The sequence below is a fragment of the Phacochoerus africanus genome, chromosome 11 (assembly GCF_016906955.1).
Source record: "Phacochoerus africanus isolate WHEZ1 chromosome 11, ROS_Pafr_v1, whole genome shotgun sequence".
NCBI classification, from domain to species: domain Eukaryota; kingdom Metazoa; phylum Chordata; class Mammalia; order Artiodactyla; family Suidae; genus Phacochoerus; species Phacochoerus africanus.
Window position 1 is genome coordinate 34,031,405 of NC_062554.1, and position 288,358 is coordinate 34,319,762.

The window sequence follows — 288,358 nt, forward strand, 5'->3', positions numbered from 1 at the left end:
AGAAGAAAGAGAGAGAGAGAGAAAGAGAGAGAGAGAGAAAGAAAGAGAAAGAAAGAAAGAGAAAGAAAGAAATTAAGGAACGGGGGACACAGAAAAGCCTTGGTACCTGATGTGTGGCCCACAGAGTCCTGCCTGACTTCATTCCCTCTTTTCTTTCTTTCCTTTTTTTTTGGTCTTTTTGTCTTTTTCTGGGGCCGCACCTGTACCCGCATCCACACCCGCGGCATATGGAGGCTCCCAGGCCAGGGGTCGAATCAGAGCTGTAGCTGCTGGCCTACACCACAGCCACAGCAACTTGGGATCTCAGCCGCATCTGCAACCTACACCACAGCTCACGGCAACGCCGGATCCTTAACCCAATGAGCAAGGGCAGGGACCGAACCCGCAACCTCATGGTTCCTAGTTGGATTCATTAACCACTGAGCCACGACAGGAACTCCCCATTCCCCCTTTTCTTTGACACTTCTCAGTCTTGAGGGGTGGCAGAGGGACTCAGTTTTAGGGGAACCTGGTTTCATTAGAACCTCAGGAGCTTAATCATTTGTATCTCTCCCTCCCTTCTTCCTGCAGATTGCTACTTTCCAAAGCACAGAATTACAAAACTGATCTGTTGAAAGGACCTATAGAACATCTTACCTTTTTGATTTTGTAAATGAAGAAACACAGATCCAGAAAGTGGCAGACTTCTCAGTATACCCATGGCCTTCTAACCTTCTTTCTGATGTTTTATGACGCTTGCTGCCCCCACTATGCTCATAGTGGGGGGACGCTTGCTGCCCCCACTATGCCCCCACGTGAAAGACAAAGCTCTTCGCTAAGTCATCCACAGAAGACCTTGCATAATCAGGTATTTATCTACCTTTTCAAACATACCACCCATTGTTCCTCTAAATAGATTCCTTTCTGCCACATTACTCTCTAGTCTTTGAACTTCCTACATTTACCTCCTGCATTTTTGCTGGGGGATCTTCATGGGGTTTTTTGCTTGTTTATTTCACCTCGAATATCTTTCTCTAAATGTATCCCCTGTTGTGGATCATGTGTTCTGAGGCTCAAAACATGCCTGAATGAATGAATGAAATGTCAAATTAATAAATGAAACATTGAAATTAGCCAGTTTTCCCCACATGGACTAAATTTCCTTTGATAGAAGTCAATAAATATCCACCACATTCTGAAATTTACACAAAAATGAACAATATTGGGAAATAGTCACATGATTTATGTTCAGCTCTCAAAAACACAATGATTTCTTAACAGTTGGCAGTTTCAGTGTATCAAATGCTCATTTGGGAAAGCATGCATTTGATTTCCTGATCTCCACCAATGACCCCTCCTCCAGGGCCTTCCCAAAGGACACATCTATCCTGATTTTCTCTGACTTGAAGACTGATGGGTAGAGACTGGTAAGAAAGAGGAGGAATGTGGAAGTGACAAGGAGAAAAGGAAAGCCTAGAAGATACTAGAGGAGAATGAATTTGTAATATTGCCTCAATCAAAGAGAGAGATTTAAAAGTATGACCCAAAGACCTTAGTTCTTAAAAAAGAATTTATATTATAGATGTTATTTAAAGCATAAATTGAATCTACGAGTGATTTTAACATTTAGTTCTTGACCACGAAACCTGGAAACCAGTATCCAACAGTTTAAAACAATTAGAAAACCAAATGGCTTTATTAGAAAATGAAGATTTCTTGGCCTATAACTTGCTGCACTGGGTACATGAGCCTTTATTATGGACTCAGCTCCATTCTCTTCTAATGTGATCTGCTAAAGAATTTTTATAGAGATCTATATAGAACTAAAATTTATTTTTAAAAAGATACAAATTGACTTGCTAATTCTGAACTCTAACACGAAGAGCAAGCACAAAGTCTTAAATTAAGTGATTAGTTGCTGATGCATTGCTGATGTCTAACTGTGATATTTGGGGGATATTGCAATGTATTATGTTAAACTTTAAATGTCTGGATAGTCTTTAAGTTGATCATTAAAACCAACAGAATTTAAGTGAATGTCAATAAAACTAGTGAGTTATAAATATTCTCCCTTCCAACATATTCGATCAGAGCTGTCAATAAACAAAATTGTATTTCCTAGGATTTCAGGCATGAATACTAATCTATGAATTTTAATTTCATGGCGTTTTTTTTTTTTGCTTTTTTTTTTAAAGGCTGCACCCGTAGCATGTGGAGGTTCCCAGCCTAGCAGTCTAATCGGAGCTGTAGCTGCCAGCTTACACCACAGCCACAGCAACACCAGACCTAAACCACATCTGTGACCTACACCACAGCTCACGACAACGTTGGATCCTTAACCTACTGAGCAAGGCCAGGGATGAAACCCGCAACCTCATGGTTCCTAGTCAGATTCGTTTTCATTGAGCCACAACAGAAACTCCCAAAGAACAATTTGGACATATGCAGAGTTATTCTTAGAATAAAACTGGACACATAGATATTTTATGAAACGGAATAAAAGTCTTAATATATGCATTAAAATACTGTTTACATATAGAGTATGATTTTTGCACGTAAAATTCCACGATATCTAAATGAACTACTCTGCACAGCATTATCTGATCTGTTCCCTGTCCTCTCCCCATACTCTGCCTCACACATCAGTTGCTGTTTCCGATGGCAGAAGTGATTCTTGCTACAGAACGCCTGTCTCTACTCCCTTTCCCCCAAACAACCCAAAGCCACGAAACTAAATAAAGTGGCAAGGTTCCTCCCTATTCTGTGCAACTGCCATCCTGTCTCCAATGGAATGATGATGAAGACTGAGCTACGAACAAAATCAAAAGTTCTTTCATTGAAAACTCTCTTTATACTTTGCCTCCCACCCCCAATTCACACACCAAACTCTATAGGAGCGGGGCCAGAAAGTGGCAGACTTGTTATTAGACCAAGGCCTTCTAGCTTTCTCCTGATCCTCTGTGACGCTTGTACCCCCTACCTGCTGGGAGGAAAAGCCCCCAACTCCCACAGATCATTCCCCAGGAATCCTTATAAATGCCACCAAACTGATCATCTGCCTTAACATGACCTGATATGGTTTGTAATTTATTGTCTAGCTGAAAGTACTCATTTTATGATGGAAAACTACACATGATCTTCAAATATATTATTTGAAAATAATTTGGTTATTTTAATGTACTTTTTTGGTTCAGGCCTTATTTGGGGAAGGGTGTGTTTCCAAATAATGAAATAAAAACATATTGCTTTAAAAACAAAACAAAACAAAACTGGAGTTCCCATCCTAGCTCAGCAGAAACGAATCTGACTAGCATCCATGAGGACATGGGTTCAATCCCTGGCCTCGATCAGTAGGTTAAGGGTCTAGCATTGCCATGAGCTGTGGTGTAGGCTGCAGACACGGCTTGGATCTGGCATTGCTATGGCTGTGGTGCAGGCCAGCGGCTCCAGCTCCAATTCAACCCCTAGCCTGGGAACCTCCATATGCCACAGGTGCGGCCCTAAAAAGACAAAAACAAAACTGAGTTGATAACACAGTCCTACCAGCGGGGGTGCCCATCTAGATGGGAAAAGGTGTGAGATAAGACCTAAGGGCACTGCATCTGTAATGGTACTGATTTCAGGCCTCAAGGAGAGAGAGGCTGTGGACTCTCCAAAGCAAGGAGTGTCAGAGGAGAATGTCTTTCATGGAAAGGTCTGCAGCAACAGCAGAAAGAAGCAAGAAAACTTAAAACTTCTGTTTCCGGTGGCTTCAGGACATGGGCAGAGTAAAAGTCAATCGTCAGAGAACAATGTTCTAAAACCGGGCTTGCAGAAATCACACAATCTTGTCACTCCAAACAGCTGCATGCATTTTGGGAAGGAAGTTTGTAATACTGTGCACCTTTTAAAACTGCAGTTGAGTACTAAATAATGGAGTAGATTTGTTCATAGGCAATATTTATTTTTCATGAAGATAAGAGGCACATTACATTTGCTGTAGAAAATGCTACCAGAGGAAAAAGCTGCATGTTACCGATATGACAAAACCAAACCAAACCAAACCAAAACATAAAAAACTCCACTTACAAAAATGTTCTGCCCTAAAAGAACACATTGACTGGAAGACATTATTCCAGGTGAGTGAGCCACATGGAAATGAGGATTTATTAGGATTTGTTTTGAAATGTAATTTGTATGGTGAGCTTTTTATTCCTTTGATGGCAATGAAACAGATTTATTGACTACAAGTTGGAAGTGCAATAGATAACAGATAACCAAGGGAGAAGTTTCAATAAAACATTCAGGAAAGAAAAAAAGAAGTGAGTGAGTATGCCTACTTACATTTCAGCTAATAAATAAAAAGTACAGATAGGGCTTTAACTGAAAACCATCTTGGTTATTGCAGCCTGAAAGGTTTATTGAAAATTGGGTAGAACACTCTAATTTTTCATACTTACAGCTGCATGAGTTAGAATGATATAACACAAATTTTGATTTTGGTACAGGAAGCCTATGTTTTCTTAGGAAACTTGCAAGCGGCATGAAGTGTGGTTCCTGATTATCAGAGTGTCTGTCTCAGCTCTCTCTGATTGTGCTTTGGGATTTTGGACAAGTCAACAGTAGAGTATTTATTTTTATTGGTCATCCTTTGAGGTAAAAATACTGGAAGCTTTCAGGGAATTTTTGAAGGTGCATCTTAATAAGCATTGGAGGAGCTCCCACTGTGGCTCAGGGGTTATGAACCCAACTAGTATCCATGACGATGCAAGTTTGATCCCCAGCCTCGCTCAGTGGGTTAAGGATCCAGCATTGCCATGAACTGTGGCATAGGCTGGCAGCTGCAGCTCTGATTCAACCCCTAGCTGGGGAACTTTCAGATGCCACAGATGTGGCCTTAAAAAGCCAAAAAAAAAAAAAAAAGGCATTGGCCTTTTGTCTCAAAGAACTGAGCAGAAATGAGCACTAGGATAGTTGAGAACTTGGACCTGAAAGCACCATGCTCAGAAATCCAAGTGTATTTAGGCTGCTCATCTGCCACTAGGACTTAATGAACCCCGGTGACATACCCTTCACTCCACTTGGCTGGACTCATGGAAGAAATTGGCTCCCTTTTTTCTTCCAAGACAGGAAGAAAAATGTCATTCTTTCTTAGTAGCCCCTGAGCTATCTTGATTTCAGTGTTGCTGTCTTAAGAGTCTTGCTTTGGAGAATGATGGATCACTTCCTACATCTGAAGTCAGTCTCCGAAGACTTAACAGACATTAAGAAGCCAGGGAGGCAAAATCACTCTGAATACCAATAACAACCATCAAAGTGAGAACATTTTCCTTGTGGTAGAGCAGGGCCAAACTTGTGTTCTCACAATTTGCAGTGTGGCTTCTTAGAATAAGCTCCATAGATCTGGAAAGAGCCAGAGCACCCTTAGTTCAGAAACAGGAATTCACCTAAACTGTGCGGTAAGTGAGTACATGACTAGGCATTTACATCAATAAAATGGGGTTGTTTTAATACACAAAGGCTTTTAGGTTATAAATAATCCATGATGGCTTGCCAAATATGTCATTGTAAATCCATGTCTGTATATCAAAGAGACAGGAACACAAAAGCAAGATATGTAAAATTAATTGGCATAATTTTGAAAGTATGAATCCATTATTAAATATGTATATTTCATCCAATTCCTATTTCTGTTAATATTTCAATGCTCACTTTTTTGACTTTTAACTACCCAAATTTCCAATGAACACTATTTTGAAAGACTTACCCAGAGTCAGTCCCCATGCCATTCTCCAAAGGAGCTACTTCTATGGAGAAGTTTTTGAAAAGAAACAATTCAAAATTCTGCGACAGCTTATAAATTGTCTCTCATAGGATTGTAATAAGAAATCTTGTGAGAATTTTTTGAGACAGATGTTAATGAATTTGCATGCCTCAGCAAGATACATAAAAAGAAGACAGTGACTTTATTTCTAAAACACCTATATTATTATGGCATGCTTTCGAAGACAGGTAATAATTATCTACATAGGGAAATATGTATTGTAGCACATCTTGTGGGAAAAATGGTTAGAATATGCCTTTTCCCAGAAACCGTATTTTCCCTTTTTATAATTAAGATGTATACATTAAGAAAAGCTCATTTATCGGTTTTTAATATACAAGGTGCTTTCTTTAAAAGAACAAGATCAAAAATTGTCTTGTAACTCAAAACTTAAAAGTAAACAAATTAACCTTCTACATCTTCCAAAGTCATGTTTCATGTATTTACTGTGTCCCTTATTTTGCCAGATTTGAAGGGTCTAAATAACTAAACCATATGTAAGCTCTGGTGTACCTGGTTATACATACTAAATAACCATTTGATCTATTTACACAGAGACATGGATACATATATCCTCAGACACTATTATTAAATGCAATCCTATATTCTTGGATATAGAGATTGATGATGCACCTTTCTACTTGCCATGGCACTAACAAAGCTAGGTTGAAACTCAGCAACCACTTATATTCATTGCTTTGCAGGCTAATAGTAAGTTCGGTTGCTGGTGGGAAAGGGATCTCTTACCACACCCTCCTTAAAATAAAGCTTCTTTCATGCTTAATGTAAGGATGTGCACATTCTTTTATCGAGGTGGTCTTGAGCTGCAGATACAATCGCATCGCTCATGGTGATCCAGCTGGATGTCAACGAGAGCCATGTGCTTCGCTCTGCCTCTCCTCTTGAAATGGCCAGGCTCAAACTTTAACACCTAGGACAAGAAGCATATTTCCTGTTAGCAAGCACCTGGAGTATAACTCAACCACATACTAATTATTCTCTTTATGACAACTGCTTTTTAAGCCTTGGAGGAGCCAATGAAAGCTATGGGGACACTATTAGAATGCACACATGTAGAGAGTTCCCGTCATGGTGCAGTGGAAACGAATCCGACTAGGAACCACGAGGTTGTGGGTTCTATCCCTGGCCTCACTCAGTGGGTTAAGGATCCGGCGTTGCCATGATGTAGGTTGCAGACGTGGCTCGGATCTGACGTTGCTATGGCCGGGGTGTAGGCCAGTGGCTGCAGCTCTGATTAGACCCCTAGCCTGGGAACTCCACATGCCACAGGTATGGCCCTAGAAAGACAAAAGCCAAAAAAAAAAAAAAAGAATGTACACATGTAAATATTTTATAATCACCATCTCCTTGCAGTGATGGAGTCCACTGATCCCAGAGTAATGCCTTCTGCATTACCTACCTGCAGTACCCACACAATATCAGGTGTCTAAGCAGGTATTTATTAATAGCTTTCTAAGTGTCTGCTTTGTGCCAGGTGCTATCCCAAATATTGTCATAAGGATTCTTCCAACCAAAGTATGTATTATGGATAAATATAATAGTGAGCAGATTAACTCTGCATGCAAAATAACAAATAAAGTCATGAACATAATATGCTGGTATGGCTAAATGTATGGTGGATATAAAACATTTTGCCCCAATGAATGACATTATTTGTTATAAATAAATAAAAATACATTTGATGTTCTTACATATCTGTTATTTGTTAAGATATAATAGCTTTTATCATTCAAAACAGATCCATTTCCACTAAAGTTCTTGTACCTTAATACCAGTATAACAATACAACATTTCTTTGTCTTTCCTTTTTTAAAGTTTTATTGAAGTATGGTTGATTTAAAGTGTTGTGATGATTTCTGCTGTACAGTAAAGTGATTCATTTATACATGTAAACACATCCATTCGTTTTCAGATTCTTTTCCCATACAGACCATCACAGAAAATTAGGTAGAGTTCCCTGTCCTATATAGCAGGTCCCTGTTGGCCAACATTTCTTAAATTAATCAAGTACATCCTTAATCTTTAAATTAATAAGGTTAAATGTAATTTTTTAAACTCCTAAATTCAAATAGAAGCTAACTCTCCTTCCCTAACACGTCCTTCATTGAAGTCAAATATTAGCCCCCTCATGCACACATACTTGGAAAATTACATATTTGTTCTCTATTTACTCCATAGTCAGTTTAACGTCTTCTTTTCTTTATGTTCTTAGGTTCCTGTTTGCCTTCCTTTTAATTTTGTTTTATTTTCCTATTTAGACTTTAAACTCTGCATGACATGAACATACACTTACGTAGCATTTTACCATTTTCAAAGAATTTGCACAGATGCACTATTTTGTTTGCCCTTAGACAAACCTTGTCACATCACAGAGAAGGCAGTACCTTCATTCACACTTTACAGGCTGGAGGACTGAGATTCTAAAGGAGGCCAAGTGCCTTGTGCAGAGTCTTCTGGCAACTTGGAGCTGGGAGCAAAGCTTTGTCCTCTAGGTTCCTATCTCCCTTGGACCCCAAGACCCAAGGCCTCTCTAACGTGGCCATGATTTCCCTTTGTGTCTCAAAGCTGTGTCAGGCATGCACGTAAACTGAAATGGGGACCTGATGCTTGACTTTGGACTTAGATGAAGAGGAAATGTGAGGAAATCTTGCTTGCAAGGCTGTATAACCATTCATGGCATCACCACATTTTTTTTTTCCTGTGGATTCTCTTCCCAGCAATTTTGTCATCCTCACATCATCTGTTTGAAGTCATCAACAAAGCAAAACCATCTACTAGGAAAAACTACACCTAGTGTCCTCAGTGCTTAGGCTTCCCCTTTATTTCAGCATTTAGCCCTGCTGTTCCAAAAGAGTTCTGTGGGGCAGGCCATTTGTTCAAGGTTCAGTAAAGCCAAGGAGTCTGGACTCTGCTAACACAGAGAGAAATACTGAGTCCCCTTTGCAGGAGAGCTTCAAAAAAATACTTGTGAGTGCAAACTGAGATGGGAGGAAAAGGACGCTGTAGGAGAGTTCCTGAGGGAGACACAAAGACTCAAAACTATTTGATTTCAGTAAAGCTACTTCAAATGCCAGTTTGGGTAGCTAATTATATTATCTTCTGTTTTCTTGCAATTTTACTGCACTTACAACGTATATCACATCATTTCATATGACTTCTTATACTGTCTATTAAATGTATTGTAAGTGCTTTTAGGGCAAGGGTAGCAAGAATAATCACTAACATTACTGAGTATTTCTTAGATGCCATGCTGTTGGAAGTGACTTTGCAAGCATTAAATGTTCTGGACCTCACTGTAACACTATGAGATAGGATATAGGTATTTTTCCAGTTTTGTTCTTGGGTAAGGAAAGAGAGAGGTTAAGGTCACAGAGCTAGTGAGTGGTGTGACCAGTGACTGGCAGACTCCATGTGCCCCGGCTTGTGCTTTTACCTAGGAAATTGATATTTTGTTTGCTCAGGTTAGCAGTGCTTTGGGAACATAGCAGCTGCTAAAGAAATGTACCTGGGGGGCCATGCTGAGTGATGCCACCAGTGCAGATGTATGGGAACCTATATTCATGTTCTCTCTTTGATGTCTCCTCCCTGCATCTCCTCTGCCCCAACCTCCAACAAACAGAGGAGCAAAACAAAACATGCCAAGAAATAACGCTGAGGCTGAAGTGAACTTTTAAGCCTTTTACAATTTTGAAATAACATTTAAAGTACTGAGAGCAGAAGGACAGTGACATTTGCCTTTCCCTGCTCCCATGTTTTTTCCTGCTGGGTCTCTATAGAAAATAAAAGCGATTTTTTTCTTCATGGAAAAATAACTAGTCAAAGCCATGAATGGCGAGTATATTATATTTAGGATATTAAATAGCCCTGCCCATGACAGCTATGAAAGCCCTACTGTGCCATATTTGGTCAGAGTCTTGGAAGGGGGTAGGGGTTGGGCTCCTACAGTTTTGTCAGGAATTCCTCAAAATATTAGTCACTAGTGTCCAAGTCTATAAACCAGATTTGGGGGTTGGAAGATGCAGCAGAAGAAAATGATTCTTAAGAAGCTGAGTGTATGATAAATATTCTCTGTTTTAAAAAGACCATTATTAAAGCCTAAAAAGTTTGCCATGACTGATTACATAAAATCTGTGCTCTGTTGATTTGCTTCCTCATTTAATGGTGAATGAAAGTGTGTGTTTTGGGATGAGAGCAGAGCCTGGCTAGTTTTTCTAACCGGTCTCCTGATTGTTCAGGGATTTCCCCTGTGTTTCATATTAAGCCATATGGGCACGGTATATATGTGTTTTGCTGATAAGAGGAGAAAAATGAATTGGCAGACACTTTCCTAGACAAGACAGGAAAGCACTGTTTGAACAAAGTGGAAACTGGACTGCTTTACTGGCTGATCACAGCACTGATGTTCAAAGCTTTCAGACCATGTAATAGTCTTAGGTTCAGGTACACAGCGTTGAAAGGAGGAAGAAAGCAAAGCTGATTTGAGAGAGCATGAAAAGTTAAAAGAAAAATGAAAAGCCTTTATCTGAGAAAGCAAACTGTCTACTGGTTATCTGGTCACCTTTAAAGGAAAGGAATCATTGAATTAATTATAGTGGCTGAAGGACACTTACTAATAGGTACCTTCACAAAATGCTTTCCTATTTTCTGAGCTGTGATTCCCAGCTGTAAGCACACACATGGAAATAAAAACTCATTGAGGAGCAGGCAGCCATTTCTTATCACCTATGGGTGAAATTGGCAATCCTGACCCTTCTTCACCACTGGGAAAACCTCATAAAGTCAGGGAAAGATGACTTTTAGTAAATGAAGAATGACTGAGCCAGTTAGTGGCTTTCATACCACTATACAAAATCAAAGATGCTCAGTTTGCAAGTTGCCATATCACAAAAGATATTTAGCTATGGTTACTCTCCTTGTTGCCAATAAACCACTGAAAGAATCATGGCCGTAAAGCTATTATACTAATAAAACAATACAAGGCAGAAAAGCTATCTGCTGAGTTGAGTTCTTGTTTATTGGGAATATAAAAAAAAAGGTCGTTAAGGCCTTGTAACAGTTCTCAAATTACCGGCTGACAAAGGAACACAAGTACATATTTCAAGACACATGCATTGTATAAACCTGAATCATTAACAGTTTATTTAAGATTCTGCCAAACGCCTAAAGCAGGCAGCATTCGATACACATCGTTTAAGGGGAAAAAAAGCTTCATATTTTTGCTTCCATTTTTATTTCTTTCACGCTTACAGACTTTACAAAAAACGTGAATGGAGTTAAGATTTTTAAGGGCTGGTAATCAACTTTTCTGAAACCTAAAGTGACTATAAGCAAAAATATTTTGAGAAGGGATAACATATTATTTTCCACCTGGGTAATTGCTCAACTTGTAGGTACTAGTTTTCAGGGAGGCTGAAAGTTGTAATGGAGGGAATGAGACCAAGTCCTGCAATACAGGACTCAATAAGAAAGACATAAATGGCAGAGTTAAGTAACGGTTCACTGACAAGCTAGGTATGAGGATGACCAAAGGCTGGGGTTATAGAGAGCATCTATGAAACTCATGAATTTTGAAAATGCAATCTTGACATCTGTGGACATCTACTTCTAAAAGTTTTCTGTGAGCACTCTGGGGTGAATTTAGCTGCAATGCTGCCTTTAGAGTACTAAATAGGTCAATGATTTTGACAGCACTTTGGAGAATGAATGACTACACGGTCAGCCTACCAACTGTAGAAAACATAGTGGAGGCCTAGCCGGGCACCAAATTTCAGAGCATGGCTTTAGCACTGGAGTATCCTTCATGTTACTGATGGGTCTCATCTACCTGGGGCGTATGCTGCCCCAAGGCAGGTTTGTTCAACGTTGGCAGGAAGGCCCAATGTGAAGGCAGATCTACAAGGGAAATGATGTACGTATGTCACAGAACTTAGAGAGTCCCCTCACTGGTGAGTCATCAGGGCCCTAAGGAGTCAGAACTGAGAAAGCCCAACCATGCACTAGAAAATTCCACCCACGTTGGTCTTGTGCTTTACAATCATTCATCTAGGATCCCTATGAGATAAGGAGCACAGGTGGTATTATTACCAAAGAGTGAATAAATACTGTTATCAGCAGTCTACACACATTAAGTGTTTCAGATCATATGTTTATTCTTTTTTTTTTTTTGCCATTTCTAGGGCTGCTCCCATGGTATATAGAGGTTCCCAGACAAGGGGTCGAATCAGAGCTGTAGCCACCAGACTACACCAGAGCCACAGCAACGTGGGATCTGAGCCGCCGCGTCTGCAACCTACACCACAGCTCACGGCAACGCCGGATCCTTAACCCACTGAGCAAAGCCAGGGATCAAACCCACAACCTCATGGTTCCTAGTCGGATTCGTTAACCACTGCGCCACTACAGGAACTCCCTCATATGTTTATTCTTTTGCATCTACTTAGCACTTCAACCACCATCTTGTTTATATTCCCTACACAATTTCAGTAAGATAAGATTAGAGGAGTAAGGTTGAGTGTAACAGTGAGTGGATATCACGTGATTTCAGATTTGTCTGGGAATTCAAAATCGTAGGTTATTGTGGGGACAAAGTGAGGAAACCGAGGCTGTGGAGGTTTTAGGTGGCTGGCCCTTGGTGGCCTCTGATGTGGCAGAGCTGAAACCTGAATCTGTATCTTTTCTTTTCTAGTCCTGTGATTAGTTTTTTCCTCTATCATCTTGTCTTCATTGGAAAACCACAGGAAAGGCCTGCAAGAGAGTTCTTTCAGTTTCACTCAAAGAGGGACAAAGGGGAAGTAGGGAGACTTTCTACAAGTCCTGCTACTTCCAGAAAAATAATAGAACAGAGATATTCTTAACTTATATTATGGTTACTTATAATTATAGCCCCAAAACTCAATGCCTTTGACATAGAGTAGAAATTTTTTGAAAAAAATTATTTTCCTGTCTCCTTGATCTCCATTTGCAGTTTTAAATTTCTTTCAAAGACAGATGCTTAAAACACATAAAAATTTGAAGTACTATTCTTTTGTCTCAAGTCTAAAGTTCAACATTTTACTACCTTAATCTCTTGTTTCATATATAAACATGTGCTTACATCTACTCTGAAACTGTAGTGGGCAGAAAATTTTTAATACATAATTCTTCCATAAAATAAAAAGAATATTTCAAAGTCACTTTTTCATTTATTTGAAAGACTAGAATGATTCTAGATGCTGCAAATGTGCCAGAGCCAGAGTTGGGTTAGGCTTATGCTGTTCAATATGGTAGCCCCTATCCATGTGTAGCTATTTACATTTAAATTGGTTAAAATTAAATAGGATTAAAAATTCAGGTTCTCATTTGCATTACACACACTTCAAGTGCCCCATGGTGCTAGTGACCACCATACTGGATAGTACAGATATGCAACATTCCCATCACTGCTGAAAGTTCTAGCAGGTAGTGCAAGTATATCTGCACTGTAACAAAATTGTGAGAGCAAGGAGAGAAAATTAACTTCAGGAGTTCCCGTTGTGGTTCAGTGGCAATGAATCTGACTAGTATCCCTGAGGACACACGTTTGATCCCTGGCCTTGCTCAGTGAGTTAATGATCTGGCATTGCCATGAGCTGTGGTGTAGGTTGCAGATGCAGCTCGGATCCTGTGTTGCTGTGGCTCTGGCGTAGGCTGGCAGCTTCAGCTCTGATTGGAACCCTAGCCTGGGAACCTCCATATGCTGTGAGTGCAGCCCTTAAATAAAAAATAAAAAATAAGTCTCCTAAGTCTTGGTTGTTGACTGAATGGACATAGTCAGAAGAAGAAGAATAACAACACCAAAATGTAAGTATTAATTAAAAAGTTTACTTTATTTCTTGGGACTATCCTTTCATTATACATTATCAAGGGAAGATAAGGACTGAAATAATAGCATCCCTAATTGTCTACACAATACGTTTTCTGGAAACTTTCCTTTTTAAAAATCACTACCAAGAGTACTTTTTATATCCTATATATTCCAAGAGGCATGAGATGGTTGCTACAGCAGGATACCTACAAACTTTTGAGAACAGGAAATAATACAGACGATGACCTTTCATACACAGTGAAGAATGCTCAAACCCTTACAGGAGAAGCTGCATAGCCTTAGCTTCCTTTTATTTGTAATTTCTAATTAGTGATCATTTGAGAATCATATATTTGAGTTTCTTGGATTGTATCGCTTAAATGTTACTCCTTGAAATATCTGTGGAGATGTGACAAGTCCTAGTCACCCCCTTAAGGGTGCTCATCTCTCACAGAAACTCATTTCACATCTCATCAGTTACAACCAGGAGCTGGGAAAACTGTTTTCTCATTTCTCTGAGTTAAGAATATAGACACAGAATAGATAGAATAGAGGACAAGGATTCTTCCCTAATGAGACTGAGCTCAAGCAACCCCCATTTCTAAAATGGAACAAGCCTTCTGCTCTTTTCCACAGGGCACTCGCCCGAGTGATCACTGTGACACATTTCAAGGGTATTTTAGGAGTCTGGGGAAAATGTGCCAGCCGTGGGTGCTCCAGGTATGCAGTTACTGACTGAGTGATGGATGCTGTTTTGTCCCTTTGTCCAGAACCCGGCAGAGTGATTTTGTACAGAGCTCAGCAGACTCCGAGAAGTAAAAATATCATGACACGTTTCAAAGAGATGCTTTAGACAGCAGTTTCAAAAAGATGCCAACACTTTAGATCCACTCATGTGACTGAACAAAGAGATCAAGGGCTGCCCCTTCTAGACATTAATTGTGAACAGAAATACACGGAACAGCTACTGAGTACAGAGACAAGAATAGAACTAAGCAAGGGACCCTTCAGAGTCTTTTAGAGTTAACTGTCTGGGGGGTGTGGGTTCTTTGGGGCCTAGGTTTAACTCTGTGTTTCCCCAATATGCAATTGTAAAAATCAAACTGCACCTTCTGAGTGTCAAGATGAAAATAAGCCATCAAAGCACTGAACTGGCATGTTTTGCCTCACGGTTAAGACGAGGTAGAGATCTTGTCACTTCCCGGCTTATTTTAACTCAAACCAAAGTATTACATTCTGCATTTGTCCCCAGGGTATGACTCAGTATTACAAAATTAAGGCTCTTAGACACAAAGGACAAAGTCCAATCTAGAGTTCATCAGGTCACACGAAAATAAAACACAATGAATGCAGATGACAGACAGCATTCTCTGGATGTGAGAACATTTTTTTTTCCCCTTTGCAAACAGCGGGTGGAGTAAGAAATTCTGGCGACTGAGAAAACATGGTCTCTGCAGGTCTAAAATTGTGTGTTCCCATCTGTCTGAGGTAAGCCTGCTTATTGTGGCCTCCGACCTCCTACATTTCCCAAGTTGAAAATACCACTTATGACGTATCCCTTTTCATTTAGCTCAGAAATTACCTCCTAACTTATTATTGTTTTATTATTTTCAGGAGGACAAAAAGGTTGGATACAGCTGGAGATTTTATTTAGGGAGCACCATCTATTCCTTTGTTTTGGTGGATCCTGATGAAAAGCGACTCAGACAAAAATTCCTAACCGTAATGTTTACTTCGTACTTTAATTTTTAAACATATTTCAATAGGATGTTTCACATCTTACAAAATGTGCTATTTTATGTGATTTCCCCAGGACCACCGCACAGAATTATCTGATATAATGTCTTAGTGCTATTTCACATGCATTGAAAACTGCATCTTTAAACTTGAGTGACTTGCATATGCTCCCACACCCAGGAAGTAAGAGAGCTGCTGTCAATGTCAAGAGCAGCTCTAACCCTTTAATCATCAATAAAGTGCTATATGTTTAAAAAGAGAGAACACAGTTTTGCCAGTGACAAGAACACTGACTCTGGAATCGGATGATCAGAGTTTAGGTTCTGGCTCTGTGATTTACTGACCAAGTCAATCTATAGTCCCTCTCAGGCCTCAGTTTACTCATCTATAAAAAGAGAATAAAAATTGCGCTCCCCTTATAGCGTTGTTGAGAAATTGCCAAGTGAGCTATGGATTGCTTACAATGGTGTCTGGCATACAGTAAAGACTTACGTGTGTTCCCTGTAGTTATTATCAAAGGTTACTACTTTCCTTAAAGTTTTGTTCCTTGTATACCTTTGTATTTACTTTTGTTTAATTTTGCATAATTTCAGAGTCAGTTCCCCAAAGCACTCAGTAGTATTTAAGAAAAATCAGTCCTTATGGGAGAAAAATATTTCCATGTTTAGAGATGAAGATGTCTCTGACAAAGTATATCTTCTGACAATTTATATTTTGCTATCTTTGCTTCATTTTTAATGACTTGACTGAATTAAAGCTTGGCTGTCAGCATTTTCTTAAAAGCAACCTAGATTTTCAGTCATATGCTATAAATGAATACTACCATCTTTCTACAAGGAGGCCAAGTTGACTCTCAAATTACTGCATCATACATTTGATCATGTATGCTAACAAGACTGTCATCAACCCACATGGTAATATTATGAGGGTGAGAAAAAGGAGTCCCTTCTTCAGGATGGACTCACACCCTCCCCAGGGCACCTCACTTGGCAAATTTGGCTGGAGTATAATTTCCCAATCAACCCCACCCCCACCCCTGGGGACATACCACTGTGCCACTGTGTAGTGAGCAATCTGAACAACCTGTTTCCCAGCACCTGAGCAATTATAGGACTTTCGTAGCCGAAAGGGGCTAAATGCAGCACTGCACCAAAGACACCGGGAAATGGCATACCTCATGATATTTTTTCACAGTTTTCCCTGAATTGCAGGTACAGGACTTCCAGTTAACAGTTCCACAGCCACAATTTCCTCCACAGCGCTGCACAAGGAGGCAGCGGGGAAAGAAGACGACATTGGTCAGCTTCAGCTCCTCTCTTAAGTTGACGGAGTAATTCCTGGGAGTGCAGCTGTAACGCTTTACATCATCATTGAGCCGGTCCAGGTCAACTGTAAGAAGCACACACTCTGTGTAAGCAAGTGGGTGACTGTGGCATAAACACTTGGCAACTGGGCAGGAAGATTCTGTGAAGGCAGCATTAACCTAAGGATTGGCTCTATCCTTGAGATCTCAGATCCGACCCCAAACACCAAAGATGAAAAATCGAATTTCTCTTTTGACTCGATCTGTCCTTCAAAAAAAAAAAAAAATTCCTAAAACAACAATAAAGAGAAAACAAAAGACCTCCAAAATCTTAGCTAAATCTATAAGCTTGGCTCAAATTTCCTTGCAGGTTTTTAATGCAAAAAAATAAAAATGTTCTGAGGAAAGAAAATAAAACATTCAGCAATCCAAAATAATTGTCTTCCTCTTAAATATATATATATATATATATATATGCATCTCTCTCTCTCTTAATTCTAAATATATATATATATATAAAATTGTCTTCCTCTTAAATATATATATATATATATATATTCCTCATATATATATATATATATATATATATATATATATATATGCATCTCTCTCTCTCTCTTAATTCTAAATAACTCCTGACTCTAAGCCATTACTTAAATATAATTTGAATTATATCCAGGACACATTAGGGACAATCACTGTAATCTATCCACTTGGCAGTGCAATTTTACAAGTAAATGTGAGAAATAAAACGGTTTTAGCTTCATTTTAACTTCAAGGTCAACTAAAATGTGAGAGGAAATAACATTTTGGGGGTTGTGAATATGATGCATATTTGTGCCTTGGGTCTAGATGGCAGTGTAGCGTAGTGGCTGAGTGCTTGGGCTCTGCAGGAAAGCTACAGCTGTGTTCACATCATAGCTAAGCCTCCTTTTAGCTGGAAAGTTACTTGATTGCGCTGAACCTCTGCTCCTTCATCTATAAAATGTAAATTGTAAAACTTTTCTTGTTTCACAGCAAAATTTGAAGGATTATATGCAGTGTGTCTGGTATTCAGTTAACACTGGTTATTATTATTCATCTTGATTTATTTTGATTTTTCCTCCAATTTTTTCCTTTAAAGTCAAATGGTCAAGAATTAAAAGAAAAACATTTTCAGACCTTTTTGCTCTGTTCCTCACTTTTGGCCAATATTCTATGTAAATGATGATGGGGGGGTTACTGGAATGTCTATGGATGAAGAGTATCACCCTAAATTTTCAAATGGTAGTCATTAATGTTTTGCTTGAATTACATGTGTATTATTACATTACATAAATTACATTTTAATTCGTGATTTCAACATCCATCTAAACATCAATCTATCTGGCATCCAAATCCTCTGGTCGGTGGGCACATACATGACTATCTTTTCATAAGAATGCAGTTTGAAGAAAGTCCTTTGTCCCCCAAGTTCCACACCATTTCCTAGTGTACTTTCCTTTTCACCAGCCAGGCCACCAAAGGAGGAATCCCACAGACGTTCAGAAGTTATCCTCAGGGAGTTCCCGTCATGGCTCAGTGGTTAATGAACCCGACTAGTATCCATGAGGACACAGGTTCGATCCCTGGGTTAAGGATCCGGCATTGCCCTGAGCTGTGGTGTGGGTCAAAGACACAGCTTGGATTCCTTGTGGCTGTGGCTGTGGCTGAGGCCCAGGCTGGCAACTACAGCTTCGATTTGATTCGACCCCTAGCCTGGGAGCCTCCATACGCTGTGGGTGTGGCCCTAAAGAGACCAAAAAAAAAAAAAAAAAAAGAAGCTATCATCAAGTTTACTCTAGATTTTAACCCCACTGAGTGTCTGTCCTAGACCAAAACTACTTGAAGAGTAGTAAGGAGTGCTCTTTTGGGGTAGGGGTCAAAGACCAAGGACGCTATCGGTAGATTGCGTCCAGAAAGCATGAGTAGGTGAGAAGTCCATTTAACCTCGTGAAGTCAGCTAAAAGGCTGGCCATGTGGTCAATGACCCCTTGAATAGGGAATTAAATGGCAATTGGATTAATGCCCTGCACTGACTGCCTTTGATTTTCAAGGACAGGGATTTTCCCTAACTGTTATATGCTGAGCCCAGGACACTGTGGGGGCTGAATAAAACTAATAATTAATGTGCATAGTTTACTGCTGTCTTCCCCCCTCCCCCCAGTTCCTTTGTAAAGACATGTCATAAGTTTAGCTATAATCAATCCGGATTTAAATTGAATGAACTCTGTCTTGGGAAAGGAACCGTTTTATTGCCGCTAAAGCCCTGAAAATAACTGCAAGCAAAGCAGAAAGGATTACATAAATGGATTAAGAAGTGCAGCAATCATCCATTACAAGTGTCACCTTGAGATAAATACTGATGCTGGCTGTGCATTACTGGGCTGTGGACAGGACTAATGCAGAGGGCCAAAGCTGCTGCTTGTGATGATGGAAATCACACATATTCTATCTAACACCTAGGAGCAAAGAGGTGCTATGAGCAGGAAAGGGCTGTGATGTGTGCAAGGCAGAGAGGGACAGGAAGGAAGTAACACTACTCTGTGAACCTGAATTTAGCCCTTGCTAGGCACTTGTCACATAGGACTACCTGTCATTGTTCTCCACCCTTTGGAGGTGGGTATTACTTACCCAAAGTGAATACTAAGAATGGCTCGAAGCCATTCTCCCTTTTTCTTCATGGTCTCTGCCACATCAGGCAGAATGGGGGGATGACAGGCTACCTTAGAGCCGAAGGAAGAAGATGAACCTCTCTGGTGCTGTACCAAGCTCTCCTGTACAGTCTTGTACTAGGTGGTAAATGGCTACACCCTTACCTCCAGGATATGCCCAAGCCAAGTTACAGCAAGCTTCCCTGTGGGAATTCAGCTCAACCCCAAAGCGGCCTCAACCAATTAGGATAAGGCATGCATACCTTACTCATCTTGGAACAAAACTGTTCACGTTGCATAACCGGTTCACTGACTAACACTGGTTACTTCCGTTTCCTACCTGCCATGAAGAGATGTACAATGCTGTCCATTTTAAGCATCAATTCGCTGATGTGACTAAGAACTGTGGCCCGGTGTGGCTGCTGTAGAATCTACCTGCCCTGCTTATCAGAGGATTGAAACCACCAAGGGACCCCATTTAGAACTAGAACTAAAAGGTTCTTCAGAGTAGATGCAAATAACTTCAAAGCATCATTGCAGACTTTCTGCAGGGGATGTGGAATTTCCAGTCAAAGGAGACTGATTAGGCAGTGCAGCAGAGCAGGGAGCCTAGCAGGGGACCAAATGGCAATTAAGGCTTCCAGTGCTCTGGTCTGAAGGGAGGCTCTGCTGTGAGTCTCCTGTGAGGGCAGCAGGCCGAGCAGTAGAAACCCAGGGAGAGGTGCTTTCCATTTCTGTTTTAGTCTCCAGAGCAGGACATCATAGAACAGCACAGATGTTCCATGCTGATAATTCAAAGGCCCATTAATATCATCTAATTTCCCTTATTTCACCCAGGTGTGCATAGTGCTATAATCCCTCTTTGGCTGTCCTTTTGAATTCGAGTCTTGCCTCCTCACGGACCTCTGGCATCAGTTACGTTTTTGGGGTTGTGTAGTGATAATTAGCTGGAAAGGCCAAGAAGCCTCTGCTATTGTCAAAGCCTTCCTCTAGACAGGGTAATCCAGTGGGGGCACTGCAGCCAATCCCAGAGCTTCCTTCGCTGTGATATGGGCTGGAATCTGAGCACTGGGTGGATATGTACTAGGTAGCCATTTACCACCTAGTATAACACTGTACCGGAGAGCTTGATACAGCACTGGAATCTGAGCACTGGGGGATATGTAAAGCAATGGTATATTGGTAAATGCATACTCTCATTCAGTTTCTTAATCTATGAAGGCTTAAGTGTGGGAGGAAGGACTGCCAGCCTGGTCTTTTGGATCCTAACTAACTATATTCCTAAGTACCAGGTAATGTGAAAAGTTCTTCACATTTATAATTGCATGAAGTCCACATAAATGCTGTGAATTACCTATTATTTATCAGCCTTACTTTTACCCTTGAGAAAACTGAGCCTCTGAGAGGGTAAGAAAAAAACTTGTCCACAGCCACACACCCCATCAGTGGTAGATCGAGAATCTGAATCCAGACTTTTTCATCAATGTTGCATTTCTGAGCCCCAGTCTGAAGATCTGAAGGAGGCTACGGAGAGCAGATTCTCCAAGCCCTGTTGGAGCTTTCCCACTAGAGGACTACTTGCTGTTAAATGACCTGGCTCTCTAGGCGTGTTGCTATGCACTGATTTGTCATTTTCAAGATGGTGCCAATTATATATACACATACATTCATCTATGGGCCTCTACTGAAATTGTACCAGAAAAGTACACGTGTTCTTAAAAATAAACCGGGCAACTGAACAAAGCCTACTTTCCTACTTTTTTTCTTTGGCATTGAGAAATACAGTGGATTTCGTGTTTTTTCACCTGAAGTGAGGGGACATTGTCAATTCACCAACTTCACTTTGTTCTCATTTCTCCTTGAACTCCCTGTTGCCCTCAGCTACCTGTAATCTTTGTATGAAAACCAATCAGAGGTTCATGTAAAGCGCAGGATGGGCTGAGAGCAATGATTTGTTTTCAGGGGAAACAAATGATAGAATCCAGAGACTCTTTCTATAGGACAGAGAAACCCTATATTATATTTCACATGCTTGGCAAATATAGCATAGGTGGCAATAGGATGCAGCTTATGATACAATTTTAAAAGCCTTTTATAAATCTATCATTTCAATTTTTTGTGCAAATACAAAAATTCACTGTGAAACAAAACAATATCCTCACACTGAATGTAGGAAAATCCTTTGTTTTTTTTCTCCTCACGCATGTGTAATTTGCTTCCCCCCCCCACCCCCTGCTTACTAGGAGGATGGTTTTCTTGAGTCAGTTTCTTCTGGGTGCCAATTTTACTGGTCAGCTTTCTCTGTGCTAGTCCATTGCCAATCTTCTTTTTTTTTTTTTTTTTTTTAGGGCTGCACCTGCAGCATATGGAAGTTTCCAGGCTAGGGGTTGAATTGGAGCTGCAGCTGCCAACTTACGCTACAGCTTGGGCAATGCTGGATCCTGAACCCACTGAGCCAGGCCAGGTATCAAACTTGCATCCTCATGGACACCATGTCAGGTTCTTAGCCTGCTCAGCCACAACGGGAACTCCCTTTCACCAATCTTTATTCTGTTATGTGTGTCACCAGCAGCCTTTTTTTCTCTTTCTCTTCCTGAAACTGCTAGTCTCCAATTCAACTTCCGCATATTCGTGGAGATAGCCAGTAGTCATTTTAAAACAACCAAATGAAGCCTTTACCGTGCTAAAATTCTTTATGAACTCTTCTAGCAGGCACTCCCCAGCAGCTTCAATATTAGTGCAGGTTTAGCACACAGTGCTATCGTGAGAAAAACTACTACTGGCAGTAGGGCCGTATCTTTTCTGACACCATGCTTTTGTCATGCTAGGTCACCTTCTCTAACACCTCAGTCCGTTATGTCATTTTAATCTTCTAAGTCAAAAGGCACATTCACTCTGCATGTCCTCTGACCCCTTCCCTATATGCTCACCACACGTTCTCTGCCTTCTATTATAGCACTTAACTTTGTAGACCTTGCTTTATCCTTTTCTTTATTTAGGTGTTTCTCTTCCACTAAACCATAAAGTTCTTGAAAGCAGAGTTAATCATTTTTTTTTATCTCTTTTTATCTCTCATCTCCTAGTGCTCTGCTGCCAGTGGAAGGACCAAATGCATGTCATTTAAGTCTACCACTCCTAAAACCATTTGGCTTTAATAATTAGAAGAAACATACTGCTGGGGAAAAAAAAGCAACGGCTATTTTTTGTAGTCTAAGCACATGTGCCATTTCAATGGATATTTGAAATAACAAATTAAATCCAATAAAAAAACAACTGAAGTCATAATGGCACTCCTAGATGAACCTTTCTGATTTTCTTTAAATATCTATCTTTTGTGATTCTGAATGGATACCCATAAATGTAAAGTCAAAATAAGAAAAAGTTTAGGCCATTTACAGATCTACTAAACAATCCAGATTTTCTTTGCAAGGAATAGGTTCTCAATAGCTACTATCTAAATGAATCAAGCCACTGATGGTTGTGGAGTTAGAATTGAAAAATGAGGGCTCCAGAACGAGCTCTATTGGGGATGAACTATGATGCTCAAAAAGTTGGTACCACAACTCATGGACTCTAGAAGCTGTCCCACATAAGATAAAAGATGGCATCAGGAAGGCTGGCTCTCCAATACTCTTCCCAAGGTGCTCAGGAATATATCTCTTGCCCAATGGGGGATAGTGCCACAATCTGTTACATAAAGTGCTGTAAACTTGACTTTGATATTACAACCCTAGATTGATGATGTTTTAGGTGGGGGTCTGAGGTAAGGGGAATATATAAATAATAGTTGTATTTTTATATCAAGCAACTAGGGACTCTCAGCCTTTTTCAAGGTTCATAAATTTCCCACAAGGATTCTGTTCATCTTTATGGACATTATAACCTCACTGTGATTTTCAGATTCCCTCTTCTATAAATTAGCACATAATTGTGAAAACTGTTTTGACATTTCAACCCCAATTTGCAAGTGCAAATAAGTCTGGAAAGAATAACTATTTTATAACATTTAATCAAGGACTATTAGGGTATCTTAAACTTAAAATCATGACTCTTATGACTTCATTTGCTGGTTTAACTTCTGAAAAATGGAAATGTTTACCACTTGTATTTATATAAATTAACCTAAATCACAGTAAAACGTTTCCAGTCACATAATTCCTAATTGTCAGGATTTAAAAACACTGTTAAGCAATGAGAGAATAGAAACTTATTGAGCACCTACTATGTGACTGGTACTCTGTGAGGTGTTTTCACAAACTCAAGTCTCATGGAATTCTCATAACAAACCTTATATTAGAGATTATTAGATTATTATTCCCATTTGATAGATGCAGAAACTGAGACACATCAGAGTTGAGTGTAGCCAACTATAGTCACTAGACACAGAGTAGGCATTTGACAAATATGTGCTGGACAATGAATGGATGAGTGCATGGATATCTGCAAGGCACTGGATGAGCTATGAAACCATCTGACACTGTCATAAGGCAATTCTCTGAACTGTAGGGGGATGCATGAAGTACATCTATGAAATAAAAAATAATAAAACAGGGTAGGAGATGAATAGAGTTAGGGGATCTTTAAATGTTTGTCTTTCTCTCATTTACTGGATGATAAGTCTCTGAACTTTGAGCACCACTGAGTGCCCCACAGCCTGGACTTTGCAGCCAGCAAACTCACGTTCATGTCATGACTCTTTACTTTGTGGCTGTCACTGAACCTTTCTGGATTTGTTCCTTTTATTAGATAAAATGGGAATAAAAGCACGCTCCTGCCAAGAAATTCATTACGCTTGAAAGAGTTAAGACTGTTTGAAGCAAGGTCCAATCCTAGGTCTCGGTAGGTAAGCCTCACATTAATGTTGAAATGAGTAAAACAGATCATGAAGTCAGGTTAAAAATCACTTAAATCCAGAAGCAGCTAAGATTCTATAATTGGCTATCACTAAGGAAAGGAAGGTCATGCCCACCTTGATGGAAATGTCAGAAAGCAATGATGATGTGTGTTCCGTTTAATTTCATGGGACATAGCACTTAGCACAGCCTTTTGCAAGTAAAGACACTTAATGAGCCAGACAGCTCAGCACCAACAGTTTCTGCTTAAGCATGTGCTCTAGGAAAGGGGTGCTGTCTCTTTAAGTCCATTAGGGCACTGAACGCAAGGATGCCATAGGGGTTCCCCAATGCTGCACAAGTGAAAATAGGTTACAGGAACCACAAGGTAAAACCACTCATCTTTAACAAGAGTAACTGTTGTGGAAAAGGCACATTTGTCCACCTAGACACTAAAAGTTACCTATGGTTTATCTGCTGCAAAATGGATTTTCCAATCAATTAGCATTTGAAACATATGCCTAATGGGAGGAATAACTGATGACAAGAGTGGGGTTAGGATATCCACAAAGATGGGTAACCACAACTAGGAGAAAAGCAGAGGCTGGCCTGCCACTAAAAGAAAAATAACAACCAAAAAGGTCTTCATCTCTGTGCTGAGATTTTCTTTAAAGGCTTTATGTGCGTGCCCTTGTATATGCATGCAACACAATAAATAACAATAATGCTTGCTGGCAAACTGAGTGAGTGGGGAATCTAGATACTTGCAAATCATATGAGTTATAAAGAGTAGTTAATGCCCCCCCCCAAAAAAGGCTTTTCAAAGGAAACATCCAAAAAGCAAATTGGTGCCAGAAAGTTCTGGGTACACTGTATCACAGAATAGCTTAGTACTTGGTAATTACTTTGTAAACTTTTAATGAGTGTACTGATAATACAGATACTTAGATATGACAATATCTGGATACTCTGTAGGAGGCTCTCCAAATTACTGATGCTTATCTTGGACCCTTAAATGGAAAAGCAGAGTCCACAGCAATACCTTGGTTCCATGCAGAAGTTTCTCTTCAAATAATAATAGTAGCTAGGATTTACTGAGGACCCACTAGGTGTTAGATACTCTGCTATTATTAATCCTAACACAAATTTGCAAAGTGGTTATAATTAGAGCTATTTTACCAAATGCAAAAGACAGAGGCTCAAAGGTCTGCATATAACTTCTCCAAGGCCACTATTCTTAAGGAATTGAGTTAGAATTTTATTACAAGTTTACTTGACTCCAAAGTCCATGTTCTTCCCACTCTTTTGTTTATTTCTATCACAAAATATGGTAAACAATTTTAATATTCATGAAGAAAGATTTTACTTGGTATACACCATATGGTTCAGGAAACTCAATGAAGCTAAACCTTAACATTAGAAATTAAAAAATAGAAAACATAAGAATTTTTTTAAAAATACACTTTTATGTAATATCCCCAGTACCTCTGTTTTTTTGATTTATAGATAGTTACAGAATATCTCAAGATTAATCTACCTAATTCATCATTAGTGTTAGCCAAGGACTTTTTACAAATTCTTACCTAGATATCAAATAGGCAGAGAGAGAAAGTTACAAACATTCAATTTATGGTGACTTTAGCTCATTTCTAAATTATGTTCATATCTTAATACACTCTGAAATTATTTTCTACATTCTAAATCATTTTTGAAAGCGCAAAACTTGTTTCTTCCTAATTAGTATGCAAGGGCATGGCAAAGAAGTAGCAATCGATAATTAATTTTAAAAATAAAAGATATTTGTATCTAAGAGAATCCAGAACCAGTTCAAACTTTGTGTGTGTGTGTGTGTGTTGGTGTGTTTAGGGCTGCACCTGTGGCATATGGAGGTTCCCAGGCTAGGGGCCCAATCGGAGCTGTAGCTGCCGGCCTACACCACAGCCACAGCAACGTGGGATCCGAACTCTGCCTGTGACCTACACCACAGCTCATAGCAATGCTGGATCCTTAACCCACTGAACGAGGCAAGGGATCAAACCTGTGTCTTCATGAATACTAGTTGGGTTCGTTAACTGCTGAGCCATGACGGGAACTCCACTATTTCAAACATTTTGATATGAAACATATTTATTTCATCTAATCCTCATCTTTTTATGGCAGTTATTTTCCTGTAAATGGTTTTTGATTAAAGAGTCAAGTGTTTTAGATCTTACAGCAGAATAATGTCATGTAAGAAATCACAAAATTGATATTAGATCCTGGGAAATGGGTTGGTAACTGTCCCAGATTTACAACATCTAACCATTTAGTTTGTGAAAATCATATATGTCAATCCTTGTCATTAGAAATCAATTTACTATCAATGCATTCACTCAATACTAAATTACTGATTTTTTAAAGAGGAGCGTATGTCAAATTTGGCCTGTGCATTAAAATGGCAACTCTTTGAGGAGCGTATGTCAAATTTGGCCTGTCCATTAAAATGGCAACTCTTTGAGGAAAAGCTTTATTGTAGCTTAAAAAATTAAGTTGGAGTACCCCAACAATTATATCCATATTTTAGTTACAACACAAATTGCAAAAACAGGTTTCCCTCTTGCTATTATGTGTTGGATTTTTCTCTAGCAAACACACCAGCATTCAGGACAGTCAAGCTCTCCTGGAATAAGTAAAAGAACATATTTCACTTCCATTGTTAATCTCCATAAATCACCTCTCAACTAATGCCCAGTCTAGCAGAGTTTAAGGCCAATTATTTCTCAACTTGAAGATGTCGGATTTCATGCTATATAGTTGCATGAAATATACCTTGTCCCTAAATTTAAAAGATTGTCTTCCAAAGGACTCATAGGATCGTTTCAGTTAAACTACAGTGGTCATGTGGTGATCCAGAGGGTAATCATATAGTTTATAGAACATCAATTACATTTTTTGCTAATTGTGTGAAAATTTGCCATGTCATTAGCATGTTCATCAGAAGTAAATGACTTTTTTTTAAACTTTTGGGGAGCTTTGAGGTTGAAATTATTGGCAAAAACTGGGTTTTGGAACTACAGTTATCTACAGATTTCAATTATCCATGCTACTCTTCTCCATTACCCCCTAAGAAACAGAAAGTTGGATTTATTAACTTGTTATATTACCCTCGGTCCAGAAGCTTTTAAAGGCAAGTTTGGGCTTATCTATTACTTATGAATTTGAAAAAAGTGGGCCTTATGCAGTAAAGGACTTCTGCCTTCGATACTTGGCAATATTATGTCTCTTTTCTCCCTAAACTTTTACTGTCCTCTTGCTTCCCATTTCCAAGTCACTTCTTAAGGAGAACTAAAAACTCACTGTCACCTAATCTCCCTTCAAATAAACAGAAGGAGCAAAGCATAAAGTTCAATTTTAAAATTTTACCTATTTTCTACCTTTATGGTCTTTACCCAGTGTGTTTGTGTTTTACCTTAGAATACATTACATAGAATGTAATGTAGAATACATTATCATAGAATATATATGATATATTCTGTGATATATATATTCACATTCAAAGGTCATCTTTCTTATGGCTACACCATGGCATATGGAAGTCCCCCAGCCAGGGACTGAATCTGAGCTGCAGCTGTGATCTATGCTGTAGCTGTGGCAATACTGGATCCTTAATCCACTGCAATGGGCCAGAGACTGAACCTGTGCCTCAGCAGTGACTGGAGCTGCTGCAGTCAGACTCTTAACCCACTGCACCACAGTGGGAACTCCTCTAGGGTCATCTTAGAATCTCGCTCTTTGGTATCTTTAGGGATCCTATAAAATTCACGTTTTATCTGACACCTAATGGTCCTTTATCACCTATAACAATTTCTCAATTTTCACTCTTTTATTCACGGTCCCCTTTCTTATATATTAGGATATAAACCATTAATTTGTAGTTTTAAGTTATGGAAGCTAAAAATAACAGCTGAAATACTAAACCTGACTTTCTTGGCATTTGTGATACATGCGCATGGTTTAGCTTCAGTGGAATGATAAACAATTAAATCAGAACATTTATACAAATGCAGAGACAGTGGTGACTTGCCAGTGCTAAACGAGAGAGTACAGAACTGCTTTAGGGCCTTTTTAAACAAGAGATTAAGAAACAGAACCTAAGCCAACACGGGAGAGAAATGTTTACTCTGTCACAGAAAAGTAGAATGCCGTCTTGAACGCTCTGGCAAGGTTATTTCGGTAACCAAAGGCATTCTTAATAAAGCTATACTCCTTACTCAATGGCATGGGTTTCTATAAAGTTTAGAAATATACTAGTACTGGATCATTAATGTCTTTAATTCCACAAATATTAATTGAATGTCTAAAATGTGTCAGACACTGTGCCAATTTGCTGGAGATATAGGATGAACAATCTCTAAAACAATGGCTCTCTACCCTGGCTGCCTCTAAGGATCGGTGTCAATGTAGCAGCATTGAAATAGCATCAATACCCCAGCCTTGCCCTTAGAGATTCTGAGTTAGTGTGACTAGAATAGGATCAGATGTGCATAGTTTTTTAAAGCTCCCCAGATGATTTAATATTCAGTCAGAGCTGAAACCCTTAGGTCCTAGGATCTCATAATCCCTTAGAGAAAATGCAAAGATACAATAACAATGCAGTAGTAGGACATTATAAATGCTGGGGCATCTTAAATGCTCCAAAATTTGTCTGAAGTGGTGGACCTCACATGGGGACATGGGGCAAGAAAGGCTTCAACAAGGAAGCTGTGCAAACACAGTTCAGAATTCTCAGTAGCCACCGCTTGCTAGTATTCCTTGCACAAGAACTATGTGCCAGGTGCTTTTTATGGCACTACTAACAAATCCCAGAAGTAGGTGTTATCATACAAATGTTGCCAGTGAGGAAACTGAGGCTCAGGGAAAATTAATGATTTGCTGAAAAATCACAAAAATTGTAAATGGCAGGGTTAGGATTTGAACCAAGACACCCTGCCTCCCATCCAACATAATTTCTAAAGAAAAATAAGGAATAGATTTACATGATTTTAAAATCTTAGTATTTAGAAATACATATGTCAAACAGCTGTAGTAGTTAAGATACTTGAAGACAGAGTCAGATTTTATCATTTCTTTGTCCAATACCATTTTTAATATTTTTTCCCCCATGGTTTTCAAAACACTGTGAATATTTTCCTTTCCTTCAAGTTGACCTAATAGAGATTCAAAGACAGCAATGCCTTACAGAAAAGCAATTTCTTCTTTGAGTTGAATATGATATGAGCTCTGGGGAAATTCGATTTGAGAGTTACACTGCTCTGCACATGGTATATCTCACTAACGTTGGGCCACTGGTGACTTCGTTGTCCCCACTTAGCTATGTACTTTAAGTATATAAGATTATGACCTAAGCCATAAGCAGCAGACCTAAGCAGGAGTTACTTAATTAGTCATCTTAGCCTACATGTTATAATAGGTTGTGCTTCCCAATACAAACCTTATCTACAAAAGGGCCCAGGTTCATGGTTTCTAAAAGTACCCATTACTACAAAACATAGAAAATAGGCTTCATTGTACGAAATACCTTTACATCTATGATGCAAGCCAGCCTTGCAATCTTTTAGAGAAAAATTTCATGATAAAAAATCTTATCAACCAAAACAAGAACCTAATAGACTGGAAATTATTGTTTTGTTCAGTAATAGGAAATTACACATTATTTCTCTATTAATTTGAGTAAAACATCCAAATAAACATTCACATCCTAAGATCATATCACTCAGATGTAGTCCTTATTTATGTTTTAAGAATTTAAATATTATTGTTTTAACTCTGCCCAAACATTCTTTTCGTCTCCCTTCCTTTGGCTTTCCTGAATCTTCAAATTGAATGTGTGCATTCACACATGTCCAAAATATCCCAGGTCTTCAGGACATTTATATCCTATGAACCACCAAGGGCACTGAGCACATAGTAGGGCTATGTGACAAGTTTTAGAACACATCGAATGGACAGAGGTGAAACCTTGCAGAGTTTTGACCACAGTTTTATTAGGAGCCTCTCCTGCCAACACTAACTGGGTCCTCATTTTTGTCTATCAGAGAGGTTCGGGAGTGTATTTCATACACTGCTATTGAAGGCAAAAGACCATCATCTGTATTTCCTCTCCTGTGCCATGCAGCTTTTGAAGAGTTATTTACTCCCTGGCTTTGGTTGTCGCCACTGTTTATGGCGGAACTGATAATGCCTTCATGCCAAGAAGCCTAAAGTTGATCCAAATGATTTTATAAGGTCTTTTCTAGCTCCAGACTATGACTGGTCTTTGACTGTGATCAAACCTTCCTTAGTCTCATACAAACAACACTGTTTGGGTGAAACACAGAACATTATTTGAAGGAGCTGTGAAAAATATATTTGATAATGGAAAAACATCAGATTTACTGAATTAAATATACTGCATTGCAAATCCTTACTTACTGTTATGAATACTTTTATCTGCTTATGAAGAACCTCCAAGGCTCTGTTTCTTACCTTTTGACTTCCTGTCATGATATGACCTGCCTCGATAATGAGGGGTGTCCAGATACAGATTCTCAAGATCTTCTTGCCATGATTCTGGATTGAAGTGCTTGAGAAGCTCTTCCACAGTATCAAATTCTGAAATTGTTTTATCCAGAGCATCCGCAATGAGAGTGGGGTCCGTTACTGATGGAGAGTGATAGGATACCCCCTAAGAGTGACATACAGCTCAGTGTACTCAGAAAAAAGTCCATTGCTATGAAATACAAGAGTCACACAACTATATGGAAGCAACATAAACAGACTTCTGATTATAAGACATCATGCTTATAAACATCATGTTAAGCCACTATGCCATAGTCTTGCCATATTCCTAAATAGGAACAATTAACTGGTAAATCATAGTCATTCACTTTTTTGCAAATCAAAAAACAGACAGATCATAATATTTCCAGGACCTCTGAATTGTAATCATTAAAAACAGATAAAAATAGAAATATCAAAATAAGTCATCCAATGTCTCGGTTCAAGGTCCCAAATCATCCATGTCTATATCATCAAAAAATGGTGAGCATGTAAATTCTGAACTCTTTCCATGAAATCCATTTCATATTCCCATGTTTAGCCTCAATATCTCCTCTTTATAGCTTACCTAGCACCACAGATGTTCTTTGAGTAGTGTTTGAATTAGACACATCTTGACAAAATGTGGCACTTTAACCAGTTATTGTCAACAGGATAATTAGCCATGAAACTGGCTTTCTTGACTTAAGAGTGGAAGATTCACATGGGTGTGTGTGTGTGTGTGTGTGTGCGTGTTTATGTGTGCATTTTAAGTGCTGCAGCTTGCTAGGGATCCCAGTTGCCATTAAATCATTCTCAGGAATACTCTTTAAATGAAGAATGCAACATCATTGAAAATCTGGAAGGGATTATGTATTCTACCATGGACTATATCCCCACATAAGTTTCCAAGCATTTACTTCACTAACCCTTGTACAATCTAGAGGTAAATGAGCCATGAGTCAAACATCTCTGTAAAAATTCATGGCCCGTTAACAAGGAAATAGAAAGCACATTGTCTCAAATGATTTTGAAATGTCTTTAAAGAAACCACCAAACAAATCAGATCCCTCAAGGGTGAACATCTCACAACACTACAGGAAAAACAGAAATTAACAAAAACTTGCATTCTGAAACTTAGCTGCGTTCCTATTGAGAAATACAATGCATATGCATCATACAGTCCCAGGCAGCAAAGCCTATGCTGATATTCTCACTCTCAAGTAATGCTTTCTCTTTTTAACCAGCACCCAAAGGTCTCCAAAGGATCACCTGCTCTTAGAGGAAGAGTTCCTCTTTAGAAAAACTAAGAGGTTTTATAAACTCATAACCTACCATGGTATCATTTAGGAGGTTTCAAATATGCAAATATATGCGGTAGGGGAAAGGGAGTAGGGGGAAGATAGGGTTTAAGGAGTAGAGTGTGTGACATGAGAGAGACTGGTGAGGATATCAGGCCAGCTCTTTAATCTAGGAGGTGTTTGTGTGTGCGTCTGTGCATGTGTATGTGTGTGTGTGTGTGTGTGTGTGTAGAGCTGATAGAAGCTAAACTCTTACGGAAGCACATCACTTCTGTCTTTCATATCCCTCTTGGCATCATATGCTAACGGTGGCTAAATTTATGATTTAGCACCCAAATTCCAAATTCCCACTCAGCTTTGCATTGTCTGGATCTAGAGTCCACCTGGCTCATATTCACTCAATGATTTACAGTTAGCCTTCTATCACAATAATGTGGGTCTAAGATTCAAAAATATCAACATGAGCGGGCCACAGTTAGGTGCATGGCAGCATCTAAAGGCTTTGCAATTAAAATTCTTCTTTTTGAAACAAAAGCAGCAATGCCATTCAAACACAAGTGAAAGCTTCTTACAGTGGCTCTGGGACCCTCCTGGCAAGCAGTTTCCTGGGGTTGGTCCTAACAGAACCCAGGGTGTCGTGTGTATCCAGATATCGTTATAAGAGAAAGCTGTGCAGGGGCTCTTAATCCCTGAGGGGAAGGAAAATCTAATCTCTTCTATTTGTTGGAAAAGCGAATCCAACCACAGGTAAAATGCAAAAGGGTCCTAGTGTGTGAGCTTTACTGCTCTTTTGAAGCTTTGACTTCAAACACTAATGAAGGTTCAGAAAATATGAGTGACTAGCTGAGTGAGTGACTAATCAACCCACCAGAACGTTTTTGTTTTGAGGCAATTATTTAAAAAGTATTTCTGAGAGAAATAGGAGTTTGAGCGTACTTCTTTCAATTGCACCATAAATTTGATCTTATCAATTTTTCTGCGTTTTTTTGTGCTTTTTAGGGCTGCACAGATGGCATATGAAAACGCCTGAGCGAGGGGTCAAATCAGAGCTGCAGCTGCTGGCCTACACCACAGCCACAGCAACATGGGATCTGAGCCTCATCTGTGACCTATACCACAGCTCACAGCAACACCAGATCCTTAACCCACTGAGCGAGGCCAAGCATCTAACCCACAGCCTCATGGATACTAGTTGGGTTCATCACCGCTGAGCCACAATAAGAACTCCCAATAAAAATCAATTTTATAGCTAAGTGTATTATTTTAAAATGATGACGATTTGTAAAAAAATGTTCTAGAATCTATAAATCAGTTTCAACAAAAACAAAGACTGGTTTATAAAGAAGGAAATGGAAGCTCCAAGGGCCCTTGCTCATATTCTAGAAGGTTCTTGAAAATCTAATGCTGAGAAAATAAGCGAGGTCTCCTTGGCCTTCCTGGAGGACCCAGCAGAACCCAGACTTGGTACTCAACCCAGAAGAGTTTCCAGTGGATATGGATCAAGCGCTGAGCTTCTGCAGATGTGCTGAATGGACAGGACAACTGTCTTTAAGAGGACCTGGATTATCCTAAATGAGTGAAGGGTCCTTTAAGTTTGTAATTTCTGCCCTTGAGGCAGGAATGATTAGATAGCCCATATTGTACTTGAAAGCCAGAGGATCCTTTGACAGAGTACAGCACACTAGGTCCTAATGGCAAAAACTGCCATTGGCCTCTTGCTTGAATTGTCAGTCTCAAACTGCTAACTGCCCAAGCCCCCTGCCTACCCTTCCAGCTCCCCAGGATCACCTGCCTTATTTTAATTTTCATCTGCCTGATAATGATTGCCTACATTCAGCTAGTTCAGAGCGTGAATTCTTGATTTTCAGAAACTAATAAAACACTCTTAATATCACCATTAGGGACCTCACTGATCTCATTCAGATCATTTGCTAGTCCAGCAGCCACACCAGATAAATTAAATAGCCATGAGTCCATAGCTGAAGAAATCCTAGCCTCTAAGGGAATTTTTTAAAAATCCCCCTGAGAACAAAAAACAGAATATCACTTCTGGAAAAAAGGAAATCAACCCTGACTCAGCTACAGTAACCCACTTTAGAACCATGGACAAGCTTTCTTCATGCTCTTAATCTTTTAATGAACAACTGAATTCATTATCTTGCAGTTTATTGCTACATAAGTGTTACTTGCAGGATTGGTGAAAACAAAGTCTGCTCTTTCTGTACAAAGGAGATAAGTAGACAGAATACTGAGAAATGACTAAATTTGGAAGAAAAAAATGGGGTTCAAACCATTTTACAATTTCAGGGTAAATTATGTTTTATTTCCAAGCCAAACAGAATACAAGCCTGGCTTGCACTTAAGTTATCTTACCATAAACATTGGGATTTTTCATGTCTGAAAAGATCCTTGAAAATGCAAAGGTTAACAGCTTCCCCTGGAATATTAAAAAAAAAAAACTATTTCAAAATTCCCCACTTGAGTCTGGGCCCTGGAGCAGTTTCATACATTTGATATGTCTGGACAGTCCTTTAGTTGGAACATTCTGCTTTGCAACTGATAAATACTTAAGTCACTGTCTGTCCCAGGTTCCTATGATGGATGTTAACATTTCCTGGAAGCCTTTCTGAAAGAGAAGGAAAAGGGGTGTCTGACATAGCCCACTATAACGTAAATGAAATGGAAGAACACATGCTTGAGATCTGGCTGTGGGTCAAGCCCCAGATCCTTCATGCAGCTGAAGTCATTCCAGGGTTGACCTCAGCTACTACTCCAGCAGCTGTTTTCACAGGGAACAGAAGAGAAATTACTTACTGAGATAGAGCTTGTGACGGACTCCCAATTGGTTTCTGAGGCTGCTGCAGGTTGGAAATCTTCCTAGAAGGCAAAGAAACAGCCATGTGAGTCAGGCAAACCTCTGTTCGATTCATTACATGCACAGTTTCACCTCAGCCATCTGAATCTTCTTCTTCCAACTAAGTGACAACAGGAATATGAGCTACATTCCTACTGAACAGGTCACCGTCTGTCTTAAGCACCTCTCCTCAAGAATCCCTGTCATTCAAGACGTGGACAACTGCATTTACATTTACTTATAAGCACTGGTGAAATGAAACGCTGCACAGACAGTTCAAATTGTAACTCAGGCATCCACTGACCATGTGACCTCAGGAAATCTATTTAATCTCTCCAATCCTTCTCTCCCTCTTTTGCAAATGGCTCGTATGAGATACTTAGATTATAGGGTTGTTTTGAGAATTGAACATATTATATAATTGCTACTAGCACTTATTAGAGCCCTTAATAAACAGTAACAATTATTATTATCAGTATTAATGTTTATTTGGTTTGAACTATGTTCTGCATCATGTTTCAATCCTGCCTACCGAGCAAGTATGTAATATCAGTGATCTTTTCAAAGGTAAATTAACAGACAAAGCGCTATTCCTATCAAGAAATGTCAGGAAGAATGTCAGGGGGAAGAAAATGACTGTGGGAGTGACAAAGTACTACTCAATTGAGGAGAGAAAGAGCAGACCTGAGAAAGTCAGTTATGTCAGTGAAGCCTTAAGGATTTGTGACAGCAATGGACCTCAGAGGAAGAAACTTCTCTTATAAGGCAAAGGACTTTCCTATTTGTCTGTGACTTTCATGTTAATTACACTATCACCAGTAAGTTTTAAAAATATAATGGAAAGGAAAGCTGATTCTGTAATTTTTACAAGTCCCAGATAGTTTCTTTTCTTTTCTTTTTTTTTTTTTTGTTTAGTTTTTGTTTTTTGTTTGTTTGTTTGTTTGCAATTTCTTGGTCCACTCCCGCGGCATATGGAAGTTCCCAGGCTAGGGGTCGAATCGGAGCTGTAGCCACTGGCCTACACCACAGCCACAGCAATGTGGAATCCGAGCCTCGTCTGTAACCTACACCACAGCTCACGGCAACGCCAGATCCTTAACCCACTGAGCAAGGCCAGGGATCGAACCCGCAACCTCATGGTTCCTAGTCGGATTCGTTAACCACTGAGCCACGCCGGGAACTCCCATTTTTTGTTTTTTTGTTTTTTTCCCCAGATAGTTTGACACTGCTAAAATAAATCACTTTGGTTAATTTCTTCCAGCCTGACCAGGGAGTGTGAGGTATTTTCAGATGATGCTGAGAAAAATTCAGTCACTCAAATTTGACAGCTTATTCACCCAACTATACTTCTCTGAATAAGAGCTAAGTATCAGGTCTAAATTTCTTAATGTTTTGAGGAGCTGGAAGTATATTTGTTATTTGTTCATGATGAGACTGATTTATGTACAAATGTCTACATTGAATATCTTTTCAGTTCTTTACCAGAGGGAATGGAGGCAAAGGTGGAGTTCAAAGAATGAACATCTATTAAAAACCGACTGGACATCATTACTCTAATCTCAACTTCAGGGAAGACAGAAAAGAAATTAAAAAAAAATGTGGTCTCTACTGCCTGCAAAACAGGATACACATGAAAAGGACACTGAATTCTCATGGCACAAGAATATGTGCAAACAAATGAAGGCTGGCATTTATATGAGTCATCATAAACTGGTCAACAGGTGAAACCAAGCAAGAAAGCCAATGGCTTCTCCATGTCTTGAAGAGCTTACAGTGGGAGAACATATTCCAGGTAAGATAATGACAAGAGCAATTCTCAGATCACAGAATTTTCAGTTTTACTCATTCATTATATATTTGTTAATCATCTTCCATGACACATTCTAAGCTAAGGGTAGGATCACCAGGAAATAAGAAACTATCATTGCCTTCAAGGAGTTCAAAATGTAGATATATAAATATACAGGTGAATAAGCTCAGGCATGCTGTGATATTAAGTAGGATACTATGGGCAGTAGAAAATTCTACCTGCAGAGGAGGTAGGCTTGGAAAAATTTTGCATAAGGTGCCTCTTGAGTTGAGTCTTGTAGATTCAGATAGGAAGATGAGTAAGTAGATGCTTATTTGCAAGAAAGGTAGAGCAGAATATTCAGTCAAAGGTAGAGTAGAAGATTCAGTCTCCAGAGAGAGAGCTCCAGAGAATGTGAGGAAAATATACAGAAAAAGGAACAAGTTGCTGGGGAAAGTTAATGAATCACGTTGGACAGCAGGCCTTTGAGGTGCCTATGCAATATTCAGGTAGAGATGGTCAGGAAGCCATTTGCTATATGAGAATGGACCTCATGAAAGAGTCTTCAACTTAAGATATAAATTTGAGAATCATCAGCATAAAAATGGCTGACATATACGACTGTGTAATTGACTAAGCAAGTAATGGATTATGTTGACCACATGTGAAAATCAGAAGAGACACAATCTTAAAAACTTGGGAACTGGAAATAATTTTTAGGATTATCTTGCCCAATCTCTTCATTTTAATTATTAGAAAACCAATGCTCATAGAGATAAATGGGATGCTCTGTATCACATAACCATCTTCTGGCAGAGCTTTGACTTTCAGAACTCATTCCCCAAGTACAAATAGTGTGGTGATCTTTCACATCATTACACCCAGCTCAGATAATTGTATGTCCGGAGGAAAAATGATGGAACAGAGTCCAAAAAGGGAGTTAATTAAAAAAAAAAAAAAAAAAGGCAGGAAAGACATAAAAGCAGACGGTGGTGGAACGTTTTTTGTAAATTCTGTAAGTAGTGTAAGATAAGGGTCCAATTTCATTCTTTTGCATTTAAATGTCTTCCCAGCACCATTTATTGAAAACATTATCTTCTTCACTATTTGGGCTACAGGATTCAAGTCACAAATTTTAATAGGTCCAAATGATAAAGGATTTCATTAAGTCCTAGGTAAAAATAAAAGTTCGCTATTACTTATAAATGATATTTAAAATAAAAGGTAATGATAGTCCTTATAAAAATAAAATTCAGAACTTCCAAACTTTAGCCCTGAAAGGAGAATCTTGGCTTGGGGAGGAGCACAGCAATTTTACTTATTAAATTTATCCTCAATATGATCATTCTCATCTCTTTCCCCATAACCTCCTAAGGCCGAGATACTGGCACGTTTTCCAATTGCCTGCTAATTTTTTCAATGCTTCTACTCCTTTCTACTAGAATCCAAATTCCATATGACAGCTGGAATTATCTTTTCTCCCCAGCTTTATTAAGAAATAATTGACATAAAACATTGTGCAAGGTTAAGGTATATAATGTGATAATTTGGTTTTATATATATATATATATATATATATATAGCTAATATTTATTACCATCATAAGGCAACACATTCATCACTCCAGAGTTACTTGAGTCTCTGTGTGTGTGGCGAGAACACTTGAGATGGATTCTTTTAGCAACTTTTAGGTATGTAATACTGCAGTCAAGTCGCCATTATGTATATTAGAACTTATTCATCTCATAACTAGAAATTTGTACCAACATCTCACCATTTCCCCCACACTTCTGCCCTTAACAACCACCATTCTACTCTCTATTTCTATATAAATTTCACTTTTTAAAAAAAGATTCCATACATAAGTGAATCACACAATTACTGCTTTTTTTTTCTGTTGACTACTTATTTCACTCAGCATAATGTCCTCAAGGTCCATCCACGTTATCACAAATGAAGGATTTCCTTCCTTATCATAGTTGAATAGAATTCTATCACACACACACATACATGTAATATAAAATATATATAACATAGGCAATATAGATATTATACACATATATATGTATCACATTTTCTTTATCCATTCATCCATAAATGGACACTTAAGTTGTTCCCATGTCTTTGCCTTTGTGAATAATGTAATGAATGTGGGGATGCAGATATTGCTTCAATATAGTGACTTCATTTCCTTGGGATATTTATCCAGGAGTGAGATAGCTGGATCATACGGTAGTTCTATTTTTAATATTTTAGAAACCTCCATACTGCTTTCCATAGAGGCTGCACTACTTTATATTCCCACCAAAATATTGTATTAGGGTTCCTTTTTTTCCACATTCTCAGCATTTGTCGTCTCTTGTATTTTTGATAATAGCCATCCTAACAGTGTGGGGTGATACTTCATTGTGGTTTTGATATGCATTTCCCTGATGATTACTGATGGTAAGCATCTTTTCATGTACCTGTTGATCATTTCTATGCCTTCGGGAAAATGTTTATTTAGGTCCTCTGCCCACTTTTAAATCAGGTCATTACTATTTTTTGCTATAGATTTGTATGAATTCTTTTTTTTTTTATAAAGAAAACCCCTTTTATTTATTTATTTATTTATTTATTTTTGCTATTTCTTGGGCCGCTCCCGTGGCATATGGAGATTCCCAGGCTAGGGGTTGAATCGGAGCTGTAGCCACCAGCCTATGCCACAGCCACAGCAACGCAGGATCTGAGCCGCGTCTGCAACCCACACCACAGCTCACGACAACGCCAGATCATTAACCCACTGAGCAAGGGCAGGGACCGAACCTGCAACCTCATGGTTCCTAGTCAGATTCGTTAACCACTGCGCCACGATGGGAACTCCAGATTTGTATGAATTTTTTACATATTTTTCACATAAAGTTCTTAGCAGATATGTAGTTTGCAAATATTTTCTCCCATTCCGTAGGCTACCTGTTTATTCTGTTGATTGTTTCTTTTGTTTTGCAGAAGGTTTTTAGTTTGATATAGTCTGACTGCTTATTTTTGCATTTATTGCCTTTGATTTTGGTGTCATATCCAAAAAAAAAATCACTGCTAAGACCAATGTCAAGGAGCTTTTTCCCTAGAAATTTTATGGTTTCAAATCCTACATTTAAGTCTTTGATCTATTTCAAGTTAGTTTTTGTAAGTAGTGTAAGGTAATGGCCAAATTTCATTCTTCTGTATTTGAATATCTAGTTTCCCCCAAATCATTTATTAGAAAGACTACTTTTCTCTGTTGAGTAGTCTTGGTTCTGTTGTCAAATATTAGTTGACCTATATGTATGGATTTATTTCTTGGTTCTTTTTTTTTTTTTTGGTCTTTTTGCTATTTCTTTGGGCCGCTTCTGCGGCATATGGAGGTTCCCAGGCTAGGGGTCGAATTGGAGCTGTAGCCACTGGCCTATGCCAGAGCCGCAGCAACACAGGATCCGAGCCGCGTCTGCAACCTACACCACAGCTCACGGTAACGCCAGATCATTAACCCACTGAGCAAGGGCAGGGACCGAACCTGCAACCTCATGGTTCCTAGTCAGATTCGTTAACCACTGCGCCACGATGGGAACTCCAGATTTGTATGAATTTTTTACATATTTTTCACATAAAGTTCTTAGCAGATATGTAGTTTGCAAATATTTTCTCCCATTCCGTAGGCTACCTGTTTATTCTGTTGATTGTTTCTTTTGTTTTGCAGAAGGTTTTTAGTTTGATATAGTCTGACTGCTTATTTTTGCATTTATTGCCTTTGATTTTGGTGTCATATCCAAAAAAAAAATCACTGCTAAGACCAATGTCAAGGAGCTTTTTCCCTAGAAATTTTATGGTTTCAAATCCTACATTTAAGTCTTTGATCTATTTCAAGTTAGTTTTTGTAAGTAGTGTAAGGTAATGGCCAAATTTCATTCTTCTGTATTTGAATATCTAGTTTCCCCCAAATCATTTATTAGAAAGACTACTTTTCTCTGTTGAGTAGTCTTGGTTCTGTTGTCAAATATTAGTTGACCTATATGTATGGATTTATTTCTTGGTTCTTTTTTTTTTTTTTGGTCTTTTTGCTATTTCTTTGGGCCGCTTCTGCGGCATATGGAGGTTCCCAGGCTAGGGGTCGAATTGGAGCTGTAGCCCCCGGCCTACGCCAGAGCCACAGCAACGCAGGATCCGAGCCGCATCTGCAACCTACACCACAGCTCACGGTAACGCCGGATCGTTAACCCACCACTGAGCAAGGGCAGGGACCGAACCCACAACCTCATGGTTCCTAGTCGGATTTGTTAACCACTGCACCACGACGGGAACTCCTATTTCTTGGTTCTTGATTCTATTTCATTGGTAATATTTTTTTTTTTCTATACATCAACTCACCTCTGTTGTCTTCTTTGAGCTTAAGACACTCAAATAGCTTTCTTGATTTTTTTTTTTTTTGGCTGTGCCCACAGTATCCGTAAATTCTTGGCCAGGGACTGAACCCATGCCACAGTGGTAACAATGGCAGATCCTTAACACGCTGAGCTACCAGGGAACTCCTCAAATACCTTTCCACTGTACTCAGGATCTGGTTTTATAAGAGCTGACCACTGCTTTCCTCACTGCCTGGTGTCCTTCTTGGATTTGATGCCCTCCATTTCTCACTCACCCCAACTTTCTCACTACACTTGCTTGCTTACAGTCTTTCAAATAATATTCCAAGCTTCTCCCCTCAGGTCTAAACCTGTTACTGGCTGGGATGCCCTTTCTCCAAATCTTCTGTGACTGGCTCCTCACCATTTAGTTCTCTGTTCAAGTATCAAATATTTAGAGAACCTTCTTTGAACACTCTATTTAAAATACTCCCACTCTTGGTCACTCCATTTAACCTGCTTAATTTTCTTTGCAGCATTTACGATGATCCGAAATTATTTTATATTTGTTTTATTGTTAATCTGTCTCTTCCCCAACTAGAAAGCATGCTTTAGAAGGGCAGGGACCTTGTTTCTTACCCTCCACTCTGTCCCAAGTTCCTAGCTAGTTTTGGTACACACTCTAATGTAACCCTGCAGGAACTTATGGGGCCCTCCCGGGGCAGGCCCTTCCCCCATATCCTCTGCTTTAGCTCCTCTCTGCAGTCTAACATGTATCTTATTGGAGGTTTACAGGAACACTGTGACCTGACCTCTGTGGGCAGCTACAAGAGCAAAGGACATCTCTGCACCAAGAAGTTTGCCACAACCAGCCAGGGTCCTCCTTCACCCTGTCTTTACAAAGGCTTTGCAATTTTGCTTCAGGGAGTCTGAGATATTTTTGGGTCATGAGTCATGCTATCCTTGCATGGCCTTGCGATAAACCTTTCTCTGCTCCAAACTCAGACATTTTGGCTTGTTTGGCCTCACTGTGTGTGGAGCCATGTGGACTTGCCCTAACACTAAATTCTCTGGTTTTCAGTGCACTTTCAGGAAAGATGTTCAGCTGCTACCAACCCCACCCCGCTCTCCCAGTGCAAGAAAAGCAATATAGATGGTCTCCAATTTAAGATGGTTTGACTTTATGATGCTGCGAAAGTGATATGCATTCAGTAAAAAACTGCACTTTAAATTTTGAACTTTGATCTTATCCCAGGCTAACAATATGTGGTATACTTTCTCCCAGTCAGCCATGAGATCACGAGGGTAAACACTGATACACCACAACCATTCTATGCCCATAGAGCCACTGTGTTTTTCACTTTCAGTGCAGTAATGAATAAAATACATGATATTCAACACTTTAACATAAAATAGGCTTTGTGTTAGATGATTTTGCCCAACCACAGGCTAATGTAAGTGTTCGGGGCATGTTTCCGGTAGGCTAGGCTAAGCCACGATTTTGGCAGATGTGGTATATTTTTGACTTACGATAGTTTCAACTTACAGTGTGACCTAACCTTATCATAAGTTGAGAAAGATCTGTGGTTTATAGCCAGAGTCCTTTCTGGGCAGTTGGCGCCCATTGACATACTGTTTGTTAACACACTTTTAATATCATCCTGGGAAGACTGCTGGTTTTTTCAAGCTTCAGGCTAATAAGAGACAAACTCCTTTTTTTACGGGTGCTCCTGGTAGAGTGGAGGCCTTAGCATTACTCCAAGAAATGATGAAAGAGAACAGTGAACCACCATTTAAAATGTATCAAAACAGTCTAAGTTTACAAAAACACATTTATGTTTGTTATAGCAAACCCAGATTAAGTGCTTTAAAAGCTATGTCCCATTCTTCTGAGAAGAGATAACCATCTGATGGCTCCAAGAGGTCAGTACCAATTCAGAGGTGGATTTCCTTAACTCATGCTCCTGAAATGCAGGATGTGCCAGCCTAGAAGAAAGGAGCTGATATTTGGGCTACTTTGTTTCCTCAGTACCCACTGGTGCTGTGGGTACCTTACTGAGGTCATCCAGGGGTCCAATGCCTTCCCTAGGAGTTGAGCAAACTGAAGCTCAAAGAGTCAAATGAACTGCCCATCATCTCTAAACTAATTATTACTGGAGTCAGGACTAGAACCCAATAAGCTATTGTGTATCTCTTAGTCACATGCTCTTTCTAATCTACCAAATAATGATATGTATCATTCTATAATTATAGGCATCTTAATTCTGCAATGCCTTAATCTAATAATAATTGATTTATAGCATTATAAATTATACTAACTTACTCTCAGCTATGTCTTCACATTGAAATAGTTCATAATTATATTTTGGCAGTGAAACTCATCATTTGGCATTTTGAAATGAAAGTCCCTCATTCTCTGCCTTTTGCTATCTGGAGTAGTTTTGAAAACATAGCTATGATTCCCAGATCTTCACTTTTTAAACAGCTTAGTATGCATAGTTTGGTTTGTATGAGAAAAGTGTTATAGACTAGAAAGTTGCAGAGGCACGTAAAAATAAAAATCTTAGAGTATGGCATAAAAATACAGATAAATACTTATATAACTGTGGTATGGAAGAGATATTTGCAAGCATGAATGCTAAAGCCAGAAATCATAAAAATTGATAGACATAAATCATTGTATAAATTTAAAAAAGTACCAAAAACAGAATTGAAAGCATAATGACAAGCTAGGAAACATACTGGTAACAAATACAACAGGTAAACAGTTAACATCCTTAAAATAAAATAAATTCTTATGAATCAAAAGGTTAAAAAAAGTATGTTCCTTATAAAACAATAAAACATTTTGCTAGAAAAATGTACAGATTCTCTGATTGAATCAGGACTGAAACAACAATGGGAAATAAAAAAGAATTGGGGGCGGGGTAGGATGGGTGTAGCACGTGATCATTTACCCTGAAGTCTTATACCTTTATATTATTAGATTGAATGGTGTCACCCATGTATTCCCTGGGAGATAATAAAAGCCTTCTTATTATAGACATGGTTTTCACCAATTACTAAATAGAGAATTGTTCAAAAATGGAACAATAAAGAATTGTTCTAGCATGATCATATTAGGCTCCACCTAAAACAAGGCCAATGCAACAGGAACTTTTGATGTTTTTAAAAACAGACACAGAAATATGCAATTTTTTATAAAAGCCATAGGAATAGGAAATCAGCTCAGGGTCAGACAGGCATTAGTCTGGCTCTGAGGACAGTTTATCCACAGGCTGAAAGCAAATATAGCTGGGATAAAATAGCATTATAGGTAATGAATATTTTCAGTAATAATCTCTTCTATTTAAAAATACAATATGAATGAGAATTTCCATTTTCAGAAGGGATATCTCCAGATAACCCTTACTTGCCATCAGTCACCTTGAGGCCATCCCAGAGAGCAGGTATATTACAAGGTGATAACTGAATAACCTACTCATTCCTCCACCAAGGAAAGCCTGCACACATTTATTCACTGAGTTCCTGTGCTTGATGTTCAAAAGGATCCTTCTCCTGTCCCTGGATAATGGAGCTGAGGACAACTGCCTTTTAAATCTTGTTGCTGGGTCAATATTCCAAATATTTGGGTTAATTAACTGTACCACCTGTTCCTGGATCTCATTTTATCCTAGGTGATCATGCTATGTGTGAATAGATGAGCCATGAATTGTTCTTTGCTCAGAGATTGTATTCTACCACCTCTTAAAACAAAACATATGCCATTACTTGGGTTTTTGAAAAAGCATCAATTGGAACAATCTTTAAATTGCTAAGGATGACTTATTTGGGGAAAGTTTTAAAAGACATTTCCCCAATTTTGAAATTTTTTCTTCTGTTTGCTGTTTTATATTCACTCCACAGAAGCAAAAAACAAATCTTTCTCCTAATTGTATCTGTCCTTCCTGACTGAGCTAATGCTTAAAGGTGTTTCTTTTGAAATGCAAAAGAAACACAGAGGGATTTGTCAGGATTCATAAAACAATGAGCAAATACACTACAGCATCTATTCCTTCAGGGAATTTGTCATTTCATGACACTGCTCAGTTTATGACCCACTGAGCGAAATTCAGATAATGATAAACTTGGAGCCCTGTACCCTAAGGATCACTTCATGGGTGAGACATCTGATACTCCAGGACATGAATTTCTGGCATGCAGCCTAAGCAAAACATGTGGAAATGATACATCAACATCGTAATGTCTACAGGAATAGGATGAAGCAAAGATTGAAAACTCTTAGGTTCAATCAAACTCTGTGATCGAACCAAAGCTTTACAAGTATATTTCATTACATGCTCATCATCAAACCAGCTCTTTTACTCTTTTACAAGTAATCTGGGAAAAGCCTTGGCTGGAGGCCAACTTTTATTGGCAACATTTACTATAAGAGCTCGAGGATCAATAATTAACAAGAATTAAAGAACATCTTTCGAAGTTAAGAGAAATTTGCCTTTGAAATTTAATAGCATATGTGCTAGAGTTACAAGAAGTTGTGGGCATGAGTCATCTATTGTTGAAAACATGATTTTAATAAAACAATTATATCTTTAATAAAATATATTCCTCATAAATGACATGGCTGCAGATTTCTACTGACTTAAAAGTTAATTTTACCACTTCTTCATTTATCATTATTGACAATAAAGTACGTACAGTGTCTTCATTTAGAACTTCTAGGATGCTTCAACTAATAATCCATATATTCCCAATGCTATGTCAATATATTTTTAAAAATTAATTTTTCTTCTTTTAACAAACGTTTATACTTATTAGTTTCTGATTTCTTCAGACTGACTCTAGTCTGGGAAGTTGTTCTCAGTAGGATAAGCCAAGATTAGAGTGAATGCCAGGCCAATGGGGAAAGAAGAAAGTTGCTCTGGCAAGCAGAGAAGAGGTCCTCCACCTGGAGGGAGTCATGAGAGGCCTCTTCAGAACTAAAGGTCTGAGGTGTGTTTGCAGGTAAAGAGAAGAGGTCTATCTGAATAGAAAGAGGGTGAACAATCAGCAATTACTGTTTGTGTACCATAACTTTAAGAAAGCTTAATGATCCTGGAGAGGAGCAATGGATGATGAAGAGATAGTGAAAAGACTTTATCAAACAAGGATGTCTTAGCACAGGGCTGCACACACACACACACACACACACACACACACACAATTGTAAATTGCAAGATACAACTTTACTAACAGCTTTCATGGTGTTTGATACAGATAAGTGATAAATGAACATTTAACTTATACCTAGAAAAGTACTGACAGAGGTCTCTCTTCACTGTGTTACTGAAAACCTAGGTGCAGATTTAAATTTTCTGAATAGCTTTTGTAAACATAATGAAGTTACTTAGTGTTAAGAAAACTCTATGATTAATTGTTTTGTAGTAACAGTTGCTTTTTGTGGAGCATAGAGTATGTGACCTATAGGAAAGCCTTTCCATTCATTATTCCATTCATCATTTCTACAGCTTTGAAAGATGAAGAAGCAGGGAGACAAGATGCTTAAGGAACTTGCCCATGGAAGCAAGTCTTGTTATTAAGAGACTGACTTCACGCTCTTTCATTTCTGCAGAACTATTCCTCCTTTCATTTAAAAAGAATTCTTTTATAAGATAAACAAATACCCTTGATTTGTGCTAAGTACAGGTTTTCATACATCCCTTAAATGCATTTCAAAAAGAACATTTGGTTTGGTTCACCAGTAACCTGAAGATTATTAAAGATTGTACTTTTGATATTGCAAAGCTAATCTTACAGACTATTTACACTACCAAGCTAAAATAGATGGCTGAGGAAATTACTTTGCTACCTTAGAAAAATTACAAGTTTGAAATGAAAAGGAGAAATATTGACCCGAATTATTCACATTTTCATTTCTGTGCACTTAGCACAATGCTTGGTACATAGCAAGCACTCCTTCCTTCTTTTTTGTTTTGTTTTTGTTTTTTGTTGATGGAGGAAGTACTGTTTCCCACTAAAAATTCAACCAACCATTTCACTTTGATTGGATGACTGTGCTGAAATTCACACTCTAGGAGTGTGAAATGTTAAACTTCTCTGTACTTGAAAGGCATTCTATAAATGGGTAATAGTCATCTTGGCCAAAAGCTAGTTATATTATTAAAACAAATATTAGAGAAAAAGGGGAATTACAAACGCTATGAAGATTAAAGCCATGTCACCAAAATCCTTTAGCTAAAGTCATTTCCTCTATGAGCTCAAATTATTGCATTGCTAATTAAAACTCCTAAGATTTTACTTTAGGGAGAAAATACCACTTAAAGTCCAATAGTCAACACAGCTTGTCACATAACAGGAAAAAAACCACTCATGAAATGTTTATTCAGCAAGCGACAGGTTTATAAAGAGGAACACCTTATAAGAGAAACAGGGCAAGATAGGCATAAAGCATTCAAAAAGCTGTTCATTCTTTTTAAAAATATGAATATGTCCTAGGGAGGTGACTTTGTGTTTTTGGTGACACTTTTTTACTGTACCTATTAATCCTTAATATGTACTGGTCTACACTGGACCAATATGCTTTCAGAGCTGCAACCCATCATAATTATCATTTGGCACTCTAGGCTACACCAAATGTACAATATTTAATAGACATGTGAATATCGTAGAACTATGTAAATGAAGGCACAGTCAATTCAAAAGACAACCTTTTTCTTGACCTGACTGTAAGGTGCTTTCCACACTCATTTGGGGTTAAACTGGAGAGGTGGTTACTGTAAAGTATGAAACAAAAGCGTAGCACCCATCCCCCTGCAGATCACACTTCACAAAAAGTGAGATTAGCATATTCTTGACCTTGTCCTTCCTCTTTCACTCTCTACTCAACTAGCAACTAATCAAAGCAGTTTGCAAAATTTCAAAAAGCAGTCTTGTGGCCTGGGCCCACTAGCTGAGCTGCCTGGAGCTGAGTGCCAAGCACTCAGCTGGTAAAGCTTTACCCAGAGAAAAACTCAACACTGTCATCAAAGCCAGTGAAGGAGACCTCCCTCCTATGAACAGATGTGGGGCTCAGCCCTTATAACTTCATCATCACTCCTAAGTGAACAACTCAAAGTCTTCTCCTACTGGTTGGGAAATTCATTCTCAATAGGATAAATGGTGGTTTAAATCAGAGATCCTGCAGTTTGAATCCTATGAGTTCATGTTCCTGGGCTTCTACAATTTCTTTTTTACTTTTGGTTATCATCAGTTAACTTTTGTCTGTCATTACATTAGCAAAATTCATTAGCAGTTTCAGTGAATGAAAACACAAGGCTTTGCACAGCAAAATTTTAATCCTAGATTGGCCCTCCTTTGCTTCCTGCTCTATGTTTCTATATTATCACATGCTGTGTACTTTAAGAATTCACTGCTGCATTCATCTAAGCCAAATATAATTACAAAGGTATTTCTACTGCCAAAAAAATTACAATGCATTCCAAAGTCAAAGGGAAAATACTCTAGGGACTGGGTAAACTACTGCTTCTCCTCTACTGGATTGGGAAAATTCAGAGCTGACTATGTTGTTGCCCAAGCCCTAGAGTAGTTGAGATATTACCTGCACATGGATTTTTTTAGGCATACCTTATGTCTGGAGTTCCCGTCGTGGTGCAGTGGAAAAGAATCCAACTAGGAACCATGAGGTTTCGGGTTCCATCCCTGGCCTTTCTCAGGGATATGGCATTGCCGTGAGCAGTGGTGTAGGTCGCAGATGTGGCTCAGATCCCGAGTTGCTGGGTCTGTAGTGCAGGCCAGTGCCTACAGCCTCGATTAGATCCCTAGCCTGGGAACCTCCATATGCCACGAGTGTGGTCCTAAAAAGCAAAAAAAAACAAACTTTATTCTCATACTTAAACCTTATGCCTATTTTGTATTCTCAGCAGCACAGTTTTAGAGCTGGAAGGAAACTTAACAGATCACTAGTTTCAAAGTTCCATTCTCTGTCTAAGATTTTTGAATGGCTAGAGTATGTAACTTACTGTGCTGGATACTGGGAAATGCATATATGCATAAGGTGTGCCATGGCCCTTAAGGAATTTATCATCTAGATTAATTCTAACTCCCCACTCTTATCATTCTCTCACATCAGCAACTTTTATTAGCTTAATGGCTTACCATTATGTGAAATTACCTTGTTCATTTATTTCTGTACTCATTTCCAAGTTTGTGTAGCTCCATTTGAATATAAACCCTGGAGGGTGGGGTGTTTTCTAACATTCTCACTGCTCAACCCCCAGTATTTACAACAGGGTCTCTTAACTAACATGCTTTCAATAAATACTAGTTAAATGAAAGAATAAATAGTCATTGGATTACTGTGATGATCAAAAGAGATGATTATGTCAAGCCCTAGCATATAGTCTGCTACACAGCTGAATGTTAATAAATACCTGTAGAATGAGTAACAGAAAATCTCCAGGAACAAGTATCTGAGACGAAGTGGCCATGGAGTTGACCCCGGGATGATACTCAGGACTTTTGATAAGGCGAGTGGGCAGGTGGCAAAGTGGGCATGTACTATGACAGCAAGTGGCATGATTTTGGAACGGTGAGTTTGCTATGTGTGTTAGCGAAAGTTGCTATGTGTGTTGCACTATGCACAGTGAAGCCAAAACAAACTGAAACGTCATGGTTAGGAGCAGAGGAAGTTTACTGCACGGCCGTGCAAGGAGATGGGCCCAAATATCCCAAACTCCTTGAAACAAAATTGCGAAGCATTTTTAAGGGTAAAGTGAGGGAGGGGCATGGGTTGTTGCAGACTTCTTGGTGCAGAAGCCCTTTGTTCTGGTAGCTGCCCACAGAGGTCAGGTCACAATGTTCCTGTAAGCCTCCAACAAGATATACGTTATACTTCAGAGAGAAGCTAAAGCAGAGAATGTGGGGGAAGGGCCTGCCCAAGAAGGTCCCAAAGAGTCCTACTCAGTGGAATGTGCCCAAGGTACCAGGCAGGAAATGAGGCTAGAAAAAGAATAGGATAAATAAAAGTCTTTTTTTTCCGTCCTTTGTCCTTTTAGGGCCACACCCGCAGCATATGTAGGTTCCCAGGCTAGGGGTCTAATTGGAGCTATAGCTGCCAGCCTACACCACAGCTCACAGCAACACCAGATCCTTAACCCACTGAGCAAGGCCAGGGATTGAACCCACAACCTCATGGTTCCTAGTCGGATTCATTTCCGCTGCACCATGACGGGAACTCCTTAAAGGGTCTTAAATGCCACACCTTGCTTTTTCTTTTTCATTTTCTTTCTTTCTTTTTTGGAGGGTAGGGCATTTAACCATTCAGTAGGCATTTATGGACTTCTGTCAGTGATTGCATGATTCAAGTTGCTATAGATACAGAAATGAAAAAAGCTTCAAGGTCACTGCTCTTAGTGAGCTTTCAATCTGACCATCTTTTGCCTACAAGAGGAAGAAATTAAGCCCCCAAATGGTCACGTGTCAGTGTCACCAGCAGATCCTATTGCCTGGAGCCTACATCTCTGGACATACTGAACTGTATTACACTAACCTATAGGGAGCTAGTTTCTAATACAACCACAGCTCCCGTGCTCCTACTCATATGCATCTCTTTCTGTGTATATGGGGGAAGAAAGAAAGAAAGAAAGAAAGAAAGAAAGAAAGAAAGAAAGAAAGAAAGAAAGAAAGAAAGAAGAAAGAAAGAAAGAAAGAAAGAAAGAAAGAAAGGAAAAACAAAGTTTTATCACCTTGAATGCAGTGACCTTGAGCAACATAATGGATTTTCTAGAAAATAAACTGTAAAGGAAAGACGGCTATTCCGAGAGATGAGAAGAGTGGAAAAAATTGAAGACAAGAAATTCAGTGCTGCTGGTTTGAAAAAAAACTTTTTGGAATGTCAATAGTCTTCAAAGCCAACTTCAGAATTAGGAGATATTCCTTATTTTGGTAATCAAACCCCTAAAATGATAATAGCATTCTCCATTCAAACACAATTTAGTTCTACCTTATCCCCCAGCAGGATGCAAAATTACCTTTCTTCTTCAAAGAAGAGTTAGAATGTTTGCCTGATGAGAGGATTCAATAGATGAGAATCCCTTAAGTATTTTATGATGATCCCTGAGGCTGGTCAGCAGGGATTGATTTGGTGGGATTACTACAAACTATGTCTAATCCCAGCAGGGATTATAAAGATGCTAGAATACAAACTCACGTGGATGGCTTTCAGTAGCAGATCTCTAAGAGCAAACAAAATAAAAGCAAGCCACATGCCTTTAAATGAACGGCAGGGAGGCTGAGAAAGTCCTTGCTATTCACCTTGCAGAACAGATTGCAATGATGTTTGGCTGGCAAAAGAAATTTGACAGTAAGTGTGTTAGAGCATTTTTTAAAATGCTGCTTTGGAGAGACCACTGAGAATTGAATTTTACATAGAATACTGACTGTATGATCTTGAACAAGGTAAACGTTCTAGGTTTGAGATTCCTGATTTGCAAAATGGGAAAGAATGAATGTGTACACATATATAACTGAATCACTGCTGTACAGCAGATTAACACAATATTGTAAATCAACTATACTTTAATAAAAAATAAAAATTAGGAGTTCCCGTCGTGGCGCAGTGGTTAACGAATCCGACTGGGAACCATGAGGTTTCGGGTTTGATCCCTGGCCTCACTCACTGGGTTAAGGATCCGGCGTTGCCGTGAGCTGTGGTGTAGGTTGCAGACGCAGCTCGGATCCTGCGTTGCTGTGGCTCTGGTGTAGGCCGGTGGCTACAGCTCCGATTCAACCCCTAGCCTGGGAACCTCCATATGCCGTGGGAGCGGCCCAAGAAATAGCAACAACAACAACAACAACAACAACAAAAAAGACAAAAAAAAATTTAAACAAGTTAAAAAAAATACCTTTTTCTCCTCCACGGGGTTAGCCAAGGATTAAATTAAATGTCTCATGTGAAATTCACTGGCCTATATGGACATGTATTGCATACTTTCTGAAACCAGTATAGCCTTTCCAATATATTACCTTTCTATTGGAAAGATGGCTATATTAAAATCTCTGCAAAGGTGGGAATCACCTGGTTCAAATTCTGGAGGCTGACTCTGGATTCAATCTCAACTCTGCAACTTACCAGCTGGAGTCCTTGTACCAACTATTAAGTTTGTCTGTGCCTTGATATTCTTATCTGAAAATGGAGATAATGGTAATATCTATCACAGAAGGATGTTCTGGGGATAAAATAGATGTCTATATGTACGGCTGTTAGAAAAGTACCTGACACATAGAAAATCTTTCTGCTTGACACATTTTCACATTTTTTTCCTTGGAAGAAATCTTGATTTGTTTATCCAACCTACAATAATAGCCTAATACTATTACCTAAAATGTGAATTGAAATTCTGAAATTTCCAGAAAACTTTAACATCATTTCCTTCTACTCTCCCCACCACTATGTGAACTGAGCAGAGATACATTAGATAAAAGTATTGTTTGGGTCTGTCTACTCAAAGAGGAGTTTTTCTGATTTCCTGCCTGGTCATTTTTGCAACCACTAGGCATTTTCTTTGAGGTTAGGATGCATTCCTCCAGCCCCAAAACTGTCTCCACTAGTCTCTTTGCAAAGGTAGTTCCACCCCAGACCCCACCAAACTGCATACTACATGCTGGGTACTGTTTTAGGCATACTGTAGGGAATAGAGAGGAAATAAACAAACATGGTCAGTTTGGTCATGTGAGGAGCAGAGGAGACAGGAATAGATGTATATAAAAGTACTTTGCCAGTTGTAATTACCACCCATATGTAAAGAACGGTTATTTATGTGTTCTTCAAAATATCAAACAAAAATTGTTAAGAAAGGGCCAGAACTTGCTTTAGAAATAGTTGAAGGAATTTAAATAGAAAACCTATATATGCTTATGTAAACTAATGCATGCATGCAGGAGTTCAGCCCATTCTTAGACTGGATCATCTTTTAACGAGTCTCTTATCTCTTGGTAAAAAATTTCTACATCCAAATTGTTGGTATTTCTAACTCATGAATTAAGATTTATAATTTTGAAGCTGGAGGAGGCTTTCCATATCACTGACCAGTGCTTTCAACTTCCAGCACTGAGCTGCCCTCCTCACTGGGTCTGTCTTTAGGGCTTCTCCTGGTTGCCTTCCCTGTGGGAGGAATGTACTTCCTGCCTGCCTTGAGGCAGGCTTGGCCGTGTGACTTCCTTTGACTAATGGGATGTGAGAAGCTTTAAAAAACACATTATGTGGTTCTCCCATTGCTCCTGTCCCTCTGCTGCATGTCCCACATGGGGCCGATCCTTCAGGCCTGGGTCTTAAATAGGGAAGATACATGGATTACAGCTGCAGGTGAAGAGCAGCTGATATGTAACGTGAATAGGAACTCAAGCTCTTTTTTGTAAGCCACTGAAATTTTGGGGATGTTTGTTACTGCAGCATAATTTAGCAAACTACAACTATTTCAGGAATCAATGTCTATAACCATTACTTTCCAGTGGAGACACATTTAGCTCACAAGAAAGCCAGAATTAGATTCCATGTCTCCTGACTCCTAGCCCAGATTTTTTTCCGCACTAACACATGCTTTAAGAAAAGCTAGCCCTTCTCTAAATAGTCTTCCAACCTCTAGAATGATTTCTAGTCACATGGTTTTTTCTTCCCTAAATCTACCACTGGCAGACCATGAATACTGCCTTTCTCTGCAGTACTCTCCCAATTTCTACTCAGCTATGCCCCAAATCTATCAGTGTTGGAGAAAGACAATGAAAAATCTGTCATTTTCAGAGGCAACTGAAAATACTGGAGGGTAGTTTCCGTTGTGGCTCAGTGGGTTACAAACCCAACCAGTATTCAACAGGTTCTATCTCTGGCCTCACTCAGTGAGATAAGGATCTGGTGTGGCTGTGAGCTGCTGTGTAGGTCACAGATGTAGCTCAGATCCAGTGTTGCTGTGGGTGTGGCATAGGCTGGCAGCTGTAGCTCTGATTCGGACCCCAAACCCAGGAGCTTCCATATGCCGCAGGTGTGGCCCTAAAAAAAGAAAGAAAGAAAGGGAGGGAGGAAGAAAGAAATGGAGGGAGGTAGAAAGAAAGAAAGAAAATACTAGAGGGATCAGTGGCTATTCTATATAAGGTACGCAGGGAGCAGGTGAAGTTCAGTTGAAGGCAGTAGAGGCAGTGGTTTTCTGGGTCCAAGGTGGGAGTGAGATACCCATCTACCTTGAACCCTAGTGCTACTACAAAATATATCCAGTCTTTGTTCTCTGATCCAATGACTATTTCAGTACAATGTATACTTCTTATAATATTTCAGCCAATATTATCTTAGGTAATATGTACCTTTATACTTTTAAAACATAGAAATTGTCCCAAGGGTGGTGAGATGGGGTTAATCCCATATCAGATGCATTTGAAATTTTTTTTTTTTTTTCTATTTCTTGGGCCACTCCCGCGGCATATGGAGGTTGCCAGGCTAGGGGTTGAATCGGAGCTGTAGCCACCAGCCTACACCAGAGCCACAGCAATGCTGGATCCAAGCCCCGTCTGCAACCTACACCACAGCTCACGGCAACGCCAGATCGTTAACCCACTGAGCAAGGGCAGGGACCGAACCCGCAACCTCATGGTTCCTAGTCGGATTCGTTAACCACTGCGCCACGATGGGAACTCACATTTGAAAAATATTAATTCTTCTTCCAATATTTGATCAACAACATAAGTCTAAGTTCACTTAAGGAAAAAACCACTGGTATTTAAAATAGTTCCTCTGCACAGGAAAACTATTTTATATAAAATAATACACACACTCTGATACATTGAACTGCATTCACTCTGTTCTCTACATTTGACATGTAACAATTCAGGGGAAACTTTGTACAATTTAGGATGTCTCTTTAACAATCGTCTTTTAAAGTAATCTTTTGAAGATGTAGTAAATACACCCTATATTACCATATAATCTTTCCTTTCACATAAAATACTAAGTTAGGGAGGACATTATAGGTCATTTAGTTCATAGTTCCACAAAATATAACCTTTGTTTGTAATCCTCAAAATCAGTAGCTAGCGGTCTTTATTTCCAATTATGGTAGCTCTATTTTAAAATAAATCCAACTATTGCAAAATCTCTCCCTTGATTTTATTTGAATTAGATGCGAGGTTTTGCATAATATTAGGTACACTACTCTGTTAATGGGATATTTATGGGTAGAAATAATACAATTGAAATTCAAAGCTTTTGTCTACCTGCAGAAGAGAATCCAGGGCCCATGGTGGAGCGTGGGGAAGGGAGGATTGAGGGTTGGGTGGAGTTAATGGTGCGGCTCACACCATCTCCTGTTCAAATACTGACCATAGCAGTCTCAGCCCTAATGTGAAGTTCATTGCCCTTGAGAGGTCTTTGGTGAACCCCTGTAATTCTGATTGACAGGTTTAGAGGAGGCTTCCAACAGCCTCTTCTAACAGCTTCTTGATACCCAGACTGGGGGAAAGGAAAACCCCCGAGCCTCTCCCCAGGCAGACTGGATAGGAAACAGTTGCAGCACACGGGGCTGGTCTCAGACTCTCTCTCACAGCACCTAATTCAGCGCGGCGATGGTACCGAGTGCTTCTGCCTTTACCACTTGGCTGTTCTCAAAGAGAACAAGAAAAAGGAGGCGATCTTTTTCATATTTCCTTGTGATGTGGAGAGAGAACTGTGCAATAGCATTTAATATATAAAAGCCAAGAACTATTTGGGTCAGGCAAAAACCATCTAATTAGAATCATTTTATTCTTAGCTCTGTCCTGGATGTTTCCTATTGAGTATGGAGAGTAAAACGGGGGTGAGAGAAGAAGGAAGCAAAGTTTCTCAAAGTGTCTATTTATCCACAGTGTCAAACAGAGCTGTGTTAAGGAAGCTAGATATTTGCTTTACTGCCTTCTATGGCTCTATTCATTTCTGCTCATCCTTTATGGGGCTTGTCAACCTCTATAGTCATTATTCAGCCAATGTGTAAATTAGATTTCATTAGGATAAAGAAGAGAAAAAACATCTCCAACGCGCTGGTATTAAGCGGAAGATACTATCCTTTCAAGAGCAACAACAACCAAAAAAATGCCACAAACTTTTAAAGAAGATAAGAACATAGGTTAACAAGAATCTTTTCTCTCAAGAGAAACTGCATTATCTTCTGCCAACTTCTTAGTTTACTGATGGGATAGAAGGCTCATGATTTATTGTACACAGTAAAGAATATTGCTTTTGGGAGCTGTTTTAACCTGGACTCCATATTCTCTTCAAAAATAAAAAGGAAACTTTAAATTGGATTTCTGACATTGGTTGAGTGGTTTTAGTTTAAAAACTATTGAGTAGATTAATTTTAAGTTGGGGCGCCATAAACACAATGTCACTTCCGATAGACAATTGTTTCTCCACGTTTTCTGGAACCGTGCATCACTGTGGACAACCTTGACAGTCTTGAAGCCTTCACTGACCAAGACAGTACTTCTCCCCCAAGGCAATATTTCCCTCCTCCCAGGCCTCGCTGATGAGAGCTCTGAAAATCCTGACAAGCCTGCTAGGCTGGGGAATGAACCTGGCTGTGAGCTGCCTTTCATCTGGCTCCATTCTGGCACTTTCAGACCACTGATACCTTTGATTTTATTTGTTTGTTTGTTTGGCTGTGCCCAAGGCATGTGGAAGATCCCAGGCCAGGGATCAGCCCTCACCACAGGAGGGGCCTGACCCACGGCAGAGACCACATCAGATCCTTAACCCATAGAACCATGAGGGAACTCATTTTCTTTTTTTTCATTCAGACTATTGATGTTTTAATACAATCTATGCATAGGGCCCCAAGTCTAATAATTATAAAAGGGATGCCACCCAGAGGCAATCAACATTATCAGTTTCTTACATATTCTTTTAAAGACATGGCAGGCGTACAGAAGTAAACTTAATCACCCCCTCAGCACTGCAGGCCACTCGCCTGTTGCACCCTGCTTTCTCTTTGCATATCCCTGCTTCTATTGAAGTTTTAGTCACTTCTCCATATTACCAAGGATCAGCATCTGTGTTCCAGGATTTCCCTCTACCTTGTTATCATCATCCTGGATAACGTCAGTGTCCATGCAGATACCTTGTGTCTCTCTCTCTCTCCTTATGCTTGTGTCTCTCTCTCCTTCTTAGGCTTGTGTCTCTCTCTCTCTCTCCTTCTTTTGTACGCTCACATCAGCCACTCCCTCTTAATCCGAATTCTGAAGTCTGCAATGCACAGTGCACTCTGTGGCCATGCACACCATAACCTTGCACACCCTTGAATCCTTGCGACTGTCTCTCTCTTCACTCTCTGAGCCCTCCAGACAGTTAATAATTCCATGTTCCCCCAAGTTATCAGTCTTCTATTGATCTTAGAGACTTCACAATCCATCACTTCAAGTCCTCTGGTATCTACACTCCCTTAGCACCTAGCTCTCCTCCGGCACCCATCCTGTGAAAGCCCTACCCTTGTGCAATCCAATCGTTCCACAACATCTGGACTCCTTCACCTGGGTTTCTGCTCAAGAAAAATTACAAACCCACCACACTGTGTTGTCTTTCTCACTTATCTTTACCATTTCCTCTACTTGTCTGTCCTGTGTAACCTATAAAAAATATTTACTTCATCTAACCTTTCTAGGTATCATGTCTTTATAGCTGTGTCCCTTTACAATTAAACTTCTTTTTTTTTTTTTTTGCTATTTCTTGGGCCGATCCCGCGGCATATGGAGGTTCCCAGGCTAGGGGTTGAATCGGAGCTGTAGCCATCAGCCTTCGCCAGAGCCACAGCAATGTGGGATCTGAGCCGCGTCTGCAACCTACACCACAGCTCACGGCAACGCCGGATCGTTAACCCACTGAGCAAGGGCAGGGACCGAACCCGCAACCTCATGGTTCCTAGTCGGATTCATTAACCACTGTGCCACGACAGGAACTCCCAATTAAACTTCTTGAAATAGAGGCTTACACTTGATGCCTACTCTGAATTTGATTCATTCTTCATTTCACAGCAGCCTGATTCTTGCTCCACCATTCTGATGAAAAGACTCTAATTAATATTTTATTTAAATTAATATTTATTAATATTTTTATTAATTAAAAAAAATTTTTTGGCCCCTGTGTGCATTGGCTTGATGTGGGATCTCAGTTCTCAGACCAGGGATTGAACCCAGAGGGCAGCAGTGAAAGTGCCAAATCCTAACCTCTAGACCACTAGGGAACCCCCTCTTACATTTTAAATAGCTTATGAGTTGCAGAGGCCAATGCACCCTTTCTCACCTTGATTTGATTAAGTTCTTGCATTTAACATTGCTGATGACCCCCTCTTTAACCCTATCTTCTCTTGGGTTTGGTTATATTATGCTCTGGTGCGTCCCTTTTACCTGTCCATCCATTTCTTCTCTGGATTTTCTTCTTTTATCAAAGGATAGTTGATTTAGAGTTACATTAGGTTTAGGGATACAGCATGGTTATTCAATACTTTTATAGATTATACTAAAATTATAACAAAATAATTGCTATATTTCCCTGTACTGTACAATATATCCTTGATGCTTTTATTTTTTATTTTATTTATTTATTTTTTGTCTTTTCTAGGGCTGCACCTGTGGCATATGGAGGTTCCCAGGCTAGGGGTCCAATCAGAGCTGTAGCCGCCAGCCTATGTCAGAGCCACAGCAATGCTGGATCCGAGCCGCGTCTGCAACCTACACCACAGCTCACGGCAACGCCGGATCCTTAACCCACTGAGCAAGGCCAGGGATCAAACCCACAACCTCATGGTTCCTAGTCAGATGTGTTAACCACTGAGCCACGACGGGAACTCCCTTGATGCTTTTAAAGAGTAGTTTCTATCTCTTAATACTATGCCCCTATATTGTCCATCCTCCTCCTTCTTTTAATGTTTTCTTAAATGTCAGTGTTTCCTAGGATTCTGGTAGATCCTTGTTTCCTGAATAAAGTCATTTAAATACCTGGCTTTAACAATAATTTATATGTGAATGATGACTGCATCCACATCCCAGGCCAAGAAATATTTGCTGATAATTGGATCATTTCCCCGAATTCTTTCTATCTCCCATTAGATGTCCATAATCTCCTTAAATGCAACATGCCCAAAATGGAACTCATCAGTTTTCTCACAAAATCCACTCATCTTCCTGTATTTTCTAGAAAAATGCAACCTTCACTTAATAGTGCACATCACACATTCAGAAGTCAAGGTGAAATATTGCCCAGTGAGTCATTAAATCCTTCATATTATTCTTTCTGTCCTAATGCGGCCTGCCATATTGGTCTTCAAACATAAAATCAAAACCAAAAAACTGCTGTACTATCTGTATAACTTCCAAGCACCACATCTCTCAGAATTTCTGAACAGCTTGCAGTCCTTTCCTGTGCTCATCAAAACCTTCATGCTCTGGCTCCTGTCTTCCTCTCCAACATCTTTTCTAGCCGGACACTCATATTTACCCAAGGTTTCCGAATTGTTTCATGCTTGAATCAGTCCTCTCAAATTTGAGGAAGCTGTTCCCTTTTACTGGAAAGTTCTCCCAACTCTTTCCCATTTAGCTAACTCCACCTCATCATTCAGAACACGAATTGAATCATTTCCTTCGAGAGGTATTATTAGTTATGAGGTAGATGCTCCCACCTCTGTGTTCTCAGAATCTACAAAGACTTCTTTGACTGTGTGATTTTTGTCAACTTTCATGCTTCCTCTGAAACCAGTATAGTGTCTGGGACCTATGAGGCTCCCAAGAAAGACTTGAGGAATGATTGTGTTCCTAGGGCATAATGTGACACATGTCCTCAGGTTCTTAAGGAGGAGCCATTATCCACCAGCTAGGAATTTAATTAGTAATTTCAAGGCCCTATTTTCAGGTAGCCAAGCATTTTTATGTTACCTCTCTTCATAAAGGTGGCCTAAAGGTAAATGCTGGCTTATGGGTTAATGATTATTTCTATTATTAAACATTTTTGAATGTGTGACAACTAAAATTTCTATAAAGCCACATTTTGGCAGTGAGGCAACTGTTGACATTTGTTTCTATTTCCAAAAGTGTTTTCCTTCTTAGTAAACTACTGAGGTCTTATCCTTAACATAAAAGATAAAGGTGTGGTAGTAGGTGACTAATTTAAGGCCATTGTATGAAAAACATGTTCTCTGTATTTCTTTCCTTTTATGTCGGAGATACTCCTTGAGGGGCCTTTAGTATTGAAATTCAAGGTACTACAAAGATTCTCATAGATTCAACTCTGCTAACAGGGTCAAAGTCTTTTAAAATTTATTCACTACCCATATTTGGTTTAAGATGAAAAATACAGATTTTGACAGCAATAAAGCACTCAGAAAAGACAGCAACAGTGGTTTTCATAATAATGTTAATTTTGGAATTGTAGAACTCTAAATCTGAATGTTGCAAAATGGAAAGACCATCTTATAAGATACAAAACACTTAATATTAAAAAGAAGACCTTAGAAATTTAAAAGAAATAAGAGTTTTCCCAAAATAGATGATCATGCCTAACCAGTTTGAAAGAAACAGAAAAGTTGACTGTGCTAATTATATATGCTACATATTTCAGAGGAATTAAATTAATTACCTGACAAAGATCCCTCAGCTACTTCAATAACTTGCAGAACATACATGTACAGGGTTTGTGGGGGCAGATTTTGCAACATATTTTAGATATACTTTATGAGGAAATGTTGCTATTACATTAGGCATAGACTTGAAAGAGCACAGCTATTAATGAAATTATTTCTCTATCAACAATTGCTGTAAAGTGACAATTACATTATATCATATTTAGTAGAGCATAAAGGAGTTTTAAATTAAAAACGTTATGACTCCTTTGGTATCACTGAATCTAGAAGTGAAACTACTTTACCTGAAATTTCAATGGATAAAGTTCTATGAAATATAACACGTGATAAAAAGCTAGAGAGGGCACCATTAAGAAACCACAAAGGTGCCAAAACACAAGAGTGCTCCAATCTGAGAGTAGGAGTCAATTATTGATCTGCGCAGTACATTGGTATGATGGAATCAGATTACTGAATCATTTTGTGAGTACTTTAATACAAGATGTTGACAAACTTGTGGGGATTTAGAGAAGAGCTGGTTGATTAACAACCTGAGAAAAATGGCTTGTGAGACAAGATTATAAAAACTACATATACTGTTCACTGACAGAGGAATTAAGTACCTGATGTACACTACATATAAAATATTTCAGAGAGGGACTTAGGGGGATGATACCAGTTTCCAAGACTCCGAATGCATTGTCATGAAAGGAAAGAATTGTTTATGATGTTCCCTGAGGGCAGTAACTAGAAGTCAGGGCATGAAACCAAATAACAGAAAATGTAGCCTTCGCATCTACAAAGTTTTCCCAGTTGCAATATCTATTAAATCGTGAAATAGCCTCACAATGGAAGTAGTAGAAAAGCCATCCTGTAAGTCATTTCACACCAGAGTGGACAAAGTATTCAAAGAGATACCTTTAGAAAGAAATCTACCCCACTGCTGAGATGAAGAGTGTAATGAACGACCCACTAGAGCCTTCCGTTTCTGCTTTAATGTGTTTTTCACCAAGCATCTGTCTTCAACTGTGAATGTATTCATATCATAGCTTTAGTTTTATGTTTATTATTTCGATATCTTTTCTATTTTATTTTCCTAAAAGGCCTCTTATTTGTAAACGCTTTGGTTTGCCTGGACCATACTTTATGAAAATCGCATTTATCATCAGTATTCTAAGCTCTCTATATGGAAAGTGCTCTGAGGAAAAAGCAACAAAAACTGTTGGAATGTTAATGCATTTTATAATGCATCTCAAAATGTATAGATCCAATTCTGAACTTACAGCCTTTGAAAGCTGATGAGCCAGCAGAAATTTTTGTATTTTATTTATTGCTATAAATCCCACATTAGAAATCTTTAACCATTCATAAATTAAACATGTAACTTTTCCATATTTTATTGAACCCTAATTCTTTTGCTTACGGCCAGTTAATTGATGAGAAATGGATTAAAACCAATGGTATGAAGAGAAGAAATATTTGATTTTTTTTTTGGACATGAAAATAGCTGCTTAATCATTTATATTAATCTTGGTTATGCAATATACCTCACAATATAAAATACTTGGCTAGGTAAGAATTTACCATACATTTAAAACAACTGCCAAAGAAACAAGAGCCTGAGACATTATCTTTGTGTTAATATTCCACTCATGTGTCAGATCCATTTGAATCTATTAAGGAATTTTCCCACTGTAAGGCTGTTTCTTACTTCACAATTATTATAGCATCAAAGAGCACTATTTAATTGTAGTATCTGCCATACCTCTAGCTACTTTTTAATCATATCATTTTTGGGCTGCCCATTTGGGGGATCCATTCTGGCATGAACTTTACAGCGTAAGGCACACTTAGAGTGAAACTTGAAAGAGGGTCATAGAAGGGAAGAAACTGCGATGGGAGGTTGCATTTTGTGCAAATTTCCCTTGGCTTTCTCTTACATAATTAATCCTGCCCCTTCCCACATTCTTATTTAAATCCTAACAGATCCTCTGCTGTTCCCATTTCTCCTCAAACCCCTATCTCCAAAACACTCTGGGAAATCTCAAGGGTGACTTTGGGTAGTACAATGTATACAAGTGGCTTTGAGCAGGTTTTCTCAAACTCAGCACTATCGACACTTGGGGCTGGATAACTAATTCTTTGTTGGGGATGAGGAAGGAGGTGTCCTCTATATTACAGAATATTGACCAGTATTCCTGATCTTTACTTTCTAGACCCAAGTGGATCCCCCTACACCCCCAGCCCTGTTGTGACAAACAAAAATGTTTCCAGATATTGTCTACTGTCTCAGGGTGGTGGGGGAGGAGAGGCCAACCTCACCCTTGACTGACAGCAAGCACTAGAGCAAAGTGGCAATGAGTAGGAGGAGCTATTTGACTCGCTTGCCTTGTCACTCTTCCTCTTGTGCATTTCCAAGAGTCCTTGGAGAAGACAGTTAGTTGCAGGAAAACTGGACAGGGATTGAAGACCAAAAACATTAGCAATCACTATCTTGGTCACATGGCATCAGGAATGAGACTGTGAAGCTCAGTTTTGTGAAAACTCAAAAGACAGGTAGAGATAGATAGGCTAAAGCATAGCCTCCCTGAGAAGAGGCAGCCATACCCCCTCACTGAAAATGTGGATACGCTCACATCCGATTCTACAAGTTAATAATGGGAGGTGGAATGAGATGGTATAAAGATACACACACACACACTTGTAGTGAGAAGTCTACTACCTAGTATTAATCTAAATATAAATTCGTACACTTTCATTTCATGGACTATAACATGGGGATATTGTATGGAGAATTCTAAAGACTGCTTCCAGTTATCACAGAACTTTAATGAACTGGCCAATATCAAAAGAAGCTTTTACAAAAGTCTGGCAACAACAGTTCATTCATTTGACCAACATACCTGCTGTTGTGTCAATAATATGTAAGGAAATTTGCAAGGGATTTGGCCAAAAGAAATCAATAAGACAGGACACTTGACTTCATGGCATTTTAGGGTTATACTAGCATGTAAGTAATAAGTGTCAAAAATTGTTATAGATGTATAGTAGAAAGCAGGTGTGGTGTACGCAGGTGGAAGTGGTCACTTCTAATTGGGGAGTGAGGAAAGGTTTAAAGTAAGTGATAATCCTGCACACCTACTATGTGCCAACCTCTGTACTTGGACATATTATTTCCAGTCTTGATGAGGACTCTGCAACTCACTATTTGCACTTTATGAGAAAACTCAGGCTTGGAGAGCTAAAGTCTCACTAAGGGTCCTACCCTGAGTAAGCAACAGAGTCTGTGTTCCGGAGCCTTTATGGAGCCTCCTCCAAGCAAAGGAAGCCTTAATTAACCAGCAGAGACTGTGAACATACCACAACTATTCCTAGAACTTTACTATGCTCAGTGTGGCTGGAGAGAGGGAGAGAGATGAGCCAGGGTAAAGGGTGAACCTAAGGAGCAGCCAGAGGCAAACCACAAAATGGTCTGTGGCCATGCTAGGGTTTGGATTCTACCATAGATAATGGGAAACCACTGAAGGGCTCTAAAAAGAGGAATGGCAGATTTGCTTGAGTTTGAAACTGTGAAAGATCTCTTGGCTGCTATGGGGAAGAGGGGTTCAATGACAATCCCACAAGCAGAGAAACAAGGAAGCAAAAAGATTCTTGGGTATTGCCCAGGGAAGAGATTATGGTAGACCAATAGAAAAAGAGAATGAAAAAAAAAAAGAAAGGCTCATAGAGAAAGATATTGAAGAGTTAGGTAGGTAAAGAAGAAATTGCTATTTAACAAAGAAAAATCTTAGTATCTTTCCAAATGGAAAGAAAAGACAATGCGTATACTCCCATTCCCAGCATTTTCTCTTACCACCCAAACTGCACCTGGACAGAACAGGGACTGAAAATGGGGGTGGGGGGCGGGGGGACACCCATGGCAGGGGGGCATCCATATTCTGTGAGGCAGTGCTCCCCTCTCCCCCTACACTGCCACATCCAACAACAAATCATTCTGTCATCCTGAGAGGGATGATATGGCACCTTCTGTGCTTCTTTCATAACCCCCTGTTCCATCCCAACTGATAATACAGGCAGGTATTGTTTTCTCTTCAAAAACTGGGCTAGGTCCCCTGATCCCCCGCAGTACTAAGCATACAGCAAGTTCGCCTTAATTATTTGTTGAATCAGCCACTTCAAACCCTTCTTGGTGGTTAGAGTATATGAGTATACACAGATGAATCAAATAATGTACGCATGACTTTGGTCTATGTTGATTCCATTTTCATTCACAAATTACAAACATGTCTTGAAATGAACCTTATGGGAAATCCTTCTTCACTTATAAAATCAGGTCAAATTGGGGCAGGGAGCAATTATCACTCATTATGTATCTGAAGATAATGGGACATATTATTGGGATATTGTAATTTATAAGAAATATATATTTTATCATTCAGATGATCAAAACACATTTCTTTCTTTTTTTTTTTTTCCATTTTTTTGGGCTGCTCTCGCGGCATATGGAGATTCCCAGGCTAGGGGTCTAATCAGAACTGTAGCCACCGGCCTACACCAGAGCCACAGCAACGCCAGATCCAAGCCGCGTCTGCGACCTACACCATAGCTCACGGCCACGTCGGATCGTCAACCCACTGAGAAAGGCCAGGAATTGAACCCGCAACCTCGTGGTTCCTAGTCGGATTTGTTAACCACTGCGCCACTACGGGAACTCCCAAAATACATTTCTTATGTGTATTTGCTCTTCGTCCACAATTCCTGGCACACAGCTTCCAAAACTCTTGGAATTTCCTAAGTGATGACAATGATAAAAGTAAGCCTTCTGTTAAAAAGGAGACTTTTGAGACCTCAGGATAGGGGCTGGTCACCAGGTCACGCAGGATGGAGTCTGGTCAACTAGGTAATTGATTAGTGAGTTGAAAGTTTCGGTCCTACCCCCTGACCCCCAGGGAGGGGAAGGGACTGGAGGTGGAATCAATTGCCAATGACTGATGATTTACTTAATCATAACTATGTAATGAGGCCTCCATAAAAAATCAAAAAGGACATGGTTCAAAGAGCTTCTGGGCTAGAGAGGTAGGGAGAGTGTTACACTGGAAGAAGGCATGGAAGCTCTTGTACCCCTTCACAGGTACCTTGCCCTAAGCACCTCTTCCACCTGGCTGTTCCTGAGTTATAGCCTTTTATAATAAACCAGTAATCAAGTAAGTAAAATGTTTCTCTGAGTTCTGTGAGCTGCTCAAACAAATTAATCAAACCAGAGGAGGAGGGCATGAGAACTTCTGGTTTACAGCCAGTCTGTCAGAAGCACAGGTGAGTAAGGGAGGTAAAAAGGAAATAGCTCTTTAACGAAGAAAAATCTTAGCACTTTTCCAAATGGAGAAAGAAAAGATGTACATACACTCTCTGATGTTTGGCAAGGGGTAGGGGAGAGGAGGGAAGTCTGGAGAGGAGGTTTTGGGGGGAGGAGGGAGGGTGGACAGTCTCTCGGGGCTGAGCCTATGGAATCTGATGCTATCTCTAGAGAGACAGTATCAGAGCTGAGGTGAAGTCTTGGATGCCCTGCTGGTGCCTGACGATTGTTTGTTGGCATGGGGAACCCCTTCACCCCATGTTGAAAACTGGGTCTCAGTACACACAAAAGAATTGTGGGTAGACACTTTCATTTTCCTTTAAAAATATGGTCAATTGCTGAGACCATCAGTCCAAATAATAAAGTGAAACAGAAGTCATTCAAACTGGAATGCATTGAGAAGCAGAGTTTATAAAGTATAGGTTATAAAATTACTAGAACAGGGGAAAAGAAGGCTGATACTATATAGCAAGTGCACTGAAAACAAAGTCACTGCCCTCTGCAGCCCAGGGGAGGATGGGGAGAGGCAACCTCTCCACCCTCATCATAAAAAGTGCCATTTCCAGGTGTACAGCAAAGTGAATCAGATTCTTTTCCTATGTAGGTTATTCCCTATGCTATGTAGTAGGTCTTTGTTAGTTATCTATTTTATATATAGTAGTGTGTATAAAATGTTTTTTAAATGTGTTATTCTCATTGTTAACAACAAACAGGCACTGTGAGGTGTATTTTCTCTGTTTAAGCAAACTTTTTTTAAATTGTAAAATGGAAGGAATTTTCTCTCAACTGATGGTGGGTACAATGGGGCCATCAAAATGCCATCTGGTTTATTGTGAGAGTGTGGAGATGGTGTTCAGGAGGTAAGGAAGCTACTTTGTTTTCTTTTTTCATGAATATATTACAACATGAACACTTCACTCTGTGCACACCTCTCCTAACACCTCCACACAGAAAACTGACTAATGGAAGGTGTGAACTCTCTATCGTGCTTTTGGATGTTAAGGTGGTGAGGAATTAAGAAAACTAAGAGGTCTCTTTTCGTGGGGCTTAACTATATTTACGTTGATGGAAAAGCATGAATTCAGTCTACCAAGTTTTTTAATGAAATTAAGCAGCACACTCAGTTTGTTACAGAATCTTGAAACTATGTGATGCATTTACATTTTATAAAGGGTCTTCCCATATCTTATCTCATTTAATCCTACTATGTGCTTGGTACCTAGTAGGTGTTTTAGAAATGTTCACAGTTCACAGTGTGTTCTGGAAGCTTACAGAACATTAATTCATTCAGAAATACTTAACCTCCGAGTAACTATCACATGCTACTCTACTAAGTGATGGGATTGGGCCAGAGACACAGTACAATTAAGGTCTGTCTTTGTCTTTAAAGTGCAGCTGGTCTAGTGATACCTAAACAAGAAATGTCAACATACAAGTGCTGTAAAATAGCTGTGGCAAACTCAGTGCTACCGAAGTGATGAAATGAGTAGCAAAGAGGAAGCTGAGGAAGGTATCGTGAAAGAATAGTATGGATTTGGGGGCTCTGCATATAAATTGAGAATTCTTACGGAAGGACATAGTTCTTGTCCGGCAGCACATTAGCATCAGTTGAGGAACTTTTAAAAACAGCTTTGCAGGCCCTTTTCCTGATTCATTAAGTCTGGGGTAAATTATGCGCACCTATACTTTAAAAAACAAAAGGCTTAGATGGTTCTAATGAAAACAGTTGATTAAGAATCGTTTTCTTGGGACTGTGATGCTTCGTGCTGTCTAAATTATACTCTATGGTTTAAGTCTGAAATACATTTGGCCAATTTTCTTCCTTTTAGCTTTAGGATTTATCACTTTTACATGCAAATAACTTGGGATGGGAGAGGCTTTAAGCTGTTATCAGTCAGTGACTCATTGCGTTCCTTCTGCTTGGACTGAATGATTCTCCACCTCTTCCTTGGGTCCTGCTGCCGCTTCCTGTGAATCATTTCCTGACCATCTTCTCTTTCCCTCAGACACAATTACTTTCTCCCTCTCACAACCTCTCAGTTTGTGTTTCTGTCATTGCTTATCAGGGCCGGTCTGCTTAACCTGTCTTGAGGCAGGTTTCTCACCTCATTTGTACTCCCAGGACTCAGAACTGGACAGAGAAATGGAAATCCACAAAAAAATATGTAGAACGAATGAGGGACCAAATTAATTAGAGAATTAATTTACAGCCTGGTCTCTACAAAAGATCTGCTAACCTTTTTGATTTGTGAGGAAAGAACATTTGGGCAGAGGTGGGGTGATGTGAGGTAGGTTAGGGTTTCAGATGATTCCAGAAGGAAAGTGGGGACACAGAATATTAGATCTGCTTTGCCCTTCTGCCTACAGTGGGACAGAATAAGTAATAATAAATAAATAAAATTAAAATGACCATTTTATTTTCATACTGATAAATAGCATATATTTTTGTTATACAAGGAAAGTTCTCACAAAGGGCACAGAAGCAAATAGGTCACTTACAGTTGTTTATTCCAACTAATTGTACCATTAAGTCAAAATTAGATACTGGTCTGAAATTTGAATTTAGAGCTCTGCCTTTATAGCCGTGCTTTTCCTTCAGGATTGATTCCTTGGTGAAGATTCTGAATTCATATAAATATTCTTTAACAAGGAAAAAAAATTCCCTAGCTAGGTTATCTTCCATGGCTAAATGAAATGTTTCCATTTCAAATTCATATTTGTTTTTTGTCTGTTATAGAGATATTTATTGTAGAAATTAAAGTACTAGGGGATTTTAGTATTTTGTTTTTCTCCTTGTAAAAATAGCTGGTTTTAGCCTTTCAGGAAAAAAAAAGTGCCGAAAGATGATGTTGAGTACTTGTGGCCTTGAACAGCTCTTTACTTCAGAGACCTGGCTTGTCTTTGAGCCAAAGGAATATTTTAGGGGCTATCTGCACAGTGTTTAGTAGACTAAGATGAGGAATGAATGTCTTTCTAGAAGAGTGAGTGACATCAGGGAACTTTTCTGATGCAAATGTAATACTAAAGTTAAAATCTTCATATTAAAAGTATGGTTCAATATATTTTCATGAACAGTTTGCAAAGGATCGCGTGTATGTATATGTCTAATGCACCACAGCAGAATAGAGCTATTAAAGAGATTTTAGGTTGGTGTCCCTCCAAATCTGCCTCAGGGGGTGGGTTTAGCCGGGAATCAGAATCACACTTGATAACTACTCCCAGGCCTGACCTTACTCTAAGTCCACAGATCTCCCCAGTGTTCGTCTGGTTCCAACATGCTGTAGTGCCCCCAGATTAATATGCTGCAACCTAACCCTCAATGTGAGGCCTTTGGGAGGTGATTAGGTCAAAAGGGTGGAGATCTCGTGAATGACATTAGTGTTATAAAAAAGGCCCCAGAGCTGCCTCGCCCCTTTGGCGGTGTGAGGTTATAGCAAAAAGACAGCTGCCTATGAACCAGGCACTGAGTCTGTTTTAAACTTGGACTTCCAGCCTCTGAAACTGTGAAAAACAAATTTCTGTTGTTTGTAAGCCACCCAGGTCATAGCATTCTGTTAGAGCAGCCCAGAGGAACGAAGGCACAAAATCTCTAAAAGGACCTGAGGTATACCTAATTTGATTCTAATTCTCCAAAGACATTTAGATGGTACCAGTAATAATAGTAGTTCCATCTGGTGTACACAGTACGTTTATTGAACCCAAGTATTTTAAAGGTAGTCTTCAAACAGCTCTGTAATGCAGGTGGACCCTTCCCATTTTACACATGATAAAACAGCAGCTTGGACAGTTTAAATGATGTGTCTTAGGTCTCATAGTTAATACAGAGATTTGAATTTGAGTGTTTCTGACTCAGTTCCTCTACCTGTACAGAAAACCTCAAAAAAACCAACCAACCAACCCCAAATAACTCTGTAGTATCTTGAAGCCTTTGCAAAGACCTTTGCAGTGACAGACAACAGGACCTCAAAGACCTTTTCACAATTATTAAGAAGTCCTGAGTCTTTCAAGGCTGCAGACTTTCTTCATAAGGGCAGCTCACCCGCTGCACCAATAGAGGACCGAAGCGCATCTGCTATGATGTCACTAGTACAAAGTCTGATGTAAGAACTGCTGAGGTCAGGCTGTTCCTAATGTAATTACACGCTCCCTGAGGGTCCACCTGCATTACAGACTTTAGAATTGGGATGCCTGGTTCCGTTCCACAGTTCCCCTGACATTTGACCCTGAAAATAGCCCCCATTTCTCCATCCTCACCCCTACCCCTTCCGATGGCCAGTGAAGTCTGGACCAGAGCAACTGAGGTCCTTTAGTATGTTGCTATGACTGTTAACATCCGAGTGAGAGGGAGCCAGTCTTTCAGGTTCAAAGTCTGGAAAAGCAGGGTCAAGGATCTCTTTACACATCACTGGAGATTGCTTTTTACTGTGTTTGCTCCAACCTATCAGATACCTCACAGGTACTCAATGAGTACTTGTTGGTTCAGTTCAGTTAAACATATCAAGACCTACTTAGTACAATGCCCTGTGATAGACCTGCAGGAATAAGGCATTCTAGATCCTCAGGGAGCTTTCACTCTAAAGGAGATGGAGAGACCTGAGCATAGGTTTCTGTGGGTTAAAGTAAAGGCTGGAAAGAAAGGTCCAAAATATCCACAGTGATTGTATTTGAGTGATGGGAGAAACAGGTGTTTTTGTTGGTTAACGTTTCTATGTATTTTCAAAAATATTTGGATATGTATGCAGCACTTTTTCTTTTCATTTTTAAAATTTTTTAGTTATAGTTGATGTACAATGTTCTGTCAATTTCTGCTGTACAGCAAAGTGACCCAGTTTTACATATATATACAGTCTTTTTCTCACATCATCCTCCATCATGTTCCATCACAAGGGATTAGATAGTCTCCTGTGCAGTACTTTTTCTTTGAAAAGCCATAATGTTGATAAAGAATAGCAATATGGGTGCTTGACAAAAGCAAAGAGTATTTGTGGTTGAGGAGCTGAGGACAAGTGGTATCTCTGACACGAATATGTCTTTGACAGAGAGAGGAGGACTTTGATTCTTAAGGAAGTTTTTATATCGGAAAGTTAGCTGTCAGAGATTAGAGGTGGAAAATCAGGAAGCAGTTGGGATGTCAGAGAAGAAGGCTGTTTGACTGGGCTGAACGATAGATAGAGGGAGGAGGGAGGATTGGAACTAGTGTGTTAGGCTGGGATCAGAACGCAGAAGGCTCTCAGGGTCTGAGTGAGGCGTGTACACATTACTCCACAGGAAACTGGAAGTCATTCTCAAGTTTTCAGCTGGAAAGTGATCTGATTACATCTGTATTTCAGCTGGCAACCATGTGCAGGAAAGACTGAAGGCAGGGAGTCAGGAGGGAGGGATACCTTTAGGAAGTGGTTAGGAGGGCCCAGCCAAGAAGCCCTGATTATTTGATTATTTATTCATGTATTTCTCTTTTTCCATGCCTTTTCAATCTCTATTTATTTATTTCTGTCTGGTTCTGATTTTCAATTGCATACTAAAGGAAGAGTCATCTTGAATATGTAACTCAATTTTCTCACAGGTGAAAAAAGCAATGTTGAATGGAGGTCGGCCTTAAGCTGCCACATTCCCACCGATAAACGGAACGTAGGGACAGTTATTTTCGCTAGATGAGTCCTGGCCATACAATGGATTTCTCATTCCTTTGTTCACCTGGGAGAAGACTGGTTTCCCCCAAAGTTCCAGGGACCTTCAATTTCCCAGTCAGAATGGCTGATCCTCTCATGGCTGGAGTAGTCATCTAGCTCTCCTTAGAACCAGGGCGGCACAGGGTTGAAGCCATGAGGACTGTTACCAAAGATGACTGATGAAAGCAGAAAAATCACTGTGGGCTTGGACTTTTTGGGGCATAAAGACCTTTGTTCACTCTTCTGGAGGGAAAACCTTTCTCTCCATACTCCTGCCTTGACCCAAAGATATGGAGACATCAACAGGCATTTTTGGTTTCTTTCTTCACAAATTTATTCCCTTCATCACTTTTGTCATCTTCTCTCCCTTCCTCATCCCCAGCCTCTTGCCCCACTTCTATCGGATTGCCTGCTTCTTCATTGGGAAGGGTCTCAGCTCTTCACTACTCCCTGGGTCCATCTACTAAGCATAGCCAGGATTGGAGTCAGCCTCAAAGGCTCTCCCACCTCTTTGTGACTATTTATGACCAGACCTGGGATCTTCCGTGCAGTGGGAGGAGTATATAAGTGTACCCTTAGGCCCCTTGAAAGAATCCTTGGTTCTGAATTTGGATCCCAGTACTGGTGAACCTATATTTTGGCTTTGGGTCTCAGCCAAGTTCTCTACTCTAGTTTTAGAAGAAAGTCCTGAGCTTTAGTATTTTATGGACCACCATTAATAAAGCTGCTATTTTGGTGATCTTTTGGGTTCTCATATCTCTTGTCTACTGGCAAGAATGAGGAAAGGATAGTAAGGAGTTAGGGCACTCAACCTGCAATATTTGGAATTAATTCATCAGAATATTGCAAAATGCCTTGCTTTTCTGACTTTGTGCTTTTGTTTAGGCAACACCCTCTTCTTAGGGCGCTTGTCCCTCCCTGATCCAGTCCAGCAAAGAGCAGAGGAAGATGCCTACCCCAAAATACACCACTTTGGCATGAGAATTATTTTGTGCTAAAGGCAATTGAGAAGAAGCAGGTCTGGGAAAGCTTTCTGTCCTCTGCCTACCTACCTAGAAGCACATACATTTGTAAAGGTTGTCCCCGCTCCCCTACCAGGAAGGAGGAAAGTTCATCACCAGAAACAACTTTAGACCTTATCTGATTAGAGAGGGGCCAGAAGAATCCAGGTAACAAACTTCCTTCACTAGTCCTGTATAGCATGGGATTTCATTCCACTTCGCTTTCTTGTCTCCTCTTGCTCCCTTGATCCTCTTTGACCTACCTCCTCCTCTTCTGCTCCCTATCCCCACCTCCCAGAGCCCACTTCCCCTTTATTCTCCTCAAGCATTAACATTTGCTTCTAGACCTAGCCATGCCCACTGTCACATTATCCTGTGCTCCAGGACTATATTAAATTTTGCTCTTTACTCTCTGAAGAACTATATCAAAGTTCTCATTATGTATTCAGGTTTTAGGAAAGCAATCTGATTAAAATAACTGATTCACTTAACCTTCCCAGTGAGACTCCTAGTTCATCAAAATGATCTCTGTAATTGATGAACTTCTAGAATGTATTTGTAAAATTTTAAATAAGAACAGTTATCTATCCTTGACTATAAAATGCTATAACAATGAGACTCTGGCCTTAAGAATGAATGCTTCAGACAACATCCACTGCGGCGCCTGAGCTTGCCAAGTTGGCAGCCTACTGCAATAGCATTTACTTAGTGCTTCTGGAGTATGCATATTCCATCCTCCTGTCTGACCATGCCCATGCCCATAGTTTTCTTTCTGCCCCATACTTTGTTTATTACCTATTTGATAGTTTCTTAGCATCTGCCCTTAGCTGACCCCCTGGTTTTAGCTACCTTACTTGGTCTAAGTATTGAAAGATTTGAGAAACATCCAAAATAGGGTAGGCTGAGATAAGGATAAGAAACTTTTCTCATTAGCTACTGTTCTACTTCCTTTCTTTATGTTTGCTTCCTTCTAGCAGCCTGAATCCAAAGATATCAGGAGAATCCTTACTACCAAAGAAAAGATGTCCTCTCTTTCATGTTTCAGGGCTTGGCACCTGCTATTCTTTTTGCTCAAAGCACTTCTCTCATAGCTTCATGTGGAGTTTCCGGCTCTTCTTTTGCGGGGGTCGATTCAAAGTTTACATGCATAGATCTTCCTTGAATCTCTCACTGGAGTGGATCTTTTTCCAGTCCCTCTCTGTCACACTACTCTCTTATCTTTTTTCTAGCTTTTTTTAGATTTGTATATCTGTACTTACTTTCCTATTTACTTAAATGCTTATTGTTTCCTTCTGATCCTGAGGACAGAGACTGGCTGTTTTCCTCAATGCTGCATTTCCAGGACCCTAGACTGAGCTTGGTCTAGCACACAGTAGGCATTTAATCAATAATACCACAGCTCTCACATCACCCACACCTCCGCTAGGATATAATGAAATGAAGAAACAGGTAAACAGAATCTGCTCTGTGGTCACCATCCTCATCCTGACTGTCCTTGGCTTTTTATGTAGTCCTGGCTACAGTGGTCAGAATATCCACAGAGGTTCAAAACCTTCAACAGTTTTTATCTTATTATGCAAGTAAGTAAAGATGGAATTTCCACAATTGGTAGAGAAAGTGAATGGGGTCCTTTACTCTCTAGATTTGTTTGAGAATTCAGTTTAGAGGAATAATGATGAATGATCCATCATTATTTTGTTTTTGTTTCACAAACTGGTAAGTTTTAGGTGAGCAAAATTAGAATCAGTAAAAGTTGTAACTGAAAATCTTATTTATTCACTTGTTGGCTTTATTTCTCGTTTTTCTTTGGCTTCTCCTCTCCCATCTTCTTTCTTTGCTTCCTTAATTTTATTTATTAATTTTTTTGTCTTTTGTCTTTTTTGGGGGGGCTGCACCCATGGCATACGGAGGTTCCCAGGCTAGGGGTCTAATCACAGCTGTTGCTGCGGGGCTACACCAGAGCCACAGCAATGCCAGATCTGAGCTGCATCTGTGACCTACACCATAGCTCACGGCAACACCAGATCCTTAAACCACTGAGTGAGGCCAGGGATTCAACCCATAATCTCATGGTTCCTAGTCAGATTCATTTCCGCTGCGCCAAGATGGGAACTCCTCTTCCTTTATTTTAAATAATTATAGTGTGAAATGATGATTTATGTAGAGTTTTAGTCTCAGCAGAAATCTTAACTGTGCCCCTTGACGTTAATTCAAACTGCAGAGATAGAGATTAAGTAACTGGTTTGATAAACTTCTTTTTTATTTTAGAAAGTGTTTGTAATGGGTTTTGCAAATTCTACTTATGAAATAAAATAGAACTCGTTAATAAAACAAAAAAGTTTTTGAATAGCTTTTAAATGACTTTAAAAATTTAACACAATGTTGTAAATCATTTCTATTTCAATTAAATTTTAAAAATAATTTTTAATCATTGAATTTAAAAATGCACTTTCCAATAAACACACACACACACACACACACAAATAAGTTTTTTTAAATGTTTGTTACAATATATAATAAAATACTTCTAGCTTAAATGAAGGAAGTGAATTATGGTCAGAAATGTGTATATATGTGCACACACACACAATGACAACTGGGCTGTCTGTACAGGACTGCCAAATTCTCTTGTCACCTGATGATATATTAATCATTATGCCAGTGATTATGATAACAATAAGAGCAGCAGGAATTTGAGTAATTACTAAGTTCCAGGCAGGGTGGTTTACCAAAGTTACCTAACTTAATCCCGCAACTACTTAATTGTGTGTCAGGCAGTATTACCACGATCTTATAGGTAAGAAAACTGAGTCTTTAGTAAGCAGCAGCACTGAAATTCATACTTATGCTTGCTGACTTCTTTGCACACCATCTGTTGGGAGCCTTGTAATGGGACACTTTTCCAATAACCTGCTTAATGGTCTGAGCAGGAGAGCAAAAAATATGAAATATGAAATTGTATCATATTTTCTCAGGAAAGAGTCAATTCAACAAACACACCATCTAGGCATGTATAAGGTACTGTATAGACTATACACAGGTTGCCTGTCTTACCCTCCAATAGTTCGGTACTATTTATCTGGAGGAAACAAATATATACGTACACACACACACACATATATATATATCTACACACAATTAGTCATGGTAAAGGAAGGATCACTATCACTATTATTTATTGAGCACTAGGTGCTATGATAAGTATTTGCTGTTAATTTAAAAATCTCACACCAACTGCAATTATTATCCCCATATAATAAAAATTATATAATAATACTAATTAGTATTAGTATTAATTATTAAAATTTAGATATAAAACCAAAGAGTAAGGGACCCATTCTATGTATATCACACCATCAATAACTGAGGAAACTTCTTTCAAGCTCTGGTTCCCTATGGCTATACTGTTTTGCCCTAGGAAAGACTATGATAGGTGCTGTAAAAAAAAAAAAAAAAAAGGAGACGATTAAATTCCAAACATACCAAAACTGCAACATAAGAATCATTGCCAACCAAAAGTAAGTGATCATAACACTATCCATTAGTTTCCCACACTTTGCTGGAGTGAAAAATTGACTAAAAATGTATACTCGGCTCGGTATTGTTATAAGCTTGGACCATGTAGATTTGATTCCAGTACACTGGGCTCTTGTGGTCTAGGCACCTACTACTTACAGCCTCAGATGAAGTCCTCATATAACTGGAGAGTCACTGAGGTGGGAAGAAGAGAGATGTTTGACAGGAGCTGAGAGGTAGAAAAGTAGAGATGAGAAGGGAGATGGTCTTGACTTATCCAAATAGCTACTTGCCATTTTCCAAGAGCGCTTTGATTGTTCAGGAATTATTATAAACTCAGATTTCCCTAGCACCTACCATTCCTTAAAGGAGAGATTACAAAACAGTTGCTTCTAAACCCTAGAGGTTTCATAGGCCTGCGTAATATTAAAAAAAAAAATCATTATTTAAATACACTTAAAGAGGATTTTCCAACTTTTTTCAGTTTTATGAGATGTAACGCACATATGGCACTATATAACATGTAATGATTTGACTTACATACATCAGGACTTGCCATTTTTAATTCCACTGTCTCCTTCGAATTTTTATACCTGGCCAACTTTGAGTTTTAGGTCTGGTCTCTGTAGCATTTGAGTTTATAAACCCTGCTTTAAAGTCTCTCTAAAAAATTTAAACATGAATAAAAGGACCGTCCCAAAGCACTGGTCAAGCTGTAAATGATCATCTATCCCTGTTGAGCAAGAATCAAATGGAAGAGTTTTATCAAAAAGCCACACAGATCTAGAGTCTATATACACCTGAAGGTTAGACTTACTCTACCTCTTGGAATTCAGCCATCAAAGCACTTTGGCCCTAACTGATCATATTTAGTGCCAGAAGCCTATTAGGAGCGGAAAGAGAGCCTGGAGCTATTTGCAATGAATGCAGACCAAAAGGCTGGTGTAACAAGAAAGTTATGACTGTCATCATTTCTAAAAATCACAGTTGAATGTATTGGTGGAGATGAGTAAGTAAGTGAGTAGAATGATGCCAGTTTACATGCCAACTACAGAAGCTCTCCAATATTCCACTGCACATCGGCTAGGAAACAAGTGGTGAGTCTGCATTGTAACACAAAACACCTCAAACAAAAATATTCATTCTTCCCTAAATCCATACCTGCACTGTCTTTTTTCTACAAAAAGGAGTTCTTTTGCCTTAAAGATGTGTTAGAGTTACAGTAACTGACTTACGGATCATTCAACTCAGTCATAATCAAAGCTTCACACAAAGCATATACATTAGCAGTAACAGCCCTTGATATGTTAAGGGAAATAAGATTCTTCCCTAAGCAATTCCAACACATCATCATTCCAACATGTGGAGCCTGCTTTTTCCAGGAACAATTGAGAACAGATGCATCACTGAACCCATTAAAAGGCAAAGAAATGTTGAAACCAAAGCTTCACACCTCCATTTTAATGCTGAGCAGCACTGCAGGAGTTTGCCATAATGTGTATCATGCTTGATGGATTATTTTCAAATTAAAACTGGAACTAGTATCACTGTATGCTATCTTTTCATTATGGTCTTCTGATACAGAATTTACTTAGTGTTTAATAATTCACCATAATACAAAAAATATTAGATTTTAAAAAGTAAGATTTTTTTTTCTACTCTAAATTTAACTCATAAGAGGGAAAAAAACCCACAAATTGACTCCATCTATAGCACTGTGTTCTATTTTGGCATCCACACTTAGGAAAGGGAGAGCAATAAACTTAATGAAAGCAAAAATGTTACTAGGAGAGCAGAAAAAAAATATGTTATGCACAGTTGAAGGATTCAGGGATATTTAAGGTAATGTATACACAAAATTATCCCAGCATTTCCCTGGACTTCATCTAAAACACCCAGTACTTCTGTCTTATTATTCATCATTCTCAGCTGTTACTGCTTTTTCATTGTCATTGCCACTAGACTATCAGCTCCAGGACATTCTAGAACCCTGTCTTCTTACTTTCGTATCTACTGCACCTATCACAGTGTCTATCAATAAGCAGGAACTTTACAATGTTTTATTAATGAATGACTGAGTAAAGAAGACCCTGACCATGTGTGACCCAACAGCTAGACTTACCTACAAGGTTGATTATGCCTCAATCCGAGGTTGAACATTTTCTTATTTTCTTTTTTAGGGTTGTACCAGCAGAATATGGCATATGGAGGTTCCCAGGCTAGGAGTCGAATCTGAGCTGTAGCTACCAGTCTACACCACAGCAATAGTGTCGCCAGATCCAAGCCGTTATCTGTGACCTACACCACAGCTCACGGCAACGCCAGGCCAAGGATCAAACCAGCATCCTCATGGATACTGCTTGGGTTCATAAGCCACAATGAGAACTCCAAACATTTTCTAATAGTCAGAATCATTTAAAGTTGGAAATGGTGCTGAGGTGTTTAAGTAGAGGTGAGACCACACACAACCGTGGGTAGAGTAAACAAAAATGAAAACTTGGGTCCTGACTCGTACCTTTCAATCTTTTAAGATGCTTGCTAACCCTGAGGTTCTATGATTATAATGTAGATCTTCCCCAGATTTGGGTCATAGTTTAAACTAAAATCAATGGGACCCTTCTGTGATTGGAGTAACACAGAGAGTTTTTCAAACCATGAGGTTCAACTCTCACATACCTTCTACGTGGCTGTACATTTATTTTGCTTCAGTTGAAACAAAGGTAATGTGATATATGCTTTACTATAATCTATTTTACTTCTGTAATTTACTATGCTTTCTTTCAAAAATGTATGGGTCCAAGGATTGACTTAATGGATCTAAAATGGCATTCTTCACTAAAGAAGGCATTAACATTTTGGCCCCAAGGCAGGAACAAAGCATTCCACAGACAATTAACACAATTCATTTACTCTCACACCACTGAATTTAATCACAGAAAATGATCTCCATGCTTCATGAAACCAGTGTCTGCTTTTAATCATAGGGTGGTTGAGCTACTTACCACAAAAGAATAATAAATCTTGAATCCAGGTTTAGCCACAAAGTAGTCATCAGACTTGAATGTTATTTTAATTTGGTTTGTTCTTGATGTTATCCTTGGAGGAACTTCCTTGTGTCCACACCATCGTCCTCTAATAACAGTGCTGGTTTCAGATATATCTTCAACTTCCACAAAATCATACCTAGTACCGATTTAACATAAATAAATTTTTTTGATTACAGTAGACTTTGAAATTCCTACTTTTACTGAGAAATTAAAATTAACATATGTGATTTCTGATGACCTACCATCTGAAATGAAAAGTATGACCTACAGACATTTTAGAAGGAAAGCTAGTTTTTGGATTACGTTTCTCTCAAATTCAAACTTTCAACAATCTATTCTGAAAAAACTTTTATACATTTTTAGCCATAACTCTTCAAAAATCACCAAAAATCACAATGAGCTACTTTCTGAGCATCTGGCTTATCAGGTTTTCCTGGAAAAACTGAAACTATACTCTAGTGTGCTATTTTAGAAGATGTAGCTCTAATTATATTCCTAAATATCTGCTATATCGAGTTTTTCAAATTCCCACTTTTAATTAATTTACCACATCCAGCGTTTCCTTAGGAAAGGAAATGATCTGTATCTACACAGCACATGAAATCAGCACTCTCATCATAGAAAATAAATGGTAAAATAAAATACCATTTTATTTTGACTTTTGGAAATTGTCTTTTGGAAGGATCACATCATAAAACATGACATTTATCATAATGGAAAGCACATGACTCTGAGGAGGAATGTGTGTTGCCAATACTGGAAATATCTGGGCTGTATGTGAATGAGGTTAATAGGTTCACCATTGGCACTGGTCAGAGAAACAGAATCCTGGGAGTGAAGAAGGCAGGAGGGGCTTCTTAGATATTCCACACAGCTGTTTGATCCTCAAAGTGCCTCCACAGCATCCCACCTTTTCATCACATAGTAGGAGATCTTTGGTGACAGCTGACACCTTCTAAGGATCACTTATTCTATTTTCAGACACTCAAGATATTAAAACATTCTACTTGATTGCCAAACTACCTGCCTCTCAGCTCTGGGCTTCAGTGTCTCACTCCTCCAACCTACCTCTCCCCAAAGGACTTCAGATGCTAAGTCAGAGTACAAATGATCAGCATTCAGGGTGAACGGTAGTAGAAGTCTCGTGTCCATTTTATATTTTCTTGTCACAATTACCAAAAGGAATCAGCATGAAAACTATCACGTCTGAATATGAAGTAAGTCCAATATGACTTTACTGATCTTACCTATGCACTTTGCAGGACTTCAAGGCTCCATCAAGGAGACAGAACTCAAAGCCTCTGGCCAAGATAAAAATTATCAGATCCTTATCATTGCCCCACTAATTTCACTGTAATGCCCCTCCCACTTTTGAGCAATCTAGCCTACTCCTTCCTGCCCTCTACTAGGAAAGTTATGTGGCCCACTCCTCACCCTGCCCCTATGGAGACCTTATATGCCCCCCAACCAACCAGCAAGTGTACCCTAAGATCTCTCTTTCCCCAACCAATCAGTACCTCAGCAGGTGTATTCTGAGACCTCTCCTCTCCCTGGGTTATAAAAACAGTTAAGACATGGGCCTGGTGTCAGTTCTCCCTGATTATCAGGAAGTCATCCCATTGAGTTAACAGCATCTCTTGCCTCAATAAACTTGTCTTTTCTTCACCTTGCTTTGAATTTGAAAAATTCTTTTTTCAGACTTGCGTGCAGAGACCATGACACACCTCAGAGCTCTTATTGGATGGGGCAGGGTGACTGAAGGAGGAGGTGAGGAGAGTGAAATTGTGACTAAATTCACTGACAGTGATTTGTGAGGCCTTTATGTCCTTTGCCTCAGTTTCCTAATGAGCAAAATAAGAAGGTTTATATAATTTTACCTCTGAATATCTCTTGGGTGTTGTATAAATTACTGAATATATGGTGCTTGGAAAGAGAGGAACACTAAGAATGAATCACTATTCAAGCAATAAAATAGTATGGTGTAAACATCAAGGAGGCTTTGGAACAGATGGTAGGAAATCAGTTACATTTCATTTTATATTCAATATGCGTGAATCATATTCACTGCACAAAGCAAGAGTATACTTGAAACTTTGTTAATAACATAAGCGGTCTTTTTCGTTTTTTGAAAAACACAACATCAAATTCTTACTCTGGGTCTGAGGGCAAAAGAGCACCATTGTGGTTCTCATGGGTCTTAAGGCAGGTCTCTGATCGGCCTCTTTCCCTTCTTCCTCTCCCCCTTTTCACCTCTTCTCTATCTCTGTCCATAAATTTTGAGGAGCAATTAGATTTGAAGGGTCTGGAAAGAAACCATCCTGACTTCCCTTCCTATTTTTAAGGTCAGGATGCCACAAGGGCTCAATCACTACCAAGTCAAAACTCTTGCTCAGCAGTGGAGACTGGTGACCAGGGTCCCTTCCATAACGTCACCTTTAATCATCTTTTGATAGTAGCTTGTTGCTTGTTTCCATGATTTTATTTATTTTTTAGCACAGAAAATTAGTTCTCCCTTTCAAGGTTGAAGAGACAAGATCTCCTCGAGCTTATTCTCTTTGTAAATATTAACTGGCTCTTCCTGCATATATTCATCTCTGCTTTCTGGCATACATTACCCTCTAAGGTCCTAGGAAGTAATAGTCACTGCTGCTCTTCTTGAAGAAATAGCAACATAATAAAAGCTGTCAGCATAATAAACATGCAACAAAGGACAGCCAAATTTGAGGCAGCCTCTTTTTATTATTCAAAGTAAAATAAACCCGCTGAAAGGATTTAGCAGTTTAGTAGTAGTTCATTGGCAATGCAGAACTAGCCCCTGCAGAACTGAAAGGGGAAAAAAAAATCCTTCCCATCTTACACATGCTAATTAAGTGAATAAGATGCTGTGAACAGACAATTCAAAGAACAACAGGGATCTCTCTGATAAATATGCTAAGAAGGGAGAAGATCACTAGGAGCAGCTTTCATCTTCTGACCCAGTAACTATTGGAAGAAACAGACCTCTGAGGAGCCATGGGCTCTGGGAGGGTGCCATCTCTTCCTTCTTATAAATATCAGAGGCCTTAAAACTATGATTTCAGGTAAGGTCCTCACAGGGTCCTAGCCATCATCCTATTCCATTGCTGGATCAGTTCCTGGAGCCCAGCAAGTGAACACATTCCTTAAGCCCTGCAGGCCTGCACCAGAGCCACAGGACGACGTGGGATACTGGATGCGTCTACCTGCTCACAAAGGCTGTTCTAGGCCTGGCCAAAATAGGGGCCCCTAGATTCCCTCCTTCTCTGGGAGTCACATAGTCTGGCTCTGACAGTTGCGGGAGTGAATTTCTATGAGTCATGCCAGGTTACCAGGCTCTCTGCAGAGGCAGTCTGTGCTCCAACTTTTGTTCATTAGGACTGGCATGAGGCTTTTTGAACAAGAGGTTGAAACTGCACAGTTCAGAATGGGACTTGAAGTTCCTGCTTTTAATTGAAATCACATACCTGGTCTCGAGACTTACTGAAGTTCAATTTCTTTATGTCAATACAGAAGGAATTCAGCAACAGGCAAAATCCTAGGTAAGACATAGCTTTTTCGAAAGAGACAGAGTATGGGCCATCTCAGAAGGTGAGAGCCACCTGGGAGGTGCACAACCAAAGCCAGTACTCAGGCCATCTCAAAAGGCTTGAGAGTGGCCCTGAAACATGGGGCGGTGACTTTTTACGGGCTGAGGAATTTCATAGGTTAAGGAGTACGAGGATGATTCTAACTATTTTGGGGGAAAGGGGTGGGGATTTCTAGGAAGTGGGCCACTGCACACATTTTGGCCTCAAAACTGTCCCGGCACCCTGTGGGCTTGTCGCTTAGATGCTACTGGGTTACAATGAACACATAAAGAGGCTCAAGGTCCACTGGAAGTTGAATCTTCTGCCATCTTGGGCCTAATCAGTTCTAATCAGATTTTATTGTATCCTCAATGGTTGTGTCATTCTTCAAGGGTTGTCATCCTGCCCCCTTGGCTCCTGTCTCAAAGTTGCTCATTTTGGGTTGGTCCAAAGGGTCCAAAAGAGATGTTTTGTGTGATATTGCAAATCTACCTTCTTTTGTTTGTTTTTTGGCTATGCCCACATAGCACATGGAAGTTCCAATGCACAAGTTCCCAGGCCAGGGATTGAACTTGCACCACAGCAGCCACCCAAGCCACTGCAGTGACAAGCTGGATCCTTACCCCGCTATGCCACAAGATAACTCCTAAATCTACCTTTTTTTTTTTTCAACTGGGAATTTAACCCTAAAATGGATTTTTTTTTTCCTCACTTACCTACAGATATCATTTTCTGCTTCCTCTAATCCGAACTGATTGTCAAAGGCTAGCTGTATCCTTGTTTTCTCCTGGGAATGGAGCCGCCAGGTCAGAAGCAGGTTCCTGGGGTAGCTGTTTGGGAAGCGGGGACTCTGCACATGGCCGTGTCCTGTCACCTGGATGGTTTCATCTCTTCGGTACAAGTCTGTGAGGTGATTGCTCTCTGTTAGTAGTCACAACTTGTAGAAATTAGTATGTTGCTCCAATTACAGGAAAGCAAAAAAAGAAGAGTTTAAAACACATCACATTTCAAAGCACTTCATTTTGTTTAAAAGCACAAGGCCAAATGACAGCCGTGTGGTTAAACAAACAACACACATTTTTTTTCTAAGGTCCCCTACCTCCCCGAATCTTCATAAATCTACCTAATAAATCATATCTAATATTTTGCACTTCAGGAGCTCTCTGAACATCATTTTCGACAACAAAAATGAGCAATTATCTCAGAACTCAGGCTCATCTAGATTGGAATTACAATGAGCAAATCATTTCAAATATTTCATCCTTCCTCTTTTCCTTGTAATATAGTCTACCCTTAAGCAACATGAGTATGAACTGTGTGGATCCAGGGATTTTTTTCCAAGTACTGTAAATGTATTTTCTCTTCCTTATGATTTTCTTAACATTTTCTTTTTTCTAGCTTATTTTATTGGAAAATACAGTATACAATAAATATAGTGCACAAAGTATGTGCTAATTGTTGTTTATATTATCAGTAAAGCTTCTGGTCAACAGTAAACTATTGGTAGTTCAGTTTTGGGTAGTCAAACGTTATATGTGGATTGTCTGTGTGGGGTGCTGCCACACCTAAATCTCACATTGTTCACGGGTCAACTGTACAAGTAAACATTTTTGTTACTTTGCCAGTGTAAGAGTATATCTTCAATGATTAACAAAGGAGGTATTCAATAAATACTGCTGAATGAAGGATCAAGTGAGTGAAAAACAAATTAAAAGAATCTAATGGTGTTTAATGACCACTGGTTTTACATTTAAATGATATTTTTCCAATTATTTCTTCATCATTAAAATAATAATTTTTTTGGCCTTAAGTTTTTTGTGACTTAAAATAGTTCCATTTCTTATTCTATTTTTCTGTATGTTGCATAATAAAGAACTTGTCTGATCTCTGTCCTCGTTCCTAAGGGGGAACTTCCAAATCCTTAGAACTTCCCAAGTGTCTTTATAATTTATGGTAGGTTCCCAGGGGCCACGCCTGAGTTTATGCTAATGAGGTCATTTATCGTAGGTCCCTAAACAGTTTCAGGATAGGGACTGGCTTTAACTGAAAGACCAATCATGTGATTAGGGGGTTACGGCTTTGAGCTCTGATATCAGCCTGACTTCTCAACCACCCAGGAGGAGGAGGAGGAAGGGGAGGAAAGGGGCCTTAGAGATTGAGTGCAATTCAGTTGTCAGTGTTCCAATCAACCACATCTACAGATTGAAACTCCAAGGGAAACTCTGGTCACTGTGGCTTGGGTAAGCTTTCTGGTTGGTGATGCACACTAAGGTGCTGGGAGAGTGACATATCCTGAGCACATGGAAGCTTCAGGCTTGAGACCTTCCCAGATCCCGCCCTATGTGTCTCTTTATTTGGCTGGTCTTAATTTGTAAACTTTATACTTAAATTGTAATTGTAACTACAGTGCTTTCTTTTTTTGTTTTTATAGCCACACCTGCAGCATATGGAAGTTCCCAGGCGACGGGTTAAGTTAGAGCTGCAGGTGCCACCCTATGCCACAGCTATGACAACACCAGATCTGAGCCACATATGTGAACTTCACCACAGCCTGTGGCAACACCAGATCCTTAAACCCCTTAACCCACTGAGAGAGGCCAGGGAACAAACTCTTGGCCTCAGAGAGACAGCATCAGGTTCTTAACCCCCTGAACCACAGTGGGAACTCCTGCATTCTTGAGTTCTATAAGTTGTCCTAGCCAATTATCAACCTGAGGGACTTATGGGGAACCCTGAACTTATAGTCAGATGGTAAGGAGGTAACCTGAGTACCTCACAATTTTCGACTGGTGACTTGAGTGCAGTCTTTAGGAACTGGGCTCTGACCTAACATTTTACAGACAGGTAGTTTGTATCAGAATTATACTGCATAGTGGACCCATTATTTCCTATCTCCCATTGTCCAGAACTCTTTGCATTTTAGATTTTGGTTTTTTAGGCCCCTCTGTAGAAGCAGAACCTCAGCCACAGTCTATTTGTGTCCTCCTGCAGAGAGTTCACCCTAAAGCCTATAATTCAATAAGCCTGATCAGTGAGGCCAAAATTGCTGGTAGAAACCACTGAAAGGTTGGGCTGCAGAGGGTGGCTGTTAAAGCTTCCAAAATAAGAGGAGAGTGAACAAGGAATGTGCATGTGAACTGCAGAGGCTTCTCTCCCTTTTACAGATGCTCTGGTGTGTATGGGAATTTCAGCTTTGTTTTCGTTTTTCTTGGACTAATTCCGTGTCTAATGAGCTGCACTTGGCCAGTTAGACGTCGAGTAGGAGACAGTCCTAGGAAGAGCAAAGGTGGCTGGAGTTACTGATGTCCACACTGCCTTCCTTGGGACTCAGAGCTCAGGGCACTGGCTCTGCAGTCCTATCACTGTGCATGGTCCCAGAGCTGATGCTCTGAACCACTGTGCAAGAGAAGGCGGTTTTCCTTCTTGGTCTGAAATTTGCTAGAGGCAACTTTAGATTCTTTGCTACCTGTAATCCACTTTGACTCCTGAATCACACTGTTTATATATAATTTATAACTTCATGCCAAACTCAGGGTTGTTCTTAGCAAAAGAAAGGTAACGAATTATAGATACAGAGCACAATCTATCAGTTAAACCTGAGATAACTACTGAGTGTTAATACGAAGTCACATTCCTGAATGAAGGCATTTACTGTGGTGTTTCAGTAACAACTAACATTTATGGAGCAATAATTACGTGCCAGGCACTCCAAAAAGTTATCCAAATTCGCTACTTCATTTAATCCTCACAACCACCCTATGCAATTAGCAATATCCCCATTTCACAAAGGAAGCTCAGAGAGTTTAAGAAACTTACAACCTCACGGCACAAAGTTAGTGGCGGAATCAACATCCAACCCTAGGCAGTCTATTAGAGCATACACGCTTAACCAGAACACTGTACTTACTAGTTGTTAAACTACAAAAATATGAAATACAGCCTTATCATAGAGAGGGAATAATTTCTACTTATGTTTATTTGTAAGAATATATGTTTTTATTTTACTTTTTAATATAGAAAGAGGGTCACATCCTCATAACTCCATTTATGCATTTGACTTTTTTTTTTTTAAAAAAAAGCCAGTTAAAATGGAAAAAAAAAAAGCCAAAATATTTTGTCTGTTGTCCCTAACCCTTTAAGCAAACTCAGGTCACACAACTAAGTATCCCAGAAGCTCCTGATGTCCCTGTAGGCCCCATCACTTACTCTGGGATTCATCTAGAACAACTGTTGTTTTCAAAGTGTGGTCCCCAGACCCAGAAGCTTGTTAGAAATGCAAATCATCAGGGCCCATCCCTGGACCTATTGAAGCAGAAGTGCTAAGAGTAGAGCCCAGCACTCTTTGTTTTAATAAGACCTCCTGGTGATTGTGATACTCCCTAAAGTATGAGAACCACTGAATGTCTCATACTTTCTATTCTTGTCTTCCCTATTCTGCACTTACCTGGCTCCTTCACCTCCTTGCTTTGATTCCATCCATATCTTACATATGATTTTTCATTTTACCTCCCCTTGTTACTGATGACCTGTCTTGGACTCACTTTTCTGTCTTTGATCTTGAAATCTTCTCTAGGACATCATTTTTGTACACAGTGACCTTGAGTAAGTGCTACCTACTTTGGTGCCTTTGACACTGGGTCTCACCCCTTACCTAACTTTCCCCATTTCAAGGAATAGTCATTCCTCATCCCAATAGATGCATTGGGTAATCCATCATCACAAATTATTATGTTCAAGGAGAAACAAAGTTACAAATAAGGGTAGTACTTTTATTTCTTCTTCTCAGATTATGACATTACCTATGACAATTTAAGATGCAAAGGGTAAATGCTGAGATATTGAAGTAGGGATTAAAATAGTTCCTCAATGATTCTATAGGAATAAACAAGGATATCACTGAAGCTGTGTCACCTCACACAAATTCAGTGGAATAGTATAGACATATTCATTCGCCCCATTGTCTCCATAAGATATCCAGGAGCCAGCAGCATGACTGATAGTCATCGAACCTATGTTCTGCAGCTACAAGCCAAAAGCAAAGAATGGTCACTGAGTCAGGAAATTCCTGACTTGAAAAGGGATTTATAAAATTTCATTTGTAAAATGGCTGTTCCATGATCATACCATATTTCACAGGAACAATATTTGCCTAGAACATAGTTGAATGTTATATAAACCAAACAGTCCCAATTGTGCTGCTAAACAACCACAATAGGATCACTTAATTTTTGTAGGGTGCAAGACAGACTACAAGCATACAATTTTGTAAGTCTATCATAAATATAAGTTGACAAAAAGTAAATATCACTGCAGTAAATATTACTGCTTTCATTCTGCTTTTTCTTTTAAATGTAATGTTGTTTTGTTACTTTAACAGGTAATGAAACCAACACAATGAAGTTAAAAGTGATTTTGTGGTAAGTCAAGATAATGGAAGAGTGGTAAATGGAAGCGTGGAGTCTTCAATTCAGCTCCATCATGTTGTAGTCCTAGTGACTTTCCCCACTACGAAAAACAGCAGCATCAGACACACAATATCATCTTTCTGGCTCTGTTTCCTAAATAGTTGAGGGGGCTAGATAATGTGGCATTTAAGATTGCTTTCAACTCCAAATGACATGATACCTCAACAATTTTCTTTCAAGAAGACAGAATTGCTAGTGTTTTGACTGTGACTAACAGATATGAGTGAAGCAATAATGAGACAAAGAATCTGAACACCAAAATCTTCAATGGGATAAGCAGACACTTTTCCCATCTAGCAATGATTATATATACAGTTGTATGCTGTCATCTAAAATAAGAGTACAAATGGCTATTTCAACAAGTTGTTCAAACATATTATTTATGAAATTTTTTCCTAAACTGGAAGTGTCCCAGGCAGGTAACTGGCCACTTAGCCCATCAATTTGTGCTGAACACATTATGGAGGAATGCAAATAAATCCTTCATATAGACACAGTGCATTTTAGCTTTCGGTTTTTTAAAATTTATGTAGAGGCTTCTCTCTGAGGCTGGTTAGGTACATGGATTAAAGCTAAAGATACTAAAATACGCTTCATCATTTCTTTGAAAGTTTCATGGGAAAGTTAAAAAAAATCATAGGCAGCACATTATATGTCTTGAGGGAAAGCCTCACCGGTCTGAGCATATGGTATGGAGACTCTCAAAATAGATCTGTTAAACACATCTATGGGTGAATGGTTACTGTAAATAATGCATACGCAGAGTTCTTAAACACTGAAAAACATTTTGATGTAAGGTAACAAACAAAAGGTAGTCTTATCAGAAATAAAGTTGAGAAGTATCCAAATATTTTAATTCTAAGAAATTCAATTTTGATGTAGCCAGTGGGCCTGACAATTGTGGGAACACATGAACATAAAAGGACTATTTGGGGAAGAATTCCATTGAAATGATCCTGCTTGCCATCTGGTTCCGACATTAATTATGAACTAACGACTTCGTTTTCTGCACTATTTCCATCAAAACCTGTACTACCAGGTTCACACCACTCTTTAAAAAGCTGTGATCAAGAAGGAAGAGAAGGACGCTGGATAAAAAGCAGGGGAGTTTGTCACTCTAGTTGGGGAATATTCTCAGATATATCAAGTGATATAGGAAATGAGGGGACTGACTTAATCTCCCCAGTTCCCTGTCCGATCTAATTTAGAATAACAAACTCAGCGGGATTAATCAAGAGTTAGGTCTTTGCCTTGCCTAATGCATTATTATTATTATTATTATTATTATTATTATTATTATTATTATTCTACCTCTTTGAATTCTTCCGTAGTGAATAACCACAAAGTATACAAAGTGTCCTAGAATACAAAATAGTACTTTCTTAGGTGAAACACAACGCAGTGTGTTGTCAAAGCGAGAAAAAGAAACAGCAGAGAGGGAGACTATAAAATCGAGTACGACAGGGAGTCCCTAATTTTTAAATGAATAGGTCAATTTGTAGAACAGACCCTAAAATTTACAATTGGGATTCAACTGAATTTAATTAGATAATTTTCCATAAATTATCTCCTAACAAAAAGCTGGAGTCTCACCGTGTGACCTGCTAAAGGTGAAAATTAGACTTCGTTAACAATGTTAGTTTAAAAATCAGCATGAAAACATTCTCAGCGTGTTTCCCCCCAGTGTTTTCTAAGGCACTGAAGCTTGCACTCAATGAACTAAACTCCTCCTGGGACTGCTAGTGGGACAATCTTCATTAAGGCATTTTGGGTTAACACCTGGCACGTGGTCCTGGCAAGAACAAGTCTTCCAAGACTCTTCTAAAAACAACAGTCCCCTGTCTCACTCTGCTTTTAAGCAACTCAAGAGCAAAGCTGATTAAATGTCATTTATTTAGAATTCTCTAGCAGAGACTTTTCTAAGAACTCAGTAGCAATACCCTTCTGTTTATAAAGATTTGAGGAGGAGGGAGTTTGCTGTTTGCCATTTTTTTTTTTAATTACAATTCCTTTTGGCACAAACCAAAGTGTTAATGATTTATAAGTAATCTTCCTCAGCGTAACAAGTTAGAGGTAATATCTTTGGAGAGTAATCAATTGATAATTCCCTAAGGTCATTATTCTTCAGAAATATGAGGGCATCAAAAAAGAAAAAAAAAAAAGAAAGAAAGAGTGTCATAAAGTCCTTTTGAACGTTTCCCAGTAACAGTCACCAGGAGTGTAGCACTATCAAAGCATTACATCAATACTTATTATTCCTCACCTCACTAGATCTTTTAAGGAACAAGGGTTTGTCTTGTAATTATACAAAAGGAAGCAGTTACACCCATTCCTTCAAAATCACTATTTGAGGAGTTCCGGTCATGGCGCAGTGGAAACAAATCCGACTAGGAACCATGAGGTTTCGGGTTCAATCCCTGGCCTCGCTCAGTGGGTTAAGATCTGGCGTTGCCATGAGCTGTGGTGCAGGTTGCAGACGTGGCTGGGATCTGGCGCATTGCTGTGGCTGTGGCATAGGCTGGCAGCTGTTAGACCCTTAGCCTGGGAACCTCCATATGCCGTGGGTGTGGCCCTAAAAAGACCAAGAAAACCAAAAAACCGAAATCACTATTTTATAGGTAGATTATAGAAGTGATTGTAAAATTATATTAAAATGGAAATCATTTTGGTCTAAGTTTTTAGAAAATTAAAATCAGTGAAAATAAAAACTACTTTAAAGCAATTTCCTGGTGGCCTAGTGGTGGTTAAGGATTCATCATTGTCACTGCTGTGGCTTTGGTTTGATCCCTGTCTTGGGAACTTCCATATGCCCCAGGTGCAGCCAAAAAAAATAAATAAATAAAAGACTGTTCCATGAGTTCCCTTTGTGGTTCAGTTGGTTAAAGACCCAACGTTGTTGATGTTGTCTGCATGAGGATGCAGGTTCTATCCCTGGCCTTGTTCAGTGGGTTAAGGATCTGGTGTTGCCGCAAGTGGCAGCATAGGTGGCAGATGTGGCACAGATCCTGTGATGACATGACTGTGGTGTAGGTGAGCAGCTGTAGCTCCAATCTGACTCCTAGCCTGGGAACTTTCATATGCTGCAGGTTCAGCCATAAAAATTAAAAAACAAACAAACAAACAATAAAGATTGCTGTAAAATAACCATGCTGTATTTTATCACATTAGGATAACTCAAATTAATTAATTCTCTGATAACACTCTTTCTTCTATTACAGTCTCCTTGTGTTGTAGTATTGTTGTTTTCATGTAAAGGATGTGAAGAAAATGAAACATTAAGAACTGTGGCAGATGGAGAAGGCCAATGTTGAAGGACATGACAGAAAATACCGCAGAATAGGCTGCTGAAGAGCAAGATCTTTTCAGTAATAAAACAAGTCAGAAAACAAGGCAACAGAAATACCTGCTTTTCCCACTGCCAACGTAGCTCAGATATTTAGAAAGGTAACAGGCAAAATGGAAAAATCAGACCCAGAAAGAAGTATATTTAGCATTTTTTCTAGAAAACACTTATTATAGGAAAACCAACATTCTTGCAAAATGATAGGTTCCCAGGAGGAAGGGGACAGACCCCTCCCCACCATGTGGCTGTTCACCTTGGAGACCTGCTGCGGACATGGGTATGGCCAGTGCAAGAGCTACACCCCTTCCCAGAATGTGGAGGCTCCAGTTGGGCAGCAAGAAACAATGGCCTGTGGAAAACTGCCTGGATAGATTAACCACCTAGAAGCATTAACTGCCCCTCTGTCATGGAACTGGACTCCCCACCCCTCCCTTGACCTTCCCCTCCTCCTTCTTCATTGTTCTCGCCATAAGCTCCCACCACAAACTCCAGCCACAGACTCCCCCCACAGATCCTTTATAAGCCTAGCACCTCCTCACAGACAGAGCTGGTGCCATCATGAGCTCGGCCCATCCACCTCTGATGCTTTAAGAAATCTCTTTTGCTTTACCAACGTGGCCTTTTGCATTCCTCCCTCAGCAAACCTAACACAAATATTGTTAAGGAGGAGTACTTAAAGTATGAACTTTTGAGTATTCACAAAGAATGAGAATTTTCTGAAATTATTTTACAGAATTAGTTTCTGGAGGAAGTAATCAGTCCAACAAAGCTGACCTGAGATTGAAAAGTGTGCAACAGAGAAGCTGATCTTGAAATATCCTAAATGCAACCAAGCTAGTGCAGACATGGGGCAGGGTCCTGGTTCCTCCTTAAGAAATATACATAACAATGTCTTGGAGCTTTTCTGCAGAACTAAAACACCCAACTAATAGAAGAACTACTTGATGAAGCATCCTTCATTCTGGGAAGGAGGCCCAACAGAACCAATCCTGGGGCCACTAAATATCAGCTTTGAAAGACAATGCAAGCTTGCCTCTATGCTGATCCTTATCTGTGGCCCTATTGTCCACTCCCCAAACTATAAAACCACACCCTAATCCTTTCCAAACGGGGCACAGTTAAGGCATTAGCCTGCTGTGGCCCCCTTTGCCTGGCAAAGCAATAAAGCTCTCTTTTTCTCCTTTACACAAAACTCTGTCTCTGTGTTTCTATTTAGCAACGGTGGACAGAGGCTGGGTTTCAGCAACGTAATGATTAAAAACTTGATTTGTGTGGCAATGACAATTTTTTTTTTTTTTAGGACTGCACCCACAGCATATGGAGGTTCCCAGGCTAGGGGTCCAATCAGAGCTGCAGCCTCGGTGCCACACCACTGCCACAGCAACATGTGCTCCGAGCTGCGTCTGCAACCTACACCACAGCTCAGGGCAACGCCGGATTCTTAACCCATTGAGCAAGGCCAGGGATAGAACCAGCAACCTCATGGTTCCCAATTGGATTCATTTCCACTGCGCCACTCCAAGGGAACTCCAAGACGAAATATTTTTAAAATCACATCTGACTAAAGAAAGAGCTTATCAATTCCTAAGGGAAACTAACTGGGAGTTAACAAAGAATCATATGATTTAGGAGTTCCTGCTATGGTACAGTGGGATCAGCAGTGTCTTGAGAACACTGGGATGTAGGTTTGATCCCTGGCCTGGCACAGTGTGTTAAGGATACAGTGTAGGTTGTAGTTGTGGCTCAGATCTGATCCTTGGCCTGGGAACTCCATATGCCTTGGGTCAGCCAAAAAACAACAAAAAAAAGAATCACATGGTTTATTATTTGTGGTAGTATATACCTAAACACATTTATACTTATTATTAAAATATAAATTAAATAATATTTAACATATACATTAGTTATATCTCATATAATATATATGTAAACAAAAATTAGGTATATCTATAATTATAGTTAGATGTTGAATAAATTATATGGCTTTAGTGCTTTGTATGGATTCAGTCATTTTTCTTTTCTTTTTTTTTTTTAAGGGCTGCACCCATGTTATATGGAGGTTCCCAGGCTAGGGGTCGAATTGGAGCTGTAGCCACCGGCCTATACCACAGCCTCAGCAATGCCAGATTTGAGCTGTATCTGTGACCCACACCACAGCTCATGGCAACGCCGGATCCTTAACCCACTGAGTAAGGCCAGGGATCAAACCTGTGTCCTCCTAAATGCTAGTTAGATTCGTTTCCGCTGAGCCATGATGGGAACTACCCAGTCATTTTTCAATAACAAATTTCACTGAATTCCAGAACACTTTTTTCACATATTAACATTTCAAAATGGAGAAATCCTTTATGTATACCATGAAGGTGACTGTCCAGTTGTTAGAAAGTAGAGCATTTTGGGAGCAGTTGTCAAAGCTTTTGTGTGTGCAAATCTAATAATGCTTAGAAGATAACAGTTCATCTGATTTCAACCTCAGTTATTTTCATTGGTAGCACTATATATATATATATGAGTTATAGCTTATATTTGGATATCTAATTGTCTTTAAAAAAATCTTTTATTTACTTATTTTCTTTATACCGCCACACTAGCAGCATATGGAAGTTCCTGGGCCAGGGGCTGAATCGGAGCTGCAGCTGTGGCCCATGCCACAACTACAGAAACACTGGATATGATCTGCATCTGCAACCTAGGCAGCAGGTTGTGGCAATGCTGAATCTTTAACTCACTGAGCAGATTAATCCCTTAACCCAAGGATTGACCCCACATCCTCAGACACAGTATCAGGTCCTTAACCTGCTGAACCACATTGAGAACTCCTCTAACAACTGTCATTTCAAATACCTTTGTAAAAGTTGCACTATGATGCAGCACGAAAATTTAAAAAAAAAAGGGGCATATGAGTACAAAAAGATGATAAATGTTAATATAATAAAAAATAGGAAAGTAGTATCTCATACTTATTCTCTTGAAAAAAAAAAAAAAATCAAGTGCTTTACAAAACCAAAGCTGAGAAGATGTATGTAAGTAAATGAAGCTAAATTTTGATTTGTCAATGAGATTCAAGCAAACACATTCTCTTCTCACTTCAGACAATAAAAACAAAAGCAGTAGAAAGACTCTAAGTCTCGAAATAGATCAAAGAATTGTCAAAGCTGTGAGATATTAATGCAAACAATTCACGCACTGTGATGTGATAAACATCTACATGTCAAAAGCCAGGGGCTTTCAAGATAATTGTTTAAATTTAGTGATATGTAACACATCAAAAATGGTATAATAATTAAACAGAAAATGCAGGTGAATGCTCAATATTTTTCAATATTCTTTAAAATTCTTTTAGGCCCTGAAAGTGCTAAGCTAAGGAAATCAAGATCTCTCTGTCTCTGTCTCTCTTGCTCCCACACAAAGAGGTTACAGAAAAGGTCATGTTAACCTTGAAACTATGTATCAACACTGAAGAACAGAAGCGATTTTGAAAATTTTTGAGAGAATTACAAAAGCCTTGTGCTTGGATTTTTACTGAGATAATAAAATAAGAAAAACGTTATCCTCTAATGGATACACATATGCTATTACCATTTTTTTTGAAAGAAAAGAGGTTTGTGTGCTTTCAATGTGAATCTCTTTTCCCCACGAAAGCTATGAATGACTACATCCCTGTTGGGTTTTACAGCGGACAGCATTTTAGAAAGAGATGAGACTTGTTTCCTGTCAAATCTCATGCTCTCTAGTCTCTTCAAGTTTTTACCCGCTCTGGTGCGCCTCCTCCTTGGACCCTTCGCTTGAACTACACTTGGTCCTAAGTAGCATTCATCAGGGACGGTTAAATTATGCCCCTGTGAATCTCAGTGGTTTCAGCAATGACATTTTATTTCTTGCTCACATTGCATGTCCACTTTGGGTCGATGGGCCTCTTCTTGGTGTTCTCTCACTCTGGGACCTGAGCTAATGAGGCATCATCAGTGCAAAATTAACAGCCACTACGGGGGCGGGGGGGGGGGGGGGGACAGGAGATGAAGAATTGCCCATTGTTTTTTTAAATACTTCTGTTTACATTTCACTGGTCAAAGCAAGTCATGCAGCAGCCAGCCTGCTCTTAATTTCCAATAGGATGGGTAATCAGAAGAAAAGGAGAACTGGAAACTGATGGACACAACTAGTGACCACCGTACCGGTTTACTAGCTTTCAACATACTGAAGTGTAGGCTTGACTTGTCTTTTGTTTCCAGATGGGTACCATATTTAGCATATCCATATGCTAAATAACATCTTGTTACTTTACTATAAATCCTTGCAATGATGGTGGGAGACATAGGCAGGAGGGAAAAATAAGGGCAGAGGAGTCATCGATGAAGATTTTATGAAGGGGAAGAAAAAAATTGTGCTGAAGTGCCAGAAAACATTTTTCTTTTTTCCTTTTGTCTTTTTAGGGCCGCACACGAGGCACATGGAGGTTCCCAGGCTGGGAGTCTAATTGGAGCCGTAGCTGCCGGCCTACGCCAGGGCCACAGCAAGGTGCCAGATCAAGCCATATCTTCGACCACAGCTTATGGCAAAGCCGGATCCTTAACCCGCTGAGCAAGTCGAGGGATCGAACCCGAAACCTCAAGTTCCTAGTCGGATTTGTTTCCGCTGCACCACTATGGCAACTCCCAGAAAATGTATATGAGTGAGATCTTGATCTTTTTAGAACTTTTTAGTCCTGTTAGAGACAGCAAATAGTTTACCCAGTAGGTTACCTTGAAAGTAATGGCTTCTTGCAGAACTACCTTAGCAAGGATTCTGAGCTTGTTTCTACATTAAATGGGGGAAAATGGAAATGATTAATAATGTCTAGTGCAGGCTCGGAAACAGAGACAGAATGACAACCTTTGCTTATATCATTGCCTTTAACACTGCGTCATACTCTATGTCTTCTTGTTACTCTACATTTAGCTTTTCCCTTGATTGCTCATTAAGATTATACATTTCTGGATAACAGTATTATTCACAGTATGTACCTAATAAATACTTCTTGAATATATGCTTGGAAGTAACATAGAAAAATTACATGGTTTACCTGTCCAGGAGCAAAGAACTAGCTGGACAAACTAAAGTTATATAACACATCATTTACATAGTCTTCAGAATATTTATGAATATTAGGTTGAAATAAATTTTTATTTTTTGCTTTTCAGGGCTGCACTCGCAGCATATGGAGGTTCCCAGGATAGGGGTCAAAACGGAGCTGCAGCTGCCAGCCTACACCACAGCCACAGTAACGCTGGATCCTTAACCCACTGAGTGAGGCCAGGGATCAAACCTGCATCCTCTGGGATGCTAGTCAGATTTGTTTCGGATGAGCCAGAATGGGAACTCCTGATTTTTTTTCTTTAGGGCCACACCTGTGGTGTATGGAAGTTCCCAGGCTAGGGGTCGAATTGGGAGCTGTAGCTGCCAGCCTATGCCATAGGAACGCCAGATCTGAGCTGCATCTGCAACACAGCTCATGGCAACCTCAGATCCTTAACCCACTGAGCAGGGCCGGAGATCGAACATGTGCCCTCGTGGACACAAGTAGGGTTCGTTACTGCTGAGCCACAGCAGGAACTCCTAAAATAACATTTTCACAAAAGCTAATATTCACTAAATAATATGTCCTAGGCATTACAATAAATGCTTAATGTTTTTTAGTCTATTTTTTAGTCTATTTAAAAGTCAAGGAAACTATATCCACTAGTCCTCATTATTACCACTTACTCCAAAACAGAAAGTCACTTGTTTATATGTAGCAGAGATAAATTTTATTTAATTCTTTATTTAATGACATTTTAACATCTTAACTGCATCACCTACTCTAAGTAGTAGACAATCAGATTTCTGTAACCAGTGAAGCAGATCAAGAGGGTAGAACTGAACAAATGAAGTTAATATTCATTTAATTTTCTCCTCATTTTAATACTTTACACATCCAGTTGTTCTGGTGCTGGTTACCACCACGAGCAAGCTTCTCTACGGTCCTAGCACCATGCACAGTCCCTAACATTTAGCAGATGTTAACTTAGGTGTTTGTTGGAAGAGTAAATCAATGAATAAAGAAACCATGAGATGGAGTTCCTGTCGTGGCTCAGCAGAACTGAATCTGACTAGCATCCATGAGGACACAGGTTCAATCCCTGGCCTCGCTCAGTGGGTTAAGGATCCAGCGTTGCTGTGAACTGTGGTGTAGGTTGTAGACATAGCTCGGATCTGGCATTGCTGTGGCTGTGGCATAGGCCATCGACTGCAGCTGCAATTTGCCCTGTAGCCTGGGAACTTCCATATGCCATGGATGTGGCCCTAAAGACAAAAAAAAAAAAAGAAAAAAAGAAAAAGGAAACTATGAGTTGATAGATAATACTTCAGAAGAGACTGTTTCCCATCTCAAGTTAAAATTACCCTTTCTCTCTAGAACTATAACTTTAAAACAAAAATTTAACAGCAAGGGTAGGGGGATGAATGAAATATGTAGGAGAGATCAAGAGATACAAACTTATTGTTACAAAATAAATAAGTCATAGAGATGAAATATACAGCATGGAATATAGTTAATAATATTGTAACAACTTTGGTGACAGACAATAACTAGACAGTACAAAATGATCATGGTGGTCATTCTGTAATATATAAGAATATCAAATCACTATGCCATGCACCTGGAACTAGCATAACATTTTAGGTCAATTATACTTCAATTAAAAAAATTAATAGTAAATAACACTATTTTTGATAGGGAAAATGTGTTAACTAAGACATGATCATATGTTTTGAAAATATAAACTGTACATAATAAGAGTCAGAATATCAAATTAGGAAGCTATAAATATATATATATTTTTTTGTCTTTTGTCTTTTTTGTTGTTGTTGTTGTTGTTGTTTTTGTTGCTATTTCTTGGGCCACTCCCGCGGCATATGGAGGTTCCCCAGGCTAGGGGTCCAATCGGAGCTGTAGCCACCGGCCTACGCCAGAGCCACAGCAACGTGGGATCCGAGCCGCGACTGCAACCTACACCACAGCTCACGGCAACGCCGGATGGTTAACCCACTGAGCAAGGGCAGGGACCGAATCCGCAACCTCATGGTTCCTAGTCGGATTCGATAACCACTGCGCCACGACGGGAACTCCTTTTTTTTTTTTTTTGTCTTTTGTCTTTTTTGTTGTTGTTGTTGTTGTTTTTGTAGGAAGCTATAAATATTTTAATATATATTATCCTTTAGAGATTACTACAGATGCTTGCAAAATGTGTGAAGGTGGTTAAAAGGTACAAACTTCCATTATAAAATAAATAAGTCTGGGATGTAATGTATAGTATTGTGATTATAATTAATAATACTTGTATATTTGAAAGTTAAAAGAGTTAAAAGTTCTCATCACAAGAAAAAAAATTTGGAACTATATGTGGTGATGGATGTTAATGAAAATTATTGTGATCCTTTCACAATATACACAAATATTGAATCATTATGTTCTATACCTGAAACTAATGTAAGGACATACATCAATTGTTTCTCAATAAAAAATGCTTGCAATATACCCTTCGCTTATAAAATATATGTCAATATAAGGCAAGCCTGCCTGTTTTTTTTGTCTTTTTGCTTTTGTTTGTTTGTTTGTTTTTGCCACACTTGAAGCCTGTGAAAGTTCCAGGGCCAGGGATCAAACTCATGTCACAGCAGCAACCCAAGCTGCAGCAGCACAGCAGTGACAATGCTGGATCCTCAATCCACTGCAACACAAAGGAACTCCAAGGCAAGTGTGCTTTCTTGTTGGACCACTCCTGTGGTGATCTAGAATCTTTTTTTTTTTTTTCTCAGATAGAAGAAAAGGTGTGGCCTTTAACAAAAGACAATTCATACTAGCATTTGATGAATGTTTGGAATGTTGGAATTGTGTTTACATAAATTGTTAAAAGAAGTCTATTTGTGAACCCAAACAGGCATCATCAGAGGCCTATTGTGCTTTAGAGCTAGAAAATTGGAACTGTATGGGATGAAATGACTAATGGTTTATTAGCATCTGTCTGGCTTCATTGGAATCCCACATGTAAATAATAATCGATGATCTCTTACATGACTACCAGAAAGGAAATCTGAAGATATTTTCTAGGACAAGACTGAAAAAGTAGTCCAGCATTCTATATATACACTGACTACACCTGATGGGAATCAGGAGCTGCATTTAGACAGTGGAACTCTAAGTGTGATGTTTTTAACCCTAAGTATGGTGCCACTAGGCAGAACAGGCAAGTTCTAGGTTTTTCTATTTTTGTTTTTGCAAAGGAAGAGAAAAGAGAGAATTTTCTACTCCCATCATCTTAAGTCTTCAAGGATATTGCCAGTCTATCCGTTGCTCTGAACTGTTATTTTATACTTTTTATTTTATTCATAAGCCATGAGTAACTGCTTTGAAATCTTACTAGATTTTATTCTGAAACACACTCAATAAAATGCTAACTTTTAAATTGAGCTAGAGTTACTAATCTATGCGATTACGACAGATGCCATGCTATAAGAAGCCAGAGACTAAAACAGGGTTCTATTTTCTTCTTAGATTGACAGGATACTGCTTGAAAGAGAAAGGTAGATTTTGTTTATTCTCAAGGGCTCTCAGGTGTGAATGAATCTCCATTTTAAGTTATAAAAAGACCAATTTCAGAGGCAGGAAGAACTACAGGTCATGTCTTTTGGTATTTCAAGATAAAAAGGAAAAGTAAAGACAGCATTGTCTTTGCATCTGGATTATTAAAAAAAAAAAAAAGGATTTTAAAGCACCTGTGCACATAGGAAAAATCACCTATTGAACACATTGCTTAAATAAAGCAGAACATTCAAAAGCACAATTTTCTAACTAGCATATGTCTCTACATTAGACCTGGAGAAACATAAAAATAGGGTCTCGGGAAGTGTGAAAATTGAATAAATTAAAAAGAATCAGAGTATAAGTATTCACTAAACCACCAGGATGGCATGCTTCACCAAATTATGATATTCATGTGAGAATTTTGCATGGCTGTCCAATTCAGCTTTTCTATTTTCACTTTCGGCTTAAAAAGAGACCCAAAGACAAGGCTTTTGTGCATATAAAGAGCTCACATGGAAAAATACACTGAATATCAACTGGTTTTTACTGTCCATTTTATATTTATGGTACAGAGCCCCAAACCTAAATAGAAACACATTCTCTCTTGATTATCAAGTTTTGAAGAATAGTAAGCTCTCAAGAAATATTTGATGGGAGTTCCAATCGTGGCTCAGTGGAAACGAATATGACTAGTATGCATAAGGATGCAGGTTTGATCCTTGGCCTTGCTCAGTGGGTTAAGGATCTAGCGTTGCCCTGAACTGTGGTGTAGGTCCCAGATGCGGCTTGGATCCCGCGTTACTGTGGCTGTGGTGTAGGCTGGCAGCTATAGCTCCGATTCGACCCCTAGCCTGGGTTCTTCCATATGCCACAGGTGTGGTGCTAAAAAGCAAATAAATAAATAAATAAATAAATAAATAAGTAAAAAAAAAAGAAAAAGAAAAAAAAAAGAAATATTTGCTGAGTGAATCCCTCTGAGATTCTGCCCATAGGGAGAGATCACACTTTATTTGCACAGCACCATGTGTTTAATCAATCTTATTGGCTAATTTAGGCTGTAAGAAACAGATGACCAAGCTGAAAATGACTTAAAAAAGAAAGTGCGTCTTGTCCTGTAGGAAGCCTAGAACTAGATCATATTCAGGGTTGGTTAATTCAAGGCTTTGCAATGTAGTCATGGGCTTCCATCTTTCTGCCCATTTTCCGGGGTGTATTTGCTGTTCTCCTCAAAATGTGACCAGGTGGTGCTTCATCTCACTGGGTATGTTCCCAGGCCTACTCCAGTCCCCAAAGGGGAATGGAGTTACCAAGACTGGCTCACATTCCCACAACATACTCCCCGGGCTGGGGGCAGCTTACCTCCCTGAAGCCCATGTCCACCCATCACGGTTCTATGAGGTAAAAAAGGTCAGGAAAGCAGTTGGAGTGGCAGTCATTTAACAACTAGTGTGTTCGTGTTTTTATCAAAGTATAAAAAGGCCACTTGAAATATACATGCAACTAATACTTCCTGAGTATATGCTACTTCAACCTGGACAGGGTACTAAAACCACTGTTGGTATAAAAAAATTAATATGACATAGTTCTTGCTCTGAAAGCTGTATTTGGAACCTGTTTGGTGTGAAGGGAGGTTAGTGGAAAAATATTTTTCCTTCCCAAGTTGGCATGTAAGGCCACTTAAGAAATATTGGTCATACTAAAGTGAATTTTATAAGAAAATCTCTGACTTTTTCAGCTCTCAGAAATCTTGTCTTGCCTTGAAACTATATTCCTTGGGTGTTCCCCCTCTTTTGTTATTCAGTATATAGAAACAAATGCCAAGGACATCGGATGGGAAGATTTGACTTTTAGAAGGTAAGTGCATAATACTTGTGTTGTTGTTGTTGTTGTTGTTGTTGTTTTGTCTTTTTAGGGCTGCACCCACAGCATATGGGGGTTCCCTGGCTAGGGGTTGAATCGGAGCTACAGCTGCCGGCCTATGCCACAGCCACAGCAATGCCAGATCCAAGCCATGTCTGCCACTGACACCACAGCTCATGGCAATGCTGGATCCTTAACCCACTGAGCAAGGCCAGGGATGGAGCCTGCATCCTCATGAATACTAGTCAGATTCGTTTTCACTGAGCCATGATGGGAACTCCAATATTTAATTGTTTTGCGTGTTATAGACAAGACCCTTGGCATCTGCTAATGGGCCTTTTGTACAGGTGGATCACTGTCATTTGTACTTCTAGAAAGATCTGAAAACTAGTACAGTGACAACTGCTATTCTCACTAGTAATTATGAAAGAGATTTTTAGATTTAAAAAATTAGCCCATTACCTTATGAAGAGATGGTGAGTGGGAACAAGAGAGAGGGAAACAGCATTTCTGGGTCAGTCGTTGTGACCAAAAACTTCACATGCACTGCTTTATTGTCTTTGCCTGAGGGATGATATGCTTATTTGTTTCTTGTCCTTTACTTCCTGGAGTGAAAGCTTCTGGAAAATAATGACTGGGTCTTACTCACTTTAATATCAGGACATGATGGGAGCTAATAGGAGGCTCTCAATAAATATTTTTTGAGTGAATGAAATTCAGAGTATTTATGAAGCAAGATCAGTCCATTTGTTAACTGAGTAGGCTCATTTGCAGTTTTGAAACTAGAATTCACAAATCCTGCAGTCAAACCTAAGACATATGGTTCTGCTATGAGGGAGCAAAAGAGCAGTGAAGCAATCAGTCCATTTGTTAACTGAGTAGGCTCATTTGCAGTTTTAAAACTAGAATTCACAAATCCTGCAGTCAAACCTAAGACATGTGCTCCTGCTAGACTGCCTCGGCAAACAGAGAGGTCTCTTGGGGCCTGGCCAACTCATATGATACCCTTTTTATTGTGCATAGCAGTTCAGGGGGTGCCCAGGTGGCCCCCATTCCTCAGCGTTGAGCTATGGCCAGCACCACTTATATGCCATTTTTGGCCTCCTGACCTCTGCACATTCTGTCTGCTATGTCTGTCCTTTTCTGCCTCCCTTTCATGCCCTAGTGAAAGAAGTAATCCTTGGGTCTCAAATGCATAACACAGAACCTGGCGCAAGAAGCAGCCCGGTCATGTCTAGAAATAAATTATTCAACTGATAACAAATGGAAAAACTCTTCCTTACAGTTAACCAAATTCTATCACATTATGACTTATACCTACTTAACCATAAATTATTAACATATTTACTTAGTCTTTATTGTTTTGTGCCAAGTACAATGGCAGATATTATAGGACACAGATATGGAAGACTTAAATCCTAACAGAGCAAGGTATAGAGATGGAAAAGCAAAAACATTTAATCCTGAATGCCAAATCCAAAATATTACGAGACTTTTCCACGAGTACTACATTACGACAGTTTCGGAGACTATAGATGTGCTTTAGGACAAAGACTACTATGTACAATTCTTAGCACTTAACCTGAGTATAGAAGGTCATGTTATCCTGAGTATGTTACAGTCATAACACACCTGCTATGTTTGCCACCTCTATTATAAAAGGGCTAGTGGGAACGAGCTTTCTTAAAAATACATGTGTTTGAATAGAGTATTAGGTACTACTTTCTAGCTGGATGTCTTTGGCAAAAATCGCCTAAGCTCAGTGGCAATTTCTTCATCTGCAAAACAGTGACAACATCAATTTCTCCATGGGACTCTAAGGACCAAAAGGAAGCAAAGAAACAAAAAAGATATGGGAATGCTTTATAAATTCTAAAGCAGAAATGAGAGAAATGTTACTTAGTTAAGCAAACAGAGAAAAATAGCAGAAAGGAGTAAACAATGAATTCTATGCAGCAAACATTTTAGGAGTTCAGAGGATGGTGAGACTTAGTTCATTTTAGTGCTTCAAAGAAAAGAAGTAACAGACCTAATAAATGTAGAGATGGAGATAGGCACTTAATATTTTAAATTTGGTTCTCCTTGACACTATTTCTAGAAATGTTAGGTCCCAGAGCTATGTCATTATTTTTTTTCTAATAAGTCTGAAGTGACTGTAGCTGTCAACATAATACTGAAAATATAAACCCCATAAAGTATGACCTGATTTTATCCATTTAATTTCCCAAAGATATTACAAATAATTTATTGATAGCTACTGAATGAAAATAAGAACTGGAAAAAGTGTTCCAATCTAATAAGAATGAGATAATATGTATGACAAAGCACACAAATATTCATAATAGCAATAATTATTTTATTATATCACAGTCATATTTTTGATAGGTACTTTGTACAACATCAGGGAACACAAATGTTTCTAGAATATGTTGAAAAAGGCAATGGAAAACATATTTTTCTATTTACATCAAGGAAAATGACTATTTTAAAAGTACTGAGCTTAGGAGATAGTCATATTTTATACTCCTTTTTTTATGCCTTTACATAACTGTGAAGTTTTATATCTATCCTAATATTATACTATTCCTTGCATGCAGCTGTACTACTAATGAAATGGTTTCAAAAAGATAGGATCATGAACACCAATATAAAGTTACTGAGTTCATTATATTTTAACTTTGGTTCTGGAGATTTGCGTAGGATTTCTAAGTAGAAGAACCAAAATCTTGGATAAAGGGATTCATTTTTCTAAACAAGGTCTAGGGCAATGCTATTCAGACTGCTTGTCTGCTATGTGATGAGGAGTTTGAACTGGTTGAAAATCAACATATTGCTTCCTTTGTCAAAATTTCTGGCTATAAAAGACAATTATAGCTAAGTAAACAATGTACTCAGGGTCACAGTTAATCAATATTTAGCACAAGTTCCTTATCTTATTGTGGACCAGTAACAAAGGGCTTATGGGAATGGCAGCAAATCTACAGATCATATGGATCAGCTGCACTGATCTAGGGAAAACTAGAAATGGATTGATTCTCTAAAGTCTGCCCTAACTGGATCACCAGTCTAATTAATTGGAGAAGTATTCTAGAGCTTCCGCAATAGCATGTTTTTTGAGAGAGAAACAGGAACAGAGGCCAGTTTCCATGTGTATGCTATGATAGATTTCATTATTGTTCCAGTTCATCTTTCCAGTTTCCTCATTGTTTGCCATGTGATTTTCAAGTAGGGCCTCCAGAGTCAACTACTTAATTTTCCTGTCTCATTGATGCTGGGCTTAGGAATGTGACCTGATTGAAATAGGAGAATGCAGGAAGAAGTGCTGGTGTGCCAGTTCAAAGCCAAGGTCTTAGGGTCATCCTGTGTTTCTACTCAACCATCTCTGCTTCTGCTATTGCCAAGAGAAGCACATGTATTGGGTGGCCTGTTAGGCTACCAAGGATGAGAGTCACACAGAGCAGATGTGGAACCAACCTGAATGCAGGAAGCAATACCATACAAGCCTAGTGTAGGCATATCAAGCTCCATCTGACCCCAGGCACATGAGTAAGGATAAATTTTTGTTTCAAGCCACTGAGTTTTGAGATTGTTGCTTCCCAGCTTATTCTGCAAGTAGCTAACTAATACATATACAAAGGGAAACTTCCCAAGAGTCAAGGTAGAGGAGGGTTGCTGAGATGGATAGTGTTGGAAAGGGTGTACTCACACACTGGCTACAGGCATGGTGGCAAAGGTATTAATAACTATCGTTACTAGTAGCACATTTCAGCATATGTCAACAACTCCTGATTTCACAAGTTCTGAGAATTCCCATTAGGGCAAGAAGGACCATTATTATTTATTTCTTCCTCAGTGAGTGTAGCAAGGAACAAAAACAGAATGTAATGCAGGAAGAACAAACATTTGTGAATGAAAGAAGAAATGTTTTGAAATGAGCTATAACAGACTGTAACCACTTACTAAAGAGGAGGAATTTGAAACTAACTATAAACATATATAAAGATACAGCCCTCAGTTTGCTTTTTAAAAATAGTTATGCTCAAGTCACAGACTCAACTGATTTCCTCCTGTTTGTATTTTCCTTTCAAGTTCTAACTTAATGGATCCCATCAAGATACTGTCCAAGATTGATAGTTGGGACTCAAAGTGCAGAGAGACAACTGTATTAATTTATGTAGTTTCTGTGAGTAGACTGGACAAACAGGACTGCTTTCATAATTATCATTTAGGGTGTGATATTATAATATCATATACTTTCTATAGCACAAATACAGAATGGCTTTATCCTTCCAGTTTCCTAGGTCAATTTCCAAAACACTTGTTTCCAAGCACACTGTGAGGAAAGAAAAATCTGACATTAAAAAATAATAAATAAATAAAGCAAAACAATATTTTATCTTGGTTTCTTTTTTCACAATGTTAAGCTAAAATTTAGTATATATATCTGAAACTTAAAACATTTAGTTAAATTTAGATGTGTACACACACACTAAATTTACAGGTCATTTTTGTTGTTGTTAAGGTTTCCTGTATACTATTTGATACCATTTGGGTAATACCTATATACAATGTAAAAACTGTTTTTATTCTTCAAAGGTTTATTGGTTCATACTTCTAGTTAGTCAAAAATGAAAACTATGGAACAACTATTGACAAAAGGAACAAAACATACACAAACCTTTGATTTTAGCAACCATAGCAAAGTGTAGCAACTCACTTAATAAAGTTTCTACAGCCATTCCAGGGGGCTCCCCAGGGTGAAATGTTCTACTTTGTATAGCTTTGTATATAATTAAAAATCTGCTGCAACTATGACCTTGAATATCTTAAGGAATAAAGTATAATTAAATAACTAGAATCTCAAGTAAATAACAGCTGCAAGATAAGCAACAAAAAATGTCTTCTGAGCAGTGTTTTATACACATCTTTCTGAACTACAAACTTCTCAGCTCCAGTGCATTTCAAATAGAAGCCTGTCTTTTCAGGAAGCTCTTGATCTCAAAATATTCAATCATCCTTTTGAAATTAAGGCAGTTTCTTCCATCTCACTCAAGTCTCCTAAGACAGACTAATGTAATGCTCCAATCTACTGGGCAATATTTAAGAAGTACTGATTTTGAGTACAAGGGGGAAAAGATGGCACTAACTATTCTTTAATCAACACTTCTGTTTTTTTATTTTTTCATTTAAAAAGCATACTGTTGATCTGTTCTTGGTACATTTCACGATTTCTCCAAATGTGTAGTCTTAATATCATGTACAGACAATCCACTGTTAAGATATGCGACGTGTTTTTTTCCTTGAAATACATTACACACTAAAGATTAAGTCATTAAGTCATTATAGACTAAAGATTAAACATAATACGGAGATTTGTTACGCAGATTCTCAGCATTTCTTTTTCAACAATAAACTAGTATCATAGCCACCATGGACACTCAAATGGAATTTTACAGGTTGGCAAAATGCCTATTACAATTTACACATTTACTGACAAAATTCTCTTAGAAATGATTTCCCTCTTATGTCTAAGAGCCGTAATTTCAGAGTGAAATTACTACATCTCTAACATTAGTCATATTTTATTATGTAAGTACTACTAACCTAAGGAAAGAGTGTACTAACTTGGGACACTTTGACTAGTATTAATATGATCTCAACAATATTGTGAACTTCTTTGCTTTTGACAACCTCATAAACTTGAGCATCATATATGTAACATTAAGGCTATGAGGAAAAAAAAATCACATGAGTGAAGAGATACTTTCCTCTGGGACCTTCGTGAATGAAAAGGTCTCAGAAAGTGCATAATTTGGCATTAGTGTCAAGAAGGAATTTTCGGTTTGGGAAATAAATTTGGATGATAAAGTAGCTAAATCAAAAGAATATCTCCAAGTATATACATAAGAATAAATTTGAACATGATATGATACAAGAAAAATGGAACAACACTTTCATTCATTATTCTGCTACTATTCTATCCATATTTCACACATAAAACAAATTGGTCAGAGAATGTGATTTTCTTCAAAGAACTGCAATAACTTGGCTGAATTGCATACAAATAAGTGATACTTAAGTCAGCATCTCTCTAATGTTTGCTAATATTGTCAAAACAATGAGAGATACACATAAGGCCTCTGTCAAAAATGTGCATACAAATTACCAATTTGCACATATAAGTGTCAAATCTGTATAATCTTTACTGAAGAACTGATCTTAAGAAGTTGTAGGTAGAATAGGGAACATATCCAAACACAATGTGATTGATGTTTAAAAATAAGCCCCCAAACCAATGCCAGGTGGACTTCTCAGGAGTCAACAGAATGTCAACATTGAGCCTCTTGTTTAAAGAAATTTATGCACAGAACCAAAAGCATCAAAATGGGGAACTGGACCTCAGTACATCCAAAGTCCATGCCCTTAAGACATGTTAAACTGTCTATATTTTATTATAATTGGTAATTACCAAATACATAAAAGTGCGAGCTTAACTGAAAGAGCACTTTCCAATCTGAATCAGCCAATTTAGAACAATAGTTGAGAACATTATTATAGCTATACTCCACATTGAACGTGGATCTAGGCACTGTGATTTTGACCATATGGTATGAGGTGTAAATTCACTGTTTATCTTTTTGTAAGGTGTACCTGAATTGTTAGAGAATCTAGAAGAAATGATTGAAGAATAACCACACACAACACACTATGCAACCTCTACCCTCCCCCCCCCAATTTATTTATGGTTGTTTTTCCTCAGGCATTAACTTGAGACAAGGATGTGGGTGCAGATGGTCTTTATTTGGGAGGGTATCCAGGAAGCACAAGAGGGAAGTGGATAAACTGAGACAAGGCAGGGAGAAAATCTAGTGAACACATCACTGCTGTGGGCCACTACAGTTCAACACCTCTGCAGAACCATGTGGAACACACTTCAGAATTGCCCCACAGAATGATGGAGAGGCTGGGGTCTTTAACCACCAAATCTCATTTTGTGCTGCCTGAGACTTGTTCCTGGGAGCACTACAGCCCTAGCACTTCCAGCTGGGGAGGTTTGAGCAAGCTCCTGAAAGGCACAGAAACCAAGACACAAGGGCTCTGGAAATGGGAAGCTGTCAGCATTTATAGGAACACAAACCTGGGCTCAGGGAGATAGGCTGGGGCTGCAACAGTACCTTCTTCAAAAGTACAAGCATCACAAAATCACAGTTTTGTTTATTCAGCAGTACTGTCTTCCTAAAGCATGATAAACTTTCCCAGCCACTGGGCAACAAAGGTAAAACCTTTCTGAATCTGCTTTCCTCATCTCCTTTTCTCTTGGCCTTGCTCTCATCATTTGTCACTTCCCACATGGACTCTCTACAGAGGCCCTCGGATGCCCTTTGGATTTTTGTCCCTGACACCTCCACCCCGGCCAAGCCAGTACAATAAGTGCAGAAGTTAGGGCAGTAGAGTTGTGTTCTTGCTGCTCCAGACTAAGTGGCTGTGGCTGTCACCCTGTCTTATCTTGACCTCCACCAGCTGAACACTGTATTAGGGGAGGTTGGTCTCAGCCCATGAAATGCCCTTATATGCATGGTTCTCTCCCACGCCTCTCAAGCAGAGGCTTTCTTTGGATTCTTGCCTTCCTATTTTGATCCTAACTTATGCCATCCTGAAAGGAAGCCTGCTCCTTTAACATCCACCCAAAGCATCAGAGACTTAGTTGTTTTCTAATAGTCTCAAAAGCAAAGTTCTTGCATCTCAAAATGCATTGGTGAGGGTAGATGACAAAAAAAGTACTAGAAAGTAGTATTTAACAGATCTATTTACATAGATATCCTTTTAATATGTATAAGAGTATACAATACTGCATATAGTTTATAAACATACACATATTGAGAATGTGATCAAAATTTCTTGTTGATTCTTTTTAACTAATGAGGTACATGATCAAAAAAGTTTGAACGTTCTGCTCTGAGATTTCAATTGTTGTCCCATGGCCACAGGATCAATGATCATTGTCAAAACAGCAGTTCTTTAAGGGGAATCCCCTGGGTTTGCAAATCTCATGGCCTCATGGTTACATTGTCCAGTCCAAATGACTCTGGGCATCCACTCTGAGTGTTGATTTTCTTAGCTTTGTAGTTTGCTCTGAGGGTTTGGTTAAAGAAAAAAGGAAGGTATGTGGAATGAGGCTCTCTCACTGTTCCACCTAACACATGACCTTCCACAACAATGATTCCAAATCATAATTTATGGGAAAGACCATACTTATATTCTTGACATCAACCTCAACAATTTGGTTGTCTGCTAACTTAACCTATCTTGTAACACTTTTAATTATGGTGAATGAATTGTCTTTTCTTTATGTTCTGTCTGCTCAAGAAATTCTATAAGCACCTTCTCAGCAGACCCTTGTCGTCAACTTCCTTTAACTTGCAAGGACAGCTCACTGTCTGCCATGGCTAAAAATGACACTGAATAAATTTTTGAAATAATCCACTATGAATAGATTTAATTTCAACTTTTGAAGGATGCTTCTTGGGGTTTTGAAACAGATTCATGACCAACTCTTGCTAGTTCCCTGGGAAGCCTTGAGTGCAATGTTGAAGAGAGTAGGGACAGCTCCCCAAACACAGTAGCACCCAGTCCTAGTCAATAAAGGGCTAAATTTATCTGCATATAACCTTCAGGGTTTATAAATTCCATCTCTTTTCTTAACTCTTCCAGGTTGTTGTTGTTTCTACTCACATGAGGAAAAAAATAACTGTGGTAGAGAGCTTTTCTATTTACAAGAAAATTTAAATTATCCACTAAGCCCACACCAAAGTCCTATGGAAGAGATCATTGTCATTATCCCCATTTCATATAAGACAATAATGAGACTCCGAGAAATAAATGCATTAATCAAGGGCATTCAAATAAGAAGTGACAAATCCAGGAAACATAAACCCTACTATTTTTTTTTTAACTTCTAAGCCACAATAGGCTTTCTATTTTACTGATCTGTGTCTTACCCAGTTCTAGTGGTGTGTGTGTGTGTGTGTGTGAGAGAGAGAGAGAGAGTTTTTCTGGCACTGCAGATATAAAATAATGTTTTATACAAGGACAGAATAACATACCATGATTAATTTTTTGATACCAGTTTTTGAAGATGCTTGTGTTTTGTTGATGTTTTTTGGTTCACAGAGGCAGAACAAGTTGATATTTTCAAAGAAAAGAACTAGCAACCTTCTTTGTTAGAAGTGCTTCTCTTAGAGCCTATTTTATTATAAGTATAGCATAAATTCCTTTTCTCTTATTGAGGTATCTTGTGTTTAGGATGATCCTAGTTATTTTAGATGAAGAATTCAATACCATAAAGGAATGATCTACCTAGGACTATAAAAGAGAAGGCAGAGACCCAAGGCTAACTGCTGGATAAATTTGCTACATATCTGACCTGACAAACACAAAGTATACCTCCTGCCTGAAACTGTCATTGCTTTTTTATTTAGGCTGGCTTACTGCAAGTTCAGGAGCTGATGATGCTGTTTGGTTTAAAATTTTCTATAAAGAAATAGCCTGAGAATACAATTTTAATATCATAAACCATGACTTCAGTTGGGCTCTACTTTTTGATGTCAATCTAATGCCAGTGTATTTCATGCTGTAGAAGCAGTAATTTATGAGTTATCCTTAGACCATTTCTAGTGTCTCTTAGCCACAGGCATGAAGGACCCACCACAATTCTCCATTCTAGATGAAAAACACTGCAGTAAGAACATGAAATCAAACCATGCCTTTGTTGAAGATTAATAGTGATTTTAGTTGTTTTGAAGAATATTAAGGAGAGAAAAATAAGACTCAAAAACAGTTTTGTTAGGGTTGCTGAATATATTTCTGTTCCATTTCATTTATAGTTTGGAAAGAAAAAAAAAATCAATGATCCTGTCTTCTTTCTCTTCCAGCATCAGAAACTGGGTCTCTGATTTTGAAAACCAGGGTATGCGGTTTCTCTGATTAGTTCTTGTCTTTGGAGGCCTCCAAAGAGAGACTATTCATGTTATGCTAAGCAGCACTGAAATATTTTCCAATATATGAGTAAACAAAAGCATGTCAGCAGTTAAGCACATTTTACGAGCTGAGTGAAACAGAATATTCATAAGTGGAGTGGAAATGATAATGGAATAGAGGCCTGGGAGTTTCATGTTTCTTAAAGTAGAGAGACAGCCCACAGAGACATCAACACTCCCAAGTCATTCTGATAATAAAAAGGAAAATTCTTTGGACCCGATATCATTTAGATGGCCTAAGAAAGAATTCTCCTTGTATCTGGGCTGCTAAATTTAATTTATCTGAGAAAAATAAGTGAGTTGATTTCTCTTTTATTTGCTATTTTTTTTTTTAAATTGAAGTGATTGTTTATCAGGCTTTCTCATTTTCATGGTTGGAATACAATTAAGTTCTATAGACAGATGGGCTTTAGCCATGCTAATTACCATGGTGATCAATTAACTGAGCTGCTGTTTTAGAATAGAGAAAGCTACATAAACAACCACCTGGAAATTTTGTCTTTTATAAGACAGTTGTAGAAACATTACCTATCATGCATATAATTCATAAAATATTCAAATGATCTTGTTGTTGTGGTACAATGGGCTTTATTTATTTGAGATCTTTTCAATATACCTCTGTCCTATCAGGAAACACATATCCATGCAATCTGACCCAAAGCATCACAATAAATAAAGTGACTGCCACACAGCTAGCCTCTGGGTTGGTGTGGCTAGAGACTGGAGGTATCATCAGATCCTTCTTATTTGGACCACATGCTAATTACCCTGTACCCTGGGGCTAGAGGTCTCACACATTAGAAAAGACTATATGCGGATGATGCAAAAACAAGTTACTTTCAGAAAGCTCTGCACTGTATTATCCACACGTATGTAGTACCATCAACACCTTATTTAAAAATGAAAATATGGAGTTCCCATCATGGCTCAGTGGTTAACGAATCCGACTAGGAACCATGAGGTTGTGGGTTAGATCCCTGGCCTTGCTCAGTGGGTTAAGGATCCGGCGTTGCCGTGAGCTGTGGTGTAGGTTGCAGACGCGGCTTGGATCCCGCGTTGCTGTGACTCTGGTGTAGGCCGGCGGCTACAGCTCCGATTAGACCCCTAGCCTGGGAACCTCCACATGCCACGGGAGTCGCCCTAGAAAAGGCAAAAAGACAACAACAACAACAAAAAAGAAAATATAATATTCACTAATTATATTCATTCACATTAAAAGTACTTACAAAGACAACTGGAAATTCCTGATGCAGCCTCCACACATTTTCTAATAAAATATCTCCATAGGCTAGAGAGTTAAGACTGAGAGGCAATGCGATGCCAAAGTCTTGAAGGAAAATCTTGACTGACGCTAGATCAGATGAAGGTAACAGAAAAAGACCTATGCACATTTCAATGCAGGCACTGCAGCAGCTCTTCCTCATGAAGTAGACTGCTTCTAGGCTCAGTTAGCCAGGCTCTGTGCAGAAACAAGCACAGGCATTCACTCTGTCTGTGTGGGTGCCTGTGTGTGAATGCTTGGGTTGGGAGACTGCTTTCAAGACTGCTACGCTATCATTCCTTCTCTGCACCAATTCTACCATCCTTTTGCATCCATTTGGTAATAACATCTACAAGCTAAAAAAGAAACAGTAAAATGTGTGTGTGAGGAGAAAGGAGTCAAGTGTGTGGTATGATAACATCAAGGAAAGGATTGTTCCTCCAAACCCAGGGAGGTAAAATTTAACTATGGTTGTGACCAAATCATATTTCCAGGTTGAACTCAGTAGTACTTTCACCAGTGAGCTTTCTGCAGAGTCCTGCTCACTTCCCTCACCCAAATAAGTAAACTTTATCTCCTCTAAGCAAGCACAGAATTTTATTTATATATGTATCATGACTATTACTAATTTCCATTACATAAAATAATTCAAAGTGCATGAGTCTTGTCTGGTCTAGCAGATATTTTGTTCTTCAGAGGAAAATGACTGCTATTCATGTTTTTGTCCCCAAAGCCCCTAGTCCACGGACTTGCTCGTAGGAAGGGGTCATTAAATATTTACTACGAGAAATTATTAACAGGTTTCTAAGCTCATCTCCAAAGGGCAGAAAACTTAACCAGTTAAACAAATCTGTAACTTTCCAAATACATATTTTTTTTTTTTGTAACTAACTGGACCAAGCCAAGATGCTTCCACTGGGAGGACTAACTATACAGGAAAGACAAAGCAGAAAAGTATAGAAACCACAAGTAAATGAGAACTATTAAAGTGCATCTGAATTTATAAATAAACCCCACAGGCATTTCTAAACTGTGTTTTTCAGATGAACTGATTACAACTTACTATAAAAGAACAAACAATAAATGGTTTGAATGATTTTCCTTAATCGCAGCTGAATTCAAAACATAAGACTATTATGATTATCACTGCTTTGTGTTACATGACCATTCTCCACACAGCAGGAATAGGAAAATAAAGCCCTTCCTTATCTAAGGTACATTGAAAGTTAAGAAACAAGTAGCTATCAACCCACAAAGTCACAAATTGTTTAATCCTGTTTTTAATATATTACATTACATTTATTTAATATATAAATGCTTTTCGCACAAATTCTAAGTAACCTTCAAACTTCAATAAACAAGGTTTGCATCCCATAGATCAAAATACTTTTTATATTCTAGAGTTCTCATTGTGGAGCAGTGGGTTAGGGATCTGGCGGTGACTCTGCAGTAGCACCGGTTCAATCCCCGGTCTGGGGCAGTTGGTAAAGGATCTAGTATTGCTGCAGCAGTGGTGTAGGTTGCAGCTGTAGCTCAGATTCCATTCCTGGCCTGGGAACTTCCATATGCCATAGGTGTAGCCAAAAAAAAAAAAAAAAAAACTTTTTATATTCTTATGACATTGGAAAGGACCATAAAGCACAAAACTGTAGCAGCAAACTTTCTTGTTGAGATTATATTATTTTCAACATACATTGAAATATACCTTAAAATGCATCTCTTTTCATGATAAAATGTTAAACAATGATATATGAAATAAAGTAATAAATAAAATATATGCAAGCACGACAAAAATACTCCCTGCTGGAACATGACAGCATCTTAACTGCATTGTCAAAGTACTGAAAACACATCCTGACTGAATGTTCATTTTCTCTATCCATGCATGTGTGTGTGCATGCGTGTGTGTGTCTTCTGTTCATGGTCTATTTTTCTTACAATGAAGAAAAACTACTAGCTGAGTTCCCAGCAAGTCAATACAGACTAATTTCTCAGGTTCCAAGAAATTACGTATCTATTTATATATTTATTGAAGCGGCCTTATCTTGCCCTTTAAGGTTCAAAGAGGGGCAATACTAAACCTTTTTAGAGGAGAAAATTCCAAACAAACTAATAGAAGTTTGAACTTCTATCAGAGAAATTTAATGTATCCGTTAAATCATTAACTATCTGAAGAAATAAATGTTATTTAGTGACAATTCTGGCATAATTTATTGTATTACCAAGGGAAAACAGTGGGGAACTTACTTGTTCAACCTATGAGTACAACTTTGAAAATTTTGTATCTTTCCCTAAGTTGCACTGAAAATCCCAAGCGATGATTTATCTGCTTTAATACGCCTCAATTACACTTTATTTTTAAAGTAACACCAGGCATATATTTAAGGGAATGAATCAAAACACAGCAAGCTAATACATTTGCTTAATGTGGTTAAATTATTGTATATGCTCCATAGTGACATTTAGGCAGCTATATTATTTTTCAGATAAAAGACATTTCTTTTGCTCTGTAAAGAAAGAGATGGTACTTTAAACATCAACTAACACTACTAAGTGGAACCATTACTTATCTTGATTTATTGCTGCATGAAGTTTTTATAAAGAAGCAAATTATAGAAGGTATTATTGTGGATTTACTTCAAAAAATAACTTCAGGGTTATTTACTTGGCTGGTATGAAATCAGTGTCATCTTTTCTATTTTCTGGCTATTTAGGCTATACAATGAGAATTGATTTTCTGAGTGATAGCCCTGAGACCTTGCAGGAATCTCACTTATCAAAGAAAGATTCAATTATGTCCCTACATTGTACTTACCAAAGAAGAAAAGTAAGGGAATATACTTCACAAAAACTCCTAAAGAAAAGTTGCAATAACCTTCAGTTACCCAGATTAGTACACCTAGATAATTCATATCTCCCATTTCTAAGTGGTCTGTGCAATAAAGATTTATGGTATAAGAACATTTTACATTTAGGAGTATTTTTTATATACTCCCAATGATCTCTGAGTTTATTAAATAATCAGAAGAGGTTTTTAATTTAAATTTTGAGGTAAGAGAATTATACACATGGTATTTGAATCACTAATAATACTAAATAAAATGAAAGAATCAAAACAATATACAAATTGAAATACTAAACAGGCCCAGGAGGCTGTAGTTGTTGTTTCAGATTCCAGACTATTTTGCAACAGAGGTTTAGGGTCTGGATGGCTGACTGGACCAGAGAATCCAAAGGCTCCCTGCCAATCCTGCCATCCTGTGATCTATGGAATGATGACAGTTAATTGGCCAGACCTTGAGTCTCTTTTCTTTCAACTGTGTGTTCTCAGTAAAGGGTAAAATAGTAAAAGTCACATAACTGCAAAATGCCACCAAAAGTAAGAATTATAGCAAGATAATAAAGCATACTGTATAAAACTTAATTATATTCAGTAGCAAGGCAAGGGTAATATGAAAAAAAGATGTTGGCTGCTATAAAAATAAAAATAAAAATCTTGTTCTACAAAAATGTTATCCTCTGCTTAAAAAAAACAAAAACCCTAGCATCATCTCCCTAACTTATTAAGTTTTTGACAACCACTGTCTAAAGCTGGTTGGGGAGGGGTGAAAGGACCACAGAATGCAAACTCTCTGACTTCTCATCTGTTGCTTAGCAGGGTAATTTGCATATGACATATCTCACATTACAGTTGCTTCCAAATTCAAGAGAACTATTATTATTATAATATTATTATTAGAATCCTGGGCCAGGGATTGAATCCAAGGCACAGCTGAAAGCTGCATCACAGTTGTGGCAACAGACCAGATCCTTTAACCCACTGTCCCAGGCCAGGTGATTGAACCTGCACCTCCACAGGGACCCAAGCCACTGCAATCAGATTCTTTTTTTTTTGTCTTTTTTTTTTTGCTATTTCTTGGGCCGCTCCCGCAGCATATGGAGGTTCCCAGGCTAGGGGTTGAATCGGAGCTGTAGCCACCGGCCTACGCCAGAGCCACAGCAACGCGGGATCCGAGCCGCGTCTGCAACCTACACCACGGCTCACGGCAACGCCGGATCGTTAACCCACTGAGCAAGGGCAGGGACCGAACCCTCAATCTCATGGTTCCTAGTAGGATTCGTTAACCACTGCAATCAGACGGGAACTCCCTGCAATCAGATTCTTTTTTTTTTTTTTTTCAGATTCTTAATTTACCGTACCACAGTGGGAACTCCAGGAAGAACCATCATTGATCTCTGATGAACTTAGCAAGACACTGAGAACCACAGAAGAAATTTATTAATTTAATATCGTTGGGCCAAAAAAAAAAAAAAACACATGAAAAGACTTTCAACATCACTAATTATTAGAGAAATGCAAATCAAAACCACTGTGAGGTACCACCTTACACTGGCCAGAATGGCCATCATCAAAAAGTCTACAAACAATAAATGCTGGAGAGGCTGTGGAAAAAAGGGAAACCTATTACACTGTTGGTGGGAATGTAATTTGGTGCAACCACTGTAGAAAACAGAATGGAGATTCCTCAGAAAACTAAAAACAGAATTACCATCTGAGGCAGCAATCCCACTCCTGGGCATCTACCCAGAGAAAACCATGACTCAAAAAGATACATGTACTCCAATGCTCATTGCAGCACTATACGCAATAGCCAAGACATGGAAACAACCTAAATGTCAACAGAGGAGTGGATCAAGAAGATGTGGCACATATACACAATGGAATATTACTCAGCCATTGAAAGGAAAGAAAGAACGGCATTTGCAACAACATGGATGGACCTAGAAATTATCATGCTAAGTGAAGTCAGTCAGACAATGAGACACCAACATCAAATGCTATCACTGACATGTGGAATCTAAAAAATGGACACAATGAACCTCTTTGCAGAACAGATACTGACTCACGGACTTTGAAAATATTATGGTTTCCAAAAGAGACAGGTTGGGAGTTGGGGGGGATGCACTGAGGGTTTGGGATGGAAATGCTATAAAATTCAGTTGTGATGATCGCTGTACAACTAAAACAACAACAACAATAATAATAATAATAATAATATTGTTGGGTCAGAGGGCCATCCATCTCTCTAAATAGTGAAAGACACTTCTAAATAATTCATACTTTTCTACAGGAATTTTGTTTGTTTGTTTATTATTTTTGTTTGCTTTTTAGGGCCGCACTCATGGCATATGGAGGTTCCCAGGCTAGGGGTCGAATAGGATCCACAGCTGCCAGCCTACATCACAGTCACAGCAACACAAGATCTGAGCCACATCTGTGAACTATACCGCAGCTCACCACAATGCCAGATCCTTAATCCACTGAGGGGGCCCAGGGATAAAACTCCCATCCTCATGGATACTAGTTAGGTTTATTATCACTAAGCCACAATGGGAACTCCTCTACAGGAATTTTACAATGCTAGGTTTTTTCCCCTTAAAATTTTATACAATCCTTATTATGAAGTGCTGCCTTCCCAGTTAAAAGCTCTAAATCAGGCAGTCCTCTTCTTCGCCTTTGCTCTGCATCTCCATCCACCGTCATCTTTCTAAGTCCAACTCCTTCAGGAAGGCTCCCTGACCAATAGTCCTCTTTACATTCTGCATTTGTTCTGCAGATATTATGAACTTCTCTCACATTCTGCCAGCTTCTGTGGTACTTTTTTTAAACCCCAATTTGTGTGTATGTGTGTGTGTGTCCTCTGTTTTTGACTGAACTCCTCCAAGAACACAGTCTGTGTTCAACATTCTTCATGTCTATCTCAGGAACTCTGCACATGCGTCACACACACTGGGTATTCAGTCAACATTTCCAATATAAATGAACACGAGTATTAAACATGAAGAAAATTAGAGCAATGAGTGAGATATAGTCTTCTATCTGAGACAAACACATGAGACACAGGCGTCTCCCCTCCCCTGCCAAATTCTTTACATAGACGCAAAGCTCTTCTCGAAGTAACAGAGCAGTTCTTCCGACAAAACTTGAAATAAGGAGAGGGGATGAGGCAGAGGATGTTGACTATGTTTTGGTTCATAAGAAAATACACTTGAGAAGACCCAGCTAGGAAAGCATGACTTATTTACAGGGAAAAACGCATTCTGAAATACAAAGAAAAAGAAATGGCACTCAAAAGATTTCTACTCAATCTCTGTCTTCACTGAAGGACCACTTTACCCTTGCCCTGTGAACCTCCACTCTAATATGGGGCAGGGCTGTGCCTTAGGTTCAGAGGGTGAGATCCATTTGGCCTCCAATGGGGCATTCACCATACCTTTTCCTAGAGAATCGATGTCAAATTGGTCTCCTCAAGGTTCATCTCACTCATCCATTCAAGGTAATGGTCTATTTCTAGCCAGCTGCTCACTTTAGAGCCCCTCTGTGTTTTCCACACAATTCTGCGCTCCCCACATCCAACAGGTTAACACACTCTGCCCATTCCACTCAAGAAACACTTTCATTCTCCACTGCTTCTTGCATTTCCATATTCTAGCAACAGCTCCCTCTTGAGCAACTGGGAAAGCCTCTACCTGGTCCTTCGGCCAAATTGCATATCTTCCATTTGTCATTAGAAATCGCTTTCTTTAGTCAATTAAATAAAACAAATAAACATTACAAATACCTGCTTCCAATATTTTCCATTTCCTTTCTTTCCTTTTTTTTTAAACCCCTTTTGGGGTGCAGGGTAGAGGATTCTTGCTTCTTAATAAGACTTACAGTCCTTGAGCTTATATATATGACTCTTTATAAATTGGCTCCAACTTTTTTCCAGCTTCATTTTCTGCCATTTAAACTCATGTACAAATTTCTCCTATTATGTTACATGTCTCACACTGTCTGGAAATAAGAGGCCTTGTCATAAAGGCTTTTGCACAAACAATTCTTTTTATCTGGAGTGATTTTTTTCAATGGGAAATGCTCATCCTTCAACATCCACCTGTCTCCTCTTTAGAGAGATGCCCTCTGTTTTGTGGGATTGCTCTGTAGGCTGAACAAGCCTTTGCAAGTGCTTACCTCTAGTATTATGATTTACTTATTTACCATCAGTCCATCCCTAGCATGTGAGATTCTCAAGGGAAGGCACCAAGTCTAATCTATCTTGTTTCTTTCTTTTTACATCTGCGCTTGTGGCATATAGAAGTTCCCAGGCTAGGGGTCACATTGGTGGTCCATGTCACAGCCACAGCAACACTGGATCTGAGCCACATCTGTGATCTAGGATGCACCTTGTGGGAATGCTGGATCCTTAGCCCACGGAGCAAGGTCAGGGATTGAACCTGCCGCATCACAGACACTATATTGGGTTCTTAACTCACTGAGCCACAATGAGAACTCCATGGTCCATCATACCAAGCACATGGCCTGACAGTTGCCCTGTAGGAAACAAACACTCACAGTTTGGGGGAGAAGTAAATGTACACAGAATACAATTCTCAAATGAACAAAATGAATGTGAGTATGCTGTTTAGGAAGAGCCGAAACGATCTTTTTTCAGACCATGGGTTAAGCAGACCTTGAAGGGCAAGCCTTGGAGCTCACTCGGCTCCAGTGACTTTGTTTCTATGGGCCTGAGCATTCTGAGTTCCAAGCAGCATACGTACAAATGGACCTCGGAACACAAAGTGTCCCCTCAGGGTTCCATGGGGCCAAGCAGCAGGCGCTAAGGCTGGCAGGTGGCCCCCATACCAGAGAGTGGCTGCGCCTCTTTGAGAAGTGAATGAACCTAAACGAAGACACCAAGTCCTGAGGGGCAGCCGAGCCATCCACGGAGACCAGCTCCTGACAGTCAGCCAGGGAGCAACCCGATGCCCTGTGCCCACCTGGCCCTCCCGGGCCCATGCCATGCTGCTCACTGTGTACTGTGTTCGGAAGGACCTCTCCGAGGCCACCTTCTCCCTCCAGGTCAGCCCTGACTTTGAGCTGCACAACTTCCGTGTCCTCTGTGAGCTCGAGTCTGGCATCCCTGCCGAGGAAATTCAGATTGTCTACATGGAGCGACTCCTTGTCGACGACCACTATTCCCTGGGCTCCTATGGCCTCAAAGACGGCGACGTCGTCGTCTTACTTCAGAAGGAGAATGTGGGGTCCCGGGCTCCGGGACGGACATCCAGCCTGCCTCAGAGAGATTTCCCCGGGACAGCCGTGCCCGGGACGTCCAGCTCCCGGCACCAGCATCAGCACCAGCACCAGCGCACACAGTCGGTCCAGCAGTCCCGCGGCATGGGCTCCGGAGAGAAGATGAGCTCTGCGCAAGGACTGGACAGCCCCGCCCTGATCCGAAGCATGCTGCTCTCCAACCCCCATGACCTGTCCCTGCTGAAGGAACGCAACCCCGCCTTGGCTGAAGCCCTGCTCAGTGGAAACCTAGAGACCTTTTCCCAGGTCCTGATGGAGCAGCAAAGGGAAAGGGTCCTGAGGGAGCAAGAGAGATTTCGCCTCTACTCGGCTGACCCATTTGATTTGGAAGCTCAGGCCAAAATAGAGGAAGAGATCCGGCAGCAGAACATTGAGGAAAATATGAATATCGCTATGGAAGAGGCCCCTGAGAGTTTCGGACAAGTGGCCATGCTCTATATCAACTGCAAAGTGAACGGACATCCTTTGAAGGCTTTTGTTGACTCAGGTGCCCAGATGACCATTATGAGCCAAGCCTGTGCTGAGAGATGTAATATCATTCGGCTAGTGGACAGAAGATGGGCTGGGATTGCCAAAGGTGTGGGCACACAGAGAATTATTGGCCGAGTTCACCTAGCTCAGATTCAAATCGAAGGTGATTTCTTACAATGTTCTTTCTCTATACTCGAGGAGCAGCCCATGGACATGCTTCTAGGGCTAGATATGCTCAGGAGACATCAGTGTTCCATCGACCTGAAGAAAAACGTGCTGGTGATCGGCACGACTGGCACACAGACTTACTTTCTTCCTGAGGGAGAGTTACCTCCGTGCGCTAAGTTGGTAAGTGGAACTGGACAAGACGAGTCTTCAGACAAGGAAGTAGCAGATACTATTAAACATTCAGTCATGAATTCGGGACGAAAAAAGCATTGAAACAGCTTAGAACTATGTCATCACCTTGAGGGAGGCTCAGGTCTCGGGAAATTATAAGACATGAGCTCACTGGCAATGTAATCATTAAAAACATCAGAGACAACTAACCCTGGCCTTGGGACTAAGTTCTCAGAGCTGTTATTCTGTAAATTGTGCTTGCCTGGTCTTGGCTCCTCCATTCCCTTTTCCAAAAATCACTGAACCTTATCTTGGGAAGGCTCTGGAGGCTCCAACTGATTTCCAGATAATCCATGAAAGGAAAATGGCCTCTTTAAAGACCCTATCCTGTGAGATCATAGGGTGTCTGGTCCAAACCTGTTGTTATTTTGCAAAATTCCCTGGAAAAAGCCACTGTTGCCAAGGCTAAAATGCACCTACACAAAATTATTTTAAAGCAACACTAACAATTGTTTCTATTCAGATAAATGTTTATTTTCACAGATTTTGTTTTCTTTGGGAAAGATAATAGAAATGGCTGGTACTCCTGAGCTGAGTAATACTTACAAATGTGCATTTGGGGCAGCAGAGGGCCAATTTCCTCACCTCTACATCTTCCCTTCCCCTGCACTCCTGTGGAGTCATGTTCCTTGTTATCTCTGCCATATGTGAGAAAGTAAATTTTTTTTCTCTGAGGATGTCCTAAAATATTTTCCTCTGCATTCAAAGAAACTCTGGTTGTAAAACAAAGGCAATCAAGCAGAATTTTTTTTTTTTTTTTTTAAATGATCACGCTTCTTGGGAGCCTAGTGGTTGCACTGTGGGAGGTAGGGGAAGGCAGTGTGGTCCAGGTCCCCTAATACTCTTTCAGGTCTGATTTATATATTGAGCTGTTAATATAAATATAAATATTGTTTGAACACTTTTATTTATTTTTAAATTTTATTGGAGTATAGTTGACTTACAATATTGTATTAATTTCAGGTGTAGAGCAAAATGAGTCGGCCATACATACATATATATCCATTCTTTTTTTTTCCCATATAGGTTTTGGGAAATACAACCTTTACAAACTATTGAGCAGATTTCCCTGGTCTGTACAGTAGGTTCCCATCAATCCTCTCTTTTATACAGTGGTGTGTATATGCTACTCCCATCCTTCCAATCCTCGCCCTGGTTTCCCCATGGAAACCATAAGATTGCATTTGAAATCTGTGAATCTGTTTCTGTGTTTGAACACTTTGAAAATAACATTTGAAAGTTCCTGAATGAGCTCTCTAAGGCCCCATTCAGCTCCATGGTCCATTTTGACAAAGCTACTCTCCATTACTTCTGAGAGTGGGAGATGGAAGATCCCAAACTTACTTATAATCCATGGTTAAATTACCTGAGAGAAAAGGTTCAGCTGTCTGAGGACACAGGAATCAGAGAAAATGTCTCAGGGCTGTAATCCATCAAGATGAGTATTAGAATACTGGATTCTAAGTCAAAAAATGCATGTTCTGATATTAACTCTATATTAGGCAAATCAGTACACATATCATACAACTCAGATTTCTCATCTATAAAGTGTTGCAGAGGAGAGAGCCATTTTCAGATATAAGACTACCTTATGAACTAAGACATCTTTTATCTGTTTTCCCAAAAAGATTTAGAGCCACTCAAAGCATTCCCAAAGGCTACAGAAAGAAAAAGAAAAAAAAAAAATCTCCCCTATAACTACCATGTCCCTTTCTTGGCCTGCTCCCAGGTAAGACTAATCATCATATTTCTATAGAGCCACCTCTTCCCTCCCAGCCATCATCAGTTCACCTCCCAGTCCTTCTTCCTTAAAGGTGTTCTTATGCTCGTATCACTCCCCCAAACTTGTCTAGGTTTGCACCAATGCTTACTTTGCTCTTATCCATTAAAGGTACTAAAAATGACCAATGAGCAGATTTCTTTTCTACTTTTGTTTCTACTTAAGTATTCTGAACAAAAGTAATTGACAAAACAAAGGAAGAAATTCAGAGTAAAGCCAAGGATAAGCAATTAAATAACTGTGAAAGACGGGAACTGACCTGATAACTGCATGGGTTCCTTCACAGATAAGAATAAGCAAACCCACTAGTATTTTCTGCTGGACTCAGCTTTCAGGTCCATTTATGCAAAAATCATATCGCATTTGCATATGTCACATTGGGCTCCTCATCATAAAAGTGCAATATATGGTGTATCAGGATATCTAACCCATAAAAGCCAATCAAAAATCACCGAATCTTTAAACTAAAAAGACAGTTCACATGATATCAGATATGACCACACTCATTCTCTCTTCTCAGAGGAGCATCACTTCTAATGTAGCTATGGTGTTTCAGGACCAGACTCAGATATAATTCTTTGTTTGTTATTTTGAATTAAACTCTATTATTTCAGAACATCTAATAAGTTGGCCTTCATTCTTCCTCTTGTCAAGAACACAAATTAATTTCTCTGGCATAAGACAATTCTTTTAATAAGTGAAATCAATGTCATCTCAACTACAGTCTCTTTTGCAGGCTTTCACCAGGTTATTTAACTGTTCCTCACTGGACAAGTTTGGAAACACCTAAAAAAATTCTGTCATGTCCCTTTGGACATATTCCAGCTTATAAAAATGTTACTTTGAGGGAATGGATTGGCAAATCAAAAATACTTAAAAGGCAACATATGTTGCATGTCTATTATGTAAATCAGGTGATATGTAAAATTTAAAGTACCTTACATATGGAGTTCCTGTCCTGGCTCGTGGCTCAGTGGAAATGAATCTGACTAGCATCCATAAGAATGCAGGTTCAATCCCTGGCCTCACTCAGTGGGTTAAGGATCTGACATTGCCGTGAGCTATGGTGTAGGTTGCAGACGCGCTGCTGTGGCTGTGGTGTAGGCTAGCGGCTACAGCTTGGATTTGACCCATAGCCTGGCAATCTCCTCATTCTGCCAGTGCGGCCCTAAAAAAATGAAAAATAAATAAATAAATAGAGTACCTTACATATTCTAGTAACAGGTCCTCAGACTGCACCTTCAAAAAAATACCATTGATTGTATCTTACAGATGAGAAATTCAAGGCTCACAACTACTATGAAACATTCAAATATCCAAAGCATACTATCATTTAAGCTTTTTTTCCACAATAATCTACATTTAAATTATGACCCAGTGTTTTTTTTTGACATATATAATCACCTTATTATTATTATTGTTTTTTATAATTTATTTTTTTTCCCACTGTACAGCAAGGGGATCAAGTTATCCTTACATGTATACATTTTTTCCCCCACCCTTTGTTCTGTTGCAATATGAGTATCTAGACATAGTTCTCAATGCTACACAGCAGGATCTCCTTATAAATCTATTCTAAGTAGTGTCTGATAACCCCAAGCTCCCTATCCCTCCCACTCCCTCCCTCTCCCATCAGGCAGTCACAAGTCTATTTTCCAAGTCCATGATTTTCTTTTCTGTGGAGATGTTCATTTGTGCTGGATATTAGATTCCAGTTATAACTGATATCATACGGTATTTGTATGACCCAGTGTTATATCCCACACACACAGGCACAAATACATCTATCTCTGAAACAAAGATTCTTGAAGTAAAATGAAATGTTTTATTCTTCTTAGTCGATTTCTTTAAAAATTATATTTTATTATTTTAAAAATACTTTAGATATGTCCTACTAACTGTACTCAAGGTATTCTGACCCACAATTTTGAAAGAAACTGATGACCTCCCAAACTGCCCAATTTAAATCTTTTTCATTTAAAATTCCACATTCGACACATTTTAAGTCTAGATATGGAACAAAGCTATTATAAAGTTTCATTTTATGGAGAATGGAGACTACCAAAACACTACCAGTAAAAACAGCAACCAAGTAGCAGTAATCAGAATACTTTCAACAATTATTTATTGAACACCCATGAAATAAGCACTGAGCCAGGTTTTTAGAAGCATGAAAATGAATAAGATACAGTTCCAGATCTCAAGGTGACTACAACTTGGAAGGGGTAGGAGACTGTCTTGTAATCAGCTAAGAACAAACAAGGAAGATATACAATCAGTACCATGTTGGTGCAAATGAAGGAATTAATTTTAATTGGGGAGTTATTTTTAAAATAAAAGTAAAATAAAATAAATAAGCAAGCCAGTAAAATGTACTTTCAATATGTCTAAAATGGCCATTACTGATGCTAGAAAAAACAAAGATATATTCCTCCTAAAATTCTGGTAGCTAATATACAACTTATCTACCCTTGGGAATCTATTACCTGAAAAATGATGAAAAATTCATTTTCTATCTCCTCATTAGAAATCATGATAAAGTAAACTAGATGATGAAACAGACCTAACCTGTTTAAAATAACAAGCCACTTTAAAATTCCATCAAACCCTTGCTTTCATCAATACCCACTGAACCCATCTTACCTGAAAGAAAATCACTATTGTGGGAGTTCCCATCGTGGCTCAGTGGAAACAAATTTGACTAGCATCCATGAGGATGTGGGTTTGATCCCTGGCCTCACACAGTGGGTTAAAGATTCGGCGTTGTCATGATCTTGGTATAGGTTGCAGACACGGCTCGGATCTGGAGTTGCTGTGGCTGTGGCACAGGACAGCAGCTGTAGTTCCAATTCAACCCCTAACCTGGGAACCTCCACATGCCATGAGTGCGGCTCTAAAAAGACAAAAAAAAAAAAAAAAAGACACAAAAAAATCACTATTGTTAATAAGCATGCATTTGAAGATTATAACAATGCATTCTGCCATAGTAAACTGGAGGACTGATAATATTTGAGATTAATTGAGTATATATGCATATAATCCTGCCATATTTCTTAAAATACCAGGTTATAAAATTTCTCTTGCTTCTAGAAGAAAATCTGCTCCCCCAGAGAAAAAGGCAAATGGCTATCTGCATGTATGATTTCATTTTTTACTGTGGGTACACAGTGTTGCATTTTAAAAGAGAACATTGTACTTATTTAAGAAGGTCATTTGCTGACTTCCAACATTCCATAAAGAAACATTAGTAAATGATGAGAAAGTCACCTGGAATTCACACAAAGAAACTGCAGATGAAGATATTAATCAATGCTAACATTTACAGTTATTCTTTAAGAACAAGAGCCTAGAAAACCAAAGAAGAGGAACAAAGTAACCATAAATAAAGGAGGAAGAAGAGAAAAATACCATAAAAGTCTAGGTTACTCTTAACTAATTCTCTCTTGGTTTAAGTACTATTTTATAAAGTGGGTGGGGCCCAGAATAAGACTGAGGATTGGCTATCCTTCCACAATACTGCCCCCATCACTGGCAAGTTATCTAAAAATGAAAATAATTTCACATCAGAGCCTGAGTCAACCTTGCTTTTGATCCCCACCTTGTTTGCATGTTTCAGTTCCTGTTAGAATCTCAGAATTTCTAAGGGTCTGTTATCAGAAAATCGGGGCTTAAGGTCCTGCTTTGTCCTCTGTGCACTTAACAGACTATCAAGATGGGTACACCTGGGGCAGTTTTGTCTCTTATTACTGCACTGAATATTTTCTTTTAGTTTTTCTTTTCTATCTTTTTACAGCTGCACCCGTGGCATATGGAAGTTCCCAGGTGAAGAGTCGATTTGGAGCTACAGCTGCAGGCTACACCACGGCCACAGCAACAACAGATCTGAGCCCCATCTGAGACCTACACCACAGCTTGCAGTAATGCTGGATCTTTAACCCACTGAGAAAGGCTGGGGATCAAATTCACATTCTCACAGAGACTAGCTGGGATCTTAACCCTCTAAGCCACAATGGGAACTCACTGAATGTTTTCTGATGATTGCTGCTTCTGCTTCTTCCTCATTTCCCACCCCCACCCCCCAGTTTTCCTCCTCCTTTGGAGAAAGACTTTTATGAATCCAGCTTTTCCATATTTTAATGAATAAGGCTTATTTTAAGAACATCATTAGAAAAGTCACAAGGTAATTTCCTCCTATGTTAAAGTCCATGGGTTGTGCTCCAGAAAAGGGTGAAGTGTGTATTTTCATACTGTTGATGTATTGCTGCTGTGTCCAAGTAAAATGAATGACAATTACCAACATAAGCATATTCTAGGTAAAATAATCACTTAAATCCATCAAATTCTTACCCTACAACATCAATCACCACACTAAAATCGTATTCTACTGGCACTTTACTATGAGGGCCCCTTGAGATGAAGAGAAAAATTAATTCAAAATTACATTAATCTACATACCCTCCCTTTGAAACTCATATCATGTTTAGGGATTAAATTAGTTTATCCATCAAAAAGTATCAGTGTTTTGCATTCACAGATGTCACTGAAAATTCAATATACTTTTTCAAGAGTCTTGTCATTGTCCTATATCATTCAGAGAGACAAGGAAATGAAAGTTACACTATTAGCCTTTAAAAATTTTAAAAGTCCTTTTTTTTTTTTTTTTTTTTCTTCTTAGCTATTTCTTGGGCCACTCCCGCGGCACCAGGCTAGGGGTCCAATCGGAGCTGTAGCCGCCGGCCTACACCAGAGCCACAGCAACGCGGGATCCGAGCCGCATCTGCAACCTATATCACAGCTCACGGCAACGCCGGATGGTTAACCCACTGAGCAAGGGCAGGGACCGAACCCGCAACCTCATGGTTCCTAGTCGGATTCGTTAACCACTGAGCCACGACGGGAACTCCTTAAAAGTCCATTTAAAGGAACTAGGAAAATACAAATAATTCAGAAATAATATTTAATTTAGTGCTGAATCATGAAATACATTATATGAGGGGAATGAACTCTGATCTTTATTTGCGATGCTTACTACAAGGCAGGCCCTACTGGACAAAATTTTACTGAGCACCTACTCTGTGTCAGGCATCATTTTAGACACTGGATTTCTTTGATGCAGGAAGAATCTTCTGATGCTCAACTAGTACTCTGAAATGCAGTTAAGCATATAAGAGATGCTTCCACATCCTCAAAGATGAATCATTTACGGTCCCTTTGAAATGACCCAACTAACACAGCAACACGAGTTAGGCTACAGCTGATTTTCAGGCTAAAACTTGAAGTTTGTTTCTGCCTTGACCCACAGTTGCACTGGGCCTCACTTGCTTCCTTGTATGGTCTTAATCTTGGAGCATGGTTCTGCAACTGTAAACAAACACTTTTCTCAAAGAGGTTGGGAGGGGATTGTTAAACAATGGATGACAACCAACACAGGCAGAAGAAATTAACAATCAGAGATGAAGCAATTTTGTGGAATGTATATGGCATATTTAATTTCCAGGGAATAAAAGAACAGGGGACCTCATGGACAATGAGATACCAAGTGGATGACAATTAAATAAAATTTTAGGCATTTAGAAAACCTAGAATGGGGCCCCAAATTACTAACAAAAATCTAATAAGTGCTTAGATTTTCTGGAGTAATTCTAATCTTGTTCATAATTACATGTTTAGTCTTTAGTATTTTATGTGAAGCAAAGAGTACCTGCTTAATACATACATATTACTTGAATAAATAAATAGACAAAGTTCCATCATTATTAAGCTGACATAAGGAAAGTATGACTTTTTACTTAACTTAGTCTTTATATGAAAACATGTAAAGCAGGAGTTCCCGTCGTGGCGCAGTGGTTAACGAATCCGACTAGGAACCATGAGGTTGCGGGTTCGGTCCCTGCCCTTGCTCAGTGGGTTAACGATCCAGTGTTGCCGTGAGCTGTGGTGTAGATTGCAGACGCGGCTCGGATCCTGCGTTGCTGTAGCTCTGGCGTAGGCCGGTGGCTACAGCTCCGATTCAACCCCTAGCCTGGGAACCTCCATATGCCGTGGGAGCGGCCCAAGAAATAGCAACAACAACAACAACAACAACAAAAGACAAAAAAAAATATGTAAAGCAACACTAAATCATATTGAGACAGTAAGATTATCTTTGTATAAGTGGAATAAATAGGTTCTGGGTAAACAGCATGGCTGATATTGATATGTATTGATTTGAGTGTAAGTGATTCAAGAAACAAAACCTTAACATGGGTTTTTACTCTGGTAAAGCTGCCAACTGTTCCACACTCAGGGCAATTTAATTAGCATTTGCACTAGCCAAATCATCCCAGTTTGCCTGGGACTGTCCTTGTTTTAAAACTGGTAGGTCTGGGGAGTTCCCATTGTGGCTCAGTGGAAATGAATCTGACTAGCATCTATGAGGATGCAGATTCCACCCTTGGCTTTGCTCAGTGGGTTAAGGATCCGGCATTGCCATGAGCTGTGGCATAGGTCACAGATGTGGCTTGGATCTGGCGAGCTGTGGCTGTGGTACAGACCAGAGGCTACAGCTCCGATTGGACCACCAGCCTGGGAACCTCCTTATGCCATGGATGCAGCCCTAAAAAGACAAAAACAAAAACACCCAAAAAAAGGTAGCTCTGGACTTTCCACTCTGGCTCAGGATGCTGAGGACCTGATGTTGTCTCTGTGAGGATGTGGGTTCAATCCCTAGCCTCACTCAATCGGTTAAGGATCCGACATTGCCATAAGCTATGGTATAGGTTGCAGACATGGCTCGGATCCAGTGTTCTTGTGGCTGTGGTGCAGGCCACAGCTGTAGCTCCTATTTGACCTCTAGTCTGGGAACTTTCATATGCTGCAAGTGCAGCTATAGAAAGAAAACAAAACAAAACCCAGAAATGATAGCTCAGCATCTTAGCAATTTCCTCAGTCCCAGGCAAACCAGAAAAGTTGGTTACCCTGTAAGTGTTGCAAGTGTATTTTTCACTTCAAGCCCATGAGTATGCTCTGGGCACCTCCAAACAAGCTTCACATTTAGTAGGCCTGAATGACCATGGTTCCATGTTTTTAGTATGTGTCCAAATGTTAAAAGTAGAATGTCCTAACCTATTTTGTATAGGAGAAATAACCTTATTTAACTCATTCATTGAGTACTTCTGGACTGGAAAGTTAATCATTTAAAAGTTATAAGAAAATCACATTTTAAAAAGAAATACTAAAAGAATTTAATGGAAAAAAAAAAACCCTATAATTTCTTTCCAGAAAATCCACAGTATAACTGGAGTCCATAAAATTTCTTTAATTTTCAAGCCACCTTGTAAGCGGTATATACCTATACAACTAAAAAAAAAATTAAATGAGTAGAAATTAACATCTGAATATGGAAGAATATGAAAATCAAAATAAATATTTAAATTATCTATGAACTTAGATTATCCTGAAAAAGCGCTGATGAAACAAAATTATACTTTTTTTTTATACTTAGAGTAAGGAGAGTGATTGACTTAAGTCTAAATCTCAAAGTAAATCCTATAGTTTGAGTTTTTAAGGGGATATTTGAACAAAGAAGCAGAAAAGACTTCAAAAAGAAGCACAAAAAAGAAGCACAAAAGTTAATGATGCTACCTTCACATTTATTTTAAACTGTCACAGAGCAACGGAAGGTCAATGCATGGGGTGGAAGGCACATCTTTGTAGTGGGGAGAATAAAAGACAAGCATATTTTGGATAAAGAGCTGTGTTTACAGACTGTAGAAATGCCTAGAAGAAGAAGCTTTGCTGACTCTTTCGTTGGGGAGAGGACAAAGCATGGAGGGCGCATAATTCTTCAACAGAAAGCTATGCAGAATCAAAGAGGTAGGAGGTAAGAAGAGGGAGAAATGACCAGATTATGATGTTGCCATGGAAGCAAAAGTCTGAGAAGGCTCTAAGGAAAAACAGGTCAATCACTAACATCCAGTGTACCAAATAATTTGAAGAAAAGCAAAAGGAGACCTTTACCTTTGCCGCTGGAAGGACAATACAACCTGTTATGAGGGTAGCTTCACAGAATTGAGGGGGGGCAGCACACAGAAGTTGATGGCATCAGTGGAGCATCAGAAACATATACAAGGCAACTTTTGTTATCCGTTGACCCAGTTCAACTGTTTAATAACTTCCCTTCTAGCCCATATTATCAAGAATTTAGAAATGAATAATATTTAAAAATTTACATAAATATACTGGAACCAGTGCTTTAAGCTTCATTCTATCAGAAATAATTGTGTAACATTAAAGCAACAGATGGGCAGTTAGAATAAAACAGGAACAAAACATTCTCAGTTCAAACACAGCTAACTGCCACCACTTGGTCTCCAAAGCAGGAACTGACAGAAAACAATCTCATTAATATTCCATAAGCTATAGGAATTTGTGTGACCATATGGCAAGGTTTTCACTGTCGAAGTCTCATTATATAATGATTCTTAAGTGTCTGGTCTGAAAGTGTCTTCATTAATACAAGAAACTAAAACAGTACTTGCCATTTTCTCTAGAAAATCTGTTTAAGTTTTATGAAAAATGCAAAAACATTTCCATACTATCCAACTATTCTCAGTGATCCAGGTTAACTAATTTTTAAAAAATAATTTAGCAAAATTTCCAAAGAACAGCGAGTATAAACTATTAAATGCTTTCTTCCTTAAACATATTTATGGTTGTAGCTAAGTGCTATAAAGGCACATGTGGAAGTTTCAAATTTCCATTTGCACTAAAACTTTCTATGGTTTTGTGAGGTCTAAAAGCCTTAGCAGCCAAGCAAATCAATGAGTTTAAGTTCTATGGGAAATTCAGAGAATAGGTCTGTGATTCAGTATCCTTTGGTTGAGATGCCATGAAGAACAGATGAAAGGGACTGGTGAGATTAGATGCTTTATGCTCATTATGTTTATTTATAGTTGGGCACATTGGTTCTAGTACATAGCTAAGGCAAATCTATTGGTTTGATAGCGTTTAAGAAGCACTGACTTATTTCAGTTCATCAAGATACAAATGAATAAATTTAGCACACATTTCTGAGAGGACTACAGAAATTCCTGGACTCCATATGTAATGTCTCATCAATGAAAACCTGGGACTATTTCTCTTATAGCAACATTTGCTGAATTATATTTAGCTGTATTTTAATAACTTTACTTGATGCTCTACAAAGCACAGGCATTCAACAGCTCTATTTCTAGGTTACCCTGCCTTCATCTCGAGGGTAACTTACTGACCCAGATGAATCTGGCTAACTAAGTAGAAAGAAAAATACAACTCTAAATAGAAAATATTAAGGGACAAATTGCCTGAGAACATTAAAAATATTACAGGAGTAAAAGGCAAAGCTAAACATTAGAACTCTGATTCTAATTCTATCATTCAATTATTTTTCTGCTGTCTTCTTCCTTGAATGGGCAAAGCTTGTACTTTTAACACATTTCTCCCTGTTTCATCCCCTAATTCACCTGGAGCATTTTATACCTTCCTGTTTTCCCTATGGTGTCCATGTAAACAGAAACCAGACTAAATGAGAGGTCACCAAAACCCTACTGATAGCTTGGCAGATGTGTGTTTATTTTACAAGCATTTTAAGTCCCTTTTCGCTCCTGAAAGACTATCCTTGGCTATTGATATAGGCTATTCTCAAAGCTACCTTGTTTTCAGGCCATACAAATATAATCTGAGAGTACATTGAGTTCAATTAGATGCAAGTTATTCACTTGTTCATTCAACACTAGATATCGAGAACAAATGATGAAACTAGGTACTGTCACTGCTTCAGGAGTTAGAAAAATAGTGGTATGAAAAAGTGACAAGTAGTTGTCTTCTTGAAGCTTATTTTCCAGTGGAAGTTTCAAACAATAATAAAAAATAACAACGATAATACCTATCATTTACATAGCACTTACTAGGTGAGTCATTTATCTGAAACATGTTATACATTTTGACTCATTTTATCTTTATAACAATCTCTAAGTTGTAAAAACCTTTAAAAATCTCCATTTTAAAGGTTTAGGACACTGAGGAAAAGAGAGGTTAAGTAGTCCAAGGTCGTGGAGTTAAAAAGTGGCAATATCTAGGAATTTGGGATCCAGGGTCTATGTATTTCATCATTCTATAACATTCACTCTCAAGAAGAGAAATAAAAATACATAATGTCAAGCAGAGATACATTCTATGAATAACAGTAAAGTACTGTAAAGGAATAGTGAGCAATGGAAGAGGGGAGGATTCTACTTTAGATAAGAGTCAGGGCAGATCTTTGCAAGGAGCTGCTTTTGAGGGAAATCTGGGTGATGAGAGAGGAACTCTTGAGAAGATCGAAGCAGAGAGCATTTCAGGAGAAGGAACAGCCAGTGCAAAGGCCCTAAGTCAGATGTAAACTAGGAGTGCCAATGGTTTGGGTAAAATAAGAGAATACCCTATATCCAAGGCCCTGTGGTCTAAATAAAGGGTTTGGATTTCAAGATTCTAGATGTTACAGGAAGCCATTTAAGGGGTTTTAAGCAGGAGAAGACATTTGGTTTGTTTGTTTATTTTTGGCTGAATCCCTGGCATATGTAAGTTCCTAGGTCAGGGATTGAACCCATGCCACGGCAGTGACCCAAGCTGCTGCAGTGACAATGCCTTAGCATGCTGCACCCTAGGGGAATGCCAACATTTCATTTATTTTTCAAGCCTTTCTCTGGTTGCTTTGTTAAAAACAGAAGGGCTAAGGACTAGGCCGTTAAGAAGTCCAATATTTACAGACTGAACAGAGGTGGGGGATCCAGCAAAGGTGCAAAAAAACAAAACAAAACAAAACAAAACAAAAAAGCAAGAAAGGTAGGCTGAAAATAAAGAAAATCTCCTCTATGAAGCCAAATGAAAAAACTGCTTGCTGAAGAGTGTGGTCGCTATGTCCAATACTGCTGGGGGGTTGGGAAGTGAGCTGAGAACCCATGGCTGGATTTGGCAAGGTGGAGTCTGTTGGTGAGGAGAGTGATTTTGTGGGTATGGAAGGTAAAGAAAGCTTAGTTTGAGGAGGTTGCTGAGCCCAATGGACCAGGGCAGGTGGGGAGAGAAAATACTGCCAGTTCTCGTAGGACAGAATTCTTTTAGGGAAGCAAAAGAAACACTACAGTAGAGGAAGGGGTCAGGAGAGCACTGTTTTTTCCTATGAAGGTAACTGAGTATATGTTGCAAATGTGCTGGTGGGAGGGAGAAACTGAAAAAGCAAGAGAGATCAAGGATAATTTACGAAGCACAGTCCTCAAGTATCAAGAAGAGCCCACTGCTTGTGATGGGCAGACCGGCAGAGCTTATAAGTGTAAAGGCAGGCAGGCCGGCAGATCTGAGGGTATGAAGATGCACTAGCTCTCCTCTGTCTTCTGTGTTCACAGTGAATTAAGAAGCAAGTACCCCAGTTAAGGATGAAATGAGGCAGGGCGTGTAGAAGGATCAAGAAGTAGGGAGAGGGTATGAAATAGTCATTTCCCAGCATGAGAGAGTTCCTTAGCAGGAAAACCGGATAAGGAAAGTAGGCATTTTGGTTCCAGCAGCAATTTTGCCACTTACTGGACATGTACCCTTATGCAAAACCTCAAACCTCTCTGGGCCTCGGTTGGCTTGTGAGTCAAGTAATCAGATGTGGCTGAGCACCACCCAGAGGCACTCACAAAGGTGTGGGGTATTTTGAGTTGTCCTAGCAACTCATGCCATTTAGAACTCCAGGTGCAGGATGGTCCAAGTCCTTGGGTGTATGGGGTAATCCTGTAAGACAAATGACCCTCCCTCCCAACTCTCCAGCAGTACCCATCACCGTGGGAAACAGGAGGGCAAAGGATCCCATCAGGCGTTCTGCCAACTCTAAGACTCTCACTGTAACTCCAGGTATTGCTCTCGGGGGAGCTGGCTCACAGGGATGGATAACCCCACACCCAATTCACCGCCAACAATCACCACCCTCATCCCACAAAGCATTTTTAGACTGTAACCAAGCTGCTAGCCAGACAAAATGAACCCAAGTTGACTTTGCCCTTGTTATTTCTTCAGGCCTTAAAAGGTACTGATGAGCACTGAAACAGTCTACAGATTACAGCCAGAGAAAGGAAGAGCCAACACAGGGCGATCCAGAACTGAAACATGACGGAAACACTTGTCATTAGCTCTCCCAATAATTAAACAGAAGTGCTGCCAGTAAGAGTTTCCAATAGCAGCAAAGAAAGCTTGCTACTTGGGTATCGCCAGTACGGTAACAGCATCTCACTACCATAAAATGAGGGAAAATAATTTTAATCATATTGACCACAAGACCCCCAACGTGAACTGAGAATTGGTTGACAAGGACAAGGCAATTATTAAAGGCACTATATCAGATTCTACTCAAATGATCAGTGGGGTGCTGCAGGCATGGCTGTTAGTGACCTTTCTAGTTGACACCTTCATTAATGATGTGTAAGAAGAAAACCAGCATGTGGATGGATTTGCAAAAACGATTCTACCTTGGGAGTTATTCCAAGTGCAAGCTTCCAACATCACTGTAATAACTTAAGTAGAAATGAATATAGTTTCCTCGTAGGATTTAAAATTCATGGCAGGCAATTACACAGTGAGATAACAGACAGATGGGAAAAATTCTAGGTGAAAATCTTAAATAGTAGGATAGTGATTTCAGGGAAAAAAAAATCAGTGAGTCAATAGTTTCTCAAATAGTTTTATTGCTGCCATTTATCAAATAAAAATGCCTGCCAGATATTATAAACTACTGTTTCATCTCTAGAATGTAATCAAACATAGTAAAAGTTTATAGGGAGCTAATGTACCTTTTTTTGACTTTTCAAAAAGTTTAGTGTAATCTTTTTTTTTTTTTTTTTTTTTTTTGCTCTTTAGGTCTGCACCCATGGCATATGGAAGTTCCCAGGCTGGGGGTCAAACCAGAGCTATAGCTGACGGCCTACGCCACAGCCAGAGCAATGTAAGATCCAAGCCGAGTCTGTGACCTACACCATAGCTCATGGTCGTGCTACACGATCCTCAACCCATGAGCGAAGTTAGGGGTTGAACCCATCCTCATGGATCCAAGTCAGGTTTGTTACCTCTGAGCCATGATGGGAACTACAGTATAATCTTTTTTATTGGGATAAAATTCATGTAACCTAAAATTAACTTTTTTTTTTTTTTTTTTTTGGCTGTACAAATGGCCTGTGGAAGTTCCTGGGCCAAGAACTGAACCTGTGCCAGAGCAGTGGCAGAGACAATGTCAGATCCTCAACCTAATGAATCACCAGGAAACTTCAAAATACACCATTTTTAAAAGAACAATTTGGTGGTAATTAGTGTAGTCACAATATGGAGCAGCCACCACCTCTGTCCAGTTCCAAAACAGTTTCATTGTCTCATAGCTCCAAAAGGAAAGTATATACACATTAAAGGTTGCTCTACACCTCCTCCTAGCCTCTGGCAGCCACCAATCTGTCTCTTGTCTCTTTGGATTTTTGTATTCTGCATATTTCATTTAAATAGAATCATATAGTATGTAACCTTCTGTGTCTGGCTTCATTCACTTAGCATAACGTTTTCAAGGCTCATCCACCTTGAAGCATGTATCAGTACTTTGCTTCTTTTTTATGGCAAAAGCCTATAATCACATTATCATTACTCTGTTAATTTCAAAGCATGGCATGGAGCTCCCTCTCAGTTCTGAGTGCCAGCAACAAGCAGAACCCAGTAGAAATCCAGCAAAACTTAGTCTATTCGGATTACTACAACTCTTAAGGAAAGAAAAACAAAAGAGAGCTTATTTTATTAATTTTACTATTAGGAATTACTCATGAAACTTAAGAGGTAGCTGTTAGAAACCTCTTTCTTTACTTCTTATGTGACATTTAGATCTTTACTAATGAGATATAATAAATGGTCATTAATTATTGATGAGCTGGAAGCTTTGGAATTTCCTAGCTAGCATGTAGAAGGTGCTCAGGAAATGGCTGTTGAGTAAATTGCAGCAGGAATTAAAGAGACCCTGTGGGGATTTTTGGTGTTTCTTTCTCTGTTCTTTTCTCTCCAACTAGGGCTAATGCAATATGGTTGACATGACCAAGCAGAGACAGTTGTGTCTTTTTCTGGTGTCAATCTCTTGATTTATCATAACCTGTTTCTAAATAGGTAGTGATTTACATCAGGCCAGGTGGAACAGGTTGCATTTGTATGAAATGTCCTGACTAGGCTATAAAAGACGTCAGAGAAGATCTTTCTTTTTCCTTTTTTAATCTCCATATCTAGCCTATGGGATTTTCATTCTAACTACATCAGGCACAGAATTTCTATATTTTTGTTCACTGTCAGAGATGCAGTGAAGTAATTTATGAGATAGAATATTGGTCTTAAATGTGATTTTCCATGCTATGATTTTAAGTTACACTTTTCCTATTATTTGGTTTACACGCTTATGATTTAATCGAAAGAATACTTTCTCATTATGAAATGTGGAAGGGTGAACTCCTCTTAAGAACCGCAGTCCAATGAACTGAAGAAAGATAGCAATTTAACGAGTCCCTAATGATAAATTTGAGGGGGGCTAAAAAAACGCCATTTTTGTATTGCAAGAGTATTTAGAAAGAATTCTAAGCAGGTTAGAGTCCATTTACAAGTATAAATTTTCCTCCACGGAGACATTATTTTGTTCTCTCTAGTATTTTAAATAGGCAAAAACATCATGCAAAATAACCGAAATTTACCTCTTTGTGTCTGCCTTTCAAATATCTGTATTTTTAAAATGGTGGTCATTTTATGTACTCAGTTTAACTGACATAATAAGTCATTCCTGCAGGAATTAATAGTTGTCACCAAAGTTTCTAGAATATAATTGACTTATTAAAGAATGTTCCAGATCGGTATATTGTTCCTCTGGAAAAGTGTTAAATGGCTGTAATAGGTATGAACCGAAGATAATTTTTTTGCATCATTTAATGTAATTGCAGTCATCTGAAAAACCAATTGCATCCACATAAAAGTGAACCTTGAAATCACATCAGTTATTCAGAATATAGTTTGTAATGGAACATGCAAAACAAGAAGCACATCTATTCCATAGAGCAGGATTTATCAACACTTGCATAATACAGAGAAATCAAACCAGCTTGCTGCTGAGACACAAAACAACACATGCTCAGTGTAAAATTTGATGAATCTATAAAATTGCTGGGAGCAATGCCCCACTCTTCTGAAGCTTCCAAATTGCAGGGCCATCTTGGTTATGATGGTACTTTGCCACACAACAGAGATAAAAGATATCTACAGTGTAGCATGAGGCAGAACACGTAATGTCTCCACATTTATCAAGGTAGACGATACATGAATTATAGAAGAAGCAAAAGAGGCCAGAGAAAGAGGAGGCATGGTGCTTTTCACAAAATCAACTTGCCAGAAGCCCACAGCACCTGCCATTCCAGTGCAACACCATGAGACACACAGGTACTGCATCAAGTACTGCAGCAGCGAACACGTTGTACATGGAGTACGTTTACTCATAAATGGATTTTGACTGTTGAGAAACGATTACTGAGAAGGAGGAAGAAAGCTTCGTGCTTGCAGGAAATAAAGTTCTGGTAAGATAACAACTGCCTATTTGCATGGTATTATTCATAGTTTGGTTGTTCAATGTTCTCATCCACATGTACACTGTTGAGTTTTACCCATGATGTTGTTTTAACTTTTTCATTCTTCCTGATGTTGGTCAAAAGTGATTACATAATCTATTTTCCCCATCAAATATGTCATAATTTAAAATCAATAGGGCAACAAAAAACAAGAAAAGAGGCAAAAGTCTTGAGCAGGCAACACAAATACATATATGAGAAATGGATAGAGCATATTCAAGAGTTCCCATTGTGGCTCAGTGGGTTAAGTACCCAACATTGCCTCTGTGAGGATGCGAGTTCAATCCCTGCCCTCGCTCAGTGGGTTAAGGATCCAGTGTTGCTGCAAGCTGCAGCAGAGGTCACACATGTGGCTCAGATCTGGTGTTGCCGTAACTGTGGTGCAGGCCTCAGCTGCAGTTCTGATTGGACCCTTGGCCTGGGAATTTCCATATGCTGCAGGTGCAGCTGTTAACAACAACAACAACAACAACAAGATATTCAATCATATTAGAAGTAAATTAAGCACATGGGCAATGAGATATCATTTGTGACATCGGATTGGCCAAGTCTTTGGGTAAGGCACTTAGAGCAGAACGGGAGAAACAAGGAAGTTTCTGTTGTGGCTCAATGGTAAGGAATCTGACTAGTATCCATGAGGACCCGGGTTCCATCCCTGGCCTCAGTCAGTTGGTTAAGGATCCCACATTTCCATGAGCTGTGGTGTAGGTCACAGATGCAGCTCACATCTGTCATTGCTGTGGCTGCGTGTAGGCCGGCAGCTATCGTTCTGATTTGACTCCTAGCCTGGGGAACTTCCATATGCTGCTGGTACAGCCCTAAACACACACACACACACACACACACACACACACAAACAAAGACACAAGATTATGATGGTGAAGAATAAATAGGAGAGGAGAAAGCAATGACAGCAAATGCAGAAAATATTTTCAAATTGTTTAGTTTCAGAGGAAGAGAACCGAGCGCCTGCTAGAGGGGAATGGAAGGGCAAAGGGAGAGTATCTATTTGATTAGATGGGAGATACCAGAATAAATGAAAATGCAGAAAGAAGCCACCACAAATGTGAGAGAGAGCGGATTTGGAGGTGGTACCAGGGTGAGAATCCTGGAGAGAAGGAGATGACAAAGAAGGCACAAGAGGCAGGCATGTGTTATAGGCAAAAGGGGGGCCAGGCTTCAGGTAGACCAGGTACTTTAACATTCCTAAACCTAATTTCTTACCTTGAAATTAAGAACAAAGTATCTATCACTTGAAAACATTATGCAAATATGGAGTTCCCGTCGTGGCACAGTGGAAACGAACCTGACTAGGAATCCTGAGGTTGTGGGTTCGATCCCTGGCCTAGCTCAGTGGGTTAAGGATCCGGCATTGCCGTGAGCTGTGGTATAGTTTGCAGATGCAGTTTGGATCTGGCATTGCTGTGGCTCTGGCACAGGCTGGTAGCAACAGCTCTGATTAGACCCCTAGCCTGGGAACCTCCCTGTGCAGTGAGTGCGGCTCTAAAAAAAAAAAAAAAAGACATTATGCAAATAGCATCCAACATATAAAAGTTTATTTTAATTAAAAAATGTTGTTACAAACACTACCTGTTACTACCAGTGGCTTTTACACAAATGCCATGTATGTATAAAAGCAAATTGGCTGGCGAGGAAAAGGATATGCTGCTCCATTGTAACACAAAACAGCAATTCATTTCAAAGAATTCATTATAAGGGATTAATACATATAACATATTATGTGGCACATAAATAACATTTATATTCAGGAATTCCCTTCATGGCTCAGCAGTTAACGAACCCGACCAAGATCCATGAGGATGTGGGTTCGAGCCCTGGCTTCGCTCAGTGGGTTAAGGATCCAGCACTGCGTGAGCTGTGGTGTAGGTCGTAGACATGGCTCGGATCCTGAGTTGCTGTGGCTGTGGTGTAGGCTGGCAGCTACAGCTCCAAATACATCCCTAGCCTGGGAACCTCCATATGCTGCGGGTGTGGCCCTAAAAAGCAAAAAAAAAAAAAAAAAAAAAGAAAAAAGAAAGAAAAAAAATTATATTTCTATATACACAGAACATGCTGTGTATATTATATCTATAAAACACACACACACACAAATATTTGGCAGGCAGAATCAGATTCTGCAGCAGGTATTTATCCTGAAGAATGCAGACGTTAGAGTACACAGACATGGGCTGAATTCTGACCCTGTCAGTTTCTAGCCCTTTCTTATTCGTTGCTGTACGTTTGACATTTAGCACAATGGCTGGCTCAATAAATATTGTTGAAGGAATAAATCTAAGTTTAACTCCTTGAATTTTGGCTCCCTTATCTGTAAATAGAACTAATAATGCTTCTAACTCAAATGTGATACAAGGAAGAGGAAAAAAAAACATGTTAAAATAGTAATAGTAATAGTAATAGTGTCTGGCATGGAATTGGAGCTGTGTCTGGCATGGAATTGGAGCTATGTGATAAATATCAGTCTTTAGTAAAAATAGTAAAAAAAATTATTTGAAGATTTAACAGAAAGGTTTTTGGTTTTTGTTTTTTGTTTTGTCTTTTTTGCCATTTCCTGGGCCTGTTCCTGTAGCATATGGAGGTTCCCAGGGTAGGGGTCGAATCAGAGCTGTAGCCACCGACCTACACCACAGCCACAGCAACGTGGGATCCGAGCTGAGTCTGTGACCCACACCACAGCTCACGGCAATGCCGGATCGTTAACCCACCGAGCAAGGGCAGCGATCAAACCCTCAACCTCATGGTTCCTAGTCGGATTCGTTAACCACTGCGCCACGACGGGAACTCCCAGAAAGGTTTAATGAATCAGAACTTTAATCTTAAAATCTAAACCATACCATTAATGTGATCTGTTTAAAATATTTTTACTTGGAGAAACTTTTCCAGAGTTTTTACTAAAGTGACATAATAGATTTTGATGTCCTATTTCCTCAGTTTGAGGCCTTTGGAGATGCCGCTACAGTGATCCAATGGGCTACAGAAATTACAACTGATGCACGAGAGTATCAGCACCGTTGCCATAGAAATGGCATTTCTCTCCTTTGCTCTCTTCATTCGGACATGCTTCCTTCATGAGCAAAAACACACACAAACAAAAAGACTGAGCGTAATTTCTATTTCTATTTATTCTTGCCTTTTAAAACAATATGCCTAATAAAAAGCAAAACACGAACAGAGCTGTATTATTCACCCCAACCTCCCAGTTAAAAGATGAATCTATAATATGATATAAAATTGGTAAAACCCACTGATCCTAAAACTGAGAGTTGTTTTTACCTATATACATCTATCAAACAATAAATATTTTAAAAATGTAGAATGGAAAAGATGGATGAAGTAATCCATATGCATGTCAGATTATCTACAAATATAAACCCATCGTATGTCCTAGTTGTGCCTTTTCTATATTCTTTACCTGGGCTGAACATGACAGAATATTGAATATGGAGCAATGCCTTTATTTGCACTGTTAATTTCTGTCTGGACACTGGGTGGAATTGTGCCCTTAGAAGAGATATGTGTGAGTCCTAACCCTCTGTGGCTGGGAATGTGACTTTATTTGGAAATAGGGTCCTTGCAGATGTAATTAAGGGAAAGATCTTGGATTATATTATCCTGAATTCGGGGTGAGCTCTGAATTTTAATGACTTGTGTCCTTATAAGAGAAAGGAGAGGAAGATTTGGGACACAGAGACACAGAGGGGAAGTCCAGGAGAGAATGGAGGCAGTCACTGCAGTGACGCAGCTATGAGCTAAGCAATGCCAAGGACCCTGGCGAGCCCAGAAGCTGGGAGAGAGGCATGGAATATACTCCCACACTGTCTTGGACAGGAACCAACCCTGATGACACGTTGCTCTCAGACGCCTGCCCTCCAGGACTCTGAAAGAGTAAATCTGTTGTTCTAAGCCACCAAGTTGTGGTAATTGCTACAGCAGACCTAGGAAACTAACACAACTTTCAACAAGGTAAGCAAAGTGAAGGAAACAGACTTTTGTTGAACACTGACTATGCACCAAAAGCCACACTAAGTGCTTTGCATTTAATCTCATTTCATCTCACAAAATCCTGGAGAGAAATAATTGTTTCCTTCAACAGGGGTAGAATTTAAGGTTCAGAGAAACAACCTTCTCTAATACGACTGACACTATTAGATTCTAAAGAACACTGGTTCTAATTAATTATGGATTAAGGTAAAACATATATATAGAAATATATATATATATTTACATATTTTTTCTTTTCTTTTCTTTTTTGACCACCCCATGGCATATGGACTTCCCAGTCCAGTTATCAGCAGAGCACAGCACTTGATACTCAACCCACTGAGCCAGGCCAGGGATCCAACCTGTGTCCCAGCTCTTCAGAGATGTCACTGATCCTGTTTCACCACAGCAGGAACTCCAATAAAACATGTTTTTGAGTGGTATTATAACCATTATATACTTTAATAAAGTATGTTTCTTCTATAGCATGACAGCTGCTTCTAAGAAAACTCATCAAAACTTGCTTTTTATTTATTTTTAATTTAATTTTATTGGAGTATAGTTGACTTACAAAGCTATATTAGTTTCAGATATATAGCAAAGTAAATCAGTCACACATATAAATATATCCATTCTTTCTTCCCACATTGGTTATTACAAACTACTGAGTAGATTTTCCTGTGCTACACAGTAGGTTTTTGTTAATTACCTATTTTATACAGCAGTGTGTATGTGCAATTTCCACCCTCCCAATTCTTCTCTCCCCCAACAGTTTCACTTATGGTAACCATAATATTGATTTTAAAATCTGTGAGTTTGCTTCTATTTATAAATAAGTTCTTTTGTATAATTTTTTTAGATTCAATATATGTGATATCACATGCTATGTCCTTCTCTAAATATTGTATTTTAAAATAATTACTTATTTCCATATTTAATAGAAAAGCTTAAGACTATTATTTAAAACAAAAGTCAACTGCATTTTTAATGTACTACTAATGAACATTTGGAAATAAAATTTACAATCATTTAATATTATCAAAACAAAGTTTTTACAGATGAATAACAAAATATGTGTACTACTTGTATGCAGAAAACTATACAATAATGATAGGGAAAATTAAATACGGGAAGATCCGAAATTGATAAGAAGTCAGTTCTTCATAATTTGATATATAGAATCAAACTAATTTCAATCCAAACCCAGCAGGAATTTTTTGTTGGTAAAAATTGACAATCTGATTCCAATATTTTGTACATAAAAGGGCCTACAATAGCTAAAATGAGTTTGAAAAAGAAAAATAATGTTGGAAATCTCATAATACCTGATTTTAAGACTTACTGCAAAGCTTTAGTAATCAAGATGTTTTGGTTTAGCACACAGTCAGACAGTCATATGCACCCACAGAACATGATGGAGAGTCCGGAAATAGATCCTTACATAAATGGTCAGTTGATTTTCAACCAAGACATCAAAGTGATCCCGTGCAGAAAGACCTGTCTTTTCAATAAATGGTACCAGAACGGTATGGCCTCCATATTGCAAACAATAAAAAATATAAAAAAGGATCGCAGACCTTAATGTAATGCCTATAAAACTTCTAGAAGAAAACACAGGAGAATATTTTCATGGCAAAGATTTCTTACATAGAACACAAAAATGATGAACCATAAAGAAAACAAAATTGATTAGTCTGGCCTCAACAAAATGTAAAACTCTTCAAAAAACACTTCAAGAAACTAAAAAGATAAACTTCATACAGGGAGAAATTATTTGCAACATACAAAATACAAAATACACACACACACACACATTTTTTACAACTTAAGTAAAACAATCCAACACAAAATGGGCACTAGATTTGGAAAGACAGTTCACTATAAGCACATGAAAAGTTGCTCCATATTGTTTGCCACAAGGGAAATGAAAATTAAACCACAATGAGATATCAAGATGCATGTACTAAAATGGGTAAGACTATACAACATCAACAGCTGACAGCACTGAGTGCTAGCAGAGATACAGAAGAACACTGAGAACTTGGATACAGAAAGGAACACCACTGCGGAAAATAGTTTGGAGTTTCATACGAAGTTAAGCAAATACTTAGCATACTGTAGGTATTTCTGTCAAAGAAATGACATCACAGACCTGAACATGAATGTTCATAGCAGTTTTATCCATGACAGCCAAAAGCTGGAAACACTCAAATGCCTATGGGCATTTAGACGAGTGGACCAATTACAGAATCTCCAAACAATGGAGGGCCACTCAGCGGTGAAAATGAATGAACTACAGATACATGCAAGAACACAGGTGAATCTGCAAAGCATATACAACATGAAAGAATCTAGGCACAAGGCTACATGTTGCTTGATTCCATTCATATGATATATTCATGAAAAGGAAGACTACAGAAACAGAAAACAGAGGAGAAATTGCCAGGACACGGGGCTGGGGGAGAGGACAGACTACAGAGGAACATCGGAGAATGTTTTCAGATGACGAAAAAGTTCCATATCTTGATTGTGGCCATATACACATCTGTTTATATTCGTCAGAGCACAGCCTATACAGCTCAAAATAGTGAGTTTTACTATGTATAAATTATGCCTCAATGAATTTGCTTAAAAAATTATTTCAATGGCGAAGAAAGGATTTGGAGCTAGGGAGTTTCAGAATGGCTATAAAAAATAGCATTTGTTCTTTCTTAGCTTTATGAATACAGGCTTTTTCTTCAAATCTCTGACATTCCCAAGCAAATATAAGTCCTAAACATTTTCAAATACAATCTATATATGTAGCCTTTACTAAAAAATAAAGACTTTCTTCATATCTGTCATCCTTATCATTGCCACATAATTCTTAAACATCTTTTTTTGGTGAACTAAGCACAAAGTACCTCTTTACAAGTCAAACACCCCCTCCCAGGTGGAAATAGCCCATAAATTTTCAGTTCTATGCTGTTATGGCATTGCTACTAGGATCAGTTAATTCAAATCTAGTTCTTCAATTCATTTATTGAGATTTTCCAATTTACATTGTAAAAATTCTCGCATTACTGCAGTTTTTCAAATGCTCTGCATTGTTTTTCTTCTGAGACCTTGTCTGCCTAGGGAACTACAACTTATCCTTCCTCCCTGAACTCTCTGCTGTGTCAAGTTGATTCACCATTTTCTCCCCTGAGCTCCAGGGCATCTAATCTGTTTCCAGGATATCACCACTCTGACATTTATTTGTCTCTCCTACTAAAATGAGAACAGGGATTCTAGTTTATATGTCTTTATTTGCCCAACTCTTAGCAAAGTGTCTAACATCTAGAAGGTGCTTAATACAAGGATGCTTTGAAAATACATCATACCTTGAACATCAGTTGCCATTGCACTGTATGGGAGATTTCATCCCTGCAAGAGACTGGCCTAAATTGACTATAGCCCAAGAAGGGACTTCAGAATGAAATGGCATTTGAAGGACAATGGACTAAATCTTAATTTGATTTTGCTTGCCTGCTATTTGTTTCTTTTTCATAAACACTTTATGTCATTCCCCAAAGACCTACTAATGGAGGGTTACATCAGAAACATGCAGTGTTGGGGTTGCAAAGGATTAAACAGATCCATTACATTATGAGTCACATTCTGACTATGTCCTGGCATCTTCACTTCCAGATCAGCAACCAGAAAGGTCCCAGGTGTCCAGGTACACTTGAGTATAACTGTACCTTTCGGACCTTGAGCACGTAGAGTGACAACATTCTGACCCAAGTGCTTTCCTCCTCCCTGGGCCAGGTTTTATCACCTCCTACAGACCAGGTAGACGTGATTCTCTGGGTGAGATGAACACAGGGGAGGTATCACTAGTCTCTCATTACCCACTACTCTTCCCAGTGAGTCTGGGAAGGGTTGAAAAACTGCCTCTGAGTTGCTAATTTAGATCAAGTTACACTGCCCATGGTTAAATTCTACAGAGGTATGTAACCAAAAGGAATTCCTACTGGTGCACAAATAGAAATTCCTATACATGCTTCCACGTGTCCAGTTTATTAACAAAGTAAGTGCTAAATACTTGTTTATTAGATGAGTGAACAAACCTATGATGTGCCAGGTCTGTTTCAGGAACTACATTTCCCATACGGCATATTGCAGATGTATTCTTTTTGTTGTTGTTGTTGTTGTTGTTGCTATTTCTTGGGCCACTCCCGCGGCATATGGAGGTTCCCAGGCTAGGGGTCTAATCGGAGCTGCAGCCACCGGCCTACGCCAGAGCCACAGCAACGCGGGATCCGAGCAGCGTCTGCAACCTACACCACAGCTCACGGCAATGCTGGATCGTCAACCCACTGAGCAAGGGCAGGGACCGAACCTGCAACCTCATGGTTCCTAGTCCGATTTGTTAACCACTGCGCCACGACGGGAACTCCAGATGTATTCTTGATACATTTTAAATCAAGTTATTTTTGGTGTTTTTATTATTTCAAGTAGTTACAACTTGAAAACCAACGTGTCAAATCAAGATCCCTAGAAACGAACCTCCCTCATCCTGGTATAATTTTGGCTTGTCTATGCCTCTGTTTTCTGTTCATGTTCTTTGTCCTGTTTCACGGAATAGTTCCTCACTGAGATACCATCCCCTCTAATCAAGGCTCAGCTTTTCTAAGGCAGGGGAGGAGGGGGTGGGGAAGCTTGGCAGTGACATTTTGTTGGACCTGAAGAATAAGGGCGAGCAACTGCTGACTCCATCCCCAACAGTTCCCAGACAGCTCCCAGCGTTCTCTCTGTCACACAGAAACAAATACCTTCTACCCGCACTCCAGCTAAGGCCTTGGGCCAATTCCTCCTGGGATGTTTCCCATCCCTGTTGTTCTTCTTGGCCACAGAAAAGGCAAACTCTCCTCCTGTTCTTTCCTAGTTTATCATCTGGTCTGGCTCTGTGCATCCTTTCTCCCTGGCTCTGTCCAATAAAAAAGATTTTTCTGAATTCAAATAAAATATGTGGAAATGAATAACAATGCTATCAATCTGATATGTAACAGCCCATTTAAGTTTTGAATGGTGTTTTTCTGGTTAGACTGAAAAAAAAAATATCCAGGTGGCAGCTCGACACTTCAGAAACCTCAGAAATAATTCCTATATTAATTAAATACGTTTATCTACCCACTTGAATCCTCAATTTACCATAGCTCCAAGCCAGCTGAGAACTGACATAAAAAGAGAATAAATTATTATGTTACCACAAACACCTTCTAAATAACTGCAATAAAAATAGTAAATTCAAACCTACTTCCTGGGGACATGGGGGCATGTTTGAAAAACCATGTTAAGGGGAGAAAACAAAAATGTCTTCAATCATACTAATCACTATTATCCACAATAAATATGCTAATGAACTTGCTGATCAGATATGCAGACTTCTCTAAGAGATACAAATTTAGAGTATCTGCCAGGGCTATTCATTTTTTTCTCCCACACATTCTTATAAAACTTTGTGAACATCTATCATTTCTGAACAAAAACCAAACCAAAACAAACCCTTCTCATTTCAAACCTCCATGTATTTGGGTTATATAAATACTTTATGAGGAACCTCCCCTGCGATCCATCAAACTAGGGCAATTGCCCCAGGCTCCAAGCTTTGCAAAGGACTGAGAGACATCCACTCAATTATGCTGCTAACTATTACGGGATGAGGGTGAAGGGTAGCAGCCAGTAAGGAAGGTAGTTTTCTCCTGAAGCAAAATCTTGAGGACTTTCTATAAATACACAGACTCAGGAAACAGACCCCAACATCATTATCAGCATTAAGTAAAACAGTCCTTTCGTGATCTGTCTCCCCTTCTGTGCTCTTTTAGATTGATGAGTGTGCGTGGTTGTGTGTATGCGTATGTGAGAGAGAGACAGAGACAGAGAGATAGAGAGAGAGACAGAGATTTTGATAAAGAACCAGAGGAAGAAGAACTCCAGGTTCTGCAATAATTAGATATGGGATCTGGGGAACATTACTAAGTCAAAGATTCTCCATTCTTAAAATTTAAATGGGATTTTTAAAATCACTAAACCTGACCCCACAAAAATTACATGTTGCCTTGAAGGGCAGAGGATGAGGAGAGTGAAGTACCAGTGGAGGACGGGGGACTAGGAAGGAAGCAGGCAAGTTCAGAAAATGTGGACAACTTGCTTGGGGCTCTATGTCGGTGGCGGAGCCTGGATTTGGGTCTAGCCAGCTGGACTTCAAAGCTTTCACTCTGAACCTACCCCAGGATGTCCCTAAGTTTGTGATTTTCAACAGGATGTCAGTGATATAAGTCCATGTACATTCATAACATCTAAAATACACTTTTCATGGTCAATTTGACTCTGTGTTTATGAGAGAGAGAATAGTGTTGTTTTTACAATGTGTTCTTTCCTCTTGAGCTCAAACAGTTCGGGGAGAGTTCTAAAGCTGATTGTGTTAATGTGGTAGGGTTACTCATTAAGTCATCATGTGATAAATACCCTGACTGGGGGTGCAAGGCAAGCCAGTGGAAATGCTGATGAACATTCTCTAGACAGATGCCTAATGCACCTTGGAAGCTTGTGGAGCAATTACATAATTATCCTTTCTGCAAGGCTGGTGGATGCACTCAACACCCTCACAGGCAGAGACACAGAGTCAGTTAAGACATCCACGAGGTCACCGCAGAACAGAGATGAGTCAGGCCAAGCACGTCCTAAAAGGGGCTCTCATTTCCAAGAAAGTTTCTGGGATGTTGATGAGTTTAGAATATCATTACACATAAAATAAAAGAATTCTTAAGAAAGAGGTAAAAGAGACATGAAATGGATAAAAGGAAGGAAACAATAAAAGATGTCTCCATTGGCAACATTACACTGGACCAATAGCCATGTATTTGTATTTTTGCATTTAATCCTGTAAACTTTAACTCTTTGTACAGTTCATATTATGATTTTGACTTGAAACTGAGGCACTATACAATTGTTCAATCTGCAAATTAACAAAACCTGAAATTAATTACTGGGGCACTAGTTTTAGATCTCAAATGTGCATTTCTTTAACCTATTCAGCTTTAAGAAACTGTTATTCTCACCTCAGGCATAATTAAAGTTTCAGTATTTTTAGAAGGTTTTTAGCATTAAAAAATGCTTGCTACAGAGCATGAGATTTTAAACTACTTATAACTATTTCACATGAAGAACTGATCTAAGGTAAAGAAATATAAATTTGGAGTTCCCTTCGTGGCTCAGTGGTTAACGAATCCGACTAGGAATCATGAGGTTTTGGGTTCAGTCCCTGGCCTCGCTCAGTGGGTTAAGGATCCAGCGTTGTCATGAGCCGTGGTGTAGGTTGCAGGCGCGGCTTGGATCCCGTGTTGCTGTGGCTGTGGCGTAGGCCGGAGGCTACAAGCTCTGATTAGACCCCTGGCCTGGGAACCTCCATATGCCATGGGTACAGCCCCAGAAAAGACAAAAAAAAAAAAAAAGGAAAGAAAGAAATGTGAATTTCTTATATTTATCAGATATATAAATAAGGTAAAGAAATACATAAAAGAATATAAAACTTCTTTAAATAGAATTGGCTTTTAAAAATGTGTCAGAATTAACTAGCAATGGAAAATTCCTAAGCAAATTCAATATGGTAGTGATTATTCAAAATGCAACCTGTGAGCAAAGCCATTTTTAATGTTTGTGTAATTCTTTGTTCTACCTTCTATATAAAGATATTGTGGAGAACTACCCTCAGATCATTTGAAAGCATAAAGCACTGACTCCTCTACATATTGTCCCTTGTATATCTGCAAGAACTAAGTTTTGTTATTAAAGTGCTGGAAACTTTTTGTTCTGTCTTGAAGGAATTACAGCACATATTTAATAAATAGTAAAGATATGGGAAAAACAAGTCAATTACTCATTTCTTTCCAAATAGTAGATACTTGGGTACTTGTTCAATTCTTAATAGAATGAATAATTATTCTAATAATATTAAGACAGTGAGTTAAAAAGCATACTAAGTGTCTTGTTTTATGTATATTAAGACAGAAACAAAGGTACTTCAAAATTAAGAATCTTTATTGAAATTCAATCAAATTTAGGACATGCACGCACATGCAAGCACCTTTAAATTCTATTTAAAGTATTACCAAATGTACCATAAGAAATCTCCTGTTTTCTCATTAGTGAGATATGTGTCTAGAAGAAAACAAGGAGGTCAGCCAGGTGCAGTGTCTTCTTTTGCAAGCAGGATAATTCTAAAGAATATTAGATTCGAGCAGAGAAACATACATTTTAAGATATTTTCAAGGATAAATGGCCTCTGTTCATGCCTGTGGCCTAACCAGAACTAAATGAATTTCTAGCCTTGAATTTCCTTTCTTTGATCAACTAAAAGATTTTGAATACACCGAGCAGTTCTGCTCATCTGGTATCTGCAGTAAAGGCAGATAAGGAAAACGTATTAAATCTGAGTTAATTAAAATGCTTTTGCTTTATTTCCTTGGTTATTTTATGGAAATAATGCTAATAAGACTGCAGAGGAAAGAGAATTAGCTATGTGCCACAAAAATTTCAGTTAAATGAAAGGAATCCTTTGTTACCACACACTTAAATATAAACACATTAAAGAATACGTTTCTTTTCCTGTAATTATTTTTAACCTAGGAGATCAGAAAACAGCTAGTTTGATTGTATCACTTCTCTATTTAGGAAACCAGAGCATTAAATCATAGCAAAACACGGTAGCACTTTAGGTTACCTTGTTAAACCGTACCCCTAACCTATACAGTAGAGTTCAAAGTCTCCGTTTCACATATTAAGATGAGAATAAAGATTTGAGCCCAAATCTATCTGCCTCCAGAATTTTTGTAACCAACCGACAAACTTCTTTGTATCTGACTATTTTCCATAGGCAGTGGACACATACTTAAATCCAAATGAAGGAATACATTTTCATTAAAGTTTAATCAAATGTGAATGGTTATCTTCTTCTTTTGTTGTGATTATCTCTCCCTGTGTAGCTTTTATGATTTAGAATTTTTAAAAGTCTCAAGATTTCATTGTGCACAGCCATGCTTTATTTCCAGAGTGGGGAAGAATCTATAGTACAATTTAAATCCCTCTTAAAATCCCAATACAACAAGAACATAAACATCTTGGGATATTCATAGAGAAGGCGTTAACTATACCCAGATTACAATTTACTAAAGCATTTGACCTCAAAAGTCTGTGCTTCTGTGCATATTCTAGCAATGACTAGAGGTAGATAGAAGCTAATACCCATTGGATAAGCCTCTGGGGAAAAAAAGTGGCTTTAGCAGACAGGCATTCCGAGGAAAGACCAACCCTACCTACTTACGCAAAGTCCCTTCACTCTAAAAGTGGAAAATGTCCATGATCTAGGGCGCTACCTAAATCGGGAACAATAAAACCCATAAACTTCAGTTTAATGTTGTTGGTAATCAGTATGCAGCTATCCCAGCTATTACATAGTTTTCCTCATTCCAGATTGTATTAAATTGGGATTGACCAATATTTATTGATTCATTACAGATATTGATGCGCAGAGGGAAAATGAATATATTGGCATAAAAACATATATATTTGTGATGATCTAACACTTTTTAAAGTATTTGGATATAATTTGAAAATTACAAGAATAGTACAAAGAATTTATGAACAACCTTCACAGAGATTTTGGCATTTTATGACATTTATATTAGCCTACCCTCTCTTTTTTCCCTTTTCCCCTTATGTGTATGCGTGCATTTTTTTCCTAAACCCTTTCAGAGTATGTGGCAGATGTAATATCCTCATAACTATTTCAATGTGTATTTTCTAAAAGCAAAGAATTCTCTTATGTAATCATAGTGCAATTGTTAAAATCAGGACATTGACACTGATACAATACTATTTTCTAATTTACAGATGTTACAAACCTTACTCAATTTCTAAGTTGCCCTAACAATGTCCTAAGGAAAAATCCAAGATCATGCACTGCATTCAGCTGTCAGGTCCCTTTTGGTCCTTCCAACCTGAAATGGTTTCTGAGTCTTTCTCTTTGATGAGACTGACATCCCTGAAAAGTACAGGCCAATTATTTTGTAGAATAACCATCGACTTGGGTTTGTCTGATATTTCTTCATGATCATATTCACTTTGTGCACTTTGGCAGAACTACCACAGAAAGTCCAACTGTGATCTTTCTGATGCATCATTATCAGGAAGCCCATGCTTTCAATGAGATTCACAACTGACAAAGTTATTTTTTATTATGTGGGTTAAGGTGGTGTCTGCCATGTTTTTCTACTTTAAATTTATTTTACCTTTTAAAATTAATTAACACATATCCTACTAAGAGATATTTTAAGAGTATGTAAGTGTTCTGTTACTTAAACTTTAGCCTTCTTCTTTTACCATCCATTGATATTTCTTATCTAAATTGATTATTATTATCATGGCTGACATATGGTGGTTTTCTAATTCCATCATTCCTTCAACATTTATCAGATGGTCTTCTACTGAAACAGGAGCCCAGATGGGCTCCCAGACTCTAACTTTATTTAATAGTTATAATCCTCCAAAATCATAATTTTAACATTCATATTACCCCAGATTTGGCCCATAAAAGTTCCTTCATGTTTGCCCCTGTGTTCTTTTAACATATCCTCGTCATTCTTTGGACACTTCTTACCCTTTGGTACACAGGATTTTCCAGGTTAACCTTGGACTTTCCCTGCCTTAGTCCTGGAGCCCTAGTCCTTTTAGTGGAGTATGTATGTAGAAATCAAGCACTGGTTACTACATGCATTCATTCCCAGAAGTGTCAGGAATTTGAGACCTTCTTAGAGAATCAAGCTAGGAAATAGATGTATCCAGCTATGCAACAATTGCGTATTTAACCCATTAGTTCACAATGATATACCTTAAGTACAAACCTAATGCCATAGGATTCATTCTCTTCCTTCTATTTGCTCAATCATACAATGAATAGAAAATAATTTCATAAAGTAAATGAGAACTAATATTTGACTTAAAAAAATGTGTGGCAGAATGATTGAATTAATGGCTGCAACCTCTCTTATTCATCCTTTTAATGCACCTCACCCCCAATGGCTCTTGCTTTGTCCAACAGGCTAATAGGAAACTAGACACAGCAGAGGCATAGAAAAGTAAGCACATTTCCATCTCTTCTTTTGGACTCCTGCTACCATCATGACAACAAGCCTGGGATAGTCTACAGGAGGATGAATTGGGTAGTCCCAGCAGAGTTGGTCCTAGACCAGCAGATCCTAGGCAATTCATCATTTGGCCACAGGCATCTGTCTGAGTCCAGCTTAAAATAGTCAATCTGGCTTAGGTCAGCAGAAGCACCCAGATGATCAGTGATCTTGTAAGAACAATAAATGGTTGTTGTCTTATGGCTTTAAATTTTGAGGAAGTTTGTTTACAATATTATTGTGGCAAAGGATACTTTATAGAAACTGCCTAAAACTTCCTTTAAGGAAGGATATTTTAATGTTTCCTGGTACCAAGAGCTCAGAAATGTTGTGCTATTTCCAACAGAGGTTTCAAAATGGAATTCAATAATGTGATCATAAAATTTAAATATATAAGTAAGGAACCACAAATATACCTGTGAAGAAAGGCAGATATCAAGCCTCATTATGAATAAGTGTGGTACTGACTCAGATAGGCAAAACTAACCCAGGAAGAATAAGCTACAGTCCATTCACAGGAGTCAGTATGAATGAATGAAAGCAATAAGCAACAATATGTTGAATCTCCGTAAAATAGCACAAAGTGAAAAAGCAAATCCAGAGAGAGCATCCACAGTGTGGTTATAACAAAATTATGTAAAAAAGGAAAGCAAGGCAATGGTGAGCAGGGGATTGAGGATGCTGCTTGCTTGGGTTGGAGTAAACCAGTGGATGAGGAAATACGGTTAAAGGTACGTCATTATAAAACTTCCAGTTCTTGTTTTGTGTAGTTGATTCATAAATTTTATTATTAAAAACATAAATCAAGTAACTTAAAATTAACTATGAAGTAAAAGCAGTCCACACACAGACTGAAAAACGCTCTGCTATGTACGAGAGCTGGGAAATGTGCTGCAATATGCAACACGCATTGTATACTGGCTGCCATCCACCCTTCTCTTAATGACCCAGGGTCATTATTTCGTAATGTGGTAGCATGAAAACACATCTTGCAAACATGACTGGAATAAAAATGACCAATGGTTACAGGAGGGTCTTATAATTTGCCCTCTCTAAAGAGTCCATATATCTCAACCATTTCTTTCTCCCACATAAATAATAAAGTGAAGTATGCTATTGATGGATGTGCAAACCTCGCTGCTCTAATGAACCATTAGCTGTATTTAGCTTTATAAGCAGAAGCCTCTGGCAAAATACACTAGTCTGTTTGAATTCACCATTCATTTTTCCCGCTTTTTAAAAAAATCCACACTAAGTCTGAGGGAGACTTTTCCCCTTTCTTCCCAGTAGTTACTTCATATGGGACTGAGCTTATGTGGTAAAATAAGTTCAATACTTTAACTCTCTTGGTACATATCCACCATCCGAGTTATCTACCACCTGCCCCTCTCTGTTGTGCTGTCATTACACCTGGTATGTGTTTCTCCAGCACTCACTGCCAGGTACTGTGATGGGCTCTCTCTTCTAGACTAGCTCCATGGTGATTTCTGCATGCCTATCTATCTTCATATCAACAGCACATATTATTATTATTGCAAAGCCTTCTTAATAGGACTTTTTCCTATTAGCACTTACAGCTCTGTGCTCTCTGCATCTACCATTAAAACTGCTGTCAGAATTACTACTACTATTACTACGTAGTGTGATCACATCACTCTTTCGGTTTACAGACCTTCAGCTGTTTCCATCTGAGAAAAGAAAAGGACTGGCGTGTGCAAGCTCTATCTGAGAATGCGTTAATTTTGTGTTTTCACATCAGATCCATGTTTTTAAAAATATGTAAGTTCTGAATTATCTGTGTCATATATATATATTTTTAATCCTGCATCATACTGAAATCTCAAAGAGGCCTTGAAAAATATTAAACCAAGGAGGTTCACACCTGGATATTCTGATTTATCAGCTTTGAAAAGCCAAATGCATCACAGTTAGAAATTTGGATTATATTCTCTAGGTAATGGGTATTCTGAAAGGATTTTTAAGAAAGGGGCCAGACAAAGGTAGATCTCTACTTGAAAAGCATTTCTAATGGCTCTGTGGATGATGGATTACCTGGTGAGGAGTCTGTAGGCAGGGAGACTGAGAAGAAGGCACCAAGGACAACCAGGTGAGAGAGGAAGAGGATGAGATTTAAGGCAGTACAAGTGGAAGTGGACAGTAAATTATAAAAGGAAGAGAGATGTGTAGGAGTTCCAAAATAGAGGTGGAACGACTCTCGTTTCCCAAAAAAGGGAACAGCAGAATAAGTGGGGATTTGGAGAAAGGTAAATAAGAAATACTGAATTCAATGCTAAATGCGGGATTTTTGATATGCCTGCAGGACACCCAAGTGCAGCAGTCCAGAAGAGATTAGCATTAAAAAATATGGAGGAATAGGGAGTTCCCCTTGATGCCCAGCGTTAACCCAACTAGTATCCATGAGAATGTGGGTTCAATCTCTGGCTTCACTCAGTGGATTAAGTATGTGGCACAGCCAGCAGCTGCAGCTCCAATTTGACTCCCAGCCCAGGAACTTCCATATGCCTCAAGTATGGCCCTGAAAAGCAAAACAAAAAAACAAAAAACAAAACAAAAACAAAAACAAACAATAACAACAACAAACAACAAAACAAAACCAGGAGGAATAAGACTTTACTTGCAGTTGCACAACTGCACAAATGACTGTAGCTTCTCTTTCTCTGTAACTAATCTAGATTTTCTCACAATCACTTATCCCAAAGAACAGCAGAAAAAAATTACCTTGCTAGTTAAATGTATTTCAGCATTTTGAATAAGAGCATTATTTTGTAACTAATCAACCAACTGTAGGTAAATATTCAATCATTTCAAAGTTAGGATTCCCTGAACATGTTTTTTGGCTTTTTTGGTTGTTTTCCATCCCTTCCCTTCTCCTTCAAAATGGCGTTTGGGTGAAAGGAAAAGCTTATGGGTTGTGGGTGCCAGGCCAGGGACGATCAGTGCTGCCCTACGGTCTCTGCAGGCATGCCTCCTGGCCCTCCTGTCCCTGAGCAATAGCCACAGGGAATAGGTCTGCAATGCCATTGGTCCTCTCTGGCCTGTTTCACATAGGTCTGCTGCTATGGACTTTGGACCTTGTCATTGATTCTTGAGTCTCTCAGCTGTGGTGTCCTCCTCTTCTGTACTATTTGGCCCATCCCTTAAGCACATCCTGTGTCCACAGCCAGAGGGGTTGGTGGGGGGAGGCAGCTATGTAATGGGGAACACACGTGTACCTTCTAACCAGCATCATTAACTTCTGCTAGTTATGTGGACACCTTTTTCCATTAGCACTTCACTATTGCTTCTGAGACATGTTGAACAGCATCTCGCTAAAAGGCTGACACCCACAAATGTTATACCCCAGGAAGGCAGCCACTAAGTGTCAAGTTCTCAGATTCCTCCTCTTCTATGCAGGCTGTTTCTAATCTGATAGGCTCCAACATTTCACCACACACAGAAGGAAACATCATATCTTTAAAAGGACTATTTCAGTACTTGCCACTGTTCCTCCTTCATGCCCATTTGTTGCCTACATGATAAAGATGCTCTATGCCTTCATGGTCCTGGCATTTTAGTGAACATCTGCTCTCTCTTTAGACTAGTGCACTCCACTTTGAAAGTGCCTATTTCTTCTTTTTTTTATGGGTAATTTATTATGTATTCCACGTGTAGTTTAGTTCAATAATCTCAAAGTCCAATCAAATTCATTTAATGCGTTGAGTACGTTAATGTGGGCTAATAATATGTAATTCACATTGCTTTTAAAATCTATCCCTCAAAAATACTATTTCACTTCAATAAATTGATCATATTTTGACAAAAATGTTCAGTAAGTATTCCCATAAAGTACTTAATGTTTTAGGCAGTGAGCTGTTTACCCATGAGGCCAGAAATATTATGACAGTCACATTATTTGTTCTCTTTATATTCTTGACATATGTTTCCTGTAAGTGTCAGATTGAACACTGTGTAGGCTTACTTGTACTTTAAGAAAGCTTTCACTTAGCAATTTGGTAGATTAGGAAATGTTTTCCTATGTGATGCTTCTTAAGGTCTATTTTGGATACTGCTAAAAATAATTGGTTAAATTGCTATTTTCACTTTAGCAGATAGTATAACTTAACTTCCTTAAATCTGACAATAAAAAACACAGATATGAAAATCTGAAGAAAAAAAATCCCAACACTTCATCCATTGAATTCAAACCAATGTAGATGCATTAGCTGAATAATTTAGGACCTACCACCCAGGCAAGTGAAATAAGTAGTTTGCTTTAGTATCTTCCTATCTTTAATCATCTTGGCACTCTATGTAAGTGATAGCATTTAACCAAGAAAGACCCACGGAATTACAATAGCCTATTTGTCACCTCATCCTCCTAAAATCATCAGGTTGGTACCCTGAATATGTTGAATAGATATGCTAATTCTGGCCTAAGGCCCACTTTCAATTTCCATCAGCAACCCCCTTTATAAAAGCTCGGTCCAATTTTCCCAACATGTGTGTAGTGATAGAGTAGTTGCAATCTAAAAAATTAATCTTTGCATAAACACCTATATATACCACATCCATAAATGAATTATTAATGGCAAGGATATAAAAAGGCTGAAAATATGATTTAATGGCATTTATGCATAGTGCAAACTTGCATTTATAGGACCTATATTTATTTATACTAAATGAATTCATTTCTCTGCAATGAATCTCTTTAAATTTATATATTTTGCACATGACCCGAAGTATATGTCATACTCTTTGAATTAAGAGAAAATGGTGCTGACAGTATTACTGCCTATGCATATAAATGTGGCTGAAAAGCCCAATAAGTTACTCTTCATTTTCCCCACTAATTCTACAGTAACTAGGATTAAATGAAGTGAAAAAAGGATTGGTACAGTGTGTCTTCTACCGAGAGAAAAGAGGGACATTTTATGTCTGACCCATTAAAATCTGTTGTTAGCTAGCACTGCCCTGACTTGAGGGCAGAATTTCCAAAGACTGAGATTCATGACCTATTTGGTCTTGCAACACTGTAGCCTTTTGCTGCTACCAACAAAGGAATAAGTTATGAGATATATGCTTATCAACTGTAAATAAATAATACTTAAGCCAAAAAAGTCCTTTCCAGTAATATCAACCATCAACTATAGGCCAGAAATTCAAGGACTTTCAGATCATATATGACATTCACTAATTTAACTATTTCGTATGATGGATTAAATTCATTCATTGAGCAAATATTTATAAACACCTACTCTACTCAGGCACAATATTAGGAGTGCCTGAATAGAGCAGATGAAATATAAAGCTAAAGAAAGCAGTATTGCCCTAAAGTAGCTTATAAACTAGTGAGTTTCCAAAACTGAAGTCAAGAGAGCCAACTGTGGCCCTAAATTGCCTAGCTTAAATAGGAAGGAAGGAAGGAGGAGATGAAGGAGTGGATGGAGAGAGAAAAGAAAAGAGAAAGAAAGCAGGGAGAGAAGTTGATTTTAATGAAGACATTTACACAAAGTAGAATCAAACTTTCAGTGAGCAAAGTAAACTATTTTGGTAGGTCACAACTTGTGCAATCAAATGAGTTAACAAAAATACTCTATTTTGGTGCTGCAGGATGTCTACAGAATAACCTTGTATTATAACATTTTATTGTTAATTAGGAAACCAAGAATTATTCAAGGCAGTATTGGATTTAACTATTAAGTAGGTGGTACAAGCAGCAAGTTCTACAAAAAGTAACTAAGAATAATCACTGGTGTTCCTTTTTCATAAGTGCCAACAAGTACGACTAATATTTCTGTCAATGAAAGCAATAATGCCTGGGATTATATGAGAATGAAGAACCAAAGTAGCAAATCTTCAATGTATTAAAAGCAATTATACTCTAAACTAAGATCGATAAATGACAAATTGCAGAGGTGAACTTTTTAATTTGTGCATTTTCTCTTCCTCAAAGAGAAAATTAAAAAGCATGACATGAAAGGCTTGACTTTCACATCATGACAACCAGAGTGAAGTTATTTATGCACACAGATTTATTTCAAAAATACATACATTCAACAAATCATTATTGAGTCTCTTATGTGTGACTATGATATTACAAGATGGATATTTGTAACTGACATGAAAGGAGCAGAGTAAAAGCTACTGGGGGAGGGATTTCAGACAAGACTACTGTTACTGCAAACATCACCAAACTCCCTCTCGATTCACAACCCTATCCATTCCATGACCCCCACCACAGCAGCTGGTAGCCAAGAGAGGGTTATGGAGGCCATATGGAAAGATTTTGCGGAAAACAAAGCATTTAATCTTGGTTTTGAAATATGGAAGGATTTAGACATCTGTAGATGAGAGGTGATTTAAAAAGCCTGAGGTTACATAGAAATGAAAAAAAAAAAGGATTTATAGAGAATATGCTTAAGAACTTAAGCACTAATAAAAAAATAATCTGACACCGTACCTTATTTATTCAGATATTTAGAATTAGTTATACAGCCAAACTGTCTAAAGAAAAGAATTTCCTAAAGGAAAGTGCTTCTCAAACTTCCTTACCCAAGAACTGTTAAAGTTAGAGGAGAGTAAATATCTAGGCAGGCTAACCTAAATATGGTCCCTTTTTAAAGTCTATAAATCTCACTACAATTTGAATTCAACTCCATAATATATCAATTATGTCTTAATATTGAAATGATATGAGTTCCCTGGTGGCTCAGTGGGTTAAGGATCCAGTGTTGTCACTGATGTGGCTCTGGTTACTGCTGTGGCACAGATATGATCCCTGGCCTGGAAACTTCTGCATGCTGTGGGCGTGGCAAAAAAATAAAATTAAGAAAGTTAAAAGAAAAAGAAGTGATGACTTAAAATACCTTCCAGAAAACTAACAGAAACTTTGATATCATTTTTTTTTTAACATGCGAGACTTGTACTAAAGACTAAAACATCTGCAAAAGGACTGAATTAAAGAGATCTAACATTCACTGCACATCAGTTTCAGCACCTAGACAATTTCTTGTCTCCATATTGGCATCACAATATTTCATGGTTGTGCTCTGATATGTGTCATAGTAGCCAGCCTCCAATAGTCCCTCCACCTTGGTTCTCACTTGCTTCTCTTGTGCTATACCCTCACATCGAATATGGGTAACCCACATGACCTACACACACTGAGGAGGTAACAGTGTGTGACTTCACAGAATAAGCCATAAAAGACAATGTAGCTTCCATGCTGGCCTCTTGGATTGGTCACTTTGGAGGAAACCAGCTGCCCTACCATGAGGAGACCATTGGAAAAATGCCCACATGGGGAAAAATTGAGGCTTCCAATCAACAACCAGCACCAACTCTCTAGTTATGTGGATGAATCATACAGAAACAGATCCTCCAGCCCCAGGTAAATCTGCAGATGACTCTAGGCCTACATGATATCTTTTTTTTTTTTTTAAACAAATTCTCAAAGATTTTGTTAAAAATTTTATTGGAATATACAAGGTTACATTAATTTAAGGCATATAAGCAAAGTAAATCAATTATAAATATGCATACATTCATTCTTTTTCAGATTCTTTTCCCATATAGGTTTTTTTTGTTTTGTTTTGTTTTGTTTGTTTTTGTTTTTTTTTTGTCTTTTTGCTATTTCTTTGGGCCGCTCCCGCGGCATATGGAGGTTCCCAGGCTAGGAGTCGAATCGGAGCTGTAGCCCCCGGCCTACGCCAGAGCCACAGCAACGCAGGATCCGAGCCGCGTCTGCAACCTACACCACAGCTCACGGCAACGCCAGATCGTTAACCCACTGAGCAAGGGCAGGGACCAAACCCGCAACCTCATGGTTCCTAGTCGGATTCGTTAACCACTGCGCCACAACGGGAACTCCCCCATATAGGTTTTTACACACTATTGAGTGAATTTCAGTTTGCTCTACAGTAGGTACTTGCTACCTGCCTATTTTATATATAGTAATGTGTATTTATCAATCTCACCCCCCCAGTTTATTCCCTCCCTACATTTCGCCTTTGGTAAATATATTTGGTTTTGAAATCTCTGAGTCGGTTTCTGTTTTGTAAGTTCTATTGTATAATTTCTATTAGGTTCCATATGTTAGTGATCTTGTGACATTTGTCTTTCTCTGTCGGACTTAATTCACTTACTATGATCATTTCTAGGTCCATCCATGTTACTGCAAATGGCATTGTTTCATTCCTTTTTCATTGCCGAGTAATATTCCATTGTATATATGTACCATATCTTCTTTATCCAGTCCTCTGTTGATGGACATTTAGTTTGTTTTCATGTCGGTGTCTATTGTAAATAGTGCTGCAATGAACACTGGGTGTTTGTATCTTTTCAATGGTTTTTCTGGATATATGGTTAGGAGTGGGATTGCTAAGTCATATGGTAGTTATGTATTTAGTTTTTAAGGAACTTACATACTTTTCTCCACAGTGGTAGTACCAGCTTACATTCTCACCAACAGTGTAGGAGGCTTCCCTTATCTCCAGAATTTATTATTTGCAGACGTTTTTGCTAATAGCCACTCTGACTGGTGTGAGGTGATACCTCATAATTTTGATTTGTATTTATCTAATAATTAATGATGCTGAACATCTTTTCATGTGCTTTTTGGCCATCTATCTGTCTTCTCTGCAGAAATTTCTGTTTAGATCTTCTGAGCATTTTTTAATTGGGTTGCTTTTTTGATATAAAGTTGTATGATATATTTGTACATTTTGGAGATTAATCCCTTGTCAGTTGCTTCATTCGAAAAGATTTTTTTTCTATTCTGTGGGTTGTCTTTTCATTTTAATAGGCTTACATGATATCGTAATTGCAATTTTGTAAAAGAACCAGAGTCAGAAATGTTTGGCTAAGTCACCCATAATTCTTAACTTACAAAATCTCTAAGAGAAAATGCATTATTTCTCATTTTTTTAGCCACCACATTTTAGGATATTTCATTATGCACAATAGATAAATAAAACACAAGTGGATATAGGTGGTAAATTAATTTTTACTTCTTCATGAACTATGTCAAGGCAATACCTGAAAAATAGGTACGCATGGTCCTAACAAAGAGCTGGTAGAGTTATATTTTCAAGCTACTGTTTATAGGAAATTCATTGAGTTCAGCATCTTAGTAAGAGGTAAATTTGCTTGTTTTATGTGACAGATTGAAATATTCTCTGAAAAGCTATTCAGTTTGCTATTTAATGTCTTGGAAAAATAAGTCATCAAAAGCTATTTTTCTTTCACCAAGAAACCTATAATTTCTGTCAAATCCAAATAAACTAAGAGCCACAAAGAATACACAGTCCATATGATCAACTTTCTTCATATAACTATAAACTTTCATTTTTTATTGTAGTAATGTTGACAGAAACAGCAAAAAATGAAAGTTTGGCTTTGCAATTGCAGCTGTTAATAAGAATATTCAGCTATAAAAAATGTGAAAAAATAAACCGATTTTATGAGAACAATGAGATCAACAATTTACCCAAGTCTTTGTCTTTTGTCATGATATCCTATATCTTTCCTTTCAAGGAAAAGCCACAATTCAAACTCACTTTGGAGCATTTTAACCACCTTTCTCACCTCAGCATACATATTCATAAAATTAGTTTTTGAATTCACCTTGCAATTCATCACAAATCTCTTTAAACGTACAGGCATTTGAAGCACTTGATTTCATAAAATAATTTTTAACCATCCTACTGAAAACACTTGAGCATGGTGGAACAAAGCATTTAAGGCAGGTTATTTGTAATAAATGTAGCAATGGCCTTAATACTACCATCTACCGAGTTTCCCAAATTTTGCTTTCAATTATTGCCACCCCCCCTTTCTTGTTGTTTAGGTAATATGAGGTTTAATATATCTTTTCTGATGCCATTATATACATGAACAAAGTCCATTAAAGTGTTAAATTTCATAGCTCCAAAATCACATAGTGATGTGGGCAAGAACTCAAGCTCTCAACGAGTTGTTTAGGTTCACAGTTTCTGATGGTGTTAATAAGGGTGGCTTTTTTTTCCTGAGTGGCCACCTCTTTTTGACCCGGAAGAGTTTCAACCTTGGAGTTCCCTTTGTGGCACAGCAGAAACAAATCTGACTAGGAACTGTGAGATTTCAACCTTATTCATGGCAGGGTTTTACAAAATATTCTCCCACTATGCAAATATTATTTTCAAAGGTCATTCTAAAATTGGCCTTGAAGGATGTTCTAAAAAAAGTATTATTTTCTAGATTTGGTTGTATTTTTTTTTACCATATAGATTACAGTCATGACTTTTATCTCTTTAGTTACCAAAATACCAGTGATTTCTGTCTGTAATTTGCATGCTTGATGTTTTCAGCTCATCCATTTTATTATTTATTTATTTATTGTCTTTTTAGGGCCGCACTCGCAGCATATAGAGGTTCCCAGGCTAGGGGTCAAATTGGAGCTGCAGCTGCCAGCCTGTGCCACAGCCACAGTAATGCTGGATCCTTAACCCACTGAGTGAGGCCAGGGATTGAACCTGCATCCTCATGGATACTAGTCAGATTTGTTTCCACTGAGCCATGATGGGAACTCCAAATTCATCCACTTCAAAGATCAATTCAAAATAGTAAGGTTTAGGTTTATTTGTTATTATCCCAGTTAATTAAAACACACAAATAACTTTTAAAAATATCCTACCAAGGAGTTCCCGTGGTGGCGTAGTGGTTGACGAATCCGACTAGGAACCATGAGGTTGCGGGTTCGGTCCCTGCCCTTGCTCAGTGGGTTAATGATCCGGCATTGCCGTGAGCTGTGGTGTAGGTTGCAGATGCAGCTCGGATCCTGCGTTGCTGTGGCTCTGGCATAGGCCGGGGGCTACAGCTCCGATTCGACTCCTAGCCTGGGAACCTCCATATGCCGCGGGAGCGGCCCAAGAAATAGCAACAACAAAAACAACAACAAAAAGACAAAAAATATATATATATTCTACCAAATATACTAGTTGCGGCCAATTGTAGACACCTTCAGGGCCCTTTTTTTGTTAGTCATGACTGCGTATATGAGGTTGCTATAAATTGCTCAAAAAATGTATTGGTTTCATATTTATATTGCTAGTAGAGAATAAAATCCCTGGAATTTCTAAAAGATAAAGAATGGTATAAAATTTTCAAAAATAACTCAGCATCTTGGTCTTTTTTAAACTAACTGTATGGAGAAGTAAAAGGACAATAGATATATATTGGTTTGCAAGTAAAATATTTAATCTGGCTGAAACTGGGGAAAAGTTGAAATTATGTGTGGAAGGAATATTTGTGACAGCAAGTATCAAGTACCTGGCTTATAAGAGACACAAGTATAAATTAAAACTTGTCTGTGAGTGTTTTTGAAGGCATCCTAAGAAATGGAATATTCCATAATAGATAGAAGTCCCATTATCATTTATTCTCCAGAGTCCTGATCATGTTTACTCTAAAGCTTGTATTAATATCACTAGATTTCCTAAGAACATCAAAGTATCATATTTTTCCAATTGCTAATTATACTGAGAATTTGTCTATTTGCTAGGCTTTTGAACAAACAACAAAAAACGAAACAAAATACGGTATTGTTCCAAAATAGAAAAACATGCTCATGTTGATTTCATTAGAGCATACATATTACTAAATCTTGGAAGACAGCATAATCTTAAAACATATCCTAAAACTTTTAATAAAGCACTGATGGTGCAGGAAGATGTATCATATTGTTTTGAGCTTCATATATTTGCCAAGATACTGCCTCGCAGGCAAGGCAGTCCATCCATTTTGAGAAGAAGGAGCAGAAGGTAAATAGTATCCTCTGAGTAGTATTGTTAGATAAAAATAAAAGACAGTTAAATTTGAATTTAAGCAATAAGTAATTATTTAGTTTAATTATGCTCTAAATATTGCATGTGTCATATTTATACTAAAAACTACTCATTGTTTATCTGAAACTTAAATTAGTCTGTACGATGGTTAATTTTATGTGTCAAATTGATTCGGCCCTTGGTACTTACACTTTGTCAAATATTATTCTGGTGTGTGTATGAGGGTGGTTTTGGATAAGATTACAACTGCAGCTATGGACTGAACAAAGCAGGTTGTCCATCTAATGTGGGTAGTTGATGCGCCAGTAAGAGGGCGCATCTGTTGCCTGACTGTCTTAGAGCTGAAAGCATTGGTATTCACTGGTTTTGAGCTGAAGGCTTTGGTCTTTTCCTTCAGGCTTGAACTGAAATATACCCTCTTCTTGGATGTCGGGTCTTCAGATTCACACTAGATATACACTGTTGGCTCTCCTGGGGCTCCAGCTTGCCGAATGCACATCTTGAGACTTCACCATCCCCATATCTGTGAGAGCCAATTCCTTATAAGTCTCTTTATAGATGTATATATACCCTGTTGGTTCTGTTTATCAGAAGGAACCTGACTAAAACAATCTGGATGACCTGTATTTTTTTCTTTTCTTTCTTTTTTTTTTTTTTGTCTTTTGTTAGGGCTTCACTCACAGCATATGGAGGGTCCCAGGCTAGGGGTCAAATAGGAGCTGTATCTGCCAGCCTACACCATAGCCACAGCAACGTGAGATCCGAGCTGCATCCGCAACCTACGTCACAGCTCAGGGCAACACCGGATCCTTAACCCACTAAGTGAGGCCAGGGATTGAACCTGCTTTCTCATAGATGCTAGTAAGATTTGTTTCTGCTGAGCCATAACAGAACTCCTGCCCAGCATTTTTAATTGCTAAATCTTGCAACCCTACCTCTGGGTTTGCAGTCTCTTCAATAATGCTAAGATTCAGAATAATACGAATAATACTGATACTTCTGTGAATAATAACATTGAAATTGCTTTTTTCTGGCTTTCTCAAACACAAAGAATATTTTCATCTCCTCTACTGAACAAAATGTTTTGCTGTAGTACCTTCATTTTAGGAAGTTATAGATCCCTGCATACTTGAAGCCCAGTTATAGTACAATAACTCCAGTTAATGTACCCTTAAGAGTATAAAATGGTAGGTCCTCATGCTACTTCAAACTGAGTGTTGCCACCAGATGGTTTGGTATGGGGGATGGTGGCTTTCCTGGCCTCTGGCTGGATGAAAATTTTAAGTAAAGGAAAAGGATTTAGTCAGGGAATATTCTGAATCACAGTAATTCGGTGTTTTCTAATTCAATGTAGCACAACTAAAAACGACTACATTGACTCAAATTTAAGATGCACTTTATATCAAAGTTTCCAGTGGTGCAGTGTTTATCATAGTCAACATCAAAAGTAACTTGCCTGACACCAGGCATGTGAGTTGTGACCCAGCTGAGACTGACTAGACAGGTGTGACCTTAGCTGCAAAAATTTATTGTTGCATGGGAATTATTAAATTATTTCTTTTTTTATTTCTTCATATATATATATATTTTTCTACAGCACAGCATGGTGACCCAGTTACACATTAAGAGTGTCACTTAAATTAAGATCACTAATTACTGCATGATACCTTCAAATAAATTGTTCTAACTAAACTAGCACTGGAATACAAGTTCATTGCCAATAGAAAATGCCAAATCTCTCAGAACTCATCAATGGATAATAAAACTAGGAGTAGGACTGAATAATTTATATATCAAAGAAAATATGTGTTAGTCAATCACATTTTCCTTAATCAAAACTTTCCAGATTATTTCCACCAAAGTAGTTGTGTTTTCTGCCAGGCATATATAGTTATAGTTGCAATATAGGAAAAAAAACCCCAAAGTTTAATCCAGAGACTATAATCTGGACATGCATAAAATCCGACACACAGATCCCTGTCAAATTACCCATGACATTTTTCACAGAACTAGAAGAAATAATCCCCAAATTTATATGGAACCACAGAAGACCCAGAACTTCCAAGGCAATCCTGAGGGGGGAGGAAAAAAAGGCAGGAGTCGTAATTCTGCCAGACTTCAGACAATACTACAAAGCTACGGTAATCAAAACAGTGTGATATAGGTACAAAAACAGATATATGGCTAAATGGAATAGAGTCCAGAAATAAGCCCAGATACCTATGGTCAATTAAGCTTTGATAAAGGAGACAAGAACATAAAATAGGAAAAAGGCAGTCTCTTCAGCAACTGGTCCTGGCAAAACTAGACAACTGCATGTAAAGCAATGAAACTAGAACACACCCTCACACCATGCATAAAAATAAACTCAAAATGGCTTAAATATTTAAACATAAGACAAGACACCATGGAAGTAGAAGAGGACATAGGGAAAACATTCTTTGACATCAAGCATGCAAATGTTTTCTTAGGTCAGTCTCCCAAAGCAATAGAAATAAAAATAAAAATAAACCAGTGGGGCTTAATCAAACTTAAAAGCTTTTGCACAGCAAAGGAAACCATAAACATAATGAAAGACAGCCAGTGGGATGGACTGGGAGTTTGGGGTTAGTCGATGCAAACTATTGCATTTGCAGTGGATAAACAATGAGATCCTGCTGTATAATACAGGGAACTATATCTAATCACTTGGGATGGAACATGATGGAGGATAATGTGAACAAAGGGATGTATATATATAAATGTATAACTGGGTCATTTTGCTGTACTGCAGAAATTGACAAAACATTGTAAATCAACTATAAATTTTTTTTAAAAGAACTTAATAAAAAGAGAGACAACCTACAAAATGAGAGCAAATAGTTGCAAATGGTACAACCAACAAGGGCTTAATTTCCAATATATACAAATAACTCATACAAGTCAACAACAGACAAACAAAAAACCCAATAGAAAAATGGACATAAGACTTAAATAGACATTTCTCCAAAGAAGACATATGCATGACCAGTAGGGCCATGAACAGATGCCCACCATCACTAATTATTAGAGAGATGCAAATCAAAACTACAATGAGGTACTACCTCACACTGGTCAGCTGGTCATCATTAATAAGTCTACAAACAACAAATGCTGGAGAGGGTGTGGAAAAAAGAAACCCTCCTACATTGTTGGCAGGAATGTAAATTGGTACAACCTACTATGGAAAATAGTGTGGAGGGAGGTTCCTCTGGAAACTAAACACAGAACTACCATGTGATCCAGCAATCCCACTCCTGGGCATATATCTGAATAAAACTATAATTCAAAAAGGCATATGCACCTCTATGTTAAGCAGCAATATTCACAATAGCCAAGACTTGGAAACAACCTAAATGTCCACTCACTGATGACTGGACTAAGGAAATATGGTACATATATCCAATGGAATATGGCTCAGCTATAAAAATAAAACAAAATAATGCCATTTTCAGCAAAATGGATGGACCTAGGGATTCTCATACTAAGTGAAGTCAGTCAGAAAGAGAAAGACAAATACCATATGCCTATTACTTCTATGTGGAATCTGAATCATGGCACAAATGAACTTATCTACAAAAGAAACACAGACTCACAGACATAAAGAACAGACTTGTGGTTCAAGGAGGAGTAGGGAGGGTATGGGATGGACTGAGTATTTGGGGTTAACAGATGCAAACTATTACACTTAGAATGGATAAGCAATAAGGTCCTACTGTACAGCACAGAGAACTGTGTGCAGTCTCTTAGGATAGACCATGAATGATAGAAGATAATATAAAAAAAGAATGTGTATATATGTATGACTGTGTACGTATACAGTCACCTTGCTGTTTAGCACAAATCGGCACAGTATTGTAAATGAACTATGCTGTAATAAAAAAAAAAAAACAGTGAGAAGAGTGGCATTGTTTTTACATTTTTGCAAACCTATTTAATGTCTGGCTTAACAAAAGACTGCTGGATTCTCATATTGCCTTTTGTATTCAGTGTGTCGTGATATCACATGTCATGTAACCTCTGGGAATGTCCTCTGAACATACATGAGAGGACAAGGGAGAATGAGTAAACAAGGTCTTAGTGTGATGATGAAAAGTGGTTTGACCTTGTAGACCGCCCCCCCGCCGGACCCGAAAGGTCTCAAGGGCTCCCATGATTTCTTGAACCAGTGAGTTAATGTCTTGGATGACAGAGAGGTTGGATTTTAAGGGAAAGGAATCTCACTGTAGAGTTTTAATTAGGCAATGACTTAATTTGATTTATATCTTTTTGAAAGATCACTCCTCTGGTGTCTCTGTGCATAATGAATGCCTGGGGCGACTGGTGACAGCAAAAAACACAACAGGGAATGTGGAGGGACTGACTCAGAGGCTCCTGATGCTCTCCTTGCAAGATATGGTGCTTTGGACTACGGGGGGCGGCGGGGGTGGGGCACCAGTGCTGCGCTATACCTTTAAAGGTCCCCATGATGATGCAGATGTGGAGATGAAGGAAAAAGAGGAAATACTGATCATTCACATATTTTGCATCTGAGCACTAGTGCCTATTAAAGCCTCAAGGAGCAGCAAGTTTTAGGGTGAATTTGAGAAAGAGAAAAGGGTGTGCATTTAATAAGCCACATACTTTCCTTTTTCCCCCTTATTCCAAAGAAGCTATCAAATTGATGGTGCATCTTAAAATCAACAGCATCTCTTATTTAAGGGACTAGACATCTTCTCTATTCCACTATTGTTTAAATACAGATTAGAACTAAGTATAGATTTTAAAAGCAGTTTTACAACAAGTTTTAGAAGTACAGATGCACAAATGTTTAATGATTTCATTTTCCTCTCCATGTTGTAGGTACATTAGAAATAAACTAGCTGAGTTTAGACCAAAGGATATTAACTCTAGACTAACATATCACCCAAACACTGTAATAATACTCACTTTTTAAAAAGACACCTTGTTCAACTACTCTAGAGGATACTATATAAACAAAATTATTTTACTGAAGTGAAAACTGAGGTATATATTATGACCCAGATGTAAACAGAGATGCCTCAGTATCAGCAACAGATAATTAAAAAAAAATGTCCTTTGTGTGCCAAGGAATATTCTCATAACAGATCCCAAGTCAGGGAGAAGTAGTGTCTAAATCCTTCAAGAATACATTGAAAATACAGAGTTAGAATTAGAATTGGTGATCTTAGCTTATAATGCAGTGACCACCACCCAGCTGGGAGAGAGACAGAGCAAGAGAGAGAGGGAGAAAGCAGTTCCCCTTTTTCATCTCAGCTCAGCTCTTAGGCCTCTTTTTTCCTCTGTTCATCTTTTCAATGTCTCTAACATCTGACACGTGGTATTAAAAAAAAAAATGAAATCTACTGCTAAATGATTTTATTGTGATCACACACAATCCAAAGGCAGGAATTCATCTGCCCACAGATTACTGTTTGCTCGCCACTTCCTTATCTTTTCCTGAACAGCTATTCTGCAAAGTCTTAGATTAAAGATACCCAGGGACAGGCTTTGTCCTCAACACAAAGAAACGTTGCTTCCATTCGGGTGTTTGGTTCATGCCTTGGTGTTGTGCCCTAGGCAGGCAGTTTTTAATTATCCATTAAAAAGAGACCCACATTGTTTTTACCTGTAATAATGGGCAGGGAGGCTATTAATGATAAAGTTCCATGCTCTATGGGTTAAGGGTCTGGGGTTGCCATGAGCTGTGGTGAAAGCAGATGTGGCCTCAGACCTTGCTTTGCGATGGCTGAGGCATAGGCTGGCAGCTGTAGCTCTGATTCAACCCCTAGACTGGGAATTTCTGTGTGCCTCAGGTGTGGCTCTAAAAAGTAAAATAATAATCATAATGATAATGATAATAATAATACAGTTCCATGATGTGGCTTCTTACAAACTCCATGGTCCAGTCAGACAAGATCACTTCTTACCTGAAAATGCTATATAGCCTTTCACACCTGGCCCTTGAAAAAGTGAGTGATGTCTTACTTTTCCATCTAAAGGAAACAGAAGCTTCACATTCTGTGTGAAGACATCTCTTTCCTCCATAGAATTAATCAGTTGTTTCCATGAGCCTCTATTACTTTGTGCTAGCATCTGCCTCTTGACTGTACTCAAATGAATCTAGTGAGGAAAGTGAGCTCCTTTACAGCAGAGCCTGTGTCTAGTTTACCCTGTGCCACCTGCAGTGAGTGCAAGAGCTCACTCATTCATGGTGGGTGCTCAGTATGCTTTCAATTAAAGTGCACACACACACACATACATACACATGCACACACACATATACACACATGCACACAGGTCATTTTATAAACTGATAATTACATTTCAATATGCAGTGTTTCTTTTGCCTTACTGAAAGTTCTCCAGAGGTGAGAACTATATAAACCAAGTATCCATACACACTCCAATGGGGCTCAATATCACTTATTTATTGACTGCTTAACAATTTACTTCTAAGCCTCAGTTCATCGCTTCACACCGAAAACCATCATAATCTAGAACAACACAAAGGGAAATGTATGGATACACAGATGTACCACATAAAAGAATTCTGAAATTTAAGAGATACATATGACATTCCAAAAGAAAGTTCTTGAGTTTGGAGTCCTTGTCTGGGTACTACAACTTGGTATTTGGGTATTCCTGAATAACTGACGCCTTCTCTCTGGCAGAGGGAAGACAGACTACTCCAACAAAGTAGGCAACTTTGGGAAGGACTCACAGGAAACAGTGATGGAGAAAGGTCAGATCTTCTTCTTCTTCTCAGACCAACAACCAGGTCAGCCAGGTGAGCTTTAAGGATGAATGAGGCTAAGAAATATCAGAGAAACCAGACTACTCTCCCAGCCGGGTAAGCTCTCCTAGCATCCTAGTGCCCACTGATTCAAAAGCCCTCCCTCTGCAATCAGGAAAGTTGTAAGGGTGCATCTGTCCATTAGCTCTAAGCCTCAAAACATGAGCATCAAAATGGAATAAAGAACTAGAGGAAAAATCCATCAAGAAGGGAAGCAAAAGAATTATAGGCTATTATTTCTATCTTTAAGAAACTCCAAAAGCTAAGACAGATCAGCTCATTAGAGAGTAATAAACATATGCACCCATAAATAGTCAGCTGGAATTAAAGACTGTCTTCAAATATGAAACAGAAGTCATCAGAGATTTGGAGTCATCAGAGAATATTTCATAAAGAGATGCAGTTTTGAGCAGGATCCTGAAATACAGAAACAATCTGAGTAGGTGATAAAAATTGGGGTTCATCTGAATGTCGGACAAATAATTTATACTGCATTTGGAACCATAAGAATTGGGAAAAAGAGACCCAAGAGAGTCTTCTCCTCTCTGAGGAGCACACAGAGCTGAACCCGTAGGAGGCAGTCACTGCATTGCCAAAGCTGAAATGGTTAAAAGCAACACCGTTAAGTAACAGTTAAGAGGTGACTACAATATTCTAGGTTCAGAAAGGCAGGCCTTTTCTATGGAGTCTTGATTTTGCTATGCAGTTTTGATGTTGGAAGTCCCAAGTTTATATAAAGTAAAAATTTGATTGTAAGAATAAAATGACACAGAACTTTAATCATGTCAGCTCAGAATTTAGAGTTTACCAAATGCTACGACAAGGAGTACATCAACTGAACCTCACTAATTCTCATGGGAAATAATCACCTCCACTTTGTAGATGAGGACACGGGTTAAGGTTAAGATACGTGACTATGGTTGGTCAGCCAGTGAGAGCACCTAGACTTGAAATTGTATTCGCTTCCTGTCACAGGACGGGGCCTTCTTTAAGAAAGAATTTACCAAAGAACACTTAAAATAAAAGCCTCCCTGATATATGTGAAGTGTAATCTATCTGTCATAATGAAATTAACACAATTTATTAGTAACAAAGCTATCACAATATAGCAAAAGAATCACAAATTATACAGATTCTACTGGAAGTGCCCATTCTTTCTAAGCAGAGATTTAAGGGTCAGTTCACTTGCCTAAGATTCAGACAGTAAGAGACTAAAAATGCAACTCCCTACCCCAATTAAGATCAACACTGAAAAACCACTAATGTCTCTGTCAATCAAATCTATAATATAATTTTTAGAACATTGATTGGAGTGTCATTTCTTCCTTGATAAACAGAAGTGGAAGGTAGAAAAAAAAGGAAGAAATCTTAAATCATATTTCCTCTTTTTTCCCCCTCAAAACCGTTGGAACCATATTATGACAGCAGCAACAATAAAAAGCTATGAATTTTACAGAAATCGATTTTCCCTTTTCACATTTGACTTTGTGGCTTTCAAAATGTCCAACTAAAATGCAGGATTAGTGAGATCACTTTTAGTGCTTGGCAAATGCTAAAAATCAAAGTACCTCAGAACAAAGCACTGTGGAAAAAACTGCATTAATTGAAAAGAAAAACCTCCCAACACTACTTTTGAAAATATAAGGTTTCCAGAAACATTTGCCTTCACAAGAGAAAGACATCGAAATGGAATAAATGACTCCCTGTTTGTGTCCCATTTCTGGGGCAGGCCCACGGCTAATCAAGAGCCTTCCCCCAACTCTGCCTGGAATGAGTGCTTTATTGATCTCCTGAGTCTCACCCAGGAACAGTGCCTGTGGAAGCTGCAGCAGTCACTGTGAAGGCTTTAAAAAAGATGTAGTAACTTGGCTTGTGACTAGTCTCTCAGAAGCCCCTTAGGCGAAACACCAGGTCTCATGTTGATATCTTAAAGCATTCCCTAGGACCTCTAAACCAGCTGAAACACTGTGACTCCATAAACATACAGCTGATGCCTCAGGTGTAAAAGAAAGAAGCACTATAAATTAGAATAGAGTCTCTGACAGTCCTTAGCCAAAACAATGCTTGCTAATAGGTATATAAGCATATTGTAGAAATCATTTTAAAATTTTTTTTTCAGTTGAACATATTTAAAATTTAAAATCATGTTTTAAATGATTTCCCTTCTCTCTCTCTCTCTATATATATATGTATATATATACACACATAAGACAGTTTTAAATCACAGAATCAATTATGAATTCCTTTTAAGTAAGAGATACTACAACATCCTTAATTTGTATCTAAGGAAGAGATGCTTCCTCCATTCAATATATTCCCATATTTCAGTCCTTCTCTATTTATGCATGACCCAGATAGAGCTAGTCACAGGAAACATTTTACCCAGTGTGATTGAGCTTGCAGCCTTTAGGGTATGTTTTCTAAAACTGATTCACATTTTATTCACTCTAGCAACAGCCCTCTGAGATATGGTACCTTGTGCTTGCTGGAGAAAGGCTAACAAGTTGTCTTTAATGAGTTAGTTTTCACAGCTGCTAAAAGGTTCAAAACATTACCCTTGAACGAGAAAGAAGCTAATAATTATTCCTTAGGAGTTAGGTTTTGTGTACTTAGAATAAAGCCTACCTTGTTTATGGAAAGCAAAACGACAGTTACCATTATAGAACAAATGGCTACATAATTTTGATTTTGACTTGTTCCAAAATCTACACCTCACTGCAAAAATGATCTAATATTCAGTGACTTGTAGGTGCAATGGACCGTGAGGATTGAGTAAGCTGTCAGAAATAACTACAGTCATATCTGTTAGGATGGAAACAAATCTGGCTGGCAATAAAGGAGAAGCTGACATTATAGAAGCATCCCAAGCAACTGTTAAACAAACCTTATATATGATGTTTTTCCATATACTTTCTACACATTATTCCACATAATTGTCACTTCAACCCAGTGGAGGAAGGATAACTATTTCCAGCTTGAAGATGAAGAAACTAAAGCTTAGAGAAAAGTGGGGGTCACTCAGTAAAATTAAGTAAGTACTCCAAGGCTTAGAGAGCAAGGTGACATTCCAAGGTCACACAGCTAATAAATGTCAGTGCCAGAATTTCAATCTCTACAAGTGTGACTTAAAGACAATGAGCGTTCATAAACATTATGTGGCCTCCCATTAGGTTCTGCAGCTTCTTCATTTGTTTAAACTAGCTTATGGCCACCACTTACCAAGCAGTAGCTGGAGTGTTTTAGGTATATTAACTTACTAAATCCACAGATCAATCTTATGAGAGAGATAACTGTATAATTCACATTTTACAAAGAGAAAAGTGCCTGAGTTCACACCCAGCAGAACTCCCCAGAGCCCACCCCCCTTAACCCTTGTACTATCCAGAACCACTAAGTATAAAGATGGCAAAACAGATGGCAAATTTGACCCCAAGGCTTTTATCATTTTAAAATCAATTGGAATGATATGCTGAAAAATAATAGCTTTCCCCGCAGATGAGAAAATATCAATGCCAAAGGACATATTTTTATAATTAATACTTACAGTTTTATTACTATTATTATTATTATTATTATTTTCTGGAGCCATTTTCTATAATTAAAACATGGCTCCAGAGGGGGAGAAAAGACAAAACACTAATTCTGATCTTCCGTATTGAGAGAAAATCACACCATTGGCATATGCAAAAGTAATTATTACCAGAATTTTGAGAAACATAGACCCCTTTTAAAAAAGATACAACAATGGTGTTAGCTTTTTGTGACATGAGTAAATGTGCTAAATTACATAAAAAGTAGAAAATTTATAGTGGTTACAGGGATAAAACAGAACATGATTATCTTGGGGTTTTAGAAACGTGTCCTGTGCTCTTGTTCCCTCTCTTGTTTTTAAGATCTACCCAAGGAGAGAATGAGTCACTCCACAGGTGGGCTGAGAACATGCCAGGTCCTCCATCTTCCTGTGACATTAAACAATTGCTTAGAAAAAGCGGTTTCAATCTACTATAAAATTATCAAGTGGATGGAGTTTGCCTCTGTTTTTTTCCCAGTGTTTTCTGAGTGGCTTTCTGCCCCACCTCTGTGGTCCCCCAGGTCCCAGGTACAGGCATTCATCTTGCTTTCTGTCAGCTGAAACCTAAATGCTTCTAAGTTTCACAAGCCAGCAGCTCTTCTGGGAGAATCTGCTTTTTCACTGGGACTTCTGCATGCCTTGCCAGGAACCTTTTCCCTAGCGTAGGTGTTCTCAAATGCTTTGGAGCCCAGAACTCCTCTGGCGGAGCACCGAGAAAACTGAATGGGCAAAATACTGCTCCCCATCCTGATCTTGAAACAGAACCTTTCTTCTTTTATGAGTTTTATAGTTCAAGACTCTGTGGAATAGCTCTCAAAGGGGCACACTCCTCATAACGTTCTTCTAGGAGGCTTGCTCTTGTCTTCTTCAAACCTCCCAAACCCTTTCACCCCTCACCTAATTACACCACCAAGTTAGAAACTGTTATGAGTCTCCATCTTCTCTCTCTCCCTTCTTAATAAAGGCCAATTCCTCACATGCCTCTGACTTTCACTGTTTAATTCTTTTTGCAAGGTCTTTGTCCTAAGGATTAATTGACGTCTCTCTTTTCATTCTAGCATCTCATGTTCAAAAAAAAAAAAAAAAACCTTCTTAGCCTCAGAGTCAACTCCAGCTACTCCTACTGCCCAATTTCAAATTTCTCTACTCCTTTTCAGAGAGAAAAAAATCTTTCAAGAATTGTCTTCACATGCTGTCAACACTCTCCTCCTCCATTCATTCTTCACCTTCCACCAGCCCGGCATCAGCTTCTACTAATTCACCAACTCTTCTCATCTTACACACCTAATGATCTTCACGTTGTTAAAAGTAATGGACACACTTTGATTCCTAAGTTCCCAGCCCTTTCAGCAGCATTTGGCACACTGGTCACCCTCTCTATCTTGACATCATCTCTTTCTTGGTCACCAAATCAGCTTAGCTTCTCCCCGACACCTCCGTGGTTTCCCACTACTATCTTTCAGTAGCATCTGCTCGCTCTTCCTCCTCTGACCCAATGCTAAATATTGGAATTCCTTGGTAATCAATACTGGCCCCCTCTACCTTTCTCTCTGCATATGGTCTCTTCAGTTGTCTCATCCACACAATATAATTTCTGTGCCAAGAATACCCAAATTTATATCTAAGGCTCAGAATACTATATCCAAAAACCTACCTGAGATGCAAGCATCCCAGATTTAACTCATCCTAAATTACACTTTTCACCCTCCCCCTCAAAGCTCGTCTTCCAGTTCCGTCAAAAGCATTAATCTATCCCATTGCTCAGGACAAAAATATTTACGCTTCACCTGTGAGATCTCCCTCACACTCACCATCTTCATATGATTGTTTGCCAAGTCTCGTCTAATCCATTATCTATACTTATATCCACGTATTCTTTTTCAGTTGTATTTTTTCCAACTGTACGGCAAAAACTTTAGCCATGACATCACCCCTTACCTGGACAAATGCAACAGCTGGTTTCTCCCATGCACTTTCCCTCCTCCAACCCACACTGATCGTCTGGAAAGAGACCTCAGGTTATGACACTGTCCTTTTTAAAGTTCAATAAGGCATTCTACTTAATTGAACACAAAATCAGAACTCCTGAATATCCCCACAAAATTCTGCATGATCTGACTTCTGCCTAGGTTTCCAATCTTCCTCCCCGCTCAGAGAACACCACCCTGACTGGTGTTCTGTTAGTTACTCAAATGCATCAAGGTCTTTCCTGACCCCATGTTTCTCTTTCTTGTAGGTTCCTTTACCTAGAAATGTCTTCCCTCTATTCTTAACCGCACTCACCTCTACTTACTCTTCAGATCTCAGTTTAAATATTACATCCGCAAATTTCCTATCTAGCCACCCACCTAACCTAATTCCACTATTCTCTTATCACAATATGTTTATTTTGTTTGTTTTATGTCACCTAAAGAACTATAATCTCCAACACTGCAAGAATTAGCTGTTTATTTCTGCAGTGCCGTACATCCAGAACTTATTACGGCTCAGTCAGGAGATAATAAAGAATTATGTGTAAATTATAAACAGAAAAGATTTTAACTATTGAAAAATTTCCCACTCATATGCATAGCCAGCTCAACTCTAATCTGGACCCTATAAGTAGGACCCTATAAGTAGGAGTATGGTGGGAGATTTACAAGCTCCAGCTTTCATGCACAGTAAGGCACTGCTATCCATGCCTAAAATCCCCATTATAACATCTTTTTCTTGTCACATGGTCACCGACTGCTTAGAAATAAAAAGAGACAAAGAGAAAATGAGCAGAGGAGATAGAAAGATTTAATTTTTGCAGTTGAATTGCACTTGATATGTAAGAAATATTCTCACCATTTTCCTTGAAGATTTGGTCTATAAAACACAATACATAGAAAAGCCTATCATCTCTATAATGAATACTTGCGCATGCAATCTCCATTACTGTTAATGTTCAGAAAGGCCAGATATACAGCCCCAATCTTTAGAAAGAAGCATCCTGCAAACTCTAGTATCATATTTATCTCTTCATATATTTCACGCTAGAAATTAAATTCCTCTTACTGATATATGAGAGGATAAAAATGCGAGTTAGCTCTATTAGTTCTGGAGCAGATTATTTCACAACCCATCCTTTGAAACAGTAACTCATTCAATACTCCCCCGGTGGCATGAAAAAAGTAATACAGTCTGCAGATGTGCCTAAACATATTCCCAAGAGGATTACTTCGGCACTTGAAGAATCTAACATTAAGTTCTAAAACTCTGGTTATTACTGCAGTTACGTTTTCCTAATGAGTGCCTTGAAAAAATAACAATTTCAATCTAAAATTACTAATTGAAGTTATAAAATGAGCCACAATTTGAGTTTTCCCTAAGCACTTGTTCAAGAATACAAATATTCAGTAACAATCTTTTTTGCTGGCAAAAATGGCTACATTGCTGCAAAAAAAAAAAAAAAAGAGAGAGAGAGAGAAAGAAGCTCTTTTATCTATAGCTTCCATAATATGGGTATTGGTCAAAATATCAGAATGATGAAAAAACTGCAAATGGAAAGCACCACATTTATTGTATTTAAAACCAAATGTTAATGAAATATAAGAAATGTGAAGGATATGTTTAACTCTTGATTTCATTACAGAAGGAGTAAAAAGAAGCAATGGCAAAATGATAGTTCCCAACAGTTCCCAAACTCCATTTCTTCATTCAGCAAACATTTTCAGACTCTACTAAACCCAAGGCACTCAGGTTGGAATGACCGAGGATACAAAGAAGATCACCTGTCCTTTCATTCACTATGTATCATGCATGCAGTCATTCAAAAAGCATCTATTTGGAGTGTCATTCTGTAGAGGTTTCTGGCATCTCTGATTAAGTTGCCTCATTCAAGAGTGATTAATATTTAATAACCTGGACAACAATTCAAGCCATCTTTTGTAACCAGGCACACATATTTGTACAAGGGACTGGTATAAGACGTAATACAGGTGAAGGTATTCCTAGTACAATTTTATCCAATGGTTTAAAACTTTTCCAATAGGCATAAACCTCCAGCTGTGCTAAGGAGCAGTGATGTGGCCAGACTGGCTAAAAGAAGATGGATTACACGGTTAGGACTTGAATAATCACAAGGTGACTGAAATGCGGTCACTGTTTGTTTCCTTTTAACACAGCTTTTCATACTAAAGAGTTTTGTTCTTCAAGTACTTCTGGAAATCATCACTCCTCTGCTCTTGAACGAGAAAGTAAATGAGGTCAAAAGGTTTGCCCCAGACTTCAGCCAGAGCTACTCCCTCAAGAGCTGTTGATGCTTTGTGCAGTCCTTAGACGAAAACTCATACGGTTTCAAAATACAGTCACAAGCACATCAGGCCATGTACCTCTACCAAACACACTACATATTTTGAGGCATTTATTAGGGTATTCGTATAGCAACATACTTTACATCACAGGAATTACAAAGAAAACGTTATTGTATTCCTTCAAGACAGGATTTGTCACATATAGAGACATTTCCAAACTTTTAAAATGCAGTAGTACATGAACACTTTCAGGCATGAACATTTTCATGCTAACCAGAAACTGAGACTGTGCATTTCTCTGTTCTGCTGATTATCTGGGAAAAGGAACATGAAACATCTGGAACAATGCCTGGAATAAGAAGGGTGGTCAGAAAATGATTAGGATCCAGGTTCCAGACACTTCACAGAGGTTGGTGTTATACAGAGACTATTTTGATGCTTCTGTGACAACTCGATAACGTATCTATAGTGATAATTGTGCTCTTCAACTGTGCACTGACTATTTCTAAGAACGCCCACCCTAACTCTATGAGAAGGTACCTTTGTTATCCTTATTTTACAAAAGAAGAAACTGAGGCTTAGAGTTTTAATCTGTCCAGCTGGTAGGCAAATGGGCTTTGACCTATACCAGCTCTGCTCTTACTTTAAACATAACTATACTGCCTGCTCCAAGCACTAGCCATTCTTGAGTGGGGCCTGTTGTAACTCTGAAGCAAATTTCAGACTCTTGCTCTCCAAACGTCCCAAATACCTTCTTCCTGCATCACTCTCAATCATCAGAAAAAAGAATCGTCCCCCTTAAATCCCACTGCAAAGAGTACTTCGCATGAAAACATTTACATAGTTGAGATGAGTCACCAATTTCTACTTGAGAATAGGCTACTTCAACCACATAATTTGTTTGACTTGTAACAAGTATCAATTATCCACCTGCTGTCTATTACACGCCCAGCTCTGGACTAGGCTTTTGTTTGGTGAGAGAAAAAAGATTAGACATGGTCGCTAGTCTCCTCAATTCTCATACTACTTTGCTGGACTTGAGGCCAAGAAACCTGGACCTTCCAGGAAAAAAGAAAGAGAGAAGCACATGGTGTGTCTGTGGTGGGGCCAATTCCTTTTAATTTGCACTTTTACTTGCTCTGATAAGAAGTATTTGCTAATCCAAAACAGTCTAAAAGGCCGCATGTCATAAAAACAGACGGGAATTTTTTTCTGCTGCTTTTCTTAATTTTATTCACCAAATACAAAAAAGGAGGAAAACACAATATGTTACACAGAAATGAGCAAACCACACAAAAATTATAAAATCTGTTGGAGAAGATCTTTGGCTTATTTTTGAAAAAAGTAGGTGAAAGTCCTCATATATTATTGAGTAATTTTTTAAATGGTCAAAAAACAGCTGAAGGCACTGAAAATTGAATAAAACAGCAATGCCTAACTTCCATTGGAGGTTTTCTTAGAGCCAGCTCTCATGATAACACTAGCACTTCTATTTCAGGGATGAACTGAAACATAGGAGTGCAACTAATTTGAAGAACAACACACAGCTGGAAGTTCCCTGGTGGCCTTGCAGTTAAGGATCCAGAGTTGTCACTGCTGTGGTACGAGTTCTATCTCTGGTCTGGGATAGGCCAAAAAAGAAAGAAAGAAAGAAAGAAAAAAAAAGAACAATACACAGCTAATCATTAGTAGAGCCAGAATTTTTGAAGCCAGGCAGTAGGAAGGACCCGCGTTTTTGACAGAATTTATGAAAGTGATTTTGCTCTCTAATTTTTACAACCTTGAAAAACACTAATGAATGAAAAACCAAACAAAAATTATAACTATAGGTACAATCAATGGTAGAGAAGATGAAATCTGGATTCCATAGGGTCTCAAATTCTCCTTCTGAATGTTCTTCCCCTTCTAATTTCTATCGTAAACTGATACCCCAAAAAAGTGAAAAGAAAATCATGTGTTTGCTCAAGTTCAAACTCCATCAAATATTTAGATATTTGAAACATGCCCATCCTTTGTCTACAGTAAAAGGATAAATGAAAGGCAATAAATAATAAGTCTACTTATTTAAAAGCTACAAATTGTTTAAGGAAACATATTTCAGCTTCCTACCTTGAAAATACAGCTTAAATTGCTTTATTAATATTTTGAAACTTTAAATCATTAAATCTTCATCATTATTATAGAATAAAACTGTTTGCAAGTCTAGTATTTCATGTCCATCTATAGTCACCAATGTCACCTCATACATATTATGTCTAAGCTTATACGTATATATTTTTTATTACTTAATGGATTTTATTACATTTATAGGTGTACAACAATCGTCACAACCAAATTTGATGGCATAGCCATCTCAAACCCTCAGTGCATCCCCCCACCCCCCAACCTGTCTCCTTTGGAAACCATAAGTTTTTCAAAGTCTGTGCGTCAGTATCTGTTCTGCAAAGAAGTTCATTGTGTCCTTTTTTAAGATTCCACATGTTAGTTGATGTTGGTGTCTCACTGTCTGACTGACTTCACTTGGCATGATAATTTCTAGGTCCATGCATGTTACTGCAAATGCCATTATTTCTTTCCTTTTAATGGCTGAGTAATGTTCCATTGTGTATATATACCATGTCTTCTTTATCCACTCCTCTGTTGATAGACATTTAGGTTGTTTCCATGTATATGTATATTTTTAAGAATAACATGGACTATTTTATTCTACAAAGTGCTAATTAGCGGATTTTGCATACCACACAAAATGCTTAATATCTCCTGAACATCAAATTGGAACAAGAGCTGCAGAAAGAAAATGGATGCTCACAACTAATAGAGAACACGCTATTTTATAAAGCAAAAAATAAAAAAATAAAAAAAAAACAACCAAACAAAAAAAAAATCCATGCATGCCACCTGGAGAGAAGGGTTTGGCAGGTTAATTAATCTTCTTCCTTAAGCACTTTCACCATATGAACCCTCAGAAGTAGTTTCCGTCTGCCACTGGCAGCCACACACCTCAGGACATTCCAATGCAGATGCCCTGCTGAGAAGTCAGGACAAAAGATGCCCTGAGTGGGCTGCAGGCCACGCTTGGCCAGCACAGACCAGGTGCTCATGTGCTAGTTCAGATGGCTCTGTGGTGTGTGTATGTGTGTGTGTGGGTGGGTGTGGGTGTAAGATTAACAGAGCCCACTAAAACATAAGGGTCCCCTTCTTTGGTCAAAGGTGGTATTATTTGGAAAAACATGAAATTACCTTTTATTCTGAACTAGTATACTGGCTAAAAGCTTAGACTCTGAGCCATACTATGTGGCTTCAAATCCCTGTTTTCCATACAATGGTCATGGGACCACAAAGAACTCACAATCTTTTCTGTGTCTTAGTTTCCTCATTTGTAAAAATGGCAATATTAGTACTGTCCACTTCACAGAGTTGTTTTATGAGGATTAAATAAGCTAATAAACTAATAAATAAACTAATATACACTTGAAGTGCTTAAATAACTACTGCAATATTGTAAAGGCTGCATAAACATTACCTTTTATTCTTTATGAATATAATGAGTCTCTTGTTTTTTTTCTCAGTCTGCTGTGTAGATCTGTTAGGTCCTATTTGTAAGTACTCATTTGTATCTAAACCTTTCACCCAGAGCTGATGTCTTTTCCTTTCTCAACAAGCAAACCATCCAAATAAAAATAGAAAGTTGTGGGTGTGTATGCACGAATCCATCCAAAACTGTGAAAATGTTTCATTAATGATGTACTACACATCTATACAAAAACCAAAGACGTGTTCTAAGTCTCTAAAAGTGCTACACCTCACTGGAAACAGGAGGTATTATTCAAAAGTACTTGCAAATCAGCTGTTTGTTACCTCAGACACTGACACCCCATGCAAATTTACATATAGCTACAAGAGCACTATACTGAAAACTCATTTTTCACTAATGAGGACTTCCTACTTACGGCTCACCGTATATATCAGTATCATAAAAGAGAAAATGTAATGATAATGACAGTTTATATCTAAGTGAAACAATTTATGTACCCATCACTGTTAAGCACTTTACATGTATTACTCTTACAGGCCATACAGCAGCCCCACAAGGAGGGGCCCCATAATCATCCTTTTATGACATGAAGATCACCGAAATGGTACCTTAGCTGAGATCACAGAGTTAACAACTGGGCTGGGCCTGAACCAGGTCTCTGATGTGGAGCTTGTGCTCCCCATATGTACCTATAGCAAGGGGGGCGGGTGCTAAAATCAGGCCTCTACATTTTAGTTCTCATTATAATTCACAGTTTACTGTATCATGTTTTGTTAGCAATACGTTTTCTCGAATTGCATGAGCGAACTAACAAGCCCCAGGGCCTCATAAAGTGCCCATGGGCTACAGTCACCCCGTTAAGACTAAGGGATCAGAACTGAGAACAAACCACGGGAAGGACAAAAGTAAATCCTCTCTATGTGGGTTAAGGGGAGTATTGGTCAGTTATCTCTCTGACCCACATAAGACCATTCTTGTAAAGGAAAGAGGAGGTGTGTCTTCAGTTATTCAAACAGTCTCGTAAATGTTTTCATATTTTCCAAATGCTTATGCAGCTTTACATGTCATTTTCTCTATGTGGAGTCAGTGGTTTACTATAGAGAGATGATGACTCATATTCAACTGTGCAAGCCCATAATTTCCAAAATGACATAAGAAAATAATGTCACAAGAAGATAAAGGAGAGGGACAGGAAAAGAAGATGAAGTACAAAGGCATCATGTACAAGATTCCTGGGAATGTTTCTTGGGTTTTGATAGAGAATTCACACTTCTTCAAAGAAAAGGTTAATGCCTACGTTTGTTAAATGTAAGTAGATTATAATATCATGAATTAAGGGGAACAAAAGCCTAAATTCGAGACAAGAGCTGCAAAGAAGTTCAGAATGGTATGTGCAGTTGTCAGAAATTCCTGATACGGTGACTATAAAACAATGTGTAATGCTTATAAAAGTGTAAATTTAGAAGTGTTAAATACTCAGTTAAAAGACTAAACCAGCACTACAGGGTTGTAAACTTATGCATATATTAGAAACATACATTTTTGCCCTGAGGAGATGCGTGAGTCCTTGGTAGACGACTTGAAAGCATTCAGACAATGTGCCTCAGTAAGCCGTGGAATCTCAAACGTCCATGAAGCCCAGTTGTAAACACGATGAGGTAATTCCAATTTTTCCTCATGAACCCACTAATTGATAGCATATGCTTACATTTTTCAGCTCTGAAGAATGTTAGCATACCAAGAAACACATGTTATAACAGACTTATAACCCATGTTTTTTTAAGCGACAAAAATCACTACCTCTGCATTAGCATAACTTCCAGTGATAGCAGAGACCTCTGATTCTAAAAATAGGCACAATTTATATTCATATAGATCATACACCCCTAATAAGGACTCTGGGTGAAATGCTGGAATTGATATTCAAAAGATAAAACCTTCACACATTCAATCAATCCAGCTGATACTGATTGCCTATCCTGTGCAAGGCATTTTGTTATATGGAGTGGGCGAAATAAAAACTGTTAGTTCTAGGCCTTTTACGAGCTTAAGATACAGCAGTGGAAATGAAGCACGTCCTCCTTATTCTAAGTTGTGATTGCCATAATTTTAAGGCTTTCTTTTAAGTCGTGTATTCAGTAAAATAAAATTATTAAGCCCTTCACAATGCTTTTCATCACAATGCCCAGGATAGGTGTTACTGAGAATTGCTGGCAACTGAGATGAAACTGAGAGATCACACTGGAACCAGAGACTGGAATGGAATAGGAAGCCTAGGAAAGCCTCAAAAGATTTGAAGGATCCAACAAAAACTTGGTATGTTTTTCATAGGCAAAGGACACTGTGAAGTAGGCCAGCTATGTCTATTTCCCAAGCCCTTACCTGTTGCTTCCTAAAATTCACGGTAGATACTTAAAAGCTGAAGCCTAAGGATCAGGCTTCTAATTTAGCATGCATCTAGGACTGTGGTCCTCCCTAGAGACCAGGGAAGTCAGAAGGCAACCAGTAGCCCACTCCAAGTCACCAGTATTGCCCTGAGAAAAGCTTGGGCACACATCTACCACGCCAGCTGTTGTGGCTGCCACCCGGGAGACAGAAACCTGGACCACCTGCTTCTGTCACAGGGCTTGTAATCAGGAGTCCCACAGGACTGTAGTAAATGAAGAAGTTATTAATGGGCTCAGGAGCACACCTCTCCCCGAATATATACTTGGGCCCACCTCGGAGGGAACATACAAAAATGGCCATCTCGGGAGTTCCTGTCGTGGCGCAGTGGTTAACGAATCCGACTAGGAACCATGAGGTTGCGGGTTCAGTCCCTGCCCTTGCTCAGTGGGTTAACCATCCGGCGTTGCCGTGAGCTGTGGTGTAGGTTGCAGACGCGGCTCGGATCCTGTGTTGCTGCGGCTCTGGCATAGGCCAGTGGCTACAGCTCCGATTCGACCCCTAGCCTGGGAACCTCCATATGCCGCGGGAGCAGCCCAAAGACCAAAAAAAAACCAAAAATGCCCATCTCCCTAGAAGTGGCCTCACTACATACTTTCCCAGCTGCTTCCTGAGAGTCCAGCTTCCAACTAGTCTGCACCTCAGTGCTGAATGTAATCCTCCCCTTTGAGATACTGGTGGGTCTTGGCACACTCTCAACTACTGACAGCCACTGGGAACAAAAAGCCAGCTTAGATAATCAAAAATGTTTGAGAAATAACCAGGAGCATAGACTGGGCTGATTGACAAGGTCCATCTCCTATAGAAAACCATTTGGTCAAGACTGGGAGAGGTACCAGTTTTACCTGACATGCAGAAATAAACATAGAGAGCCAAAGAAAGTGAAGAAACAGAGTCATATGTTATAAGCAAAAGAAGAAGACACAACTCCAGACACAGACCCTAATGAAAGAGAGATGTGATTTACTTGATTAAAAAAAAGTTCAAAAAGAAGTCATAAAGACATTTACAGAGGCCAATAGAACCATGCGTGAAAAAAGTGAAAATATTGATGGAAAGAAAATATAAAACAGTTCCAAACAGAAATCACAGAGCTGAAGCATATAACAAATGAACTGAAAAATTCAACCGAGGAGTTCAAAAGCAGACTAGACCATGTGGAAGAAAGGATCAGCAAATTCAAAAACAAGGCAATTGAACTCATCCACTCAGAGAAGCAGAAGGAAAAAAGAATGAAGATAGCTAAGGCACTTAAGAGAACATCAGGAAGGGGATTAATACATGCATTATAGAGATCCCAGAAAGAAATAAGAGAGAAAAAGGGGCAGAGAACTTATTTAAAAATAATGGCTGAAAACTTTTCTAATCGGGGGAAAGAACATACATTCAGAACCAAGAAGATGAAAGTGCTCCAAAAAAGAAGAATCCAAAAAGACTCATAGAAAGACACAGTGTGATTAAAATGTCAAAAGTTAAAAGTACCAAAAGAGGAGTTCCTGTCGCAGCTCAGCGGAAGTGAATCTGACTAGCATCCATGAGGATGCAGGTTTGATCCCTGGCCTCTCTCAGAGGGTTAAGGATCTGTCATTGCCGTGAGCTGTGGTGTAGATCACAGACATGGCTCGGATATGCTGTGACTGTGGTACAGGCTGGCAGCCATAGTTCTGATTCGACCCCTGGTCTGGGAACCTCCATATGCTGCAGGTTTGGCCCCAAAAAGAAAAAAAGAAAAAAAAAGCAAATAAAAAGAAAGTGAAAACAGGATTTTTAAGAGTTATCTGCCCTCATAAATTCATTGCAGCATTAATGATAATAGCCAAGACATGGAAACAATCTAAATGTTTCATGGATAAATGAATTAAGAAAAAATATGTAGGAGTTACCGTCATGGCGCAGTGGTTAACGAATCCGACTAGGAAACATGAGGTTGTGAGTTCGGTCCCTGCCCTTGCTCAGTGGGTTAACCATCCGGCGTTGCCGTGAGCTGTGGTGTAGGTTGCAGAGGTGGCTCGGATCCCGCGTTGCTGTGGCTCTGGCGTAGGCCGGCGGCGACAGCTCCGATTAGACCCCTAGCCTGGGAACCTCCATATGCCGCGGGAGCGGCCCAAGAAATAGCAACAGCAACAACAACAACAACTACAACAACAAAAAAGGCAAAAAGACAAAAAAAAAAGAAAAAATATGTATACATAAAAAGATACATATACACAAATATACATATACTCACACACACATATGTGTGTATGAAACAACCATGAGAAAGAAGGAATTTTGCCATTTGTGAAAACAAGTATGGACCTCGAGGGCAATATGCTAAATAAGTCAGACAGAGAAAGATAAGCACTATATTAAAGCACTTATATGTGAAACCTAAAAAAGTCAAACGCATAGAAAAAGAATTTAGAATGTTGGTTACCAGGGGCCTGTAGGGGGCAATGAAAGATATGGGGAGAGATTGGTTAAAGAGTATAAAAATTTCTAGCTATAAGAAATTCTGGGGATCATACGTATAGGATAGTGATGGTAGTTAATAATACGGTATTATATAACTGAAAGTTTCTAAAGTTTAAATATTCTCACCACAAAAGGAATGGTGATTATGTGACATGATGGAGATATTAGCTAACACCACAGTGGTAATCATTTTGCAATACAAAAGCCTAAAAATCAACAGGCAGTACACTTTAATCTTATACAATGCTATATTCAATTACATCTCAGTAAGGCTGGAAAGAAAAAGAAAATCAAATAAATTTCATTTAGGTGGTGTTACAGAACCCTGATCATGGCTTGGTGATGACGGCATTTATGAGGTTCAATGTTTGGATCTATTTGCATTTTTGTCCCATTCTCAGTGGTTAGATGATTATGAAAGTTTTGGGAAAGATTCCAAGAATAACTAGAATCTCAGGATAAAATATTCTGAAAACAACTGGAATGGAATAAGGTATAAAGGCAAAATAAACTTGCTTTAATCATTCCATACCTCACCGAAAAAATGCTTTTTTATCCTAGTATAAATAGTTTCAACTCAATAAATACATTCTTTCTGTTTATTGAGTGAAATTCAATGGGAGGAAAATGTTCCTACGGTGGTTACTATTTAAAAGCAGAGGAATTCTAGGCCCCTATTCATATAACAATAACAATAACTACAACCACACAAACCACATGATTCCTAACAGATTCAATGTTTATTTTCCACCTTTCTCTTTCTTAACATTTCCATTCAGGAGAAACTAAAATTCTACACATCAATAGCATTAGTAACAAATCCATCCTATAAGATCTGTATATTGATTGTTTTTCCATGAACACTTAAATCTCATTCTCCATCAGTCTAATTTCTGGATAACTTAGGCAACAATCACTGAAAGAAACTAAGGTTAGAGAAAAAAGTGAAGAAATGCTGATGATGATAAGGTAAAGACCAATTTTAGACATGTGTTCATTCTACAATTTAGATAAATTGCTCACTTTAGGATGTATAAGGGCTCGGGGTAAATAATAAGTGACTTTTTGAAATACAGTATCCATAATTAAGCATGAATTATGAAATTAAGCACGGTTATAAGTCACGTTTGTAAAACAGCTCAGACATTTAAACATCTATCAATGCTACATCTAAACATTCTGCAAGAAGTAGCTTGTAACCTATACAACTTGCTACCAAAAAACACTTCCATAAATTTCAAGTCTGGACATATTCTAATTATACGTAAGTCTCAAATAAGAATGTAAGATTAATGTATTTTTAAAAATACTTTTCCGTCATCTGCATGACGACGGCTGTCATTTCATAAAGTTATAAAGTTATAAATGTCAAGGTATTTATTATATTTCCTAATTAATTCAATAAAAGAATAAAAATGTAAAGCAAAGTTAGAAAGATAAGAACCAATCATGTGACTTAAAAAAATTAAGAATAAGACCTATACCTGGAAGAGGGCCTATTCAGTTGGAATGTTTAGAAAGCACTGACACAGTTTTTCAGAAGAGGCAGATTTTCCAAAATTAATTTTGCAAGAGAGATTGGCTGTACCAAAGGTTACATAATTTTCCCAGAAATCAAGAAGGTGTTATAAATTTATTTTCAATCATTAAAGAAACTGATTGAGCACCTCTTTTTTGCTTGACATTATAATGGGCACCGCAGATGCAGCCATGCCCAGGTCAAAGCTCCTGACCACATACAGCTTACTCTGTGCTGAGGGAGACAGACAAGAAACATGTAGCCCAATGACAGAATAATAGAGAGAGATACATGTCCTTTGGAAAAATAACACAGACTGAGAAGGTGGAGAGGGAAGAGTGATGGAAAAAAATTGGGTAGGAAAATGGTGGTTGTGCATGACCTGGGTAAGAAAGTACTAAAATCCATAATAAATAAATACTATACATCCTACAGATCAGTCAACCAAACCATGCCTGACTTAATTTTTGGAATAATTTAAAAGGACTTTACAATTTTTTAAAACATCAAAACAGTAAAGATGAACCTTCCAGCATTATACCTACTATGTAATTTAGTAAGAATCATCATTAATATGAAGAGTTGTCAAAGACTACAAAACAATAACTTTTTACAGATCAAGGAGCACACCATAGGTTTAAGAATAAAATATGATTAGAGTCCAATTAATGTACTATCTAATTCCATTAAGAGAAGTTTCATTAGGGCAGAAATTTCTGTTTGGAGCATTGCTATGTCTCAAATGCTTAGACTAGTACCTGGCAAATAGAAGGTCCTTGATAAATATTTGTTGAATAACAACAACAGACACAAAGTTTCAACCTCTCTTATTTATACAAAGCACTAAGGATAAGGCAAAAAAAAAATTACAGGAAACCTATTCCCCCCATCATGTAATTTACAGGCCAATCAGGAGAAGCACTGATTATTTATAAAACATGACAGAATGAAGTAAGGATTGTTCTGTAAGCATAGGGAAGAAAAGAAGAGGGAGGCAGGAAGGGAGATGTATTTACTGATTGATTCCAACAGGGAAGATCAAGAATGACTTTAAGGAGGTAGCATTTAAGTAAACTTTGGAAAAGGCAGGGTTTTGGAAAGGGTCATGGGAAGGACAAAGCGTTGACAAAGATTCTCTCCTTGATAAACAATTTTAATAAGTATTAGTATTCCAAAAAGAACAGGTGTTTAAACACTCAGAGAAGAGAATTAGGGAGGCCTATGCAGGGAGGAACAGCAGTCAGCCATGCCTGAGTGAGTATTACATGGAAGGAGGAAGGGGGTCAGATGAGGAGGTCCCTTGACTTCATCCTGTGCCATCTGAGAGTGAGACTGAGAAAATTCTAAACTAGAGCTGCTCCCTCCAAAGCTTACCAAGAGCAAGTTTTCAACTCAAAGTGGTATCAAATATATATTTAAAATAGGCATCTCACTCCTGCTGTATAGCGCAGGAAACTATATCTAGTCACTTGTGATGGAACATGATGGAGGATAATGTGAGAAAAAGAAAAAAAATATATATATACACATATATACTCACATATATATATTAGACTGGGTAGCTGCTGTATAGCAGAAATTTACGGAACCCTGTAATTCAACTATAATAGAAAAAATAAAAATCTTAAAAAAATTAAAACAAAACAGGCATCACACAGAGTGTATTTCAGACATCTGGCTTTAACCTGAGCAAACTAGAGGAGGGCAGGTGCAAACCTGACATAAAAAGAACCAATCTGTTTTTCATTGAAGATCCAACACAGTCTAGAAAAGTTATTTCTAAGTGATTAATGTCAGCTCTTACTCTCACCTACAGTTTTCCAAAACTTTGGACCCTGAGATTGATGAACGTTCCTGTGACTTTTTCATGCCCCACCTCACCCCTCCAACAGTGACAAAAAAAATATCAAATACTTACTCTGACACTGTCAAACTTGGGAAAGTCTATATCCTAGGACTGAAAATCTCAGTAAATTAGTTACTTGCTTACACATACTATCAACAGGTAAATACAGGACCATTTTAAAATAATGCAGAAAGCTCTATCGATTCACAGGTGAAATACCTGTTTGGAAATGATGGAACATTTTCTCTCTCTGTACCTCCTCTTCCTTAGCAACAAAAAGCAAGAACTACTCCTGATGTTCAGCCAGCTGAGTGAGTCACCAGTTCTGTGAAACTTCCTACCCATAGCTAAATGAAGGCTCTGATACATTCCTTCTGCTCTCATTAGAAATCTTGGTGTATATATATATATATTTTTTTTTCCATTCTGGGTGACATTATTCCCTACATTTCCTTCATATTTTAAGAAGTCCTAATGCTTAGGTTTAGCTAAATGACAAATGAGTACGAATGACCTATTTTAAATCAAGCCAAGCTACAATAAAATGAGCAAAGAACAAAGACCCAAAAGCTGTTGGAGACACATGCTTCAATGATAGCTGAATCCACAGAAAAGCACATAAGAAAGCTCTCTTTAAACAGAAACAAGTCTAAAAAATTTCTCCTAGGGTAAAGCTGGGGCTTTCAAGGTCAATGGAGTAGCCTATGGGAATAAGTGTTTTAACCATGGGATATGACCCGTGTTTCTCAGTTACTTCTGTATTTGGAATTTCAGAGTCATGGGTTGGAAAACATCAGAAACAAGAGAATTACAGAATCCAGCCAGTATATGCAACTATGTCCTATCAGAGATGTTTTTCAAGGTCCCTCCCTTGCAAAGCCTCCTTCCGAGGCCCCAGGAGAATCCTAGTGGTGTGTTTACCAAGTCATATGTTCTAGTAAAATTTGCAAGAATAGGATATTTTGAATTCAATCAATCAAAGCTCTTGTCTCTATTCATTTTTGCTTATGCTCCATTTGGAGCTTCATGTTGGGTGGTGATGGCATGTGGGGAGGCATTGTGAGTCCTGCTAAGGAAAGTTGAGTTGGGAATACACTTAGTTTGGGTTTAACAGGCTATAGTTATATGGTTCACTGCCTTGCCTTTGTATAATGATGTCATTAATAACTGCTCTGCTGTCCTGGTACAGGAATGGTTTTCAGAAATATCCTACTACCTACTGCACTGACGTCTCACACACATGCTGTCAGGACAGAGAATTGTAAAGCCAGAGGTTCTGTGGAGATATGAATATGTCCTCTTATGCCTATTACTGGAAGAACAGAAGTACTGGAGGAAAAACAAAGTTTGAAATGCAACTTAGTGACTGGACTATGGAAAAATCTTCTAAACCATGAAGCTCATATATAAAAGACACTTAATGGAGGTTTGAAACAGTATTAAAAATTTGTATAGCACCAAAAGAAACTTTTCCAAACTATCGATAAATGAAAAGGAAAAAAAAACAACCAAATTTTTATTAGCCATGCCAGAAGACAGACTACTTGATCTTTCAGTTTTTTTCACAGAAAAGGAAACGACAAAATCATAGTCATGTGAAGAAATAATCCAGAGTACAGAGTAAAAAATATAGCAAAGGTGTTATCAAGATATGCCAGTCATATAATTAATTTAAAAATTACCTACTGGAGTTCCCATTGTGGCGCAGCGGAAACCAATCTGACTAGGAACCACAAGGTTGCAGGTTTGATCCCTGGCCTTGCTCAGTGGGTTAAGGATCCTGTGTTGCTGTGAGCTGTGGTGTAGGTTGCAGAAGCGACTTGGATCTGGCATTGCTGTGGCTGTGGTGTAGGCTGGCAGCAGTAGCTCCAATTAGACCCCTAGCCTGGGAACCTCCATATGCCACAAGTGCGGCCCTAAAAAGACAAAAGACAAAAGACAAAAATAAAATAATAAAAAAATAAAAATTACCTACTATATTTCCAGTTTTTTTTAATATTAATGGTATTTATTAGTATTTTTGTTTGTAATTTGTTATTACCCCTTATTCTAAATGCATATTCAGTTTCATAATTAAATTTCTATTTCTTTTTCTTTTAAATAGAAGCCCCCCCAAATTGCATAAGCTTTCAACCACACAAAACCTGGATGACTTCTTGCCCTCAGGTCCATTTATGGCTCACAGCTCTCTTGATGACTTCATATAAGAAAATCTGATGGGTAATTTTTATACTTTTTAATTCATATGTAGATGGTAAAGGGGTGGGAGGAATGGAGAGGCTAGTACATTTCTGCAGCTCTCTGTTTAGTGACATATCAACTATCACATATGATGGAAAGAGAGCATTATTCCTAGGCCCAGGGAGGTTGGGCTCCTCCTGCTTGGTCCTAGTGGCCCTGCTTAAAGCCAAAAAGGAGGAAAGAACAGCAATGTCTCTGGTAAATGCTGGCGACATTAGGTTTCCATGGCTGCTATGACGTATTACCATGAACTATGTGCTTAAAACAGTACAAGTTTATTATCTTACAGTTCTAGGTGTCAGAAGTCCCAAACAGGCCTCATTGGGCTAGAATCAAGGTATCAATAGAGCTGTGTCTTTCTGGAGACTCTAGGGGAAATTTTCCAGCATCCAGAGGCCTCCTGCAGTCCCTGGCTCCTGGCTCTTTTCTTCTAAATTCACAGCCAACAACATCAGGGCAAAATGATTACGCTGCCATCTCTCTGATTCTCACTCTTCCAACTCCTTCTTCCACTTACAAAGACCCCTGTGATTACACTGGGCCCATCAGATGCTCTGAAAAAACTCTGTCCTCAAAGGCAGCTGATTAGCAACCTTAATTCCATCTGCAACCTTATTTCCCAACTAACTCAACCACCCAGAGCAGGACATTTAAATTATAAGATGTGGTGTTTTTGAGAAGTGAATGATTTCCTTTCCAATGTAACAAACACAATCCATTATACAAAATGACAGCACATGTCACCATCACTTTGTAATCACCCACTGCTTTTCATTAAAAACAGATCTTTGAATCCAAACAGATTAGATTTTAAAGAACAAATTGAAAGTTTAATTTGACTGTCAACAATGCAGATACATTGCTCTTTTCCCCTGGCACCTATAATAACCTTTTTAATCCAGGTGACAATGTGAATAAAGAGTAAGGGGTACTTGTTTGGAATTTTAATGCAGTGGAACTATTTTCACTAAAGGAAATGTTTTAAAAACATCTATATTGTTTCTGAATACAGTTCACAGTACTTGGCGGAAAAAAAAACCATATATATAGTTTATCCAGAATTATAGAAATTCAGAGCTAGAAAGACTATCTCAGGGTTATCTATTCCAATGGCACTCAGACTACCTCGGTGCCTGGATTTTTTTTCAATCTGCCACTAATTTTGTAAAACATAATAAAAATGAATCACTTAAAAATAAAATAAAAAGCAAACTATAAGAACACATTTCCATTTTTAATTATTAGTCTCAAAAGACTTAAAATTACTCTAACGAATTATGTAAAATTTATAACACACACTCAATTTCCATACTTACATAATTACAGATGAATAAGTTCATTGGCCATTATTAGTTTCCAAACCATACCTGGAGTGGCACTAGTAATGTCCCCTTATTTTATAGAAAAACAAAGTGAGAATCGCAATAATTTCTTTCTTTTTTTTCTTTAGCACTGATTATGATCTCTAAGAAATGATCTAGATTCTTACATGATTTATTTTAGTCCTCAAAAAATCCTTTTAGGTATACATTTTTCCTCATCTTACCCCTGAAGAAACTAATGTCCATAAAAAAAAGACACACCTGATAACATAGTTAGCTGCAAGCCCAGAGATACCCAAGTATCTTTGTTCTGGTCCTATGTGATACTTAAAGCATAAACTTCCATACTTAAAATTGGTTCTTTTCTTCAGCTAAGCAAAAAGGCTCTGACAGGAAAAATAAACTTGCCCTTTATTTCAGACTTTAAATTTATACAGCTTGGAACTCTACCTAGGTCTGGATGATTCTGTCTGTGTGAAAGGAACACAGGACAAAAGATTAGCTGGAGAAAAAACTGACACAGAAAAGGAAAATTACTCCTAGTGCCGGCTGGGGACCCTAGATCCTCTACAAACCCATGCAGCTGTGTTTACATTTTTTTCTGCTAACGTTAATCTCAACAATATAAACCCTGGGAAGCTTGGTGAGTTTTACCTCTCTCCTTTTTAAAAGAATGATTTCCTGGGAACTTCCATGGTAGACAGTATTTATTAAACAGGTATCATATTTGGGAAATAATTCACTTTTTTTTCTCAAAAAGTAATGCAAACATAAGATAAGTAAAAGAGTAGCAGCTCAGCACATTTACAATTTACGACCATAACAGTGATTATTCGATACCTGGGAAATAATGCTTAGGTCCTCGCTATTAGCCTGGTTGCCACTTTTGAATGATGAGGGTTCCCCCCCCCCCACCCCCCCCCCCCCGCCATGAAGTGGCTTTTAAAGAAGAAAGAAAACTTTACATTCTATTGCTTTGTCTGCACATGAAAAGCAAACAGGGCACCAGGGCAATTATCTAGACAATTCAAGTAAAAAGTTCTTGAAATGTGTAGTTAATTGCCTCAAACCACTGCTTTATTCGTCTATGGAGACAAAACTATGATTGCTTAGTGAATGTTAAATAATGAGGACAAGCATCTATTATTAATAAGTGTTCTATCAATTTTTAAACCTAGTAAACTATGAGTCAATAATATCCTAAAGCCACGAATTCAACTAATTAAATATGTTGAAAGTGAAGCATTCATTTGCCTCTCTTCAGAATTCATGAATTCAAAGGAAAAATAACTTGTTAGCGAAGCTTGCAATTTTAATGCAGACTTTGAAAGATTTTTCAAATGCCCTTTGTTTTGTACATACCTACATTCCTTTGTGTTATATTCCTCCTGGGATTTGGTATTTATCTAAAATGACTTTTTTCTTTACTCTGTCTTAATATTGATAAAGTCACTGGGTGCTGACTCCAGATAATCAAAAAAAATAATTTAAGATTTGCTTCTAATTGGCAAATGCCCAACTGGCACAGTTCTTGTGCAATTATTCTCTGTGTTAGGCTTTGTGGCCTTCTCTCCTCTTTGCTTGGTAAGGCCAAGCCAATTCACCAAGGCTCACTTAAAAGGCTAATCATTTATTTGCTCACAGAGTCACTAACTGCCTGGTCTATCTCAGACTCCCTGCTGGGAAAAAGCGGTGGAAAGGTTGTCCTTCACTCTTGGAGGTGACAGCTTAAATCTAGAGAAAGCAGCCACTGTACTGCAACTGCAACCGTGGGAAGAGATTAGGGGCCCCTAAGGGCCAAAGCAAGACAGAGGGTATCTGAAGAAGGAAGTATGCAGGAAAGACCTAAATCAGAAAAAGAGCAGGGACTATTCAAAAAACTAAAAGGCTCTCCTGAAGCCTGCATGGATCATGCAGGATCCCCTGAGATGCAGACTAATAGTAACAGGAGCCTAGACAAGGATGGCTGCCGTGGGGGTGAAGAGAGAAAGCTTTGAGAACTATTTAGGATGTGAAATAGAGTTTATTGATAGATAAGATATTTTCCATGTCCAAGTGAAGGAGAGGGAAGAATCAAGCAGCCCTGTCAAATGTCCAGTTCAGGTGGTTGGCTGAACGGCAGAACTGCTCAATGAGATGCAACACACAGGCGGAAGAGCAGATTTGGCAGGAGAAAAAAAACGGCTTTATGTCATGTTCAGTGTATATGATATAGTGACATTTACATGATATTGGTGAAATATACAAACAGAGATGTCCAGTAAGCAGTTGGTTATAAAAGTTCAGCTGAAGAGGCACACCGAGGAATCAATAATTTAAACAGATGGTTGGTAACTGCAGAGACGAGCACTGACAAGATTACTCCCACACAAAGTATGCCGAGTGGGAAGAGAAGAGCACTTAGAATCCTGGAGAAGAGTGACCCTGGACTAAGCAAACCTTTTTCTATATGATATCAACAGTGCTTTCAAGTGGACCAAACCAAGCTCTGAGTGCTGTTGTTTTCCCAGGTATTTCGTTTGCAGGCTCAAGCCAAGGGAAGGCCTTACCTTCCCTCTGCCCTGCCCTCCCACCTCAGCCTCAGAGAACCTCTGGGCTTGCTTCCTCCAGCACAAATATAACAAGAATAAAGGGCAAGAACAAGAGAAACACCAATGCATTTTAGGAGTTGTCAGGATGGAGGAAAGGGTCATCTTGCATATTCAGCTGTTAAGTCAGAACAATTTGTGGACATTTCTAGAAGCAGATTCTACTTTAAGGCATGAAAGAACTTTCTTTCTCTTGAGTCAAGAGCTGTAAATAGCCTGTATAATATAGCGAGTCCTCTTCACTAGAAATCCTGTATCAGCATTCATTAGAGGGGCCGCAGAGGTATCTATGAGTAGAAGACCGGCCGATAATCTTGAAGGGCCTCATCTTCACTAAATGTTTATAGTCATTAAATCAGATGTGTTCGCGTTCATTTGTTTTGCACTTATTCAGAATGGGGATTCACAAAATTTATTTATGAGTTCCCGTCATGGCTCAGTGGTTAACGAATCCGACTAGGGACCATGAGGTTGCAGGTTCGATCCTTGGCCTCGCTCAGTGGGTTAAGGATCCGGCCTTGCCGTGAACTGCGGTGTAGGTCACAAACACGGCTCAGATCCTGCATTGCTGTGGCTGTGGCGTAGGCTGGCGGCTACAGCTCTGATTAGACCCCTGGCCTGGGAACCTTCATATGCCACCGGTGCGGCCCTAGAAAAGGTGAAAAAAAAAAAGACCCCCCAAAAAATTCATTTATCAAAGTGCTGAGAAAATGTTTACAGCTTTGTGTTAGTTTATAGTGAAGCAAAGTTTTGATAGGTAAATGTAACTATTTTAATGATGCAACCAATATTTTTCAATATTGTTTCTGGCCCAAACCATATCCTCCCATAAAGCCTTTACCAAAAAATGAGAGTTCCCCCTTTCCCAGAAAAGCTGTACTACACGCAGGCTCTCTTCCTCATATAAACTGCTTATGAATTTAGAATAAAGGATCTTAGAGTTCCCATCATGGCTCAGTGGGTTAAGAACCTGACTAGTATCCATGAGGATGCTGTTTTGATCCTTGGCCTCACTCAGTGGGTTAAGGATCTGGTGTTGCCGCAAGCTGCGGCATAGGTCGTAGATGTGGTTCAGATTCATCATTGCTGTGGTTGTGGTACAGGCTGAGCTCTGATTCGACCCCTAGCCTGGGAACTTCCATATGCTGCAGGTGCAGCCATGAAAAGAGGAAAAATTAAATAAAATAAAGGATCTTAAAGATACTAGACAAGTCAGTAAAATAAGTTTATTTTCTGTCAAGAAGAAAACAATAAAAACAATCATTGAACTAGCACTATTTTTATTTATTTATTTGACCGCATCCACAGCATGTGCAAGTTCTGGGGCCATGGATAGAACCCAAGTCACAGCAATAACGAGAGCCACAGTAGTGAAAATGCTGGATCCTGCTGAGCTACCAAGAAACTACAGCTAGCATTATTTTTAAAGTAGATAAGACAGAAATGCTAATTTTTACACATTATTGCCTTTTCCTACTAAAACTACTACAACAAAGAAGCACTCACATATTACCAAGATTTTTATTACTAAATGAATTTCAGCTTCTTCTGCAGGAACTTCTAAATTCAGGAATAGCCAGAACTTTTAAAATAGTAATGGAGGAAAACAATAAATATGAACCAAACTACTGGTTGGTTATGAGCCTCAGAGAGGGTTAGAAATGTACCTCCTTCACAGCATGGCTTAGGCATCAAGAAGCATGTGCTTTGGTATCTGAATTTCCTGCTTACCTGCTAGTTGACCTTGAACAAGTTAATTAACTTCTCTAAATGTATTTATCTGATAATAGGGCTAAATATACAGCGTTCTTTTCTGGATTGAATAAAATAATTCATATGAAGGAATGTATGCAGCAAGAAAACACTCATGCAGTCTTTCTTTTTATTGTCCCTATTACATTACACTGAGCAATTTCTACCTTACGTGAAATGTTTGTAAGAGTTCTCAACTTCAGATTTTTTAAGCTGTTCACGTGGAAATTATCAGGGACATAGTTACTTTAAAATAGTAATTATAGATTAGACGTATTCAAACCTAAGTTCAAATAAAACCACATGAGTTTATCCCCAAATGTTTCTTGTTTATAGACTCTCAAGAATATCCCACTATGAGGAATATTTTAAGAATCAAATTACATGTTATTATACTACTGTGTATTTACCAATGACTCCTCATAACAGCACAGAAAATCCTCATAATTTTATCTGCAAAAATACCAAACTCCCTATAATTCTGTTAGCATGTATACTCCTGGTGCTGAAGTAGGATGTGGGTAAAGCTGTTCATGCTCTGACCAAGGGCAACATGGTCACTATACAATTAAGGTGCAAGATGTCATTTCCAGACCTAGAATTACAGCAACACCATGACCAAGAGCGGGCATTCCTGGTCTCATACCTAACGTATAATGAAGCCTAAGGCTCAATGACCAAGAGTATGGCACTGCAGAGTGACCAAGTGCAGTCACGGTGGTGGTCAGGGTTTGAGAGAGGAATCCTTTTCTGACTCCTGAGGTTTCCCTCCACGTGGAGAGAGCTCCATGAGGATATCCCTAGCCTCTCACTGCTCCCTTACTCCTTCTCAAAGAAGAGGAACTTGGCCAACACTTAGGGACTCTGGAATGAAAAGCTGGGCCTGCATTATCCTTACGGCCTCAAGATCACTGGAGCAGGGCACTGGGGAGGCCTCCTCTCCACCAGTGCACAGAGCTGGGATCCGAGACTGGGATTCCATAAATTGTAAGAAACCTCACACTTAAAAGACATCCTCCAATACCAGCTTTACCAAAAACCAGGTGAAAGGCAAGTACTTGCACCGAGTCTCTGTAAACGCAAATAAATTCAGTTGTTATTCAGGTGATTTTAAAGGAGAAAACCAACCTTCGTTGAGCACTTACTATGTGCCAGACATTAGGGTAGATATGAAAGAAAGAAATAACTAAATGCGACTTGTCTTCTTAAGAAAATTCAGGTTTAGCAAAAGAGGGACACAGTACAGAGTGTGTCAATATACTGTGGCTGTACCCCAATGTTCATTGTAGCACTATTTATAAGAGCCCAGACATGGAAGCAACCTAAATGTCCATTGACATAGGAATGGATAAAGGTGTGGCCAATATGTAATATTAGCCATAAAAAGAATGAAAAAATGAAATAATACCATTTCCAGCAACATGGACGGACCTAGAAATTATACTAAGTGAAGCGAGTCACACAGTAAAAGACAAACATATGATATCACTTACATGTGAAATCCAAAAAGGGGATACAAATAAATTTATGTGCAGAAAAGAAACAGACTCGCAGTCTTTCAAAAACTTACAGTTACCAAAAGGGACAGGTCGGTAGCAAGGGATGGACTGGGGACTGGCATATGCACACCTAAGCACATGGAATGACTGGCCAACAGGTTCCTGCTGTAGAGCACAGAGAACTTTACCCAATGTTCTGTGATCGTCTATGTGGGAAAAGAACCTGAGAGGGAAAGGATGTGTGCATATGTATAACTGATTCACTCTGTTGTACAGCAGAAATTATCTCTACTTGCAAATCAACTCTACTTTGAGAAACCTTTAAAAATGAAAAAAAAAAAAAAAACTGTGCCAAACGCTATACATCCGACACTCATGCCAACCCTTAGCACGATTTGCTAACAGAGGCTGTGAGTTCTGCTCATTTACAGGCACGCCTGCTATACAGCTACCCCTCTTCCTCCCACACAGCAGCACACACTGTAGTGCAAATAAAAGGAGTTACAGAACTGTGAAAGAACTCCAATTTAGAAAAAAAAATCATTTGCAAACTATGGAACCTTTGGAGGAACAAATTAACACAAGCTCTCCCAACCGCACAGGAAGCTTTACTTGAAAGTAAAGTGCTAAAGCAGTGGTGTTTAAATTCAGCTCTTTGGAGATTTTTTTGGGGGAGGAGGACAGCTCTTACAGACCCACAGGAACTCAAGGCCCTCTGACAGCTCCAAAGCCATGCCTGCCACCAGAATGGCTCTGCTTTTTCCCTATTTTCTATGTTGTGATTCCACAAAGGAATTTTTTTCTGATGAAAAAAATGAATAAATAAAAATAAAAAAAGAGAGAAAAGCATTATATACAAACTTAAGCATGAAGTAGGAAATGGCAAGAGCTGAGGTTGGAGTCAGGGCTGGAAGGCAGAAAATGAACCCTATTGTCTTTCAGGTGAGTAATTCCCAAATTCTGCTGCAATTGTGTTGCAATTCAGAACTGCCTGGACAATTCTGAAAGTACTGATGCCTACACAGCAGCTTCAGACTTTCTGATTTAATTAGCATGAGTAGGATCCAGACTTTAAGAGATTTGAAAGTTTCTAGGTGATTCTAACATGCAGCGAGTCAAGGGGAATGAAGTGACAAAACTAGATTTACTTTTCAAAGAGGTCAAATTTGTGCTGTGTGGATGCCTAGATTCCAATCTGGTTTGAATAAGCACTTAACATTAAATATTTATTAAACTTTATGCAAAGGCAACTATACAGAATAGCTTTCAATGTCATGTTCCAGTCCTGGGACACCTGAATACCAGTCAAGGTTTTGTTTGCTGGTTTTGCAAGCAAAGAGAATGATTCTGGCTCGATTAAAAATATATGCATATATGTGTGTGATGTATATATGTAGATTACACACACACACACACACACACACACACACAAAGCAGAAAGAGCTCTCAAAAGAATATGAATAACAAATGCTGAGAAGGACAGAATCCAGGGGAACTCTGAGAACTTCAACACAAAAAATCATGGACCCCCTCCCAGGCAACAGCACTGTCATTTATTAGATATTTATAGTATTTGAATTACTATTATAGTATGCCAATACATCTAGTCTCTGTGCCTCTCTCCATTTTTGTTAGAAATTCTGAGGAGAAAGATGACAGCTGAGCTCAGGTCATAGGAATTCCCTTGGATCATCAGTCATGACCAGAAACTGCTACTAAGAGCTGTCCAGCATTCCAACCTCCTAATACCCTCACCCCCAGTTTTTGTCCACTACAACTTTTTATCTACCCTAGGACACCTGAGAAGAGGAGGAGAGTATAAAAGGGGTATGGGGAGGCTGCCTGTACTCGTGGATAAAACATAGTCTAGGTTGATCATACCTCAGTTAACAGCTATGACATCCTGAATAAAGGGAAAAGAAGCGAGATTAAAAGGTGAAATGCACTGATCTATCAAAAAGTGCTGGAGAGTTTCATTTAGAATCTGTGCACAGGGTGTTCCCTGGTGGTGCAGTGGGTTAAGGATCTGGCATTGTCACTACTACGACTCACGTTGCTGCTGTGGTTTAAGTCCCAGAACTTCTGCACGCCAAAGGCACAGCCCCCCCCCCCCAATTTTTTTTTTTTGTCTTTTTGCAATTTCTTGGACCGCTTCTGTGGCATATGGAGGTTCCCAGGCCAGGGGTCGAATTGGAGCTGTAGCCACCGGCCTACGCCAGAGCCACAGCAACGCGGGATCCGAGCCGCATCTGCAACCTACACCACAGCTCACGGCAACGCCAGATCCTTAACCCACTGAGCAAGGCCAGGGACCGAACCCGCAACCTCATGGTTCCTAGTCGGATTCATCAACCACTGAGCCACCACGGGAACTCCAAATTTTTTTTTAATTGAAAAATATAAAATAAAAGAGAATTTGTGCCCAAACACTGCTCCACCTGGAGAGCAGATATCCTTTTCCTTGGTTCATGCCCATTAAATGCCTCCGTTCATCTCAGCAACCAACACCTGGGCTTCCAAACACCTCTAGCATAGCAATATCACCTCCAGTTGAGACCCTCTGGGTACATGTAAAGGCTGTCACAAATGGAGGACTCCATGCACTGTATGAGTGTATTTCTCCATTCTTTCGTAAGCCTGCCATGAACAATAAATAGAGATGTTTACTATCAACAAAATATTGTTTTAAAAGAGCCAATGTAGTACTGTTTTGTAATGAGAAAAATCTGTTTTGGAACTATGGCTTCTCTTTTGGGAAATTTCATTTATTGAACTCTAAAACAAGGGCAAAAATAACATGCACCGGAAAGATTTACTGTGGGGATTAAATGAGATACTGCATGTAGATGATGCATATGAGGTTCTTGGCATTATCCTACTACACTAAAAAATGCTCAGTGATTGGTGAAAATTATTATTTTGCTGTTGCTGCTATTATTATCATTGCTCATAATTCTTAATTACAATCCTGCATTCAGAAGTTAAGTTATATTATTGTCTTGGTGACTTAGAAATGTAAGGTCCGAACATTCAGTGATTCAGTAGTTTCCAAATAAATGCTGTGACCACCAATTTTATAGTCAACATTGAAATATTCTGTGGGTATATCTTGAACTTTTTGGAATTAAACTGGAAACCTACATAAATCTTAAAAAATTTCAAGGAACCTGGCAGAGCACAAGCAGAGAGCTGCTGCCAATTCAAGCTCTATATTTTCCCAGCAACTAAGGTCTCACTCTGTCACTGTCGTCTTTTTTGTTTGTTTTTCCCTTTCTCCTTTTGGCAACTTCAAACAATTCTGTTTATCTTTCCGGGTAGCATTGCGTGGTAGTATTTAGGCACCCTGGGGAGTGGTTTAATGATGTGAAAGCCCTGACACATTTACCTTCCATCTACTGAAAATAATAAGAATGAACATTTTACAGCATTTCTTGTCAACTTTCCCCTTAACCTGCAATGCTTCCTCCTGTGATCATCTTGAGTCATGAGCAGACATACAGAAGTAAATAACTGCCTCCCCAGTCATGTCTCTCAGGAACGTGTTATTTTTCTTTTTTACTTATAACATAGAGGGAAGGGGAAAAAAGAGTACACTAAAGCCTTGCTATCTTGATGGCAAAAAGTGCCGGCACACCAACATCAGATGCATCTTTGGAGCAGCAAGGTGTGAAATCTACCCATCTCAAAGGATGGCACCAGAGTTCCTCTTGAAGAAACTTCATATTTAATGCTTTGATCAGTTTTTTGGAGGTGGAAAGTGAGACGTGAAGGCAAGAGTTAAAAGGAGATAATAAGAGGGAGAAAGAGTTAACTCCCTCCCTTAATAAGAGGGAGAAATGGCTTAACTATTAAGCCACTCATCATAGGAAAATAAAAGCAGACTGTGGTGGGGTGGGGGTTGGGGGGAGAATGAGAGAGGAGAGACAGGGAGGAGCTGCAGTCTTCAGAAATCTGAAGGGATGGAGGCTCAAAAAGGGCATAAGGTGAAAAGCAAAAAGAACCTCTACATTCTAAAGTCTTTCTTAATCCTCCCTTTCCCTACCAAAACCTCCAGTGAAATCTAATGCAGCCATAGGTCCTCCTGAGCCTGGGCTGTGGAGGGAGACCCAAGTGCTACCAAGAAACAGTAGGAATGCATATGGCTATTTACGGCTCTCTAGGTGGTGACCTGCCACAAAGTGTTGATTAATAGCCATGGCAGTGCTGACTGTGGCACAGGGAAGCAGTGGAACTAACTGGAGGTGGCCCACTTTTCTCCAAATGCACAGAAAGGTGATCCCAGCCTCTAGGGGAAGGGCGACATCTGAGTTACATAAGTAACTTTCCAGCTACTGAAACAAACAACAGATAATAAAAATAAATGTACATCCACCTTTGCTGAACTCAAGTATACCAGCCTTCTCTGCTGGATGAATAGGTCACATGCGATCCCCCTCAGGGCCTTTGCACTTGCTGTCCGTCTCCCTGGAATGATCTTCTTGTAGTGTGTCTCATTCTGTAATCCAGGCTTTGGCTCAACTATTTTCAGAAAGACCTTAGACCACCTCTGTGTAGTATCTTGACTCCCACTTTCCAGCCATTCTCTAGCACCTCATCCTGTTTCATTATCAAGTGGTTATAGACCTTATAACCACTTGATACTCTGTGGCTTATTTACTTCATTGACTCTAAGAGGCCATTAATTATAAGATATATCATTATTTTGTGTATTCCTAACAAAGCAAAATGCTGCCAATTACTAAGACACAATATTTTCTTACCATTTTGAACTGTGATTACAGAGTTAATTAAAAGAGGTTCTTTTAGACATATTCAGTCATTGATTTTATTATATATCACTCTTCCATATACATATCACTCTTCTTTCATACATAAATAGGAAGATATAAATGAGATATGGTGTTTATTGTTTTATAGTAAAATATTAAGTTGCAGTCATTCTCCTTAAAATGAGTATTAACTTTATTAAGATCAAATTTCAATGCTCTGTTGCTGGTCTTCCTGCAGCAAAGATAACTTTCTGTATTAATGTCACACATAGTTTTATCTTCTTAAAAACATTTTCATTGGTAATTGAACTAAACCTGTACAATACTAACAACACAGATAGCCCAACTCAACTGGCAATGATATGCCCAGCTTTTAACAAGTTTGGCATAAGCAGGAAATGATAGGTATGTCAGACTGCTGTTAGCTCAATGGGAGGGAAGACACCTTCAATTCTGAGTTACATCTGACTTCAAAATCGCTAAAATGTGAAACAAAATGTGTATCTTGGAATTAGTACAATAAGCTAACATATCTCACATAGTTCCTCTATCTTTAAAATCTGAGATCTGTGAAATCAGAAAGCTTGCCTATATGTCTCTAAAATTCAGAAAGTAGCAGGTACTCCAAAATATTTATTCAAGGAATTAAATGCAGTCTCTCTTAAAGGTGATGCTTTACCATCCAGAATGATGCAGGATGAGGTAACAACTTCAAATGCAATTTCCCTGTCAACTTCTCGCAACAATTGACCTTCTGGTCTAGTAATTGTGCCTGAAAGGTTTGCTGCTATAACTGAGCAGGAACCTGTTGGGCCTTCTCAGAAGTGATCTCCACCTATGTCCTCTTCCTACATTTTGTCTGTGGAAAAACTTTAGTCAAAGAATGAATTTAATCAGAGAAACGAGGAAAACTGCCAAGAAAAAGGAAAACAGTCAAGCAAGACAAAATAACAATAGTTTAGTCATTCATCAAAGTCAAGGACCTTTAGATCTTCCTCAAGGCCTGTAGATAATATTTTGAGATATGTCTTTTGAACTGTTTTGCAGATACTGAAACTCCTACCAGGTGGCAGAAGTTAACCGTAGGCTGCCCACAAGCACGTGGACCCCAGACCGGATGAAACCAGAAGGTTGATGATGTGGACTCCCAGTTACCTCACCACCAGTCCATCAGGAGGCTGTCCACAAGCGGATCATGCCCTACACCTTGAACACTATAAGACTCCTCACTACCCCCTCCAGGGCGAGACAGAGTTTTGAGGGCACTAGCCTGCAGTGGCCCCCTTTGTCTGCCAAAGTATGGAGCCATTCTTTTCTATGTTACTCAAAACTCTGTCTCTGAGTCTCTATTTGGCACCAGTGGACAGAAGCCAAATTTTGGCAACACTGCCACCAATGAGAAGAAACGCCACACAATCTCCATAGACAGAGACACTGTCCTAGCGTTTTCCTTTAAGTATACCAGACAGCAATGAACTGTTTTTTTTTTTTTTTTTAAAGTCTTCCTGTTAGCATACTCTCTGATGAGATAACTTCCAGGCTGAAATTCTCATTTGCAGAAGCCTAGAGGAGATGAAGTTGATCAGTGACACCAGGATGAATCTTTGGATGTACATACCCCAGAAGCTCCATTAAAAACATATCATCCCCTTCAGGTGTGGGAAATCTCTAGATCTCAAGATCCTCTGACATGGCAAAGATGCCAAAGCACAGAAAATTATCAGAAATTCAGGTAGTAGTAGAAAAACGCTCATCATTTTATCCAACTGGATGATTTAATTCACATCATTTAGTCTTAGGTCAACTTCTTATTTTCCTTGATGTCCTTTCTTTGTAGCTCCCTCATTACAGTATACTGAATTGATAAGAGTTCTGATAAAATTCAATAAAAACTACACCTTTTTTTTCCAAAAATTCTGCACAAATAACAATCTTGACCTGTACATATCCAGATGAATTTGAGATATTACTACCAGAATTTCTTGTTCTCTTTTTTAATTTTTTTTTTGTGCAGAGATGTAGCAATATATTTACCAACTTTCCTACGACTAGTCATAAAATGCTCAATGACCTCAGTTTGGATTCCCTGTGGCCTCTCTGGCAACCTCTTTATATAGGGGTTTCTCATGGTGATTTTCCCTGGCATTGACTATCTGTATTATTTTTTCAGTTCTCCTCTTCATACTCTATGAGTAAAACAGGCTTATAAAACCATTTTATAAGGAATGTTAGTTAATGATCCAGTTATTATAGATATATATTTCTATACCACAGTATGCTAAATAATTTTTCATGTTGAATATTGATGATTTTGTCGAGACCATTATCTTCTCTTTGTGTAACCAATGATGAGTCTTATATGGAGATTTTCAGATGACAATTAGCTGATTTGTCAAAATAAAACATGCTCCCTTACTACTAAACCTACCATTCCATTATGTCCCTAGATGTCACCAAATGAACAGTGTGGCTGCATAGCATATTATGCACTGACTGTATTAGTTAGATAGAAAGGATTATACTACAGTAACAAAATAGCCTCGACATCTCAGTAGCTTAACTCAAACTTTGTATCTCACTCACACAAATTTTAAAGGAGTTTTGGTGACCCTCTTGTACCTCTCTCATTTGGAACTCCAAGGTTATTCACATAAGGGAAGAGCTGGATGGAAGAGACACACTCACTTTTAACTGCCTCAGCGCAGATTAACAAGTGTCCCTTCAACTACTATCCATTAGCTTGAATTAATTATGAAGATTAAATAAATAAACAATAACGCATAGGAAGTTCCCTTGTGGTTCAGTGTGTTAAGGATCCAGTGTTGTCAGTGCAGCAGCTTGGGTTGCTACTGTGGCATGAGTCTGATCCCTAGCCCTAGAACTTCCACATGCCGCAGGCAGAGAAAAACTCAGTAACTCATAAAGTAATGCCTAGCCTACAGTAACATGCACTGATATTTAGTTAATAAATTCATATTTTATTCAAATATTACCAGTTCAACTCATTATGGTTATATTAATATAATACATACATACTACCATTTTATCATTATTATTGTCTTGATATTATCATTCTACTGAACAATTTAGTTTCATGGATTGATTCTGAATCCCAGTCACTTAAAAATATCATTTTCCCAAGAAAACTGAGTAATATGGATAAAATTTTCTTGAAACCAATAATACATCCCACTTGAATAATTAACAATATATACAGGTTCTTCAGTTTATCCTTTGTTAGTAAACTACAACTAATTGGGGGAAATATAAATGCTTTTACATATTAATCAACATTTTTTTAATCAGTCTGTCACTTTTATCACAATGTTGGGTTACGATCAAATAATGGTAAAATGTGAAATGAAATTTTACTCTAATTGTCCTTGTGATATCTGCAGTACATATACCTGGGGTCATGCATGATTGTAGAGATTCTAAAAGCCTCAAAATCAGGAATCATCCTAAAACTTTTTCAAGGGACCAGCTCAGGGTTTGGTACATTTCATAGTATTCTCTAACATATTTCATCAAAATCCACCAGAAGAGGTATTTATTCTGCCCATCCCTCTTATAAACAGTCTTGTCTCCTGCTAATTTCAGTGGGTTGAAGATACCTAAAATATCTTAGAAAAATTCCTTAGTTTTCATACATGATTTCATACATGTATGGTACTCAGACATGATTTATTTCAGTTCCTTTAAAAGTAAAAGAGTTGTTAAAATTTATCAGATTGTAATTTCTTGTCAACAGGATGAACAGTTATTTTACTCTTAATTTTTCAATTTTACACTCAAGTCAAGATACCTCTGTCTTTAGCTTCCACATCCAATCCATGAGTGAGTTTTTCCAGCTCTGCCTTCAAAATGTCATCAGAATCCACCTACTACTTTCTGTTTCTAGCACTTCCACCCTAAACCAAGCCACCACGATTTCCTGCTTAGATTACTGCAACTCAATGCTACCTATTGTGTTTCCACTCTTACCCTATCCAGAGCTCTTCTCCACCATAATCTAGTTCACTCCAACCACCAGAAGCTAAACTGATTTGCTTATAATTCTGCAACTCTGGATCTTTCCATGGCATGTAGAAAACAAATAACTTCAGTCTACAAGCCCCTAAAAAGATCTGCTCATCTGCTATCTCTCTAGTTCTTACTCACCATGTACATTAGTTTTCAAAGGTTGCTACAGACACAGTCTCAAATTTAGTGGCTCAAAACAATAATTTATGTCTCATAGCTTCAGAGGTCAGAAGACCAAAATCAAGGGGAAGGCACAGTCATACTCCCTTCAGAGACTCTAAGGGAAAATTCCTTCTTTACCTGTTTTAGTTCCTCATGGCTTCCATCTTTCTTTTTCTTCTGCCCTCTGCCTCCATCTTTTCATTGCTTTCTCCTCTTCTGTGGGTCTTCTATGTCTAATCTCCCTCTACCTCTCTTTTGTGAAGGCATTTAGGGCCTAATTGGACAAGCCAGAGTAATTTCTTCATTTGAAAATCATTAATTTAATCACTTCCACATAAACTTTCCATATCAGGCAATGCGGGTTCCAGGGATTGGGATGTGCCACCTTTGGGTGGACGCTGTTCAGCCCACTACACCAGGACACAGTGCGCTGGACTTCCTTTTGTCCTTCTGTTTTTAGATGCTTGTACTTGTTCCCACTGCCATGAATGCAACCTTCTCCCAATTCTTACAAAACCTATTCCTTGATATCATTCAAATGTCACTTCCTGGGAATTTACTGTTCTATAGCCCATTTACTATTGCCACATAGCCACTCACTGTCACAGCTCCTGTTTTATTTTTTCCAAGGTACTTCTAAATTGTGGAGACCATCCTGTTAGCTTATTAGTATTTTGTGTCTTCCCTAACTAGAAAGCTAGTTCCATAAGAGTAGGGGATTTGCCTTTCTTGACCATGAGTATATACCCAGGACTTAGAACAGTGCGTGGCACGATGGTAAGCACTCAAATAATTGTTAAATAAATGCAATATTAAGTGGTTGCCAGCATCCAAGAAGTGGCATGCAACAAAGATCATTTTTCTACTTTTGATTATTTTGAATTTGTAGAACTCACGAATGGTGCAATAGGAATTGTGAATAACTTCATCAATGAGATTTTAATAGGATTTTATAAGCTAAAACTTTCGAGCTCTTTCTAATAAGTGATAGGTAAAGGTTTGACGTTCTCATCAAACTTTCAGCTTCGATACAGAAGAGAATATGGTAAGGATCACTAAACATATTTACACAGTTGGAGTTGCCTGGTACTGGAGATGTTCTGCATGTTCAGGTGTGATGGTGTCATCTGTGGCAAGTGCTTGAGCTCTCTGCAAATGTTATCCTGACATGTTTTACTATGTGCATCAAATTTTTAAGTCACAGTAACTATTTAACTCTCCTTGAGTTAAACAGCAATCATAATCACTAGTTTTTATTGAGACACTACTATGTACCACATATTACACTAGACAATACAGACGAGTCATTTAATGCATGATTGAAAGATCAGTTTCATGAGTTCCATTCAATTTGTTAAAAAACCAGACCAAAATAAGAAGAACAAAACTGAGGCTCAAGGAGGATATATAACCTACCATGTGACAGACCCTAAGCCCTGGTGTAACCTGCAACCAAGGACTATCCATGCATATCATTCACCAGGAACATGATCTGGCAAAACTGAAGATACCTAGAGCCACCAGAATGAGTACCTCTTAACCACCGATACAGCTGCTTAGAAAAGGACATCTGTACAGATTACACATGTTTACTTCTTGCTTTAACAAATGAATCTCTGACGACCACATGCATTTCTGTAGCATTAATCATTCCTATCACCCACTAAAGAAATACACAGGGAGCATGAAAATAGCAATTAAATTTGTTAAGAGTTCTGTTTCTATTACCCTTTGCAAGTATCAACCCAGATGTGTGTATATAAATGGGTATTAGTGGGTTTCATACACATACCCACACCCACTCACATACCCACACTCATTAAATACCATCTTTGGAATACGACATACCAGATAACAGCTGCAAAATCAACAATGAATTACACACATTAAACACTAGCCTTAATTTTTTTCAGATGTTAAGCATCTGTAAGGAGGTACATTCCATTAATCATAGTTAGAACATCCTAAGTATACTATTAAAAAGAAATGATTGTGTTGGATTAGAAAGAAAATTTATCACATACACAAAATGGAATTCTAACTGGGGTAATAAGCCTCATAAAAAGCCCAATTAATTCAAGTGGTACAACCCCAGGAACTCTGGGTATGAGGAGTCACATGATGGCTTTGACTATCTGAAGGTACCCAGTCCACAGAATAGTGATTCATCCATCCATCCATTCACTCATTAAGCAGCTCCAATGTATCAAGCCATATTCTAAGATTCAGTAACTCACATTCCATATCCTTAAGGAGCTCACAGTCAGCATCGTCATTAAGATCAATACCTGAACAAGGGACATGGTGATTTCAAGCAATAGAACCTACCCATTTAGCTTAGGTAAAAAGGAGAATTTAGGGGCAAACACACAGAGATCTTCTGGAACCCTAGGCAGGATGTTTCCTCAGGCCTCATGAGGAGCTGACACCCCTAACTCAAAGTCAGACCAAGGTCCACTCTCTGTCTTCCCTGGAGAAGAGAGAGAATTGCTATTTTCCAGAAATCCCAAATGGTTTCGTATGCCAGAAGCCCAGGATGTATGTCTGGACCAAGTTTGGGCAAGTTAAGGCTTGAGAGATTTGACGAAGTCAACATGTGGGCCTTACTCAAGGCTATTCTGCTGCATTGAAGGATCTGAAAAAGGGAGAGAACTGCTCTGATTTCTACCTATTCCTTGCATTGGTAGAGGACTTCAGACTAAATGACAGCAGGAAGGGAGTGGAACTCTACTTAAGAGGAATGACATTCACCAAGATACAGAGCACTGAAGGGAAAGTGCCTTCAGAAAAGGCGAGGATGACCTTAGATCTGTGCTTGGCGAATTGGAGATACCTGAGAGAGAGCCATGAGGTGTCAATAGGGAACTGAAAGTAAGGGTCTGCACTAGAGAAAGGACGGGGAAGTGACTGGCGCATTAATGAGAAAATATATAAAATACATGACCAAGAGCTGTGGGAATACAGAATGGAGCTACTAACTCTTGGAAAGGCTGAAAAGTACTCTCAGACAAACAAGGTAAGGTAATATTGGATTTGAGTTGGAAGAAGAAGGGGTCTCCAGGTAGACAGGTGCAGTGGGATAGTGGGGAAGAGGGAAATATCCCCAACAGAGGGGAGTATCAACAGAGAGGTAACTCCATAAGCCTCATCTTTGGAATCTGAAGAAGGAGGTGAAAAGTAGGATAACAGGTACACTCAACTCTCGTACACAGGAAAAGATCACATCCTGTCTCCACAGTTCATTCTTTGATGACTGGATGTTCAAGACAGCCACGGCTGTCTATATCTTAATGATCCAGCTACTGTCCATAATGATTCTACAGAAACAAAAGTAAAACATCTCTAAAATCACATCTGCATGCTCCTGTTAAGCACGACTAAATAGACTGAACAAACATGTTTACCTTCCCTTCCTCTCAAAACCTATGAATCTGGGTAAAAAGACAGTGAGTGTTGCCTAAAGTTGACAAATCTATAAAAATAAGTATATGCAAAGAAATAACAAAACATATGCCAATTAAAGAAAAAGCCAGAGCTCCTAGAGTATTGGGTTGTGCATAAGAAGGGCCTAGAAGGATCACTGTTCATTATTGCAAACCCTGAGAGATTTCTGTTTGACTTTTTAACTATATACATATACTATTCCGGCAAAAATAAACCTTTTATAAATTACAACATCAATGACATGAGCATGAGATTCAGCTTGCATGTAACTTTTCACAAATACACCTTTTCCAATAATAACATGAAAAGCACGATGATGCCACACTAAACCTACGTCACCTATGGTTCTGCCAGGTGCACTCAGTCCGAATCAAGGCCAATCTGTCATCACCTTTACGCTTTAGTGCAGATAAAATATAAAGCATTATCATGCCTGCCAGACCAAGTATTTTTAAGAAACACTCAAACATTGGGGTCAACTCCCTGAAAGACTTTAAAGCAATATTTTATTTACACCCATCATAAACTTTTAGACTAGAAGGGACTTCAGAGTGTAACCAGTCCAAGGTCCTCATCTTGCATATGGAAAAACTAAGAAGCATGCTAGAGAATTTGCTAGACATAAATTCTAGCAATGGCTGCACTTAGAGTTCCTTCCTTTTCTTCTGTGTTCCACAAACCCAGGATTTCTCCAGCTCTCATCTGCTGAACACTAGGACTCATTACATCTAAGAGCCTACAGAAAATATTAGCACTATTGTAAATAGTACGTGCATGTTAAAATTTGTCATTTAGAATTCAACAACAACAAAAAAGGACCTTTAAACATTGGACTAATACAGAATTACATCCTTAATGGATAAAATGCTCCAGCACTCTCCTTATGACTCTGTGAATAAGACAGTCAATGCTTGTTCTATAGCTTGTCAGCGTTCATTCTAGCAGGAGGAAGGGGGATTAGACAAAAACATACTACAGTGTGATGATGAGCACAGGAAAATACTTCATGGGAAGTGGAACATTCTTCAAAGCCCCCAAATCACAAATATGCCTACAGAAACAAAATTCACAGCCTTGTCTCTAGAAACAAAAATAAAGCTTATTTGGCAAAATTTATCATTAGTACAAGGAAAAGCCATAGTGCACCAAAAAGTACTGAGCCTTTTCAGTACTTCAAACTTTGCAGTAAATTTCGTAAATCTCACTTTGTTGTCACAGAACCTCTCAACTTGGTGGCTGGGTCACTGACTGACTGGCTGACTTTCACATAACAAATTCTATGATGACTGACTATGATCTTCCATTGAACCTAAAATTATTCTGCTGGCAATGTACATCACCTTTTTGTGCTTTTTTTACTTACTGAATGTCTAGAACCTTCTCTGGAATTGTCTGCCACTCCTGCCGTTCTAAACAGGACCACATAACAGCTCACTCAAGCTGTCTGCCGCTTTCACCAAACCCATACTGCTTACCCCATACTGCTTGCCCAGAGCACAGAGCTTCTGCTTTGCAGAGATAGGTCAGGGTTTGCCAATGCTTGTGCATAAACGTTTGGTCTCCTCCGAAGAAAATGAGCAGAAACCACACCCCTTCATCTTGTATCCTCTACATTTAGCCAATTCTTGATACACTGTAAGCATCCCGACCTGGCCTATATTATGGAGATAAATATTTTCCGAAAATTTTCTTACTAAGAAAAATAATCTATATCCCTGATAATGTACTGTAATAATTCTAAGTGTTAAAGGAAAAAAAATAAATTATGTTATTATACTACAAGTTACCATTTTTATGGAACACAGAAAAAACTGACAACAGATTCTAATTTATATACACATTAACTCTTGTTTTTAAATTAAAAAATCCATCCTTAAGAAAACTCAATGAGGAGATCCATGTTTACAAAGTAGTTATTTCATTTTATTTAGTTATTTATTTTCTGTCTTCTTTTTTTTATTTTAGGAGGTTTCCAGGCTAGGGGTAGAATGGGAGCTGTAGCCACTGGTCTATACCACAGCCACAGCAATGCCAGACACAAGCGGCTTCTGCGATCTACACCACAGCTCATGGCAATGCAGGATCCTTAACTCACTGAATGAGGCCAGGGATTGAACCTGCATCCTCATCGATACTAGTCAGATTCGTTTCCCCTGAACCACGACCAGAACTCCACAAAGTAGTTATTTTAATGAGAAATTTCATTACAAGAGGTAACACTACAAAGTTCTTTCAAACAACAAAATCCCTGATTAGATTAATTTTGTTTTCCAGTTTTCAAAATGCTTTTATTCTTCAATGGGGTTAAAAAAAAAATCTTATGTTTCCTTCCAGCCCTTTGTGTATTATCAAGGATGGATCTGGGTCCATAGTTTATAAACTTATCTATGTACTTTAAAATTTTGACAAAGGAGAAATCTGAATTAGTTTTTTAGTTCCCTGCTTCTAGGAAGGTGTTAGATGTAGAATATTAGCCTCAAGACAGACTCTCTGAACCTTCAGATTCCACCTTTCCACATGACCCCCAGGTGGTTCATATGCACGATTCATTTTGAGATGCACAACATTAATCCATCTGCCCTTCGTTCTCTGTGGTCTGAATGTGTCACCTCAAAATAAAATAACTACATTATCAGTAGCATTAAACATTCAGTACAACCATACCATGCATTTTATGGTATGTTGATTTTTTTTTTCAGAGTACTTTTCAATACACCTGATGTCCTTTGATTCTTTCATTATCTGGGTTCTGGCAATACCACAGAATCATGTTCTTTCCAATGACAGATGACCCAGAAGGACTGTGTAATTCGTGAGATAGATGGTAGTGAAACCTAGGACAGCTACTTTCTAACACAGAAATCTGATGCACTGCACTGTGACCTCAGAGCATAAAATACAGTGCGGGGGGGGGGGGGGAGGAGAAGGGCTATAACTTCTAATGGAAATAGTTAAAAAGTAAAATGAATTAAAGTAACAGAAAGTACATGGGAAAAGGTAAGACCAGGTGTCCCAGGAAAAAATAATATCTGATAAGTGGTGAAAGAACAGGTTTCTACAGGGATCTGAACTGAACCAGAAATAAGTTCCTGGGACAACAATCCAATCACAAACCCTAAAAATTAAAGACTAACACCAAAGTTATGTGTCAAAGCTATTGCTCTCAACTAGACAAAAGATAATCCAGTGGTTTTTCACTTGAAACAACACTTCACATTCAATGACATAATTGGAACCAACTGCATATTTCCTTGGTTGATAAAGAAAACTCCCTTCCCTGAAAACCAGTGTTAACACTACACACAGCGACAAAACCTTGGGCCCTTGCCATGTCTTAATAAATAACTTTCCCTGAACAACAACAACAACAAAAAAGCAAAAGAAATATCAGGATAGACAACCTACTCAGGCTGGTGCACAAATTAAATCCTAATTAAGCTACTTGAACATCAGAACAAATATAGCACAAAATTGTAATGCCAATTAGCATTTTGTTTATCAGTCATTACCATAAAACAAAGAGCAAATATAACCATGTTACTTTAATAAGGTCATAATTAGAGTAAATTACTTTAGCACAAAGATGCAAAGAATCATAGCGAGATTCATGTAACAGTATTCCAGCGCATACCACAGAAAGAAATTGAGCTCACTTACATCAGTGAGGGTGTGAAAAATCCTGTAAATTAAATAATCTTTGGTGTCAAAAAGTGTACTTATAAAGAAACAAAGGAAGCTTAGTTCGCTAGCCTCTGAAGGAAGTCCTCCAACAGGGCAGTTCTGAAGACATTCTCTTCTTCCTCTTCCCTTTCTTCCTTTGGGAGCCTCACCCTTCAGTGTACATGACTCCAAAGCCAAACAGTGGAGATCAATTCCGCATTTCCAAATGCACCTGCCTCTCCATGTCACACTGGAAACTGAAACAACACATCGAAACTCAGCCGAAATTTCTATCTTCTATTTTTCCTATTGTTCTTAATTGTTCTACCCCTCTCCCAGTTATCCAGGCATTTGGACTTCTCTTCAGTGGAATCTAAATTACTGCTGAAATCTCTCCTTTCCTTACTCTTCTCATGGTTAATAGCTCCACGTAGGCTTTGGTGATGCCTCACGTAGGCTATGTTAATAGATTCCTATCTGTTTCTCACTGGTTCTTCATCACTTTAACATAGCTGCCCAGGAGCAGAAGACCTCCCCAGCCTGCCCCCCTCATGCTTATGCACTTCCTTCTCCCTGCCCCTCTCCATGCTGCTGCTCCCTAACGTTCCTCCTTGTTTTGCTACAGGCCTTCTCTTTCCTGCCCCCACATCTCTGCTTAGTTTAGTTTCATGCATGAGCAGATTTATGATATGTGTATCTGATTGATACATTTGACTAGATAAATGAGTGTGTGTGTATACCTATGTATACACATGTATGTAAATGTTATCATGAATCTGGCTATATGTGTGAATATACACAGAATACATAAATGTGGAGACGACCAGATTTTTTTAAATCTCCATCGTATCTACCTAGCATGCTGTCTTATTAACAACAGAGGGTCAATAGATCTTTGTCAAATAAATCAATAAGTCTTCATATCTTCTGTGAGCTCTCTTTTCACCAAGTTACCAAGTTTTTGATGTAGCTAAATGAGAGTCTGAGATGTGATTGATCCTGCTTTAGAAAAATCTAACACTTTAGATTCTTTGTGATGAGAAAGGGAGAGGGTTCCAGGAAGTAAGTGATGGTTATTCCTCTAAAATCCTCTAGAAAATGCAGACTGTCCATAAGTCACTCAACATGGCTAAGGCCTTCTACAGTAGCCGATGTTATGATGCATCAGGGAGCTAGGGTGTGGGCCTTGCTACTGCATCTCCATTATGGATTTGGAACCACCTGCTCTCAGGATATGGTGAGTGAGGCTAGGAAATCATTCCAGGGAAGCACAGGGAATGCTCCAGGGAAGCAAGCTGCTCTCTCACAGCCAAATGTCTCACTGAGATCACAGCTCCAACAGCTCCCAAGAAGAAGATGGGGGCCTCATGTTTAGGGAGCTATGGAGATTTCCTTATAGCATATGTTTCAAGAATAAGGTGTTATGATCATTAATATTTTGTAAAGAAAATTAATTGCTTTCTCTATTAAATGTGCTATTTGTAAAAGTTCACCGTATTTTAAATGTGATTTTTTTTTTTTCCTGATAGGAAGCTGTACCATTCTCTCTGGTAAAAGGAGCATCTCCAGATCAGAAACTGTTTAGAAAATCATTAATTAGATAATAAGCTTCTTACTAAAACAAATATCCATGTCAGGCCTACACATTTATGAACACACTGGAGGAGAAGAAACATGAATTAGAAAAGGATCTTAAGGAGGGAGGGATAAACTGGGAATCTGGGATTAACAGATACACATTACTATATATAAAATAGATAAAACACAAGGATTTACTTTATAGCACAGGGAACTATATTCGATATAATAACCTATAATGGAAAAGAATCTGAAAAGAATATATATGTGTGTATATATATGTATATATGTATGTATAACTGAATCACTTTGCTACACATCTGAAACACTGTAAATCAACTAGACTTCAATAAATAAAGAGATAAATAAAATTTCAAAAAAGTGATCTTGAGTCAACGCTTATAGAAAAAAGTAGAATTCTTATTTCGTATTGGCCTCCGTGAACATACGAAATCTGCTAGCTGATTGGACTTCAAAGATTTGGTTTAACCTATGTATTTCTACCCTTGGAGGCATTATTTACATTTTAAGGCAACTTGAAGCATTTTGGGGAAGAGCTTTGGGTGAACCACCCTTGCCTCGGTTCTGGGATGAAGGTCCCTCCCTCAGTGCTCTGGGCTTGTTTAGCTCACGGCACTTACTCAGGTGCACAGGATCTACTGGCCTTGGGAGTCTCCCCACCAAATGGACTTCCATGATGGAGATGAAAAATCATGTCTCTTTTACTGCCACATCTCTAGCAGCTAAAGTGCCTGGCACACAGTAGATACTCAGTAAATAAATCAAGCAAAGCTCATTTCCAAGGTGCTACTTAAAAACAGTGAAAGGATATACATTTTTTTCCTGGTCACATGATAAAACTGATGTGTCTATTTTTCAATCCAGCTAAGATTATTGAAGGCAGCTTAAGTTTTTGTCCTTTCTCTTAAGCCTCATTTGTACATATTGTTTTTAGATGTTAAAGAAAGCTTTGACTGGTAACTCAGAAATTCATGTTTTATACACAGAAAGCAGATTGCTAAAAATCAAGTCGCTCCTGAATAGGTTGCAAACTAGCTTCATCTACCACCTTGATCCCTGAACTTAAAAATACTAAGGTTAAGTTGAACACTGAAGGTTAAGATTATAAACAAAAATTTTAAAAAATAAGGAAAAAAGGAAGAATCACAAGTTCTTAATTATTATCACTACTTTTTAGTTCAAAATGCTAAAACAATTATACTCATTATATTTACCATAAAAAAGCCCAAACTGAACACAACTTTGGAGGGAAAGTTAGACAGTATCGATGATATAATAAGAAAGTTGGTGAGGCCACTTTCATTCTTATTATCAGTCTTCACTGAGATGGCAGTTGTGATACCTAACAAGAGACATGAGGCATCTGTGATACCATAGAAAGAGCAACAGATGAGAGGTCAGAAAACTTGTACTTGAATATTGATCCTGTCCTGATCCACGGGGTGACGTTGGGCAAGTCACTGCATTCTCTGTGACTTGGTTTCATCAATCACACAGCACAAGATGGCCCAGTCTACTTCAAAGAAGCCTGCCAGCACCAAAATCTGGTGAGTTTATGGACTCATCATATAAATACACTGTCAAAATAGTCACTAATACTACTTGTAGTAAGGTACAACTTTTATGATTTAAGGTATACCCTGAAAAAAACGTTGAAATGTAAAAAAATCCTGATAAACAACTTAATGGAGACATCTGAATACTTTATTGTTCTGTAAGTATTGTTGGTTTAACACTGTGCTAAGAGCTCTCCACACAGTAACTAATCTTCACATTCACTTTATAATAGAGGGGTTTTTCTCTTGTTTTCTTGTGTTCTGCTTTCAATCTCTGAGGTCTGAGAGGGGTTGAGAAATTTCCCAAGGATACATAGCTAGGAGGTGGTGGGGGCAGGATTTCAGCTATACTTAATTTCTATACAGTCTCTCATCAGGCTAGATTTCCTTTTCATAATAATAAATTTCACTAAGCTCTGTTATATAAATTGGATGCTTTATGATATAAAACATGTGTCTCTTTAAGACATTATTTTTTCCATATAGACATTGGGTACCCTCTTATCAACTCAACATAGTTGAAACAGCACTGGATTGATCAATTTAAAGCACCACTTAAAATGAGGAGTTTTACATTTTATTTTTGCTTAAAACATAAAAATGTGCATTCCAGTGACCAAGTTTTGATGAAGTACAAAGATTGTCTCCTTCAGTATGTCTCATACTGATAAAATCTTTGTAATCTTTCTTGCATAAGCCACGTCCATAAGCCATCCAAAATTTCTAATTTTTCTTTCTTGAAAGTAGAGAAAAACATAAAGATACATGTGAAGTAATTTATTAATGGAGCCCTTCAGGCTTCTTAGATATATTTTATTTTCACCCTTGGTATAATAGTTTAATTGTCTCACTCATACCTAACACAACACATATTTTTTTTAAGGAAATCACCATTAAAGTTTGGAAAATGTATTCACTTAAATATTTTTGGAAACAAAAATTTTGCTGGGTCATAAAATATTTGTTAAATTATGTAATTACATTAAGGTGTACAAATGGAAGATGTATTTTTGGGAGCAAATACAGTAGTCTCCCTATTATCCACAGTCCAAGACTCCCAGTGGATTCCTGAAACCATAGACAGTCCAGAATTCTACACATACTCTGTTTTTCCTATATATAAATACCTATGATAGGGTCTAATTTACAAATTAAGTACCATAAGAGATGAACAATAATTAATAATAAAATAGAACAATTATAGCAATATACTGTAATAAGGTTTATGTAAACACAGTCTCTCACTCTCAGTATCTTATTGTATATATCTAAAGCCTTTTCCATCTTAACTAAGCACTCATTATGTACTATGGCCTTCACATTTGCAGTATGAAGTGCAAAACCAGCAAAATTTCATTTTTCTTCATCATAATTTCAAAGAATATTGGTTCTTACCATAAATCTTAGCAACCGCAGCACAAGATTTTTTTTTTTCTTTATTAAGTAGAGATTCACCCTTGCCCTTGAAGGAAGTGCTCTATGGTTTCTCTTGGGTAGATCCGAATTGCCAGCATCACTATTCTTGGGCTTTGGGGCCGCTGTTCAATAAAACATAACCTAAGATGGCTACTGAAAGGCCAGACATATTAGACAAAAAATGCTTCACTTTGCCAGTGGACTCAAGTGGCACAGTGTGAGATTTCACCACTACTCAAATGGGGCACGATTTCAAATGTATGGGTATTTTTTTTTAAATTTCTGGAATTTTCCATTTAATATTTTCACACTGCAGTTGACAGCTGGTAACGGAAACCATGGAGAGTGCAACAGTGGATAAAGAGGTACTTCTGCACAACAGACCTTTTGATCTGTGTACATGTATATACCTCAATGGTGGAAGCAGAAATTCGTAGAAGGGGAGTAACAAGTAACACAAAAGGACTACAATCACTGAGCACATCAGTCTTTCAGTTTTAAATTAAGACTAGGTCATGTAGTTAAGCCAGCTCTTGGGGTAATAGAGCCGCTGCTGCATTAATGTCTTCATCTGGTAGAAGATATTTTCACATTTCTTCAGAGCAAATCTCAAATGGCAAGATATATACCTTAATGCCAGGGACTCATCCTGATTTTGTGGGCTCTGACGCTTTCACAATTTGAGATGCTCTCTTTAAGAACAGGAACACCAAATTATAAATATAAAATTAGGTAACAGAGCCTTGGGAGAGGCCTGGTAAGGGAAAGATCCTGAAGCTTAAGCTTTGTTAGCTTCAAAGTCAGCCCATTACTGCTACCCACAGACACTTTCCTCTTGGTTTAAGATTGAGCTTCACCTGAATTGCAATCTTCTGATGTTCACTCAATCATCCAGTAAATATTCATTGAGCATCTTCTATATACCTGGGACCATTCCAGAAACCAGTGATCCAGTAGGGAATAAAAGAGACAAAGTATCTATCTTAATGGAGCTTAGATTCTTGGGAGAAGACAGACGATACACCAATGAAAATGAATGGCACAATTTTAGGTAGAGGTAAGTGAGCAGGGTGCACACCAACCGCCAGGGCATACTAAAAATGTCACTGTTTTCCAAACCACTTATTCACTTAAAAGGAAAAGTGCCTAATAAGTAAAAGTTTTTCAGCAACAGTAGAGTGCTGCTGTGTCCTGACACGGAGTTGTTGAAGAGATTCTGAGCTCATGAATCAGTGCCTTTCTTGGCTTTCCTTAGCCTTTCCAATCTTGGGTGTTTGTTTTGAAAACTAGGTACACAGTGCTGAGGTCCTTCATGGGATGCGACATCAAAATGAGCAACTCAACTTGAGCAGATTTAAAAGCCATGCCAACAAACACCCAACCAAAGACTTGGTAGAAATATGTCACTTAGCAAAAGCGGAAATGATTTATATTTCTGTGATAACTTTTATTAATCATCTTTTGCTCTTGGACTACCAAGTAAATAAATGATAGATCTGAAATTTTAAAATGCAAAACAACAGTCTTTATGTTTAATTTTCCTTAAAAAAGGAATGTTCCAAATGGACGCTGTCTAAAACTTCTAAAGCCGAGATATGGGTTATTTAATAAAAATCTGTATCAAATATATAATAGGTTAACCCACACTCCTAACACATGGCAGTATTTTGTTTTTCACAAATCTTTTACTGATCAGCCAGAGAAAGTAATTTTTTTAAATGGTCAAGTGATAAAAAGGAATGTTACCATTATCTAAGTCAAATTAAGTTGTAAATCTGAAAAGGAAAACCAGTGCTGGTTAAACACAGCTTTTTCCCATCCATAGCAGAGAAATAAAGCACCAGCTGCTGTTTTCATAAGAAGCTTCTCAAATATCAGACATTTTGCACCTGGCATATAAACTGAGTCGCCTGGCTGACTGCAAGTTTATGAGATGACTACAGTTTTTCGTTAAAAAGAGAACACATGAAAACAGTCAGAAATATCAACAGTATCAATGTTGATATAATAAGGAAATAAAATATAAATCACATAAAACTTGCCCATACTGGGTTCTTAAACCTCCTAAAAAGGGATGCAATCAATTTAAACACATTGCAACAAAGAGCTAGAGAAATAGTTTTCATAAATTCAATATTTTATGTTGGGGAAAAACCAATGATAACTTGTGTTGTCTACACAGGTGATCTTAAGATACTATGCTGTTCAAATAAGTAATGACTAGTCTGAAATGTGTTATATGTACATATAAAATGCATATCATATTTTGAAGGCTCAATATGATAAAAAGAATATTAAAAAGTTCAGTATTTTAAATAATGTTTAGTAAATACTGAAATAATAAATCTTGGATATAGATTAAATATTACAATTAACTTCATGCTTTTCTTTTTTTTTTTTTTTTTTTTGCTTGGAAAGTAGCTTTAATATTTGACTAGGAGTTCCCTTGTGGCACAGTGGAAACGAATCCGACTAGGAACCATGAGTTGCAGGTTCAATCCCTGGCCTCGCTCAGCAGGTCAAGGATCTGGCATTGCCATGAGCTGTGGTGTAGGTTGCAGACATGGCTCGGATCTAGCATTGCTGTGGCTCTGGCATAAGCTGGCAGAAACAGTTCTGATTCAACTTCTAGCCTGGGAACCTCCATATGCCATGGGTGCAGCCCTAAAAAGAGACAAAGGATGAAAAAAAAAATTTGACTAAAGGCCTAAATATATATGTCTGGGGATATTAGGGATTTACCAAGTTAAAATAACATCAAAACGGTGCATGGTTTCATGCTTTTCTTTGTACTTTTTTATATGGCTACTAAAATTTTTAAAAAACAAAAATTTGCATTTATTTCTGTTGGACAAAGATAGCCTAGAGTGAGAAAATTTGGGCTCAATTTCAGCTGAGGGACCTGCCCTCAGAAATGTAACTGGAATTCTCTGATTCTGTGCTAAACTCCAAATTTCTAACAATCCTTATATCAGTATTGGTAAATATGCCACCTAGAAATTTCTATGTTCTTTCACCTAGCATATAATATCATCATTGAACTTATCCATATTACACATGAGTATACTCTTCATACAAGCACCCTGTGGGTGGTAGCTATTATCACATAATTATCACATAGTCAATTAACAAGATTTATATCACTTTCAACACCTTTGGCCCAGAACTTAGTACAGAAGCTGACACATAATAGTCTCACAACAAAACTGTGTGCCATAAACAAATGAATTAACATATAAGCCAACAAACGCAAAATGACACATCTGGATTAAGAGAAAATTTTAAGACTCAATAAAAATAAGATGAAATAGGATCGTTGTCCTTCTCATTATATTAGGACTATAGAATCTTATATGAACTATAGATAAGATTTAGAACAGGAATTTTCTAAATATTCTGATAGGGAACTAGAGCAAAAGTCAGACTTCTTGTATCAGAGCATTCTCAAAGACAGAGGTCAAAATGCACCACTAAACATCAATACAGCTTTATTGGCCAATGAAATTTTATAAATAGCTAGAAAACTGGGCTCAACAAATAGGCAGTTCAACTATTCATCTTTCATATCAAAGACCCTTTATTAATTTCCTGTGAGTGCTGGAACAAATCGCCACAGATTCACTGGCCTAAAACAACGCACATTTATTCTTTTAGAGTCTTGGAGGTCAGAAGTGTGAAATAAGTTCAAAGGGTCAAAATGAAGGTTTTGGCAGGGTCTTGCTACTTCTTCCTTGTATCCTCCAGTTTCCAGTGGCTGCTGGCATTGCTTGGCTTGTGGTCACATCACACAAATCTGTTTCTGTGGTCACACTGCCTTTTCTTCTGCCCATTCAAATCTCCCTAGGTCTCTCTCCTATAAAGACTTTTGCATCAGGGCCCAACCAGATAATCTAGGATAATGTCACCATTTCAAGATCCTAAACTAAATCACATCAACAGACTCTGCCATATCGGGCTGCAGTTAGAGGTACCAGAATTAGGGCATGAGGAGCATCATTCAGCCTTTACAGACCCCAACACGTAGGTTTCCAATCTGCTCCAAATCATTCACTACAAATGATCATTTTTGCAAACCCCCTTGCAATTGTTATTAAAGCTAGATAAACACAACCAAAAATCTTGAATGTAGCCATTACCTGGGTATTTCACACCTATACCTATTACTGTCTGTATCTAGGTAGAGGGCTGCAGGTTTCATATCCCTACACTTTGATATGCTCACCACTCTGCTCTGTATCTCCTTGGGAATCTCAGAAACTGCAACATTCTGAGAAGATGATTTCTCACTTCTGATACTATAATGATTTTTTGTTGTTGTTCTCCTAAGTGACTTTTTTTTTTTTTGATAAATCCATTTTTTTAACCCATTTTTTTTTTGATAAATCCATTCACCTGACAAACAATGAGGGGTCTCCTGGGACTTAGAGCAGGTCTAGAGTGGCCAACTCGATGGCCATATGCTCAAAGAAAATTTGTCGACCAGTGGCTGAGCACATGCAACTGTTGTTCAGAAAATGATTTTCAACTAATTAATGCTTCTAAATTGGACTTTCAAGAATTTTATACACAGACACAAACAGGATACATAAAGAGTACAAAGCAATACGAGTCATGTAAATTGCTTTGACATATTTTAATTATACCTAAGATTCATTGAAGTCATATAGACTATAATGGTTGTATATTAATGACAGATTTCCATGATTTGTCATTTATATTTTCAATGTATTTGGAAAACATAAAATTTCCCTAGTTTAACTGACATCCCCACCAATGGAGGCAGTAAAAAAAATAGGATGAACAAATCTGTCTTCTTTCTGCTGCCACCCAATGGTCAAATAATTATAGTGCATATCACATCTTAAAATGTTCTGTCATCCTGGGTTGGTACGTTCTTTTGTTGTTATTTGCTTTTATGGTTCAGAAATATTTAGCCTAACATCTAAAATCAAGAAAATATGACTCCCAGTTCTACAATTAAAAGTTACTTTTCTGTTCAAGTCTTTATTAAATTAGTAACAGTAATAACCAATAAAGGATTTGTCTTTCAACCTTCAAATAATATTGTGGTCAACAACAGTTTAATCAATGTCATTTTTTCTGAACTAAATATTAGGATAGATCATTTGTGCTTGTAATTTGATTAATAAGACAGAGTCTTAAAATCGAAAAGTGAAGTCACATAAGTGGGGCACACGGATGGCGCTGTCTTACCCTTTGTTTATTCCCATACAATTTTATCTCATCAACCAAAGTATAAGCTGTAACAGAGAATGTGCCTTATGCTCGGGTCTTTCTGCCTCTGTGCTTTATCCAGAGATTTGCATGTAGTCAGTACTCAATAAATATTTCTTGAATGAACGAGTAGAGTTTATATTTATTGCAGTTGGGTTTAGTGAACAGTAGTAAACTAAACAATTGAATCAAAACAATATAAAGCCACAGCAGTTCTTCCTGGGGTATTTAAATAATCTCCCCACACGCTGTACTTAAACTAAATTCCAAATAGCTCGCACACCATCCTCTTTTTTAATTAGTGAACGTCTAAAAATATTTTAATTCCATGTTTAGCAATTTCACCAACGGACTTTTCATTTTTAGGAGAAATGTATACTTTTTTTTATTCCATTCAGTAGCAACTTTCTTGGTTAACCCTCAGTAAAATAATACATAGTGTGAACATGTTCTTTCTCTACAGACAAATCTTTAAACAGACTAGAGATGTATTACTCTTTTCTGAGCTTTCTGTAGTCAATCATCCTGACTCAACCTTAAGGCTTGTTTCATGATCCTTAATTTATTTCTACTTCTTTCAACTTTTATTAAGTAGTGGGAACTTCGTGTAAAAGTACTCAAATACTTATTCTGGAAAAGAAAGATATACCAAAAAAAACACACCTTATTTTAGTCAGAGTATGTGTGAGGCTTTTTTTCGGGGCGGGAGCGGGGGGATAGTTGAAAATTCTTCACATTTTATTCATATCAGTCAAAATTAACCCCCAAATGTCATGCTTATGCCTAAGGTAGCAGTCTAAAAGTACATGGGATCTTGGCATTTTCAACAAAGTCGTCTGTGAAATAACCACTTATTCACACACAGCCACTGTCTATAATGGCTATGAAAGCATTCTGCCATGTTATAGGTACTCTAGGAATATCAGGTATTATTACACACTCACAAACATGAATATCATTTAACTTTAAAAACATGATGATATACTTGATTACTCATGTTCATGGTGCATGGATTTCCTGCAAATGAGCATGTCTCTTTTACCTGCCTTCTCTAGATTTCATCCACATGGATATTGCACAAGTTCCTAAAGCTTAAAGTGTCCACAAATTAATTTTCTATTTCCATGACCTTCCGTCATCGGCTCTTTCTCTTCTAGTCCCTGTCCTATTCAATATTAAAAATAGCCACCCAGACAATGATTAGAAACCTTACAGTCACCCTAGATTCAGAGTTTAAACATCCTTTTTCCCATTCATTTATAATCTGCTAGGGCTCATGTGGCCCAAAGCTCAGTCTTAAAAAGAAGACATGGACTGGCTGCAGCACTGAGTCTTCAGACCTTATTAAGGAGAAGTCCTATGTGCCAGGCAATGAAATAGACAATGAGGATGCACAGCTCCATTAAATACATCAAATACGTTCCCAGTGGCAGATGGCAGATATGTAGATAAATAAGTACCATGTAAATGCAGGGAAAAGAGAGGCATTTCCAACTCCACCTGAAGAAGATTGGGAGCCAAAAAGGCTACAAGGGTGGTACAATTCCCATCTAAAATGTGACACCTGGTCAAAACACACACTCATTCAAAAATTGTTCATTCAAAAACAATTACGATGTGTCTGGAAGAACAATAACAAAAGGATTGGTACTGTTAGTAAATTCACCACTGGATGAATAACCTAATATTTTTAAAACTAATTATTTTACTCTGAGGCCTACTGAATTGGAGTATTCACTTTAAGTACCAGTGGGATCACCCATTATAGACCTCAAGTAGTGAAGTAAAGACAGGTCAAGAGCTCAGTAAAGAGAAAGAAGCAGTAAAAATAAATTTACAGGTCACTCACACAAAAGGAGCTATTGACACTCTGGACAAAACTAAGATCCCCTAGAGACGAACAGTGAAAAAGGTAAGACGATGAAGCTAAGCTAAGGTCAGAACCTTAAAAAAATACCAGTATTTAAAGGTCAGACAGAAAGATGAAGACCCAGCCAACAAGACAAAAAAAAGGGTAAGAGAATACTCAATGTAAGGGGGAAAAAAATCTATGTGGTTGCTCATGAAGACCCAGTCAATAAGACAAAAAAAAAAAACAAATAAGTAAAACAGCACTCAATGATATAAGGGGGAAAATCTATGTGGTTGTTCAATGTCATATTTCTGTCATTATAAATATTACATTTTCAAAAATATTGTAAATTTATATGTATATATACATATCTACCCCCCCAAACACTGCAATTATGAAGCTTAAGTTATAACATGACATAATTTTTATTATTATTATTTTTAATAGTTATTTCCCAAATACAATTTTTTTTCTACTGTACAGCATGGTGACCCAGTTACACATACATGTACACACTCTATTTTCACACATTCTCATGCTACATCATAAGTGACTAGACATAGTTCCTAGTGCTACACAGCAGGATCTCATTGCTAATCCATTCCAAAGACAATAGTTTGTATCTATTAACCCCAAGCTCCCCAACCAACCCACTCCCTCCTCCTCCCCCTTGGCAACCACAAGTATATATATATATATATATATATATATATATATATATATACAATGGAATATTAGCCATAAAAAAGAATGAAATAATGCCATCTGCAGCAACATGTATGGAACTAGAGACTCTCATACTGAGTGAAGTAAGTCAAAGAGAAAGACAAATACCATATGATATCACTTATATCTGGAATCTAACATAAGGCACAAATGAACCTTTCCACAGAAAAGAAAATCAAGGACTTGCAGAATTTTTAAACTTTAAATGCTCTTTCTTTGTATATTAACAAATCCCTATTACATTATAAGATTTTCCCCACTTCTCTCACTATTCATAATGGTTACAAAGATAGCACAAAACATAAGATACAGTTTTTAAACCTTCTCTAATCTTGCTTCTCCAAAGAACTGAAAATAAATACTATGTTAATTCTGGCTTTATTTCTATCATTGTTTCAAACATATTTAAGAGGAGTTAAGGCAAAAGAGGGGTAGTGTCAAACCAAAGGAAGAGATTGTGTCAAGAAGAGACCTGTCAATCATAGAGAGGCTATAAATCATAATGACCTCACCCAAAGCACTTCAGTGAAGTGATGGGGAAGACTTCAAATTGCAACGGATACAGGAGACAGGAAGTGGAGACAATGAGACATGGTACCATAGAAGAAGCTCATATGGTTATACAATGAAAAAAAAATTAAAACAACTTGTATTTGTTGTGGGAGAATGCAAAGAAACTTAAACATGTGTTGGATAATAGGATGGAGCCAATAGGAAGAGAAAGTGTAAAGACTGGAGGGTAGTAATAAACTCCATGGGTTTAGGACATAGGTTTGAAGGAGTCAGAAAGTGGTGGAATCGGGCACAGGAGAAAGACCAAGAGCACAACACTCTCATATTGAACAGAGTCTGACTTATAAGAGTATTGCTGCCTCCCTGATCCTGACATAGTATTAAAGCTAATACCAGTTTCACATTGTTGTTGTTGTTTGACAACTACATTTGTCAAAGCATAAGCTGTGTTCAATGAAACCAGTTAGAAGAAAAAGATATAGATATATCTCTATTTATCTATCCATCCATCTATCCATCCATCATAGCATAAAGTGAAGTTAACTCAAGTTATTCTGTTCCATAATTATGTATTTGTTTTTATTTTCTAACCAAAGAGCTAATTTTTGCCTTTATCCCCATTGTTTTGATAAGATCAGTACATCATTTCAACCTAAGAGCATGCAGATTTTCTAATTCCACAGTCAGCAAACTATAGCCTGCAGGCCCACTGCTTGTTTTTGTAAATAAAGTTTTATTGAAACACAGCCACATGCATTCATTTATGGAATTTGGCCACTTTCATGCCACAATGGCAGGCAGAGTTGAGTACTTTCTATAGGGACCTTATGACCTATAAAGCCTGAAATATTTACTATCTGGCCCTTTATAGAAAAAAAAAAAAAAATCAGCAAACTCTGTATCTAATCCAACCTTTTTTTTCCAGATAAAAATATGCAAGGAGATATGTATTTTCATACAAGTTATAAAGAATCCTAAACCCAACAGGGTATAATTCAAAATGCAGATAAAATTCCTGTTCACCTCCCTCTCGACCAAAACAGATCTATTAGTTATCATGTAAGAAATGATAATAAACTTCAGTATTATCCAGGCTACAACTGTTCTTTTCCACAAGGTTGTCATAGTGACAATTTCCTGGGTGAAATCCATATGTACTTAAGCTAATACCACTTCCAATTTTTGATCCTGGTAAACATCGATTATTGAAGCTAAATTTTCCTTCATGACTCAAAGACAGCCTCTAATAATCATCAGTTTTACTGGCTTGTACTACAGTACTTACCTGGTGACACATGGAGATAGGCTGTAATCCATCTGGGTGGCTCTAACAAAACTCCACAGACTAAATGGCTTAAAACAACAGAAATGTATTCTTTATAGTTCTAGAGGCTGGAAAGCCCAAGATCGAGGTACCAGCAGAGTCCATGTCTTTGCGCTGTCTCCCCGTAAGGCAGAAAGGGCAAGGATATCTCTGGGGTCTCATTTTTTGTTTTTTGGTTTTTGGTTTTTTAGGGCCGCACCCGTGGCATACAGAAGTTCTCAGGCTAGGGGTCGAATTGGAGCTACAGCTGCCAGCCTATGCCATAGCCACAGCACCACCAGATCTGAGCTGCATCTGCGACCTACACCACAGCTCATGGTAACGCCAGATCCTTCACCCACTGGGTAAGACCAGGGATCGAACCCGCATCCTCATGGATCCTAGCTGGGTTCATTACCACTGAGCCATGATGGGAACTCCTCTCTGGGGTCTCTTTTCTCAGGGCACTAATCTCATCCATGAGGGCTCTGTTCTCATGACCTAATCAACTCCCAAAGGCTGCATCTCCTAATGTTATCACATTGGGGGTGGGGTGGGATTTCAATATACAGATATTCAATCCATTGAAAGTTGGAACTATTCCCCCCTTATCTAGTAAGAAGCCCACACCATCTGGGCTTGCTCAGGCCTTATGAATCCTTATGAATGCTGAAAAAGTACGAGGAGGCAGGGAAACTACTGCTATTGGTGTGAATGTATTAAATCAGTCCTGTCTCTAACACCATGATCCTGCTCTGCCATGGACATGGAAACCACATATGCAAGTGGGATGGAACTACATGGAAAGTAAAGGAAAAGGGTCTTTAGTGTTACCACATGAACTTTATGAACTCATTTATACACACTGTGACATTGATTTGGCTTTTAAGTGTTTACCACTTATTTAATTTATTTGGCTGTGTTTTATAGTTGAAGCTGCTGAATAGTGAAATTCTGTAAAAGTAGGCTGTTGCTATATTGCTTATTAAATGTTTCAGCAAAATGCCCAAGTTCTCAGCAGCTTCTCACTTTAGGTCTGAAATGACTTGTTCAAAACTAACACAGAACATTCAACCTGTTCTGAGAGCCCACCCTCAGCAACTGTCACTGAGGTCCCTCTGTCCAAAGAAGTTACACTAGATTTCAAATTTTAAAAATCAAGAATCATGTTTGACTCATTTTTATAGGTAAAGTACTGCACCCCCAACTATAAACACTCTACAAAAAAATGCTCAAGTAAAATAAAACAAAAACAAAAAACCAAAAAATAAATCTCGGAAAAGATAACTCTTCATAATGAAAGACAGCTCATGTGCCTATGGTACTTTCATAGACCTCCCTGTCTGCGCACAGCACAAATCACACAGTATTAGTCTATCAAAATTAAAGCTAATATATGGATGCCAGCATACATCCATACATTATGTAGAGCAGAGAAAAGACATGTTACTATATGCATCATCATTGCGTCTAAGAAACAAGGCATGCCTCATTCTTGTTCTGAAAAAAAAAAAAAAAATCCTTGGAAGAAAATATTTCTTCCTGTCTGTGCACTCATGCACTTTAGTGTCTCATGGGCTTATTCCTTTATTTAGGACTTACATTTGGTCCTGAAATACTGTATGGGGAGCTAGAACATTTTTGCTGCAGCATTTGTCTTGGATTCTTTCCTTTTGCTAGTATATATTATCCCCTGTAGCTTTTTGCTGACACTGTCCTTCCCATAAAAATTACATTAAAAAGTTCCTTTTCAAATTGCATTAATTCTGAAATGCAGAAGTATGAAATAACTTAAAATGTTGTCAAACATTAACCAGGTTACTTTTGTGACTTGCATTACCCTAATGAAACCTCAGATCCAGTTAATGAAATTTAATGTCTAGCATGCTGAGCTACAGAAGTGTTTCCAGGGTGGAGGGACCTCAGTGATACCCAGGCACTGCACACCTTAAATTTAGAAATTTTGGACTAGGCTTTTATTCTAATACAATGAAGAATTTTTTTTTTTTTTAAAGTTCAGCTAGTGCCTTTTTTTACACTAATCATATCATTTCGGCAAAGAAAGTTCAAGAGTAAGTTCCAGAAGGAAAATGATTTGCATCATGACTCAGCTCTCAAGGACAGATACATAAATGTACATACCCTCAGACTCTCAGAATGATGGGCTTCTCTGAGCCCTCAAGAGTCCCAGGTTTATCATTGGTCATTAGAGATCAGTGACTCTGGAGACATTGCTCCATTGTTTGATCTTCTTGTACTATAACAATAAAGTTTTGCTTTCATTTGCTGAAAAGGAAAAGTCCTGTATTCATAAATCACTGTTATTCAATGAACATACAATAGTTATTACTGTAACTCTCAACCTTGTGGCATCTTCCACCATATAGTTGTAGCTACCTGCCTAAACTTGCTTCTTTAAAAGAACCTTTATTAAGTAATATATCCTATAGTGACAAGTCAAAGCCATGTTGCATTTAAAATATGTAATCTTGGAGTTCCTGTTCGAGCTCAGGGAAATGAACCCAACTAATATCCACGTGGACGCAGGTTTGATCACTGGCCTTGCTCAGTGGGTAAAGGATCCAGCATTACCATGAGGTATGGTGTAGGCTGCAGATAGGGCACAGACCCCGCGTTGCTGTGGCTGTGGCATAGGCTAGTAGCCTGATGCGACCCCTAGCCTGGGAACTTCCATATGCCTTGGGTACAGCCCTAAAAAGACAATAAAATAAAATAAAATAAGTAAAATAAAATAATCAATCTCCATCATACTCTGCAAGAATATGAGGCTTTAATACACTTAGAGTTGAACAGAAAATACAAATACAGAAGAACATAAGATTTAGATAATAATCTGATTCTTGGCTTTCAGATACTCTAAAACTAATTTGTTGCTATTACCCTCAGTTTTGTCACCTTCCCTTTAAGCTCTGATCTTAGCACCAAAGTCAATGTGCTGTCATCAATGAGTACAATAGAAACTGATGCCATGTAAGAAATAAGCTTAACTGCTTAAAAAAGTCTAAGACCACAATTACTAAAATTGCAGGCCTACGACTAGATAATGATAACAGATAACAATTTAAGTCCTGGCCTATTAAACAACCAAACAGAACTATATTCAGAATCGTTTATTACTAACACCTGTACTTTCTGAAAGCAAAAAAGGGTCAAGAAAATGAAGAATACATCTGTAATCGTAACCTCCTAAGCAGGATGTTCTATCTAGTTCGATTTAAAAATAAGTAATACTGTCAGTTAATTGCTACCTTCACATGGTCTTGACTCACACTCTGAGCAACACCAGTCGTGGCCAGTTATTATTATCAAAAGCAACCAACTGCACAGGCACTAAAATAAGAATATGCTATTGCTAAAGGAAGACTTTCCTCTGTGCCAAGAAGTGGATCAGGAATGGGGATCCACTGATTCTGCAAAATCATTTGGAGGAAGAATAACAAATATGACATGAGGAAGTATACATATTCAATTAAGAATTGCAAATTATTATATTTTAGCTCTTCTTAGCTATAGACCCTAGTTTCCTCCTGGAGACAAGGACCAAATTATCCACCCTCCTCCAATGGATCCCCTTGAGTCATTCTGCAAGTGCTGGCAAGGGCTGCACAGGCATCCCTTCTAGAACAAGACTGCATGGTGATGAAGAGTTCTGGGACTGCAGCAGAGCAGCCTCCTACACTGGGCAGAGGATTATCTTTTACCAACCTTCACACATTCAATTTCCAGTTCATTCCTTAACTACTCCTGTTATCTGGAGCTATCAGGTACAGGGGGATTGAAAAACACAATTACTGTATCAGGCCGAACAGGATCCAACACATGCCAGGGACAGGGGATGACCGTCCTCTTTGTTCCTTTTGTTTGTTGGTTTTATGGGTGCACTCGAGGCATACGGAGGTTCTCAGCCTAGGGGTCAAATCAGAGCTGTAGCTGCTGGCCTATGCCACAGCCACACAGCCATGCCAGATCGGAGCCCCACCTGCAACCTACCTCCACAGCTCCCTACACACAGTTCATGCCACACCGGATCCTTAACTCATTGATCGAGGCCAGGGACTGAACCTTTGTCCTCACGGGTACTGCTCAGATTCATTTCCGCTGAGCCAAGACAGGAACTCCTCTCTTTGTTCCTTTCTTAATCCCAACATTAGGTAGCAGCTAATAGTAGCAACAGGGGCAAAACAATGCCACTCAAATGTAAAGACAGTTCTATCATTAGACAATGGTTTCAAAATCCGTATTAAGGGGCATATCTACTTTTTTTGTTATAATCTCCTACATTTTATAATGTGAGGGCCAGAACATGTTTAGAAACCTTCATTTTCTCTTTCCCTGTTTGTGTCCTCCCCAAACTTATACCCTGTCTTAATCAGATCAAGAGTATTGTCCTCTCTAATGAGCAATAAGGGAACTTTGAGAGAGCAAGTATTAAAAAAGGGTTTAATTCAATAAGTTATTACTTTCTCTCATCAGCTCAATTGCTGCCATTGAAATTCACCAGATGATGTCTAGATTTTTTTTCAAAGACCCTTTATTCTTTCTTACCAAAAACTCTACAGCAGTGTTTTTCAAACTTTTCTTCATTAATGTCATTCCCCAGCCCCTGCTTTAAGAAGCCTCTTCAGACATTTTTCCCCCTAATCACATCCACTCCCTATGAATGTTAATACTAAAAATACACTGTATATCTGGTTATATGTACTGACTCTTTGGAGGACCACAAACCATTGTAATAGCTAAGATTTTTTTTGGTCCCTAAGATCCAATTGCATTCCTTTGAGGCAATATTACCTCTCTCTCTGAGAATGCATGCTCTGTAGCATTTTAGAATAAAAGCCTTTTGAAAATTTACCCAACTAAGAGCCCATTATGTGTTAATTTTTTTACTCTGTGCAAAACAATTTTCTTGTAATCCAACTACCTTTTCCCCTTTCCTAGCCTTGTTTATTAAATAAGATTAACAGTGAGGAAAGTATTGACCTATCTGAACTAACCAAAGTACCTGTGTGTTTGTGTATGCTGTGAATAACCACAAAACAGCTGTAGCTAAAATATGAAGAAATAAATCTAAAATAGTTTTCAAATTTTTGATAACACAATAGTATTTCTCACATAGACTAGAAAGTTGTACAGCGTTTTAACAACAAAAAAATAAAGAGATTATTCTTTTCCAAAAAAAAAAAAATGATATGAGCCGCATGACTGGGTTTTAGTCAGAAAAGTTGGATTAATGGGCAATGGTTACATACTTTTCATTTTATGTCCTTGACTTCTTGTAACTGATAGTTGGGAAGCTCAGGATTACAAAATTATGGCTATGAAGTCATGCAAATTATAAATGGCATTTTACTCTATGCAGCTAAAAGGGCATATAAAGTGCAAACATTAACAAATCTAAAAACGAGTAAAAGATTGTCCCTGGTGGAAGCACATTAATGAGTGGAACACAATTATAAAAGTTCAGTCTTGAGCCTAAACCTTTTAAAAAATTTAATAAGAAAATTTTGTTCTTTAAGGTGGAAGGTTAGCATGTAACATATGCTAATATTAACATATATTAATATTTAACATAAAATATTGTGATAAAGTAATTCTACAAATATAGAGTGATATATTTCTGATATACCTTCTGCCAGGAGGTGACTCTGTGGCTTCCCCTCCACTTCATATGACTTCAGAACACTGAAATCCAGTCTACTTGCATTAAAAAATATAATAAAGTTTTTGTTTGGATCAGACGCCTTTTTGTTTTGTTCAGTGATCTCCAAATTAAGGGCACACCAAGAGAGAAACTGATATGAAAATAAGAAGGCTAATATAAATTTGCCAGAGAACAGTCAAATGCTGCCAGCTCAAAGAGTGAAGACATTAAGAATAGCTTGGTGATCTCCTTAAGGGATGCGTTAGAACTTTAAGCAAGCAGACAGAAAAAAAGATACTACTGATGAAGGGAAAAGAACCCCAAAACCTATGGGTCAGTTCAGGTAGGTGGCAGAAACAGCTGCAAATTACTGGCAATGCCAGCTGTACTTGAGAATTGAGGAATAAATCAACTTTAGATCTTGGTGAAGGCCCAGAAAGTAAACTCAATTAAAGTTGCTGGGATCCAATGACCCAGGTGTCCCCCATAGTAAAGGAAAACAAACAAGCCTGCTGGGGACCTTGCATAGGATAGTTGTGTAAAGAGCTTTGCTTCCTGCAAAGAGCTGGAAAACCTTCTATGCAAGAAAACCCTGGGGTACGGATGAAGCTCCAAAAGCCATTTTCTTCCAGATTATGAGTTTCTAAGCCATGCCAAACTCCACTGGAAAAGTCACTCTGGGGATGAAAAGGGCAACGCGCTGCACCCTGCTATCTCTTTAAAATAAATAAGTTCTCACTCTGTTCCAGCTATCATTTCCTATGAAACGTATCATTCCCTCTCCCCCCAACACTTAAAAAAATAAAATAAAAATAAACCACCCAGAAAAAGCACTCGCGAGTCCCTCTAGCTATCACTAACGCCCCTACTGAATTTCAAGTCCAAAAGGTTAAGAGCCTGACCATGGGGCGGCGCAGTCTGAAACTTTCTGCAACTTTGGGATCCTAATAACAGTGACTATTGGACACCAAAATGACTTCTCCAGGGTCAGGGAGATGAACTACCTGACCCATCCGACCCCCTCTGGAATGCGTCCCACACCAGTCAGTCCCATTCCGGAAAAAGGGGCTCTCTCAGGGCTGGGGACAAGGCAGGAGACCCCCGGACAAACACATACACACTCCCACACACAACCACAGTAAAGACTGAAGGGGGGGACAATAATGATGACAACAAATAAAGGCATCGCTTAATTAAAAAATAGAATCTGAGTCCCTTACCATCTCGCCTGAGGTTGGCGTTGCGCAAAGCCTTGATGGATGCGCTCTGCGGAGCTGCAGAAGTGTCCCGGTAGCTGCAAAAGTTTGCGCAGACTAGCGTGTAGACGAGGATGAGCCGGTGCATTGGGATCAGCGTCCTAGGGACAGCGTCGCTCCAAGAAAAAGCCGGGATAGGCTCCCGGGACGGACGCCGCGCCGCGCTCTGGCCCCCGCGCTCGCCCCGCGCTGGCCCGGGCCGCTGTGCTAGTCGCCGAGCTCTCCCCAAACTTCCTGCATGCTGAACTTTCCGCGCGCGGGTGGCGGCCGCACTTCCTTGTGGTGCTGAGAGTTGATAAATGATGACGGGACAAACAACAGGTTGACGTTTGTTCGCCCCCTCCGGCGGCCGGCAGCTGCAGCACAGGCTGCAGTGGGCGGGCGGCACGGCGTCCGCGGAGAGCGAGCGGAGTAGCCGCTTACTCCGCCCCAGCGGCCGGGCTCCTGAGCTGCGCGCACGGGGCTCCCCAGGCCCGACAGAAACCCATTCCGCCACTGAGCATGCCCAGTGTGACTGTGACCGGGACTCTTCCCACCACCCTGGCCTCAAACTTAGATGTGAGGCCAGACCGGGGGCAGGGAGCGAGTGGGAGAGGGTAGAATCTCCAAACTTCTCCAGAGGGGACGCAAGACGTGGCTCCTGCCTAGGTGACAGTGGGTTAGGGAGGGAGACTGGTGTTGGAAATTTGCACTTTACACAAAGGAAGATCAGATTCTACGCAGTCAAAATTTCACTAAGTGACCAAGTGGAAACGCGCCGAAACAAAGGAGCTGGATTCTGAGCTTTCCTTTGAGCTCCAGTAGGTATGACCTTAGCCAAGTCAGGGTCAATTTCTCAGGGAGAAACACAGCCTGCCCTTCCTATCCCTCAGGGATCTAGGTGTGATGGGCATGTGTGATGAAGTGTACAGTATATGGGTGTTTATATATATCCCACCCTGTGCCCCTGCGCAGAGAAGGGCTTTGAGGTCGGAGTGGGGTTGAGCTGCGAAAGACTGGCAATGTGGGCTGTGTTGTCTTCACCACCCACAGGAAGAGGCAGGGAATATCCAGGTTTCTGGGCTCCTGCTCTCAGTATCTGAAAGCTCTGTGGTCCAGAGGAACTGCTTCTGGATTCCAGTAATTTCTAAATAGTGTTCTGTCTCCCAAGGGTTGGGGACTGTATTTGGAACAGGTGCTTATGGAGGCTCTGCTGCTCACTAGCTGGTTTGTCACCTTGAGTAAGTCATTTGACTTTTTTTTTCTTTCTTTTTTTCTTTTTTTTTTTTGCTTTTTAGGGCTGCACTGTGGCTTATGAAAATTCCAGGCTAGGGGTCGAATTGAAGTTACAATTGCTGGCCTAAGCCACAGGGACAGGCCATCAGGGCCACGTCCTTGACCTACATGACCTCTCAGGGTACCACCAATCCCTGAATGAGAACCCACATCTTCATGGATACTAGTTGGATTCATTTCCCCTGGGCTCAGTGGGAACTCCCATCCTTTGACGTTTTGGGACTCGGTTTCTTAAAAAAGGAGAGTAATCATTTTTTGTATGGTTGTGGTGAAAATTATATGAAATAACTTTTTTGTTTGCTTATGGCTGAATCCAAATTCAAATTTACATAATTTCTCAGCTGCTCAGGGATGAGATATAGGAGAGGCATTTCCCAATCTCTTTAAGGCCTTTCAGCTCCTGAAAGTCTGGGGTATGAGAAATATGTGATATTTAGAGAGCTGGAAGCACTGAGAATGGTAGGAAGTTCAGAAAATTTAATCTTGAGATTACACCATCCAGTGCTAACTAGGATACATGTGTTCTTTATACATACTCAAAAGATTAATGTCTTGGCATTTTTGTCTAAAACAGTGTTACAAACTGTGGATTTGTGTATTGTGAAATAAATTCAAGATCAACATTAGTTTTTAATTAACTTTATTTTTTTAGGATAGTTTTAGGGTCATAGCAAAATTGAGAAGAAGGCACAGAGATTTCTCCTGTGCCCTCTGCCCCCACACCAGCATAGCCTTCCCCATTATCAAATCCACCACCAGAGTGGTCTGTTTGTTACAAATGTTTTTTAAATAAATAGAATGCAATACAATTGCTTACAAATTTTATTAGCAGAGTTCATTACAGGTAATAACATTAAGTATCATTTCATGACTCTTTTGTTGCAAAGACACACAAACACACCCAGGTGTAAAAGGTATTTTGGTGGAGCATGATCAAAATATTTGCTGGCCACTGGGGAAAAGAAGTCTCAGAAAGTAATCAATCCCTGGAAGAGGCACCAAAGGGGCATAAAACCTGGATTAGCATTCAGTCTATTCACTCAGCAAGTTTTATTTAAGCATTAGATTTTCCCTTTTGCCATGCCCCGCATTTAAAACCCTGGAGAGGAGTTCCCTGGTGGCTCAGTGAGTTAAGGATCCAGTGTTGTCACTGCTGTGGCTTGGGTTTGATCCCTGACCTGGAAAATTCCGCATGCCATAGGCATGGCCAAAAAATTAAAATAAAAAACCCTGGGGATGAAATAGTGAATATGTATACATATTAAGAAAAGTATTTTATATGTATATATATACACTTTATATGTTAAGAAAAGTACATATATGGGAGAGAGAGAAGGTTGGAGATTGATGGGGTAGGAAGTAGGGTAATTAAAATTCATGATACCACTTTTCTAAAGTGGTTGGAAATGCTCATTAAGTTTCATCCATAGCTCCTGACGTGAGAGTATAGGAGACATTAGAAAATGTGCATGTGGCTTATGTTGTTATGACAAGGATAGAAATGCTAAAGAGGATTACTCATCTCAATATCTTGTATAAAATACTGAATATAAAATATTCAAAGTAGTTTTGACCAAAATATTACTTCTGTGCACTCACAAAGTATTATTAATTCATAATGTCAAATAATTATGAGAATAGTAAAGGATATCATACATAATCAACATTTTCTTAATTTTTGTCACCAAATACCCCAAAATCAACTATGAAAAAAAAAATTAGGCACCTGAGCCTAACCAATTGTTCTAAACCTGGTTTTCAGTATAATTCCTACAAATTATGTCAGTTATATCAACTACATCATCACTATACACAGAATAGATACTTAATAGAAATATGAGAAATAGGAAAGCCCTAGTATCAAGAACAAAGATAAGATTGTATCAACTATATTTTTTTACATGTATCTTAACCTAACTTACCAAAACATTAAATTTGCTACTACATTTTAAATGCCTGAGGGTCAATTAGATGAATATGATGCCACACAATGTACTTAGATTTATAAATATGTATTACTATTTAGAAAATTTTTAAAAATGAGACCTACTAATAATAGGTCCATGTAAAATGGCATTTATCTCAAACGAATACTCTGGCAGTGATAATCTGGTAAAAGGGTATGTTAGGATATGGCACTAGTTTTATCATCTATTGACTTTTTTCTTTTTTTCCTTTTTTTTAAGGGACACAAGTGCGGCATATGGATGTTCCTGGACTAAGGGTCAAATCAGAGCTACAGCTGCTGCCACAGCCACAGCTACAGCAACACCAGATCTGAGTGACATCGTATACCACAGCTCATGGCAGCACCAGATCCTTAACCCACTGAGTGGGGCCAGGGATTGAACCCACATCCACATCCTCATGGATACTAGTTGGGTTTATTTCCTCTGAGCCACAATGGGAACTCCAACCTTTTCAAATCCTTTTCATTTCTTCAAGTGGCTCACACCAGTGCCTTAAACAACAACAACAAAAAAATAGTTCTCACAACTTTGAGTGAAAACTACCTTATTCAAAACAGATATCCCTTGTTATTTATCTTCTACTCACTAAATCTAAGAAAAAGCAAAACACTTTGGCATGACATCCTAATTTCTGCTCTGCTTCTAGACTATCAAACTTAGTCAATATTGAACTTTTATGGGACTTAGATCCTTTCCTATGAAACAGATGTGTTATACTAGATGACATTAAGGACTTCTCTCAGAAATCCACTTTATTTTTAAAATACTGCCTTCATTTATAACTTTTAACCATGTGCTTTATATGTGGCTTTATCAAGCGCAAAAACATTTTAAATAGCTGTTAGAAAGACTGGTTATATGAGAATAAAAGTTTTCTATAAATTTTAATGAGATATTTTGATATTTCAATAATTAATTTATAATAAAATGACAGCAAAAAGGTAGGTTTATTATCTAACATTAATACTTACTTTTATTTTCAAATTTTCTTCTTTTAAAGAAATCAGTGGTTCAGCTGTGTAATAACCTAAGTAATGAGAACATGTTTTAGTGGTAGGAAGAACTAAATAGATCAAATGCAGTTGATTAAAATTATGACACATTTTAAAAAGAGACATGATTAACTCTTATGCTTTAAAATATATAGCAAAATGATTTTGACCTATGACTTGCCTCAAAAAAAATGGATTAAACTCAGTTATTTTCAAAATAAAAAGATGTTTGAGTATTCTGCTTGCCAGAGAATGGAATTAAATATTCAAAAGATGAAAATTCTGGTCCATCTTTTTAATAGTTCTGCATGATTTGAAAGACCTGGAATACTGGCATGGTTACAGAATATTTATTCCAAGTAAGTGCAAAATACATTATTAAATAATGTTGACTCATCAACAAATAGTACAGCAGTTTTTTAATCCATCCGGTGACACTTTTAACAATAACAGTTACCCATTAAACTTTTTCACAGTTTTAACTGACTTGTCACATGTATTACACTTATCCTTTTATTCCCAGTATTATGAGTAACAAAATAAATTGTAGGAAGACTTTTTAAGCATCTTTTCTTTAAATAGGATTTAAAGAGGAAGAAAATGATTCTGGAATTCCAGCTGTTTGGAGGACTGAAACTCGTTTTACTTAATTTGTTTCAAACAGCATTCGTCCATTCTTCTTTTCAATTATTGGTGAGAAGCCCCTGCCCTAAACATTGCCTTTCTGCAATAGGCCAGGGCACTGGTTTCCTTCTTGTTAAGTATTTATCTTTACAACTCTAATTTCAATGGCACAAACTAAATATATACCCTAAAAATACATGACAACTGGTAGTGATTTTTTTCAGCCTGATAGACTTAAATGTGGGCCTATTTCTATTTTCTGTTTAAAGAAAATCATAGTACATGGCAATACAATCCTAAACCCAGGTGTGATGTGTTCGATTTACACTACACTCTACCATTTACTTCATACGTGTATATTTACACACACACAACACACACCAACACACGAATCCCATATTGTTCTAGGTTCCTACGTAGCAATGTCAAATACATTTGATATAATGCCGATACATTTTGAGTACTAGGTTCCAGATGGGATATTTTGGTATTTTAAAATTGGTGGTAGGTACAACTATCAGTTTGACCTTTTGACAACTTACAGGTCCAATTAATCAATTAGGTCGGAGTTCTGTTCTGTCAAACATTAGTTTTCCTTTACTTCATTGAATTAGCCAGTGAGGCAACTTAATAGAATGAGTCATTGGGTTATAAGTTAATCATGTAAAAGAATCCTTACTTCTAGAATTCTTTTGAAACTTAGTTATATTTTTTATTTCCATTGATCCACTCTTGAGCTCTGTTACCTAAATTTAAGGTTTCAAAGATGAATATGTTGCCTCTACTGCAGTATTTCTTCCTTAATTGATCTGGGATGTCTGCCAGTGTCCTTCAGAATTCTGTACTTTTATCTTTATAAGATTGGTTTATAGCCAGTGAATTGTCCTACTTTGAGTTCTCCTCTTACCTTGCTATTTCTTGAGCAAGAAATTGATATTCAGGTCTTTAAATGTTCCTTTCCTTGCCTGAGAGTTTAATTCAATCAAGAAAATATTTTCTTATATTTATGTCCCTTGTAATTCCATATTGCACTTGTATTCTTCTTTTCCATTGAGCCAATATTGAATTTATTAATAAGATAATATTTAAAATGTGAGTGAGTATTTAACCCTTATTAATGAGCAGATTCGCTTTTTCTCTCCAACTTTTTTAACTCATCTGATGCATTTTCTCCTCCATTAAGGAGTCGCTTTTAAGAGTTCCAGATTGAGGTCACTTTTTGTGTTCTACAATCTTGGTTATCTCTTCAGATTTCACTCCTTATATTCAGTCAACTAAAGAAAATAAAGTTGTACTGTGGAAGAGAAATACATGTTGAACATGTTGTGCAAAAAAAATAATACAGTTTATTTTGAATAACCAGCTTGTGGTAGAAACAAATCACATCATAACATAGTGACCCTGATTCTTCTTCATATTCTTTTTTTTTTTTTTTTTTTGTCTGTCTATGGCTGAAGCCACGGCATATGGAAGTTCCCAGGCTAGGGGGTCAAGTCGGAGCTGCAGCCTACGCCACAGCCACAGCAACACCAGATCCGAGCCGCATCTATGCTGACCCTTAATCCACGGAGCAAGGCCAGGGAGTGAACCTGTGTCTTCATGGATGCTAGGCAGATTCGTTTCTACTGAGCCACAATGGGAACTCCTGATTTTTCTTTTTTCTTTTGCAGGCACAAGAAATTTGTTTCCTGAGGAAAGGCTGGAAAAGTCCCTTATTTGAAAAATTTAAACTTCCACAAAAGGGTGAGTGTTTTGATAAAGAGTAGACAATATTCATCAGTCTCATCAACATAATCTTATGAGTGAGCATTTTTAATATTGTATATTGATTGACTTATTAAAGAATCCTCAAGTGCCCCTAAAGTATAATGTGGCATCTTTGAAACATCATGGCATATGCTTCATGATTATATTCTTTATGTGTGAGCATAAGTCACTTTGAAAGTAATGAAAAACCAGCTGTGGTTCAAACGGTTTATTAGATATTCCTGTTTTAGAGTAGACTAGAGTGAAACTCTAAACCTCACAGGAAGCTTTAAAGAAACAAGCAAGCTCATTAACTTCATATACAACAATCAATGAGATGCAGTCTCGATAATGGACTGAACACAGTGAAAACAATAAAAATGACAAAGAAAAGATGTGGGAAACCACACGAAAGAAATAGGTCATTTCAAGGTAATGAAAGTTTAAAAAAATGGCCAATTAAAATCTGTCTATGTGCCATATATAAGTGTAGAAACACTAATATTCATACTGATGAAGGTACGAGAATAGTGAAGTGTCTATGTGGAAACGATTTCTTAAGAATTATGGAAATAGGAGTTCCCGTCGTGGCGCAATGGTTAAGGAATCCGACTAGGAACCATGAGGTTGCAGGTTTGGTCCCTGCCCTTGCTCAGTGGGTTAACGATCCGGCGTTGCCGTGAGCTGTGGTGTAGGTTGCAGACGCGGCTCGGATCCCGCGTGGCTGTGGCTCTGGCGTAGGCCGGTGGCTACAGCTCCTATTAGACCCCTAGCCTGGGAACCTCCATATGCGCGGGAGCGGCCCAAGAAATAGCAACAACAACAACAACAACAACAAAAAAGACAAAAGACAAAAAAAAAGAATTATGGAAATAAAGGCTTGAGATGAGTGGGAGTGGAGGAAGAGATGAGGTAGGGGTGAAGGGTGCAGAGAGATATAAAATTGTCTTTAAGTAATGGAATATGTGAAGATCTATTATATGGCAAAGAAACTGTTTCGCCTCTATTCTGGGTATAGAACTAATAGATGGGGTTAGCAGGAGGCACATTCCAAATAATACACGGGTAGAAAAAATAATTTGACATATTTAAGAGTGGAATGAATTGAATCTTAAGACTGAAGTTGTTTCATTTGTTTAATTACTAAAAGCGTTATCATGGCAACTGCATAAATAGTAGGAGTATTGAAAATGAAGTTACTTCATTAAGGAGAAATTTTAAAGGCCTTAAACATTTTTTTTCAACTTTAGGATTTTGTAATTCAGTGTTCATATCTCTCCCAAGATTATTTAGTCTTTGAACAATAATCCTATCATATACAGCACAGCTGGAAATTTTTAATAGTTCCGTTTCAGGCCCTTTTCAGATGTTTTTGCTTATTAGAAGTGCTGTCTAGACCCCATTTAAGGCACAACAGCGTTCTTGTATAGTTCTTAGGCATTCACAAGGATGATTTTATATAAGCATAAAAAAATATGCAGATAAGTTTTCTTCTTAATCTGGCCAGCATCTTGGATAGCGCGAAACACATCTTTTTCCCTAAAACGTTGAAGTTGATGAAATTGTTTTTCTAGCACAATATGAATGTTAACATGTTCAAAAAATTGTTGAATTCACTTTTTTTTTTTTTTGTCTTTTTAGGGCCGCACCCAAGACATGGAAGTTCCCAGGCTAGAGATTGAATCAGAACTGCAGCTGCTGGCCTACACCACAGCCACAGCAACGTGGGGTAGGATCCTAACTGCTTCTGTGACCTACACCACAGTTCATGGCAATGCTGGATCCTTAGCTCACTGGCCAGAGATCAAACCCATGTCCTCATGGATACTGGTTGGGTTCATTACTGCTGAGCCACAATGGGAACTCCCTCAAATTCACTTTTGAGGCCAAATATAGCTGCTGAAAATATGAAAACATTAAGGCTGATAAAATCTGATATAACTTTTTCCTCATTATTTCAAAAATAACTCAATTTGAAGGAGTATAATAAAACCAAGGAGCAATCTCTGAACTGCCAACTAAGTGTTCCAAAGATGATCCTGGAAAGTCTGTGTGGGAAACTTCACTCTGTGGGAAACCTCTTGGCTCTAATTTAGAGCCAACTTGGTTTTAATTTGTACAGAATTTTAACCCATTCAAATATCTGGTTTCTCCATTGAGCAGCAAATTGAAGGGTAGAACACCAAAAATCGTAAGAGAGAATCGAGAGTAAGGGTTTTTTTTTTGTTTTTTTTTGGTTTTTTTTGGTCTTTTTAGGGCATGGAGATTCTCAGGCTAAGGGTCTAATCAGAGCTACAGCTGCAGGCCTACACCGCAGCCACAGCAACGTGGGATACAAGCCGTGTCTGCAACTCCACCACAGCTCACGGCAACACCAGATCCTTAACCCACTGAGCGAGGCCAGGGATTGAACCCATGTCCTCATGAATACTGGTCAGGTTAACCACTGAGCAATGATGGAAACTCCAGAGTAAGGGAGTGTTTTTTTAGGTATAAAAGGAAGAACCTAAAATTCAACATGGCAGTCTGTGGTTATTTACTACACTTCTAAGCATCCTTATACACATTTTGGGGGCTCATGCATATCTATAGAATGTTCCATCAATGGAAACTTATAAGAATGGACTAAATTATCATTAGAATTTTTTTTTTTTTTTTGGTCTTTTTGCCTTTTCTGAGGCCGCTCCTGCGGCATATGGAGTTTCCCAGGCTAGGGGTCTAATTGGAGCTGTAGCTGCCAGCCTATACCAGAGCCACAGCAACGAAGGATCTGAGCCACATCAGCGACCTACACCACAGCTCATGGCAACACCAGATCCTTAACCCACTGAGCAAGGCCGGGGATCGAACCCTCAACCTCATGGTTCCTAGTCAGGGATCGAACCCTCAACCTCATGGTTCCCGTCGTGGTCCACTGAGCCACGACGGGAACTCCATCTTTAGAAATTTTTAAATTCCATTGGCCATATTCTATCTAATATGATTAAGTTTTATATTGCCAATATGGAAATTAAACAATTTAATAACAATAATGTGATGTATACATATGTATACACAAGTTAACTCCAATTTAAACTCAATTAGTTGTTGGTTGGCATTTGTGAAAAAGTCTGTCAGAAATCAATACTCTTGAATGCTTAGTGTCTCACATATATCCAGATATACACAAGAGGATTTTGTTACCTTGTACACAATTATTCATATAATAACAGAGATGATTTTTTATTAGTGAGATGAGTAGTGTCCTATATGCACGGTTGATAGGAAATATTAATCAAGCCCCCTCTTTGATGAATGAAGTATAAGAATTAAACAAGATCAGCAGCTGAATGTCAGGTGCAGAGCACAGTCTTGACTAGAGCCTTTAGACCTGCATCCTCCCACTTCACGGAGTGCCTTGGTCCTGACCCAGTTCCAAGGCCTGCTGATCCTACTGCCAGGATTGTGTCGCTTGTATATTCCATTTAAAAATATTGTGTAAGCAAATCATGTTCAGAAATGCTACATGATTTGCTCCTTTTAGGTAATCACAATGCACAAATACATTACAGGCTTTGAGAAAGCTGTGTTAAAAAAACTCTGTTTGACTTTGCTTGTTGCAGCATTTCCCTATGTCTTAGACATTAATTGGAGAAATTCCAATTTAGAAGGAAACCCAAATTGTAATCATCTTTAAATTGAATTCTGCGATCAATATTTAGAGAGGGACACTGATAAACTAGATATATAAAAGGATTACCAGAAATATGAGGGAAGTGAAAGTGCTAAAATACTAAAATAGAAGACATTGTAGAACACATGTAAAAATAAGGTTTTAGGAGTTGTCACTGTGACTCAGCTGATTAAGAACCTGACATAATCTCTGTGAGGGTTTGATCCCTGGCTTTACTCGGTAGGTTAATGATGCCATGTTGCCACAAGCTGAGGTGTAGGCCACAGATGTGGCTTGGATCCAGTGTTGCTGTGGCAGCAGCATAGGCCTCAGCTGCAGCTCTGATTCGACCCCTAGCCTGGGAATTTCCATGTGCTGCAGGTGCAGATGTAAAGAAAAAAAAAATTAAGTTTTTATACATAAGATCGTTGTCCTGGACAGGAAAAACAAAACTATTTAACATATTTGCCAAACAGTATACCAATATCGCCAACTCTAAATTGCATTTCTTTTTCTCATTTATAGTGTTAAAATAAGCATAAATCTTTTGCTTCTCTCAAAAACTCTTGGCCAAGTAGCAGTCACAACGTGATTGACATCACTTGACACCTCTGGTAAGATTAAGAAAGCCCAAACATCAAACTTTACAGGATGTGTTGGTGGATAAGGAGAACACTTCAAAGACAATAGTAGAGTACTCTTAATAAATGCTGCATCATCAACACTCTTGATGTCCCAGAAAATAACATTATATGGAAAAACACAGAGTTTAACAATTCCCAGTCCAAAAATGACTCAGGAGAATTAGATTCTGAATTGGAAGTTATTTCAGCAATACTTAAACCAATGTATTTTGCTAATATTTTCATTTTTATTTATGTACAGGAGTAATTTTGAAAACTGTATGATTCTGTTTGAAATAGTTCTTTGAATAAATATAACATTTCTGAAGATCACAAAGCACTAATTAGTTTAGTTGGTAGTTTAATTGAGAGGTTTTTTTTTTTTTCCTTTTTCTCACGGATATACAAAACAATGACATATCTTAAGATTGCATTATAGCTATATTTAACCATGTTAATTCTCCACTGGAAGCTAGAACTTAAAAATATTTATATTGTCATAAAATTTCTCAAAAGAATTAAATTCAACTTTTTTTTCCACTGGATAGTTCTTATTTTCTACCATATGCCCTTGTTTTCTTATTTTATACCAATTTGAACTTTTATGTGTACTCAAACTGATCACTTTCAGGAAGTTGTAGAGAACTAATCATATTGAAAGATGTCTACACAATGATAAAATTACAATACTTTCATAAACTATTTGCAATCCAATTGACTTTTTTTTTTCAGTATATTTGTTGACATGTGAGAAAATGATGAAAATAATAAAGTTGACCACAAATGCATTAAAGGATTATTGTCAGGAGTTCCCATCATGGCTCAGTGGTTAACAAATCCGACTAGGAACCATGAGGTTGCAGGTTCGATCCCTGGCCTTGCTCAGTGGGTTAAGGATCCAGCGTTGCCGTGAGCTGTGGTGTAGGTTGTGGACACGGCTCGGATCCTGCATTGCTGTGGTTCTGGCGTAGGCCGGCAGCTACAGCTCCAATTGCACCCCTAGCCTGGGAACTTCCCTATGCCATGGGAGCGGCCCTAGAAGAGGCAAAAAGACAAAAAAAAAAGAAATATTGTCATATGAATATGCAATTATCTGATAAGCTCTTGGTTGAAAATCTGATGCATGAGTTTCCTTCCTAAGATCTGTGATGAGGTTTTTTTTTTTTTTTGTCTACACTGAAGTATGAAATGACTGAAGCTACTTCCAGATTTTTTATTTTGTCATTCTTCCTCTTTGTCTACTGTTAGTTATAATTCAGTAGATTTGATATTCAATAGTAGAAAAATTATGCTCTCAAAAATACACATATTCTTATTTATTATATGTATTTTCTTCCTTCATAAATCAATAACTTTAACCTTTTTCCTTTTCACAGGAAGTTATTAAAAATGGAAAACTATCATATATTAAGGGAGTTATACTTCAGTGCAGTATGACTATAAAATCCATCTTCATCTCTAGAGAAGATAATGAATTAAATGAGTGCCGTCATAATCCAGTCTTTCACCACCACCCCTGACTTTTCTAATAAAAATGCAGAGGGAACATTGTAAAGCTTGAGATCATTCTATAAAGAAAGTAGTGCTTTATAGACTGTAACTTCACTAGATTGTTGGTGAATTATGAAGGAAGAATGGCCTTTAGTTTGAAAATCATGAACATTAAAATTAAAAGATGAGATCTTAATTAAAGATTAGAATTTTTTTTTTGTCTTTTTGCCATTTCTTGGGCCTGTCCCATGGCATATGGAGGTTCCCAGGCTAGGGGTCGAATTGAAGCTGTAGCCGCGGCCTATGCCAGAGCCACAACAATGCGGGATCCGAGCCGCGTCTGCGACCTACAACATAGCTCACGGCAACGCTGGATCCTTAACCCACTGAGCAAGGCCAGGGATCGAACCTGCGACCTCATGGTTCCTAGTTGGATTCATTAACCACTGAGCCACAACGGGAACTCCTAAAGTTTAGAATTTTGTGCTGTGGTATTACTGAACCTTCATGAACAATGTCTGAATTAAGTCAATCCCAGCAAGAAGAAAATGATTAATTTGTAAAATATTAAATTATCATTTTTTCACTTTTCTTCTGACAGTTTTTCCATTAATGTCAGGTACCTTATCTTTAGTCTTTATGATTAAAAGTGGGGTAAAGTTAGCATATATAAATGCAGATGTTGCTGTCTTTCAAATTTGCTGTCTTAGAATTTTATCTTCATTGTATCGTTCCTATAATACAACCTCCCAAGAAAAACTTAGGGTGAGATTTTTGGCACAAATGTTCATTTCTTTTCACCATACAACTAACTTTGCCAGATTAATGAGCCAGTAACTCCATTTTGAAAAAATGAGTTATCCAAATTTTTTGCTGATATTGGCTGTACTATTAATACTACTCTACATGCCACATTTTTAAAGTTGGGTTGAAATTTGAGATTTGTTTAACTGTTGAGAGACCTGAGGAAAGGAAATCTATAGAATGAGAGAAAAGGGAAGAGATTTTTGAACTCAAATGACATGAAAACTACATAGAAGACAAAAATCGTCCTTCCATCAGGAAAGCTTTAGGAGAAGTGCAAATGTAGGGCCAGTTTTAAGATGCAAATGTTAAATGAAAGAACAAAGTTGAATGTATATGAAGTAAGTCTTGAGAGGATAGTGCCTCATAGTTAGGACCCGGGAATGTTTTTTCAATGGTGGGACAATTGCATGTGAAGCAATATGATATGACCTTGGGATAAAAGAGAGGACCACAATTTGTGGAAAAAAGCCCAGCTTTGGGGGCAGACTATGGAGGATCAAAGGATAAACACTAACTGTAACCTCAGGCTAAAATACCCTCCTCATTTATAAGAGAAGGAGATGGCATTATGTTCATTGACTGTTGTGTCTCATGGTAGATGCTATAAAAGTGAAGGCTACCATTTTAATAGTAAAAGAAGTTAACAGTCCAAACAATATAAGGTAGAAAACAGCATACCTTTTTGGAACACAGAAAGGTATTTGGTATGTGTTCACTTATGGTAAAAAGAGAGAGGACCATGTGAAGGAGATAACTGGAGAAAATATTAGAAGAAAATTGGATGGATTGCAGGGCCCAAGGAATTGAACACTTATTCATTAAGTCATTTAATCACGTCTATTGAATGCCTGCTATGTTGGCTACTGTAGGTGCTGGAGATACAGCAATAAACGAAACACTGAAAGAGCAAGCATTCAAATGTGTGTGATATAAGGAATATATCTAGCAAGTTAGATTAAAAGCTTAGAGTAGAAAATAAAGCAGAATGTGAAATTATGATGTGCCAGTAGTTAAGGGAGTACTGAAATTTTAGATAGATAATTGGCCAAGAAAGTTTTATCAGAGAAAGCGACTTTTTAAGTAAAAGGCTCAAGGAAGTGAGAGAGCAAACCATATACGTATCTGAGAGAAGCACATTCTAGGCAGGAAACAGCACTTGCAAAGGCCCTGTGGTAGGAGTGTGCTGACCTACTCCAGGAATAATGAGAAGACTGGTGTGACTGGAGCAAAAGGAATAGTGGCCTTGTGGCCTGTTTATGTTATATCTTATATTTTAACAAGGCCATTCTAACTATTGTAAGAATAGCTCAAAAAAGATGCGTGTACAAGGAAGATGAGTGAGGCAGCTGTGAATCGTACACATGAGAAATGGTGGTAACTTGGACTAGAGTGGTGAAGTTAGGGGTATTAGAAGTGGTCAGATTATAAATAAAATTTTAAATAGAGCCAGTGGGATTTGTTAATGGAATGAATATGAGGTATGAGAGAAAGGGAAGAGACAAACATAATTCCAAGAACTTTGGCAACTAAAAAGGCAGAAACTGAAGGAGGGTCAGGTTTGGAGAGATATCAGGGTCACGGTTTTGGACATGGTAAGCTCAAAATGCTTTTTATTATTTACTTATTTATGTATTTATTTATAATTTTTTCAGCCACACCCAGAGCATTTGGAAGTTCCCAGGCCAGGGATCAAAGCTAAGCTGCAGCTGTGACCTATATGGGTTGCGGCAATGCCGGATTCTTAACCCACTGTGCCACAGTGGGAACTCCTTGAAACTCCTTGAAATACTTTTTAGATGTTCAAGTGAAAATGTCTAAAAGACAGCTGGCTCTACAAGCCATGAGATGGATAAGATTACTTAGGGAGTGGTTTTGCTAAAAAACAAAATATCCAAGGACTGAGCCTTGTGAATATCAACAGTGAGAAACTGGGGAGAAGGGTAGGGACCAACAAAGGCTACTGAGAAGGAGTAGCCAAAAAAATGAGAGAGAAAGCAGGCAATGTGTGTTATAGAAGCCAAGTGAAGATGTTTTGCCTTATAAACTGAGAACCTCCATATGCTGCGGGTGCGGCACTAAAAAGACAAAAAAAAAAGAACAAAAAAAAATAAAAGAAAGATAGCAGTAAAAATAGATAGCTGAGACAGCAGAGATTTTTTTTTTTTTTAATTGAAGGAAAAAAGTATTCCTCCATGGAAAACAAGGAGGGAAGGATGATGAACTGGCTGAAGGCCCCATTAGAAGGAATTAATAAGAAGGAACAGGGGACCTGTAGAAGTTTTGCATAATGCACCGGGGATAACCTTCTGTACCAGAATAACCTGAGATATTCATTAAAACATGCGGATCCCTGAGTTAGAAGTTTTCATTGCCAACAAGGGATATTCAGAAAGCTCCACACGTGATTCTTACACACATTATACACTTTACTAAGATTAAAAAATTAAATGGAGAAATAGCTTCCCAGTAACAGTTAAAAGAGTTACTGTAAGTGTGCAAATACAGGTTGCGAATGTGGAGGTAGTGTCACCAGTTCGTGACTTCCACATTCATAATGTATATTTTCATCCAAGAACAGGATTAGATTACAGCCACACAAAGGGACATATTGCTTTACTTTAAACTTAATATCCCCTTCCACCAAATATATTAGAAAGCTCAAATTGACAACATTTATTTTTCCATTTCACTTCATGCTCTGTGGGGGAGGAATCAAAAATTGAAATTTGCAAGGCATCCCTGGGTTTGCCTCTGCCCCTAAGGCAGACTTAGACAAGTGCAGTAGAACCCCATCATTACTTTGCTCATTAGTCCATTGATTCAGTGATTTTGCATGTCCAAAAGGAGCCGCCTTTCCCTGCATGAGCACAACGCCTTTCCTTGCATAAGCACAACGCGCTCGCATACACACACACACACACACACACACACACACACACACACACGCCTGCACGTATTCATCTGATATACAAGCAGCTGTTGCAAAATCTTGTGACAGGATTTCATTTTGGACTTGTGGAAATTCATTTCCATGCTTCATGGGCAATTTCAGTTGCTCACATGTCAGATCAAGCTTTTACTCTCATTTTTAGGGTCGTGGGAGATGTCAAACTATTATAGAGTTGGTCAACAATCAGCGAGTGTCCATTAGAAGTGTGTTCTGTAGAAGCATCATTAAAAGCCATAAAGTGGGTTTCTTGTTCAGTGAACTCTATTTGGGAAGAGGAGAAATTTTGTGCCTTCTGTAGTCTAAATACTTTCCCTGTCTTTTACATTCATTGTCTCATTTTATCCTTTCAGTTCAATTAGGGAGAATATATGAAGAAACTTGCCCCAATATAATAAGTGACAAAATCAGAATTATATGTGGGTCTGTCAGATGATCACTTTTTCTCAGTGTACTATCCCAGTTCTTTTGGAATTCAGTGTTGCTACTGGAATTGGTGCACTGTACTACAGATATTGTGTTACAGTTATATATGTTACATGTTTAGATTCCAAGCATGTGCTAAATATCGAAATATTGATGAGGTATATCATGATGTCACTAACTGTGTAGAACTATCAATCTGAAGCGTCTTAAGGTACAAGAATAACCTCCTTTGTCTAAGGAATTTCAATATGAAAAACCATAGGGAAATGGGAGGTAGAGTGTCCTTACAGATACAGCACATCCAGCTCACTGCCTCTAGGCATCTTATCTGACTTCTATCCCTCTCTAGGTTCTAAGATCACTTGGTCTCGGTTTTCTAAAAAATGCATAGCTCCTAGTTATGTTGCGCCAGATACTACTCCTGGCTGAATTTGTGGATCCCTAGTCTTTATTTTCTTTCCTCTTCCCGCTTTGTTCTGTCCATGAAAGGTTACATTGGTAATTCAGGGTCTTTTTGTCATCCTCATTGCTCCCACACTATAGGTAGATTTTTTTTTCCTACGCATTAGAGTTTTCCCAGGCCGTAGGTTCCCGCTTTTATTCTGATGTATACTCTTTGCTGGAAATGCTGCTGATAGGTTTGAGCAGGTGTTCTGGGATACAGGAAAATGGACTGAGAAGCAAGAGATAGAGGTTTTGGTCCAATACGCAGTGTTGAATCCTTGCAGGTAACATGTCTTTCCTGAGTCTCATTTTCCTTATCTTTAAAACAAAGTGTTTTGACTAAGTGCTCCCCATAGTCCTTTCTGGATCTAACATCCCATCACACTGTGATGATTTTTTCCAAAAAACTATGCATTTCCCTTGACTTTGTCTATGCAGAGCCAAACAAGATATACATACAATTCGCTATGAGGATAACCCATCATAGGCTATTTTTATAAAAAGCAAGACATTTTTGGATGTAAATTTTATTTTATTTTCTTAATAACGCTTATCTTTTTTCTGATTATAAAAGTGGCACATTACCATTGAACAAAACCAGGAAAACGGAATGTATAAAAGGAAAAATCAAAGTCACACATAGTTCTTCAGTACAATGATAATCAAATTGTTCTCCCAGAGGGTGGTATACATTTTCATTCCTACTAGGAAATTTGAGGATATCTATCCTTCACTCTTCTTTCCGACAATGTGCATTGTCATTAAATCCCTGCCTATTTGACAGTAAAGTTGTTTTTTTTTTAATTTGCAGAAGTCATTATTAGTGAGATTATTTTGAAAATACTTTTGTTGCTGCAGTTGCCTCAATGCTACGCTTGAACTTCTTTTTTCCTAGTCACCCTTCCTGCATTACTCTACCTAGCCACCTTGAACTTGCTGTTCTTAGATTATGCTAAAATTGTTTCATCTCGTTCACCATGCAGTTGGTTTTCTTTACCTGCAATGTATCCTTGTATCCAAATCTTTGCAAGTCTCACTTTCTGTCTCCATTCTGTTCTGTTTAAATGCCATCTCCTCATAGAAGCTTTCCATGTGACCACATCCTAAATATCCTCCCCCCCCCACCTTTGTCCTTTTTTTTTTTTTGTTTGTTTGTTTTAGGGCTGCACCCACAGCACATGGAAGTTTCCAGGTAGGGGTCAAATTGGAGCTGTAGCTGTCAGTCCAAGACATTGCCACAGTAACGCCAGATCCTTTAACCAGAGGCCAGAGATGAACCCATGTCCTCATGGATACTAATCAAGTTCATTACTACTGAGCTACAATGGGTACTCCTCCCCCCATTATTTTATAAGTACCTTCCTTACGTTTGCATAACATTGGTTTACCACCTGGAATTATGTTGTTCATTTATGGAATTGCCTGTTTACTTTTTTACTGCTTGTCTTCTCCTTAGATTAAAAAGCTTTCTGAGGGGAGGGAATATGACTATCTTATTCATTCTGGTATTAATTCTCACCACTTAGAACCCGCCTAGCATATTCTAGTTGTTTGTTAAATATGTATGCAACGAATTATCTGAATTGTACATGTGCCCATCTGTCTTTGTCTGTTAAGGCTGCTATAATATAAATACCAAGACTGAGTGGTTTACACACAACAGAGACATATTTCTTACAGATTTGGAGACTAGAAACTACAAGATCAAAGCACAAGTAGATTCGGTGTCTGACGAAGGCCCTTTCTTGGTGCATATACAGTGATTTTCTCACTGTGTCTGCACATGCAGGAGGTGAGAAAGCACTCTGGGGATCTGTTTTATAAAGGCACTAATTCCACTTATGAATACCCCCTAATCACCTCCCAAAGGCCTCACCTCCTAATACCATCAGATTAGGTCTTAGGATCACATGTTTCACCTGTGTGATTTGGGGCAAAAGAACTGATTGTCTTGAGCCTGAACTTCCTCATCTATAAAATTGAGGATGATAATACCTACTCCATAAGGCTGTTGTATAAATTAAAAGATGTCATCTTTATAAATTGTAGACTCAGTAAAAAGACCAAGGGTTTTGGAATCAGAAGAAATGACAATTTTCATTTTCTTTCTTTCTTTTTTGTCTTTTTTTTCTTCATAATTATCTTTATTTTTTCCATTATAGCTGTTTTGCAGTGTTCTGTCAATTTTCTACTGCACAGCAAGGTGACCCAGCCACACGTACATATATACTTGCTTTTTTCTAACATTATCCTCCATCATGCTCCATCACAAGTGACCAGTGTTCCCAATGCTATACAGCAGGATCCCATTGCTTATCCGTTCCAAAGGCAATAGTTTGCATTTATTAACCCCAAATTCCCAGTCTATCCCCCTCTCTCCCTGTTCCCCTTGGCAACCACAAGTTTGTTCTCCATGTCTATGAGTTTCTTTTCTGTGGAAAGGTTCATTGTGCCCTATATTAGATTCCAGATATAAGCGATACCATGTGGTATTTGTCTTTCTCTTTCTGACTTACTTCACTTAGTATGAGAGACTCTAGATCCATCCATGTTGCTGCAAATAGCTTTATTTTGTTCTTTTTTATGGCCTAGTAGTATTTCATTGTGTCTTTATACCACATCTTCCTAATCCAATCATCTGTCGATGGACATTTAGGTTGTTTCCATGTCTTGGCTATTGTGAATAGTGCTGCAGTGAACATACAGGTGCATGTATCTTTTTCAAGGAAAGTTTTGTCTGGATATATGCCCAAGAGTGGGATTGCTGGGTCATATGATAGTTCTATGTATAGTTTTCTAAGGTACCTGCATACTGTTTTCTGTAGTGGTTGTACCAATTTACATTCCCATCATCAGTGCAGGAGGGTTCCCTTTTCTCCACACCCTCTGTTTTTCTTTTCCTTTTAGAAAGATGGGACTAGAATAAGCCCATCAAGCTTATTACTCTTTTGCCCAATATCTTTGCTACCAATATTTTCTTAGTTATTTGTTTCCCTTTGGCGGGGGGTATGAGTGAAGGAATTAAACATTTGTGGGAAAATTTTAAGATTTTAGGAAGTTATGTTTGTTAAGCTTATTTTTATGGTTCACTTCTCTAACATTATGTTCCAAAGGTCTTTCTGCAGCCCTATAACTGATAAATATTCACTTATTGTTTCTTCTAGTTTTAAAGTTCTTTGTTTCTTGCTTAATTCTCAAATTCTGGAATTTTTAAAATTTTTATTAGAATATAGTTGATTTACAGTGTTGTATAGTGACCCAGTCATATATATCCCAGTTATATATATATATATATATATATATATATATATATAATTTTTCTCATATTCTCTTCCATAAAATTCTGGAATTATTTTGTCACTTGTCTTATCTCCATTATTTAAACAATACAATGAAATTCAGGAAAAAATTAAGAATTTTTTTCTAGCCCAGAGTTTCTTCATGTGTGCATGTTCCTGGGTAAGTTAGAGGAAAGTACTATAGTTGGACAATTAATTTTTCTTAAGCTTAGCATATTTTCTACTGATTCCAGACATATTACCTTCTCACTGGTAACCTCTCAAACCATTCTGATATGTATGCAAGGACAGTGCTTACCTGCAAGGTATAACTTGAGAAGCAGCAAAAACCTGTTTTTTAAAAATGTGGCTGCTATTCTTGGGAAAGTGTTTGGATGTTATTATATCCACTTAAATGTGATCCAGTACATGTTATTATATTATTTCAGAATTCCAAGGAACAAAGAGTTGTTATTAATTTTATCTCATAAGTGGCTAAATTGATGCTTTAAGAGTTTAAATAACATTCCTTACGTTGTACAGATAGTAAGTGGCAGAAGTGTGGTATTTCTGATATTGAAGCCAGTGGTACAAATTGCAACTGCTATGTTTGAATTCCTACTGTGGTGAGTACTGAATTAGGCCTGTTATACACCTTGTTTTGTTAAATACTCACAGAAACCTATTGCATCTATTTGATAGATAAGGTGATGAAGATTTAGAGACATGCTCAGGTTCACGCAATTACTATGCTGCACTGCTTCTAATAAAATGCCTTAAAAATGCCCTATCTTTTAGGTAAAAGTGACTTTAGTTAAAGATCTGTATAGGAGTTCCTTCTGTGGTGCAGTGGGTTAAGAATCCAACTGCAGCCGCCTAGGTTGCTGTGGAGGCACATATTCGATTCCTGGCCTGGTGGATCTGGCATTGCTGCAGCTGTGGTATAGGTGGCAGCTGCAGCTCAAATTCAGTTCCTATCCCGGGAACTTCCATATGCCATGGGTATAGCCATAAAATTAAAAAAAAAAAAAAGATCTGTATAAACTAGAGTAGGCTAACTCTTGTAACACTGAGAATCCCCAATTTATAATGGCCTCTATAAAAACTCAATGTACTAATTTCTTCAAAAATCATCCATTATACAAAATTACACAGTGGTAAGAGTAGAAATTCTGAGAGAAATAGAGTTGGAAAAGGCCTTTAAAACTTATGGAGTTTTGTAACCAGAACACTAAAAAAAAGTAAAATGCCAGTACATTTACAAAGACATGTTTCTAATTATATGATATTCTGAGAAGGCAAAACTGTGGAGACAGTAGAAACACCAATGACTGTCAGAGTTTGTGGAAGAAGGAAGGATGAATTGGTGGAACAAGCATTTCTAGGGCAGTGAAACTTCTGCATGATGCTATAATACTTGTGAATACTTGTCATCATGCAGAAACCACAGAATGAACCCAAGAGTAAACCCATGTGTAAATTATGGACATTCAATGTGACATTGTAGGTTCATCCATGTTAGCAAATGTACCAGTCAAAGATGTTTAAGGGGTGGTGGGGGGGAGTCTGTACCTGTGTGAGGATAGGGGATATATAGGAACTCTGTACTTTCCACTCACTTTTTCAGTGAATCTAAAATTGTTCTAAAATATTAAATGTCTTTAAAAATACATGTTACATTCCTGATAAGTAAGAAAATACTTAGAAGTTACCTTTTAACAAGTAGGAGAATGAGGGAAAAGTAGGCATACAAGGAAAAAAATGAGCTTCAGAGTAATGGATAAAAAGAGCAGAGAGGATCAAAGCTTGTGAGGCAGAGCAAGTGGCCAAACTCAGGACAAACATGGAGTGAAAGAGAGGTTCCAGTTTCATATTGCTGCACGACTCACTCTGTTCAGCCATGTAGAGTTGGTGCTCTGTAGTTGTTACTTCATGGCACAAACCCCTCACATGATTGGGAATGTAACATGCAAAGTGATTCTAAATCCTTATTAATACCCAATTATATCCAATCCCCAATAATCCAATATTATTCCATTGAACAAGCGGGTGGGATGCCTTACTCTACCCAGTTATTCAGGAACATGGAATGGAAACTTCCACAGGCCCTTTGGGTGATTTCCATTTCAACCAATTAGAAGGAAAAAGAGCCCTGAGCAGCCTTCATGAAAGATTTTCCTGGGCCAGTTTTGGAAAATGTGCTTATTACTGCCTCTAACATTCCATTGTGTGGAATTTAGTCTCACAGCCAAAGGTAATGAGATGGATTTTGCGGTCGGTGGCAATAGTTTGTACCACAAAATTATAATCAAATCTGATTTTATTGCAAAGCATAAATCTGGGTGGCTATTACCAACCAGATGAATAGACTTTTAGCCCCACAAATATGGACTATCTTTAAAGGGTTTATTATGGTACCACTTGCCTTGTAAAGAGATGATGATAAAGTTAAAGACTCGTGTTCTTGGAAGGGTCACTCATCAACATTTACACTGAATAATGAAGGCAGGAATTTAATGCCTAATTTAAAAAAAAATGATGTGTATACTTTAACCTCTTTTCTTCTTAAAACCTTGTATTCTTATACCTTAAATTTAGTACTATGACTTGAGAAGTGAGGTTGTATGATAGGTGGAATGAGCATGAGGTCAAGTCAGAGAAAATTGTGTTGAAATTCTGACACCACCATGTTTCACCTGTGTGATTTGGGGCAAAAGAACTGATTGTCTTGAGCCTGAACTTCCTCATCTATAAAATTGAGGATGATAATACCTACTCCATAAGGCTGTTGTATAAATTAAAAGATGTCATCTTTATAAATTGTAGACTCAGTAAAAAGACCAAGGGTTTTGGAGTCAGAAGAAGTGACAATTTTCGTTCTGAATTGAGGATTATTTATTAAATATGGGACAAATTATCTTTATTTTTACATTTTTTAATTGAAGTATAGTTTATTTACAACTATACTTCAGGTGTGTTAGTTTTAGTTGTATGGCATAGTGATTCAGATACATACATATTCTTTTTCAGATTCTTTTCCCTCATAGTTCCCTGGTGTTATACGATAGGTCATTACTGGTTGTCTGGTTGTAGTATAGCCACTATGGATAACAGTATGAAAGTTCCTTAAAAAACTAAATACAGAGTTAATGACTCTGCAATCCCACTCCTGTGCATATATGCAGAGAAAGCCATAATTTGAAGATACATGCACCCCAATATTCACTGCAGCACTATTTACAGTAGCCAAGGCATGGAAGCAATGTAAATATCCATCAACAGAGGACTGGATAAAGAAGAAGTGGTACCTGTATGCAATTGAATATTACTCAGCCATAAAAATATTGAAATAATAATATTTGTAACAACATAGATGGACCTAGAAATTATCATGCTAAGTAAGTCAAAGACAAATATCATATGATATCAATTATATATAATATCTCAAAAAAAGATACAAATGCATTTTTCACGAAGCAGAAATAGACACACAGGCATAGATAAGAAGCTTATGGTTACCAAAGGGGAAAGGTGGAAGAGGGATAAACCCATATCACCTAATAATGTGACTGGTACTTTCACCTATTTAATACATAATCATTAGTTGCTTATGACATGACCATTATTTGGGGAGTTTGGGAGGTCGTACTGAAGAGTTCAGTGTCCATATCTTTCATGAAGTTCACCTTCTATCAGGAATTGAAGGACGTGGGACAGCACAAAAATAAGCAGTACACATACAAAGAAATATCACACATTTCAATAGGAATTAGTAATAAAAAGAAAATAAACCAGGAAATAAAATGGAGAATGGCTTGGGGTTTAGCAGGGCTACTTTGATGTAGGATAGTGATAGAAATCACCTTTAAGGAGGAGATATTTTGTGTGAAAACTGAATGATGTAAAGGAGTAAAATAAATAAAATTCAGAAGAAGGTTTTTTCCAGGCAGGGAAAAGAGTTTTTGTGGACTTGAGGTTGGAAAGAAAAGGCCAATGTGGCAGAAATATATTTGCAAGCGTGGAAGCTGAGAGATGAGAAAGGAGCCCGCTTCTACAGTCCAGGTGAGATGAGATGGTGTGAATGCCAGTAGAGACGGCAAAGAGTAAAGACGGACAGGGACATGTTTGGGGGGATGTTGTGTGTGAGAGCTGAAAGAAAGAGATAAATGAAGGATAACCACTAGATTTTTTTACTTAAAAATGTGAAATCACAATAGTTGGTAGGTAAATTTTGAGTGGTAGTTACATTATAAGCCTATATCAAAGCTGTTTTTCATACATGAAGACCGGATTAATCTGATGATTGTTTTTCTTTTCTGAGTAATTTCTCTTCCTCTCTTTCCTTTACTTTCCCTTTTACCTATTAAGGATCGTTAGAAGCTTCTAGGGTCAAATATTTGATTTTTCTTCTCCCAGTACTTCCTGTGGAGAACTGAGTACATTCGGCAATAGATGCAAAGAATACATTACAACACTTCTGCATTAGGATGCTGGCTATGAGAGGATTCCAGTCCATACTGACTTCAAATAAGAGGCTTTCCTGCCCATGGGGCCCCTAGATAAGACATGGAGGGATTTTTAATCCCTGACAGGGAAGGTCAACACCCCTAATTACCCTTGAAGCACCTGCAGAAGACTGACTGCCGCCCCTCTGCTTCCCATTAGAATAAGGGTGGGAGTAAAATTTCTGAGGAGAAAAGGAAATAGGAGGGAAGGGGGAAGGGCATGATGTTTAAAAGAATGACATACGCCATGAGGATAGAACAAAAACTGTTTAGAATCAACCAGGTCCAAGATGGCGGAAGATTCAACTTCCAGTAGATTTTGAGCCTTAGCACAGGCTCGTTGTAATACATTAGCTACATGACGTGGCCACAGATGCCGTGACAGTTCCTAGACTTGCCATAAAAGTGCAAAAAGCAGGCAGCGGGACATCTCTGCCCCCACCCCCATGGTTGACATAATCCTTCTACTCGTTAGTTTATGAAATTACCCAGCCCATTAAAAACTACCCTATATTTCAGGACTGCTCTTTAGCCTTCTGAAATGGCCCATACTCTTTCTCTCTCAATAAATTTACTTTCCTATCAAAAAGTAAAATAAGGAGTTCCTGTCATGGCTCAGCGGGAATGAATCCGACTAGGAACAATGAGGTTGCGGGTTCAATCCCTGGCCTTCCTCAGTGGATTAAGGATCTGGTGTTGCTGTGGCTCTGGCGTAGGCCAGCGGCTACAGCTCCAATTAGACCCCTAGCCTGGGAACCTCCATATGCCACAGGTGGCCCTAAAAAGAAAAAATAAAAATAAAATAAAATAAGGAATATAGAAGGAATTAAAAAAAGAAGTGCCTTCCAATGACAATAATTTCAGGGTCATGAACTGTGTGAATTCATCAACCCTTTCAACCTGAAGTTAAATGTAAAGGTAAAAATGAAGTAGTTCTTGGATTTGCTCTCAAGTGTCTTAAAAATTATGCCTCCACTCTGAAGTCTAACAGTATCCAATACCTAAAAGATCATGTATTCTAAAAAAACTCTTTACCCATTCCCCTTTTTGATAATAGCATGCTCTCGAAGTAAAAAATAATTCCTCTGAATATATGAGAAACACCAAGGGAAAAATAATTGCAAGTTTTCATGGTTTTCCCTTCTGAAAATTTCTCATACTATTTTACATTTGCAAAGGAGACAAGTAGGTCTAAATGAAGACCAATAGAAAGGAATATTCAGGTCTTGCAAAATGTTAACTTGAAAAGTAGAAGTCTTTGCCTTTCACTATGCTTTTATGGGCATGCTGTTTTCTCCAAAACAAATTAATTATGCTAAGATTCCTCCCTCTCAAAAGAAATGTTTTAGTGGTCAGATAAATATGATCATAGTTGAGTATGAGAGGGACAAAGGGAATAAAAGGTGCTTAATTATGCAAAGTAGAATTTCCTTATGACCTGAATTCTCCTCTCTACAGTCTACTCGGGATAAAACAACCATAAAACACACCAACATAATTCAATATGACCCTTTGGGATTAATATAAATTTCAATATAGCAAAACATCAAGCTGACTTCTTTTAACAAGTTTAAATGGGGAATGAGCAAGTCCATTGTAAGCAACCATGCAGAAATATTCACAGATATCTTTAACCATAAAAAAAATCACCTCAGAAAATGAAAATGAAGCACTCGTCTGGCCCAGATAATTGTAGCACTTAACATGCCAGAGAATCAGGTATTCAGCTTAGATGAAAACAAATTATTTATGCCTAACTCAGTTAGGGTCTCCAAACTACAGGCTTCATCTTTAAAATTATAGTTTCTTAATGGGAAGAAAAACCTATTGGCTTCAAAGCTATGCACCTCCTAATGCTTTCTAATAGACTTCCACATCTCCCTTTTGCATAAGCAGCCCAAACGTTTTACCCTGGGGTAATTCTGTGGCCTTCCAGAATTTACTATTAAGTTCCCAGGCATGAAGCCCAACAATTACTATTTATTCAGAGAAGTTTACTCTATATCAAATTATAAAAATGAATATGTCTTTGGGGGTTAGTTATATTGTTAAGTATACTTTTAATAAGTTCAAAATCCATCATAAATTATAAGACCTTTAGGTCCATAAAATATCTACATGGATTATTAAAAGTGTATTATCCCGCTATCTTGGCAACTGCTTTCCTGTGATTTTATTCTATTGCTTAAAATTCCTTTAAAATTAAGAAGGAATTTGAGTAAAATATCCTGGGTTACAGAATCCACAAATGTCTCATAAAAGCACCTAGGAGTCCCTGGGAAGTTTATGAAATGCTTTCTTGCCATTAAGGTTCCAATAGACAACGATTAAAACTATAGTTGGTGGTCAGTGCATTTAACCAAATCAGTTTCTTAGCAAGTGAATGTGTTCTCAGAAATTCCCTCATCTTGTTCTGTGCTGATACAGCTAAGAAAACATCAGTTTGGCGAGTTGGGGAGAATAATTTTTCATGACAATTGTAAAGTTGAAGAGTAGAGCAGACAAGTCTAGACCTGCCTAATGTACATAGAGGTCTGCAATTAATGCAGTGATTTCCAGGGTAAATATAAATGCCTGTCTCTGGGCAACTCTCACATCCCTCCTCCCACAAAAAGCTTTAAAGAAAATCTGCAGTTTTCTGATCTGAAATGCAAAACTTGCAGTCCCAGTTTTCTTGTTCATGTCAATATATATATTTTTCTTGTTACCAATAATGCACTCTTTCAGATTTGGTGCTTCTTTCTAAGCATAGCAGGAATATTAACGGTGGACAACATCTACCATAGGGAATGGTATGCTATATCCTGACTTTTCACTCCCCATATGCAGTGAATGTGCATATGGGATTAGACTGTATCTTCCTTGTTCCCCTTTTAGGGTATCGTGTTTCTCCATGATTAAGTATATAGATGTCATGGTCGTTTGTTTGGAAGCAAATAAATTGCTGATCACTGTATCTTAATAGATGGTAAGGAAACTTTCATACTTTTTTTCTTTTCCAGTATCTCCCTCTCTTCTTTGGCAATTGTGATGAATTTTTACTTTAAAAAGGTTAAAATCCCTTGCTTTTTTTTTTTTTTTTTATGGAAGTAAAAGATAACTAGAGGGAATACCCCTCTCTCACTCCCATGCACAGATTCCCAAAGCTCAGGTAATTGTCATATGTCATCTTCCATTATGGTCTATCCCAAGAAACTGGATATAGTTCCCTGGGCTATACAGTAGGACCTCATTGTTTGTAGGACCCATTGTTAGAGTCTCTGTATTGGTTTTGTCAGCTGCAGCAGAAATACTGGGGGGCAGGTGGGGAGTAGAGTAGGTGGTGGGTAGAGGAGTGGTGAGGATATGCGGCCTTTTGAGTTCTCACCCAGACGGTGGGCTGGGATTATTTCAGAAAGATGAGGTCAGAACAAGTAAAAAGTGGTATGTCTAACTAAATTTAAGTTTTTAAATTTATGCCCTCAATAATTCATCTTATGGTAACTATATTCTATTTCTTTATATTCATTTTGTACTAAAAAACCAAACTTAAATTCATGTCTTATCTGGTGTACTTATTCATGGAATAAGTCTAATCCATATTCATAAATATATTTGGGGAGGTTAATGAAAAACTATTTTCTGAAGTTTTCATTTAGAATGATGCTGATGTGGGCACAGGACAGCAGAACATTTGCCAATATTTACAAACATAAAATACGTAGACCAACTGGTGCCCACCTGAAAAATAATGAGATAAAACCTCTCCCTATGCTTGTTTGGAAAAAATGATGTATTTTATATGTGTTGATGGTTAGATAGACCATGTGAGGGCAGTCCAGGACGTATGAGCTTAAATATTTATTTTATAATATGTACCAACTTTGCTTTGAGAAAACAATATCAGGGGACCATACAGATTAAAATACAGGCATGCTACACCAGCCCATTGACTACAGTTGATTCCTGTACATCTTATGCATGTAGCTGGAGACTTACACTTGGGATTGTGGAAAGAACTCTTAAGTTTGAGTTTTGTTTTTTTAACATTTTTGCAATATGGTATTGAATGAGTGGGTTAACCATTTTGGACATAAGTTTCCGTGTTTACAAAACGTGTGTCAAATAATTTAGTGTATGTGTAAGCACTCCATAAATTAGAAAGCATTATTCCAGTATTAGATACGTTGACTCCCTTTCAGGTTGTAGATAAGAGGGACAGTGGTGAAAGAGGTTCTTTCTGTCTACCTCAATTCCACTGCTCTTGTATAAATGGATAACCTGTTGTCTCAAAATTATCAGATGTCAAATACCATAATTCTATCTAGGAGTTGCTGTGAACTCATTGTTGTAGCATTTATTTAATCTTGCGTTGTTCGACAGAAGGAATTCAAGCTATGAATCTTGGTGTTATTTTCCAAAGCTGATTCAATTGGTCTCACGATGTTTTGTGAGAAAAAAGAACATCTAACAGGGAACCAAAAGATATCTAGCACCTTGTGGTTTCCTTGCTAGGTCAGTGGGCTCACGTAACTGCTGAACACACAGCTTTGCTTGGTTAGCACAGATTTAATCTTGTTTCCACAGAAACCTAGAGTGTTCAAATACATAGCTTCATTCCTGAAATTCACATATAGACATGAAAAACATCATTTATAAAATGATTATGGGAACACTTTTCAGCTAGAATTCTTTCCAGCTAATATTAGAGACGGTGACATTCTTGTTCTAATGCCATTTATTTCCCTCTATTTTACTGAGTCGAGTTAACCATCATTTAGTTATTTTTAAGGCTATAATTCATGATAGGGGGCTAACACAATTGACGCTTGCATTAATTCGTTCCTCTGGATTTTACTGACGTGTTCAAAACAGCACTTTCTTAAACAAAAGAACAGAGGGTGCCAAGTGTGAGGAATCAGTCCCTGTTTTAACTTAGTATGGGCTATGGTGGTGGGCTATGCCTGTTGGCCATGGTAAGTTCCTGGACGAACATAAGTGGAACTCTTAGGTTGTGTAGGGAAGGCTTAGATACAGAGAGATGATTGTCCCACTCCCAGGAAAGCAAAAATATAAAGACCCATGACTTGAATATTTAGTCTATAGAGACGAGCCTTTCTGAGTTGTAAAATTAAGGTCTCACTGAATTCAAAAGGTTGTTTCTGGGTACTAATGTGACTTAGGGGTATACGGGAGAGAAGGCCTATGATTCCATTTTCTTCGCAGCGGTGGATATCTGTCTACTCTGTGAGGCCGCCCTCGCCGAGGAGCTCAGGGTGCTCCTCTGTAAGGTGCAAGAGAGCAGCAAGGACCGCATACTTCCACCCTCACTAGGGTCTCATTACCTTGTTTCTCATGACTTACTAGCTTCCATGGGAGTAAACTTTGGACTAAGTCCAACTCATCATTTTCATCTTCTTTGATCCTGAGCTCACACTCTGATCTGGTCTAAAATGGTGACTCCAGGTTTATTCTTCTAAAAAAGTCACAAAAAGAATTCCTGGAAATATTTCTCTCCCATTCCACGCCTTTCCTGTTGTCAGCTCTGTGTGTCCCAGGCAAATCTATTTTTTTGTTTTTGAGCTGATATGTATTTTCTGGTTCAAAAGGGTCACTCAAGAAGCACACATTTTCTCAAGAATATATTTCTCCTAATGGTAGAAATAATTCATTTTTGTAAAACACCATCAGGGAACCTATGGGCTGAGAAAAAATTCTAGCCAGATACTTTATTTCATTTAGGCTGAAGTTTTCTAAAAATATGGACCCATGCCTGGCCTTTTCATTTTAAATAGTGTCATTGTTACTTATTCAAATATGTGGATTGTGTGGGTGGTAGAGCTGTATATATATTTTTTGGCATGAAAACTCTCAAAGTTCTAAGATATGTTTAGCTTTATGCTACTGCTTAATATTACTGTGCTAGCTGTGTCCCCTCTATAACAATAAAGAAGCAAGCAAACAAACAAACAAAAAAACTGCCTTCTCTATTGGTAATTTTAAGACCTTAACCTTTATTCACAATCCAACATGGATAGTGCACTAGCTTTTGAAAAAGACGGAAGAGATGTAAAAAGCACAGAAACTGTCTCAGTTTAAAATGCTTCAGTGACTTCTTTGCACTTAAAATGAGATCGAAATTTCTTAATGTGGCCCAAGGCTCTGCACCATCTGGATCCCCAGCTTTTCTCTCCCAAAATATCTCTTCTCATTCGTGCTCTCAACACTCTAATCACACTGGCCTCCTTGTCTTCACACGAATATGCCAGGCTCTTACACACCTGGGCCTTCTCACATGCTATTCCCTGTGTGCGGACCGTTCTTCTCCTGCTCTATATTTTGCTGGTTTCCGATCTTTTTCCTCTTAACACTATCACAATGTGGAGAAGTTCCCTAGACAGCATCTGAATAGATTTCACACCTTCTCTTCAATCTTTTAACTTTTCTCTAGTTTCATGACAGCACAATCACTATTTTTATTTTACTATTTGTTTGTCTACTTTGGTGCATGTTTTTGTTTGTTTCCTCTGAGAGGGAGTACAGTGTAGTAGTTCATACTGCAGATGAGGTTCAAATCCTAGTTTTATCACATACTGGACAATGGATCTTGGGAAAGTTAATTAATTCCTCTGGCCTCAGTTTTTTCATCTGCAAAGTGGGCATAATAACCAATCACCCCAATATTCTTTTCTATAATCCCTACTAATTTTTCTAGCTTTTATACAGCATTGCCATTAATGTTACAGTATACATTCATGTGTTATATTTAGAAAATAAATTACAATATAACACAAATATTTTAAAGGGTGGTGTGCCAACAGTTAAGTTTTTATCATTAATTAGGACTGAGATTTTAGATTAGGCAAACATTTTGGTGGACTCTGATATGTGTGAAGGTTGTAAAGGACAAGAGAAGAGAAAGGTGTCTGTAATAAATGACTGTAGAAAAAATTTTAGATCAAAAAGGAATAATTAAGTTTTTAAGTAGATAATTTAATGTTCTAACCTGTGGACACAATGTACAGAAAGTACATAAGTGACACTTTTTAAAGCAAAAGGTAGGTTTAAAAATAGTACTGGTTCTTTATATATGTAAATAAAAGTAACAATATGTTAGGATAAACAGTTGTATGTTAAAAGGATAAAAAATAAATACGGAGTTCAGTACTCATTTGTACATTACAATTTCCCCCTTGGCAGCTTATGAAGAAATCACACAAGTACATTATTTGGATATTAATATCTCAATATTTAACCTATGTGAATTTTTTGACTAATTATTTTCCAAAATGTTGGGACTATATAAAATACCATCTCTGCACAGATGCTGAGATTAGCAAGTTATTATATGCAAATCATTTAAAACAACATTTCACCTATAATAAGATTGCAATAAATCTTAGCTTTTACTATAGGAATATTGGCCATTTAAATATCCAATATCTCAAACATTGTATGGCATAACTTAACTACTCAATAAAATTTGTAAAATAAATGTGTAAATGAATGAATGAATGAATATATGAGTTACAATCAAGAGAGAAATCTGAAGAGCTCCCGCTTGCCAGTTGAAACTCCTGGATGCTGGGTTAATTTCTACCACTTTGCACTGCGACCTGGGATTAAAAGACAAACTTTTTTTGCCTCAGTTTCCTAATAAAAAACTTGGTATATTCAAACTAGATAACCTCCAAACCCCTTCAAATATAAATATTTTATATTACTATACCAGCCATTTAGTCCATTAATTTAATGTTTTGCTCTCCTTAGGACTTAAAAATTCTCTACAAAGACTTAAAATACCCACCCTCCCCCAATCTTACTGGGTATTTAAATGCCTTCTGATCATTTGGAATCTTCCCTAGGCACATAGACATAGTTCCACCTGATTAAGTGCACTTGAAGGATAGTCTTCTGGAATTTCCTAAGGATTGATATGCAGTAAAATCACAACACACAACAAATGAAAGGAACTAATATTTTTCAAATGACTGTTATGTTCCAGTTTCTACCTAGGGTCCCTTGCATATATTTTATCCACTCATCCATTGATGGACACTGAGTTGTTTTGTTTTGTTTTTTCTATATCGTATATTGTAGTTAATGCTGTAATGAATGTGAGGGTGCGGATATCTCTTTGACAAAATTATTTCTTTTCTTAGGAGATAGTCCCAGAAGTGGAATTGCTAGGCCATATGATAGTTCTATTTTTAATTTTTGGAGGAACCTCCATACTATTTTCTGTAGTGGATGCACCAACTTATATTCCTACCAGTAGTGCCCAAGGGTCTCCTTTTTCCCCATCCTTGCCAACATTTTTCTTTTTGATAATAGCCATTCTGACAGGTGTGAGGTAAAACATCATCGTGGTTTTAACTTGTATTGCCCTGATGCTTAGTGATGTTGAGCACATTTTAATGTACCTATTGGTCTTTTAGACATCTTCTTTGGAAAAATGTCTATTCAGATTCTCTATCCATTTTTTTCCCCATCTGATTGTTTGTTTGCTATTGAGTTGCATAAGTCTTTTATATGTTTTGGCTCTTAATCACTTATCCAATATATGATTTTCAAATACTTATTCCCATTTTGCTGATGGTTTCTTTTGCTGTATACAAGCTTTTTAGTTTGATGTAGTCCCACTTATTTATTTTTGCTTTTACTTCCTTTGCTTTCGGTATCAAATTTGAAAAAATGATCACCAAGAGTGATGTCAAAGAGTTTACCACCTATGTTTTCCTCTAGGGGCTTCATGGTTTCGGGTTTTATGTTCAATTCTCGAATCCATTTTGAATTGATTTTTGTGTATGATGTAATGTATGGTTCAGTTTCATTCTTTTGCATGTGGCTGTCCAGTGTCCCCAACACCATTTATTGAATAGTCTGTCCTTTATCCACTGTATATTCTTAGCTTCTTTGCCATAAGTGGGTTAACAATATCCATGTGGGTTTATTCCTAGCTTTTCTATTTTGTTCCAATTATCCATGTATCAGTTTTTATGCCAGTACAATACAGTATTGTTTTGATTACTATAGCTTTGCAGTGTAATATGGAATCAGGAAGCATGATGCCTCCAGGTTTGGTTTTTTAATTTTTTTTCTTTCTCAAGATTGCTTTGACAGGTTTTGAAAATGAATCTATACACATTTTAGGATTCTTTTCTATATTTCTGTGAAAAAAGCCTTTGGAATTCTTTGTAGGAACTGCCTCGAATCTGAAGATTATTTTGAGTAACATGGACATTTAAACAGTATCAGTTCGTCCAATGCTTCAGCATGGCATATTTTTCCATTTCTTTGAGTCTTCTTTAATTTTTTTATCAGTGTTTTACGATTTTCAGTGTACAGATCTTTCACCTTCTTGGTTAAGCGGAATCCGTATTTTTGAATGATAAAAATGAATGAGACTTGATAGGAAGGAATAAGTTGACTAAACAACGCACTTGTTTTAAGGACAATGGTTGAAAGTAAATTTTCAAAGAAAGGCAAAGCATCTATCGGTTACTGAGTTCAACGACTCTCTGAACACTCAATTTTTACGTCAACTCACTTCAGCAATACCCATCCTTGGGGTATGGACTCATGCTAGTTTTTTTTTACAGTAGAATTTTAGGACAAGTGCTAGAGAATGTAACTTTAATAAACACATTACATGACTCTAATATATACTATAATTTGAGATCCTACTATCTAGTCCTTAGTTTCTTATTTTTTTGTCTTTTTAGGGCCACACCTGAAGCATATGGAAGTTCCTGGGCTAGAGGTCAAATTGTAGCTGTGGCTGCCAGCCTATACCACAGCCACACAATGCTAGATCAAAACTGCCTATGTGACCTACACTGCAGCTTGTGGCAATGTGGGATCCTTAACCCACTGGGCAAGGCCAGGGATTTAACCTGCATCCTCATGGGTGCTAGTTGGATTCTTAACCTTCTGAGCCACAACGGGAACTCCCTAGTTTCTTGTTTTACTTTTCCCTTCCTTCCTCCCTCCCATCCAGTCTGACTCTATTCCCCAATTTACCCAGCTTTGAAGAAATACCTTATTGCATTAAAGTCTCTCTTGCTATTACATGCATTCAACATTTTGCCCTTTGTCTTTTTGTTTCATCCTCTCTTAAAGCTTAAACCAATATCAGCAGCTTTGTCTTGCTCATACATCCGGTCTCATGGATCCTGTTTAAGGAATTGCCAGTTGCGAGGAAGGAACCCACTAATAAACTGTATCTCTAGCCCACCTGGATTATCAGAAAGTATTTTATGCATCCTTAATCTGTTCTGCTCCATTCATTTTTAGTGCAAGAACATTTTCATCCTCTTAAAACCTCTTCCTCTCAGAGCTACCCTCTTCTTTCCTGAAAGTGCTATGCTTGCTTGTAAGCCTGAAACTCAGCCCATAATGTTCCCTCTGCCTAAATTACTCAACCCTGTTCTTCCTTTCCTGGCTCATAGCTACTTTCTTTTCATCTTCACTTTACTATGTATGAAGTCTTTCCTGACCTCCTAAGATAGACTTAACCGTTCCGTCTTTGAGACACTATTAAGATTTCTATCAGAGCACTGCATTTATCATCCAACCTGGGGCACTTTAGAAAGTAAAAACATGCCAGCAAAACTTATATTACCCCAGGTTTAAATTGGGACTGTCCTGAAAAAATTGACATGTGTAGTCCCTCTATTTTATAGTTATAAATATAGCCTGTTCACATGCAGACTTCTCCTACCAAGATCCTCGCCGACAGTGCCATACTTATATTTTTACCCCCAACTCCTAGAATAGTCTCTAGTCCCTAGTCCTTGATTGGTTGAGAGAATGAATAAGTGAAGATGGAGTCTATAAAGAGCAACAAAGATATTTTTTTGTGGGGCCCAGTCACCTGTGAATTAGGCTGGTGAAGTGTTCTGTTTCTTCCTATCCTTTTTCTTTCCTGTCACCTCTGCTCTGGCGTATGACTCATTCAGTTCATTCTGCATCATTCCATTTTTGTTGTTTGCTCTTAAGCTGGAGACCAGGAGTTGAAAAAGATAATCAGAAATAGCTCTTACATATCAAATAAAAAAGTTTCTCTCTTGAGGGTTTTCAAACATTGAACATTTAAAAATTTTTTGTTCTTCTTTGCCAAACATTTTAGAAGAAGATCAAAGATATTTTCCCCAAAATTGCTGTATCTAAACATATTTTTTATTTCTTTCCTTGCTTGGAAAGAAAATTGTCTAAAAAATACACTGTTAATCTTGGTCTCCTAAAGCATTGACACCCATGCTCAGAGAATAATTACGAAATTGCTTTAAAAAGTTGACTTTTTACTCCTCTCTTATTGTGCCACCATATCCTCATCCATCTGTCTACCCATTTCGCTAAATGAGTCTTGAAGTTTGGACACTATTGTAGGTGCTGGGGATTCAGAGATGAACCCTACCTGCAATGAGTTTACGATCACGCAATAGTTGTCCCTTACCACTTACACCACTCACGCTAAAATGTTCCTTTACTCTGTGCCAGCTCTTTATGCTTCACACACACATATGTATCCATCAGCTGAAACATCTGCCAAAAATTTCTATGGGGACTGACATGGAATTCATGGCATAACTAATACCGTCTGTATTCATTTAGGCAACAGCTAAGGTGCTCTGACAAAAAGCCTATAAAATATAACAGTTGCTTGGTGATGGGTGGGGCAACAGGGAAGGATTGTAACAGGCACAAGGAAACTGGCGATCATGGGTTTATTCATTATTGTGATTGTGATGACAGTTTCACAGGCATATCCCATAAACCAAAACATATCAAACTGTATCAGTTAAATATGTGCACGTTATTTTACATCAAATTTATACATCAATAAAGCTCTTAAAACTATTGTAGTTTAAATGAATACTTTTCTGTCACATATGTTTGTTCTGTATAGTCTGATGTGGAATTTCTACCTCTCAGATGATTCAGGGACCTAGATTTCTTCCATCTTTTTTGTCTCTTCATCTCCCTAGGGTGCTATCTTCATTTGCATAGTCAATGTTGGTTTTCTGCTATACCTTCCATCATACTTCATTGAGAAGAGTTAAAAACTACACACCAGGGACAGTGAGTAATCTTAAATCAGAGACAGTGCAGAATTTGCACTTCTACTCATATTCTTTTTCCAAATTTAATCATATTGCCACACCTATCTGCAAAGGAAACTAAGAAATATGGACCCTAACCAGATGGCTTTGTGACTGACTTAAACACTAGGAGAAGGGAAGAAAGTGAGAATGGCATTTGGAGGGACAACTAACCATCTGCACAGTAGCTTTATTTATAGAATGCATACTCTAATTGCTTTATTATATTACTAATTTGTTCCTCCCAGCTCTTCCATGAGAAAGCTGTGATTGTTGATCATACCTAAAAGATGACGAAAATGCATAAGGTCATACAGTTTGTATACCATGTAATTTCATGGTTGTCAATTTACATAGACTATTGGATGAATCCTGCCCCTGGAATTGTGTAATGAATAGTCATCACAACGGAGCCTTATTGGCTGTCTAGGTCTTAGGAAAGTTTCTAAATCTTCTCAAGTTACTTACATAGCTGCTAAGTGGCAGAGCTGGGATTTGAAAGTGGCATGGATGGCTCCAGACCAGGTGCTCTTGCAAAACTGTGTGCTAACATGTTAGGTAGTGACTGTGCCTTTTGCATTGCCTCTTTCAACTAGCTAATTTTCACTTTAATTAAGCTTTATAGAAGAAAATTCTTACTCATAGATTAGATCTGTGGTTGGCAGTTTTTTTCTTTAAAGGTCTAGATAGTAAATATTTCAATTTGCAGCCCATATGGTCTCTGTCATAAATACTCAACTCTATTATTATAGTGAGAAGCCATCCATAGACAACATGTAAATGAATGAGAATGTCTGTGTGCCAGTAAAACTGTATTTTCAAAAATAGCTGCTGGGCCAAATTTGACTCACAGGAAGTTTATAAATCCCTATATTGGGTAGGAATTTTAGGCCCATGTATGATGAATGCAGGCAGGCTGATTGATATTTTGGGCAATCTTGTGTACAATGAAAATGACTTTCATCTACATGTACCATCATCTAGATTTACTGCTGACCCATAGGGCAGTAGGAGCTGTAGGCTGGCATCAGAGCAGTTGTCCTGAGCCATTCTATTTTGGACCAAAGAGCTTAACTCTCAAATTTTAAACTTTGGAGTTCCTGTCGTTGCTCAGTGATTAACGAATCTGACTAGGAACCATGAGTTTGCAGGTTTGATCCCTGGCCTTGCTTAGTGGGTTACAGATCTGTGAGCTGTGGTGTAGGTCGCAGACACAGCTTGGATCCCGAGTGGCTGTGGCTGGCACCTACAGCTCCGATTAGACCCCTAGCCTGGGAACCTCCTATGCTGCAGGTGCAGCCCTAGAAAAAAACAAAACAAAAAAAAATTCAAATTTTAAACTTAATTTCTAGGTTTGAAACATTACCAAGCAAAACCTATAAATATCAATAAATTACTGTAAAAAATTAAAGCTCCTCAGAGACTAAGAGAATGTGAGTTATTTTTCTATTTTTATGGGGCACCCTCCCAGTGCACATAGTGAATTCTATTTCTCAGCAAGTCTTCAACAGACCGCACTCTCTTATGCTTCCTCCAGGCCACAGCTACTGCCATTGCCCCCAGGTGGATGATCCTTCCTCTCCGCTCTGCTTGGTCAATCCCCATCTCTCTTTTAAGGTCTTGGCAAATGATACCTCTTCTTTGAAACTTCTGTGACTGACCCTCCTTCTGCATTCAACACCTTATTTTCCCCTTGTCTTTACTTCTGTGGAGTGTCCACCTCTCTCATTGAGTTAGCTCTGCCTTCTCTACCCTCTTGACGAAGAGTGAACTTCCTGACAAATAAAATGGTGATTGTTCATTTCCATGTCTCTTACATCTGGGACAGTGTCTGCACACAGTGAAGACACAACACATGCTGCTGAAAAAAATGATCTTACTCAGGAATATGCTGTGGTTTCTTTTTTTTGTGGCGGGAGGGGGGAGATTTGCCCTTTTTTTAGGGCCGTACTCATGGCATATGGAGGTTCCCAGGCTAGGGGTTTAATCAGAGCTGTTGCCGCCAGCCTACGCCAGAGCCACAGCAATACCAGATCCAAGCAGCGCCTTCGACCTACACCACAGCTCATGGCAATGCCGGATCCTTAACCCACTGAGTGAGGCCAGGGATTGAACCCACAATGTCATGGTTCCTAGTCGAATTCGTTAACCACTGAGCCACAACAGGAACTCCTGCTGTGGTTTCGTAATGACATGGATGCAGTGGTAATTGATAAATGCTTATTAAACAACTTCATCAATCTTATGAATTCTAAATGAGTTGCTATTTATTAAAAGGAATTGAAATGGCTCAAAGATTAATTGAGGAGGTGACTGCCATTCTCTTTCTATTTACAAAGAAAAATTACATATATAGGGTAAAATTTGAATGTTTTTATCGTTTTCTAATCCACTTCTAATTCTGTTGCTTAACTTTTTAGAACTCATCAATACAGGGAAAAAATGTTTTCTGCTTAATTCTTCATAACCCATTAATACAATTAATGAGGAGAACACATTTTGAGAGCATTATACTAAACTGTAGTTTTAACTACACACATATATATCGCATTGGTCATGCCATATATTTCTTTCTAATCATCGAAGGATCTCACGGGCACTCAACATCAAAAGCTTTATATAATTATGTCTTACTTGCAAACATTTCATATGTGCAGCATGAGATAACTACTGCCTTATAAACTTTTACGGTGCATTTTGAGGCATGTAAAATTTCATATGATTTTGAATAATCACATTCAGTTAAAACTTCAGTAGTTAATATGCACACAAATTAAAGTTTATTAAGAGGGTAAATGCCTAATGAGCAGAGGGGTAAAATAAAATGTTACTCAATTAAGAAAGAAACATTTTTATTACACATTTCATTTATGTTTCCTGTTGTGTGACTTCTGCACATGGACACCCCTGATTCTTAAAAGCCTGCTAAGATGTGTCCTATATCTGCTTCTTGTCCTTCTCTCTACATCTAGAGAGGCTTTCCCTGATTGAAACATCTCCATGCAGAGAATTTGACACCCATGAACCTCAGCCAGGTGAGGTAAATACTGTCATATATCTCATTTTACAAGGAAGAATATTGAGGCCCAGATAGCTCAGAGGTCTTTACCCTGGGCATACATGTAGGATATTGCTACCCTGGTGCTCAAACGCAAGTCATAAAAAGAAAATGGCAATATCAACAACATTATGCTTTCATGAGTTGCGACATGCTGTATAAAATAAACAAGTTCCTTCTGTATAACATAGGGAACTATGTTCAGTATCTTACCATATGTACACCAGAAAATAACACAACATTGTAAATAAACTATACATCGATCAAAAATTTTTTAAGAAAAAAAAAGAATTAAGACACTTCACAGCCCCACTTATTTGTCTCAGTTCATCTTCAGTACCAAGAGTACATAGCTTTCCTTATGGGCACAAAACTTACTTCCACAGTCATTCAATCTGTAATCAGTACCTCCTGAGTATTGGACCTAAACGGGCTGTTTTAGGGCAATAAAGCATTGGGAAGAAGTCAAAACTCGTCAAACAAAAGGGGCCATCAGTAAATCAAACAACTTGATGGGCTGGATGGGAGGAAAAATATCCTAACAGAATTTCACAGCACCAACTGTATGGAGCTCTGGACCAGAACAAGGTCAGCAAGGTCTGAGGTCTGAGGAGTCGGGCACCGTGTACATACATGGAAACATGACAGTAAGGGGGTGCTGGGAAAACAGCAGTTGGCAGAGGTGTAGATCCTTGCAAGACAAGGTTTTATAATTCCGGCTGTCTGTTTCTCTGGGCATGAAATAACAGCTTCCAAGGAGACATTGGAAGACAGAACACTAAGTGGTCATGGTCCTACTAAAAAGAGAACTACAGCTTGGGGTGGAGCAGAGTCTGGAAGGAGAGATTCACAGGGGACTGAGTCAGGAGACAGCCAGTCTGAACTGCGAGTCTTACTGAATCATGGCATCCTGGCCCAGTGTGCACAGGAAGGGCTTTTGGTGAGCAATTCTGCTGTGCCCTTTCTTCAGCTTCCACTTGCCTAGGCATTGTGCAGTATAACTGCTCTATATGGCAAACCAGTTTAAAATAGTCCAGACAGAGCTCTAAACAATATTTCTAAACAATATCCGAAGAAGCTTAAAGAGCTTTTGGGACAACATGGTTAAGGGAAGAGCATTTGTCTTTTTTTTTTCAAAAAGTGAAATTTGTCATTAGGAAAATATTTTAGAGTCTGAGGTCAGTCTGGCAGCAGAATAATCATCAGGGCATCAACATTTCCATGTCAAAGAGGGGCAAAGAGTTAATGAGGGAGATACTGGTCCATTACCGCTCTGCAATTTTATTTATCTGAGCTGATAACTGTTTACGAGTGCAATGAGGTCAACTTGAAAGTCATGTGAAATCTGAGACTGAAGTATAACAAAGACTTGGTAAAAATGTTTTTTTTTTTAATTCCTGGAAAATAATATTCTACACCCTAAAATTATTTTCAATAAAATATTAATGAATATACAATCCTAACATATTCACATATAATAACTAAAGGAAGTGTTTTTAAGTGTTTAACCAATACCTCAATATTCATAAATAAATGTTGTTACATATTTGAGAATATAAATGAGCTACCACAAAACGTTGTTACTGTCTAATAGGATACGTGGAGAAAAATTTAAATTGAAGTTCACTTAAGTGGATAAACTTGTTAGGCAATGACTTGCACTGCCCTTAAAACATTCTGGTACTTTTCTATGATAACAATCATTGCAATATTAGGTTTAATAGAAAAATAATTCCTTGATAAAAATCTTAATAACTTTTAGTATGGCCTTATAGGTTAATAGATATTCAAGTAGGGAAAATTCTGCCAGTTTTTTTTCTTTGTAAGAACACATGTGGTATCTTAAATTCATTCCCTTCATTCTAGAAGTATAGAAACATAGAACCTCCATGATCATAAAGGTTGAGCAGTATAGTAATGGGCAAGACACAGATTCTGGCCTCAGGGTTTACAGCATAATGAGAGATATGGACAAGAAACCAGAGAAGTCAACACACATGTGGGACATCCACCATAACTAGGCATCACTTTTGTGTGGATGGAGTAGACATGGATGTTGAGGGTATCTTAGGATCAATGTACTAAGAATTGGATGGTTTGGGTAGAAAATGTGCTGTCATTTTGGGTACCTCTGTGTTAAATCTATTCACTAGTAAATAATGGCTTTATTTTTCTGACCAACATCGCACCAGTTTGAAGGAGTAAGTAACCTACTGCTTTTGCACATTCTTAGAAGATCCTTAAGTTCTGCCTTGAGAGCTGTAGACTCTAGCAGTGATGAGCTACAGGTGAATTGGAAAGAACCTAACCCATTGCTTCCTACTCTGATCCTCCTTTTGTATTCTTCCTTTGGGTTATTTAGTTAGGATTTTTGTAGCAGTGGAATGGGACATGTCAGTGGCATGGAAATGCTCACCAATTAGAGCATAAACATTGATGAACCACTGTTTACACTAAATTAGCCTATATTTTGTCTATATACATTGCCCATGGAACAGCTATGCATTTGAAATTGTAGTAGATGAGAATTATATATCACATTTGATTGTTATCAGATATTGTAACTAATCCATATGTCAGGGAAATACAGAGTACCCTCTGCTTAAAAATTATTTATTGGTCTGAGAGTGGGGGAAGCTGAAAGAGAAAATGCAAGAATAAAAATAAATAGCATGAAAGCAATATTATTGTTTGTTCCAGTCAAGTTGCTTATAATAATAGTGAGAAATAAGAGATACCACTAAAGCATGCAAAGCTATTTTGCTTTTGCACCCTAATTATTTTCAGGGCTGCATAACTCATTAATAATGAGCAACTGGTATAAAACATTCAGATGACTCTACCATTGTTTATATATGAGTCATGAGCGCTAACAATCCTGGTCCTTTGATTAAACAAGAGAAAATTTATTCCTAAATGGTGTTGCTTAAAACATGATCAGAGGCATATATGCAAAATGGGCCCATCTAAAGTACAAGATTGTCAAAACATTTTTTTTCCAGGAGAAATAAGATATAAAAATGACTTGGGTAGGTGGAAATCTATAAGTTGTTAAAAGTTATTATCTTTTAAGTCAAAGAAGTTATGAAAAATACAAAACCAGACGATAGGACTTCAAATAAAGAAACAATTTAATTCAAATGATATGTTAAATATGTATTATGGGCTCAGCACTGAGCTCATGTCAACATTTCTCTCTGTCCCTTATTTAGATAGCTTGGTTCTACACATCTTTGCAGCCTTACAAAAGCAGGAGAGACATGAAGAAGTTGAATTTAATATTGAATCACGGAAAAACTCAAAATAATTGTGGGGAACTATATTGTATAACAGAAAAATGTAATAAAATGATAATGATTATAGTAAATATGATAATCATAATAACAACAATAATACAAATTGAACTTCTCTTAGTGATAAATTTTTTTATTCTCATGAAACTACTAACTACTATAGACTGGGTAAAATCACCTGAATATTTCTGCATCAAGGAAACACAAAGACTTAGAGGATCTTGAGTCTACTGTTGAAACAAAAATGCGCTAGTACAGATCATTTTCTCTTTTTCATTTGTTGCTACAATCTTCTTTAACTGGAGTACCATGCCTTTGGTGTAGGATACACTTTAGCAGATATTGAAAATCCCATGTGACTCCATTACAAAGACTAGTAGGCAACTCAACAAGGCTGAAAGTGGGGAACAAAATTCATGAACAGGGCAAAGAAAATATTTCAAGTTAATTACTATGGGGCCTGTGTTCGGTTTTATTGGTGATCATCCTTTGAATGTTCAGTGAGGTGGACCTTATTTAAAGGCAGTTGTTCAGTTGACAGTTGGGCCACCTATTGTTACTTTTCCCTATGAAAATCTTTGGCTGAAATTAATGGTAATGCTTGCTTTTCATAAAAGCGATGGATATATTATTCCCTCAAATAGTTTCAGAAATGAAATTTAGGTAGTGTGACATTAACAAACAGTGCATTTCCTTCCTGAGCCTCAAATTTAACATGAGCACTTAAAGAATGGGCCAGTGTTTTTAAATGAAACAAATGTTTGTCTCATCCTTCATTAAGTAAACAAACACTTGCGTGTCTTCTCTGGGCCATTGCTGAGCTGGGCCCTGAAACTGAGGTATGGATGAGGCAGACCTGCTGCTCTCGTGGAATTAAGTCAGCTGCTGAATCCCGGTTAAGTGTTCTTGTGTCGTGTGACACCACAGGCCCATACTTTACATCTATTGTCTCCCTATCGAGTTATACATATATTCATATATCATATTCTAAACACATATGAACTTTATAGAATTTATTTTAACATTGGTTGTCTGTCAACCAAGGTGCTTCCAAAAAAAAAAAGTTTCTTTGGGAAAATACACAGGCTATCTATAAAAAAAAATAATAGAGTATGGTTGAATTTCCCAAACCTCAATGGAAAATTATACTGCATGTACCCTGAATTTTACTCCTGAGTATATTTCTCGGACTGATCTATAAGCTCTGCTGAAAGGCAGAATAACATACTTATGGATCAATAATAAAGTTCAAGAAAGATGGATATTAATGAAATGGCTAAATATAAAATACTCCAGAAACCTTAATAATGTTGTAAATGTGAATAAAAATATCATATGGTGAAATGTGTCAGTGAAAGGAATTGGTACAGACTACATTTTTAGGAGATCGTTATAAGCTCCAGGTGTTGTCAGACAGCATTCAAAGCCAGGTATTTCTTAGAAATATTCTTCCAGCCTATTTTATTACTGTTACCTTACTGTTACCAAATAGAGCATGTACACAAAATTATCAAGAGCAATCATACCTTTGCCTTTAATTGGGTACCATTCCAGTATCCTAACATGGATATATCCTTAAAAATGCCCAAAGCATCCAAGAGCCCTCCACATGAAAATGGGACATTCAGACTGAGATGATGAAGTATACCCAGATGGGACATAGAAAATAGTGAACGCCCATTAACGCTGGCTCATTTTTTGGACTGTGAGTGACCTAAAGTTTGCTACTCCCAAGAGCTCATACAGAAATAAGACCAAGAAGGAGTTTCTGTTGTGGCTCAGCAGTAATGAATCCGACTTGTACGTAGGTTCGCTCCCTGGCCTTGCTCAGTGAGTTAAGGATCTAGAGTTGCAGTGAGCTGTGGTGTAGTTTGCAGAAGTGGGTAGGATCCCATGGTGCTGTGGCTCTGGCATAGGCCATCAACCACAGCTCCAATTCTACCCCTAGCCTGGGAACCTCCATATGCCATGGGTGCAAGCCTTAAAAAGACAAAAAAAGGAAAAAAGAAATAAGACCATGAGAAGTCCTGGGGACCACTGAGAGAGTTGTGTTTGTGTGTGTGTGTGTGTGTGTGTGTGTGTGTTTGTGTTTAAGAGGAACAGTTTCCCTGAGGAAAGAGTTTGGGAACTGGAAATTTGTTTGGGAGGTGATTCTTGGAAATACCAGGAGAGGAATGGGCTAGGGAATCGAAAAGGAACAAAATCAGAAAAGAGTGTGTTCTTTTGTAAGTTACTCCTGTGAGCAACTGGGCTCAAATTCCACTGGGGACTCATAGGTGACATTACAGAATATGCGTCAGAATTACCCAAACAAAGGGTGAAAAAGGGTGAAAAAAAATTTCCAGCTCCCCATCTGTCATTGATTTGATGGCTGCTTGCAAGGACATTAATTTTCTGGCACTGCTGGCTTACTTTCTATTGGGGCCAAGCATACTCCCTCAGCCAGAAAAGTAAAAATAGTCCTTAAGTAATTGCAATAAGAAAACATCATCATTTAGAGGTGAATTTTGAGGGGTTATGAACAGTGATACCACAGTGTCTACTGCAGAGGCACGGAAATGAAATAATTTTGTCCAGTAAAGTATAATAGAAAAAGAATGGATCAGAGCTGATAGATCTGAGTTTAAATCTTGATTTGTTTGTTTATCAGCTCTGTGACCCTGGTTAAAGTTCTTAAATGTTTGTAGCTGTAGTGCTTCCATTTATAAACTAAGACAATGCCTGTATTAAAGGGAAGTTATAAAGATTAAATGGGACCAGAGTTCCCACTTTGGTGCGGCACCGGTGGCTGGGGAGACACAGGTTCGATCCCTGCTTGGCACAGTGGGTTAAGGATCCAGCATGGCCACAGTTGCCACATAGGTCACAGCTGTGGCTTGAATTCAATCCCTGGCCTGAGAACTTCCATATGCCATGGAGGCAGTCATTAAAAAAAAAAAATTAAATGAGATGATGGATATACAGGTTGACACAGAGTTAGACACTTATTAGTGCCTAATGACTAGAAATCTGTTGTTTATTCATTCAGGAAATATTTATGTGCTATGTGCCAGCCTGTGGTAGATGAGGGACATAGAGATGAATTAAACAAATGCAACACGTCATGTAGCTGTGTTCCACTGGGAGAGGTAAATAGTGAGTAAATACACATAAATATTTAAGCTGCTTGTCAGTTAACCCACCCAACAGTATCTGATAAGAGCTTCTACTTCAACTACCTAAGTAAGATGATTACAAGACATGTCTCAAAATGGGGAGTGTGGAGAAAATGAGATCTCTGGAATGAATAATTAGCGTGCTTGCACAGTTACCTCTGACCTCAAATACGCTGATAAACTCTCTAGATCTGTTCATTTTCTTGTGCCCTCAATTAGCAGACAGAGTGGTCTCTGATGCTCTCGTATTTCTCCTCTCTTTTTAAGGTGTTTGTCCCTTTGCTAGATCCTTGCATCTCCCCCGGGACTTGGTGCTGTCTCTTCGCTGCTCAAGGCCAACCCAAATGTCCACCTTCCCTTCTATTAAAACATATGCAGAGTTCCCCTTGTGGTTTGGTAAGTAACGAATCCGATGAATACCCATGAGGATGGGGACTGGATCCCTGGCTTCACTCCGTGGGTTAAGGATCTGATGTTGCGAGCTGAGGTGCAGGTTGCAGATGCAGCTCGGATCTGGAGTGGCTGTGGTTGTGGCATAGTCCAGCAGCTGCAGATCCGATTGACTCCCAGCCTGAGAACTTCCATATGCTGCAAGTGCAGCCCTGAAAAAAAGAAAAGAATAGAAAAAAGATGCCAGTAGGGCTGCAGTTAAAGCCAGCAAACAAACAAACAAAAAACATGAATGTTTTATTTTATAAGGAGGTACTTTCAGTTTATTTGTCATGTTACAAAAGTTTGGAGAAATTCATTCTGACTAAGGTGTCAATAGATGGTATGGTTTAATGCATTACCTTCCCTCCAGACTTTTCTGTCTTTAGAATTTCAGGTTAGTAGATGAGCTATTTTTATCAGAAAGTCCTTTGTCATGATTGTCAATTCTGTCTGAAGGAATGGGGAATAGGAACATTTAAAATGCTTGCTTCTGTCACTTAAGATAAAACATGATAGGAGACAATATGAGAAAAAGAATGTATATGTATGTATAACTGGGTCACTTTGCTATACAAGAGAAGTTAACAAAACATTGTAAATCAGCTATAATAATTTTTTTTTTAATTCTTGCTCCTGGATGGAATTTTACCTTGCTTAGTCCTAATAATCACCCTATGAGGCTGGTATTAGCATTGAGTGTCAACATTATATAGATAAAGAAGCTGGGACTTAGCCATCCATTTGCCTAAGGTCACTAAGCCATGAACCTTGAAATGAGGATTCAAAGTCAGATCTAACTATAAAGTATGATCATTTCTTTAGTGCACGGGACCACCTGCGCAGTGGTACCCTGATGAACTCTCTAGATCTGTTAATATTCCTGGAGTGATTAGAAGATGACAGTCACTCCAAGAACTAGAAGGAACTCATCCCCTGTCTGAGTTGGCATGGTTAATAGAGGTCCAACGCCAGGGTGTCTTGACCCCAAAATGTTACATAATTGATACATATTGTCCTTTGCCCCCTACTCCCATTCATTCCTCCAAAATCATACTTCCTAACTTCTCTTGTATCATACAGTCAAAAGGTGACAGAGCCAGGATTCAAAATCCAGTATGACTCACAGAGCCAGAGCTCTTAAACTCTCGACTCCACTTGCTTGACAGTCGGAATGGCTCATGACTTGCCTCCAGCACCGTAGTGTAAACAGGCACTTCAACAATCCTTTTAAATCCATGTTAAACTCCAGTTTCTGTTAGCCATGCCAGGCTCCAGCTTTCTAATCAAACCACTTCTTTTGCTGTGCTCCTATTCTTCCCAGCATTATCTCCTCCTGCCACTATTCAAATTAGAGTGACAATTCTCCTCTTTACCAGTTTTCACTGTTTTTACACCAACCCCTTCTCTCTAGGCTGTAATTTTGCCTTTTTGATTCTACAGTTCCCTATTATGGGGATCTCATTTCCCAAGATTATTAAATCCACAAAGAGCATGACCCAGAACTCTGGCAACTGTTTTCCTCTCCAGAAACCAAAATGAATCCTAGGATAAGATTCAGGAACCAGGATCCACTCACTTTAAGGTGGAAATTCCTACAAAATCTGGGAGAACCTTTTTGGAGATTAATCTTTTTGGTAGTTAATTTGGATACACATTCAATTTCT

At 38.4% G+C, this 288,358-nt stretch overlaps 2 protein-coding genes across 3 annotated transcripts; one reads left to right on the forward strand and one right to left on the reverse strand.

Moving 5' to 3' along the window:
- Window positions 1–4,999: 4,999 nt before the first annotated feature.
- PDGFD (platelet derived growth factor D) lies at window positions 5,000–240,227 on the reverse strand. 2 transcript variants are annotated; one of them, XM_047752044.1, is made up of 7 exons: window positions 239,858–240,227; window positions 83,532–83,718; window positions 79,187–79,367; window positions 34,840–34,902; window positions 30,674–30,872; window positions 16,537–16,751; window positions 5,000–6,713 (listed from the first exon to the last, which is right to left on the reverse strand). In XM_047752044.1, the coding sequence occupies exons 1-7, from the start codon at window positions 239,979–239,981 to the stop codon at window positions 6,588–6,590; spliced, it is 1,095 nt and encodes a 364-aa protein (XP_047608000.1). In that variant the 5' UTR covers window positions 239,982–240,227; the 3' UTR covers window positions 5,000–6,587. The 2 variants fall into 2 exon arrangements, with proteins under 2 accessions (XP_047608000.1, XP_047607999.1); XM_047752043.1 differs by having other exon boundaries at window positions 83,532–83,736; window positions 239,858–240,224.
- Window positions 121,227–122,432, forward strand: DDI1 (DNA damage inducible 1 homolog 1). The gene has a single exon (XM_047752042.1). It carries the CDS (start codon window positions 121,227–121,229, stop codon window positions 122,430–122,432), a length of 1,206 nt encoding a protein of 401 aa, XP_047607998.1.
- Window positions 240,228–288,358: the final 48,131 nt, after the last annotated feature.

Coding starts and splice junctions, on each gene's coding strand:
- PDGFD (XM_047752043.1), bottom strand. CDS start 239,981: ATGCACCGGCTCATCCTCGTCTACACGCTAGTCTGCGCAAACTTTTGC. Junction 16,752..30,673: donor TCATGACAGGAAGTCAAAAG/GTAAGAAACAGA, acceptor TGCTTCTTACAG/TTGACCTGGACCGGCTCAAT. Junction 6,714..16,536: donor CTGTGAAAAAATATCATGAG/GTATGCCATTTC, acceptor TTCTTGTCCTAG/GTGTTAAAGTTTGAGCCTGG.
- DDI1 (XM_047752042.1), top strand. CDS start 121,227: ATGCTGCTCACTGTGTACTGTGTTCGGAAGGACCTCTCCGAGGCCACC.